Consider the following 288,358-nt stretch of genomic DNA (forward strand, 5'->3'; position numbering starts at 1 on the left):
TTCAAGGCCTGTTAAGGTAACAGGGAGTCTGGATTCTGAACTGCTTTGATAGTGGAGATAAAAGTCAAGGAAAAATGAAAATGAACTTTTATCTAGGACTTGAATCAAACCAATGCTGGCTAATTGTTAGGGCTGCAGCCAGGATTTTAAAGGAAAGTTTTGAAAATTTTTATTTCATCTTGACAAAACAGTCAGAACTAAAAAAGAAAACTATAAATGTCAGTGTGTCAATGCTGGATGAAAAGGCATCTCTGGCCTATCTCCTTCCTTTTTCAGTCTCACAATATTATTACGTTATATATGTTTACAAAGGAAAAGATTAGACTGATCTGTTGTGCTAGAAATAAGGAAGAGTTCATACTTGTGCTGTGTTGAAGTTTTAGGTACGAACTGTTTAAAATGAAACCTATAATGCAAATAAGAACAAAACTACAAACTGTTTCAGTTAAGCCTCTGAAATCCAAATTAGTTAACGCTAAGAACATATTCAGCAGTTCTTAACCTAAAGTGGTGGCCAGACTATTTTTTGTGATCTTCACAGAACAATAATAGTATATTGGTTTCTATGACTTAGAAGTTACTGAAATTTTACAGAGTTGAGTCAGTAAAACAAGAAATTTTAATTAATAAAAAGCTAGCAATAAACCTCATGAACTATACCACTGAGACAAAAAGAAATATTTGGAAATAATATCTGCCTTGAATGGAGGAAGGATTAGACAGAGAAAAAGAGACATTCTTAGGTTTAAAAAGTAGCCTGGATTATGAGCATTTAGGAAGAAAACTTACGTGATACAAACTGTAGATTTAATGGAGGCTTCTGATGTCTCTGTGGATGTCCGAGCCAGTAGGAATAATGGAGCTTCATAAACAGGGGCTGTTTGACACGTCTGTCAGTCAGGATACTACTGAAAAATGAATCACACATTCCTATCTGAAATAATTTGATTAATTTAAAGTGATTGAAAGCTAGCTGTACAGCTAAATGCTACTGTTAACTTTATAAAAATCAGGTGGAGAGAGTAATTGGTTAATCCTTTAGCAATGACTAATTTGGGGTATCTAACGACAACATTAGGGCATGTAAAACACACAACTGTGCTGTCCAATTGTCTTTCTGTTATATAGTATAGCAATTTACTTTCCAGCGGACCAGCTTGCTTTCCCAAATGAAAGACTTGTGTCTGGAATCTTGCTTTCATTGTTTTAGAATGCCCAAAAATACGTTATTTCCCTTTCCTTAATAACATCCCAGGATACAAATGCTGTTTTGTGTTTCGGTACAACTGTTCCTTTCTTTGAGGGGTAGGAGGTAAAGGGGGAGAAGAAACAGAAAAGGAGGGCGTTTCTTTTTCTTTTCTTGTTTTTTATTTGGGCAGTGTCAGCAAAAGTGGTGTACTCATCTAAGTAATTTTACATAACATGTTTCTCTGATTGTAAATAGAACCTGAAAATATAAAGGCTTATCATGCATACTGCATAAAAAACTGTAATCATTAAGCCTATGCGTTCTCCTTATATTGTTATATTACTTTATGAATATTTTCTTTCCTGAATCAAATGTGTCATCAGTTCCCTTGCTCTGTGAGTTATATGTGAAAATACGGAATTTAGAAGAGCTTTTCAGGTATGGAAGGTAAAAAGCATAAGGAAATAAATACTGAGTTTGCAATTTCACCTTACCAATTCAGATACGTATATTTTATGTGGAATTTTGTTTCATGATTTTTTTCTTTTCAGTTAACATTTTCTTTGTTAACCATCTTTCTCTTGAACTGTATTAACTGGATTTCTTACATTTGGCAGAAATTGTACTGTTGGTTTTTTTTTTTTACACACACACGCTTGCAGGTCTGAAAGAAAAAATCAAGCGTGATAGCTTCACATATTAGCTTTCACAGCTTCAGCTGTTTCCACTTGAACTTTCCAATTTGCTTCTCTGCCTTGATTTTTTTTTTTCAATGATTTTTCAGTGTCTTTGTTGTATCTTATTCTAATTTTTCTTTTCTTATTTATGTTTTTATAATGTCTGATTGCTTGTAGGTTTTGGATCCCTTTTTATTTTCTCACTTCCCCCACCCCTGACCCCTTTCTCCTCACAACAGAATTTCTATTGCATTATATGAAGGAACAATCTGTATTTTTCATGGAGGCTTTCTTTTGTGGTTATTTCTATTTACTTTGTAAAAGGGGGTTTATGTAAAATAATTTACTAGGTGAAATAACAGGCATTTCTAGATTAGTATTGATGCTTTTTGGTTTTTTAGGTATTAGAAGTGGTCTTTACCAAGAGACTGTAAGTGTGAAACAGCCCTTGACACTGTACACCCATTAGCTGGGGTTGTTGATTTAAAAAGGTGAGAAGGGAGATTGCCAATGCTCTTTTCTCTCTGTTTCTTTAGGAAACTGATTAAGTTCCAGGATGATAAAGGTTGGCTTTCAGAATAATAATATACTTACACGTAAATTTAGCAATAATTTGTGAGTTCAATATCTTGTGCAGTTATCTTACAAATCAAAGAAAATTTCCTTATGCTTTTGAAGTAAAAAGTAGTCCAGTTTACCATTTCTAGATGATCTGTCAATATAGAACTACAGTGTCAAAAACTTTGCAGTTATTGAAGTTGCTATTAAACTATTTCAAGAACATTTTGTTTAATTAATTTTTCCCTAGTTTTTAGTCTCATACACATAGCTACAACATAACTATAATAATGGGGCAAGATAACAACATGTAATACAGTTTTCACATGCTTTCCAAATCAGTTTTGACACTACTATCAGGTTGACTAGCACGTGCAGAATGCACTTTTTGTTAGAAAGCACTGATCATTATATATTGTGTCTGTATCGTATAGGCTGAGGAAAACCTGGTGTCTCATTTTTTCATGAAAAGTCCCATAGCTCAGCCCTACCAGCCTTGGGAAAACAGAATAGAGATCAACTATAGATGAACCATTTCCCTTCATCTACCTAGAAATTTCACTTTTTTTCTGCCAATTACCAGAGGTCCACAGCAGTACTGTGTATTTTCTTGGCAGTCTATCAACCTCTTCTTCAGAAGGATAAAACAAAAAATAACATCCAATTTTTCTTTCTGATACTAGCCCATTATTCTGTCTTTGGTGCCCAGGTCAATACACCATTATTTCTGCAGTACTGAAGGATATAACATTGGCAATAGACTAAGCAGCAGCAATGCAGGAAGAAAAAAATATTTTTCTGTATGATTATTTATATCCAAATAATGATGTTGATTTGAAGCTGGTCAGATTTTGATAATGGAAGAATTTGTTCTGACAGGGAGGAAGTCTAGAGGGCAGGGTGCAGAGGGAAAAGACAGAAAGTATATGAGAAATGCAATTTATTGCAAGTTCCGTAACTAATTGTCACTCTGTCACCGTGGGACTGAAAAGGGGCCCCGAGGGATGTGACAAAATATGTGTAGAGTGGCGCTGAACGTGCATCAGCAAAACTGAATCATTCAGATGAATTCAAATATGTGGTCAATTTGATTATGGGAGATGGGGAACACTGAGATTCAGGACAAGTCTTCGCTACTAAGGATGCATCTCCTCATGGTGGTGAAGTATACACATTTTGCATCACTGTGCTTATACTGGTTTCCTGGGAATTCATTATAGTGACTTGCTGCCATACTGAGCAAGTAACTACTCTGCTGTAAACATTTGCAACAATGCTGGTGGAACTTTCCCACCTCATCTTATTTAATTATTTATTTTAGTTTTAACTCACTCTGACAGTCTTTTGAGATACACAGCTCATTTTCATGAGGGTTCCCAGGAGGCAGCAATAACGCAAGTCTACTCTGCAGTTGCATACATCATTATAACAAAAAACATAAAGCAGGATACTTAATCTGAAGTTGCAGACAAGAGCACTGAGCAGTCAACATCTCAGTATGTTAGCTTAAGGCAACAATTTAAGGGATTTCAGAAAATTCAATCCTTTTTTTTAGTCACTCACAGTTCAGGTTTGTCTAGTCTTTGCTTTACTGGCTCTTCTGGGTTAACCATTCAAAGTCTTTCCATCTGTATTTGCCCCTTTAGACAAACTTTGCTGTCTTCATGGCATAGTTGAGGTTTCTTTGGGGGGGGTGTGGGGCAGGTTTCTAATGAATGTTTATTCTAGACCTTTATTAGGAGGGTGCTGAGTAAATAAGAATGAGGACCTTTGTACTGAGCATTAATTAGTCTTTGGTTTTAAAAGATGTTTACCAGAGTGAAAACACTTCAAAGAATCTTCACTAAAAATCCTTCCTCTTTTAATTGTTGGGCTTGTCATACTAGAAATGATTCTCCAGGCTTCACACACAATTCAGGAACAGTTGAGGCCTGAATTTCTAAGCATGATTGTAACAGGAAGTAGATGCCATTGTAATCTTTCTTTTTAGTAGTATTATTATTATTTTAGAAAATATTTGTTCAGAATAAGAATTTAAAAACTTTAATTTTGGGGGCAGGTGTTTAACAGCTACTCTCTGAATTAAATAACATAGTGGTTTTGGCAAAATATAAATTTAATGCCTCCTACTTAATGTTAATGGTAAGAAGAATAGGCATTTTTGAGATTAAGAAGTCCTTCATAGTTTTCTGCTTTTTTCTTGTTTGTTCTAAGTCATATATGAGCCAGACTATAAAATAACACAGTTTAGAGGCTCCATCTTGGTATTTTTATTTTTTTTTTTCTATGGATGACTTCTGAGAGGGGGGAGAAACAAAGTTCTGTATAGTAAATCTTGATTTGTTGGTATCTTCTGCACTCTCAGTTGGAACGCAGGTCTTATGAGAAGCTGCTGAGAGAACTAGGGTTGTTTAGCCTGGAGAAAAGGAGGCAGAGGGGAGACCTTATTGCTCTCTACAACTACCTGAAAGGAGGATGTAGTGCAGTGGGCATCAGTCTCTTCTCCCAAGTAACAAGTGGTAGGACAAGAGGAAATAGACCCAGGTTGCACCAGGGTAGGTTTAGATTGGATATTAGGAAAAAATTCTTCACAGAAAGAGTTATCAAACATTGGAACAGGCTGCCCAGGGAAGCGGTAGAATCATCATCCCTGGATGTATTTAAAAGATGGGTAGACGTGGTGCTGAGGGACATGGTTTAGTGGTGGGTTTGGCAATGTTAGGTTGGACTTGATGATCTTAAAGGTCCCTTCCAACATAGACGATTTTATGATTCATTTATATTTACTCTTTTATAAAGCAAGAATTTTCCACCACCACCCTCCTCCCAGTTTTTATAAGGGAAAGTTCAGTACTAATGTTTTCAAATACATTTTAAATGTGCCATTCTGAAAAATCTCAATGCACTTTATATACAATTTTTAACTTATTATGCACTGCTTATAGTCTTATGAACTGCTCCCAGGCATTCCCCAAGATGGAAACAAAGGGAAGAAAAATAGTACCTGAATGGATAAAACTGCAGCCTTATCATTTTGTGAGGTACTGCTTAATAGTAATGTACATCTGAAGTATAACAATGAGTAATCTATTTAAATAGCTCATCTGTAAATAGAGAAATCTTTAGAAGAAAATTGCATGCTTCAAGGCAAAAACTGATTTCTAACAAGAATCAAGAAAGAATGCAGAAAGGCAAGGATACCAAGGAAGAAGAGTATATAGTTAGAAACAAATGTGAGACTCGGAATGTCTGGATTCTGTCCCTGGTATAACTTAGACCTCATACAACACTTAGCTGTGAGAAATTCCTATTAAATCACACTTGTATTTAAAGAAGATAATAATAGATCATGTTGTATGAATCTGTTTTGAGATGGGATGTGCGGCTTTTAAGAGGCCAGTGGCTTGGTCTTTGTGGGGGTTGAGGGGAGATTACATTGATATGGAAATAAGAAGCAGGGTAATGCTAAATGTCTAAAAACTTCATTCCTCAGTGAAAAATACTGTACAGAGTTTCTTTTTGAACTCCTGCCTAGCCACAAGATACTGGATTTCTTTTACTTCAGCAAAGCCCACTGTCCTGAACTAAGTGATAGCAATGGAAAATATGTCCTTTCTGAGTATTTCTAATGTACAGCAGTCTTGAAGTATTCTTCCATTATTCTAATGAGAAACTGTACTTAGGTGCACACAGAAGAAAGTATAGTTGGGCTTCCAATATTATTACGGATTTGGAAGAAGAATAGGGGGAAAAAATCTGCAGCGAAAAGACAGTTGATGAGCTTCCTTCCACTGCACTATTTTTCCATCTGATTTCTAATTTCTTGTTTGGTTCTTCTTTAGAGATTTTGAATTTGTTTTGTTGGGTTCCCGTGAAACTTGGAAACAAAATTAGGTTTATTCTGTTTCTGTTTATTCTGTTTCTGTTTACATACCTTGTAATGGATTTATGATACTCAAACAAAGCCAATATTGGAAGGCAGTTCTAATATTTGTAGATTTAGTTGCATGTTTTGGGACTTCCACCTGACTGATCTTTGATACCTTCCAATAACTGAACAAACAATTACCTTAGGTTAACTCTTTCTCTAAGTTTGAAGAGTTATTTTATTTTTTTCAAGGTATTTTACTTTAAGTGCTACATCAACTTCCATGCACACTTTCACATATTATTATTGTAGTATAAAAGGTTACATTTTCCTTTTTTTAAGTTGAGAAAATATTGTCACTGGGAACTTAGATGCTTTTATAAAAATAATACTGATCATCTAAACAACAGTACTTGAACTTTCTGTCAGTATGGAATAATTTACTGAGGTTGTAGTGTGATATTGGTTGGAATTTATGTAAAGCACAGGCGGTAAAAATTCACATTTTGACTGAAAGTTCCTGTCAGTATGCTCTAATAATGACTCAGAATCCTCAAAGCCCATTTTGGAGGCTTGCTTTCGAAACCCATTGTAGCCTTCATATTTTTCACCATGTTGGATCTCTGTGTGGCGTACGGGAGATCAAGAACTCGCATGAAATGAATTACCAATCACTTCCTGTCTAATGACACTGTAGCAGTGATTTTATTTTACTGCCAGACCAGGTCAGTGATTTGCTGGTAAAGGCCAAAGGAACTGTCCTGAATCATCCAGTTTTTAATGTGTATGTTTTCATAGGTTGAAAGAGTCATGCTAATTCTGAAGGCATTTTAATAAAAACAATCTGAAAACACTTTTACAGGAAGGATTGAAAAGAAATTTTAGTTGCAATGAGAGTCTTTGAAAGGCTGGTTAATTCAGCTGTGAGTGTAATCTAAGGTCAGAAACCTGAAAATTGCTGGTCTTAGTGATGAGTAAGTGGCTTTCTTTTCTTTCCTTATTAGATAGAAAATGGTCGGCTGTGGAACTCTATTGTGAAGACCTCAGAAGAATTATCAATTTTTCCAGTCAGCTTTTCATGATGTAAATATAATTTGAGCTTTCCCAAATGGGCAGCTAAACCATGAACAAGCAGAAAAATCCATTTTGGACTGTATTTCTGAACCAGGCTTCACCTTCTGCCTCGGGAACTTATTAAAGGATTACAGCTGAAAAAGACAAAAGAAAGAAAACCTTGATCAGGAAGCTTATCCTACAATGAGAATTACAAGTACATCTTGTATCTGCCCAGTCCTAGTTTGTCTCTGTTTTGTGCAGAGGTGTTATGGAGCTGCTCACCATGGCTCCATCAAGGTGACTAGAAATCAAACCAAACACATAGAAGGCGAAACAGAAGTGCATCATCGTCCCAAGCGTGGATGGGTGTGGAATCAGTTCTTTGTTTTAGAAGAACACATGGGACCAGATCCTCAGTATGTGGGAAAGGTAAGGTCATTATCTTCTTTTTGGTTTTGGTTTTCCCATCCCCTGAAATGTGGCATTGATAGAGGAAAACCAGGTATCTCTTTAGATGGCACCTCCTTTTTTAAAGGAGGATACCTCTTGGATTGCTAAATACATGCACACTGAACTCAACAGTTGTCTATGTATACTTTATGTGTTTATTATAAAGAAAAAACATAAATTAAATAGGATGAAGATATTAAAATATAAAATAGCTTTTCTTCTGAGCTCAGCTAAACACAGAGTGAGAGAAGCTGATCCTCTTACATCGGATTCTAGAACCCCAAATGCATGAGACTTAAACATATCACTGCTAAAGACTTTTCCAGACTATTTCAGAATAAGATTCAATTCTGCTTGAGGGAATATTATAAATAAAGCCTAGGCTCAATAGGGTATTCATTCCACTCTGAGGGCAGGGTGGAAAAGGACTCGTCCAAAGGGAGATCCTCTGTGACTTTCTTCATAAAAAGTGACAGGAGGTGTGTTACTTGTTACAGTTGATCAGAAGCCTGTGAGAACAAGCCCTGCATTTATGTTTTGGTATATATATTAAACTTCAGTCATAAAGTTCATGCTGATGCGGTTGGATGGCCAACTGAAGTCAGGTTTATCAAGTGTAATGTTGTCTGTATAGCTTGGGTTTTAAATTTGCACTAAAATAACACAAAAGTGTATATCTAGCTTTATTGCAAGATGAATGACAGATCTTTTCTTTTCACATCTTTGCTCCCCCTGAATACTGTCTTTCAGCATTATGATAGATTTTTTTTATTACATAATCTAGGTGAATCTTAATTTCCTTAATGAAACTGGAGAAAGACATTGATTATGAGGGGTGAAGAAAAATGGTTAATGGGGTAAGGGCATGGAAAAGGAATTATTTCATTTTAGTTTGCCTTCAAGTTGTGAATCCTGAAAACTATATCTTAAAGTATGAAAAATCCCAAGAAAACCAGTAGCTTCTGAAGTCACAGATGTGTTATAACAAGGGCTTTCAAATTACAACAGTATCACCTGAATGAAAAAGTAGCGAGTGAAGCATCTCTATTAAGATACTGTTAACATAAAGACCAAAAAAGAAAGTATTTAGTTATGCCAACCTTAGTAAAATACCAAGTATTTCACTATTCTGAAAATTGCTGAGATTTGTGCAGGAAATGTAAAGAGAAGAGCTATTTAATTTGATTCAGCTTTTAATGAATGAAAAAATGAGGTCTCGGTGACCATGAGTTAATTCAGAACGGAAATAAGAAAACAAGTGAGATTCTGAAAGAGTCTACTAATAAGAAGAGCGGAAACAAAAATCTGAAGAGGTTTCAAAGTAAAGCGTGCTTGTCTTTATGAAAGCATTTATAGACATGAATGCATGCAAGAACAGAGGCCTGGATTCAGTGACCTAAAGGACGGTCCCTTTCAGTTTTACATTCCTATGATAGCATTATATATTTTCTTTCATCCTCTGACCACTCTATTAATGCTACATTTATGGAGATCAATGACTAGGATTTCCTTTAATCCTTCATGGTCAGAATGTGACTATGTCCTTTTTTTGAGAACCTTTCTGCCTCTGTACTTACCAATTCTTCTCCCCTTTTCCTTTTCCTCAAATTCCCTGCAGAGTTCATAATTTTCTACTGTGAGTACTTCACAACATTAGTAAGCTCATCTTTGCAGAAGCTTTGTGGGGCTTAGAAGCATCTGTACTCTGTTTTCCATTTGTTGTGATGGTTCTGATGACCTGATTTACTGCAAAGATCAATCATATTAGCTCAAGCATATCTTTTTAATTCAGAAATTAGGAAAGCCTGGCTGAGACTGACATAATACTAGTAATTAGCACAATTTCAGTAGTGGTCATTGTGCATGAGTTCCATTTCGTTTTGAAAAATAGATGTTTTACTGATTTTGCGTTTAATTGTACACATCTCATCAAGGTCTCATTCTACGTGTCTTTAATTTGACAAGAGGTTTTCACGCAGAGCCCCTCAGGTTATGAAAAAAGTCTATGTGAGCGGTGCCCTTTAATTCCAGGCTTCTGTTCGGTGGCAGCACGCTATCAATTCTGTCAGTTATTAATTCTGTAGGCTACTCTGCTTCACTGGTGAGAGTTTTGCCATTTGAGATCTGTCCTTTCACATTTTTCACACCCAATTTGGGAGTAACATCACAGAAAGCAGAGTCATTATGTACAATGCTGTTATAATGATTACAGTCATTGTCATGGAAATGCACACTGAGGACAAGAATAGGGTAGGCTTGCAATGAAAATGGTAAGGTTTCTCGTTCTTATCGTGAAATGACTGTCAAGAGGATGGATTAATTTACCGCCATCAACTGTTATACAGCAAGTGTTAGGACAACAAGTCGTCATTATATTTTAATATCAAGCATATCCCCATTCCTCAGTCATTATTTCTTTTCTCTAAAAAAATGTCATTTGGAGACTGGAAATCTGTACAAAATTAATCCATAGTAGCCAAACTCAGGAGGTTTTTATAGGAACACGGCAAAACACAGGTCCTGGAAAAATGAGGCTGTGGTAGAAATGAGAAATGATCCTTTTGTTGATGTTGAGTATTTTCTGTAGTTCTGGTATTATTGAACTGGTTTCCTGCTGTTGTACTTGGGGTAAGTCTTCAATGTTTGAGGATACGTTTTGCCAAACAAACAACTCCAAAAACAGTTTTCTATTAAAAAAGGTATCTTTAAAGAGTTTAAAACCACAGTGACTTCTTTTTCTAAAACAATTCATTGTTTGGGGAGGGTTTCTTGAAAACTTCCCAATGACCAACAGTATCTAACAACGTTAGGTCTGACAGACCTCTGTGGGTGCAAGTATGTGTGTGTGTGTGTGTGTGTGTGTGCGTGCAATGGAGAAACTGTGGAAATGTGATTAAGTGGGAACAAGTACCCTTGTCTCAAATGAGCAGCTTGAATCCACAGAACTGAGCTTTCAGCTACGTGAGACTTCTTGTCTTTTGCATCTCTGAAATGAAAACACAGCTGTGAGCACTGAAAGGGGCAGGGCTGGTGAATGCCCTGTGGCCTGGTGAGGAGTCAGGTACCGGCTGCACCAGCCCGGAGGAATAGAGATTCTCCTGAGGAAATCCAGAAAAGCCTCTGCTGTAGGGCTGCAAGCTCTAAGATTCCTCAGTTGCCATGACTGATATAGTTTGCATTTCTCTTACATTTTGTGCATGTTTCCAGGTTAGATGATTCATGTGTCAGGATATCAACAAAAATAACAAATAAATAATTTAAGGAAAGAAGAGGAACAGAGTACACGTTTCAGTCCTTAACATTCTACGTTTTGAACCTTCACACCTCTTTGTCTCCAGAAAGTCTCGTCCTTCTGATATTTCTTAAAAGTGAGTTGCACTGGAAACACGTCATAAGTACACATTCACTGTCCTTTTTACTTTGGAGAGAGAAGTAAATGTGCAGTGGTAAAGGGAAGATCAGTGTTGGTTTGAGGCTGAGAGTCATGCTATTAGAGGTAATAGCAGAGGAATATAATGAACAAGACAGACACTTGATTTCTCTGTGCACCCTTTGGATCTCTGAAATACCGACCATATACCTCTTAATCCACTTCAGATGTCCTTTGAAGGATACATAGGAATGGCTTTTGAGGTATTCAGCTCTGGGTTGTTTTTCAGCTGCATTTTTCTCCCCAAATGTGGGGGGTAAGGGACGTGACACTTTACTTAGTTCTTACTTTTTTTCCCTGTAATTCAAGAACACTTTCAGATTTGTGTTGACGGGTTAGGTAAGGAAGTATGGAACAGTGGTAAATGGGTGTGAATACAGGAAAGGGAAGAGGAAAGTAACAGCTTTTAAAATGTCCTGAAACGATTGTACTGAAAGTTAGATGAGGAAACAAATCCCAGATGTTATATTGGACTTTCAAGGTAGTAATTCTATTAATTCATTATTTTACTCTTGAAAACAGAAATACAGCATAACAGACTTGTCATTCAAAATTATTTTTCAAGGTAATACGGTGATGTGTCATTACAATAAGTTAGTTCTAATACAGGAGAGTGAATCTAATCTTTCCTGATCATATAAAGACAATTTCACATCACAGATTTAATGACTGTAAGGAAAAAATGAGTATACCTTAGAATAAGTGCTAAGGAAGAAACAAAGCAGAGTTTTACAATTAAAATGCTTTTATTCAATGTTAGAGTTTTACATAAAATAAGCATATCAGATGTTTCAGCATAAGCATTCACAAACGGTTCCAAGAGTTTTTCTGATAAAAAAAAGTGTTTTTCTTTTATGATGAAGAAAATGAAAAGGAAAGTGTAGATGTTGTAGTCTTAAGATTTTGCACATGGCTTGTTAGCCATTTTCATGCCTTTGTAAAAAGGTGTGCAGGTGGCATAATCAGCATCTAGAATATCATGCATCTCATTTTCTACCTTTTAGTTTGCTAGTTTCACAAATAACGTATTGAGATAAATTAATTTTCCTCTATAGCTAGTGAAAACATGGTGGCAACAAATACCTCAATATGCAAGCACAGATTTTCCTGTTCTTTTATGGACTTTGGCTGCTTCTTTAAAATTTTATACTAGAATAGACCTATGTAGAAAATAAAGTAAAAAGAAGAGAGGGATTTGGGGTCAGCAAGCTTTAAAATCACATATTTCATGTGTCTAGTGTGAAAGAGATTAATTTTTTAATTCTTCCAGGGCTCTTAGAAAGGGGGAAGACTGACATTGAATGAATACACTTAATATGTGAGCAAATATTTTAGCTTCACAATTTTTAATTCAATTTAAGACTGAGATATCTCCAGCTTCAGCAAATCTGTGAAAGACTGAGAATATAGATGCTTGCACTGAATAAGTACAGGTTTGCATTTTTTAATAGTTCCCTTTTAATTAAAAAAATATATTCCCTGTTACAGTTTCTCCATAGGTCACTAACCTCAGATTTTATAGTACTTTCTATTTACTTCCATCTTTATGCTTTTCTGCTCTCTGATTACTCAAAATCATCTTCTTCCCTGTTACAGCATTTTCATTGCATTAGGTCACTAACTTCAGATTTTACAGTACTTTTTTATCTATTCTGTTCTTTATGCTTTTCTGCTCTCTGATTACTCAGGTCCTAATTCTTGTCACCCTTGCTGTTGCTAAATAACATTTTGATTCGGTGCCATTGAAGTTGATGGAAAGCCACCACTGATCATGTAGGACAGTGCCTATTTCTTTATTCTCTTATCTGTCTCCCACTGTTGCTCAGGGCAACCTTACCGAGAAACAGAGGAAATGTGCCCTCTCCATCTTAACTGCAGGTATCAAACCAGAGGTCAGTATTTCACATTATATGGTCTTATATCATGTTGGCCATCTCATTTTCTACTTTATTTTTACAAAAAAGCTAATTCAAGACTGTTGCCAACCCAAGAGCTTTTCAAAATAAAAATGCACATGTGTGTATATGCTTTTTTTTGAGTTCTGTTAGCACAGACATCCCCCTTTGCTACCTCCATGCTGATAGTAACCTTACCTTTATTCAGCAACTATTAGTTGGTTTCTTTTTGAGAGCTTGAGGGCACATTACTCAAATTCTACAAGCCATCAAATGCTGTAGAACTTCAGGTTTCATTTATTATTTTTAAAGTGGAATCTCTAAACATTCAAAGGTTATTTGGGGGAAAATCAAACTCAAGGGAACAGAGTGCTTTCATCAACCTGATCAATCTGACTTTCTTCCAGCGTGTTCAGCCATACCTGAGGTTTCCTGAAGTGTAGTACTTGCACTGCAGTCCTTTGACAGAAAATGGCTATATACAGACTGACAAGGACATTTTGACTTGACAGACCAATGAAACAAACAGAAAAACATAAACACGATGAAGCTTAGTCCTGGTCCAAAGACATGGGATAAAGTGTTTACCTGGTTTAACTTCATTTAAGTCAATGTGGAATTGCACAAGGAAGAAACTTGGCCTTTTACAGCAAAACACCAACATTGAATCTAATATGTCAAAGTAATAACTGTTTTTGTGAGGAAGCTTTATACAGTCTGTCAGTTCTATGTTGCAAAACATCACTTTGTTATGTGGAGACTGTTATTTCAATTAATGGTTCAAAATAATTTCGTCAAGGTGATCTAATCTTCCCCAAGATTCTTGTGGACTGAAAAAGTCTGTACAAAATTTGACCTCTTTTTTTTAATTTATTCTTTACTTCTTTCCCTTTCATGATTTTGACACACCAGCAGATGAAGTTCTATGGCTTTTATATGTTCTTTACACTGAACAGCTGTATTGATGCAACCAATGTCTGTTAGGTAGAACTTCCATTTCTCCCTTAAATGTTTTAGCAGTATTTTTTTGGGGGGGAAAGCCAGCCTTTTTCCTGCCTAAGCTATTTAATTTTTTTGTTTATTAAATGGTATTGCCTTTAAAAACTAGGGCAGAAGCTGGACATCACTGAAGTTGTCTGTTGTTTTTAGGGTGAGTGCTTCTTTGTATATTACTATTTTTTTTTTGTTGCTGGCCAAATGCAAACTACACTTTTGCATAAGAAACAGGATTTTTTTTTTTTTACTAGAAGGTCAGTGAAGACAATAAGAATAGCTATGCCATTAGCAAAATTAAAATCACCTAGCTTAGTGGTGAGGAATATAATGCTTATATTTTAGATATCTACACTTTTCTGTTAATTAAATGACTGGAAATGTTCAAGGGAAGAGAACTGAGGGAATCTTATTGATTTGTCATGTCTGTGTAAAATGACCGTGCTAGTCTTTATCTCTAATAATACTGTTTCTTGATACAGAGTCTTGGTGATGTTAATTACTGTCTTGACATTCTGTAACATTTCAAGAATTTTTACAGATTACCGAGTGCTTTCTTCACATTAGGTTTTTGAAATGTCAAAAATTAGGAAATACTTGTGGTATGGACAGTCTTAACATTGTGGCACACACAGACTTTGTGCATGTCAAAAATCATAGAGGGTTGTGGGTGTGGGCTAGTATGAGTCAAATTCCATTTATGAAGAAATTAACCCGTTATGGCTGCAGCATATCTTAGAGAATTTTGTCAGACTCCTTTTGCTTTTAAAGTGAGATAGCAGTTTTACGTGCAGTCAAAGGAAGATGAGTTCCTTTGGGTTAGAAGATGAAGTAACTGAGTTTGTGTCTGATGTGAATACTAGATAGATATTTTAAGTTTTGCTTCTGTACAATATTTAGGTTTATTTGCAAAGCGTACTGTGTAAAGTATCTAGTACTTGTTCGTATTGAAGTACAAATGAGAAATCACAGAATCACGGAGTTTCAGAGTTGGAAGGGACCTCTAGAGATCATCTAGTCCAACTCCCCTGCTAAAGCACATTACTCAGGACTGCATCCAGGCGGGTCTTGAAAATCTCCAGAGAAGGGGACACAGGCTGCCCACAACCTCCGTGGGCAGCCTGTGCCAGTGCTCTCTCACCCGAACCTTAAAGAAGTTTTTCTGTGTATTTGAACGGAACTTCCTATGTTCCAGCTTGTGCTCATTGCCCCTCGTCCTGTCACTGGGAATCATTGAAAAGAGCCTGGCTCCATCCTCCTTCAACCCACCCTTTAGATACTTGTAGTATCTACTGTCTGAAAGTGAGAAGTAGCATGGTGACCCAAAACCACAGGTATGTGTGGTGTGGTCACTGGTGAACTTCAGTGGATGCTTCCCCGGCTGTTGTTTGGTTTCCCTTGCAAATTTTCTGGTCTTTTAGTAATATGCCGTTTCCTTCAGTGTGTTGATAACACATGTGGAGGCTTGATTGCACAGACATTGCTTCCGACACCCCTCATGTCTCCTTACAGAAGTGCAGTTTGGTGTCAGAATTAATTTATTGATTCCCCCCCAGCTGAGTGACTGCCATGAGGGTTTTGGATGCCAGCCGTTTCATTGGTTTCACAGAATCACAGAATGGTCAGTGTTGGAAGGGACCTCTGGAGATCACCTAGTCCAACCCCCCACCAGAGCAGTGTCACCTACAGCAGGTTGCACAGGAACACATCCAGGCGGGTTTTGAATGTCTCCAGAGTGGGAGACTCCACCATCTCTCTGGACAGCCTGTGCCAGTACTCTGCCACCCTCAAAGTAAAGAAATTACTCCTCATGTTAAGATGGGCCTTCCTATGAAGTTTATTTTATTACTACTTTTCCTGGCTGTCAGTCACCTTTACAAAACATACCAAGTTGCGGCCCTTTCATGGAGGTGTTTTGAAGCCAGTGCAGCTTCTCTTACCGAGGGGCTTCTTCCAGTTCATGGGAAATAAATGACCAAAGACTTTATGTTGCCTCAAATGGAATTTGACGAAGTATTATACATATGCCCTCTTCTCCCTACCATGAATCACATTGCGTGCAGCAGGAAGGTAATTTCACCGGGGGGCAGCGGCATTGGCGGTCGGTGCGGGGCGGCCCCTGTGTGTGGGGGCCGGGGCCTCCCCGTGCCGGACACAGCCGGTTCCCGCCGGCTCCAACGGCCCCACCGCAGGGCACAGCTGAGCCCCTCAGCCGCGGGCGGGCGCCGCGGGGAAAGCCTGTGTCAGAAAGGGCAAAACGCTGCCCGGCAGCCGGGGCTGAGGGAAACCGGGGGAGAAACGGCCCTGCGAGCCCCGAGGGGAGGGCGGGAGGAGGGCAGGAGGTGCTTCAGGCGGCCCCGGCAGGGAGAGACCCCGGGAGAGAGCCCTCTATTGCCCATCCCCTGCGCCGCTCAGGGGGAGGAGGTGGAGGAGTCGGGAGCGAAGGTGTGAAGGTGACCCTGGGGAGAAGGGGGTAAGTGGAAGGTGGAAGGTGGTGTTTTTTTTTTTTGTTTGTTTGTTTTTTTGTTTTGTTTTGTTTTTTTTTTGTCTTTGTATCTCAGCATTCAAATTTATTTTAACTGGAAGTAGGTTGAATTACTTTTCCCTACATCGAGCCTGTTTTGCCCGTGATGGTAATCTGTAAGGGATCTCCCCTTCTTTATGAGCTTTTTTCCTTCTTATTTTCTCCTCCTGTCCTGCTGAGGAGGGGTAGTGAGAGGGCAGCTGGGTGGGCACCTGGCAGCCCGCCAAGGTCAACCCAGCACGCAGTTGATAATTGTACAATTTTCCTTCTCTGTAATGGCATCTTTAACTTACGGCATATTCTGTATGCGTAGCTTCTGTCAATCATTAGATCAAAATTATGTAAAATTCAAAAAATGCTTTGTTTCTGTATTTAAAAAGCTCCAAGAAACCACAAAAGAGGTGGTGGGTCAATTACATCTCTAAAATGTAGTAATGAGGAAATAAAAGAGAATTCTGCATCCTTTTTTATTCACCTTGAACTTGGTAACTTTGTTTTTAAGGACATTTACCACCTAATCTTAAATCAATAGTTGATGAAATTGAAGATATGCTGACAAACTCAAGCATGAATTAGCATGTCAATTACTTCCCAAGTACCTTCTCAAACTTTTTGAGAGGTGCTCATTCGTGTTCAGTTGCCTGTGTAACTTCGTGCCCAGATGCCTTGTTGTCTTTTAAAGATGCTGCTGCATCATTTGTCTATTCAGCGTATTTTATCAACTCGTTCAAAATGTATTTATGAAAGGAAATGTTAGCTGGACTTTTACTTAGCTTTATACAATGACAGGAACACTTTTGTAGAATGATTAGAACTGTAGATTAAGTAATCCTATTTATTGTGTATTAAACTACAAAGTTTAAAAAAAGTGCAGGAAGTCGAATGTGGTTGTCACAGTTAGGTATTTCCTCCTTTTTTCCATCTAGAAGGGTGTGACAATTGAAACCATGCAGAACATGCTTTAGCAGGAAGATATCATCTTTTTCTAAGGTGAAGATGACTGTAAAAGAATAGGGATTTCAGGTCTAGCAATTTATTAATTCATCCCAAAATGGCTGAAAAAAAGGTGAGTATGAGCCTGCAGTATTCCTAGGCTCTTAGTGGAGTTTGCAAAGCATTGTTTTTGTGGTGTATTCTATATGGCACTAAAGGTAATGAGTCATATTGGTTGATTTTGAATGTATTGCCTTCTCAGCAGTTGCTTCTTTGCTGTATTACTTTGCCTACATGTCATCTTTCAGTTGTATCATAATTATATCTGATGTTCAAATTGTATTTGTTTGTGTTCTAGAACTCATACACATTTTTTAATGACAATAAAAAGTTGTCACACAATAAGAAGTAAAGCAGGAGATCTAAGGCTTGCATTTAAAACTTCTCCATTGTTTCTAATCGTATAATGCTTACATAGTCTATGAAACTAAAATGACAGTGGTGAATTTTCAGTATAATCACCTTTGTAAGTATTTCATTTCTAAAATACATATGTTTTTTTCTAACTCTAGTGGAAAACACCAACCCATAAAAACATGAAGGCACTATTTTTTTTTTTTTTTTCTGCTTATCAGGACTAGTTCTGGTTGGTTCTTGACAAGCAGTTTTCATTTAAATGGTTATTCCCACATGTTTATCAGCTGTAATTTAAACATATTTTAAATAACAATGAAAAGAACACAAATATCTTTGTTTGGAAAAAAAACGTGGAGGTGATATCTGCATTTAGGTTATGCTTGTAATAAGTAATTTAGCGAAAGAATTTTGCTTCAGTTAAAATGAATGTGTGCTTTCTATGGCTTAAGATAAGGTGGGTGCTGCTTGCTATGCCTTTGGAAAAGGGATAGTGTTAGACAGGATATCAGGCGAAAGCAACAGTTGGAAGTACCGAAACTTGCAGAACAAAGGGTGGTGTAGTTAGCTAAGACTACACTCCTGTGGTTAAGAATGAAGAAGCCACAGGAAGGACATGGTGATAAAGACTTCAAGCCTCCCTCCAACGAGAGGGAGGGAAGACCCCTGAGGAAGCATAGTGCCTGCGCTGCTTGAAGGGAGGGGGTGTGCTGGGGAGTGGGTTGCATTCCAAGAACTTATTGATTATGTAAATTGGGGGGTGGGTTGCATTCCAAGAACTCATTGATTATGTAACTGAGGGTGGGTTGTGTTCCAAAAACTCATTGATTATGCAAATTATGTTCCAAGAAGAAACATGAATAAGTATAGAGAATACAAAATAAAAACAAGCGTTTGTAAAGGAAAAATGAGCCACAGGAGGAGAAATCCCCTGTGTAACTCCCAGCGCTGTTTGCCCCGGACAAAAATTCAATACAGTAAGCGTGTTTCTCACATGCTCAACAACTTAGAGCCAAAAATCTGAGCAGAGGTAAATCTATGTCTGGGGCTAAACCAGAATATCTTTGAAGTTGTCTTTGTATTCCTATGGTCTTGGGTCCGTTTGCTAAAGAGTCCAGAATTTAGATGAGGTTTTCTAAAAGTCAGTTTGCCTCTATGGAGCTGTTCAAGATAGTAGATAGGACAGTTGCAAAGATGTCTCTCTGCAGAAAGGACTTGGGCAATAAGCTTACCAGAAGAACATGTTCCAAGCCTATTACTCAAGAGTGGTACTGTAGCTGTCCTACATGTTGAACATTTGTATCAAATCTTCGTTTTTCCTCTTACAATAGTTTGAAATTTTCCGTTAGGTTACAAACAAACAAATATCCCAATCATGAGGGGTAGTAGTTTGAATTCATAATTTACACTTGGGATTTACCTTGGGTTTAGTGTATAATCAATTTGTGAATTTGTGTGGCATAGGGTATTGGTATGTCCTTGTCTGTTTTGTTGTCAGGTAGGTATAACCTGTTGACAAAATGTATTTGTTTGTTTTGTTCTCTTCCAAGTGTATTAGCAGACTGGATACTTAAGGTATCAGTATAAATAATAGGGCTTTTCAAAGTCTCCTATAAAAGACATTGCGATAATTACAGTTCTACTGAAGAGATCTTCTCATATTAGTCAAGGGATCTACTTGAGCCGTACTTGTGATAATGTGTTGATAAGGTCTTGTGAGATGATATCCACAAACAGAACCATTCCTTTAAATTAGGAAAGCCTGTTTAGGAAGAGGTTTCTGTATATGTTTACAAAAACAGAGAGAAATGCTTTTAATTAATAAAAATACAGTATCCTTTGGAATGCATGGTCCATTTTTAATTTTTAATAAGTTTTTAACTATGTTTGTATTTCTATATTTAATTTGATACTTAATATTAATTACAAATTTTTATTGTAAAATTCAATAATATCTTGAAGAGGTATCATTTTGGACCTGGTGAAATATTTGCACACTTTTGATATATGAATACTTTCTATCTGAAAGCCTTGAGTCAAATCATGACAACATAACAATTTCAACAAATCAAAGACCATCTGTATGGATGCTTCAGGTGTAATATTAAAACTACAAGAACATTGTCATTTCCCTGCTGACTGGAGTAACAAAGTTGCTGAAGATGTTCAGATACCTTCTGGAACAGGAAAAATGCAGTAGTAATGGAGGACATCACTTAATCCCTGGAAGGCAGACTAAATTTTACATTGAGGTTGAACCCTCATAACAAAAGGCTCTAGCCATAATAAATGACTGCTTCATAAATTATCTAGTCATCAAATTTCCAAAAGAAGTACTAAACCTTAAACTTGGTCTTAAGTAATGCTTAAAGCAAATGCAAAGCACCTGCAGAAAGACATGAAAGGCTAAAGGAAGTTGGAATGACTAAATGGCACAGTCGAGAGCGCAAATAAAGGCAGTCTTTTAACAAGTGCAGTTATTTCCAAATAAGGAAAATAGAAAGGACTGAGAAACCTTGCATGTTAATTGTAAAGCACAATAACCCATCAAAAAAAGTTTGAGGAACAACTTGCAATAAGTAAAAAATAAATTATTCTTTAGGAACATCAGGATGAGAAAGCCTACCAGAGACTGTTGTGCCAGAAGACGCTTGGGGTATAAAAGGTGTAAAGAGAGCAAAACAAGGCTGTTGCAGAAAAGGTAAAAGAATTTGTAAAAATCTCTTTACCATGGGAGACCTTGGGGAGCACAGCAGAGTCATTTTATGAAGAATGTGTCAAAGGAAGAGCCTCAAACTGAGGCACTGTAGAAAAGGCTATGGAAAAAAAAAACAACAACAAACCACAAGTGGACAGTAAGTAATCACATGTAGGTCGTGCAGTAATCCAAGAAGAAATACCTAACCCAATAACTTTAGTATATTAATACCTACCTAAAACTCCTTTGGTATCTGAGGACCAAAGTGTTCATCGATATCAATATAACAAGCAAAGAAACAAACTAAAAAAACCCCACCAACTTCAGAAAAAAACACCAAACTGGCATGTGGGGAAACCAATGCCACTTAGCATTTAAAACTATCTGTGGAAAACAGAGTTAATAGCCAGGTGACAAATTTAATTAATTATATGAAACTATTTAGAAGAAAAAATAGGAAAGACCAACCGTAAATAAATGTAGTAGAAGGATCTTTTGAGACTGGGGGAAAATCAATACAGATAAACATAGAATGGGGCACATGAACAGCAGCTGAGTTGAGCAGTTTTAACTGAGCTGACAGTTACCACTCATTAACAAGACTGTAAGGTTATATTAGCTCTAAGGTAAACCTCTATTAGCTAAGTGCTTAGAAACAATCCTATGAACAAACTGAGTATTAGAAATCATTAGGAAGGGAAAGAAAAAACCCACCACCAAATATCTCGCTGTATAAATCCACAGTGCATCTGTGTCTCAAATGCAAAGCGTACTTTCTCATTTTCTTATCTTTTTCCCCAGTCTTGCAAAAGAAACATTTCTGAGAAGGACTACAAGGCTGACCTAAAGTATAGAGCAGTTTCTCTATGAGGAATGACTAATTAGACCATCAAACAGTCACCTTTATTTGAGCAACTCCACATTTTCAATTAACAACTTCAATTCTGGAATTACAATTTGTATTTACAGCTGTTGTCTTTCTGAGTACAGGAATTTTTTTTATGGGAAGGGATTGCTTTACTTTTTTGGAAGTAGTATGAGGAACACCTGAGCAGGGGAGAGGTCTTCTGACTGAAAAGAGATGAAGTGACATGGGTTGGATAGTGACCTAGACAGTCATGAGTAGTGTGAGGAATGTGAATCAGGAATGATTTTTCACTTCCCTTTCTGTCCCTCCTATAAGCAGTAGGAATAAGCCAAGAAACTAGCATGGCAGACTAGAAATAAAGAAAACAATGCAGTTCTTCATATATGAAATTGGTAAAACTGCTTAGTATAGGATGCTTTGATGTTTAATGTCACATCAGTGTTCCTAATTACTCTTTCAATAATGAATTGAGGTAATTCACCAGGTAAAAACCGTGGCACGTTGAGATTAAGAGCAAGCCACAGGTTGACAGAAAAATCCATGCATTCAAGAAGTTAGAGCTGCATGTCGGTAAATATAGATAGCTCAGCTTTAGTTCCAATAAATGTTAACAAAAATCACTTTTGCCGTCACATACCTATATCACAAGGATTTGTTGTCATATTAAATAGTATTCCAAGATTGATTATGTCAGAGGCTATTACTGATGAAAACATTTCCAGTTAATTCTTCCTACTTAGGTAACTTTTCCTCTACATGTTTGTAATAGCATGAGAAAATCTTGTTATACATTTTATTTGGAGGAAGTAGTTTCTCCATTTTTTCTCTATATTTGTCAAACCAGGGCAATATTGTATGAAATCATTGTGACACGTTTCTTTCAGAGCACGAGGAATACATTCATTGTGGGTAGTTTTCATACCTAAAGCAAACTGGCAATTTACAGTGACTCATTCAAGGTTTGTTTTTATTTAAATCATTAAACATAAGGGTCATGTAAAATCAGGATGTAGGTTCCAGGTAGAAGCTGAAATATATGCATAGTGGTATTGCTTATAACATTAACTACAGCTTATGGGGGGGGACAGAAACCCAACCCCCCCAAAACCTTCCATTTTATAAGTGACTAGTGATACTCAGTGGCTCCAATCAGTGCACTGTTTAGGAACTGAATCATGTTGTTGGCTTGTTTTATTTGTTTCTTTCCAGTTTTGACTTCAGGGAGTAGATATTTGGTACTTCTAGAAAATCAGATACCACTGAGAAGCCTCTGTGTAGGAACTGCAAATCAGCGATACCCAGAATTCTCTTCCTCCCATATCTTTGTTTAAAAAAGTGTTGCCAGATGTGAAAATTCTGTAATTGTTTTTAGTTGTAGCCACTTTCTTACTAATATAGCTATTAACCTTTACCTTGAACTATGCTGTCTTTCGTCTAATACGTATTGTTTTCCCCTTGGTGAATCTCCTGCAGACCGATAGTTTTTATCAAATAGATACTTCTGTGTCCCTCAAATATGATGACTTCTCTGACTTCACTGTGGATGTTGATAGTTATTACAGTGGTCAATAGTAGCAGAAAGAATTCATATCACCTAATTAGGCAGCATATATGAATATACTTGACTGGATATCAAAAGTTAGAGTGATGTTCTGGTTCTTTCACAAAGGAGAGGCACTATGAAGTAGCAATACACAATGCCAGTAGTAATACATGGTAATCTTAATATGGCTACTTTTTCTTTTGATGTACTTAGATGTAGCTTTTGGAGAAGAGACATGATCTTACTGTATATTGTATACATTATCTGAGAAAATGGCACCAATGAGATCCTATGGTAATATAAGTAATCATTATCTCTGAAGCTGCTATTGCAGCATAACTTAAGTAGTTCACAAGGTTTGTACTGACCACTTACACAGTAAACAGACATTCTTCTACATGTCTTGGAAGTGTTCTAAGCTATAGAATATTAACATTTATTTGTGTTGATTTTATTTCCTATGGGAGAACAGTTCTTTTCTCTGGCAGCCTTTTGTAGCAAACCATAATGAAAAAAATCCCTAGGTGGAAAGTGATACAACTATCAAACCACACAGCTACCCTAGGGAGAATGTAAAAGTTTCCTTTCTTTCTCAATTGACAGTTTTGTAACTTACACTTTCTTCAGTATTGCTACAACCATTTCTGAAATCAAAATCTGAAATTCTCTCCCCTCCCCCCAAAAAATCACCCCAAAACAAAACAACAACAACAAAAAACCCCTCCCCAAACAACAAACACACAAAACCTGAAGATTTAAAATTCACTCCTATTCAGGAGCTGTCTTCATCAGTGTAAGCCACTAAGTACATCTATAGGTGCAATATTTGGTTATTGAAATGGAAACATCGAAATGACAATATTCCTTCTCCAAGAAAAATTGTCTGAAATGTTTCAGTCTATTGAAAACCAAGTAAGCGCAGAAAAGGAATCTTCTCAGTGTGTCAGTTTACAAATGGGAGAGCAAGAGTGCTCCAGTTTGTCAGTCATTCTGTTTTACCTTGAATAATCTTCATTTGAAATGCCCCTCGTTTCTCGTGGTATTCCCTCCGGCTGAGTCGTTTCCAGTCAGTAGTTACTGTGTTTCCTAACACCTGCATCTCCCCCTCCCCACCCCACCCCCCGGCCCTGTCAGCAGTGCTGTTAAGGAAGTGGAGACAAACTTTTAAATTCTGTTGAGGTTCAGCAGAGATGCTTTCTTCTCTTCATTATTCAGCTGGATTCCCTTCATGTGTTGAAATTTCACTCTATGTCTGCAGTTCCCGGTTTCCAGCAATTCGTGATTGTATTTGGTACTTCTAATCTCTTTCTTTGTGGTGTTGTACCTATGATTCTAAAAGGCCACCTTGCTTTCTGACCTCATGTGGCTCCTTTGGAAGTTAAAAGATTATTTAATCTTCATGTTACCTCAGCTCCATGTGAAGGCTGATGAAAGATCATATTAATGTGTGAACTGAATAGTATGTGGGCACTAGAAGCTGAACAAAAGCTGACTGATGCACTTTTCTTCAAACCTTTCTCATTTAGAAACATACTAAATAGGAAATAATGTATGTTTCAAGACTACATCTTACATTAATATATTACAGCTACATGAACTGCTAATGGGAAAGAAAATAGAAAAAATGTGAATGGTTTTGGTTTGTATTACTTACAGGGGTCCCAAGTTTCTTGAGAGACCCAGCATTTATTAAAAAAAAAAAAAAAAGAAAAAACCCCATAATTCGTTTATAAGTGTATTCCTCAATTTAGATTCAGTTGAGTTGCATCTTTCCAGACCTCTTGCTCTAACATGTAGAGGCAGTCAGTTTTCCTGGCTCTTGGCAGGCAAATGCTTTTAAAGTCAGACAAATGCAGACTTGTTACCAGTATCTACTCAAATAGGCTGAAGGCATAATCCAAGAACACAAAACAAGGGAATCAACAAGCAGTGTTGTACTCTGAAACGTTCATCACTGCACTGAAGCCTATAATTAACAGGTAGGCATGCAGTGCAAAAGAAGGCTCTGCACCTACCGTTTACTTGTTTTCTTCTATGTGCAGATATTGTGGAGAGACAAATCTGTATCTCTACTGTCTTGATTTAACAGAACATAAGCACTAAAGTGTTGGAGATCTGCAGCCTACTATGCAGTAGGTGTAGCATCTCATATGGTAATTAATAATAACATCTAATATAATTTTAAGATATTAAAGTTTTATGTGGTTATACTGAGTTTCTGAACAACGCTAGAAAACCATGCTAATGCGTCAATGATGTGAATTTCACAGACTAGCTTCTCATCTGATGTAAATGGCAAATCATTGGATTTATTCTCTAAATTGTATTTAAAGATCTTGTAGAGATCGTCAAATAGAGTCTGTAGAGTATCAAGGAGAATTGCTGTATACAACATAATTGTATGCTGAGGTCTGTGCCCTAGTTGTTTATTTCATGCACCCTCTGAAGAATTTCTGATAGAAACCAGTTGTTAGTTGAGTCCGTGAAGATATCCCAGAGGACAGATCATGAATCACCTTTGTACAGTAAGATGTTTTGGGAAGCACATGTGGTTATAAGATGACACATGAAGAACTTAGTTTCTCTTCTGTTAGTCACTGGAAAAAATATCTTGTGTGGATCAAAAGTGCATGGGAGATACCGAACACATCTTATAGTAGTAAGAGAAAGGGCAGGTGTTGAAAGAACTTACCTAAGTGGCCGCTATGCAGTGTCTGTAGAGATTAAACTCAGATCAGCCAGAGTTCAGGCATAAAATTACTTGTTTTGTCACCCGTCAGGATATTTCATCACTTTTGAAAGCCTTCTAATTTGGGTCAGCTTTTTCAGTTCTGTCCTTCTTACGAGAATATAGATATTTTTAGGCTTTTACATTAGTTATATGAGACGTGTCTGAATTTTGAAACAAAATGTTCACCTATGAGAATAAAATGGATGACTTGTCATTGTTGGCTATGCAGAACATTTTTTGTAATTCTGTGAAGTTGTCATATTTGCAGATCACTAAGGTTTGCCTAGATTTTTGTTCTTGTTGCCTTTCAAGTTAAAACAAAACAGTTGCAAATCTGAAATGTTAGATGTAGTTCTGGAAGATGAAATTAAACTGCAGAAGCTTTGGGCTTCATCATAATCAGTATTTCTACTTTCTGGGAATTTTGCAGAACCCTGACTGACCTCAGCAAGGTTTCTGAGCATTGCAGCAATGTTTTGTGGTTTTTACTAAAATTCCGCTGACAAGCAGAAGCTAAATTTGGAATTGACATTTGTTTGATAGATTTTTGTTATGTGGAGGCAGCAAGACCTGGGCGAGGTAATGGGTGAGAGAATCTGTGTGATTCATCCACTGGGAGTTTCAAAGAGACAGTTCTTGACCATTCTCTAGAGCTGGGATGCCTATCACAGGACACACTGAGAAGCTATGTGGCTGGATTAATCATGCATGTGAGATGTACAACAAATATCACTTGATTGATTAATTAATTGATTAATTAATTAACCATCATGTTTGTTGATTAGATGATTGCAAGTGTCTTGATTTATGGCCTTAAATATTGAATTTAGTTTCCTGACATTTAATTTCCTGAGGGAAATTGAGCACCAAAGTCATTTGTTTGTACATATGTGTGAACCTCCAGATAAGGGAGAAGAAATGATTCCCAGTTCAACTCAAAATTTAACTGTATGACTGCAAAAAGAAATGTGCATAGTAGCAGAAAAGTTTTTATTTTCCTGCTTAAACTAATTAGAAATGTTCAGCAAGAAGACCAGTGTTGTATTTTCTATATATATCACTGTTCTTTTTTATTTCCTGTTGTGTCAAAGATATCAAGAATCATAGAATCATAGAATGGTTTAGGTTGGAAAGGACCTTGAAGATCATCGAGTTCCAACCCCCCTGCCATAGGCAGGGATACCTCCCACTAGACCAGGTTGCCCAAGACCACATCCAGCCTGGGCTTGAACACCTCCAGGCATGGGGACTCAACAACCTCTCTGGGCAACCTGTTCGAGTGCCTTACCACCCTTAAAGTGAAAAACTTCCTAATGTTCAGTCTGAACCTGCCCTCTTCTAGTTTAAAGCCATTGCCCCTCATCCTATTGCTACATGCCCTAGTAAAAAGTCCTTCCCTAGCTCTCCTGTAGGCCTCCTTTAGGTACTGGAAGGCTGCAATAAGATCTCCTCAGAGCCTTCTCTTCTCCAGGTTGAACAGCCCCAACTCTTTCAGCCTCTCCTCATAGGAGAGGTGCTCCAGCCCTTGGATCATCCTCGTGGCTCTCCTCTGGACATGCTCCAGCAGGTCCATGTCCTTCTTATGTTGGGGACTCCAGAGCTGGATGCAGTACTCCAGGTGGGGTCTCACAAGAGTAGAGTAGAGGGGCAGAATCACCTCCTTTGACCTGCTGGCCACACTTTTTTTGATGCAGCCCAGGATATGATGGGCCTTCTGGGTTGCGATCGCACATTGCTGGCTCATGTTGAGCTTCTTGCCAATCATCACACCCAGGTCTTTCTCCTCAGGGCTGCTCTCCAGCCATTCCCCGCTGAGTCTGTATTTGTGCTTGGGATTGCCCCGACCCAGATGTAGGACCTTGCACTTGGCCTTGTTGAACTGCATGAGGTTAGCTTGGGCCCACCTCTCCAGCCTGTCCACGTCCCTCTGGATGGCATCCCTCCCTTCCAGCGTGTCTACCTCGCCAAACAGCTTGGTATCATCGGCAAACTTGCTGAGGGTGCACTCGACCCCATTGTCCGTGTCGCCAGCAAAAACATTGAACAGTACAGGCCCCAGTATCAACCCCTGAGGAATGCCACTTATTACTGCTCTCCACTTGGACATCGAGCCGTTGACCGCAACTCTATGAGTGCGATCATCCAGCCAGTTCTTTATCCACCGAATGGTCCATTTGTTGAATCCATGTCTCTTTAATTTAGAGACCAGGATATTGTGTGGGACAGTGTCAAACACTTTGTACAAGTCCAAGTAGATGACATCAGTTGGTCTTCCCTTGTCCACTGCCGCTGTAACCCCTTCGTAGAAGGCCACCACGTTTGTCAGGCATGACTTGCCCTTGGTGAAGCCATGCTGGATGTCACCAATTATCTCCTTGTTTTATGGGTGCCTCAGCAGAGTTTCCAGGAGGATCTGCTCCATGATCTTGCCAGGCACAGAGGTGAGACTGACTGGCCTGTAGTTCCCTGGGTCTTCCTTGTTTCCCTTTTTGAAAATCAGGGTTATGTTTCCCCTTTTCCAGTTGGCAGGAACCTTGCCAGACCGCCACGACTTCTCAAATATGATGGCTAGTGGCTTAGCGACCTCATCTGCTAGCTCCCTCAGGACCTGCGGATGTATCTCATCAGGTCCCATGGACTTGTGCACCTTCAGATTCCTCAGGTGGTCTCGCACTTGATCTTCACCCACAGTGGGCGATTCTCCATTTTCCCAATCCTCGTCTTTGCATTCTGTGTCATGGGCAGTGTGGCTGCAGTCCTTGCCAGTGAAGACTGAGGCAAAAATGTCATTGAGTACCTCAGCTCTGTCTCTGTCCCGGGTAACCAGTTCTTGCATTTACTTCCGGAGGGGGCCCACATTTTCCCTAGTCTTTCTTTTCTTGCTGACATACTTAAAGAAGGATTTCTTGTTTGTCTTGATGTTCCTGGCCAGATTTAGCTCTATATGGGCTTTAGCTTGTCTAACCTGATCCCTGGCTGCTCGAACGATTTCTCTGTATACCTCCCAGGCTACCCGCCCCTGTTTCCACTCCCTATAGGCCTCCTTTTTCCTTTTGGTCATGTCCAGGAGCTCCTTGTTCATCCATGCAGGCCTCCTGGCTTTTCTGCCTGCCTTCCTCTTTGTAAGGATGCATTGCTCCTGAGCTTGGAGGAGGTGGTCCTTGAATATTAACCAACTCGGTCTCCTGTGAGGAACAGTGCAAGCAGTGCATTCTCTCATCGCTCAGGACAGCAAGAAGGACCGTGTCTGGAGCAGTGGTGAGTCATTGTCAAAACAGGGAGAAAGGATGAGGCACAAATATGTGCAAGAGAACTTGATGAGATGGGATTGACAGCCAGAGCTGAAAGCATGACAACTGTGAAAGGAGGGTAAAGCTTTAAATCAGTTTTGGCTTCACCATTTATTTACCATTAAGTTACCAGCTGCAATTATGAATCAAAATGAATGATCCTAATTTCAATTACACTGTAACCTCTCTGAGATCTTCAGATTGCTGGAACAGTGGAAAGGAGAATTACTTAAATAAGAGTGAGTACTGTTACATTTTCAGTAGTATCTATGAGTTGAGTAATCCTACTGACTGACATTAGCTTTCACAGTTTTAACATTGCCCTTTTAAAAATAATTAAAAAAAAATTACTGTTTTTATGGTATCCATCAGTGTACAGATGCCTAAGAGCATTGGCATTGTTCCTTTCAGTCCTGCCTGATAGCTGCAAAAGGCAAAAGAAGAAGCTTTTGTCATGCTTTGCTTAAAAATGAGAAAAGACAGAACCCCTCTAAATGGGAGGATCCCCAAGCATTTGGAGAGTTCTCACCACCCTGTTGGAATGGTGGGCGAGAGATAAAAGGACACATATAACAAATAAGTATGTACCCCTACGAGTTCAAAGTATGTTCTTTTCTTTAAATGTTCCTCCATAATTAAGCCTCACCTCAGTAAAAACTTCTGTTCTTTTCTAAGTGATGAAGTTTTTTTGATAAGCTTGTGTTATGCATAAAGTATGTGTGCAGAATACAGCAGACTATTGCCCTGTTACGTGTGTCTATATATATGTTATTAAGAAAGAAGAGTCATTAACACATGGTAAATGGTCTAAATACTAGTATTAGTGATATGATAACACATCTTTTTACGTAAGGATATTCTTGCGGGGGCAAATACTAAACATAAATATAAATAGCTGTTTTAAGAAACATAAGGAAATGCATATATCTGTTATTTGTCAAACCTTACACCTCTTAAGAAATTTGAGCTAGAACAACTTTTCTTACAAGATGCTTGTGTTTTCTCAGATTTTGTTTGGCTCAAGAATAATGTGTCTTGGTAGCATTTCAGCACTCCTGTCTGTAAGGTAAATTAAGTGTTGCTGATATACAATGAAATAATGATTCCCTGAAAAAAAATGAGACCCTTTTTCAACCCTTTATAAATGATAACTTTAAATGATAGTCTGATTTATTCATAGAATTGAACTAGTTTACCTATCCTTAATCAAGGCAGAATCACAGATTAGAAGGAGGTGATCTGTGTGTGGAGTAGCTAAAATGCTTTTTAAAATGGCCACGGAATTGTAGGTCAGGAAAAAACCTCGAGAGATCATCTGTTCCACAACTGTAGCCTGCTATGGGACCAGCTGTGACTAAACCTTTCCTAGCAAACTTTTGTCTACTCTGTCTCATTTAATCAGTACCCTTTTGCATCATCACATTCATTCATTCATTCTTTCTGTCACCTGCTATCGTTTTTTGTCCCCCCCCTTTTTTTTTTTCCTAATCTAAATTGATTCTCCATATGTCAGTTACTTGTGTATTAACTCCTGAAACTACATGCACATGTTGGGGATGTTGGAGGGAAGTACCTATAATCACAAACTAAAATGAGGTCATGTCCAGAACTAATTCGCTAGAAATGTTCATATAGCTTAGCGTGATTGTTACGTGCATAGTTATTAAGTGCATAGGACATCAGAAGATGTCCCAAGAATCCCTGGTGTGGTAAGTCCATGCTGGACTTTCCAGGGCCTGGTTCATTGTTTTCTGGACTCCCTGAGCCAATGCAGCTTTTGCAGAGAGAAGTACTTCTTCCATGCAGAAGCTCCTTGGAAAACACCTATACAGACTACTAGAAAAAAGATATTTTTAATCTTGGGTCAGTAGGTAGTATTTCTGATAATCAAGTCCAGTTACCTCACTAGTTAAGGTTTTGAAATATCACCTCTCCTTCTTTTGCATGAGGCAGGGGAGCACAGCCATGAAAAATAATTTGTTCCTCTACCGTGAAGAATAAGTTTTTGTCTAAAGAAGTGAACAACTAAAGGAAGCACTTCAGGTTGGGGAGGAGGAGGAAGGTGTTATATAAGATACCTTTACAAATTATTGTAATAACAAGTTTATTTTTAACAAGCTTTTTTAACAGTGGAACAGAAAAGTTTTTCCATTCCCTACTGTTGGCAGTTGGATAATATTAACAAGAATGTTAATATCAATATTATTGGAGAGGATTGTGCAGAATAGGAGTGAGAAGAATGTTTTTTGAGACCAGACTAGTTTGGCAAAAATCTTTCACTGGTTACTGAATATATACTGGAACTGAAATTGAAAGCTAGCTGAACTTTTTTTTTTTTTTTTTTTAATGTATTCAAACACAGTAAGCCATGCTTACTGCTGGCCAGGGGTAGGTATGAAAAATCTATATTACCTAGAAGAAAATTTGCTGGTTTTTTTTGTCAGGTAGTATTTTGTTTCTATTTCACAGGCTTTCGTTTTTTTCCCAAGGACATATTTGAGACCAAATGAAACTCGAGAAATAATTATTTTAAATGAGGAGAAAAAAAATCACAGAACTCACAGAACACAGCATGAGAGTGTGTGTAATGCAAGAAGTAAAATTACACAGACAGATGTAAAGCTATAACATTACTGCTGTAAGACACAAATGGAATTAATCTGTAACTAGGTGTGCTAATCCCAATGTACTGTGGGCTATGAAACTATTTTCTCGATTTTTATCACAAAGGAAATTTTGCTTTCACAAGGCTTCACTTGTCCTTGAGCGTTTTGAGAATTTCACGAGCAAATATTCTCTTCAAATGCTAATTTTCTGAATAACAGCATGATGCTGAAAACACCACTTCCAGGGAGGAAATAAATAGCATACAAACTCATGTTTTACTAAATGTCTGTGTCCTTGGTGTCTTTCTGCAAAGCTGTTATCACAGCCGTATCATGTGCTTTAAGCTGACTGCCAGAAGCTTTTTTCTTTACATTAGAAATACATGTAGAATTGTGAAAATTGCCTTAATTCTCTGTTCCAAAGAAAAGGGAAAAATGGGAGTTCAGTATTCTAAAATATTTGTATTTCTAAGCTGTCTTTTTCAACTTGATAAAGATTGCACATGTGCTGTATATGTATGAGAGCTCCTTAACTTTGAATTATTTACTTTAACAAATATTCTACATAGGCTACCTTAATTCTAAAAGTAAACAGTTTTGGTGTTTTTCCTATTAATAAATGTCCTGTTTAATCCTACAAGAGTGATAAGTGCATAAAGTTTTATAATTATTAATGAATATTTATATACATATTGCTGCAAATGTACACTTTTTTGCCATTTATGTTTCTGTAGCCCTCTATTCGCTGCAGAGTTTTGCAGCCAATCATCCTCCCAAGATTCTCTATCTCATTTGGCAAAAATTTTAATTGCCGGAGGCTGATGTTTAAATTTTCACGTGTCCTTGGCATCACAGTTTATCAGTGCATTCAATGTGAATGCAGTTGGAGGTGGGCTTTTAGGAACCGTAGTACATTGTGAAGCATACAAACAGATGAGTGTTACACACTAGGATGCATAGGGGAACACAGGGTTAAGGAGGGAAAACCAAAAGAAAGTGAAAAGGCATGATGGCAGTTTTTGAAAAATAGAGGGATGTAAGATAGCCTGAGGGACTTAAGGGGAGAGTTTAATCAGATGGCGATGTGATATCCTGAGCTGATGAACGGGACTTCTGCCTTTTTGGAGTAAAGGTTCAATACAACAAACCACCTGCTGTTGGGGGGGCGGGGGGGGGGTAATAAAAGGGAATTCCACGTTGAAAACTGTCTGAACTCTTCACTTCAGATAACTTCTTCCTTTTATCTCCTGTACCACTGAGTACTCTGCAACTCAGAATTCAGCTTGGTTGAGAGGTCACTGCTGCGGCCCTGAACTTGCTTGCTCAGACAGCTGGGCCTGAGCAGGCAATTAATAAGATAATAGCCATCTAATGGTTAGAGAACTGTCTTATCCTGCCATTTGTGACCTGGTGTGAATTAACACTATGGAGACTTGTACTACTTAGTGCCTAAGTAGTATTTTAGCTACATGATGTCTGCAGATGTTCCTGACAGCTGGATTATCATTTGTTAGCTAAATAGGCCTTCATCCTCAGAACAGGACACATTATCTCCTTTTGTTCCTTTTTCATTCAGTTTGAATTTAGTCCTGGGTCTGAAAAGACAACAACTATTTTTTTAATATCTCTATCCAGATAGCTTGTCATTACTTTAATGGTATCTGAGTAGTGCTGTTTTGACGTGTCAAAACATTGCATGCATGACACCATGTCAACGTGATTGCCAAATACTTCAGAGGCAGTGAAACGACCATATTTTTGAAAATATAATCAAAGAATGAAATAATTTGGTGCTCTTTTCAAGGTCATCTAATTGCAGATATATGAGATTATTCCACTCACTCTCTATTTTTTTTTTTCCCCTTCCTCTTCAGTTCTAAAGATCTAAGGTCCAAAATTAGAGTTTTCTCCTTTTATCATGTTACCTAGCTTTATTTTAAGATTTATATCTTGTCAGGCATTTTATATATATATATATAAAATATGTAATGTGCGTTATAAATCAAAGAAAACATCTTTGAAATTACTGTTTGTTATTGAAACAATTAATGGCCTGATACAAAGTCCACTCACATTGGTGGGATTTCCTTCATGTTCTTCATAATTCAAAAGAAAGGAGAAGCGTCAGTGAAAGTGATAAGCAGCAATTCTGAACGCACTCCAAAGAAATAAATACTTCTCCCTTGTGTAAAGCATAAGGACCTGTAGAATTCAGACCACAGGATATGTATAAGGATAAGTACTTAGTGTGGTTTTTTGTTTGTTTCTTTTTTTGTTTTTTTTTTTTTTTTTAGAAAAGGGGCAACTATTTGATGACTAAATAAAAACAAACATATTTAAAATACACTATTCTTCCCCTTTTTCCAATTTTATGCATCTGTAAGAAGTCAGGCATCAAATAATGAAAGTTAGAAACTTTAATTTTGAAGCATATTTCCTGCAAATTACAGCAAGGGATAAAAGACATCTGCAACATTTTTAATATGGCTTCTTTTGGAAGTTGTTGTGAGCCAGATCAAAAGTCACTCTAAAATAAGACAAAACTGGTTCAGTGCTAGTGTTACCAAACTCTAATGGAAATTGTTAGTGCCTGTTCTTCAGAAAGTAGTTCGTTTTTTTTTTTTCCTACGATTAGGTCGATTCAGGAATTTATCGTTCTTATGAAAGACAAAATGTGTCTCACTGACAATTTCAGAGGAATAGCTTTGATGCAATCTTTCTTCTTTAACTTCTCCCATCAGCACTTGTTGTGATGCTGAATACTTATTCTGTAGGTTTGCTCCTCATGCACACAGGAAATTCTCCATGGTGTGGATTTGTGCCTGAAAAAAAGATTTAATTTATAATAACAAAAGGGGTGGGAAGCAGGAGGCATTTCAGTTTCTCTCCGGAGTTTTCTTAAGCACACCTTCAGTGAATATTATATTTACTACATTTCAAACATTTGACTGTTTTCTTTAGTTCTGATGGTACAAAATTGTTAGGGTCGGAAGGTACATATTTCCAGTTGATTGAATATTATTAAAAATTATCCAAAAAATGGTTGAGCTCATATCAAAATAATTTTTTTATTTCTGCTGCCTAACTAGCAGTCTGCTTTGTTGCCATGAATTCTGCTGTTAGGGCTATACTGCACTAGTGAACATAGTAACCTACTAGATTATTCCTTGTATGGAATAAATCCGATTTTAGTAACATGAGTAATATTTACTCACTTTAGGATGACTGAGTGAAAGCTTGTATTCAGTGAGTGTTTGAAGTACCAAGCTATATATTTCTATTTTTCCCTGAAAAAGAATAAATATCTTCCTAGTATTACTGAAGTTAGCTTCAAAAAAAGACACCGGAATATCAGAATCAGACCCCCGGGTCTTCTGCTAGGCCATATGGGCACTTCCTTCTGGGATCCTTAAATGTAACGGAGATAGTCTGTTATGGAAAATGTGTTAATGAATGAACCGTACTTCCAAAGGAGACTATAAGTACTCTGTGTTGACACCTCCTTGTACTGCTGGCAAGAAAATCTATTAATAGATATATTAGTGGTCATTTCATTACTTCCTGAAACGAACTATTTTTATATTAATTTCCCTATCATTTTACACACACTCTTTTAAAACATCATTTGCACCTAACCATTTCTTGGCAGCTAGTAGCTTTAGAGGTTGTAATTCTATTCTGCCTGAACACTTTTTGTGAGGGAATAAGGTGTGAGAGAATATCTGGGAAGAAAAATCACTGAAATGTTCATGATAAATGACATCTGTATTGATGTGTCAGCATACACATAACAAACATGAAGGAAAGGAAAATATTGCCTCAAAGTATGAATAGGATGTTTATGGCATTTAATTTACTTGGAATACTGGTCCTGGAGAAAGGTCAAATTTTAACAGACTTTTTTTTTTATCACTTCTTTTAATAAGCTATAGGAGTGAATGGAACAGCGTGTCTGGGATTCCTTACGTGTACAGAAGGAGAACAATTATTGTTCCCTATTGGAATTAGATGGTGATGAATATAGGACAGTGTTTAATAAGAAACATAAATTTTGTTACATGTAACATGCAGAGTATATTAGTTTGTTTTAGTAAATTGATGAGCCTCTGACTTGCTTTGTTGAAATACTTTCAGTTAAACACCATCAAAGGCTAACTGTGGAAAAAGTAGTTCTCAACTAGCTTTTTCTTGTGCTAAATTCAAGGTAATTCCATGGTCAGGATATGTCTATCCTGCAGACAAATGAAAACAAGTTCAAGTATCAAACATATATGACTTTACAATGGACAGAAAAGAACATAAATATTTTTTTCAGTGAGAAACTTTGAGGAGAAGGTTTTATTTAATTTTTAAATATCCGTATATCTAAAACTACATAAGATAAATTCTTCAGCATGCTTTCCATGTTTTTTAACATATGGGAGAATATAAATGTAAAAATTGTTGCTTAGAAGTGTTAGAATATCAAGTGTTAGACAATTTTACATTAAAATTTCATCTGCAGATACCTGGATCCTGGTCATAGATTCTTCTTGTGTATTCCGTTATACAAAAATATACCGCAGCTGCTTTTAGAAACAGACATTTCATGGATTCAATGCAGGAACAGTTAAGCATATTTGGAATCTAAATGTGGGTTTCTGGAAATTTGGAGGGCTTGGTATTTTTGGTTCCTATTTCAAAAGTCCAGCATCATTACTTTTCCTCATTGTTAGAATGTGTATTGTCAGTCACAATGAATGGTTGCTGTCCGTGAAAGGATGGAAATGCTCTGTGCTGTGCTGAAAAGATATCATACAGGACTTGCAATTACAATGTCAGGTGGAAAACGTAGCAAAAGATTACATGTTGCAGAAGGCCTCTATAGGAATGCTGTTAACTCAAAATGCCAGTTAGTCATAAATTGTGATATAAAATTGGTTTGTAAACATTTTTCAGAACTTGTGTTTTACTTGTCCAGAAGTTGTACTGAACCAAATGTAAATAATGAGGGCTTTACTCGGTCTTACAATCAAAGCCTTGCAGCGGTGGCAGTATAGATGTTTATGGACGTGATGACTCTAGGAAGAATACAGAAGCAGCAGCGTGCTATCCCTTTGAAAAAAATGTGCTTATTGGTAAGAATTATGCGATTAAAAGATCTTGAGCTTAGAAACTGTACTAGTTTTTGATAATCCATGTGTTAAGTACAGAAATACACTAAAAAAAGGTTCCTGAAATCCCCCAGTTTACATCCACAGGAGATCCAAAAAGCTTTTGTAACAGTTCATAAAAAGCATGCTAAAGTTAAGGACAGTTGTTTACATTCCCATTCACTGGGGGTTTATATGTTCCCATTTCTTTATTTCTACTTGTAAAAGCATAACCATCACTGTAACAGTCGTGACCACTTTGTCACTTTTTTATTGCAGTTATTACATGACTTACATTTGTGGAGGGGGGCTAGTGATAAGCTTCTGCTGTGAACATGGATCTTCTGCCTTAACCAACAAAGATGATGAAAGTAAAATAGTTGGCATTGTCTATTATCACCGGATTTTGAGGCACTAGTAACCTTTTAAAGAAATTTGTGGAAACATTTCCTCATCATGATGATGCAGGGCTCTTTTCTAGTATTTTTTGCTTCTTGCGGACAGCAAGAGTACTGCAGTATAGGAAGAAGAAAAGTGTCTGGGGTAGGAAAAAAAATTGTATTATTTTCTAAGGGAGACAGAGAAGAAGAGTGATCACTTGTGAGATGTGTAATGGGAACTCTATACAGAAGCAATTCTTTTGCAAATCTAAATTCCACCCAACAAGACAAGAAGCTGTAGGCCACACAAAAGAGGTGAAATGGCATTCCAGATGCAAAAGCAAAAATGTGCCTTTAAATGTTAAGTACCATTGAAACAGTGAATCAATACCCCAATAAATCAATATTCTGATATTCAATATTGTCATACCACTTTCTAATATCTAAGAAGTATATAACAGAACTCTTAGCAAATAAAAGGACCAAAAAATCCCTCAGTAATGAAAACGTGCATTTGTTTTACCTGGAAAAGTGCATTAACATGAGTTGATAAGGAGCTCACAAATATATGGAGATTAAATCCCTTTGAAACAATGATCTCTGCAGTTCTTGATAATGCATGGTAGTGCGTTCTTTTCAGTTTCTTCAGAATGAAACAACTTTTTCACCTGAAATAGAAGCTATTGGACAGTAGCTAACCTGTTTTCTTTCCACAGTCTTATAAATTTCTCAGCAAATTACCTTCAAAGACATCAAAACCAAAAATGTGTGAAAGATTTTTGGAAGGGTGGGATAAAAGGAAGCTGGTAAATTAATTATCTCTCCTTGAACTTTTCCACATAATATTTTTTTCCTAATCAAACTCTGTAATTGAGTTAGTAATCAAGTCCCTAACATAAAATTTTCTGTTGTTGATTTTACATGGCTCACAAATACTACATTAGAAAATCACACATTTATTTTTATCTTCACAATATTATTTAGGAAGAGCAAAGGATAAAGAAGTAATTTAGAATATCACATGTGTACACTGTAGAGTTGTTTTTCCAGAGCTTAAAAATGAATATGCTGTCTTAAGATTTTTCAGAGAGTAAGCAGCATTTGCTGTAGCACTGTCAGACAAACAAGCAAACAAACAAATAAATCATACTTTTCATAAGAGTTTAAGTAATATTACACTTACTGCTCTGTGCTCCAGTGAGCTATTTCTATTACTCCTGTTGATAGCGGGAAAAGCTACATACATGAAGATCACACATAATGTGGAATTCATTGATCAGGGTTTTAAAGAACTAATAGTTCTTTCTCATTTGGAAAAATCTGCAATAATCCTTAGGTTGGCGTTCCTGTTTGGTAAGGGCAGATATCTATTTCCTTTTTGGAAGACCCTGTTACAATGGATATGTACCCTTTTTTTCCCCTCTGTATTGCATATGGTAAGCAAAAGCAGAGTTTTATTCTCTCTTTGTGCCTATAAAAAAAAAAACAAAAAAACCCCAAACCTGCAATGAGAGTAGCTTGACTGAGCAAGCACCAGAAATGAAGGTCAAAAGCATCTGTAGAAAGTCTGCAAAAACAGCGTAGGGAAATAGAAGCTGTGTCTTTACTCCATCGTTGTCTCAAATGTGCAATGTTTTCCAGAGAATAGCTTTTCACTGCTTCAGTGAATTTCCAAGCCCCAAACTCTTGCATCTCTTGGTGTTTTCAAAGAGTATATGCACTTGCCGTTTTCCTGACCTTGACCTTTTCAATAACCAAAGCAAACATTCTTTCATATGAAAACGGACTTCCTTCTCCAGATAATGCAAGTTATGATATTGGTACCTAGGACTACTTTTTGCATCTTTGAGATTGCATTTGTGACTGTGTAGCTGAGCAGTAAGGCGTGTACAAACGTAGTAGTGCCTCAGCAATCTAAGTAAATTTGAAGTTTGGAAGGTCTGTGCCAGACAATAGTAGTGAACTGAAGGACTTTTATTGTATGCTTGTGACCATTTATAGGAAACACAAGATTTTTAGAAGTGCTTTATACTGGCATTAACACCTCCTTATTGTAATTTCATGACAACAAACTGAAACAAAACATCCTTCTTCCAATGGTGATGTAATATGGCCAGGGCTTCTTTTAGTAACAGTGCATCATCAAGGCATTTGGATTCAAGCTTAGTAATGTTTATGGTCCTTCTACATGGATCTAGAATTCTTAAGTTATTACCACAATTACAGATTTATTGATTGTAAAGTGAGTTTTTGGTGACAGTGAATGTGAGGAGATGCTAAAAACTGAAGACCACTCAATTTAATAAATTTGTCTAGAGAGCATGAAATAGTTTTCTGCATGGCTTAGTTACATATGACATCAAAGGGGAGAGAGGAGTCATATATTGCCAGAGCAGAATGCTATGGAGTAATATAATGTCGACACATGCACTGATTAGTTGTTCATGCCCATTGACGCCAGACTTTTGGCTACCATACAAACAAATATAGCAGAAATCTGTCCTAGATCTTGAGAATTATTTGGCTGAATGGAAGCATTAATTTAAAATCTAATTTTCATCTCTCATAGTTTAATTTACTTTTTCTTTTTCTTCCTATTAATGCTGTTTTTCTGATGGATGTTCTAAAATCCTATAGACCTCCAGGAGTAATTTTGTAATGGCTTCAGAAATTCATCCCCTCCCACTTTCTCTGGGAATTGCAGAGTTTAGCATTGTCTAATGATATCACAGCTGGATAGACTGGAGTCTGGTTTGGAACTTTTAAAATCTGAATTGTTTTCTTATTTCTGGATAAATTTGGTAGTTCAAGTCTGTGACATGACTAGACATAAATTCAGATTGCTTCTCTTTGAAAGAGAGGTAATAATGCTTGCCCTTCAAGTAGATTGCGAGGTATAAAAAAAATAGAAGTTCTGTAACTGAGACCTTTTATGATTTTCCTTACTTAGTCAAAAGTAAAGGCGATATCATAGAATTGTTTTGGCTGGAAAAGACCTTTAAGATCATCAAGTCCAACCTTTAATCTAGCACTGCCAAGTCCACCGCTAAACAATGTCCCTAAGCACCATGTCTACACGCCTTTTAAATACCTCCAGGGATGGTGATTCAACCACTTCCCTGGGCAGCCTCTTCCAGTGCTTGACAACCCTTTCAGTGAAGAAGGTTTTCTTAATATCCAATATAAACCTCCCCTGGTGCAACTTGAGGCCATTTCCTCTTGTCCTATCACTTGTTACTTGGGAGAGGAGACTGATGCCCACCCTACAACAAAGGTCTCCTTTCAGCCTCCTTTTCTCCAGACTAAACAACCCCAGTTCCCTCAGCTGCTCCTCATAAGACTTGGGCTCTAAACCCTTTACCAGCTTTGTTGCCCTTCTTTGGACATACTCCAGCCCCTCAATGTCTTTCTTGTAGTGAGGGGCCCAAAACTGAACAAAGTATTCAAGGTGAGGCCTCACTAGTGCCAAGTACAGGGGGACAATCAATTCCCTAATCCTGCTAGCCACACTATTTCTGACACAAGCCAGGATGCTATTACCTTCTTGGCCACCTGGGCACACTACTGGCTCATATTCAGCCAGCTGTCAGCCAACACTCCCAGGTCCTTTTCCACCAGGCAGCTTTCCAGATGGTCTTCCCCAAGCCTGTAGTGTTTCATGGGGTTGTTGTGACTCAGGTGGAGGACTCAGTACTTAGCTTCGTTGAATCTCATAAAATTTGCCATGGCCCATTGATGCAGCCTGTTCAGATCCCTCTGTAGAGCCTTCCTACCATCAAGCAGATCAATGCTCCTACCCAACTTGGTGTTGTCTGTAAACTTACTGAGGGTGCAGTCGATCCCCTGGTCCAGATCATTGATAAAGACGTTAAACAGAAATGGCCCTAATATTGAACCCTGGGGAACACCACTTGTGACTGGCCACCAACTGGATTTTACTCCATTCACTGCAACTTTTGGGCCTAGCCATCCAGTCATTTTTTTACCCAGGGAAGAGTATGCCTGTGAACAGCCAGTTTCTCCAGGAGAATGCTGTGGGAAACAGGTGTCAAAGGCTTTACTAAAATCCAGGTAGATGACATCCACAGCCTTTCCGTCATCCGCTAAGTGGGTCACCTTGTCCTAGAAGGAGATCAAGTTAGTCAAGGAGGACCTACCTCTCATAAACCCATTCTGACCGGGCCTGATGACCTGGTTGTCCTGTATGTGCTCCATGATGGCACTCAAGATGATCTGCTCCATAACCTTCCCCATCACTGAGGTCAGACTGACAGGCCTGTAGTTCCTCTGATCCTCCTTTGGGACCTTCTTCTAGAAGGCCATCACATTTTCTAACTTCCCGTTAATTCTGACCTCCCCGGTGAGCCAGGACTGCTGATAAATGATGGAAAGTGGATTGGTGTGTACTTCCGCCAGCTCCCTCAGCACCCTTGGGTGAATCCTATCTGGTCCCATAGATTTGCCTTTTAGCACTGCCTCCTGAGGGACTCTGTCAGTCAGGTCCCTAAAGAGCACAAAGGACCTCTGGAGGTCCCTCTGGAGGTCCAAGGTAGCAGTTCTGCTAACTCCCCTCTACTTCTCCAAGAATCATTTCATGATCACTAAGCCCAAGACAGCCTCCAACTGTCATATCACCCACCCACCGTTCCTTCTCTGTTCAGAAGCCACAGATCCAGCAGGGTACCTTCCCTAGTAGGCTCCCTCACCAACTCTTTCAGGAAGTTATCTTCCACACACTCCAGGAACCTCCTAGTCTGTTTCCTCTCTGCTGTATTGTATTTACAGCAGACATCTGGTAAGTTGAAGTCCCCCATGAAAACAAGGGCTAGTGATTGTGAGACTTCTCCCAGTTGCTTATAGAATATTTTGTCTGCCTCTTCATCCTGGTTGGGTGGTCTACGACAGATTTCCACGATCATATCTGCCTTGTTAGCCTTCCCCCTGATTCTTACCCATAAACAATCAACCCTGTCTTCACCATCATTACGCTCTAGACAGTCAAAACACTCCCTAACACGCCAGGCTACCCCACTGCATCACCTTCCTTGCTTATCCCTTCTGAAGATTTTATAACCATCCATTGCAGCATTCTAGTTGTGCAAGTCATCCCACCGTGTTTCCATTATGGCAACTATATCATAGTTTTCCAGCTCCTCCTGTTTGTTTCCCATGCTGTGTGCATTGGTGTAGATGCACTTCAGTTGGCTATTGATCCCACCACCTCTTTTCGGGGAGAAGCCCTAATTCCTATGTGACCATTGTCAGGTGCTTCCGTGGTTTCTAACACATCAATAACCCTTGCATCTTTGCTGCCACATGGATCTCCATGCCCTACCTCCACTGAGATATCAGACCGAAGGACCTCACTAGCACGCCATCCCTCAAATATTGGCATGCCACCCCAGGCTTATCTCTAGTGAGCCTGGTTTTATCCCTTTCCCCTTGTGATATGACAGTCAAGCACTTATCTTACACTAATATCTTCTGGTCATTCCACATAAGTATCACTGTAGATGAGCATTTCATAGAATCATAGAATTGTCTAGGTTGGAAGAGACCCTTGGGATCATCGAGTCCAACCATCTACCCTACTCTACAAAGTTCTCCCCTACACCATGTCCCCCAACACCACATCTAAACGTCTCTTAAACACATCCAGGGATGGTGACTCAACCACCTCCCTGGGCAGTCTATTCCAATGCCCGACCACTCTTTCTGTGAAAAATTCTTTCCTAATGTTCAGTCTAAATCTACCCTGTTGGAGCTTGAAGCCATTCCTTCTTGTTCTGTCATTAATTACCTGTGAGAAGAGACCAGCACCAACCTCTCTACAGTGTCCTTTCAAATAGTTGTAGAGAGTGATGAGGTCTCCTCTCAGCCTCCTCCTCCTCAAACTAAACGGTCCCAGCTCCTTCAACCACTCTTCATATGATTTGTCTTCTAGGCCCTTCACCAGCTTCGTTGCCCTGCTCTGCACTCGCTCCAGCACCTCGATATCTCTCTTGTATTGACGTGCCCAAAACTGGACACAATACTCAAGGTGCGGCCTCACCAGTGCTGAGTACAGGGGCACAATCACCACCCTACTTCTGCTGGCCACGCTATTTCTAATACAAGCCAGGATGCCGTTGGCTGTCTTGGCCACCTGGGCACACTGCCGGCTCATATTCAGCCGCTTGTCAATTAGAACCCCCAGGTCTCTTTCTGCCAGGCAGCTTTCCAGCCACACTTCCCCAAGCCTGTAGCACTGCATGGGGTTATTGTGGCCCAAGTGCAGAACCTGGCACTTGCCCTTGTTGAAACTCATACCATTGATGTTGGCCCAATGATGGGATAAAGGGATAATTCATGGGATAAAGGCGGTGTGCTTCCACTCTGAAACAGCTGTTCTGGCTATAGAGAGTACTGGGGAATGACAAGTCTTGTTTTGTTGACTGTTTAAAAATAATCTTTTTTCAAGTAAGACCCAAACAAAAAAACCAACTTAATTTCAGACATGTTTTAAAGTAATGGTTCAATGACCTATGGTCATTTAGCTCTGGGACCTGCAAACAAGTAAGTTTACGTAATTATACTTTTAGAAAACGTTGGTTAGCATGTTCTGCAACAGGATGCCTGTCCAGCTCTTTAAAACCTGTAAAACAAATATGCTGTGTAAATCCTACTTTCTTTAAAAAAATAGTAGTTTCCATGCTCATCATAGCACTTCCCCAAGTAAAAGATGTCTGAAATGAAAGCCTACTGCTGGGAAGAGAGTTCAGATGAAAACTTCAGCAGAGTGGAAGTATTTTTCTTCTATATTGATTTAGACACATAGTATACTGGAAGTACAATTTTGGATTCTATTTGTCTTGAAAATATATAGTGTTCTTTGAAAACAAAACAACAGTTTTATACATGTTTATTGCGTTGGTTTAGGTTTCCATTTTCTATTTTTCTTGTCATTCACTGGAGTCCTTTTGTAGAGAGAGAAAATAGGAGCTAATGTTGACCACTTGTATCAGCTTTAGTACACCTGATGCTATTTCAGATGTGATTACTTATGCACCTGCGTACATCTGCCATTACCCAATCTCCCCAAAAGCATCAGCAAAGGAGTGGACTTCAGATAAGCACATCTTGCAAGAACAGATATTTGCATGCTGTAGTGTTATACTATGAAGTTAATACTGTTTCAGTTGTGTTTTTCTTGGATGATTGCAATCCAATTATTTTTTTCTATCTCAGAAAACCCATTCAGCAGATGGAGGCAATTGCAATTCTGTATTTTCTTCCTCTGCTTGACAAGGGTGTGAAATAGCTTCTTCTCGATTTGTGGGCACTGCTATGGATAACACAGTTATCTCCTGGGCTAATGATTCCCTCTGAGAATTCCATCAAAAGGTGTGACATTGCCCAGAGCGGTATATTTCATTAAAACATATTTTATAGCTCAGACCAAAGGAAGCCAGTCTGCGGCAAATCTGAGGACACATTAACTGTGTAGGCACAATGAACATTTCAGTAGTATCAGCTAGACTCGGATTTTGCAGTGTGCACCATTCAGAATAATTTTATATGCGGTTCTTACTATTGCTAAGTGATTGTATCGTTTCTTTTAAATTACATGTTGTGTTTACATAAACATCAAAGGAAGTGAACGTGATTGCAGTTCTTATTAGAGAGAAGTTTAAAATATTTCATACTCAGTGTTTTAGTGTTGTACCATCCATTCTTTATACACATCTACCTTTTGATGTTTTTAGTGAAGCATTAAATAGTTCTGCGTAACAAAAGTAAAGTAACGTGTGCATTCTTTTTTAATATATTCTCCTATGCTTTACTAAAGCTCATAGTTCATGTTGTTTGGGAATAATTTTGTCATTACTGTAGGTTGGACATACATTGGTAGACTTTGCTGTGGTAGTGTTGTGCTGGCGCCCTCTTGTTTGGTTAAACTGGTTGGCAATGACAACAGAATTGAGAAGAGGAGGTTCTGCTGCTCTCCTTGAAAGAATGTGCTGGTCCCCAAACAAAAGAGAATACTTTATTCAAACAATATAATGGTGGTGTCACTACCAGAACTCAGGTCTTGCTTTTGGAATTCGGTGCATATTATTTTTATTGCTTATGATTTGTCAACAATGAGTTCTAAGTTAATTCTATGCAGTTATTTCAAAATAATTTAATTTTATATGTACATAACCACTTCTACTCTGATTAAGTTCATTAGGTTAGTGCAACAGTTCTTGATTTTTTTTCAAATCAGCTTCAGATTTGAATTTATCGTGTGTATGGGAATCTCTTAATAAAATTCTGTTTTCAACAGAACAGCACATATCTTATATCCAGATTTAAGAATTTATTGGTAATCCAATTAAAATGCTATAAAAGACATTACTAGTCCCCTTAAAATGCCACCCACACAACACACCAAGAATCCAAATTTTTCAGTTAAAGCAAACAGGGGGAACTACTCGCACAATTAAATCACTAATAGACAACTGTTCTACTTTACAACTACCCTTCTTATCCAGGCTTCTTTCTCGTTCTTCTGGTCATTCATGGTTTCCTGGTCACAGCTTATTTTCCTTAGGCAAGCACAGGGGAGCATGTGATGTAAGCATCCCATGTTCCTAGCAGGAGCGGGGTGTTGGCTCATTTTTTTTATCTGCTTTGTAGTACTTATTGATGTGCTTCTTTCCCATTGGTCCCCGCTTCTATACTGTTCGGTCGTTTCTGCTTATTTGTGGTCATTTGCTTGACTTTAGACAAGGATGTATGCTTAAATGTTTGGATGTATGATCTGGCTAAGCATTAGTTAAAACAATTAAGTGAAAGACGTATGAAGATGAAGTGTAGTGAATAAGGCCGTTAGCTAACCAGTAGCCACCTGACCATTTGGTTTTGCAATTAGGCTTTAGCCACCTGATCACTTTGGAGTTACTAGCAGTTAGAATACAGTATTAGCTGGGCAATAAACCTACAATCTGTGCATTCATTTTACAGCAGTTCATATTTTGGTGCATAAAATTATAAGTATTTAAAGACTCGTAGTATCAAAATTAATGTAAGAATGTAAAGAAAACTCATTAACTGAAAAGTTTAGTATACCTCTTCAAATTACCTTTGGGTAATGTAGCCCTTCTGCAGTATGTGCAGGAACACTAGAAAGTTAAGCGTTTAAATAGACTGATAGAAGAAAAATGTTTAAGTCTTAGCAAAACAAGGACACCTTGGTTGCTATTCGGTTGCTAAATCGGTCATACGCTACTGATATAGGCTAGTTAAAGATTGAGGAACCATCATAAATCATCCTGAATCCAACCTGTTATTAAATATGTCAAGAAGTGGAGCCCACTGGGTTGATAAAGGTGACATTCCAGATATGCTCTTCAGCTGTTATTTTCAGTTTCTTCTTTCCCTAAAAATTCAGAGAAATAAAGACAGGAATAATGCCCAACAGGGGATGAAAATTAAATACTTTTTGGTAGTTTCTGGTTGTGGACAGATTCAGAATATTTAACAGATATGTTCTTGTTAGGAGCATAACTAAATCAGCAGTGATAAATAATGTTTTCAGAAGTCAGCCCATCACTTAGGATAGAAACCGCATTTCCACAAGGAATTCAGAAGCCTCCACTGGCTGGAAGTTGGCAGGGATCAGAGATGGTGCCATCAGGGAGCAGCAGAGTTGGGCAGATCCCTGGGGCTGGGACACTGGGGACTCCTCCAGGTGGGCCATGGCAGGGCCAGCCAGGAGCAGGGCAGGAAGAGGCCACTGGGCATCTCCCTGAGGATGGGGACAGGCTGAGGCTGCGACAGGACGTGATCCCTCAGGTGGGCCTGGCTCAGCAGGTCCAATGGGCATGCAAGGCAGGGCTCTGGGGAGCTGGAATGGCTCCTGCGGGGGCTGCAATGAGGTCCTAAGCCGTGGGCAGGGTTGGGGGACCCCTGGGGAGCTAGGGAGGGCTAAGTGGTAAGTGCAAGCTGTGTTAGTCTTTACTGGTTAACTAAGCAAAGTATTGGTCTGCAAAGTTATTTTTAAAATAGGGTTTGGGGTCTAAGGTGAGATTGCTTAGGGGAGCAACTTGAAACAATTTAAAAAGGAAAAAAAGAAGCTGCTTTACGTAGCAGTTAAAACATTAGTATCACAGATCAATATATAATCATTAGATGAGGTGGGACTGTCAGAAACTAAGACCTACTGAAAGACATTTTCAGTTATGTTTTCATAGTCGTAGATAAAACCTCTAGTACAGAAATCTGAAAGCTGTGTTCTAATGTTTGGCATATTTCCCTTGTATTTCTTTTCAATGCTCATCTCAACATTATGAGTAATCATGTTTCAGTTTGTCATGTGTTTGTATTTCTTTTTAAATTAAGAGACTCCCGCAATGTTCCAACTTTCTGTCCCTGACTAGCACAGTAGGGGAAACAATAACACCACATTTTGTGTTTATCTAAGCTATTTATTCACATTACTACAGCATGTGAGTGACTCATCTTGCACTAGTTGTTGGCAGAGGTGGTGGCATCTCATTGAAATGAAATATCCACAACCTTTCTAGGGATCTGGGTTGAGATGACATCCCCAGGTCACTCAGGTTAGGTCTGAACTGGTTAACAGAACATGGGTTGGCTTGAGTCTGCATTGCTTAGTGGCATCTCCTTCTTTGTCAAATTAATCTGAAAGAGAAATAGTTACAGCAGTCCCAAGTAGAGAGAGTACCCTGTTGTCCAGCTAGATTTTACTCCCTTGCTGTTTGTATAAATCGTTATAGACACAGCTGCAGAAATACAGTCTCCCAAACCATGTATTTGTAACCTAAGTGGTGAATTGCCTTTATTCTACTTAGGAATGCTTTTAAGGAATAAACCACCTGTTGTGGAGATGATTTCATAGTACACAGGGAAAAGAAAGAAATACACCATGCTCAGGAACATGAATCTCATTAATCTGGGAGGCATTGTCTTAAGCAGGGATTCCCAGGGGCTCTCTTGAGGAAAATACATATTGCAAATAAGCATTTGAGAGAAGCCTTGATGTTTTTCTACTTGGGCCAATTTGTACTGAGATGGAAGTATTAAAGAACACAAACCATTATTTAATCTTTACTTTACAGAAAAACCAAAATGTAAACCAACTCACAAAGGAAAAACCCTTTTGTTATGCAGTAAAGTGCTATGCAAAATCCTCCTATGTGAATTTTAAATTCAGCGTTAGAAATTAAAAAGCATAAATCAAAGTGTTATATTTAAAACAATATAATAAATATCAGGAAGTAGGGAAGCAGGAACTTCTCAGCTTTCTCGTTTTCAGTTGTTGCCTTACAACTGCAGTGTAAAAGACCCAGTTGCAAATTGAAGGCTTTCAGTGTTTATTACCAGATAATTTTCTTCTAATGACATTCCTGCTTGCATTTTTTAATTGAAGTTTCTTGGGTAACATGATGCTTAGAGGGAATAACATATAATTGGTTGGCCGTGCAGTCAGCTGAGAATCTTTTTGTGTTTCTTAACTTTTATTACTTGTTAGATGTAAAAGCCCTCTGGCTCAAAATGTACCTGGATTTTCTTCATCGATGACAAGTACAAATAGTTGTTTCTTCACAACAAGAAGTATCTAATGTTATGAATTTTTCTGAATGCTCCATGCATTTTGTGCTATCACAGTGAATTTCTGAATGTCCCTTTCTGCAGCATGGTATTGGAATGCCATGTCTATGTTAATATTTGGGCTTTTTGAAGAAAGCTTACTTCTTAAATTCTACAGCCATTCTTTATTCCATTGGTTTCTTACCTATCTGTGTAACCAATTTCTTAATTGGTTCATAATTTCATAATTCTGGTTGTGAGTACAGTGATTTTTGCTGGGATCTCTATGTGGTATACCTGAATAAGCTTTTACATATATGCATGCAGAGTTAAAAGGAGAGAATGAGGACGGAGATTCTTCTGATCTTTTTCAGTTTGGGATGGTTTTAACTTGAATTCCTCATAGCTTCATAAACTCAGCAAATTTGTCACTTTCCTGGGCATAAGAATTTTCTCCTGGGTTTCTTGTTGGTTTGTTGTGTTTTTGTTTTTTTTTTTTTTTTCATAAATTCGAGACAGTCTTTCTGAGGCAAATGTTAGCATTTGCAAACATTAACACTTAGGAATCATTCTATCAAAAAAGGAATATGCAGCAAGAGAAAAGCAATTCTGATTGTTTCTGAAAAATTAGAATACCAGAATACCCACTATTCTTGTTTTTAGGAATAAATCACTTCAAAGAACATTTTGACTTCATAGGAATTTTGGGTCCTTGGCATTTTACATTAAGTGAATTATTCCTTTGTTAATATAATACTGTATTACTCTGAGGATAAGAAGAGAAGTAACCAGGATTTTGCTCATCACTGCTCTAAACGAAAGGTGTAAGATTGTCCTGGTGTCCTATAAAGGCAAAGCCAAGCAAACAGACCCTTTTTCGGCTTCTTTCTTTCTTCCATTTTCAAAATAAAAATAAGTGGGTCCACAGTGGTGACCCAGGTGTTTTTTTGGTTATTCGGTCAGATCTTCTTGTGGCTCAGATTAGTATATGGTGCATTGACTGCAGTTACATTGAAGTTTGTGTGAGCTGACAGTCTTAATTTTATTAGACTTCCCCCTCCCAACTTCCCCTACAGGACAAGATTATAAATTATATGTGACAGCATAATCTCATAGAGTTAATGCACAAGATGAAAAATGCCATCAACCCCCATATGCTTCCTCCCTTTGCTCAGATTCTATGCAGAAACTTAGTAATGCCACCTTGCAGATATTGAGAGATAGTCAGGGTAGTGGGATAAGAATAAGAATGAGTGAGTTCTTAAAATTAGAAAGTTTCCCTCCTGATTTAACATCACAGTATAACTGCACAATACCTGAGACTGTTCGTTTCTGCATTATCACTTTGTTCTCATTGTGCACCTCAATAAATACATTCTGTTCTCAAAGTCATTTTAAAGAAAAAAAAAAACACAAAGCTTCTCAATCTATGAAAAAATCATCCCTCCTTCTCAGAGAACACGTGTTAATTTTTAATCTAAAGAGGTAATTCTTTAAAGTCAAGTTAGCTGTTTCATGTTATCTCTTAATACACAAGGTTACTTAGCGACTTTTCCTTCCCCCTGCCCCCAATAAATATAAAATTTATTCCGCGCGAGGAGAGGTATAATATAATTAATGTATATTTTATAGCACAGAGTGTATGTTAGGAACAATGAAAATGCTGGAAGTATCAGCCAAAGTTAATTAGTTCATTATAAATAATTTAAATACAAGCAAATTAGGAGACTTCCTAACAAACTTTCTAAAACAAATAAACAAAACCCAGAGAAAGTGGCTGTTTTGTTGAGGGATAGAGTAATCCTGTACAGACGTCTGTCACTGACACACTACACAGTTTCCTTTTGCAGTAGATGATGCTGTCCTTGGGGCCATAGGAGATAACATAGGTGGTGGGACTGAACTACAGTTGTTGAAGCAAACAATCCTCAGTGTGACTGCTTCAGGCTTAGTGTTTAGGCAGAGTTTCTAGCAATGAGTGCTGTAAGATAACTACTAGAAAGACTAAAGCCAAGCCAAAATACAGTAAAACCCACCCCAGTTACTAGAGTATTATTGGCTTAGGAAGTTTTCTAGGATGCATGTAGAACCCAAGACTTCCCAGCTTACAAAATGAACTATGCTAGGTGGAAATGACCCTGAACAAAATGATTGACTTGCCAGAAATAGCACATGAGGAATTATGCAAGAGGTGGGAAGGTTAAAAACTAAGTAGAACAGTGCTAACAGAAATATTATATTTTTATATCTGATGTGCAATAACCTTTAATGAAATTTAATATGTCGTTTTATATGATTTTATGTGTATATATTCTACAGCTGCACTCCAATTCCGACAAAGGTGATGGATCAGTCAAATACATTCTTACTGGAGAAGGGGCGGGGACTATATTTATTATTGATGACACGACTGGAGACATCCATTCAACCAAAAGCCTAGATCGAGAGCAGAAGACACACTATGTGCTTCATGCCCAAGCTATTGATAGACGGACAAACAAGCCACTCGAGCCTGAATCTGAATTTATTATCAAAGTGCAGGATATCAACGACAATGCACCAAAATTTACAGATGGACCGTACATTGTTACTGTGCCAGAGATGTCTGAAATGGGTAAGGAAAACAAATTGTTCTATTCAACAATCTTTTAACAGGTGAAAATGCCACATACTCTTTGACAATGTTATGACACCTTATCGTATCGTTGATTGTATGTAAAAGATATTACAGCTGAAAAGAGATGATAAGGAAGTATCAAATGCAACCTTATATGTTACTTGGGACATTCATATTAAGGAAACAGCACACACACACACTAACAGACATTCCTGGGCAAATGGTACTTTGCAGTCAAGAAACAAGATGTATTCATATATCTTTATTCAACTACACACTTTATGGCATTCTCGTATGTCTACATGAGTAGTCTATGCAATTCACAGAATGAAACAAATACAAAGGAACAGTAGTTTTCTAGATTATTTTAGATCATAGTCTCATATGTTTATTTACCTTTATTAAGTTTCTTCTAAAGTGAACCGAAGTTCAAAAAAGTACTGATCTTTGGTTTTCCCCGTTAGAAATGTAGTTCAGATGTTGTTATTCTTTGAGGTGCTACATTATGCAGTCAGTTTTCTTTATTTATTGCTTGTCTGGTGTTAAAATTAGTTTATAGCTTTCCAATAATATCACAACATCAAAACTGCATGACTAGTTTAGGATAGACAGATGGAAATACAATTTTTGTGCTAGGGGTTTTTTTTTAAGAAAGCTTAAACTGTGATGGCTGGTTGTTGTGAAATATGTCTGCTGTCTTTTATTACTGAATGGACAGTAGAGATAGTTACCTCATGAACACACACTTTTCCCTTTCTCCCCAAATCCTTACACATCCCATCTAGGAAACAACCTTCAAGTCCAAGACGTGTCTAACTTTCCAAAGTGAAAAGCAGATAATTTGTTCTTCTCTCCTCTCTGTTTGTCTAATAGGCACGTGATAGAGTTTAACTTCTGCAGAGTAGAATTTTAAAAATTCAAAGGGAGAAATAGTAAAATACATGTAGTTACTCAACTCATAAAAATATTGATCATACATATAAGAATGAATGACTATTGTCATTGAATCTTAATGGTTTGTCATCATTTGATCGCTTTGAATGTTAATGATAACTCATATGAATAGACCAGAAAATAACAGAAGTGTTATGTGCCATACTGGAAAAGTCAGATACAATGCTTTGTTAATATAATTATTTTGGATGGGAGGGGACCTTGTACAACTTTCCTGGTGTAGATAGGCGAAATTAATTTTAAATTGGGAATCTGCATTTGGTTCATCTTATACGGTACCACCTGACATTATTATGCCGAGTTCAGACATACATGGTTGTGTAATGAGGGAAGTTTAATCTGTTTGTGGAAGTCTGCATACTGTTTGAACTAACTGCATACAGTTTCACCGTATGCCAAGAAATCTTTCATGTGCAGAGACTAAACAGGCCAAAACCACAGCTTCCATTACAGATATGCATAGTAAAAATAGTGCATTCCAAACACATCTACAGTTCTTTTCTTGCATATACAAATGAAGTGTGGCTTACGAAATATTTGCGAACAAGTGCATATAACAGGATATGTTTTTAATGTAGGATTTTCTATTTTAACCATCTAAGCGTACTATCGCAATTATTCCCACGAGAAATTTATGGAAGTACAGAAGGGCAGTATTTCTATGGGTAATGTCATAACACCAGGACTATTTAGGCAATGCATCTTTGTATGACAGTGAGGGGATAGAGCATACAGTAAGAATATCGTGGGCTTGTATGAAACCTCTTCAATAGTCTTTGATAATTCACTGTGGCACAAAGCTTTATGGTTAGAATTGTGGTTCATTTCAGTAACATCTAAGCTCTTATCTCAGTTGTCTCTCATCACATGTCTCTCACTGTCTTAATGTGAAATTCATTTCCTTTATCGACTGTCTCCAAAAATGCATAACTCTGTCTTCCTCTTTCTTCAGTTTCCTTTGTCTTTAATGGAGACCATTTTAATTAATTGATTATTTTTTCCCCTGTGGAAGCCTTTTATTTTCTGCATAGGAGGAAAGACAGTGAAAGGAAATCAATGTCATCCTCAAAGTCAAAACCAGCTAATATAATCACTTTTTATTTGTTCATTCTATTTATAAAAGTTATCTTTTTTTCATGCTCTCAGAATGTAAGGTTCTTACATAGATGTTAGTCGCAATTCTGTAGTAGTCCGAATCTTGGTATTACTGTATAACTACCTTATACAAGTTACTGTTTTTCAAAGAACAATTTGAATAGTTAGTCTGGGATGGCAATTTGGGTTATAAACCAGAGTGGGTTATGGTAAACCAAGGAAGATTTAGTCATAAAATAAAGCATTAATGCATATGTTTTATAAATGAAATACTTTACTGTTTGTACCTGAGGTAAATCATTAAAATTTCTGTTCCCCAAACCTTTCCTGTTGTGTGAATAAAACTGAATTTTCATATCCTGCGATACCGGCAATCTGCTGTAGGTATACATTATATTTTCATTAGAAATTTATGATCATTTTCTTTTTCCCTTATTGATTTGTTTGTGTTTGTTGCATACTGAAAGCATTTTATTGTCTGCAGTCTCAGGAAAACTAATTCTATTATTGCTTCCACAGGATACATTCTTTCTGTCAAATAATCAAGATCCCTACGCCATTTTTATTAGTTCTGTAATTAGCATGTTTTTTGACATTTAGCTGTGGACTCTATACATAACTGAACTTCTTGTTGTTATTTTATGAATTCCTAAGGATGCTTCATTACTTCAAAAATTTGTTTCACTTTTTTACATGCACATTTAAAGAATTTTCAATGTTCTTGTCTTTCTGCAACAGCACTCAGACTGAGTGGCAGGTGGTATTTTTGATCTCATTATGCTGTTTATTTTCAGCTGCAGGTTCCTACCTGTCTCCCCTAGAAGTTAGCTGGTATTTTTCCCACAAGTTGAAACTTTCTTGTTCTACTTCTAAAAGCTGTAGGACCTTTATGGCTTTTTTTTTGTAGGTCGCTGACAAGCAAGTACAGGTAATTTTTGTTAAATTATTTTCCAAATATTAGATCACAGTGTTCACTGTGGCGCAAAGTGAACATATTATTTATGCTCTATGTACTATGCTGAAAGAGCTGAAAGAAAACACGTATTCCTTGCCTTCCCTGAACCTTTTTCCTAAAAGTTGGCTCAAGAACCAAGGTTTACATCTGAAAAGATTTCTTCTGCAGTGTAAAAAACTCAGTCTTATTGAGAGCTATAACGATGCTCTGTTTTAAGGTTTATGAGTCATCATTATCTAAATGTAAAAGGAAATAAAAACCTTTTTTTCAGTCAGTAAAAGCCTTCCACATCTGCTCATTTTCAGAGAGTTTCAAAATGAGTGAAATAATTGCATGTTAAATTTTCTAGTGTTGAGATCATGTATAAGAAGAGTGTTCCCCATAAATTATACTTAGGAAATTAACAGACACTCTGGACTTTTCTGAACTTCTTTCCAGGGTATTATAATGTGAGGTAGTCATAATTTCAGATAATCTGGAAGACAATATTTGTGGTGTTCATAAATATGATTTGTGTGAGAAGTGCCTATTTATCTTCCTGTGTTGATTGATTTTTTTTTTTCTTCTAATGAAGATAGTTGACAAAAAAATATTGAGATTTTCTATGGTGAGGACTTGGATCAGTAATACAGTCACTGGACTCGAAGTGTTGATTTCCTGGTGAAATCACTATTTTCTAATGTAGAAGGAAACTAAAAAATGTTGTGTAGACTTGTTAGTGTTTAAGACAATTTTAAGAATTAGTTTAGTTAGGCAGGAAATCCTTGTGTTCATTAAACTTCACCTTTTTTTTTTTTTTCAGTTCTTTTACTCTTTGTTCAATATTGATCCATTTGAGATTTTAACAGTGCAGCAAACTATGGAAAGTCATGCATACAGATTTGAGTTCTCAACAGACATGTTTTATTGAACTGCCTCATTAAACATTAAGAATTTGTCTTCAGAGAGACAGATTGAAGTATTTCCCTTCAGCTTTTCCTTGATATATAACTTTACAAATTTTTTTTATTGTAAACATATTTAAAAAAAAGAGATAAACAAAAGAGGCTTTGAAATAAAACTACAATTTGATTTCCCAAATGAAATGATCCTTATTTTTGATAACAGAAAAAAGGCAAAGCTTATAGAGTGGTGTTCAGAGCATATAGATATATTTTACAGCTCTGTATAAAGCACTAGCTAAGAAAACAGAATTCCCAATATGTGATCTCTAAACTGTAGCGGGAAATCATGTGGAATGGTAGTTGTATTCTGAGTAAGCAGAGCCTCCACTTTGGGGAAAAAAGCCTTTTTTATTGCCTAACTGGAGTGTCAAAATGCTTTCATAGCACAATTTTGAGCTTTTCTTGACAGGCCCTTTCACAGTAGGTTAGTGAATAAAGTATGGAAGGTATGCCTCTGGGTCTGATGTTCATATCTGTTCTGAGGTCTCCAGGGAAATTAGATCCTTATTTTTGTATTAGATTATTTTCTTCAGAATGCTTAACATTGAAAATAGCAAGTCAGCTTTACTGTATACTTTCCCATCTAAATCCTGCATTACACATAGCTCAACAGCAAAAACTGATGCTGCATCTGAATGGTACAAATGTATGTGGAATTGTGATTTGTCTGTCATGTTGATGGGCTGAATGATGTTAACTTTGAAAGGAGTAATTGGAAGGTAAAGGTACCCTCTTTACCTTTTTTCTTTCAAGATATTCTAACCTGCAGCTTTCACAAGCTGCCTTTTCTCTTGACTCAGAAATCAGGCAAGAGTTAGGCAAAAGGCCAGTATATCTTACAAGATCCTGAGCATGCTTGTGTAATACAGTGAAGAAGTTAAGCATCTGACAAGCTACGTTGCACTGAAAGAGGGTTTAAGAGGTGAGGTGGGGGGTGAGTTAAAACTTGTGATTCTCAGTGTTCTTTTAGATGGAAAAAGAACACTTTGACACTGTTCAATACTATTCAATACCAAATTATTATTATCAGGTGTTTCTTAGGAGAGAGATATAGATGTATTAGAAAATCACTGTGGCAGATTTTAAGGTGTAATAGCATTCCATTCATGCTAATAGGACCAGTCAGCTTCTGATCTGAGATACGGCCTTTCATTAGCCCTGTTTCTTTGTCCAAAATCAATGAGCAATGCAAGCACTCAGATTCTATCCTCTACTTTTTAAAATACAGAGAGGAGAGAAGAAAGTCTCTGAAGAATGAGAGAACCGTGAAATCTCAGTATTTCTGATCTTTTTTGCTTCTGAAATAGCCAAAATCTGTTTATCCGTTGGTTTTCTAGAACTCTGGGAAAAAGTACAAATGGGAACTCAACCTGATGAGTAGGCAACTGTTGGGCCCTGTTTTCCTGGAAGCAGGAAAATCTAAAAAAGGCACAGAAGTTGCCCACCACTCTGGGTAACAAACTCTGTTAGGTGACTGACTATACCTATTGGATAGGTATGTTTTTGTTGTAGACAATTAAAAAAAAATAAATCACTGTGTATCAGTACCTTATTAATCTTTAATGATTCCACAAGATTCTAACATAAAATAATGAAGCCATGAATAAAGGTAAAACAACAAATTAGTGTGGACAGGCCTTCACCCTTGAGTACAAAAAGCTTAACTAGAAGACAGGAAGGTCACAGCTTTTCCATCTCAAATTAGAAACTATTGCCAAACTAGGCTACAGAAATACATCACTACAGTATTTAGATAAGCTATAGAATAGGGGAAAATATGTGTTTTCCGTTCTTTGAAGTGACCTGATACGGTTTGCAGGAACTCTTATTCTAAGTTTAGATAGCAAATAGATACGACTGAATAGTTTCCTAGAATATTTTAAGAAAATTACAGTAACTTTAATTCACATTTGTTTACGTTGCTACATAAACCCAAATACAGTAATATAGTCAGTTTTATCACTAACTCTTGAGTAACTATGAACAAAGTACTAGCTCCAGCTTGATTTTATTACAACATTTAACTTCAAATTCATTAAGGTATCCTTATATCTGCTGTGTGAATATATTTATCTATAAGACTGTATGCATTTGGGCTATTCAGAGACCAAAAGTCACTATATTTAAGTATGCAGACATGTTTGCTGTACCTTTTACCAAATTTCCAGTAGAGATACAAAAAGCAACTTTCGGTGTTCTAGTGTGGCACAAATGAATGAATAGTTTTTCAAAATGAAGAATCCAAATCTGCCAAGATTCACATGCTTGCTTTGCTGCACTTGAAGTGAGACTCCATAATTTTAGGTGTTTCTATTCCCACTGTACACTGAGGGTGTTCACGTTAACAAACAGTTCTGTGCAATGGAAATTGATCTATGAAGTTAAACAGTTGGAACTGAGGATCCGATGTCCACACCATGTGTTTTTGGGAAGTCTTATTTCAGAGTAGCTCTTGCCTGGTCTCTGAGACTAAATGCCCATTAGCAGTCATAATAAATCAGATGTGCTGCTAAAGAGCATCTTCTGGTTTAGTTTCGCCTGAAGAAATCTGGTTAGCATGCTCTGAAACTGTTCCATGAAGCAAATCAAAGTACGACAAGTGAGGGAGATCAAGGGATTCAATTCAAAAACACCCTTCTCAAAATAAGATGTGAACACCCCAGAGTGAAGGTGATGCTGCAGTGGTTAATTTAACTGAGAAGCCACTTTCAGATGCAGAATTACATGACAGCAGCCTGTTCTGTTATTATTATTCCCGTATTTTAATACTGGGCCAAAGAAGTATGTAGAAAGCAGTGTCTATAGAAGGATAAACAAGTGGGATAAAGACTGAACCTTTAACTTGCCAATTTTTCATTTACTGATAACAAAAAACAATAATCATTAGATGTCTCAAAAACTGAAGTAAAATGTAAAATCATTTGTCTCTGTTCTACTTGTGCAGTACTTACGCATTTTATTTGGTACAAAGTGTTACTCATAAGTTATCCCACTTAGTCACATGCTAGAAACTGTGATTTTATTTTTCTAAGGTTGTTTATTAACCGTATACAAATATTTGTCTTTTGAACTCCTTATCTTTCTAATTTGGAACCATTGTTGGAATTCCAACAAGGTTCTAGTAGTTATTTCATTTTCAGATCTTTGATGCCTTCCTATAGCTAGATTTTTTTGATTCCCTTATTATCTTTTATTGATTTGGGGATGTTAATGCAAATTATTTTAAATATTCACTTCAACATTAATTTGTATTGTGGATGAAGATAATCCTGAAGTCCATAAATATGAGGAGTTCAGTAGTCTAAGCATTATCCAAGTTTGGGGTCTATATGTGTGAACATGCATAAATATGCATGCTATGTAGTTACTATTTATACTTATATATATGTAAATAAGTTACATATACAAATAGAAAGAGAAAGAGAAAAAACTTTTTTTCAAATGAATATAAATAGTTTACCTTAAAAATATAATAGGATAATAACATATAAAGAAAATGTTAGTAATCTTTCAATTGTAGAATGTGAGAACTTTAGAGGTTTCAAAAATGCATCTAAACTTTTACTTTCCTGTATATACAGGTACATCTGTTCTACAGGTGACAGCCACAGATGCAGATGACCCCACATATGGAAACAGCGCCAGAGTAGTGTACAGCATTCTTCAGGGACAGCCATATTTCTCTGTTGACCCTAAAACAGGTGGATATTTTATATTTCTGTCAGTGTGATTTGTCCAATATATTGCAATTAACTAAGTCTGGTAAATAAAAACAAATGTACAAAACACAGGTGGGTGGGGTTTTGGTTTTGGTTTTTTTTTTTAATTCTTTTTGTATCCTACTTCTTGCTTTAACACTGTGAAATTTAGGAGTTGCTGTTTTGCTAAATACTAAAATAAGCCTACTGTGTACAGAATTAATTCTGTATTATGACATGATGTGAGCCATTCAGCCAAACTGGAATAACACTTTTTCATATTTTCAATCCTCTGTTTAGGAAGTGACTCGAGTGTGCCTAATAAATTATGATTTTAAATGCTTTGTTTTGCCTGAAGGATAGGCTTGGGAGGATTATTGAATGTGTGCTTCAACACATATACCACAACAAATTAATATTATTCTTGTATTTATAAAACTGCAGTATTGCCATTTCACTGAAAACTTATTCTATGAGTCAAGAAGTAGAATGAGCTGAAATATTTATGCTTAAGCTCTATGCATTGCCCTCTTCTTTTTTCCACAAAGTGTAAGTTATGGGTAATGAATCCAAATTGGTTTCTTTAAAGAGAGCAGAAATATCTTTTGGGCATGGGGGTTTTTATTAGTTTTGGATTTTCTGAAGAGCACAATCTTAAATATTAATATGATGATATATTTTTAGTGCACCTTTATAGTCCTTAATAATGAGGAAATATAATTTAAGGAAGTACTTTTTTCATCTGAATTTTGTAAGTATTTTTCACTATCTGTATCAAAGCTTTAATATTGAGGGTAAAGAATGATATATAGCCATCCCTACACTTAACTGTAGGGAAGAATAATGATTTTTAAAATGTGCTAAAGTGAAGTGCCTCTAGTGTAAATAGTTTTCATTGTAATGTTTTAACTTTTAAGTGTCTTTGCTCTGTGGAACTTGGAGGTATAAGCTTGCTTCATTACAAAGAGAAGTGTATCTGTGCCATCTCAGCTAGCTTTGACATTAGGCCTCCTTTGAGTAAGAGGCTGGAATCGATGACCGCCAGAGGTCTCTCAACCTAAATTATTCCATGAATTTGTAAGCTCATGTTAGAAAGGCCTAAGAATGCAAAGCCTGACGGGATCACGTTGGAGGACAATATAAGGTGCTGGGAGGAAATCCTGATGCAGGCCTGTTCATACATAAGGTGTTTTGACTGCTGGCGTGCACCTTACCCAGCCACGTGTAAGTACAGTCTGGCAGAGTATTAGCTGGCACAGGCAAAAACCACTCCGAGGCATGTGTTAACAACTAAGAGTTACGGATTATCAGTGGTATAGTGCTTAAGCTCTCTATGTCCTTGTTTTGCTTAGAAATACAATGCTGGTCTACATTTCTGCTTCTGTTTTGCCACTCTGAGGTAATGGCCTGTATTTTTTATTTTGATAATGGTGTGGAACTTGTAATTCGGAGCTGCTATTCAGTCAGTTAAGAATCATAATGGATGTTCTCTGTATCACAAAATACAACATTATTGTTATATCACTGTATACTATAAAGAAAGAAGATGGGAGTGTATTTTCACTCCCCAAGCCTTAGGCTTTGACAGGGATTTAATAACACTTTATGAACTTAAACTGTTTTTAATATGTGTATAGAATCTGAAAATATTTCTGATACCTTAGTCTATTAAAATGGCAAAAGAATAAATACCTTATGAGGTAAGTTGATAGTGAAACAGTGAAAAAAACTGGAGAAGACTTTTTGATTTCCTAAGTTGTCTTTTTATAATTCCAGAATAGCAGTTAATTTAATTTGGCATGATATAATGGGAAGAAGTAGGATATTGGAAATGATGGGAAAGTCTTGAAGAATAGAGTGTTTCACTATGAAATTTCACTTTGAATCTCTGGGGTTTAAGGCTCTCATTTTCTAAAAACGTCACTCTTCTGAATTTGCAAGTATTTCTGTGACCTATTTCTCCTAAGGCTTGAATTGTTCAATTCCATCTTAGTCATATTTTATCTGGAAGTTTTCTGAATTTACTGTGACATGAAGAAACTTCCTTTACAAGAAAGAGGTAGAACAGCCAAAACAGGGGTAAAGACAGAGAAAGGTGCCAACGTTCATGACTGAATGTAATGTTTGTTAAGCCTAAGGATCTTTTATGGCTATCAGTAAAGCTTCTTGGACCTATAAGATGCAGGCATCAAGCTGTTCATAGCTCTAGTGTGAAGACTGATCTTAAGAAGTCTTCTGCTTCTAGCTTAGTGGTACTTAAACTTGTTTTTAAACAACTTACTATCTGAAGACTTTAAAATTATGGATTTTTAGGACTTTAGTTTAGAATAGTTTAAATAGGATTTTAGAATTCATACATCTAAAATGAAATAGCAGGCCAGCACCAAATTTCAAACTTAGAAGTACAAAAAAGTTGTGTTCTCAGCAGAAGAACATCTTTGTTAGCTTATCTGATAAAAGGCTCGTCTCTACACACCCCAAGGAATGCAGAGGTGCAGTGCCGGGAGAGTGATCCCCCTGCCCTAATTAGAGACTCAATCCTGGACTCATCCCAGGGATGTGCAGGAGATCCTCAGCCCCATGGGTTGGGCCTGAAACCCATCACGAGGGGTCAACAGGAGATGCTGTCCTGATCACCCTTCAGGCTACTGCTTACAGAGGTATGGGACACATTATGGGATGCAGGGAAGAGCGTCATGGCATTGTACTAGATTTATTCTAGGATTTTTAGAGGAAAAACCACAGGCAGGTAAAGGGAGGGATTGAGATGGATTAGGGAGGAAAAAACAAGGAAAAATAGAGGGATAAGGGGATCAAAGGGGCCAGTCCTGTGTAAACAGGCTCTTACTCAGTACTGTTGTCTAATCATGCCCTGTGCTTGATCAGCCCCCTCTGTCCTGTATCTTCTTATGCTCCACTTCTAACTGTTTTCCTAAGTAAAGGGACTCTGTATACATGGGCGTCTGGAGGTTTAAGTGCCAGCAACTGGAGCTGAACCATGGGTCAGAGAGTCCCATGTGTCTGGTCTGTGGTGCCAGCAAACTGGAGAGTACAGAGTGTGTGCGTATTGCATGCGTGTGAATGTCAGTGTGAGGTCACTACTGAGTATCAAGCTGAAGTAGCCAGCAAGTCGGTTGAGTGGCTTGGCTGCCAAGTATCCATGTGCCCAAAAGTCTGGGCCAGATACTGGAGAGACCAGAGGGTTCATAAGTGAGCTGTTGTAGGGGCCCAGCGGTCCAGACTGACTGCAGGAGCAACTCTATGGTCTGTGGGTTGACTGAGAGCCCTGTTTGCATCTGTATGTCTCTGTGCATGAGACAAGGGAATACCAGGGAGCCAGGAGCCAGCTTCTGTCTAGTCTGGGTGTCAAAGCCAGCTACTGAGCGCTCATAATCATAGAATCATAGAATGATTTAGGTTGGAAAGGACCTTAAAGATCATCTAGTTCCAACCCCCCTGCCATGGACAGGGACAACTCCCGCTAGACCAGGTTGCTCAAAGTCCCATCCAGCCTGGTCTTGAACACTTCCAGGGATAGGGCCTCCACAACTTCCCTGGGCAAACCTGTTTCAGTGCCCCAGCACCCTCATAGTGAAATATTTCTTCCCAATATCTAATCTAAATCTGCCCTCTTCCAGTTTGAAGCCATTACCCCTCATCCTATCACTAGATGCCCTTGTAAAAAGTCCCTCTCCAGCTTTCTCATAGGTGTGCTTCAGATACTGGAGAGCTTCTATAAGGTCTCCCTGGAATCTACTCTTTTCCAGGCTGAACAACCCCAACTCTTTCAGGCTGTCTGATCATCTTTGTGGCCCTCCTCTGGAACTGCTTCAACAGGTCCATGTCCTTCTTATGTTGAGGGCTTCAGAGCTGGACACAATATTCCAGGTGGGGTCTCACAAGAGTGGAGTAGATAATATAGGTAGTATAATGTATATGTGGGGGTGCCAGTGGGCATGCATGGTAACTAGGAGGCTGGATGGTCCGATGCCATTTACTGGATACACGTAGTGTCTGAGGCCCATTACTGGAGGATCCATAGTGTGCTGGGGTGGGTGAGGATGTTTGAGTGTGTCCAAGATTAAAAGGGCATCTGTACCAGCAGCTGGAGGGGAGCTGCAGGCCTCAGACTTGTATGTCCAGGGGCCAGCAAGTAGGCATAGTGGGGATCCAGGTGCCAGCTGCTGGATAGAGGGAGTGTCTAAGGCAAGTTACAGGAGGGATCCATGCTGAGTACACATGTGTATTTCCAACTAATCTGTCCTTCCTTCAGATCAGCCAGGGAAGGATGAGGCTGTTTGTGCCGTTTCTGTTTGAGTGCTGAGTGTTTCTATCAGTGTGCTGCCCGCTGCGTGTATGTGTTGCGCGTGTGCGTACCTCTTGGGAACACACACTCAGCCTCACTGCTGCTTCCAAATCACAGATTAAAAACAGGGAGCTGCAGCAATTTGGCAACCTCTAACAATCTTTAGTTTTTCAGGTGATTGGCTCTAGGGCCTGTGTTTTGCTTTGTTGTTTGTTTTTTTTTTTTCCCCTGGGAAGGAAGAATTGTAAACTCTGTATATAGAAATTTACTGCAATTATGTTGTTTGAATGTGAATGTCAGAACTACTGTCCATGCATAACATCAAGTGTAAGATTTTCAAAATACCTTGAATTTGAATGGCTTTCTAGGAAATTATTTGTATTTATGTTTATTAATTACTTTTAGTAATTATCTATGGGATGTAATAGTAATTAGCTATGTAATTAGTAATTAGCCATGATAACCTGTGTTGGTTCCTGTTTGATTTTCTTCTCAATTGCAGCAAAACATTCAGTTGAATTTTTATAAAGAAGTATGTATTAATAATGCTGATGAAAGAGAGAAGTCAATGTCTAGATCCTAGGTGTGTTTGCAAAGACTATGCGTATAGGATTATATGATTTTTTAAATCAAAATATTCGGGGAACCTCAGAAAACTTGAGCCGCTTATCCGTTTAGGGTACTATTAACCTCACTGTAAAAATAAATAAAGTTTAAAAAGAAGTTATCAGTGAAGAGTAGAGCAAATAGTTTATTAATATAATTAGTATTTTAATATGGTTCTCCCTCTCTGAACATCTTTTGAAATGCCCAAAAACACATGAAAACTTTTCCTGGGAGTGTAAGTTACAAATTGAATACCCCACCTTTCCCAAAACATGAGGTTTTTTGATCCATGAACTTGATACAGGTTCTATCCCTGCTTGTTCTTTGCTTTCTGTCAAGTGTGGCTCATCAAACAACAACAGTCAACATTTGACTGGTAACCCCACCCCAGAAGCTCATTTTTTTTTCCTGGAGAAAACTCAAATTAGACTGTGGGTTTCTTTGTAACAGCTGAAGCATCCCTCTTTCAGTTGCCACATGCTTCAGGAATGAAAGTGAAACCTGTGGTCCAATTCTACCGCTTACATAGTAAACCCATATCTGGAAGATGTTAGCAACACACAGATCTTCCCAGATGCATCAGTCTTTCTGAACAGAACATGTAGAGTGAATTAGTCTTTGAGGCATTTGTCCTTTCAAATCAGCAGTTCTGGTTGTAACTGTGATGAAATAAGAGGTAAAAGCCTCATTTATTGCAGTTTTGAATTGAAACGTAGACACCAGTGGAGTGGGAGAGAAACACATTTATCATTTAATTGAATGACTGTGAAAAAAATTAGATATTTGTATTTATTTGTATTTATAATAATCTGCGGTTACAGCAGTAGTATTACAAAGTTCTTAATTATGTATCAACTAGTTTGGTTTTTTTTACTTGAAGATATTAAATAGTAAAGAACTATTTATGCCTGTTTATGAAAGAACATCACTGCAAATTAGTACAGACTAATTATGAAGTGTGAGAAGAGTGTCAACCTCCCTCTGTTTTCTGTCTGCATAATAATATGAACAATGGTTTCAAGCATCCTTATCAGAAATGACCTATTCACTACTTAATTTAGTTTGGTTCCTGACTGAGAGCACAATACAAATAATAAACATCATCAATGGCTAAATAGACGCTTCCAAATATAGAGATGTGTCTCATGAAAACCAAATGAGCAATCCTTGAAGTTCAAGACTTTTGTCCTGATCTGTAACTATTATTCTTATCCTTTTCTAGAAGTTCTTGGCCATAGTTCATATGGGAATGGCAGATTTTGTGGAACTATAATATGCAGAGTGTAATTTTAAGGTTCCATGCGTATTCCTCTGGAAAACAAGAAAAAAAATATTGATTGTTTATAGAGTTATTCACAGATTTGATACTGCTAAATTAATACTAATGCTTTAAAAAAAATTGTTAATGAAATCTGTTAAAGTTATTTTAATAGTGAGGTAATAACTATAGATTTAATGGATTCAGGTCTACCTCTTTTCCTTATTTTAGAGAAAATATCTTAAATTGACATAAAGGGGAATTGCATAGACTTTCCAGTACAAAAAAAAAGAGCATCCTTTGCATGCTTTAATAAAACTATCCGTCATGGTATCCTGGATAAGAATCTACTGTGCTAATTGGAGTAAAGACAAAGCATTTCATGACCCTATGTCTCTGCTATATATAAGAAATCATACTAGTTAGTAAAATCATTTCAGAAATCAAATTCTACCACTTACTTGAATGAACGTCTTTATTTTTGATATTCAGAATTCTTACTTTTTAGTTGAAATATCTTCCTTAGTGACATCTGTTTAAAATAAGCATGTTTATGGGGATTAATGACACCCTGCTGATACACAGATTGGTTCATGTTAGAGTGCTCACTGAAACTGGACAATCCTGTGTTTAACTATCTCTTTGCTTCATGCTGAGAGGCTCCAATATCATTTTAATGACATTACAGGGGTATAGAAGTATCTTACAGAAACTGAATACTTCTACTCTAAAGGAACACTTTATGATGTCCCTCTAACTCCACCACTAAGACACCACAGCTGATGCAGGTTCCTGTAGTGGTCTTAAAGTAAACTTAACCTCCTGTATCACGGTTTTTAAACATGAACTCTTAAACTGTTGTTGCTCGATAATTACATTTTATAAAAAACAGTAAGGGTGATTGCATTAATCATGGAATTTTGCTAATGACACATTCTGTTTGAGTTAGGTAAGGAAATATCTATGATGAACCTTCAAAATCTCACTTGTGCTTTTGTTGCAGACCACTTACAGCGATTAGTAAAAACTTCAACTTAATTATATGTGAATGGTGTCTACTTAATATCAAGATGATGTCACACTGAAGAATCAATCTGAAAGCTGAGTTATTTTTATCAGTGATACATCTTGCTAACAGTATGTAGGATTAAAACAAATTTGTTTTGTGCATGGGTACTGTAATTTTATCTTGAAGTTGTAAGAACTGTATTTCACATTAGGTTTTCATGTTTATTTTCCCTCAAGGAAATTCTGAAATGTTGTAATAGAAATTACATCTCTAGCATACATCATTGCAAAAGTCTACAGTTTGTTGTCAAGAAAATCAGTAGAAATTCAAACTCAAAATTTGAAAGTCTTACTGCATTTTTCTAATTCTGCCAGGTACTGTACAATGCACTCTTTCATTCCTGAAGGAACAGAAGTACATGTTCCATCTAAAAATATTGTCATGAACACTTTGTTTGAGCTCCATCACATGTAATGGCTGCTTGGGAAGGCAAGTGCTGTTAACTCCAAACACCCCCTCTTCCTCCTTCTTCCCCCAGCTTATATTGCTGAACATGACGTCATATGGTATGTGATATCCATCTATCAGCTCTCAGCTAAGATTAATGTAAATATTGTAATGTCCTTTACTTTGAATTTTAATATTGGATTTTCTATACCTACGGTTTTCACACTTTTAAGATAAACTGTGAACAATGGACTCAATTCTCTCAGTGTTCTTGTGTTCAAAATATTTATATACTATTACAGTGTTCCCTAGAGTTATTCAAAGGATAACTTAGGGCCATCAGATGAATGGGCAGAGAGATATGACCAGCTGAACAACCCACTGTTTCTTTTAGTTTTCTGAGGTCTCTGTTTTAGTACAGTTAAAGATTTTATGAGGGCATTGGTACAACTGAAACCTTGTTGTTTAGACCTTCTTTTCAGCTAGCATGGAAACTGCACAGAAGAGTCCTTGCTAATCAAAAGTGTACAAAGAGGAGGGGCTAAATGGTGTGCTGACGATACGTAATACCAAAGTGGCAGCACTGTTTCAGAGCAAAGTTCTCTACAACCTAGTGAAGTGTTTCTTATGGTGACTGATGCTTGCTGGGCCGTGCTCTTACCTGTATATCCCGATGCAATTTTTGCTATCCACCCCCAGGAGATTTTGTGGTCTGCCTGTGGGAACAGGACTTCAAGGAGCAGAAGGTGGATCAATCACTTGTCAGGACCAGTACTCTGGCACTGTACTTTTCTTTGCTGGTTACCTACCGCCACTATCTCTTCCAGCATCAATCATACAGTTAAAAAGGACAGGCATAGGAGGCAGAAAAGCAATGGCAAAAAGATTGCCTGATGTTCTAACCTTGTTTTGCCTCTCCTATGAGATGGACCACGTGTATTTGAGATTGATTTCAGAAACAGAGAAGAAATTATTCCTTGGTTGTTTCACTCTTTTTGCTCCTGTGTTTGTTATTCTTTCATCATCCGATGTTGTGGACAACTACTTTGTTGTCTAGCCTACACCTGTGTTGTCTAGCCACAAGTTATCCTCAAAAAAAAAAAAAAAAAAGAGGCACATGCTTCTGTTACAGCTAATTGGCAATTGGCAAATTCCCAGATCATATTTTCATCTTGGCTTCCTCACCAGGACTGCTGCAATATGGTAACTGCATTCCTTTTGCTGGTAGACACCTTTTCTTTTTTTTTTTTTTTAAAACCTTTAATCTGTAAATACACGGATACATTTTTACACTTCCAACCTAATGGCTGGTTATTGTGAGCTAACCCCAGTAGGTAGCTAAGCTCCACGCAGCCGCTCACTCACTTCCCCCACAACAGGATAGGAGAGAGAATGGGAAGGAAAAAAGTGAGAAAACTCATGGCTTGAAATAAGGACAGTTTAATAGGGAAAGCAAAAGCTATGTATGCAAGCAAAACAAAATAAGGAATTAATTCGCTACTTCCCATCAGTAGGCAGGTGTTCAGCCATCTCCAGGAAGACAGGGCTCTATCATGTGTAATGGCTCTTTAGGAAGACAAGTGCTGTAACTCCAAACATCCCCCCCCCCCCTTCCTCCTTTTTCCACCAGCTTTTATTGCTGATCATGATGTCATATAGTATGCAATATCCCTTTGGTCAGTTGGTGTCAGCTGTCCCAGCTGCGTCCCCTCCCAGCTTCTTGTGCATCCCCAGCCTACGCGGTGGTGGGGCAACGTGAGAAGCGGAAAAGCCCTTGACACTGCGTATGTACTGCTCAGCAAGGCTAAAACATCCTTGTGTTATCAACACTGTTTTGGTCACAAATCCAAAACATGGCCTCATTGTAGCTACTATGAAGAAAATGAACACTATCCCAGCCAACACCAGTACACTGGTGAAGCACTATGTTTATTTGTTCAACCAGATTGAAAGTCCTGATGTGAAAGCAGTGAGACATACATGATCATATAGTCTGGATTCTGTTGCCACATCCTTTACAGTCTTTCTCCTAGGTGTAAAATTGCTATCCGCTCACCGTTGCGAGGTTTTGCTTTTACCTTCTATGGGAAAAGGTTCCTAATGTTAATGTTTATTAAGCTTGGTTTTCCATACTTCTAGACATTCACATCTTTGCAGATGTACTGAGGATAGTAAAAAGCCTGCTGTTTTCTAAGGTTGTTATGGTGCTTCTATTACAAAAGTTAGAGATTTTGATGTGAGAAAAGTATTCTATTGCAAGTGTCTGTAAGAAGTCTGGTTTTCCAGAATAGGATTACTTCTATGAACAGGTGTTTCTCTGTGTCTTTGAACTTTTCACAAGGGATATATGAGCCATTGATTGTAAGTTCTTTGTTTTTAAACAAGGAAAGCTAATGTTCCATCCAAACAAAGTGTGGAAATTGCATGTGATAAAATGTGTTTAACTTCAGGGAAAGGGGATGAATAAGATTTCACTCTAAAGCCACAAATACTTCATTGCAATTTTGAGCTCATCTGGGATGAGAGCCAGGACACTGACTCAGAAGATTAATGCACTAGACTCTTTAAAGACTCTGTCCCTAAGGACCAGTCCACATGTTAGCAATACTTTTACAGATCAGTCTTTATTGTTGTGGAATTAAGCAGTGACTTTATTGCCTTTAATTGTGCTAACAGGTGTCATATTTCTAGACAATAGGTTACTATTGACATCTCTAGTTCTACAAGGAAAAATTACTGTGACATTGAATCTTCTTTTTTTTTTTTTTTTTTTCACCCTTAGATTTTTTGTTGGGGGACTGAAATGAAGATATAGAGCAAAGCATTAAGTTGAACTTTGTAGAGGTGCTCTAATTCATACACAACTGTTTTGTGAACCATGTTCTCTTTTCCAATTCAGTTTTCCCTTTCACAGGCTGTAGTGGGTATTGGTATTATTGAGGATAATGATTTCAGAAATGCAGTTAAAGGGTGGAATGAAATTTTGCAGTGGCAATGAAAATGAGAGGGAGCAATATCAAAGTATTATTCCAGGAGCTATATTATCTGCCAGTTTGGTACTGCTAAGATGTCTGCTTATGGTTGGAGACACACTGGTTCTATATTTATTAAATGGCTTAACTTCTTGTGACTCTATTTTATGAGATTTTTACAAATATATTGTGTTAATAATGCTATTGCTTTAATAATAAGTTTGAGTAAGTTCACATTTTTGCCTTTCATGTTTTGAGAAATTACATTTAATTCACACTGGAGGTGGGGAAAAGACCAGTAGTGGTAGACTTGTGAAAAGGAAATTAGGCATATAGAATTGATTGAGGATACTGTTTCCTTTAGTAGTTTCATATAAACAGAGATTTTTATAATGCACACAAATCCTATGATTTAAAAGCATAGCTACTCTCAGAATTAATGCATAATCTACACTAGATCAATAAACATGCATGCATCTGGTTTCCCATCAGTCTTCATGTTTTAGAACGATGCGTATGTTTTCAGTTACAATCTGGATAAATGTGTCTGATAACAACTTGACTTGCAATAAACCATACAGAACAACAAAGCTGGTACGATGATGATGATTTTCCAAATATTATGCATAACGACAATGTTTCTCAAGAAATATTATCCAGCAAAAACAATTCAACTGCAGTTGAGATATGTCCTAAGAAAAACTGAACAACAGTTTTATAAGATTAACACAAGCTCCATCTCTATTGACCATCTACTTAAGTAACAAACAGGGTGTTTCATGAACTCAAGCACAAGGTGTTCGTGAACCAGTTTTACACCAGTTTTAAAATATGATAACAACAAAGATGACATTTGGGGAACCTCTATAATTTGGTTCTTATCTGAACAGTAAATGAAAAAGAAACTATCATCTCCAGAAACCACCAACAAAGCCATGATCTGCCCAGGAAATTTGACCTTTACCAGCTGTATGTCAGCATTTGTCCTCCCTTCAATATTTGACTTTGCAGCCTTCGCACCATCACTGCCTGTGTGAACACAGAACACAAAGCTTGACAATAAGGTTTCCCGGTTTCCCTTAGATGGTGTCCATCTTTTCTGAACTTGCCCCAGAGTTCATTTTCATTCCCTTGCCAACTTTGTCAAGCCCAAGAGCAGCAGCAGAAGCAGTACAGTGGTCTTCAGTCTTTAAGACTGTAGATAGGCACTAATCAAATACAACAAACAGCAAATTTACCTCATGTCTTTTTAACTGTCTTTATAATTTGCCAGCATATTTGTAAATTTAAAGGTTAGGAGAGACTATAACCAGACTTCCTGAGACTCTGTAACTTCAATTCCAACAGATGATACTGTTCAGTACTAGTCGTTTTGTGTTTTTTTTTAGTTTATCTTTGCTTATACTTGTATTCTGTGACTTAATTGGTGAATGCAGTAGGAGTTAGATTTTTTTTTCTGAGGGTCAGATTAATCGCCACCATATCTGGAACTGGAATGTTTACATGACAAAAGCATACAGATACATTATCAAATCAAAGGCTCTGTCTTTATTTGCTCTTTCCAAATTTCCATATAGAATTGCCATTCCGCTTTTCAGGGTCCGGAGTCCACTAACAGGACCCCCCACCCTGCCCACAGCTCAGGATCTCATTGCAGCCTCCTGGAGCCGTTAGCCCCTGCCCCAGTGACACCTCAGCAGAGCCGGTCTCCAGCTCCCCACAGCCCTGCCCTTCCCAGACATGGGTCCCACTGGGCCAGGTCACTGTCCCCAGGGAGGTGCTTGATGCCCAGGGCTAGGGCTGCCCCGGTGCCCCCAGCTGCCCTGCTCCTGGCTGTGGGTGGGATGGGTCCTGGGTGCCAGGCCCCACCATCACCCACCAGGGAGCCCCTGGCATCTGACACCAGGGAGCTGCCAGCCCCTGTGGTGCCCTGACTCTGTTGCAAGTGTTGTTGTCAAAAAAGATCTGTAAGATGGATGCTTTTCTTCACATTTTTAAACCCATGAGCAAACTTCATCCCTCAGGCAAAAAAAGGTTTTCAAATTCCCAGTCAGTACATACCTTATGCAATATTTTAAACATTAGATAAAGCCTCTGTCACTGAAAATTGTCACAGTAGAAGAGGGAGAAGTGGAGCTCTGCTACCCGTTGCAAAGGAGTGCAGCCCAGTCTGCAGTCTTCAATTTAGGTCCCCAAGGAAGTCTTTTGTTTTCTTTTCACATAGTTTCGTCTTGTTTTTCTCATGGTACACATTGCAGGGATAAAGCATGAAATTTCTTATAATATTTGTGGTCATGATTGCAATATTAAAATATTATAAAGATACTGTTACTCTTCCTTTTTCCTTAGCTGATCCATAAAATTCTCAGTATTTCTGTTACATAGTATTTTGAGAGCATGCTTTCAGTGTTTGTGAGGAAAAATTCAATTCCATACGTAATATGGGGGAAGGTGTAAGAGTAGAAGCTTTCCTGGAATTTAGTAAAGCACTTGCAGTCCCAGAAGCAGATATAGCCATCATGGGAGCAGTCCTAAGGGAAGATGATAGATTAAATGAGGTTTTGCACTCTCCCAAACTGTTCTTCCAAGAAACACATTTTAGATCAATAGATTGCATCTAAAAGTGCTCAGGCAGAAAGTGCAACAATTCCCTGTATATCTAACCACCATGCAAGTTAGGCTTCACTTTACTTGAACGGAAGATGAAAATAAAATGAGGGACTTATCAGTAAAGGCTGTTTCTTACTGAGAAATTTCTCCTTATAATGTGATTTTCTCTAGGTTTTTGTCTTCAACATGAAATGGCAAGGACTGGTAACACAATGCAGGTCCTTTCACTTGAACGTATTTCGCAAGTCTTGGCTTTAATTCATTCTGATAAAACATAAATGTGATAGTGAAATGGATTAATCATGTGCACCATAATGTTCCGTAAAAGTTACTGAATCACTGCAAGAACATATGAGGATGTTTACTTGTCTAATCCTTTGCCTTTACTTAAATACAGTAAACTTCTGGGCTGTAGAGAGGAAGCCTCCATTTTCAAAGTGGATGTCTGTATGGTAAATAGCTTACTTTGTACTTTGGAAGAAAAGAAAAAATAAAAAAACTGCTTTAAATTAGGAAAAGCAGACAAAACTCATCCTGGTTTGTTTGTTCTTTTTTTTTAACAGAACTTTGTAATCCCATATAATGGCACTTCTGGATATTATTTTTTACAAGCCTCTGATTTATTAAATAGATTACATCTGGTTCAGGTGAGATACTATTGCCAAGGGATTCTCAATGGTGTTGACTATATGTCAACAATTGCGTCTTCTGAGTCTGAAAAAGTTGATATAAAGATCAAATATGAACTTTTTGGAAATTACTCCAAAAATTTTGCTTCTGACCTCAGATTTCTATAGTGTAGCACATTCTGCAAGAGTTTCAGAATGCTCTGATAAAACAACAGTTGCAAGGTACACTGAGGTAATAAAAATAATACAATGCATTACAAAATGCTATAAGATGTATCTGCAAATTATTTTGTGTAATCATGCCATGACAAATTATTAGTTATAGACATATAAATTTCTAATATAAAAATCTCATCTGTAAACTATCACAAAAAATGGAAGAAGGTAAAAAAATTACTGAAAAAATACATTTTTTTCTGAACGTGGTAGACTACTGTTACACTACACTTGTTAATAATTTTAACATAGTTATACATTAAAGTACAGAAAACATTAATTTCATATTCAACACGTAGACTTGTTTACTTTATTTTGAGACACCATCTCCTTTTTCAGCTATTATCCTGTTAAGTCAGGAAACTAAGAGCGAGTGCAATGTAATATGAAGAATACGTTGAATTTGGTTCATTTAATTGCTTTTAAAATATTTTTTTTGACATAACTTTTGGATATTCATCATTCTTGTAAATTTTGTCTTTCCACTTCAAGTAGAACCTTGTTTTTCCCTGATAGTACTTCCATGATAAAGATCTTGCAAGTGGATTTTTTTTTTTTTAATCTGGATTTCTGAAACAAATGAAGCAAATGTATGTAAAATCAACAGCTGATAATTTTAAAAACATCTGAAATATCTGTTTCTGGAGTTGCTTCTTTTCAGAGAAGAGCAGATGCAAAATGAAATCTTAAAAAAATTCACTTTTAAACACAGGTTATTAGGCCGTGACTTTTTAGCATGGCTCGAAGAGAGGGTGGTACACATTTACCATCAATGTGCTTGTCTCAGGGTGTACTGTTCATTAAAGGTAAGAGGCACAATTAATTTCTTGTGTCTCATAGGAGTGGCCTCCAGGGATAATAATTTTTCACTGGCTTATATGTCAGATACCTATTACCACCTATCTTTGTGGAAACAAACACTGAAATAAATGGAATCGACTGTATTCGTCTTGATCGGCTAACCGTAGAAGAGGTGAAAGACCCACAGATATCCTTCATTTGAATGTGGTTTAATCTGACTTTGCAGGAATTTTGTCCACCTTTGAATTGAGACTCACTGGCAAGACTTTTGGAACACTCTAACCTCCATGAACTTTACTTGTGGAGTATCTACTGCATTCACCGAGCACTGCATTTGGTTGCTTGTCAAAATCTAATACGATTTTTTTTGTTCTTGATTCATTTTCGATTAATAATACAACTAACAGCTGTTGCCAGATGACAGCCACAATGGTGCTCTGTTTTCAATATTTTCTTCTTTTGACTCTGAAGATCCCTTCTTTCTGACAGGAGTCCTCAGGGTGAATTTCAAGGCCTTGAAATTAAAAATTATTCATGTAGCTGCTGACACATATTACTAGGCAGAAGCAGAATAACAAATCAAAACCAAATGTCCTTTACATTTTCTCTCAAGTCAGCTATTTTACTTAAAAGATCCTAAATTATTAGTGAAGATTTCATGTTTACTGGGACTGTATCACACAGGAAGAGTGTAAGAAGTTAAAGGTTAAAAATAGGTAAGCTCATGTTAGGTGCTAGGACTTTTTAACCTACCTCAGCTTTTCACTGCATTACTACCTATTTTTATCTAAAGTTAAGAATTTTGCATCATTTTTTGTATGACAAATAACTCCTCCCTGTAGAACATATGAATTGAAGTACTCATTGGCACAAACATACAGAGGAAAATATTTTTTATTACAGGAGTTAGGACTCAGAAGAATAACAAGCCGGATTTTCTTTTTTTTTTTTTTTTGGTACTTGCAGCTTTTTGTGGTACTTTTAAAAGCCAGCCCATGATGTTGGCTGTGTTGCAAGCTGCCTGTGGCTCAAGAGGATATCAGAGAACCTGCCTCTGTAGTGCCATAGTTAGCTCAAGTCACTTTATATCCGGGGCCTTCCCCAGGGCTTGCTCAATGTACTTGTACAGAAGGACACTCCAGCGTATTCTAACCCGCTGGTGTCGTCAGCCCGCATATGTGCTTCCTGTCTTCAGGAGCAAGCAGAGGCTGAGGGCAGCTGTGCCCTCTTAGAACTTGCTGACTCATGAAGGGAGCAGCCAAACTTTGAACTGGTGTCCCCTGCAACTGTGGGCTGCTGTGGACACGCTCTGCTCTCACACCCTGCCTGGGACGTAGTAAAGAGAAGAATAGAAAAAGGCTTTGTTGGCATTTTTGACTAGTCAAAGTGGAAAGAGACAGACCTGTTTGATGATCTTAAATGTCTTTTCCAACCTAAATGATTCTGTGATTCTGTGGTTCTATGTTAGCATTTCCTTGTGCTGGCCAGTTTCTTATAACATGGACACTGAAACACCCATACGTCAAATAGCAAGGAAGTCTGTCTGAGGATCACCAGCCCCCATATTGATGGCAAAAAGGGTCTCCTATCTGGTGGCAATCATCATGGTGCCTGAGTGATGTTGTAATATCATCTGGTTTCATAGGAAGCGCTTCTGATCTTCCATTCCAAATCAGTTTCATATAGATTTAATTTTACAGGCGCAGCAGTATGTACACAACTGTGTTACTGTTCTGAGAGAATGGCTTAATGGACCATAGTAGACCATAGTGCAATATAATATCATGGCATTGCTACTTTTTCATTGTCGAATGATGGGCTACTTCAGTGACTTAGAGATAAAACAAGTCAGTTTTAGAAAATCTGATTAAACTCTTCATTTCAAAGAAATTTTCTTTTACTATTCAGTGAAATTTGTATTAAGCTTCTGAAGTCTAACCTTTCAGCCTTTCAGTACTGAATCAGACATTATTAAGACAAGAGCACAGGATTTAACTGTACTTTATTATCTTTATTTGAGGGTTTGTTTTCTTTGTTTCAGGATGTCTTCATTTTCCCATTAGAAAGACCAAAAGAGAAAAAAAAATGAAGTCTATTTGAAGTGGAAAGGAATTTTTCAAAAAATCAAATTTTTTTTCCAACCTCTTTTAAAATATCCCATGATAACATATTTAAAGGGTCATTACGGAGTGGTTTTTATTATCGTTATAGTTTTAACTGAAAAAAAGTGATTAGTGCTGAGGATACTTTGAATAACTGTCTTATGAGAAATGGTGAAAAATTATATTTTTACTGTTTTTTGGAATCAAGATGAAATTGTCAGTCATGTGTTTAGTAGGTATTAATCCTCAATTAGGCAATAATGAAATGAGGCACCTCCAATTCAACATCAAACTTCTGATTTGCAAGAATCACTGTTCAGATTGGTAGTCACGATGTTTTTTAGATAGTTTAGTTTAAGTTGAGGGATTCCCGTTTAGTGGAAAAGTGAGGGGGAAGAGCTTTTCCTGCTCAGCTGCCTGCCTCATCCCCCAACAAAAAACACACAAGCTCTCTTGTATAAGAGGAAACTGCATTTGTCTTTGAAAAACAATTTCTACCAAAAATTTTCAACCAACATTATCTTTTGTCTTTTGAATATATTGGTTTTGCTACTTGTCAGGTTAGACAGTCCATTTCCATATATATTGATAGTTATGTTCCATGATTCAGTAACTGTTTATGAAGTAGTATGTAATAATCTTATTTTGCTTGTTGGAAATGTGGACATAGTACTGAGAATACAACATAAGAAGTAATGTGTTAAAAGTCAGAAATTGCAATTGGCAGGTGGTAGGTTAGACTGCTGATAACTCACTGAATTAACTATGTAGAGCATAAATACTGCTAACTGGAAGAAAACATTAGCTTTCAGAACTTTGGGGTTTTTGAATATATTCTGTGAAGAGCTGATAGCAATGCCTATAGTTAAGGTTGTGTAACAGTTTCCTGTATAAGACATATAGACTTTACTAGAATGTATTGTTTAAGCTGAAACGATCTATTATGTAACTGATGTTAAGTCTGGTGATTATATAGTTCAGCAAAAGCAGTTTTTTAAGAATGTGACCAGGGAAGGAAATTATTTTATAGTGTTATTTTTCACATTTCTGGTTTGAAGTGAGAGTGTGGCAATTGGGAAGAAGATATTTCTGGAACAAATTTTGTTTTCATAATAGGATTACATGAAGGTTTGACAGAGTTGTGAGTCTCTGAAGAACCACCATTTCCATGTGTCCAAAAGCACTTTTAAAAAAGATTGTCACTAGATTTCCTGAGTGGGTTCCAGCCACGTTAAACAGGGCTAAATATAAGTGCTAAGCCATTGTGCTGAAGCCGTATAAGGGAGTCATAATAGTACAGCAATTGTTGTCGCTTATTTGACCAGAAAGCAGGAAATGGTGAGTTCCAGTTTTAGTTTTTTGCAGACATTTAGTAATTTTGAGGTCCAGAGCCTTTTTACTGAGCAGATCTACAAAAGGCTAATCTTGGAGGCCTTTATGGATGACATGACTGAGAAACCGCAGTAGGTCAGCTCTAGAAATCTTGGAGATAAATGTAAACAATTGACAAACTCTGCCCAGTATAAACTTGCCGAAAGCATAAGATGCTCAACAGATCCTCTCCTGCCACTGTCAAAGAGGAAAAAAAAACAACAGGAAGGACACTAGTTTAGATCACTTATTTTTATTTTTCTTAAATAATATCTAAATCTAAAGTATTATTTAACCAGCTTTTGCTAGTATCTTCTGTAATAATAGAACAGATAGGTCAAAAGCAGGTATCTGTGGAAAAGCTAGTTGTTTCCATGTAATACTTTATGAGTCTATAGACTTATGTCTACAAGTCTATATTATGCGCTCTTCATTTGCACATGATGAACTTTTGAATCGCATTACACGCTGCTTCTCAATATTCCTTAAAAAATAAGGCACGGTTGTCATTACATTCCAGCGAAACAAGCTAAATAATGCTGATGCCGAAATAGAAACTGTTCTTCCTGCAATACCTTGATTTTGAAAGTATTTCTACCATGTTAAAGAACACTTTGTTTGTCTGCAGTTAAATGAAATTAACAGTTACCTGAACCAGTATCAGTGTTATCAGTGTATCTGAACTGGAGCTGCACTTAGGCATTCAAGAAAATTACTCTTTTTTTCAGTGTCAAAAAGAATGCTGCACTTACGAAGGCAGACAGGACAATCTCATATACAGATTAGGATCTTAAATCTTCTAAAGAAATGGGTTAGTTTGTAAAAAGAAATTTGCACTATATACGAAGAATAATTTAATTTAATTACTGGCATATTGTGATATCTTGGATCCCAGCTTCAGTTAACTTTCCTGTTTATATCTCCAGTCATTCTTTGCAATACAATATAATGCGATTGTAATATCCACTATGAAATCTCTATCTGGAGCTGCTGTCTTGAATGAGATTGTGTGTTTACGGTTATACTTAGCGTGATAGAATAAATCAACCATGAGGTAGAGAAGCATGCAAAAGCTATTTCAAAAGGATGGAACATTAGTTATTACCAATAACAGGATGACCATATTAAAGAATAAAATGGAGTTTGGGCCAATAGGAAGGTAGAAAAAACAACTAATGTACTTTTGGGGAAAGTTAGGAAGCTATTACTTTCAAGACTGAACAAAAACTATTTTGAATGTGATGTTGAAGAAGAATAAGAATTATCTCAGGGAGGGATATGAACTGTGTGTATTTCGGATCTCTGCATTAAAAAATGGGATTTTAAGAAACTGTGAAAGAAATTACTGCATTAGTCTAGGCAAGAAAAAATGAAGTAATAAATGAATGTCTTATCTGAAGTGGAATTGAAGTATTTCATTAAAATAGCTATAATTTTTCAGTCTGTGAGGCTAGAGACACATTCCCTTAGGACTGTGTTTAAGTAAGCAATGCCTTTCTTTGAAATTTACATTCTCTCCTTTTTTTTTTTTTTTTTTTTTTTTTTTAAATCTTGTACCCTTTCAAAAATCTTGCCTGTCAGATCTGGTACAAATGAAAAAAGTCACTGCAGCCAAAAATTTTGTTGTCCCTGTTTCCAGGTTTCCTCAGTTAGGGGTATGAAATGGGCTGTGGGTCATACCAAATGTTTTGGTATCTTACTTTCTGACATGCTTTTATTCTCTGATGGCTGGAAGTAGCGAAAATCCAGGCACTTCTTTTTTATTAGTACTGTGTGAGTGGACCCTGTTGTGCTGGTGGTGTAATGTGAGTTGGCCCATGAAATCATCCATCATTTTAATGCATGCATTTTATGCATTATTGTTGACAATTCCAGTACATTTTTTGTTGAGCAAGTTATATCAGTTCTCCCCTTCTGTTATTAATAATTCAAATGTTATAGCTTCAGAACTGATCTTAGTTAGACATGACATTCATTTGTCTATAATGTCTCTTTGGTGATGAACACTTACGTACTTTTTCACATCTCAGAAGTTCATGAAATCTTTCAGTATGGTTGGATGATTACATAAATTATATCTTAACCAGGTAGAGATTTCATCTGACATTTCAAAACTACACTGATTATTGATTTCTCGGAAAATGTGTTTGCACATCATCATTCTCACTTACTATCAATTTTATGTGTGTTTTTTTGTGTCAGGTACAAAATGGTTTTATTATTCTTGCACTAAAAATAGTTGACTAGGATTCCTTTTCATATGTACAAGTAGGAAAAATACCCACACTACTAATAAAGCCAATGGAGTCATGTTAATATTTCATAAACAGTCTGACTAGTCTGATTTAACAATATTTGCTCTTAATTATTCATGGTACATATGTGCAAGTAAATCCCTGTGTCAGCTATCAACTTTATCATTCATGTTTTATGTTAATAGTAGGTCATTTCAGCTTGGGACTCTTCTTAATGAGACTAGTGAATGTCTGGTAGTCTTATAAATCTTATAAATCCAATGAAAAACAATTTACAATTTGGATTTTCAGGTTTTTTTTTTTTGTAGTTTTATATGGAGACACATGTGGCTTTTGGTGTTTAAATTTACTTACCAGGATGAAGAAGCATGGCATTTTGAGGTTTCTCCATTTATAAATCTTTATTTTATTTATTTATTTTTTTATCAAAACTGTGTCCCATTTCTTTGCACCAGGTTTTGGCTGCATTTCTTACAGGCAATTACAGGCATCCGTATTTGTTCAAACACTTCATGAACACTGTTGTTTATTTTTGTGAAAGCTTTGATATATTTCTATGCTAAAAATCGAGAAATTGTGATTATCTTTGATATATTAATCATATGTTCAATTTAGATGGCCATTTTGAATGTGTAGGTTCCAATACTATTAGTGTTCTTTTAAGGTCCTTTTATGTTGCCATGTATAGGACTTGCTTTCATATTTTTATACCTTCCTTATCTCAGGCTGTACCAGTGTGGAGTGTCACGTGCCAAAAAAGGAAGATCAGACCCAGAATAGTTGAGTGGGAAACCTGTCCTCATTCTGAAACTTTTTATTATAGTGGTTATGTGCCATATTTTTTATATTCAGAAAGAGTACCCAATCTTTTAATATTAATTAAATTGGTAATATTTGCATTTAAAATGAAAAGTTTGATGGAAATATTTTAAATTACTGAAAACAACACTGAAATGAATGGCAAGGTATTAATGATTTATTTTACACTTACCACAATAATGATACAGCAAATTGGAAAGCTTATTTTTTTTTAATGGAAATTAAAAAAGAAAAAAAAATACCATGACACGGAACAGCAAATTTACTTATTTCTTTAAAGCCTTCCATCTGAAAATGTTCTCTTTATTTGGGAGCTACATGTACATTGTATCCTTTGTTTTCCAATGGATAACACTTGACACTTTTCAGAGTATTGTTCCTTAAAAATATATCCTCAGATAAAACATTTCTTCTGAAAAGCTACTCTCCTCAGGTAGACCACATAAACAAAACCAGACATTTGGGGAAATGAGGGCATGAAATCCACTGAAGGAAAAGAAGTAAACTGTGGGCAAAGAAGGAGGCAGGGCACAGACTACAAAGAATACTACAGAAGAGAGGGGACTGCAAGGTTATTTCCATTCACATTACTTTCATACCGCTAATAATATATACCACTGCAGAACTGCAGTTTGCTTGTTTAAATTAAATAGAGAACTCAAAATGCAAGGTACGAGAAAACTAATTCACACACAGCTTTGTGAAATCAAGTATTTCTCAGTTTGTGAAAAGATTAAACTCACATGTTTAGGTAAGTGGGTAGTTTAATGGGGAGTTTTGCATTTATAATGATTTCATACCTGCAGTATGTAGTCGGGTTTTTTCATGATTTATTGGTGGTTACAGTGGCTAGTTCCACAGGTACACAAATACTTTGTAATTGTGCATTGTGGCTGTGTTATAAAGTGAAGGAAAACAGAGCCCAGGCTGTAAAACAAATGCACAATAACATAAACTCTTGTGTTACAAAAAAAAAAAAAAAAAAGGGAAGGGGGAAAGGAAGGGAAGGGAAAGGAAGGGAAGGGAAGGGAAGGGAAGGGAAGGGAAGGGAAGGGAAGGGAAGGGAAGGGAAGGGAAGGGAAGGGAAGGGAAGGGAAGGGAAGGGAAGGGAAGGGAAGGGAAGGGAAGGGAAGGGAAGGGAAGGGAAGGGGAAGGGGAAGGGGAAAGGGAAGGGGAAAGGGAAGGGGAAAGGGAAGGGGAAAGGGAAGGGGAAAGGGAAGGGGAAAGGGAAGGGGAAAGGGAAGGGGAAAGGGAAGGGGAAAGGGAAGGGGAAAGGGAAGGGGAAAGGGAAGGGGAAAGGGAAGGGGAAAGGGAAGGGGAAAGGGAAGGGGAAAGGGAAGGGGAAAGGGAAGGGGAAAGGGAAGGGGAAAGGGAAGGGGAAAGGGAAGGGGAAAGGGAAGGGGAAAGGAAGAAAACCAACAAATACATCCAGAGAGAACACATGTCTTCCCTGGGAAAACAAAATTCTTGTTAATGGTAATGTCCAGATATTCAGCTGATGTGAATCACGATAGCTACACTCAGGTCTGAATAAGCAGCTGGCTCCCAATCTGATATGGCTGCCTCTGAGAACTAGTAAAGTAAAGGGAAGAAAGGAGATCTGCAGTTTTGGAGTGAAGCAGCCCTTTTTTAGCATGTTTAAGAAGTACTGGTAATATTTTAAAAACATAATAGAGGCTGCTGTCTTTTACCCCAAAGAACTACAGCACTTGAAATCATCATAAACTAGTGTTCATTCTTCATGATACATTCATAAGCTGACATATTCAATTTGCAATATTTCTTAACTTCTGTCATTAACCCATTTTCTGGAATGCAGAATGAGAGGAATCCTAAGATTTTGCTGTGTGAAAAGATGGAGTGCTGCTTCAAGTTATGCTTTTAGTTGTCTATCGTATCAAAGGGAAATGACTTTAAAAAAACACGATTTTGAAAATCCAGTCCTTAATAATAGGATTTGACTGTACTAATTCATGTAAACAGAAAAGAAGGAGGGAGTACAATTTATTTCTTTTTCTCTGATTTAATATCCTTTCGCACCGTGACTTTCACCTCCAGACAAATTAATTTCTTTCTGACTAAAATGGTTGTTGCTGTCTTTTGAGTTCATTATTGACAGAGCGAACACTTAAATACAAGTGAACAAAATGAACTAATCCATTTAGCAAAATTCATACCTCTTTGCTGTGTTTAAGTCCTGTATAATAACCCTGCCATGTTTATTGTAATTTTGTGCTGCGTTTTCATTTTCGACTACTCCTACACCAGCTGCTGCTGCTTCTGGAAAGCAATGTTCCTGGCTTATCATTTCACAAGTAGTAGCTGCCCAAGGGAAATGGTTAGATCAAATCGAGTCTACGGATTGTCCTCTGTTTCTAGTATTCTTTCCTTTGTTTCCCCATATGTGACTTATAAATCTTCAGTTGTTGTTTCTTTGTGTGTGTGTTCCTTAATCTTGTAGCCTGTTAGTATTATTTACATTGATGTAAAACATCACAGTATTTTGGATTCCTGAGTGAATGTAATTCAAAATCTGTGCAACTCTTGCCTTGGGCACAAGTTGCCATCTTCTCTTAGAACTGAACTTTCCTTTCAGACCTAAGCCTGTATTTTATTAGATATATTTTATTTGATTTTACTTGAATGAAGAAATGAATAATTCAGTCTTGATTGAGAATATGGAAAATAGAAAATCCACATTAATTCTAATAAACACTGTTGAACAAAGAAGTCTTAAGAAATCTGGATACAATAAAAGCCTTCTGGATCAGAGCAGTGGTCCATCTAGACCAGTATCTTGTCTCTGATGATGTCAGTGGGGAGATGCTGTTTAGGGAGAACACGTTAGCCTGGCAGCTTTCTGTAGTCTGTTCCCCTAATACTTTCACAGCATCTGCAGCCATTGCATTATGTTTGTAAGGGGGTAGCACCTTGCCTAGTCCTTATACTATCCATTTATGAATCTGTTGACCATGAGTTTATCCTTTTCTGAACCTGCTGGTACTATCCTGTGGTAACAATTTCCAAAAATTCACTGCCTTCGTTTTAAAGAAGTACTTTCTACCTGTTTCAAACCAGCCTCTCTTTTGAGTTTCATCAGTGGTCCTCAATTCTAGTGGTGTTGGATTTGGTGAATAATGGTTCTGTCTTTATCTTATCTTACATTTTATTACCCAGAAGAACTTACTGTCATCTACTGACTTGGAGATTTCCCTTGACACTCCTTTGTCTTTGACAGAAATACTGACTAATCATACAAATAAAACTACAAAAAAAAACACGACGTAGCAATCCTACTTTTCCTGCAACAAAATGCATTACCTTCCGGATTCTGTAAACCTTGAACTTGTCCTCATGCAGTTCTCAGTCAATATATCGAAGAATGTCAGCCTCTCTAGTCTCTCCCACTAAAGCACCTGCACCAAACAATCAATTTACTTGTTCATTTCTGTACTTTACTTAATTCTGCTTGGATCTTGAGATGTATTCTTATACTCTAAGGCCAGAACTTCTCTTAGTACTCAAGATGTGGGCACATTAAGTTTTAATGAGTGGCATACTATCATCCTCTGTCCTGTTCTTAATACCTTTTCCCATATGCCCAACATTATGTTGGATTTTCAGTTGCCATTATTCCTGTTATCTAGAACTGCCAATAGTAACTAAAACCTTTGTTTTCCTTATTTGTAACTGCCAGTATGCACAGACAGGGTTTAGGGAATTCTTCTGTAGCATATTACCTTACATTTCTGTACACCAAAGCTCATCTTTTACCTTTCTGGCCAGTTTTTTGAGCTTCTTATAGAATTTCTTGCTAGTGTTGGCATTGTAGGTGGTTTGAGTTGTCTTTCTGGTATTTATTGTTATTGTGCTGATTATTTCCCTCTTGGCCTTTTCAGAGGCACAATAAACGATAGCTGTTTCTTCCCTGTGACTTGTTTCAGAGTGAACAAGGTATTTTTCTGTATCTGTCAGCTTTTTTCCCACTCCTAATTTAAATACTTCTCTGTGACCTTTTTAGTTTTCAGTGCCAGCAGCTTGGCTCCGTTATTGTTAAAGTGTAGTCTGACAATTTTGTCCAGTTTCTCCTGTCTTGAAAGGTTCCTGCTTTGCCAAAATTCTTCCTCTCTACAGCATCCTCTCATCCATATAGTGAGACTGTAAATCTCTGCCTGCATCTCATGCTTTATATATGAACCTGGCAGTTTTCCATGGAGATCCTGGACTTCAGTCTCCTGCCCCTGCAGGCATGAGTCAACCACCAGAGCGTAATTTGTGCACTTTTCTACACCACTGATAGCAACATGAAGTACACCTACTGAATCCTCCCCTGCACCTTCCAGCTCTCTAGACATATTAGGAGACCTGTGCAACCTTTACACCTAGCAGACAATTAATCTGTGTCCTCTGAGAAATTACAAACTTAATTACCTATGTGTCTAACAGTTAAATCTTTCCACTGCCACCACCTGCCACCACCTTTCCATCTTTGAACTTCCTTTCTGTGGTGAGAGTGTTCTTGTAGCATCCTGCAAGAAAGCAAAGCAATTTCGTCATCAGGGCTGTTGTCTACCAATGGGTTAGATCCCTTTTTCTCAGCTAGGTGCCCTCCTTTGCTAAGACTCCTGTGCTCTGTGGCAAGAACTTTTGTCCACTGCTGCTGTGGAAGAGTAATTGTTCTACAATATTCCTGTAGACCTCAGCTATTGACAGTCCAGATTTTCTTAGCTGTTCTGGGGAGGTAGAATAGTAAAAGAGGTGTTATCAAGTAATCATGGTTGTGGTGGTGGATCTTTATATGATCTGCTTGCAGTACTTTAATAAAATCTTATCAGTCGACTGAAGAAATTGTGTGATCACTACCGAATATTGTGTGATCACTACTTAATAATGACAAACTGAGTGGGAAATGATGGAGAGGATGGACAGAGTGATCTGGATTTCTTGAGAAATTGGCATTGGCTAAATTGCCACTGAATGTAAAGACTAGAGCATCACATTAATATTTTAGACTTCCTAGTATTTGTAACTAACTTTTATGCCCTATCAGTTACCGGTACCTAGTTAACCTCATTGGTGAGGTTGGGATTCATCTGTTCAAATGCACCTTTCTGTGTCTATGCTAGTCAACCTCAAACCCTTTTATAGTTTGTTGAGGGAAATGCAAATTGCTGTGACTTCTTATTTCATTGAAACGTCTATATATCGTAGAAGTATCTAGCTCTCGTGGTTAGTTAGAAGGAAAATCTAGACAACCAGCTCAAGCTTAGTTATTGCAGGTATTTAAAGTTACATCAGATAAGCACACAAATGCCCAGTTAATATGGAAAGGGCAATTATGATTGGCTTTAGAATGCAGTGGTCCACACCTTGTTTGGGTAGCAGATTATTTTTACTTGAATAACAGATGTATAATATTTATCACTTCAGAATTTCCTGAGGAAATTCAAACCTTGTTTATAAAGAAAATCTTGGGGATAGCCATTAAGCCTCAATACTGTACTTTATCCTTTAGTAGTCTTTAATGAGCTTTTTTGTTTTTTATTGTTGGGGGTTTTTTTAATGTATTATTTCCTTATAGATTACTTTGTACTTGATGTCAAGGAATGAACAACATTGATCTCCAGCCTGCACCTGTTAATAAATTATGCTTTAGCAAATGAAGCTCATAGATTCTTTTTTCTGTGGCTTTTCTAGAACTATACAGCTCAACTTTCTTCAGTTTTACAAATTTAAACATGACCTAGATGTTTACCAAATTAAACGATATAATTTAATAATTTAGCTATGAGAGCTTCTTGCCTCTTCCACTTTTGCTTGTTTTACTTAGGAGAGTGTCGTCTTTTGAAAGGCTTTAGAAAATGCCCATTAGCCAAGCCAAGGGAAAAAAAGTTTAAAAGCCTAAATTCTGTTCTCTTTCACGCCCAAATGGAGGCATCAGTGGAACATCCAAATCTTTAAAAACATAAGTCTTTTAGCATAGCTTACATTTTTTACTCTGAATCGCTTTCTTTTCTAGTCTTCTAGAAAGTTTTTGTCTTCTGGAATAGTGCTACTTATATATGTCCATATATTTAAATAGACCCTTCTGTGTCTATTTTCCTTTTAAGGTTTGTTGAGAAGAATAGGTGCTTCTATCACTTTTGATCTCATCAGAAAGTCTGCAGCGTCCTAGAAGTATGTAGCTCTCTTTCTGGGTTGAAAAGATATTTCATTGGTTAGGGCGGGATGACTTACATATGTGGATGAGAACATAGAAGTTACCTCTTATTACATCTTTATAAAAGTCTTCCAAGATGCTATGTTTTATTAATAAAATTCTAAGTTGAAGGTTATTTTTTTTAAACAAAAAATATCTGTAATCAGTACAATGTATAATATGGTTTGAATAACATTCGTATAGTAGAAATTTAGAATATAATGGTGATTGAAGGATAGCTAGGACACTGTTGGATGTGATACACAGGAACATTTCCCCTACCAAAATCTTTCATTAAGTTCCTATAAGACACATGATACAATCTTTCCACTTCATTTAACCTTAGTGTATCCTCAGCTTGAGTATTGTGTCAGGTTCTTGATTCTCAAAAAATGATGCAGACTGTTTTGAAGGATCCAGAAAACCTAGCAAGAATGATAAGGACTTTGGGAAAAAACTTATGAAAAGAAATGTTTAAACCATTGTCCTTGTTTCATCAGAAGAAAAAAACGTGACTGGAAAAACAAATTATAGGAGTCCTCATATATCCAAATAAGGACTGTAGCAAAAGGAAAAGAATTGTTTTCTGTCACTGTTGCAGATAGAAGTGTTAATTAATTTAGATTGCCAGATTTAATATAATGCCATCCTTTATTTAAATTTGAAATAAACAACAACAAAAAAACCCCAACCAAACAACCAAACAACAACAACAAAAAGAAACACACACCCACACACCCTGCCCATCCCCCCCCCCAATGCCTTAAGTTTTACAAGGGAAAAAAAAATCCTGACAACCAAACAGTTACACACTGGAATAGTTTATCCAAGAGGGTTTGAAACCTCTTACCATTGGAGGTTCTAAAATCAGGTTAAATAACATCTGGTAAGAATGCTTGATGTGAGGTTCTTGAATTTGCACGTGGGATCATGGGATCTTACAGGTGTGTGGTGGTGTGTGGAGAGTTAGCAAGAGAGGGAGTGAGCAAGGGAGAGAGGGAGAAAGAGGGAGAGGGCTGGAGTGTGAGGTGCAACTGTGAAGACCAAGATCCCTGGCAGGCTGCTACCAGCATGGAAGGCAAACCTTCATCTGCTCTGTTAGTCCAAGCTCAAAGTGATGCTGGTGGGGGAACTGCAGAGTGAGCCAGATAGTGCCTGGAGAATAAAGGAATAGCTGAGAAGCACTGTGCTACAGATGTGAGAAATACAAGATCCGCAATGGGAAAATTATGAACAGAGCTTATGTATGTATGTCTTGTACTGAAAGGGTTATGCTCTTTACTGGCAGTATTTTCAACTGACATTTGGATAAACGTGTTTGAATTTATCACTGAATATGACGGTAATGGCAGCATGAATAGAAAAGCAAGACTAACAACAAAGTTCATGAACAAATTACAGGATAACATTTTAAAATTCTAAAAGAAATCACTGAGAATAGAATAGCAACTACATTAGTGAACTAAATTATTTCAACGGGTACATTATTTGTTGTGTGCAGTTTGCATAAGCCTTGTTGACAGAAGTGCTTTTTTCAATAATGAAGCAACACATGAAATGGCAGCATGAGAAATGAGAAACAGGCTACTCGTGTAATGTCACACAGCGTAACGTAGCTCCTCCAGGCTTATCTGAGCTGTCATAAGGAATGCATGGAATGTTTACTGTGAATAACTGTTTCAACCATTCACAGTATGAGCGATGTCACTGTACAGTGAGTTTTTTTGAAGATTTGCAAAAGCCCAAGTTTGTTACTGCATAGACTCTGAAGCCCATCTGCCTCGAGTGTTACACACCTTACTATATTGATACAGCTGTAAAGGCAGGATACGAGGGGAAAGCTAAGATCGTTTATGTTTCTATAGACTGCATTTTTATTTCAGTCCTACAGTATGGCTGCATAAATATTTGGATAGATGGCTTCTAAGAAAAATCAGTTTATTCCATTAACAGGCATTTTTAAAATATTTCATAAATATATATTTGTTTCAGCTTAGTAATGCTTTGTGTTCACTGTAATAAAATAGTTTTCCATCAGCATGGCAGAAAAAGGAAAGATCCATCAAGTACTCTTTCACCATGAGATTGTGAATTTGCTGATTATCTACTAGAGAACAGACCTTCATTACCAGAAAGAATAGGACCAGTAAGCCCTACTGTCCTTTTCAGCTTATATATCCGAGACTTAGGTATTTGACAGTAATAACAACACAAAAGCACAGAAGAACCTGGTATTTTAATATCTGAGTTCTTCCTCCTTTACATTGAAGGAGAGCATTTAGATTCAGATTTATTGCCTGATTTTTCAAGTGGACACCCCTGTGTGTAAAGAAGTCATTCCTGGCCATGAATGTGTCAAGTAGTCAGTTCTTAAAAAGATGGAGCCTCAACTGACTTGAAAGAATGTTTTATTAAGATAAAGTTTCTCACTGTGTCACTTCATGTCTTATCTTAGCTGAGAAAATTAAAGGAAAAAAAATGAAAACAAAACAAAACAAAAACCTGAGGGGCATTAGTTCTCTGTAAACAAGAAGTTCAACACAGTACAGCAATCTACCCAAGAAACAGCCTGACATAAATGTGACGTGCACTCTTATTTGTACTAAGAATAGAGTTACTGGCAACTGTTGATGTGGGTGGCATCCACTTCATAGTTAAGCAATCAATCACATAGACTTTTCATATCCCTTCTTTTGCATACCTGCAGATGTTCATATAGAAAGCACAAAAGAATTAAGAATTTTAATCCTCTTACAGTTTTTCACAGGTACTATTTCACACTTCCATGCTTAGGTAAAGGTTTATGGAGGGTACTTCTTAAAAGCATCAGAAGGAAGAAAAAAAAGGATGTTGAGTCTTGTGTATATATATGCATGTAAAAAATAGATACAGTGGCTCTAAATAGAATGGAATGTAATTAGAGGATTTGCATGCGAAAGTGATTGGTACCAAAGTGAATGAACAGAGTTTATGTATAAATCGAAATGCATTATTTGTTTTACTGCTTCTTTCAGAATAATGAATATCTTTTTTGACAGAATATAAAAATCCAACAAAAGAAGTCGTAGCAGTATTTGCCTCCTCCCTCTTCCACTGCAGCAAAAAACCCTTTATATAAATATTCACTACTGCAGAGAAACCAAATGTACCCTTGGAGCTTGGGAATACTGTGTGTCGCTCAGAAGCATCCTTTTCTGGCAGACACCTGAAGCTGTATCCAAGCTCTTTTAGCTAGGAGGATGGTTACAGTCATATGGGGCCTCTGAGATAGAAGAAAGGACGATGAAGGGGGAATTAAAGACTTCCATAAACCATTGCTTATTTTTGAAGTGAGCCAAAAATGGCACACTTACACTTCCTTTGGATACTGTCCTTTTTTTTTCCCCTGTGACATTTTTTAAGACTATCTAATATTGCCAGAATTTTTAATTTGTGTTTTGGCTCTGAAGATACTCCATTACTGGGATAGTAATGTACCATCTGCACAGAGCAAAACTACACCAAATGCATAAATGACATATTCAAAATGAAGATTTTACAAAGGCTCCTGTAATGCGCTGTCCATTCTGTGTGTTTTTCTATCTGCTAAATTTGTAGCTATTCAGATGCTATGTATTTTTGAGCCATATCAGGATATTTAGATGTGAAATACCTTTGTTGTTCATAGTTCAGATAATGCAGGTGAGGTAGCTGTCCTTTTAAAAATAGCCAGTGAAAGGTGGACTGGTTTACTCCCTTATTCAATAATGAAATTATGCTTTGAATTTAAACATACAAAACATGAGTGGATGGTACATTAAAGCAAGCCCCAAGTGGAATACTTAGGGGCCCGACAGGAGAAATGGATCTTAATTCTGTCCCTTGCCCTGACTACCAAAAGAAGAATGAAGAAGTGGTATTTCTTTCTGTTTATTTAAGATAGTATGAAGGTTGAAGAACATCAGCCATGAAACCTGTCAGTGACAATCTAAGAAATGTGACGATATAGAATGACTTAAGGAAAATGGCTTCTGGCAAGAAGGAGAAACAAGGGCCCTGTTACGAAGAAAGGAAGGCAAAGAAGTCAGTGTTCAGATTTCTTACTTCTTCTGCACAACATAAAGCTGGTCTACGCAGTGTAAATGAGAAATCAGTCATAGATCAGTTATTACACAAGGAAATTTTATGTAAAGCCGTTTTGCAGCATTTTATATGCATCAGCCAAGCTGCATTTGGTTCATGCAGTTTTTAGTCAAGGATCTTCTACTGAAAATTGCAAGCTTTAAACTCCAGATGTTCACTCAAGTCAGTGAATGCTATCTTAGGTCATTGGCTAACTGAAATGGTGAATGAAAGCAAAGTATTCTTTATGATTGTCAGTACCCCCATTGTGAAGAGTTACAGCTAAAGATGAACTGCTTGATTTTCATTCAGAAGCAGGTGAGAAACAAAACCTTCTGACAAAATTCAAAGAAGCACCTTGATGTTCAGAAAGAATTTGTTTCTAAGCATCTGACACAAGCTTACAGTAAGAGACCAGTAATACAGCAGGAAAACAACTTTCCTGCCTTTTAGGCTTCCCCCCCACCCCCACTCCCCCCCGACATAATACCAATCCTCTTCCACTTGCTTTGAAAAATCTGTTTTTCCGAACTGACAGAGGAAAGGGAGGAGTGTTTATTGTTAGAATGTGGTCTGGACTGTGAAACTTGGATACACTGTCAGGTGAATTTTGGCAAAGTGCTGTGAAAAAGGAATCAGACATCTACTTGACGGTGAGATGATTACTCACATTTGGAAACCCAAAGCAGAGATACTAAATATGGTAATGAAATATCTGTGCAGATTTGTTTACTTGAAAAGACACTGTGTGGGTTGACTTTTTCTTTAAAACCATTTAGAGGCAAGGTCAGTTCCACTGTTTAAATTATATGAAGCACTAATTCTTCTAGGGAAAGTTGCTTTACATAGAAATTACACCTCAGTTAAATATTCCTTTGTAAGTTCCTCAACCAGAATTTCAATTACACCTTGGCTTGCCCTAGCAAGCCATTCTGAATGTTTTTGAAAGGCTTGCAGAAGAAAAGTGACGTGTTCCCTTACTCTGTGAACATGTAGAGAAAGGGTAAATTTGCCTACATTCTAATCCTAAATGGAAGAAGAAATTGCTTTTTGGAATATCTGGTGTAATTTCTTGCAGGCTGCCTGTTATGGCAGCACTTTCTAAAGATGGTAGAAGATATTTGATTTTGTAGTTCAATGACACTAGGATAAGTGATTCTATCATGCAGCTTGGCTTTGAGACTCGTTTTCATTTTTCTTCTTTTTGATTTGAAAGGTTTGTATCAAATATGTAGGAGGCACTTGATGGGCGAAACATACCATGCAACACATAATTAGTATGATGAATGTATCAGCCAGTGCCTGCCTTTGGTTAACTTACTGGATTTTAGATTAACTGCATTAGTGCCCTAGGAGGAAAAGCAGACTGTGTATGAGAGAGAGAGAGAGAGAAGAGTAAATACAAATGTTTTTCAGTGTAAAGGGTTAGTTGGAAACTAGCACTTAGGCATTATAAAATGAAAACCAGTTTGTTTTCTGAGCAGTGTTCATGCAAACAGTGTTTATCAACAAGTAGCTGATATCACATATTAACCAAATGATACATGTTATAACTCATAGAAGATCTAATAATTTAAGATATTATATATTCTGTAAAAAAATACCAAATTTTTCTTGCTCAGGTATTCAGTCCAAGCAACTTGTGGTCTAGTGGAGAATGAATAAACTCAGTATATCAGCACCTTTTCCCTTCGCTTCTTTTCTCTCACAGACATGCACAGTTAACTAGACTGTACTGAGGGCAGTGCTGCAACCTGATCCTTGGGGAAGCAGGGGTGGCTGATTTCTGGCTGGTTTTAAAGAATATCTTCTCTTGCTGTGTGTTGTGACATTTAACCAATACGTATAGTCCCTTCATCCCTGCCCCTATATTGAAAGGAAAAAGAATGTGTTCTGTAGGTACAGTTCTCCTAAGAGACATGCGGGAAAAAAAACACTAATTTCCTTGTTAGTGTTCCTCCAGATTCTAATAAATAACATGGGGCGATCACTATTAAGAGAAAAAAGAAAAAAAAAAATCCTGACAGTTTCTACCAACTGCACATGTATTAGCAAGGAAATTTAAAATAAAGCCACATGTTGCTGAAACTAGTCATTATATAATGGAATAATCGAGATAAGATGGCTTTGCAAGTTTGTTTCCTCCCACTTGAAACCTGTACATGGTTTAATTTCCACAGACTGTATTTAAGCCCATCAAAGAATAGTCTTTTTCTGCATTTGTAGTGCACTTCATGGCCAGTTTTGCAGTAAGCTTATGCAGTGCTTGAATTTTTATTTTGTTTCATTCATTCCAGGCTTATATAGTTCTAGGTCTATGCATTTGCATTGGATTTATTCCTGATGTCCTGGTTCCAGCAGGGATGGGGTTAATTTCCCCAAGGAGCCGGCAGGGGCGGCAGGTATTCCATGCCACGTGCCCCATGCCCCGCTATAAGAGGCGCGAGCCGGGGCGGGGGGGGGCAGTCGCCACTCGGGGGCGGGCTGCGGCGGTGCGGGTCCGGTCGGTGCGCTGCGGTATTGTAATTGTGTCTCTATATCCCTTTATCGGTGTTATTGTTTTTTTCCTCTTCCCTTTTATTGTTCTGTTAAACTGCACTATCTCAACCCACGAGTTTTGCCTTTTTCTGCCGATTCTTCCCAGGCTGTAGGGGTTGAGCGAGCGGCCCCGTGGTTCTTTGTTGCCGGCTGAGGTCAAACTACGACACCTGACAAAGTCACTAAGAGTATTGCACAGACTTTGTTTTTAACTGTGTCTTAGACCTCTGGCTTTAAAATGTATTTTTTATCAGGGACAGTAAGAGGATCTAGCAGTAAAACTAAGATCTGGTTATATATTGATATTTCTCCAATATTGTTTGTTCCAATGCAATTGCTATTTTACTTCATCTGTAATAAGAGAAAAAAAATATTAAATGTTTATTTAAAACTTATTAAACTCTTATTAAAAAGTTTAAACGCTAAACAAAGCTGGCAATCAGGACACTTCAGTGTCAGAGAAGGTTTATTAAAAAATACTGTGGTTGGTAAGGAAAATCATTACAATTGTAAGATGGGGAAGGGTGAGTGGAAATGGAAGTCATAGGAGTGATAAACCTAAGCAAATATGGCAGCACAGATAAAATCACCTGTTTTAAAGTAGGAGATTTAGCTATGCTCTGTAAAGAGCAAGTTTATATAAGCATAGTCGCTTCTCAGGACACAACTCAAGAAGGAAGTCTGACAGATAGCTAGGGGCTATGCTGTAAAAGGCTTTTAACAAAAAAATAACTTTAACAATATAAAGTTAATCTACCACCTTCTAGGCAGCCAGCCTGAAAGACAGGAATGATGATTGAACAGTTTTTCAAGCCAGCGTTCTCTACTAGCTATAAAAACTACTGTAAAGCTGCCAACAGTCACCTCTGGCAGGAGATTGCAATGCTCAAGCATTTTAGTTAAACGCATGCATGTTTTTCTCACAAAGTCATCGAGATACAGAAATAAGAATTTTGTGACTGAAAAAGGTCCCCCTCATTCTCTTGAATATATACAGTTTTCCATGACAGCTGACCATGATTCTTTTAGAAAATATATTCTTGTTGAAAAGTCCTGGATAACTGAAATTAAAACACTTCATACAGATGGGTCAGTTTTATTTTTTATAAAAGGTATTTGGAATACATTTTATTTTTATATTTATAAATGGGAATTAAACTCAAATTAAAAGAACTTTGACATCTTCAATATCAGCAATCTTCAGAATCTTTTTTCATAAAGATTCTTGAGGTTATTTTACATTCATCCTGACAGTGAATGGGGAAATATTTTGCTATTTCAAACTTCTACAGACAAAGAAAAACATTTTCAAAATGTATTTGAGATATGTCAGAAATAATGTCAAGAGTCTTAGTCAGACACCTATTTTACATGTCCCTTCCATGTTCGTGAAAGAATGCTATCAGTAACTGAAGTACTGATAAGGAATAACTAACTGTAAATGGTACTATGATACACGACTTTCAACATATCTAACTAGTATCATCATGCAAACAACTTCCATAGTTGAGAACAAATTTGAAGTTTTTAAGAGAAAGGGAGATTGAATCTCTTCCATGTCTGGGGGCAAACTTCAGGTTTTCCACTGAACAGAAGATAATGAAATTGGACAGAAAAGAAGACAGCTCCATTTCCATTTTGTGATTATGGTTTAAGGAACAGGAATTAATATCGTATTTCCTAAGGAAAGGAATTTTATTGCAACACATACTATATAAAGCATAAGACTGGGTATCTCAGATTTTTTTTTTTTTTTCATTTAAGCTTTACAGTATTCCCTAGAAATAGGCCAGTATTTTTTGGAACATTTTATGGATGAAATTTTCAAGATAGACAAGTCCTTGGACCTGTATAATACCAATTCAGTATAAAGCATCTCTGCTTGACTGACTTTGTTTCCTCTTTTTTTCCTCCTTAACTCAGAGATTTTGAATACGTTTGTTCAAATTTATTCTTCAGGCATTTTATCTTTCCTGATTTCGTGTAAGATAATAAATGAAATCAGGAAAGATAACATGTCTTACAAATGATATGTGAATCCACAAATTAAAAACTGCTTACTTAGAAGGAGGAATCTCTCCAATCAAAATGAGCAACTTCACTACTTATTTTAGTTTTCAAAGATTTGTACAGCATTTTACATTTTGTCAACCCAGTCAGTGTAAAATTGTGATTAAAAATCTTTGTAACTGACGAGTTTTCACTTTTAAGATGCGCAGTATCAGCTTGCCAGTTCAGAGCACAAACTGCTGTACAGAAGTGAGATGTTTTGTCCTGTATGTTGAAACAAATTGCAGTTCTTTTGCTTCTTTCCTACAAGTAATATATATTTTCTTTGGAAAATACAGAATACTTGGATACTTGGACTCATCTGTTGGGTATGGAGGATTATGCTGAAATTGTAACCAGTTTCTGTTGTGGCTCAAGATTTTCTGTAGGCTCTAAACACAAGGCTTAGAAAAAATAGTAAAATGATGTGATGGATGCAAGACAAGCTTAGGAATTGCAGCATTGAACTGACACCCAGCTCTTCTTTTGTAGCACTGTTTAGCTGTGCTTCTTCTAAATAGCACAGAGTTTAATGAAACAAATATACAAGGAATCATAGAATCGCTTAGGTTGGAAAAGACCCTTAAGATCATCAAGTCCAACTATTAACCTAACAGGGCTAAGTCCACCACTAAACAATGTCCCTAAGTGCCACATCTACACTTTTAAATACCTTCAGGGCCTGCAACCCAACCACTTCCCTGGGCAGCCTCTTCCAGTGCCTGTTAACCCTTTTGGTGAAGAAATTTTTCTGAATATCCAATCTAAACCTCCCCTGGCACAACTTGAGGCCACTTCCTCTCATCCTATCACTTGCTACTTGGGAGAAGAGACCAACCCCCACCTCTCTACAACCTCCTCTCCCCTCAGCCTCCTTTTCTCCAGGCTAAACAAGTTCCCTCAGCCGCTCCTCACAAGACTTGGGCTCTAGACCCTTCACCAGCTTTGTTGCTCTTCTTTGGACACACTCCAGCACCTCAATATCTTTCTTCTAGTGAGGGGCCCAAAACTGAACACAGTATTCAAAGTGGGGCCTCACCAGTGCAGAGTACAGGGGGACAATCAGTTCTGTAGTCCTGCTGACCACGCTATTTCTGATACAGGCCAGGATGCTATTGGCTTTCTTGGCCACCTGGACAATCACTGCTGGCTCATATTCAGCCAGCTGCCGACCAACACCCCCAGGTCCTTTTTTGCTGGGCAGTGGAAACCATAGTACCAAACAAGGATGTTATGGCTACAGTCACTCAGAACAATTCTTTTTTTTTCTTTTTTTTTTTTAATTTACACATTGGAGGGATTGTTTTGGAAGTCACAAACTAAGGCTTTTTCATAACATTTTCAGCATTTCTCTTGCTGTGGTATCTGTTGCAAAATAATGCTTATGATGTTTTACAGATGAATTACGAAACTCATGAAACAAATGATTGTCATTTCTAGTTGAGTTCCATATTCGTTTACACATGTAAACATAGTCATATGGTTTATATCGGATAAACCATATCATTTAGCTTTGAAAAATATGATGACTCCTCCTTCCTTTCCCTGCAGAATTCCTCTCTGAAGTCTGTTCATTTAACTAGAATTTGGTTTCCTTCTTTTGGCTCTGAAAATACTCTGTTACTGTGGGGCAATAATATCCCAGCTGCACAGGAGAAATATACACGGAACACAAACATTGCATTCAAGTACAGGATTATAAGTGGTGACTGAAAACCCATTATCCTTGCAATATTTTGCCATTTGACAGGTTTGCACCTGCGTGTACTTGTTTGAATTATCACTGTGTTATTATCAGCATCTCAGTCTTTTAGGTGGGGAATGCACCTAATGATCCGGAAAATTATTTCAGTGTTTCTCAACAGCTGTATGTGAGAATAGAGTGTGTGGTACAGTTAACACTTGTCAGTTAACACCACTATGAAAAGGGTGGAATATAGTTATAGCTGGCACACTGCAAAATAAGATATCAAATTAGCCTTTCTTTGCATTAAATCACTATCCTACAATAGCATGTTTGTACATAAATTTCTTATTAAGATACTTGTCTTCAACTTGGGTTCTGATTATAAATGAAGTAGCTGAATGTCTGCTTAAATAAATAAAAATAAATAAATAAATAAAACAAAAAAATATTTATAGTCAGTGATGTGTATTCTGGCCCATCTGTAGCTCACTAAATTTCATTGGTATGTTAGATAGAACAAGAAACAATGAATTTGTACTGTAGCTAGAAAGATTCAGGCTAGTCATTAGGGAAAAATATGATGGGATTGTTAAAGGCCTGGAATAGTTTGCCTGGTTAAGAAATGCCAACTTTCTTAATGTCTTTAAAATGTGTTAGACAAATGTGTCAATAATGTTTCAAATATAGTTTATCCTTCCTTAGGACAGGAAGACTTGTTTCTCTCTGATTCTTTGACTTTATACTCGGGCAGATCTATTTATGGCCATAAGACGTGGTGTTTGAAACTGATATTCTTGTAGATTGTATCCACGTAGAGATTAAAGAATAACTGAGGCTGGTAAATAGGCTGGAGGGCGGCTGATAGAGACTGTATTATTTTCATTGCTGCTGCAATGATTTTCATGGTGGCATACTCACTCCTTAGCTCATAGGAAAAGTGAAACTTTTTTTTTTCTGGAAAACGTATTCTGTTTCTTTAAAAAATGTAAAACTCAAACTTTTCTATTTTTAAAATCTGTTACATAGCAGACAAAAAATAACCCAGAGTTGTTGATGTGACTGAATGAGTGTTCTCTTGAGATGCAGAATTAGCCTAGCCTGGAGTGAACATGCTTGCTCCTGAGCTGCCTTTGGATGAATGGGCTGAATGGATTGCTGGGAAAAGTAGGTAAAGAACAAAACATAGAAACACTAGGAGATAGTAAAAACAGAGTTCACTCAGTGGAAGAAGGGGTCTCATGTTTCCATCTTACATTTCCAGAAATATATGTTCATCTGTGTCAAGACACCTTCATATACAAACTGTAGTTGCTCTGAGTACGGTCAGTAGGTTCATTACTTTCAGGATGCACCAAACTATGGAGCATGTAAAGACTTAATGTGCAGTGGAAGGTCTCTTTACTCCCTGAATGCATGAAACTGGCTGTGTAGGTACTTATTGTCTGTGTAGTACACCTGTAGCAAATCCAAAGTGCGATGTATGGGACATCCCATTGGAAGCATCAGCTGGTTAGATTTGCTGTGTGTCTGGAAGTTACACAGAATTCTTAAAACCCATCTGCATAAAATTTCAGACAGGTATGCAGAACATACCTGGAAAAAAAAACAGGATGGATGGCAGCCTCGATAATAAATCTGTTCCTTTTTTTCTAAGGTTTTGGTTTAGTCTTGCAGCATTTTTTTCAGTGTTTCAATGTAAGATTCTCATCTATGTTAATTTGAAAAATGGAGGCTAGATAAATGATAAATGTGTTCCTTTTATGATCCTTCTTTCCACAATTCAAAATCAGGGAGGAAGGAATTGAACATAGGCACACACACACACGTGCATACACAGCGTGAAAGGAGCATGGAATATGCTTCTCGTATTTTCTTTCCCTTTCCTTTTTTTTGGATGAGTCCTTTTTGGACGAGTTATTGATAACTCTTGCACTGTATGCTATACCCAGTATTCCTGTTGCTCAAACAAGGTCATGGTACTAAGCTCACTGTATTGTTCATAAGCAGGGAAGTGGGAACATCACCATGCTGCAAACTGAGATAGGTAACCACAGAAGAAAACAAACAAGAAAAAGTGGTCCTTTTAACAACGCAGAAATATTCACAGTTGTTGACCTGGTGCAGTGTTTAAATAATCTAAATATGAGTTCTTATGTGAAGAAAAATCTATACTAAAGTGTTGCAGAATATTTCAGTGGATTTCTTGAGATGTGCTGTGTTCCTGAATAAGCTGTTCGCAGGTGACCCTTTATTATTTAGAATTGCTCAGAGAAAAGCTGAAGGACATTGAAAGTTTGTGGAAATTCTTAAGCACTTCTAGAACATCAGACAGCATCATTTCATTGGTACTATCCATTAAAATGTATGCATAGCATAATGAAGTATTGTTTTGTTTTCCATTTTGCACCATTAAAAATAGATTATATTTCCTCCAGAGAACGTGTAGCCTTAATAATGAGGCACAAGTCAAAAAAACTGTTGCATAGCTTTCAAACTTAAGGTTATAATTGCAAGGCTGGCATTTAAAAAGAAAAAAAAAAAGAATTTACTTAAAGAAAAAGAATACAAAGAATGCAAAAGTTGCTGACACAATTCTATGATACAGGTTTTCTGAAGTCCCTTTGCAAAGGACTAGATTGTATCTATATGGAGGACTTGTCAAGCAGTTTGCCTTCAGTCTTCAAGTGTGCAGTGTTTGCATTTTATGCTACTTAGTGCCTGCGCTGCTATACCAAACCCTGTCAGACAGTGTGACTACCACAGTTGTTGATGTTTTTCCGAACTGTTTCAAGCAATTATTTCTGAAGACTGTTTAAGATAAAATTACATAAGAAGCATCTTTACATTGCAATCCTAGTTGAATGATCTAGATTATTTGTTATATTTCATGTTGGAGGTTCTCTTTTGATGTCCGGCTTTTGGGAATTGTGTTCGTTCTCCAAGTATACACTGAGAAATAAGATTGGCATGCTTTTGTGCAAAGAGTTAATGTTTAGTGTCAGAGACCACAATGGTCCTTCCATGGAGAGCAATCTTTAGAGGCAGATAACCTTCACATTATTATGTTCTGCATTGGCAATAGCTAGACGATCAGAACACAGTTTTAAGGAGATGTGAGGCTGGAAGTAGCTTAATGGGAAGATCCACTAGGGCTCTGAAACATTTCTGAAAGCAAAAGTGGAAGTTTTGGCTGGTGGTTACAGAGGAATACTGGTAGAATAGTTTGTGTGTGTAACTTCGACTTTTTGGAAAACTGATAGCCATGCATCTACAGGTAACTAGGAAATGTTCTTTTACTTCAGATTTGAGTCCTTCATAGTGCAACATGCAGAAATGGGACTCCAGTCTGTGGATCATTCTTCATGGGAAGACTAAAATAAAGCTCTGGAATTCAGCCTTTAAGATATTATATGCAGGTTGAGAAAAAAATAAACTCTTTTTTTGGAGTTTGAGAGAAGGTTAAGTTCTTCATAAATTTTCTTACTGTTCACTCGGCATGTCCCTTTGAATATTGCACTCAGTAAACTCAGTAAACAGATCTATAATTACCATGATGCTCTTTGTGCCATTGTAGAATATAGATTTAATTCACAAATCCCAGGTGCTGACAAGTCATTCTTCTTTTATGCCTTTATAACAACAATAGTCTTACAAAAGAAAATCAAAAATTACATTTTGACAGATTTATGAGAATTTATGGTGTCTGTGCAGGATTGTCATACCCAGACATGTCTTCAGTCCTTTGCTAGAAATAGCTTTTAAAAATGTCTCTAGGAACGCTTATGTGGAATTAGGATGACTTTAAAAAACGTTCCTTCTGTGTTAGATATGTAAAGCTCAAACAAATAGTGAGAACTTGTAAAATGCACAGAGCTGCAGCCACAGATTTTGCAAGGGAAGACATTGTGTGTCTCTGGACTCTAAAGTGTAGCACCTCTCCTGAAATCAAGATGTAATGGTATTCTGTGTATGAACTGCAGCAGTCATACTCTGAGCAGCACCTTTCTAGAGCTTGAAAATGCAAAGGGACAATAGCTATGGGTCAAAGGGGTTGCTCTGGAATCAGCTGGCCAGGGCTGCTTTCCAATCTTCGCCAAGTATTTGCTGTGCATTATGAGTGTACTGCACGTAAATACTGGAAGGAGCTCTGGCCCAGAAGCACCTGCAGCAACTCGTCAGTTCATCTAGTGCGCTGTGAAGCACTCGGTGTGCCATGGGCATCCATTCAGTCCTCAGGGCAGGGGAGTCCCAGTTTATGATTCTCACCTGGCACTGATGGGGAGGATGGACTCAGTGCCAAATGATACGCCACCACTGGTCTGTTTGGACTGTAATCCTAAATGTACTGCTAACCATTTTGTCAATATTATTTATGCAGCCATAAATTATCAATAGTTAATGTGTGGTAACATTATCCAAGATATGACATAATAAATGATGGAACCCCTGTTTCTCCCATTTTCAACTGTAGGGTTTAGCAAGGCTAATCACTTTCCCCTGTTTTACATAGCAAGACTGAATCTTTAAACATGTCCTTTGTATTCTTCTGCAGATCAGTTTTTTATATACAACTAATGATGAAGTCTATATTTTGAAATATCATTGTCCAGTGTTAAGTATGACTTCTCAGGGATAAGTGGGCACACTTAATTGCAGGCCATGTTTTTAAATTACTGTTTCCAGGCATGTACGTTTGAAAATTACACCTTTTATCTATATCGTCTTGCTATTGTGTAAAGAAAATTATTTTGCTAGGTTTTTTTTTTTTTTCAGAATGAAACCAAAAATAGAAGATTTAATGCTTTGAGACAGCGTTTAGAAACCTTTAATACCTTTGTTCTTGAAAAAAAAATTAATTTGTTTGAAGCACAATGATAAGCTGTATTCTTTGAAAACTATATATGTGTAAACCATTAAATTATCTTAAGATTCTGAGGATATATGTGTCATTGCCCATTTGATAAATGACATCTTTTAAAAAGGGTAATAAAAGTCTGTTCTCCAATCTTTCTGTAAATGGCTTCTGCAACATAGTTCATAAAAAAACCCTAAGTGATATTCTGTTACTGTTATGGATCACCATGTGAAAGTTTTATGCATGTCAAAATATGTTTTTAAGGTTTACTGTTCAGACTTCTAACAATCAGAATACAACTTTTTACTAAATCTTTGAAAGCATTAAAAAGAATTTATTAGGATAATATATCCTCTGAGGTCAAGTTGGCAATTGTCCTATATACAGAAAAATGTTCCTCTCTAAAAGTGAGTTTTACAAGTGTGCAAGTAGTTCTAATCAAAATTAAGAAGATACTGTTGACATAAATAGGCAACCTCTACTGGTGCTAAAGCAGCTACTATGCACCATTGCCAGTTTCTGGTCAATTGTATATTGGAAGTTAAGTTTTCTAACATAACCAGCAGAGCTACTCAAATATAGTAGAAAATGGCCGTATCATTTATTCAAATATGAAATACCTTAAAACATACATTTCATTTTAATTTTCACTTTCCTGAGAGTTACAACACCGAAGTTTTGCAAATAGCTGTACTAGCTCCAGGAAATCTATTGTTCTTTGTAGGTATTTCCTGACTCAGACCTATTTAATTTTCAATGTTTGGGTTAATTTACAATAGCTGAGCTTTAGGGAATCAAATTTTTCTTTCAGTTACACTCCCACTGTTAGTTTACTTACAGCTTATCTCCGGAGATGCAGTTCTAAATTTCTCCACCAGAGTTTCATTAGCAGAAATACATTGCTTATAAAGTCTTTCTATAATTACTGCTTGTGGTATATTGGAGCACCATCTTGTGCCTGTAGCAGATAACAGGCTTCAGTTTTATGCAGGGCCTTCTGCAGTAAGACAAGATAGTAAAAGACTCTGGACAGTCTGAAATTTAAACATGAAAGGAAATGTGGATTGGAAGTAGAGGTAGAGAGATTTGAATTGAATTGCCTGTTCCTAAGAGGAAGCAAATGGGCAAATGGGCATGCAGTCTGGGTTTCCTATTCCTGATCTTAACACACAGATTCACAAATGTATTCATTTTTCAGGTTTGATTTTAGAAACATTATGGTATAAAAAAAGTGTAATTATTGACCAGATTCTCAGGAGCTGTAACAGCAACCTTGCTCATATAAGACAGTCTTCCCTGCTACAAGCTCCCCTTACATTAACACCTGCAGAATGAAAACTCATCAACCAGATTGACAACTTAGCCCTAATCATGGTAAGAAGCTTTTTGCCTAAAAATAAAAGATAAGATTCTTTACCAATGTAAATCAGCATAGCTTCATTATCTTTCTTCGAAGCATGTGGATTTATACCAGATCCAAATCAACAACGTAAGCTCCTGCTCACCTTCATCACATATATACTTATAGAAGATCTTAAGAAGAGTGGACGCGAAAAACACTCGACAGTTCCAAACGTGGCAAGCTATAATTGCTACATTTTCTGCACAGGAAAAGCTCCTGTCCACTCTGATTACAATTCCCTATGGCTGGCCTGATGCCAGGGATTTTTATAGGTTCTTGCCTGGTACATGAGATGAAACGTTCTTTTTCTGTTTACGTATCAGTTACTATATATGTAGGTACATATAAATTGCTTTAGATATCCTGTTTCTTATTACCTCAGGTCATTCTGGAGATATAGAAAACTGAGAAAACAAAGAAATGCTTACTATTTTAGATTAAATTTAGAGGAAAGACTTCTTCTACAGGCATATACAAAGAAAACAGTGTGAAAATAATAAGTTTCTGTGTTTCATTTAGTTTAAGAAAAATGGTGAAAGAAATTCAGATTGAAAACTGAATCTCTGTTTTATCTTGTCATAATAATTAGAAATTAAGGACTTTTATATAGCCCATGAGGTAGCATTCAAGAACAATTAAGTCAAGAATAATAATTTAGCCTTGGGATAGGTACTTAATAAAGCAAAGGTCTGGGTTTTAAATAGGCAGCCTACTTCCTTATGCACTTTTAAAAGCACTCTTACTCCTCCTAAATGTTAACAGAAGAGTGAATAATTTTTTTATTTGTCATTCATATTCAAAAGGTACAGTAACAGTAAGGTCAACCATGGTAAGGAAGGCAGCCTTGCTTGGTTTTATTGAAAGTTTATTTTTTGGTGACCATTTCAGAGCTTCATTTCAATAAGTTTGAAGGAACCTTCACATTATTAGTTAGAACATAGATTTGGTAAACAATCATTGACTCTTTGTACCAAATTGTAAATCGATGTAGTCTTATTATCTTTTGTCTATGCTTTCCTACTATGATTTTTTAATATGAAATCTAGAACATAGAAATAATTTCAGAAAATTTTATGTGCTTTAGAAAGAAGAGAGGGTCCTGAAGTCCACTTTTTTGATTCATTCTAGGCCCGCATAAGCCAAATATTTGCACTTGATAGAACGCTAGAGAAGGGAAAAAGCTCTATGTTGGTCTCTTTTAACACCCTGTGTAGATCAAAAATTAATCATCGAGACAAGTAAACTGGAAAAATATTTTTAGGAAAACCTTATTTAAAAAGCTAGGTGGAATTTTGCAAGCATTTTTACTTCATTTTTTACATTTTACATTTTTGCAATATTTCTATCTGTAAAAAAATCTGTATTTCAACTCTTCATCTTTGGTCATGCAGTTTTTCAATATTTTCTTTCAATAATATCCTAAAATATTTTGGCATGTCATTCCAGTCAGTAAAAAATTCCATGTGGAAATTTCGTAGATTTAAACAACTAAAAATGATTCAATGCAGGTTTGAAATATCACAGTATGTTATGTTGCCAGTACATAACCAAATTGTATAAAAGTCTGAGGCACTTGAAAGATGCCAGTTACACAGGCTCACTTAGTCTTTAGTCAAATTTGTGTGTTTTAGTTTAAACTGTTCTTGAGTGCATTTGTACATTTGTTATGCAACTATATAAATATTGTGTTCATCAGAAGAGGTCATGTAGATTACTGTAGTTTATTAAGCTGGTTGCTGATTGATCAAGGAAATCAAGTTCTAAGTTGATACGTTTCCTTATTTTGTCAATGAAAATTAGAAACCTGAAGGTACAGAACAAAAGCTATTCTTGCATTTTTCAATGATTGTAGATGAGAATGATAGCTAGGAAGGGGAAAGGAAAGAGAATCTGTTGATTTTATTTTTTTTTTCCTTTTTTAAAGTACCCAGTGTAGAATTTTGTAATGAAAAGGTGTATAAAATTGTGACACCTGTGACTTGGTTCATAAACTTGTGTTCCTTTCCTGACTGTGGGTGGGATCTGTGATGAAGTCCTGGTTTTCCCAAGGCTGATGACAAAACATAGGTGGAGTTATTCATAATTAAGTTTTGCTCCAGTAAGAGCTTTTAAGAGTCAGCCCTTGAATTTTCAAATGTGAGCTTTTCCTAAATTCAGAATTGTTTCAAATGCAGGCAAGTTTCGGTTTCAAACCAAGAAGCATTCAATACTAATAATGTCCAAGCAGAGGCTGACCACCTTGCAGAATAATGTATTCAGTCAAATCAAAAAGAGAAACAACTTTATAAAATTGTGTCCTATCATGGAGTGGTCATATTTTATGTTTGTGTGACCTTACTGTGATGCTTTTTAGTTTATTGTAGTGTGAGCTTTTCAAGAAGCTATACCAATTCACTAATTCAGTAGTCATTTTCTTGATAGCATTGCATCTGTAACAATGGAACAACACAGACTTCTGTTTTCAACCAACTGTAAGATTTATTGTACCTCTAGGTTGAGAGTTATCTTTTCTCTGACTAGATCAATATCTAACTCCCAGGTCAATAAATCCTGATTGAATCTCAACAGAAGTCAATAGCTAACTATTATGTCACCTAATAGACAAAGGTTTTGTGGGTGTTGGGTCTAAGAAGCAAAATAGCGTTTGTGAACGCATATGTCAGAAGTTTTATTATAGGATTTCTTTAAATTTTATTTATGTAACATCATCTTTTTGTGTGTGTCAGTTATGAAAACTGTGGTACACTTAATGCTACCACAGACACATTTTCAATTTGTGATCTACTGTGGTTCCTTAGTATTCTCTTTAGCCAGAGTACACTTAGACATTTTTTCTCCTATGCAGAATTTGAACTAATACTTTTCATTGTGAGAATAGATTGGGATTTTGTTGCAAGTACTAAACATTCAATGAATTTATAGATTTTTGTTTGTTAAATTTTTTTTTTTTTCCAGAAAATATTACAATAATATTTTGTTTCTAGGATTTCTCATTCAAAGACCTGTAAGGAAACCAATTAATAATATTTGTAAGGTAGTTGTTGTAACACATATACATATATATATTTACACTCTGATATACTAAAACTAGCACTAAAGCAACTTCCAAAATGAAGAATTTTTGCTGATAGTATTTTGCTGATTGTTGAATTTCATGATTTTGCTTTGAACACACATTAGCTTGCATGGTCACTATCATAACACATTAAGCAGAAACAGTTTCATCATAATTCAAGTACCTAGGTGTCGTGGTTTCAGCTGGGATAGAGTTAACTTTCTTACTAGCAGCCCATCCCAAATCCAAAACATAGCACTATACCAGCTGCTGTTAAGAAAGTTAACTCTATCCCAAATGAAATCACAATGGTAGGATACATGAAAAAATTGTTTCAAATTTCCATATTGACACCGGTCTCGTTGTATTTCATTTGCACTTTACAAACAAGCATACTTAAATACTGAGTAAGATTGCACTCTAACTTATAACAATTACTTATAAGTTATGCTATACTACTATAAGGACCTTAACGTGTTACACGTGGGTCAATGACACTTTGCAGTGAAGTGGAATGCTCATGGGTATGTAATGAGTAAGTATCGCGGGGAGAAAAGAACACAACCACCATGTAAATACTTGGTCTGTTGGCAGAGCAAGATTTCTTGCTAATAGATAATCTGAATTATATGTCTAGACCCTATCTGTCGGTTGTAATTAAATTAGCACAAGAAATTTTGTCTGAATGTGGAGTTTTTCCAAGATTGTATGTTGCATTCAGTTTTTTAATTAGCCGGACACCATTTTGACCCTATTTGAAAGTTTTTTGTTTTCATTCCTGTAATCATTGTCTCTCTTACCAAGATGATCTGCTTTGAAAAGGAACCACAGTATTATTCACCATAATGGGCAACTGTGTTAATTATCTCCAATGATTTGGATACATTATCATGAACTTATTAAAAAACCAAAAAGTTAAATTTAATTTGCATAAAAGTCTAATCTAATAAGAGCAAATGAGAAATACGAAGTCAAGTATGTGGCTTCATCTTTATTTTTCCTTCCATTATGAAGGAAGGTTTGGATTATGAGTGAAATATTAGCAGCTTTGACTTTCAGCTGTCTATTATTTTGTCATTTTCATTCAAACTATAGATTAAATACCTTTTTATGTAGGCCAGAAGGTGAACGACATTACGAGAAGCGGGGTTTGATATTGGCAGTCAACACTTTTTCTATTTTAAGACAGTGGTATTTCCAAGCTTGTGAACATAAGTAGTTAGTTTTCAGATAGTTTTAAGCTTTCTTGTCAAATGGGATTTCCTTTGAGAAGATTCCTGTACTTAATTCCCATCTGCTATGTTCAGGGGTTTCTAAATGCATCCCCTTTTTACTTGATTGTTTTGTTCATCTCATGTCATAAGGTTGTTACTTCTCACCAGGGATTAAATACACCTATAAGAAGTTTATAACTGACGAAATCACACTTAATGAGTAATTTCTGCCCTTCCAGTATTTTTTTCCCATGCCTTGTCTTCACACTCACATAATTTGCTTGGTTCCTCTGCTTGCCTACCTGACAAATAATCTGTTATGGAGAAGTCCTCAATAGCTAAGCAGTATTAAGTTATCTGTTAGTCATGTATATCTGTATCTAGATATGTTTCATAGCTATATTCAATTTTAATACTTCAATACTTCAAGTATTCATACCTCATCTCCAACAGTTCTATGTAGAAAAAAAATAAAAATCTTCAATAATGGAGAAGCAATTTTAGGAGAGGTCAAAACCACTCAGATAAGGGATTTGCTTGAAAAAGTATTTAACTATTTTGCCATCTAAAAATTCATAGGAACTTATGTGTAATTTATACTTCAAAAGAAACAACTAGCACATTTTCTAGACATAGCATATTGATAAATGATGTCTGAAAATTGAGGAATTAGCCCCTTTGTGAACTCTTTTCAGAATCTTCTCATTAAAAAAAATGGCAAAATTTTCCTATTTTCCACCCTGGAATGTTAACTCTTCTAGAAGGAAGATTAGATTAATGGAGAACTAGAAGGAACTAGGAAGGGTGATAGATTCTCCCTGATTAAAGAAGTAGATAAGGAAATCTGCAGAATGTAAATGTGTGTCAGTTTTCTGAAAGGCCAAGCAAAATGAAATCTGTAACATGAAGCTGGCAACTTTCAGGAAAAAAAAAATAAATAGAGAAGGTGAGCAAGAATTTCTTGAAGGTGAGCATTCTGTCAAAATAACCCAGATTGTTTGATAACCTGTGCCACTCAATGCAATAAATGCCAAATCCTACAATTGCAACTGAGGAGGGTGGGACTGTATCCAGGACAACCATAACTATGTAAACTAAGAGCAAAGCAGCTCCAAATGAGTTCCCAAAGCAGTAATGGGCCAAAGAAAGCCCAGTACAACCCTTAAATAGATTCTTTATCTATTGTAAAAGATTAGGGAAGTTAAATTTACATCAGAGGTTGGTACTGGGAGGAGAGGTAGCATTGTTGAAATATCAATATTAATTTCATTTCTGGTATTTTTAAAAAATTTTGGAAAGTTAAAAGGAGCAAAAACCACTACAAGTTATGAGTGGGAGAAAAGGCTTTACAGTGAAGTTTTTTGCTATTTAGTTTATCAGAAAGGTTTGCTTTATGAGAAAATAGCAGTACCTTTAAAAGGAAAAATACTAGGAACTAATGGTCTGAAAGAGGGTAACAAGAGTCAGTGGTTTGAAATTGAAAGTGCACACTACCAAATAAAGGACAGACCTTTGACTTTATGATTAATGACTGGAATATTCAGTCAAGGAAACAAGTAGTATTTTCTACCTCTTGATCACTTCAGTTCAAGGAGGATGTGCTTTAGCCAAAAATCAAACAGCTAGGTTCAGTATAGCACTAGTTCAGTTAATGGCCTGAGTTCTGCGGAAGGTCTGGTGGTCCCATCTGGCTTTGAACATTAGATAAACAATTCACTATTAAGCTAGAATATCTTAATTTTTTGAAAGAATGTGTTTTGACTGTGGATGTATAAGGTTGGCTAACCATACTAAAAATCTAAGCTACGCTTAGATTTCTTTCCGAGGGGAGGATTGTTGCTTAAAAAAAGTCTAAATTTTGAGGATTTGAATGATTACAAAATCAAATTAGGTGTTATGTCATATAATGTGTTTGGAAAAAAATATTGCTTTGTTAAATAGGAAAAGAAACAGCCAGGTTTCTGACTTCCAGTGACTCTGCTGCCCAACTCAGGCTACCAAATGGAGGCTCCCCCTCACTGACTTCTTTTAGAGAATCTGAAAATATTTTTGGAAGCTGAAGAGCACTTGTTTTCTTATAGTCCAGCTCATGCCTGCTTTGTGTAGAGGGTTATGTAAACTGGTTTTCTTTGACTAGAAAATGTTTGAAGAACTGATGCTGTATGTCTTGCCGGACCCAACTTAATCTAATGACTCTGTATTTTACTTTAACGTTACTATGATAGAAGCACATCATTCTGTTCTGTTTCCACTGACTGTTTCTGTTAAAATATATGTATTTCCATCCTGTCTGTACTACAGTCTGACAACTATTTTAATCACCATGATTAACTCTTCTCTGCTACTTTTAAAAGCAGAAAAAAAGGTATTTATACACAGTACTTCAAGATGCAGCCATACAACCTGCCAGATACCACTGGAGTTGTACGTATAAACTCAGGTTTATGGTCCCACCTGAACAGTGATCCTCAGACAACAGACACACATCTACACAGCTCGAAAGAACAAATGAGAAGACATCTGTACCTTTACAGCCGTATAAAGCCACACTGAACATAGGTTAGATAAAAGAGTTTAGGTTGTGATTAGATAATGAGATCTGCACCAAAAAAAGTCAGTTTTGTTTAAATGTTTCATTTTCTGAAAAGTTTGATGCAGGTGTTTGGGCCAAAGTGAGAAGTTGATGTTTACAGGAATGACAGCAATCACAGTGGAATAAAACAACAATTCACTGCCAATAAATCCAGAAAATATCTCTTCCATAGCATAGTGATTTGGAAGTAGCAGCAATCTGAAAACAATGGGACAAGTACAACACCAGTGGAAAAACTTCCCTGATAATAGTGTCCTGCTGATTAAACAAGCCTCCAAGAGACTGAGGAAAAATGTACTTTAAAAAACTGTGAACCATACTAACTGAAACAGAGGTGGCAAACCTGACATCCATATATGTATGCTTTAACTATTGGCAAGAGAAAAAATGACTGCTTCCTGCTCAAATAGGGTGGCCACTTGCTATGGTATTTCTATAACAGATATTCCTTTGATTTGCAGTAAATGCATATGGCAGATTAGAGTTTCTTGTCTGCTTTCTGGGAGGCAGCATGGCAACAAATTCTTAATTTAATTCATTTGAATATGCTTTACATTATGAAAACAGTAGAAGGTGCTATGATTACATTTGGCATCCATGCAATTGTCACAAAAATTGGTGTATTTTCCACTCATTCAGTGAAGCTTTCTTCAAATTCCTTAATTTGGGAGGCTTCAGCACAAGACTTCTTCATTTTATAAATTCATACTGCTACTCATCAAGATTTTTGAGAAGGCTTTATTTACCAATAGTAAATTGAGTAGATGGGTTGTATTTTTTTGTTTTCCTGGGGGTATCCATTGTAATATAATCAATCTGCTTAACCCTCCACTTCTTTTAATACCAAATGAACACTATTCTAACTGAGCTTTTTAAAAAAACCTTTACTACTTTCTTTTAAAAATATACTTATTTTTCAGCAGTGTCTATTTTATTACAGCAGTTGTGTTTCAATGTTGGATTCTTTATTTCAATGATAATTTTCCTTAAGAAAGGGCAGAGTGTCTTTTAAGTACTATAATCATGACCACAGAAGAAAATTGACCATTAATTGTAATTTCTAGTGCTTTGACTTTTAGCCATGAAGTGTCAAGTGATGTCCCTGTAAAGGAACGAAATGTATAATGATGTTAGTTATGTAAAGCAGATCTGCTTCAAAGGCCTAGATTAAAAACATCTATGTTATAGAAGCATTCAGAACACGGAGTATGACCAAAATTTCTCTATTGCACATATTTTTAAAATTAGATTTTGAACTAAATCACAAAGCCAAGTGAAATCTATTAAGAGTTGTAAATTTGAAGTTTATTTTGAAGTTTTAAGAAAAAGAACTGCATCTGCTGACTTGCACTTGCTCAGTATTTGATTTAAAATGCAAAACCCACAAAAACTGTACTTCTTTCTCTTAAAAGGGATGTGTCTAATTCTTTCAAGGTAGAATAATATTAGATTTTGAACTGTATTGTAATATATACAATATAATCAGAATATTAAGTTACAATAAAATAAGCTAACTACATATCCTAAAGCAAAGCAGTGATAAAAATAGAGCTTTTATTCACAAAGTAAAAATAATATCAAAATTACCATCTGCAACAGTTTATTTCCCTCAGTAATTAGTAAAATCACACATTTAATTGGTTATTAAATAGATACTTAAAATTATATTTGAACCATTTACTAGTTGTGATCATGACAAGACAGATATATAAGAAACTAGAATATGGGGGATTTAGTATGACCTACTAGCCCTTCAGAAAATCTCTAGTGACAAGGCTCATGATCCAACAAAAGAATAGAAATTTTCCCTTTTGCCCATGACAAACTAATTTGTCATTAAGGTGTTTTCTTTTCTTTTTTTTTTTTTTTTTCCCACTAGCTAGAAAATCTTTGAGCTCAAAATGTTAAAATGAACCATGGTTTATTCTGGGAAGATTTCATTCACACATCATGCAGGAGTAGGCTGTAAGAAAGCTGGCTAAAATTCTGTAGTCATTAGTGAATCTAAAATAAGTTTTTATTTTGTATAAATAATAAGATAAATGACTTCCAGTATACCAGACTGTCAGGTAAGTAGGTAGTTAAAAACTTTGGTAAATGTATAGTTAGGCATTTGGCTGTGGCAGACATTTTCTTAATATTTCTCTGCACTTTATTTAAAAAGTCTTGATTTTTACAGTCTCATTTACAGTTGAGCCTTCTGTTGCAGCTCTTCTTACATGCAAGTAAAATGGTTCTTCACAGAATGCTAAAAAAGACAACATAACACATTGTCAGATGCTGCAGAGCATAGAAGTATCTTAAAGAAAACTTGGGAAAAAAAATAGGAATTGACTGCATTTCAGTATCAGGAATGAATTTGGAGAGCCTGACTAGAGAAGGAAGTAAAACTTGCCAAAAATAAAATTATTTTCAGGGCTTTCTCGAGTCCAAAGGCGTTGGGTAAAAGGAAATGAAAGAAAAGAAGCTATCCACAGTATCCTCAGTCTTTTCCCAGAGCTTAACATCTCAATGTTCTCGATCAATTTTATCTGATGTTTTGAGGATAAATGCAGGACCATCGTGAATAAATTCTGTGATTGCAAGAAGTTGTAAGGAATTATCAGTACAGAGCAGAAAGCTTACGTCTTTGAGGGCAAGAGCAAGAAGAACATCATGAAAGTTTATAGTATTATATAGAACCATAGAATTATAGAATGGTTTAGGTTGGAAAGGACCTTGAAGATCATCGAGTTCCAACCCCGCTGTCATAGGCAGGGCCACCTCCCACTAGACCAGCTTGCTCAAAGCCCCGTCCAGCCTGGCCTTAAACGCCTCCAGGGATGGATCTTCCACGACTTCTCTGGGCAACCTGTTCCAGTGCCTTTCCACCCTCAAAGTGAAAAATTTCTTCCTAATATCCTTCCTCAGCTCTCCTGTAGGCCCCCTTCAGGTACTGGAAGGCCGCAATAAGGCCTCCCTGGAGCCTTCTCTTCTCCAGGCTGAACAGCCCCAACTCTTTCAGCTTCTCCTCATAGGAGAGGTGCTCCAGCCCTCTGATAGTCGTTGTGGTGTAACCCCAGGTGGCAACTAAGCACCACAGAGCTTCTTGCTTACTCCCCCCTGGTAGGATGGGAGAGAGAATCAAAAGAGTAAAAGTGAGAAAACTCATGGGTTGATATAGAGATAGTTTAATAAGTAAAGTAAAAGCTATGCATGCAAACAAAGCAAAATCAAGGAATTAATTCACTACTTCCCATTGGCAGGCAGGTGTCCAGCCATCTCCAGGAAAGCAGGACTCCATCACACAACAGTTACTTGGGAATATAAATGCCATGACTCCAAATGTTCCCCCCCCTTCCTTCTTCTTCCCCCTGCTTTTATTGCTGAACATGATGTCATATCGTGTGGGATGTCCCTTTGGTCAGTTGGGGTCAGCAGTCCCACTGTGTCCCCTCCCAGCTTCTTGTGCACTCCCAGCCTACTCGCGGGTGGGGTGGTGTGAGAAGCAGAAAAGCCCTTGACTCTGTGTAAGCACTGCTCAGCAGTAACTAAGACATCCCTGTATTATCAACACTGTTTTCAGCACAAATCCAAAACATAGCCCTGTAGTAGCTGCTATGAAGAAAATTAACTCTGTCCCAGTCAAGACCAGTACAACGGTAAAGGCCATGTTGCAGAACTAATTGTAAGACTACCTTCACAACGCTCTTATTCATATTGTTTAGTTTTAGTTAGTCCTGTGAAGAGCAGGGGGTTGGGGTCAATGATCCTTATGGGTCCTTTGCAACTTGTGATATTCTATGATTCTACAGTAATGCTGGTCTCATTAATTTGGAAGAGTCATTGGAGGAGAATGTCCTGAGTATATTAGTCAGTCATAGATGATTCACCAGTGTGATGTAATCTGGAAAAAAACAAAACAAAACAAAACAAACTCCTAATTACAAAAGGTGGTCATAAAATCTCATCTGGAATGTAAGTAGGTTTTTGGTCATCCATGGTCAAGGAAGATAAATTCAAATTGGAAAATGTGCCTGTAGAAATTGTCAAAGAAAAAAAAAAAAACCACAAAAAAATCATGTGATTTAGACGTGAATAAAGTTAGGCAAGAGGTTAGAAGAAAAAGTGGTCTTCTAAGAGAGTCTTTCATTTGGAAAAATGCATAACACAGTTTTAAGATGAAAATAGGTATGACTAAACTTGGCAGGCCAGAGGTCCAGGGCTGTATCCTTCTCAGCTCCATTCCAATAGATCTAAACCTCCATATGTTGTACATGATTTTTGACAAAGCAGTCAAACTTCCACAAAAATTCTTCAGTTAATACCATAAAAAGGGTGGGGTGTCCCCATAATGATATCTATGTCTTGCAATTTTTTTTTTTCTTGCATTACTTTCTTAGTAAAGATGAATAAATATTGGAAACAGAACTGAAAAGTACTCAGTTAACAGGGTCACAGTGTTGCCTAAAAAAATGAGGCAAAATTAAGGCTATGTTTAAGTTTAAAAAGCCTGTGACAGTTTTCTTTTTTAGTTTCTTTGCTCACCATTTTAGACAGGGAGATGTCTTCCTTGATATGAACTTCCTGTCTTCTTGAGAGAGATATAGGAGACCCTGTGACATGTACTGAAGATAGTCAGGGACAATTCCTACTTTAAAAGGAACTGATGGAGCATTTCATATTATCTTATTGGAAAAGGCAACCAAGAAAGTTCTCCTTACACCTTTTGGGCTCATTGGAGGAATTTGAAATTATGTATGATTTTAGTACTATACTGCCAGAACAGTTGGTGGAGCTGCTAGTGACAAGGATAGAGCATTAGGGTCAGCACAGTAGTTACATACCTCATACTGATGATGTAATTTTAGGATGGATGTATGTATATGCAGCCAAGAAAAGAGAGAGAACTAAATCGTCCCTTATCTCCTGTCTTTTAGCACCAGTTTTTTTTATTCTAAACTTTGGAACAAGCTTTTGTAATTAAAAACTTGCCCATTTTCATTTACTCAGTTTTCAGAAAAGAGGAATCTGAGCAAGTGGGAGAGATCAAATGATTAGTAATCCACAAATCCTTATTAACTGTCTACAAGTGTTGATTCAGTACTATAACCCTTGAAGCAAAAAGGAAGAGAAAAGTAATTGTAATTCAGAGGAATTTCTGTTTGTTTAAATTAGTTTAAAAGTGTAAGTGACTAGTGTAATTATGAGGATTGCACAGAAGACAGATGTTCCACTATGACAAATTTGGTCTGTTTCAAATTGAAATGGATTTGAAAAAAAAATAATGAATCCCATACTCCCTCCATGCATATACGTGAACATTAAATGATCCAATAAATTTTGTTTCAATGTGAGAAACTGAAGCAATTTATTTGAAAAATGTCAAAGCAGAACATTTTTAATTTTAATACTTTCTATCTTCCTATTTTTCAGCAAAATGAAATTTCAGAACAGTAGTACCAGATTTTGTGAACAATATTGATTTTGTTGAAATGGCTTATTTAAGTTGTATCAGATCCTTTTATCCAAATTTCCAATACCCATAACTTTCTGTTATAGTATGTATAAATTATGGTTAATTTCAGTATATCATGGTGAAATTTGTGAAAAAAGATCTGTTTCTAACTGTGTCATTTAAAGGAAAAAAACACTGATAAACTAAAACAGACTGGTATACTATTTTTAGCCAGCCTGTCCAGAATCTACATTTCTGATGAAAAGGAACTTACAGTGTAAAAGTGTGTTAAAATGATTCTGAATCCAAATGAATACTTTAGACTAATACTCTTTGTGGATAGTTCTACGATTTATGTGTCATTTGTTTTCAGAATAACATGGAAACAATGGTATAAGCTACATGAAAATTTCCAGTTTGTATGTAATAATGGCTAAATGGTTTTACTGAAGGAATGCCAAGAAAGTGATTTTCAAGTACAACAAAAGTTATGTTCTGGAAGTTACTTTTTGCATCATCTGAGACTGTGGGAATCTAAACCCTTGAGAATCATGCTGTACAGCAGGTTGTCTAGAAGAACAAGGCTCTTTTTAAGTTGATTTGTGTTAATGGATTTTATATGTTTAAAATTTACCCAGAAGCAACATCTGATCATGCTATGGTATATTTCCTTACTAGTTGTAACAGCCACTCAGTTTAAGAGTCCAAAACCAAGTTAGGCTAAAAATTTAGGGTTTTGAAAATTTAATGATAATAAATTTAGCATTTCAGGTATTTATTTATTTCTGTGTAACTTGCTCCAGTCTATCAATGTCTTTTATGTACTGGTAAGCCCAGAACTGGACCCAGCACTCCAGATGTGGCCTCACCAGTGGTAAGCAGAGGAGAAGGATCCCCTCCCTTGACCTGCTGGCACTGCTTTTCAAAATGCAGACGGGGAGTCTTGTTGGCCTTGTTTGCTGCAACGGGACATTGCTGGCTCATGTCCAACTTGAGGACCCCCTAGATCCTTTTCTGTAAACCTGCTTCCCAGCTAGTCTGTCCACACCATGTACTGGTTCCCTGTCACAAGACTTGACATTTCTCTTTATTGACCTCCATGAGGTTTCTGTCAGCCTGTGATGAAAGAAATTAGCAGGGGCTAATTTACAGGCATCGTCATAAGTGAAAAATATCCCATAAATGAAACTGAGCCCCCAGGGTCGACTGTTCCTACTTTGTTATAATCTTTGCTTCTGCATGTGTAATTGACTAAATGTTAAAAAAAAGTCTGATGGTGATGGATAAAAATAAATAGAATTTTAGGATCACTCAATTTTAATCTTTCTGTACTATAGTAAAAACAATAACAGCTTATCTTTACCTTTACAGACAAGTATTAGGTAAATCAAATTTATGAACATAAACGTATATCATTGGCATGTATCAAATAAGAAAGTATAGACTTTTGAGATTTGTCAAATAAGAAAGTTTGGGTTTTGGGTAGTTTTAAGAGGTACGTCACATTTTAATTCAGAAATTAACTTTTCTTTAAAAAGGAATTTGTGTCTTATTCAGTGGGGTAAGAGTTCCCACTCATTAATATTTCTATTAAGTAGCTGTTTAAACAGTTATATATATGAGAAAACACAGGAGTTTTTGCAATGTATGTTTTGGCTAGGAATGTTACATAAGTTGAATTAATTATTTATAAGTATAATGGTTTAATTGATATGATTTTAATTTCTTCATATCCTCAAGCAAGTTGGTTGTTTAGCAGCAACTGACATTGTTATATATATATAATTACACACACATATATATAAAAAACACAAACAACTAATTGATTATAGAAAAGCTTTGCATTTCCAGAAAATCTGCCATGCCCCACCTTTCCCAAAAATAAAGGTTATGCCCAGCCTTTTCTCTTGTTAGAACAAGCTAATCTTGATCTTTCTTTTGTTTGTTTGTTTTCTTTCCATCACAGGAGTCATCAGGACTGCCTTGCACAACATGGACAGGGAAGCCAGAGAGCATTATTCCGTTGTCATTCAAGCCAAAGATATGGCTGGGCAGGTCGGAGGGCTGTCAGGGTCAACAACTGTAAATATCACACTCACTGATGTCAACGACAATCCACCCAGGTTTCCTCAGAGTATGTACCATTTCAGCATATAATTGATTTGAAAATCGTGTTGATTTTCGGTGAAGAAGCTATTAGTGAAATCCAGTTAGTATTCAAATTCATGGGGAGAAGGCAGCTCGGGAAGTGTTTGGATTCACCAATATTTTTCAGTTTTACAATGTTTTCAGATGAAGCACAGAGGTGGCACAGCTAGAATATTGAAAAGTGAAGATTTCTTTCCATTGAACACTGAGTAAGAATGAGATGGGTGACAAAAGAGTACTCTTGTCATATATGGGTTATTCTCCAGTCCTTTTTGAATGTATGTTTCAATAACTGTGTGATTTTGATCCCACAAGTGAATTTCATTGTTCCCATGGCAGGCAACAACAAAAGGTAACACATAAAAAGATTGAATCTAGCATGCCTTTGGCTGCTTCCATACACATCTATCATTTTTTTTTTTCTTCTGTTTCTTTAGCTATACCTGTGCAAACTTTTAAGATCAGTTTTTACATTACAGATGGTCAAAATCTAAGCTGTTTCTTGCTGTTGTTGAGCTACGGTGGAGTCTGCCTTCATCCCAGTTAAATGAATTGTCGGTGTTGATGCCAAGCTGAATGTTCTGACATACGTATATGGAAAGCATATGCTGGAATACTCTTAGAATATCTTAATATGACTACTAATAGGAAGCTCATTTCTGTCCAACTCATTGTGTGCACATTGATCTGACACAGCAACTGGAATCTTGTAGGAATTCTGAATTCAGTTGACAATTTATTTAAAAGTCTTCTGGAATGTAATTGCATAGCTAAACCTACTTTCCTTTGCAGATTGGCTCAAGGCCAATAAGAATATTGTAATCTGGACTCAGACATTGCATGAGCCCTTGTAGAACATAATGGACTAGTAGCTATAGGTACATCCACTGGGAAATGCATTGAGCTGTTTGAATGAGAAGATTTATAAACAATAATGAGATTGCAAAGCTCTGGGGAAGAACAAAGCTCCCTGGCAATACACATTATGTAAAATCTGGTCAAGCAGTAAGAAGGCTCATTAAAAGTGTTGTAGAAATGAGTATTTTTTCTCTGCCTCACAAACACATAAAACCATAAAGCCTTTGAAACATAGACTTAAAGTATATTTGGTTTTATGTTCCACAGAATTGTCGTTGCATCCATTACTCTATTTAATACTTCCTAACTATTGGAAAGGCAAAAGGTAAGGCATATCTTTGAACAAATATGACATCTAAAATGTCCTAAGTTTCCTGCAAACTCAGAGACAAATGGATCCCTCCTTTTTAGGTTTCAAGAATTGGCCTCTTTTATTTTGAATGGAAGGTTTGGGATATTAAACTGACTGGCAGGCAGAACTGTACATTGGCACATATATTTCTTTATCTGTATTAATATTTTGTCAGAAATGGAAGAAATATAAAATGTTCAGGTTATATTCTATATATTTTAAGGGATTCTAGTAATTGCAAAAAATACTATTGAAAACTACAAAACAACATTTCACATTTAATGGAAACAAAGTATTTAACAAAGCAAAGTAAAAAAAAAGTATTTTAACATTTATCATTTTTAAGAGAAAATATTAATCCTAGAACAAATCTTGTAGAGTACAAACATTTGCTTTATCTTTCCTTACACAGGATTCCTATACCACAGTTATGATTGTAACATTGCTTTTTAACTCCTTTTCAACAAGTATAATTTAACCCCTTTGCAAAAGATTGGTAGCTATATGTTAGTAATACAGAATGAAAGTACAGATGATCTAAAATCAGGCTATCTTAGCATCATGAACTATTACAATAATACACAAGTATTGCACTAATAGATATAACTTCACTGATTATTTTTCTTCTCCTTTCTTTGGATGCCATGATTTTCAGTTAAATTTCTCTTCAATTTCCTTATTAGACGGAATGCTAAATGAGACTTACTGAGGCTTGTCACATTCAGAATTGAATTCAAGGGAAGTGCTAACCAAAACTGCATATATCAAGTGTGTAACCCTTGGGACAGGCCGAGCCTCAGCTAAACTGCAGACTCTCTTTTGGTTAGTTTCTTTTTCTCCGTTACCATACTTGTGAGTTTTAAATCTGACTCTAACTGTGTGAGTACTTTACTTGAGCACATGCTGGGAAGTACATCTGATTGATGCTTTTATTATTTGTTTTATGTAGAAATGTGCTTTAATGTACATATTTAAAAGATTGTATCTTTCTGGCTTTGGTAGATCAGTGTTCATTAGAGATGCATATGAAGTAAGGTACGCAGGATTTCTCCCCCTTAAAGAAACACTTTTAAAATCTATTTAAAACTTAGAAATAGAGGTTGTAAATATACCTACTTAAATGAATTTACTGTGGCTTTTTCTGTACTCACTCTAAATATAGCTTACTTTCTTTCAAAGAAATTACTAACAGAATAGCTACAGTTTTGAAAAAATATAAAAAAGTCTAGGAGGAAGAATATGAAACTTTACTGCATAACTTTATCAGTGTGATGATTGCAGTTCTGAAATACATGGTAATAGTAATCTCTGGAATAGGAAACATAGCTGAGAAATTCGGCTTGCAAAACACAGAAGTATGTCTCAGGAGTAGGCATGCAGTTGTGAATTCAGCAGGAGAATAACCTGAAACCTCAAATACATTTTGCTTATCAGTTACTTCAGTGCATCTTGTACAACACTGATTTCTTTATCTTCTTTAGAGAGTCCAGTTATAAATGAACTATCTATTTAATGTAAGCTGACAGACAATGCTCTGCCTGGGAAGATTTTTTGCTTTTCAGTAATCAGCATCCCTCAGTCCTTGTTAGTTTTGCCACTGATGGATCCACTCGGTTGATAGCTGAGGGCCCTAATTTCATAGTCATAAATTTATTTCTGTAATCTGATAGAAAACGCTCCATCTACTGATGACACTGTTATCAGCCTTGAGTTACATCAGATTTTTCTGTATACTTTTCTTTCATTAATTCTCTTTGATCTTGTTTAGGATTAATAGATTCTGCAATAGATTCTGCTTGTTTTGCTTTGTTTAGGATGAATAGATTTTGATTGCATCAAGATCATCACACCGGGCAGATACTTCCACTCACATGTTTTGTACATCAAGTGCTAACGATTACACTCTGGACGGTGTGTAGGAGATCTCTAGTTATTGTGTTTAGAGTCTAGTTTTATGAGGAAATTATTTCCCGGATACTCCATTTCTAGATTTTGTTGTTTCATACATCTTACTCAGTTCTTTAGGATAAAGCACAATTTAAATACAATTCATGGCTTAAAACATTTTTATAAAGCTTGATTGTTGAGTCTTGTTTTTTTTCATGGCAGTATATAGACATAATGTGAAATTACATATATGCGTAATTAGTTTGGCTTCACTTATTACAATATCATTGTGTGAAAAGTACACAGCCACGTTTAAATAGGAATGCTATATGAAGATATGTCCTGGTTCCGGCAGGGATGGGGTTAATTTCCCCAAGAAGCCGGCAGGGGAGGCAGGTATTCCATCCAAGGTGAGCCATGCCCGGGCTATAAGAGGAACTAGCCAGGGAGGGGAGAGCATTCGCCACTCAGGGGCGGCGGGCTGCGGCAGTGTGGGTCCGGTAGGTGCATGGCAGTACTGTAATTGCGTGTTTATATCCCTTTATCAGTGTTATTGTTTTTCTCAAGCCATGAGTTTTCCCTTTTTCTTCTGATTTTTCCCATGGCTGTGGGAGTTGAGCAAGTGGCTGCGTGGTTCTTTGTTGCCAGCTGAGGCCAAACCACAACAGTCCTTTTTTGGCACCCAACGTGGGGCACAGAGGGTTGAGATAATGACAGATCTGACCAGAGCTTGTTAAAAAGAATTTCTTATATGCATTTCTCATATTAGTTAGATAGTCACCAGTTACAATGTTGCTTTGTTTGTTTGCGTGGCTGTGTTATGTAAATTCTTACATGCTCTATGTACTCCCCATGATTCTGTTTGTTATCTCAGGGAGAGAGATCAGGGTTATCATTTTGCTCTCCTGTGCAATATCAGCTTATGATATGATAACATCACTGTTGAGGTGGCTATGTTGGGATGTCTATGTAGTATCGCTGTCCTGTCCATACCTTGGTTCCCATCTCTCAGAAGTTATTAATAATCACACCCAATCTATGGGAGAAACAGGGGGAGGTACCTTCTCCAGCTTTTTTGCCTCCCTTTTCTCCTTTGGGCCAGGTATGACAGCTTTTGAGATTTTCTAATATCCTTGGGATGCTCAAACCAGTGTGTTCCTATTGCTATGCCTCCTGAATGTTTTTCAGGTCTTGTTTAGAGTTAAACAACTGTTTAAGACTACCACTCAGAGATCTGCCCCAAGGCCTGGTAGTCAGGGGTGGCATGGGATGTGGGAGAACATGGGCAGGTATCTAGAGAACTTCTCACCTCCAATGGTTTGGGACTTCACCCTCGAACAACTACAGGACCCCTCTGTAGTAAGGTTGTTGAGGATCAAAGAACAGCAGGTGCCAATTGCTGCCACAACAGTGAATCGGCAGCAATATTGCACTAACCGAGACTGTGATTCCCATCTATAAGCTGATTCGTCAATTAGAGTCTCAAGGAGTGATCAGCAAGACTCGCTCACCCTTTAGTAGTCCCATATGGCCAGTTCGAAAATCTGATGGAGAGTGGAGGCTAACAGTGGATTATCGTGGCCTGAATGAAGACACACCACCGCTGAGCACTGCCGTGCCAGACATGCTAGAGCTTCAATATGAACTGGAGTCGAAGGCAGCCAAGTGGTACACAGCAATTGATATCGCCAATGCATTCTTCTCAATGCCTTTGGTGACAGAGTGCAGGCCACAGTTTGCTTTCACTTGGAAGGGCATCCAGTACACCTGGAATCAACTGCCCCAGGGGTGGAAACACAGCCCCACCATTTGTCATGGACTGATCCAGACCACACTGGAACAGGGTGAAGCTCCGGAACATCTGCAGTATATTGATGACATCATTGTATGGGGCGACACAGCAGAAGAAGTTTTTGAGAAAGGGAATAAAATAGTTCAAATCCTTCTTAAAGCTGGTTTTGCCATAAAACGAAGTAAGGTCAAGGGACCTGCACAGGAGATCCGATTTTTAGGAATAAAGTGGCAAGATGGACGCCGTCAGATCCCAATGGATGTGATCAACAAAATAGCAGCTGTGTCCCCACCAACTAGTAAAAAGGAAACACAAGCTTTCTTGGGTGTTGTGGGCTTTTGGAGGATGCGTATCCCAAATTAGTCTGATTGTGAGCCCTCTATATCAAGTGACGCGGAAAAAGAATGATTTTAAGTGGGGTCCTGAGCAACGACAAGCTTTTGAACAAATTAAGCAGGAAATAGTTCATGCAGTAGCCTTGGGGCCAGTCAGGGCGGGACACGACGTTATAAATGTGCTCTACACTGCAGCCGGGGAGAATGGCCCTACCTGGAGCCTCTGGCAAAAAGCACCAGGGGAGACTCAAGGTCGACCCCTGGGGTTCTGGAGTCGGGGATACAGAGGATCCGAAGCCCGCTATACCCCAACAGAAAAGGAGATATTGGCAGCATACGAGGGGGTTCGAGCTGCTTCAGAAGTGGTTGGCACTGAAACAGAGCTCCTCTTAGCACCTCAACTGCCGGTGCTGGGCTGGATGTTCAAAGAAAGGGTCCCTGCCACACATCATGCAACTGATGCTACGTGGAGTAAGTGGATTGCACTGATCACACAGCAAACTCAAATGGGAAACCCCAGTTGCCCAGGAATACTGGAAGTGATCATGGACAGGCCAGAAGGCAAAGATTTCAGAATATCACCAGAGGAAGAGGTGACATTTGTGGAAGAGGCCCCACCATATAATAAACTGCCAGAAAATGAGAAGAAACATGCCCTGTTCACTGATGGGTCCTGCCGTATTGTAGGAAAGCATCGAAAGTGGAAGGCTGCTGTGTGGAGTCCAACATGACGAGTTGCAGAAGCCACTGAAGGACAAGGTGAGTCGAGCCAGTTTGCAGAGGTGAAAGCCATCCCATTGGCTTTGGACATTGCTGAGCGAGAGAAATGGCCGGTGCTTTACCTCTATACTGATTCATGGATGGTGGCAAATGCTCTGTGGGGGTGGTTACAGCAGTGGAAGCAGAACAACTGGCAGCGCAGAGGTAAGCCCATCTGGGCTGCTGAACTGTGGCAAGATATAGCTGCCCGGATTGAGAATCTGGTTGTAAAAGTACGTCATGTAGATGCCCATGTCCCCAAGAATCGGGCCACTGAGGAACATGAAAACAACCAGCAGGTAGATCAAGCTGCTAAAATTGAAGTGGCTGAGGTGGATCTGGACTCGCAACATAAGGGTGAACTATTCATAGCTTGGTGGGCCCACGATGCCTCAGGCCATCAAGGAAGAGATGTGACATATAGATGGGCTTGTGACCAAGGGGTGGACTTGACCATGAACACTATTGTACAGGTTATCCAGGAATGTGAAATGCAATTAAGCAAGCCAAGTGGTTAAAGCCTCTTTGGTATGGAGGACGATGGCTAAAATATAAATATGGGGAGACCTGGCAGATAGATTGATTATATCACACTCCCACACACCTGCCAAGGCAAGCGCCATCTGCTCACAATGGTGGAAGCACCCACTGGGTGGCTGGAGACATACCCTGTGCCCCATGCCACCACCCGGAACACTGTCTTGGGCCTTGAAAAGCAAGTCTTATGGCAACATGGCACCCCAGAAAGAATTGAGTCAGACAACGGGACTCACTTCCGAAACAGCCTCATAGACACCTGGGCCAAAGAGCATGGCATTGAGTGGGTGTATCACATCCCCTATCACGCACCAGCCTCGGGTAAGATAGAACGATATAATGGACTGCTAAAGACTACCCTGAGAGCCATGGGGGGTGGGACCTTCAAACATTGGGATACCCATTTAGCAAAAGCCACCTGATTAGTTAACACCAGGAGATCTGCCAATCAAGCTGGCCCTGCCCAATCAAAACTTCCACGTACAGTAGAAGGGGATAAAGTCCCTGTAGTGCATATGAAGAATATGTTAGGAAAGACAGTCTGGGTTAGCCCTGCCTCAGGCAAAGGCAAACCCATCCGTGGGATTGCTTTTGCACAAGGACCCGGGTGCACTTGGTGGGTGATTCAAGAGGATGGGGAGGTCCAATGCGTACTTCAGTACACTACAGTTAGTTCTGAAATAGTAAGCTCACATCCCAGAAGTAGATTAATTCTAGTATTAATTCTGTTCTGTGCTATTAAGGTGTCTATTATCTGGTCTTGTTAATATAATTCATTAGCTAATTAAGTGCAAAGGTATCTGCTGTTCATTTTCTTTTAGAATTTGCACTCCAATATGGTCCTTTCCATATCCACAGTTACACATAGTACATCCACTTCCTATGATCTCCACATGTAACCATCAGAATCCTCTCACTCCCCGCTGCCATGCATTGTAGTGCTGTCCCATCCTCCTGTGGTGACTAGTCCAGAGCCATCTGCCTGCTGATTGACCACTTGGCTGCTGCCAAATGGGATGAGTAAAGCAGAATTTTCTTTGATTTTCTTTTAGCAGGTGTTTCTCCTTGTTTCAACCAGTAATTGTTAAAAGGCTTACAGATTACAAAAGTCATGTGTCCTCAGGAAACACAGATTTAAAACAAAACAAAGACTTGATACCTGGTTTGGCTTAAGATTGCTGACATCTGATCAACTGCACCTTTATAAATAAGATTTTTTTCATACCTAGTAATAAGTTTCCTGTTTATTGTGTTGTTTATGTGATGATGATGAGTCCAGCAATGATCCAGTGACCAGGGAGTATTAGGAAGCATTTAATTCCAGAAACTGTTCTACTTAAATGTTGTTTATTTAATAAGATATTTTTTTTTTAATTGTAATTATAGGAATGCCTTTTTCATATTTCATGCTAAAGCACTTATCACCTTTTTGACTGTTGCCAATAGCTGCTAACTACAATGTACTAAAGGTAAGATGTATTGTCCCAAGCATCAGTTATTGCTGAAAAGATGCTTAGGTCTCTGTAAGACCTTAAATCAGGCCAGAGGGACATGTAGAAAGTTGATTTAAAGCCAGATTTGCAGACAACCCTAATATTTTGTTCTTCACAAGATATATTCCTGCATATAACTTTATTTCCTTTCTTCAAAGGTGAAGTTACTATCCAGGAAATTTCATTTTAGTCTCATTTTTCTCATTTCTGTGTTCCACAGACAATTTTTTTGTACTACCATGTTTGCTGTTCATTTCTGCAGGTGGTTCACAATTTAGGATATGCTTTTCTAGAATTATAGTTTACATATTACCAACAATTTTTTATCATATATGTGTTCCAGGATGTCTAAAGAAATATAGATTATCATCATACTATTTGATTATTCTTTCCATGTGTAAGATTTAGGGAGGGTCATTCTTCATTCCTAGCAGTTAGACAAAGTCAACATCAGAAACAGCTCTTTGAGTAAATAATAGAGAAGATGAGCCCGGTGTGCTTGATCAATCTACTGAAAGGCAATTATTAATATGTCACTAAAAGATAAAATGAGTAACATATATGCACATGCCAGGCAAAATACAAGGAAATTAGATATTTCTAGGTGATAAGGAAATACGGCAGCCTATATTACTTTATTTTATTTCCAAAACAGTTATCACTTAAAAATTAAAGGTAGCTTCTTTTTAATACTGTTATGAAATTGAATCAACATAATGAGATTTAAAGGGTGGACTCTCATGAGAAAATTTAATGGCTGCTCAAAGAGAATTCCTTTGGCTGCACTCTTAAAACACCTCTGGTTAATACTGAGAGTTTTTGGCAAAACTGAACTCTTGCCCAACATGCTAATCTCAGCTAACTTGAGACATAAAGATTAATCCAGAACATTTTAGTATATAATTAGGAAATATCAAATAACAGGGGAACTTTGATATAAAAAAGACATAGAAATAATTACTTGTAACCTAGAAACTCTAGCTGTTAGACCTGATCAGATGTAAACAGTATTTCAGTATAGACTTTAAAATTTTACTGATATCTACAGAAATCAGGTTTTAGTTATTTGTGCAAGAAAAGAAAGGTAACAAGATTTTCTTTTGTTAAGAATGTTGTTAGGACTGTGCTTAAAATTGCTGTAAAAATCTGGCAATGCATTTCATGGGGTGTATACATTTTAGAAGCTGTATTCTTTGTTAAAGAAAACAGCTATTAAAATTGGCTATAGTACTCATTCACATAATAGTTGCACAACAGAATTTTGGTGCTAACAACTATTTTGCCTCTCTCATATTGTTAAAGGTGGAGAATTTCTTCAGTTAGTTGTGTTTATAAGGTGTGTGTTCAGGTTCCAAAGTGATTGACCAGTGGGTGACATTTGTGAGTGCGGCTGGTGTTCAGTATACTGATTTTCTGCCTTTAGAGGGAATCATCACAATTAAATCTCCAAGCCCCCTGACCTTAATTGTTCTTTGTTTAGAAATGGCTGAAGCGTCACATCAGAAACTGAATGTGGGGCAGGTAAATATGATCTAGCAAGCTTTCATTTCTGTCAATTTTCAGAATGTGAGTTTCCTTCTGACTCTGACAGCCAGGAGCCCATGTAAAGGGGAAAAATACTTGCATTACCTGGTGAAGGTGTGTGACTTGAATGTGTCAGGCCAAGAGACAACAGCTGTTAGTCTTAAACATAAGAGGAATATGGTGCTTTTTTGATTCTGCAGAAGCTGCTGCTGCACAAGGACAATTGGCTCTTTAAAAAACAGCTAGAATCAATAATGTCCTGAGAAAATGGACTGTTAAAAGGGAGAAGGCTCAGTGATCTGAGTGATCTTCTAAAATTTCTCTTTTGTTGTATCTTTCTAACATGCTAGAATCAATCATTAATCTATGATGTGCTTAAAGAGGTTGAGTTGTGAGATGAAGAATACATTACTTAAGAGATGGTGATGTTCATTAAGTACCTAAGAGAGTTAAGATATAAGAAATAAAGTATATATATCTTTGAGTAGTACAAGCTTCCATAGACTGGACAAATATTGTGTGAAGTGGTTTGTTTAATTGTCTTCTTTTTCTATTTGTTTGTAAGAAGATTTATATGTTCTCATATTTGTACAATATTTGAAGTTAAAGCTACAAAATTGTTTCATTTATCATTGAAATCTGACATGAGTTGTTTAACAGCGTTTATCACATAGGAAGTCTCATAATATTCTGTTTCCTGAGGAGGATAAAGTGATTCTCATAATCAGATTTTTACTGTAAAAATTAAAGGAAGCAAATGTAACACTTTTCAAGAGTGTTTAAGTATCTGATTTAAAAACCCCTTTTAACAAGAATTCATGACAATAAAACTTGATCACAGAGCTGGTTATGGAATCAAATATAAAGGGAAGCTGGGAAGGGGAAAAATATATTTATGTCAAAGTCTGACTGAATATTTGTGGAAAATATGTGTTCTGTATACTGAGCTTTAAGGCTGTACGCATCAACTTTAATCCTAACAGTAGGACGGAGTCTAGCAGGTTTTTTTAATTTCATTTAATTGAATATTTTCTATGATGATTTCTTTGTACAAGGTAGATTATTCATTACATATAACATACATATCAAAATTATTTTGAAATGTTCTGGACAGAAAAAAAAAGATTTTATTTTAGTCTCTAAAGGTTCTGAATGAGGCAGTAGCGCTTTGGAGAATGAGGGGGATTGTTTTTTTGGTTTTGTTTGTTTACTGAGTAGAGAATTGGAAGTGGGACCGTTCCGTTTTAAGGGTTGTTCTTCAGATCTGCCTTCATTTTCCTGTCCTTTAAGATGCTGAACCCCAATGGGAGCACAATCCTAGCTGTGCTAATGCCAGGGAAAAACAAACAAACAAACAGCAAAAACAAACACAGTCCAAATGGAGCGTATCCCCTTTTACAGGTGTAGCTCTTGCTCTCTGCTGACCCAAACTGCCTGATGTAGCTGTGGTCCCCCTGTAAATTGCATAGAATATGCTCAACACAGCACAGCTCTAGAGACTGCTACAGGGCACGCCCAACCATTAAGTTGCTCATTAGTGATGATTATTGAGTGTGTATGTTGTTTTTCCCGTACGATTTACATAGAAAATGTGTATTTGGGTATTCAACACCTACAGGAAAGTACTGAATCTGAAAATCCAGAAAATCCAGTTTCTTTCAGTTTCTTTCTGTTTCTGCTTTTACCCATGAGTGGCATAAACTTCACACTTTTTATAAGAAATCAGAATACTTTTGATCGCTGAGAATTAGTCAGAAAGTTGTCAGGTACTTTTAGTTACTGTCTGTAAAGGCAAAGTTGCATGGAGCATAAATTAAACTCTTCGCTGATTACAATCTTAATCACAAACATAATTCCCTGTTTGCACTGAGACGTAAAAATCAGGGGCAGGGGGAGGCACAAGTCTTCTTCTAGCCAAAGGAGTCTATTGCATCTAAGAGGAATGTTTTTTACTAAATTGGCCCAAGAGTGTTACATTCTCCAGAGTTTAAAGGCAAGCAAAAATGTCTGCGTTCTGAAGATTGTTTTAGTGTCATATTCACAAATAAGAGATAACTCCACTTACACTTGAAATATTTTTAGAAAGTGCAAAAGGGTTTGTTGTTTTTTATTTATTTATTTATTTTTGGCAGGGAAGAAGAGTAAGCCAAACAGCATTTTAAAAATTTCTTCTTTAGTCTAGCTTCTATACTTAGTCTAGTATGAAAGGGATGTTGTCATCAAAAAGAATATTCAGAACAAAGGCTGTAGATACAAAATTGACTGACCTTCTGGAACCATAGAAGTTACTGTATTCATAATGATGATGGATTAAAATTGGTTTTATTATATTAAAAATAAATATAGTGAAGAAAGATGTTACAAATGTTCAAGAAATACTGGGAGAAATGGACTTCTAAAAACCTGCAGTCTCAAAAGAGAAATTCAGAATAATCATTACATGTAATGAAAACAAGCATCTCTGTGAATGAATAATAACTTTGTAGTAGGCCACCAAGCAAGTTTGAGCATAGTCCACAGTTGGAGATGCACTTTAGTTTTATCAAAGTGGCAATAAAATATAAGACATAACTTCATGAATGCCAGGAATGTAGATTCACGTGGGACCTCCAAAAGGTCATCTGAACCAAATCCCTGCTGACGTCAGGTTCAGTTAGATCAAGTTGCGAAGGGTATTGTCTAGTCAAGATCTGAAGGATCCTTTTCAAATCCTTTTCTGCAAAGCTTTTACATGTGGTTGGCCTTGAGCACGTACTGGTGAATGGTGTTATTCCTTCCTCAGTGCTGTTACTGAATGCTGTGAGGTTCCTGTCAGCCCATTTCTCCAGCCTGTCTATGTCCCTTTGAACAGCAGCCCTACCTTCCAGCTTACTGACCGCTTTTTCCCAGGATGCTATTGTCCACTTGCTTGCAGCGAGTACACGCAACCCATCATTCAGGTCATAAGTTAAGACTTTAAATAGTTTTGTCCACAGTTTTGATTCCTGCACAACTACTGTCAACTGGCTACCAGTTGAATATTGTGCTCATAATCATCAGACTTTGAGCCTGGCTCACTGTCCATTTGTTCTCCATATCTTATTAATTTGGCTCATGACTAAGTATTTAGCTAGTTGTAGGTTCAAGTGAACTTTCTTCCCATAGCACTTTGATATACATTTAGGATAAGGTGTTGGTTTATGTTATGGCAATCAGTTACTGTGTTTATCACTTTGCTAGTAGCTAGACAAAGGCACCAGTGTACGAGCCGTGCTGTATGAATGAATGCATCTGTCGGTTCATCACCAAGCAATATTTATCCTCATGTTACTAAAACTATGCCTTGGATAAACAAATAAGAAGGTGGCCAAATATTTACTTACTCCTCTATTAGTTCAACGTTATGCCTCTCCTCCCTTCCTTTGTTGAGTAAGGTAATTTGTACTGTTCAAGAGGACATTATAATCTAGCAAAGTCAAAATTATCAACAAAATAGATTAATGAATAAAATAAAGTAACGTGCTTGTTGAGTTGCATTAAATACTGTCATATTTCTTTTTTTGAGAGATTCAGACAGACAAATTCCTTTTCTGAGAGTAAAACACAGCCTGTAGGCTAATTGAAATGAGATGTAAATAGTTCTACAGATCAATAAATTGTTTCTGTATGATAATGATAGATAAGCCGTATAGTTTATTGAAAGAAAGATGAAGACCGTCCATATGTATTTGAACAAAGTTTCAATTAGCATAGATTAAAGTCCTGCAAAGTGGTATACAGTATATTAACTGGAAAAGAGTATGATTTATATAAAGAATATAAAAATTGAGAAATCAGCCTCCACAGAATCTTGGTCCATAAGCCTCCTCTAGATCAGTTTAGAGCATCTCCAATTTCCAACCGTTGGAAATTTCTGCTTTGCAACAGCTCCTGGAAGGCTGTGATGCTGGGCACATAGGAACAATCTGTTCAACTCAGGCAGATTTGGTGAAACAGTTTTGATACAGACCGGTACCCGATCCTCAGGGCTCCTATCTGCCCAACCAATTTTTGGAGGGTTGAGACAGACTCGTAGCTTACAATAAAGAATCATCAAGTCACAGTATACCCATCCTATATTATTTTTAATGTCATATCAAAATCTATTCAATGCACAAGGAAATGTTCAGTTGGGCCTTTAGTCAATTACTCCACTTTCCAGTAATAAAGTTTACAACAGTTTAATGTTTAGTAACAACAATTCCAATTTCCACCACTAGTGTCTAAGTAAATGTTTATAATATATTTAACCTTCATGTTGCTGAATTTCATCCTTTTGTTGTTTTTAGATAGCATTGTTTGTAATTATCTGTTTGGCTCATGTCTGTATGAGATATCTTCAGGCTGTCTCTGTGAAGCAGTGATTAAATACTCATCTGGAGACATTTTTGACCTTATGATCTAGGAGTTTTTATTTTTTAACAGTTATTCCATCTATTTTTTCAAAACATTTCTGTTTTACAAATACTGACAGATAATTAATGAGTGATTTCAAATATTTGTTTTGCTTGAACTTTTAGTATTTCAGAATGTTTGAAGCTGGTGTCAGTGAAATGATTTTCTGAAACAGATGGCTAACACTTGGGGTGTGATTATAAAGCAGAGTGTAGTGTCATGTGGGTATATTTGAACTAGCTTGACTATTTGGAAGTCTCTAATTAGTTCACCCTATCATATGGGTTATAACACTTCCAGTTCCTGAAGTGGTTTGATTATATAATATATTCTTTATAGCTACTACAGAACATATTCTTTATGGCCTCAACCTTTTCCTTTTTGGAATACATTAGTCAGAGCAAAAGTGTCAAAAGAGCACATTTCACATTTATTTTAACAATAAGTAGATTCCAAAAGTAATCTCATCCCATCACTATAATTTTATGTATGAAATAAAGCAATCAACAATGTGAAAGTGTTTGTTGATGTCATCTGTAAGCACGGACCGCCGCAAAAGAATGCATGGCAGAGCATTTATTTGGAAATTTGTGAAGGTGACTTTTATACACATCAAAGAATTGCATCAAAGAATTAACTATGTGTTTTAATTGAATCAACTACTAAGCAATTTTCCTGGTAGATCAGTGTTGGTATTTTCTTTTTTACATGGTAAATTTTACTTTTTCCCTGATGCATGATAACTTGTTTTTTGTTTTCCCAGGAAACCTCTCTTTCCTTTTGGACTAACAAAGTTTAGTGTGCTTGTCCATGCTTCTCACACTACTATTTGTTTATTAATATTATGAGCTAGCATTACAAAAACAATTCAAGACTATAAATAGGGTTCGGAACCATTATGCAAGGAATTAGACAAATTTATAATAAAATATTCTACTTTCTAACAGGTGTCTAAATTTAGTGAATTGTATTTCAGTGATAACATCCATTCCCTCTGCAATTGCAAGTTCTGTAGATTCATAATTTCGTCAGTCCATCCAACAAATAGTGGTTTTCTGCCATGATGCAGGTTTAATCTCTGAATTCAATTTACATTTTGCCTTTCTCTTTCTACGTACTCACCAAGGGCATCTCTGCAGCCATGCTAGCTGCTTTAAACTCCGCAAACTGTAACAACATTTTAGCCTTGATATGTAGCATCTTCTGATCCACTGTCCTGCACCTCCGTGTTGCACTATAGCATCCGCTATTGCAGAATGCGTAAGAGGAATATAGAAGAAAGTCTGTAGAGTTTCAGAAGATACGTAACAACAGAAGTTGTTATTTTGCTCTCTTTACTGTGTTGGTGGTTGGTGTGTGTTATAAACTGTGCAGGCTGTTGGGGAGGGATTTGGATGGGGGGTTGTTTGAGGGGGGGAGGCAGGTTGGTATGTGCACACCTTCTACTGAATGTGTGTTCTCCTTTTCAGTACCGGTAGGTTGCAGCATCCCTGCTGTGTTACAACACTAGCATTATTGGAGAAAATGACTTTGAGCTGTCTTTCTGGCCTAGTTTCAGATGGAAATTGAGGTTTATGTAATCACACTGAGTCTGTTTGCCGCTTTTTTTCTCCTTGTGGCACCTTCCTGTCCCCCAGGCAATTTTGTACCTGTTAAGAGATCTAATCCAAAAGGATAGGGACAGTTAAGAAAATATTTTTTAAAAAAAATACTTCATTTTCTAATGATTAACCTAACAGGCTATAAAAACACTGAAAGGAGGTCATGGATGTTATGGATGCTTTTTATGGGCACAATTGCATAATGCTTTTATGTACCCATTATGTTCATTTTCCTTTACCGTGAATACCAAACAAAATTGTGTGCAAAGGGTTTTGTGCTGCAACAAAGACACTACAAAGTGGTAATGGTAAAATATTAAGTTTTACTACATTTTTCTGTAAAAGAAAAAAAAAGTGTTGATTCAATGTTGCAAAACATGGTAATTCAGTGCTGCAAAATGTTGATGCAATGTTGCAAAACTGATTGGATCTCCGGAAAACAAATTATAAATATAAGATACAAAGATTTTACAGTTTAAAGGTACGCATTTGACTACTCATTTGATGATAAGTTGGTGAAGAGAAATGTATTTTGGTCATAGAAAAGATAAACTTTTAAAAATACTGGTGTGAAGTAAGCTTCAGAATTAATTTCTGTGTTATGTGATGGACAGCAAAAATAACTGTGGGAACCAAAATCCTGCATTAGGTAATTTAGATTGTGAATGAAGGCATCCCAAGTAAAATACTATTCCCTTTTGAATTCTTTCATGAATATAAATAAGTTCATAGGTTTATTTGTCAGTTCTGTATATGAAATGCTCTTCCATTTGCTCAGAAGGGTATCAAGCACATAACCGTTCTCTAATTTAGTTTGGCAAGAAAATCTCCGAGCTATTGTGTTTTTTCCCCCCCTCAGAACATTATCAACTGTATGTTCCTGAATCAGCTCAAGTTGGATCAGCAGTTGGCAAAATCAAAGCAAATGATGCAGACACTGGTTCAAATGCAGACATGAAGTACACCATTATAAATGGTGATGGCTCTGGGGTGTTCTCCATATCTACTGACAAAGAAACAAGGGAAGGAATTCTTTCCCTGAAGAAGGTAAGCAATAGACTTTGAAAGTTCCCTGTGTATATAATTAAAATATAATGATGAATGATGAATAAGAAGATATGATGACGAAAATATTTTACTGTGTAAGCCTATTGAACCTTGAACTTCAGCAGTGTAAGCTTCTCCATGTTGCTTCCTGAGACATTTTAAATCTTTGCAGAAAAGGCAGGGAAAAAAGATTCGAGGAAAGAAACAGTAATTTAAATCTTCTGTGCTTTTTGAATGGTCATATCTAATATTATAATAAACTAAATCTTACTGAATTTTTTATTAAGATAATTTAATGTTTCTGAGTTATTAAATTAAATTTTTTGAAAGAAGTAAAATTTGGCAGAAACTTGTACTGTTTTCCCCAAACTGTATGAATCTTGACATAGAAAGTTTTGTCTGTGGGAATAAATGTATAATTCAGTTTTCACGGATTGTTATTTTCTGACTTACTTGCCAGCTGTCACCCAAAGGGCCCAATATTGTGCACTGTGTAATATAAATACCAACTTGCTATAAAGACTGAAAATGTAACTGATCAAGCTATCACACAGTTATCATTTATTTGAATTTCCTATATTTATCCCATTCTATTCAAATTATTATTTATAAAGTGTTCTTGCCATTTAATTTCATTCTTAAGTGAATTCCATGCACAAATCTAATTCCATAGATAATTTCATCTTCGTATTAAGTCCTCTGAACTAAGTTTGTCATGCATGTTTCCTGAAGTGTCTGCCAACTTATGCTAATATTCTACGGCTAGATTTAAATTTACTTTCATGATAACCCAGAGAGATGGGTTATTATATTTCAGTAATATTTTTTTAAACATTTCCAACAAAGGGAAATATTTTCTCCATTTGAGTTTTCACTTGGACTAACAGACAACAATTAGCAATTCTTATGTGATTTGTTGTTATTGAGTATTGTTGGCATCAATTATACCCATACAGCCTAAAAAATAAAAATGAATTTGTATTCATAGTTGGTAATATATATTCTGGGTCTGATTAACAGTAGGAGGAATGAAAACCAGAGAAGATGAGGGAAAAGAGAATAAATAAAAACTATCATAAAGAATGTTATTTTTTGCATCTGAATAGATATGTATATATGTAAATTTTTAGTTAACATCTTAAAAAATATTTTGTAACTGAAGGAAATGTAATTTTCATAATTCATAATGATTTAAAAGGGGATCCTATCAAACCCAGTATCTTAAAAAGCTTTAATTCAGTGTCTTTTATAAAGGTTGTGTAATACCCACCTCTTTCAGCCACACAGAAGTAAACTCTGTCTTTTTTATACCACTGAACCTGCGGCCTTGATGTAGCTAATGGCATAGTCTGTTATTTCTTCTTCAAAACGTCCATTGTTCTCTGTTTAAAAGTTCACCATAACTGTTGTTCATGAAATACAACATTTTTGCATATTGAGAACATGAAGCAGAAAGGAAGAATTTGCAACAAAAGGAAAGAGTCCATAAATAAAAAGTGTAAAATCACATTTCCTACTAGTTTTGGCAGACAAAATAGCTTCAGAGGAATTTTCACCATATTTTAGAGTATGAAAAAAGCATATGTTGCCTGTTTTTATACACACACACGACACGGATTTGAGTCATTTTCCCATGAAGACAAGAGGGGTACAGCTTGCTTAGGTAATGTTATATTTCAGTTGAGCAGAAATTCAGAACTTAAAGCTACATAAATCGGTGTGGAATACTTCCAGTCTCTCCTCAGAGAAATTATAATGCCCTATTCTACAGTAGAAAAAGGTGATCTCATTTTTTTTAGTTTGTTTTTTTTTTTTACTCAGATCTTGTGTGCAGTTTAGTAAGTATATTATATACTGTTTGCTGTAATTACCTTTAATTTAGATTGGATTTGAAGTTGAATTAGTTTGATAGCCTGCCCAAAACAGATGATCTTCACTAAGAACAGAATCGTTTTTGTTTTGTGTATTAGATGCCAGTACCTGCTATAACAGTAGAATAGAATGATTTGTCCTCTGATACTTGTCTGGAAGAATATATAGTCGGCTGTCCTGGTTTCAGCTGGGATAGAGCTAATTTTCTTTCTAGTGGCTGCTGTGTTTTGGATTTGATATGAGAGGAATGGTGATAATACATTTCGTTTTAGTTGTTGGTAAGTGATGTTTACCTTAGTCGAGGACTTTCAGCTTCCTATAGCAACTGACAGGTAGCATAGACAGGACAAGCTGGCCAAAGTAATATTCCATACCATAAATGTCATGCTTGGTATAGAAATGGGGGTTGTCCGGTGGGCAGCCATCTATGATCGCTGCTCGGGAAAGGCTGTGCAACTGATCATCAGGTGTTGAGAATGACTTGTGTTGTATTACTTTATTTTGTATCGTCCTTTACTATCATCATCATCATCATCACCACCATCATCATCTTCTGTTACTTTTCTATTAAACTGTCTTTATCTCATCCCACAAGTTTTTTTCCTTTCCACTCCTTTTCTCCCTCTTCTCCTTACCGTATGGGGTAGGGGGTGGGGAGCGAGTGAGTGGCTGCACGGTCCTAGTTGCTGGCCGGGTTAAACCATGACGTAGGCACATCAAAAAAGCCAGAAGTAACTACATTATTGTGTCTGAATATCTGAAGTCCTTCTCAAACCTTTTGAAACTTCACTTATTTGGGGTTCTGATGCAAAAATCAAATTTCTCAGCATGTCCATGCTAGGCTGCTCAACAGGTCTGCAAAGTCTGTGAGTGTTGGAAGGAATCTTTTCTAGTTTCATTTTGGGCTGACCTGGTACTTTCATTATCTCCCCTATTGACAAGCCCTGTGGAGCCACTCTTCAGCCTCAAAGATCCTGCCACAAAGGGTTGATTGCAAACTGTCAGGAAGGATTCCCCCTTTGCCTCATGCGATTTCTTGTTTGAGTGGGAGACTAGAGGAAACCAAAACAAAATAGCACAGTGAAAGCCATTACTGTCTGGTTCCTTCAGAGAATGACTGGTCAGCACGTTCGTCCCTTCTTGTGACTTTTGGAGAAGTATACTAGAACTTTCCTGACCTCAAGTCAGCAAGTAGCATTCGGCTTTCCAGAAAAAAATGGTCTGAACAGCCCATGTCTCTTCCATTTTGTATAATGAGACTGGAAATGTTCAGGAAACAGCTATTTATTTCTCAAAGAATTCTGTTCTTCCTTTTGGGAGAGTCTGATTTTAGAAACACAAACTGCAGTATAACAAACAGCGGTATTTTCCAGTTAGCTACATTTAGTATTTTCAATTTTGCATGAAAATCATAACAAGCAATGAATACATACTGAAGATACGTGGGTAATTGTCACGGAAAGACATTGTGTTTTGGGAAAATACAGAACATGAACAAAAATTCTGTTTAGGTCCATCTAAAATTTAAATGTTTTGTTTCCTTTCCAGGAAAGAGTTAAAGATCTTCAGTGATGGGAGAATTTTAAGTAAATCTAGAAATGATCATCCACATTTCTAGCGAGACAGGAAAGCGCTGCCTCTCATCTTATAACTACAGCTAATGACTGAGATAGGCAACTGATATTCAAGGCCTCTCTGTGAGTCCTATTGTGACTCTGATGGGATAGTTGAAATATTTCCTTTATAAATATGAATTATTTTGCATTATCATTTATATGCCCAAACTCTTGCTGAATTATAACAGCTTAGGTATTTTAAGCTGAATTTTATGATGAATAAATTATTTTTAAAAAGACTGGAATAAAAACCTCCTACTGGTAAACAGCTCAGATTACCTGAAATAATGGGTGAGCCTATGAACAAACTTCTTAGTCCAGCATTAGACAGGCTATAAACGGGGGCCCAATTTGTTCTTCAAATGTAAGATAAATGTCAATTTTAACACATGCACAGTGCTTAAGCAGAAGCCCAGCAAAATACAGTTCTGTAAATTCCAATTGCAACCAGATTTCATTTTTTTATTATTTTATCAAAAGTAAAAGTGATGTAATGATGTAACTGAAAGGGTTATTAAACATTGGAATAGGCTGCCCAGAGAGGTGGTGGATTCACCATCCCTGGAGGTGTTTAAGAAAAGGGTAGATGAGCTGTTTAGGGACATGGTTGAGAAGTGGTGGTGTTTTTATCAGGGTAGGTTAACGGTTGGACTTGATGATCTTAAAGGTCCCTTCCAACCTCACTAATTCTGTGATTCTATGATTCTATGATTCTAATAACTGGACTTGTGAATTGCTTAAAGATGTGGAATATGACAGGGCTTGCTTTGCTTGTAAATTTCCTTTCTTCTCCTCAGGAGAGAACAAGGAAAATTAAAAAAAAAAAAAAATAGATACTTGTTGTGACCCCTGGTAATAGTAATCCTTAGGACAGTATGTAACCTCTGTCTAAAATAGTTCAATGTTGAAAATAGTATGCTTCTTTAACCTCTGTGAATCACAGTGCAGAAGAGTAAGCTCTTTTTCACATATGTTCTAGTATCTGATTCTTTAATTCAGAGACATTTTGGGAAAAAGGAAAAAACTGCTTTGGTTGTGGTTGAAATGTAATCTTTTTCTGATTATCTGTATGGATTATTCTTGTATTTCTAGCCAAAAATAAGTGTTGTTATTGTCTGATTGAGTAGCTACAGAAAAGAAAGAAAGCAAGATTTAAACTTCGCGTTATTCATCGTGCATTTTCAGGGAGAAATTAATCTTCCTATACAACCTGATCCAGTCTTTGTCAATATAAACTTAAGCTGATTTTCCAAAAGGGCATTGTAGTTACAATTTGCAATTCTATTGTAAATTTGTTTAATCTTAGAATATATATGCTGCAGAGCAATGCAAATTACTATTTAATATTTCCCTGCTCAAAACAGAAATACAACAGAAATTAATGAATAACATCTCAGTTAGAATTTACTAAACTTATATTTCTTTTTGAGTTGATTTAATTGAGCAGTATACTTAGCTTTTTTATTTATAGTAATAGATTTATCAGGCTATGGTAAATTTCTGTGCCTTTAAAATTTTTATTTTTGCATTCAGGAAAGGGAGACAGAGAAAGCAAAATACAGAAAAGTCTTATACTATTAGAGTTAAGAAAATGAATTAATTGTCCTTCAGTACACACAGGAGAAATCAAAGAAATATATAGCATATATAAATCCTGAACAACTATTTTTCTTATACTTCATCCGTCAAATTTACTGTAGATTTTATCTACAAAATACACACTGACATTAACGAATCATACATTGAGTTCCTCATATTTCTTGCCTAACTACTACTTTTCCACTTTCTGAGGTGACAGGAAATACCAGTCAGGTCCACACAGAATGACACTGGTCATAGTGGAATTCTGCCATGCCACAATAGCATAATAATTTTGATTGTAAAAAAAAAAAATTGCATGCATATGCAACTTCTTTTAGTGTTATGCCTGTGTCTTGAGACTGTTGGAAAATTAGTGGTAGTAATCTGTACAGACTATCCACTTTGCTTAGCGTGATAATAAATATTAACCTACCTGTCCTTCTTTGGCTGAAGCCAGAATTTTATAGGAAGCATTGACGTGTCTATTATTAAGAATGAGTGCTTTTTGGTCAAGATAGAAACACATTTAAAAAGCAGAAATCTGAAACTTAAAATCTGTCCTATGACTGCCTGGAATTGAATTCAGTAATTAGAACTAACAGACAATATATAGAAAGAATAAATTCTCACATGAAATGCTCAGTGGGCTGTCTATGGAAAGTAATCAGTTATGTTAGTGATACTAAAGAAAACAACTCAAAATAGTTGTGGTCCTGTAAACATGGCTTCCAGTAAAAACATTGCTTAATTCTATGTCTGCTAATGGAACTTCATTACTTGCATACTTTTAAGTTAAATATCCATTTAGTCCCCTCTACTACATAACTCTGACACTGGAAGAGTTGAGAGCTGGATGTCTCATGTTTGTCTTAACGTCTCACATGAGATAGTGGGATAGGATGCAAATGTAGGGTTAAAATAAATGTATCAAGTCAGTAAAATCAGTCCACAATAATCTGAAAATCAGCTGAATGAAGGAGATGAAAGTTTCACATGTGTAAATAGCAAGCTAGAAATGGGTCTCCTAAGAAAGAAAGTATTCATGCTCTGTGATATATGAGTCAGACCCCCAGCTTCTTCCTTCCTAGTAAAGAGGTAGGATTCCTGGTAGGAGTCTTCTGATTTAAATAACAGGGCAACGTTTATGTGGCTGTGGCATTTCTGGTGGATAGTACAGCTGGAGAGGTGCCTTCTATTGGGTTTTATTGGAACTTTAGGCCCCGTAGAAGACGTATCCCCAGTGCAGACTTTCTTCCCATTTATGACTGCATAATCCACGTGCAGTGCAGCAGTACATGGTGAGATGGGATGAAGTGTCTCTCGTTGTTGCTGGTGAGGAATTGAAAAGAAAATGGTCTCAAATATAGGGATGCACCCTTTCTGATTAGAAAAGCACACAAGCATGTGTTTAGGCTATTCTCACTCATTTAAGTTCCCATCTGTTATCATAACTGAGTGTTTTCCTGCAAGGAGTTGCTTTTTTCAGGTGAGAATTTAGGAGAAAAGATGCTCAAAAAATTTTAGTATCCCTATCACTGTCTATTAAATGTATTAGTTAAAGATATGAAGTTGATTTAATTTGGAATACATCAAAATCTTCCTTTTTCAATATTTAGCATTGACCAATAAAAATCGGAAGGTGATACAACTCAGAGGTTTTACATTATCGTGGAAGAAAAATCTGACACTCATTCTAAACCCTGAGTTTTATCAAAATTGGTACCTTGCCCACAAGGCAGACAAAACCTGAATCCATCCTGCTTCATGTATATCCTTCTACTTACAAGTTATGGCAGTGGCTGCGAGAATATCATAGAATCTTGTCCCTTACCAGTAACATGAAGAAATGTGGTTTAAGTGCAACAGAAAAGATGTCGTTAGCTTACTAGCAGGCTAAACTGAAACACTGAATGGCACTGAAAATTCTTTTTTTGTCTGCCAACAGCCGCTCAACTATGAAAAAAAGAAGTCATATACACTTAATATAGAAGGAGCGAATACTCACCTTGATTTCCGCTTTTCGCACTTGGGACCATTCAAAGATGTAACAATGTTGAAGATCATTGTTGGTGATGTGGATGAACCTCCGCTCTTCACAATGCCTTCCTATGTCATGGAAGTTTATGAAAATGCGAAGATCGGGACTTCTGTTGGCACAGTAACAGCTCAAGATCCTGACACTGCCAATAGTTTAGTGAGGTACAGTAAATCCAAATTATATGGGATTGAATTCCACCAGCTGAATGATTAATGAGATCTGGGATGTATGAATCTATGTCTTTTATTTTAGTACATAAAGGAAAACATAGGTGAGAACAGTGTCATGGTCGGTCTGTATGGATTAGATTTAATAATGTAATCTTCAACCTTTTGTTGGTTTGCACTAAAATCGCCACCTAGCCATCGGTCTGAGCAGAGGTCTGTGTACACTAGTTCCCGTAACAGCACCTCTCCAAACAGCCCACTGAACAAGGCCAGTACCTGTTACCACAGCATGCAAAATGGTGCCCTTTGCTGGCCTGCTGCCAACAGTATCCTACCACTAGCTGTAAATCTCTTCAGGATCATAGCGGGGTTTTTCCCCTGTCATGCCGATATTGTGCTGCTGTCTCGCTGCACACTTCCCACACTGGAATTGTCCCAGGTGCCTGTGCAAGGCAGGAACTGGTTTAGGTATGCCTTTCCTCGCAGACATGCTGTAAAATCATGTTTGAGGAGAAAGCCATTATTTTGTTATATGCTTCAGCTTTTGTGGGGTATCAAAAGAATAGAGTGGGTGTAATAATGCACCCTACTGATGTTGCTAGGGATATGTCATGTCACTTCCAATTGCCAGGTCTAAGGCAAAGAGAAGTGCTGAGAAGCAAGCACTTGCAGCATCAGTTACATCATTTGAAAACTAAATGAATATATAACATACCAGGAAGGAAAGATTTTGATAGTCTTAATTAAACTCATTCTTAAAGAAAATGTTCTTATTAAAAAGAAAAAGGAAAAAAAAAAAAAAAAAAGAAAGGAAGATTTCTGTGTTGCTTCTCTGGCCGGAATACTTCATGCAATAACAGAACTGGCTTGGAAATAGGTCATGATCTGAACTAAGGAACTGAAATCAAGTTGGAAATATCCCCACAGCAAGCTTGAAAAAGCATTGATGCCAAAAAATATATATATGGATATTAATTTGACTTCTTCTAAATTTAAGAGCATTTGGATTTAACCTTGAATGCTCTGGTACTGGGGCTTGAATTCATTACTGGTTTAGAGTAAACTTTTCCGTTACATGTTTTCAGCTTTAATAGGATCCAGTGACATTTTTTACTGGCTTCATTTGTGGGTTGAGTTACTTTCTAAAGTGACATACAGTGTGAGAATTTTGTGGAACAATACATGAATGTTTGTCTCGAAGCTGGTAGTGGATTTAAAGTGTTTCCGAAAAAAAAAAGCTCTTCATTAATACATATTTGATGCTTTTCCTTTTTGTGACATAATGGTGTAACCTTTGTGGAAATCTTATGATTATATACTTGGAAAACAGTTTTTCTTAAGCTAATTGGGCATTTGCAGTCTCTTGACTGAGTTGAAATCTGCTGGGTATGTGTAATAGTATTGGTAAGATGAAACAATTTTTGCAGAACAATGAAAGCATCATGTTTTTATGGTTCTTTTGTGCTAATAGTCTAAGATTCAAAATGTTTAGTGTCAGACAATCAATATATACAATTTCTTAGTGGCAAGTTATTGCCTTTGAAAAATTGCCACTATAGTATTTGTGTCTAAATCATAACATAAATTAGAAAATGTCACTAAAAATAACTGCCAAGTCCCTGTAGCTTTAATACCGTAACTCTGAAACAACAGCTAACATAGTCAGACAGATTAGCCATCATGGTGGTTCGGGACTAGGAAGGGCAAGTTCAGTTTTGACTAGTTCCTCCATAATCCAACCATCTGTGGCCCCTAAGAGTTTTGTCTAGAAAGGGGTAAGACAACCGTGGTAAAAGGGAAGCAGCAGTTTTTTACAAAGGCTGGGGAGGCCAGAAATAGATGTTCTGGTTGAAACAGGCAATAATTTGGAGATAGCGGGATTGGAAGGAAAAATATTTCCAAATGTACCGAATCATGAAGCTGTGAGAGGAGCCAGCCCTCAGTTACATTAGAGGGCTTTGGCAAGGGCAGTAGCAGCTCAGATATCCTTGAAAGAGCATTATAGTGTGACCGGGTCCGCTCTCTAGCTAGGCTTTATCCGTCTTGGTGGAACTGACAATGAATATTGTTTGTGAGCGTGCAGGCTTTTTATGAAGATGCTGATCCTCTAAGGCCTGGATTAACACATTGGTGCATGGGACTCTGAAGGGGCATCAGGCTGGCTTGGTGTGCCCTCAGGTTCTCCTTGAGCCTCCTCCCGCAGGAGGAGAAAGACCGTTCTGGGAACAGGCAGCTTTAACCCCCCCTTCCCTCACCTCACTTCGCACGCAAACATTGAGACTGTGCAGAAGGGCTTTGTGTTGTTTTAAGATTTGGCCGTGGCTTGGGAAACTACGAGTTGGAAGTGGTGTATGAGCTGAGAAGGGGGCCAGGCTGACCAGGCTGATCTGCTGCTCCACCAGAGGCAGGGTCTTGCCCCACACTCTGCTTGCAGCAATGAGTGAAGTGTCTCACGGAGGCTGTTTTTCTCAGAAGCATACACACAGTGTACTTACATCCTTCTGTGCTGTTTTGTAAGAAACGCCTCCACTGTTTGGCTGCAACCCCGATGAATCGAAAAGATAGTCTGAGGGTAATGAGATGGAGTCTCTCTTTTGTTTCCACACAATTCCAACTTCATTTGAAATAAAAATAGTGATTATAAAAATAAAACCAGGAAGATTCAATATGTCTTTGCTAGAAAGCACAGATCACACAGTCTCCAGGGAAGAAAGATACAGGTAGGATGTGGATAGCTGATCTGTGTGGAGCAATGGAGTAATGGCATAATGGTTCCTCAGCCAAATGGCTCAGATACATCTCCAAATGCTGTAAGTCAGCAGGACAAGCTATGGAGCAGCAATTTGCTTAGCAGTTTTTCCTAATCCACTTTTGCGTCCTTTCCACTTTATGAGGACGCTCGTTGCTGTGTGTGAGATTGATAAAGCATTAGGCACACACAGTTGCAGCCATATCGCTTCTTTGCTGTCCAGCTGCTAAAAGAGAGATAGTGCTGTGATTTGTTCACTGCCCAATTAAGTGGCGGTTTATTTTGGTGACAGGAACGATTCTTATAACCAGAATAATGGTTAGAGGAGTAGTTAGAGTAATTAACAATGCTGAAGGGCAATCTTTTAAAAAACAGTTATTTGATCTAAACCCAAAAATAAATAACAACCTTGGTTGTTACCAGTAGAGAGGGAGACGAAGGCTTTTTTGTCCTTATTTCCTCACTGTGATTTCATCACAGTGATTTCAGTTTGTTCCTGAGCTGAACAGTCTTCAGAGGGCACTGACTCTGTGCCAGTGGTTGCACTTGTGTTTTACTTTTTCAACCCCAGCAGAAGGACTTCTGTAAGAACAAACATAGCTATTAGAGGTTTCTTTTATTCAGATATTATCTGGTTGGCAATTTTGCCTGTTTTAGAGGATTTTTCTTTTTTTTTTCTTCAAATAGATAGAAATGCATTTTCAGAGAAACTTTTAAAAATGTTATGTTTTCAAAGAAAATACTATTATTCTATTGAAATATGCAAAGCAAACATAATCATAGACAGCATAAAAAAGAAAGGTATTAAAAATCCATCATGTATTAATTTTAAAGATAAAGATTTTTTGAGTGGTTTGAAAAACAGCTATTTACTTAAAAAATTGTATTCTAAATCAGTGGAAAACATCCTAAACTGTAATTCATTCACAAGGCTTACTGCCTTGTTAGAACATTTATGAGAAACTAATTCCCTTTCATTGCATTATGTCAAGTAGTCTGCTTCCATACCAAAATCTTTTGTTGCTTGAAAAGATCAGGGTTAAGTCATACCTTATAATAACATCTGGTGCACAAGCGGGTTTTGCAAGTTTCCCATACAATATGAAAAAAAGCATGACTGCTCTAATTATAATTTTATTTTAGTATATTATACAGTTTAAATCTCTCCATACTTATGTAGAAATGATCTTATTTTTTTCTCAACCCATACACAGAAGACTTCCTTGGAGATTAGGGGTGAAAACAGCTTTTAATTGGCAAGTTGGCCCAACCCAACCTCATGAAGTTCAACAAGGCCAAGTGCAAGGTCCTAGACCCGGGTCAGGGCAATCCCAAGCACAAATACAGGCTCGGTGGGGAATGGCTGGAGAGCAGCCCTGAGGAGAAGGACCTGGGGGTGCTGATTGATGAGAAGCTCAACATGACCCAGCAATGTGCGATCGCAGCCCAGAAGGCCAACTGTATCCTGGGCTGCACCTGAAGAAGCGTGGCCAGCAGGTCAAAGGAGGTGATTCTGCCCCTTTACTCCACTCTTGTGAGACCCCACCTGGAGTATTGCATCCAGCTCTGGAGTCCTCAACATGAGAAGGACATGGACCTGTTGGAGCATGTCCAGAGGAGGGCCATGAGGATGATCCGAGGGCTGGAGCACCTCTCCTATGATGACAGGCTGTGAGAGTTGGGGCTGTTCAGCCTGGAGAAGAGAAGGCTCTGGGGAGATCATATTGCGGCCTTCCAGTATCTAAAGGGGGCCTACAGGAGAGCTGGGGAAGGATTTTTTACTAGGGCATGTAGTGATAGGACGAGCGGGAATGGCTTTAAACTGGAAGAAGGCAGGTTTAGAGCAAACATAAGGAAGAAATTTTTCACTTTGAGGGTGGTAAGGCACTGGAACAGGTTGCCCAGAGAGGTTGTTGAGTCCCCATGCCTGGAGGTGTTCAAGGCCAGGCTGGACGTGGTGTTGGGCAACCTGGTCTAGTGGGAGGTGTCCCTGCCTATGGCAGGGGGGTTGGAACTTGATGATCTTTAAGGTCCTTGCCAACTTAAACTATTCTATGATTCTATGGTAAGTTACATAGGTGCATTGGGAGCAGCCCTAGGCTGCTAGTATTGCCTCAGAGCTGCTTCGTTGAAACCCTGCTGTCTTCCTGTAGGTGATTTTTGGGTGGTGAGTCCATCAAGCCACAATGCATACTCCCAATGATCCTTGGAGCTTTCTGACTGCGCCTGATCTGTTTGCAGTGGAGTGGTTTTCAGAAAAATAATGTTGCTGCTGTTCCCAAAGCCTCCTCCAAGTTAGTGATTCAGAAAAGAGCAAAGGCATATTTTTAAGACCACGATACTTTCTGAAACTCTGATATAATAGTGAAAATAGTTGCATGACATAGGCAGGTTTCCTTGTATTAACATGATCCCAGTTTGATATTGTCACATGAGGAACTGAAAGTGTTTATTAACACCGGATCCTGGTAAGAGTAGTTTTGGAGAAATAAGTAATGCTATTATAGAAATACTGTAACGTCACCTCACTCCTTTTGCTGCTGCTGTGCAATCTTCGTCATGCAGCGGTACAGGAGGCAAATCCCTGTTTTAAGCACTACTGACAGGGCCTCTGTCTCCTCTGGTCATTCATTCCTCCCACTTATTATGTTGATTTTGGTTGTTTGTATTTCTGGGCAGGAATGGTCTCTTCCCAACTATTTAACAGAAGACTCCTGGCAAACAGGGTATGGGTACTGATCAGCACTCTGCATGGGACGGTGGTGTCAAACAATAAGAAATATAAGCACCTTCCCTTTTCAGAATGCTATCTATCATCGTTTGGTCAAAAATAAGCTTATGCTTTGTTGGATCGTTGGAAGGTTGCTTAGGTTTTGTTATATTAATGCATTGGAATTCAAATCACAACACATTTTTGTGTTGGACCCTAACCAGTCTGTAATCTACCTCACTATAATGAATTTTAGTCAGTAGGACTGAAATTGATTAGCTATCGGAAACTGAAATAGTTTTAGTGCCTTCCTGATGTCACTAGAAAATTAACTTCTTTCTTCACTGTGCTTTTGACACTACTTCTAAAAAAGCAGTAAAACACAGGGGAAATAAATATGAAACATAAAGATGCACATGGTTGTCTTTTAGAGAAAGCAAATGTTTTACTTTGAGGGAAGACAGGACCAGCCAACCAACAACAAAACAATAAAAACAAAGTAGCAAACAAAAATAACCAAGGAAAGTCAGGAAAAGCTTTTGTTTTGTTTTCTTTTTCTTTTTCTTTTTCTTTTTTTTTTTTTGTTGTCACTATCAGACTGTTAATTTCATGCTAAGTTAGTGAAGAATACAAGTACAGTCTTAGCCCTGACTCTAGCTTCTCACTTTCCAGTGGTCTTATGTTATTGCCTTATAATGGATGATGTATCATAATGGTTATGATACATGCATATACTAATGAGTATAAAAATGTGCTTTCCAATGTCATACCTGGTATCTAGAAGCTATAATGAATTTAAATTTGCCTTACCCCTGTTTGATTTAAATTGGCAGCCTTCTCTTCCTTTCTTTCAGATACAACACTGAAAAAATAACGAATGACAAGTTCATAGGATTATAACAACTAATCTTGTGTAGGAAATTGTTCTTCAGTTCCTGCATCAGGGAGAGAAACTTATTTTTACTTATTAATTGGTAGTAAAAGGTAGACATAAGTTCAATACTTTCTGGCATAAGCCTTTAGAAAATCATGTTAATTTTCACTGAATGGGATTTTAAGAGACAAGCTCATATGTAGATTAAATAACATACCCATGAAGTTTCATGTATTCCTGTTCTTATGTCTGAGAACCTTAAAGATGTAAAATGTTGTGGAGGATTCTGGTTATGGACTACTTTTCGGCTGTAAAGTTTATATTTACTAAGATAGAATAAAACCTGAACTTTTGATTCAAACCCAGTCACTCAAATTTTGGTCATGCAGTATCTGCATATTAAGTGAAGAGAGGTGTGGGAGAAAGCTGTGTGAGGGGATCGGGGGGGGTGGGTGAAGTTTAAAATACAATTTATATTTTAATTTTTTTTTTCTTCTTGTCCTATGAGATCAGTATCAGTTTCTATGCTGCTCCCCCCTACTGCCAGTAAGGAGAGGGGATAAGATTGATCCCCTGCTGGAAAATATAAAAGCCTCTTCACCTAGTTGTATTCGTTTGTCTTACTTGCACTTTGAATGTCATATAAGTGGAATAAGGTCAGTTTGCTTTCTGCTATCCTGTGCACAGGATGCTTTACTAGCTGTACTCACGGCAGCCTGCTGAGATCAGTGCCGTTGTGTAGAGTGTCCATCCCTCCCTCACATGCCTGATGGGGGAACATTCCCCCCGGATCCTGCCAGCTCTGCACTTGTGGAGGCAAAGGCAGACATCTGTCCTCCACTCTGCTCAGACCCTCAAAGCATGATGCTGTCATAACTCAGTGATCAACAGGGTATGCGAATGGCTCGTAGTCAGTTAGCAGAGATGAGCTGTGTCCTCCTCCTCCGCCTCACCTCCTTCATTTATTTGATCTCTGTATTCCTCCAGTATTATTCTTCTCTAAGATTGTCAGTAAATCAAAACAGAAGAAGAACACCCTATTTTGAATAGCTGGAGACAGAGGGGAATTTTTGTCCAATTTCTTCTCTGATTCTCTGTCTGTCTTCACAGGGAGGAACCATTTTAAAACATTTCTTTATAGTGTTGAGGTGGGAGATCTGTTGCTGAGTTTTTCCCTGAGGCCTCAAATTATTTTTGATTCTTGTCAAGCTGTGTGTCCCAGACCTCCCACTGACAAAAATGTCCATCTCTCTGTGCAGGAACTGGTGAGCTGTTCTGACAGCTGTTCTGACTAAGAAGCACCCAGCTCGAGATGGTGGTCAAAATCTCACAGCAACCAGAACCACCTCCATCTCTCACTTAGAGCTGTGAGAGAAAAAACTGACAGATCATCTTTATATGGGAACTCTGAGAGCCTGATTCTTTGTGCCAGGACATCATCTTTATGTTTCTATAATTTCCAATGACTTCAGAATGCCTACAGTATTTGAAATTCTTTTATGGTTTTAGGAGTCAGCCTTCATATCGGAACATCTCTGTAGTGTAGTCTTTTGATAGGACCTTTCAACACCAATAAATAGGCATAAATCTATCAATCTTGGTTTTATTTGGTTTAGTCTATAGTATGAGGAGAGAAAGAAAGATAATATGTAAGTAGAATACCATTATTTAGCTGGTAAACCTTCTAGGAACAAAAAAAGTGATCGTCATGTAATATTAACTGCACTTTATGTCTTAGCAGCATTGGAATCTGACTGTTAATCTCTGAATAAAAAACAACTTCGATATAACAGTTCTGCCATCAACACATCTACTTGAAATGCATTTGGACAGTTGTAATCCTCTGAAGAGATTCATCAAGTCAGGAAAAAGAGACAAACCTTTATTTTGCTTTGACTTCTGAATTATGCCTCTAAGGGCGTGGGCAGAATTAGCTAGAAAAAATGATCAGTGGTTAACACATATGGACAGAAATTGTCTGCTAGAAAAGATGGGTGAACAGAAATGGCTCATTTCCTTCAAATGAACAGCATTCCCATTTTCCAGTGTCCAAGGTGAGCAGTGTGCTAGCAATGCAGAGGGGATGGGAATGAGAACAGGAGCAGGAAGCCAATTTCTGCATGAAATGCAGTAGTGGCTGCCTCTCGGAGGCTTTGCTGGGAGGCAGCAGTTCACTGCTTGCAACCCCCCTGTTCCTTCCAGGATCCGCCACCTCACACCTCCAGGACAAGGAGAGGGAACGCTGCCAGTAATGCTGAGCTGAGATTTCAGTATGAGAGGTGAGCCAGGAGTCCCGTATGGGAGACAACAAGTTACTGCTGATCAGCTGATGGATGGTAGCTGGGAGCCAGCGCCAGAGCTAACGCAGTGAGAACAGCGTATCAAACTGAGTTCTTGCAAATGCTCTGAGAAGAACAGTATTTTTCTCAAAGTTATGATATGCCTGTCTGAAAAAAAAAACACAAAGGAATGGTAAACAGAGACATTACCTTCGAGCTCTCTTCAAATGTCTTTCATTTTCACAACTGGAAAGCACAGTTGAAGGCTGTAGTTCTCAGTAGTAGTCTTCTGCTGAGGAGCTCTGGAACGTGTAATGTCTACTTAATCTACCAGACACGCTGCAGGGAGAAAATTGGTTACCTGCTGTTTTGGCAGCCGACTTCTGACTCACACTTCACAATTGCTTTTCCCTCCTGGAGAAGTTTGTTTGAACTACGGGGAAATAGATTGGCCCTGGAAGGGAGGTAGTGTAGTGCAAGACAGCCATTGTAACAGAATGTCTCCCCACTGCCTCATTTGGCTTCAAGGGGATGCTGCTGGTTCCCAGGCTTGTGAGGAGCGCTGCTGTCGGGAGGCAGAGAGAAGATGAAAGGCATGCACCAGAGTTATGTCCCACCACGGGCCATTTCTTGTCGCTCTCCAACTGGCCAAACAGAGAGTTGCAGCTGATCAGTTCTCTCACTGTTCATTCTGGTATATCTCCCTCCCTCACCTTGTGCACTTGTTGCTTACGCTTCTTTTTCTAACTTATTTTTAAAAGAAAAAAATAAATCTCTATACTTGGAGTCTGAACATCTCTTTCTGAGAAAGTTTATTTGCTTAAATTTTTAACTAAACAGGTTTCCTGATAGTGGCGTTTCATTTCTAATTGATAATCTTCAGATGGTGCGAGTAGTTGGTTTGGCACAGGATCTGTCCTCTTCCCATGACCTTTTTTAAGTGCTTCTTTGTAACCAGTTTTGCTTGTTACTAGAGAACTGGCTATTTACCTTTTTCTTGATAAAAAAGCCCAAAGAAGTAGTGAGGCCTGTGAATCCACATCTGGCTGAAATGTGGCCTTGGAAGTTCATAAGCAATACCAGGTTTGTAGCCAGGGTGGAGATTTGTAACAGAGTTCTTGTTTACAGTTGGTAAATAGAGTAATAAATGAAAACAGCATAATGAAAAGATAGGCTAAAGACTTGATTAAAAAACAAAAAAAATAGACAAGTTAAAAACTCAAAACTATTTAAAAACTCAAACTCAGGGCTCTTCCTTAAAACACTATAACTGGAGAGAGACATACTGGAATAGTTACAGACTATGTCACTTGTCTGTCAAGTGACAAACTGATGTTAATAGTGTCTTAAGACTGTATAATTTAGGGAGAGAGTTTCTGAAAATGCGTATGGGTTTTAGCTTCAGAAACCTTCCCAAAAGGTTTGGAAATCATTAACGTTCCTAAACTCCTTTATCACCTGTTAAAACTTTCTCAATTTTTAAGCATTCTCTGTATTATCAGAGCCTGTCTACTTTAATACCGCACTCTGATTTATATGTCTAGAGTGCCCTTCTGCCTAAGGCCCATCTTGCATATACATTTCTCTTTATTTCCTCATTAACACAAGTGCTTTTATCTTCCAATAAAAATGGGGGAAATATCTGTCACCACTGAACCACTGCTTCACTAAAAGACAGGAAGGGAGGAATGAAGTCACAGGAGCCAGGCGCTTGCTCTGGTCAGAAGCAGGAATAAGGACATGGTTGGAAGCTGGGGATGCCTTTCTGTTGAGTGACTGCCTAATAAAAAGGTGGCACGTGTTGCATTTCCCAGTGTTAGCAGGATTGAGTAGTGGTGTTTAATTTCCTTCAGATTCTCTTCAGATAGTGTGACTAATAGGTTTTCTATATTCATGATCCTTCTTAATGAAGTTTCTTGAAGATTGGTTTCTGTTGCTGGTTTGAACATAAACAGTTTATGGAGAGCTGTTTACCTAGACATGTCTTGTTATTGAGTCTCTTTATTAACACGTGCCATGCAACTCAGATGTGCTGATTTAATGGTTAAAAGTACGCATATTCACACAGTCAGGAGTAAATGCCTGTAAACACATATCTGTGATGAATATTATAAATTAATTTTTAAATGAATGCATTCTAAGTAAGAAGAAAGTCGAATGAATTAAGGTGAAAATTCACTTTTGAAGTAATTCTTTGAAATTAAAAACTTGCACTTTAGCTTTTGGTGGTTTAGAAAAAACATTGAAAATCAGCTCAGTGGAGGTGGTGGAAAGGGTAGGAGGGGAAGGGTATGACTATCTTTGTCGCCGCTATTATCTAGCTGAAAGCAAATTTTTTACTAGAAATAAATTCAGAAGCCCAAGTAAAGCATCGTTGGCTCTGGACTATGCTATATTTATTGTATATACCAGGTCCCTACTCTCAACTTGTAGATAAGTCAGTGGCTAATATTTATAAAGGCCTAAAATGTTAAGCACTTTATAAATACAATGAAACTTGTTCTAAATGTCCTCTTGCATGTGATGAAAATGAATGGCTCTACCAAGGGAGTTTTTTTGTACAAAACATTTTTAGAGCACTTGGGAGCAGTGCTTTAGACTAGCATTCCTACTTTGTCTACTGTCTGGGAATATCTTCTGTAACTTGTTTTACCGAGACATTCCTGAAGGTTGGGAACCACAGCAGTGCAAATGGCTGCTTTAGATATGATACACAAAGCAATTTTAAGGAAGAATCTGGAGTTATGGAGGATGACTGAACATTATAATAATGGGAAAGCATAAAAAAGGGCCACTCATTTATTCACGATCAAGAAAAATTCTGTCATGCTCTGAATGTTTCAGTATATCTGTAATTGTATGCAAAAGTCAGCACACAAAGGGGAAATGTTACTGTGAACAAATTAGAAACATTTTTCATTATTCTAGGATCACTGGAAGTAAAAGTGTTAGTACGGTAAGTTACCTCAGGATCACTTTCTTTCCCTTAATGACACAGAAAATTAAACTGAGAGCTTTGAGCTTCTATAGAATACATTTAAATAACGGATTTAGAAAAAGGTGTTCATATTTAAAAAACTAAGATCATCTTTTACTATATGTCTATGAAAATTAAATGTTAGGTAGTCACAATTCATAGCAAACAAACTTCAGTTTTTCTACACAAGCTTCATATTTGGGACAGATTTGTCGGTTTGGGTTCTGCACTTTACTCAGAGGGAGAGGTAAGGATTTATAAGTCACACACACGCAAAAGCAGCTGGTTGTTCTTACTGCTTTAAGTTTTGTTCTCATTTAAGCCCAATTTGAAATACTGTCTATTTTTAAGCTACTGTCTAGAAATAGTAAATAGCCCTAATTTTATGGTTCTGTGGTCAGCACAAAACTGACTCACAGTGTAGTCACTGTGCCTGATGTTGATAATAAGTAAACAATGTCCACAGTAATAAATGTTTGCAAAGACAAGATTCTTGTATTATAAATTGTTTTGCATTCGCAGTAGAAATTCCATAAGAACAGGTCAGTGAAGCATATTTTATTTTACTTTTTTTTTTTTAGCAAATAATTCTTATCATTATCAAGAGACCCCTAGAGTCAAGAAAAACAAGGCTGTAATAGGAGAGAAGGAATTAAATTTTATCATCACATACCTAATTGTAACCTCTAGCAGTAAAGGGTCCTGCTAAAGTCTCCAAGAAAACTGAGGAACAATTATACTTCCTTTACTTCCTCGGTCTGCATTCCAATCCATCATGTGAAAGATATTTGTGTTTATGTGCACTGTCCGTCTTGCCAAATGTTCGTTATTTCTGCCTTAATAGATAGTCAAGGTGTTCCAACTATTTGTCATAGCTCATGTATCCTGTAGTGCCAAGCATAAGATATAAGGCATGGGGGAATTTCTCCACCTGAAGCATGTATCTTCTGTACAAAGTTCAAATCTCGACACAATTCCATGGCAAACGTGGCAGCTTTATAGAGGTTGACACCACTCTTTCTCCAAAGTTTTTGTAATTAGTAAGACTAGCTGTGCACATAAGAGATACAACTTCTCCACTGATATTGGCACAATCTTTCAAAACATTTCCATGACAAATAAACACTTGGAGAACCTGAAAATCTGTGCTTCGTGGAGACCTGCAGAGCCACTGGAAAAATCGCTTGTTTTGAAACTGAAAAGCAAATCCTGATTCCCAAATAAAGAGATGTGGGTAGCCTGGGCCAATACTGCCGCATAAAATGAAGTCAACAGGATAGTTGTGTTGTTCTTTTTTGTTTGTTTGTTTTGTAGTGGGTCCTCAGAGGATTCCAGTGTTCCTTGAAAGAAACATAAATTTTCTTGGGTAGCTGTAACATTCAGCCCGTCATGATCAGTGACGGATGAATGTTGGTTATGAGTTTGCTTTTAATTTATCTCCTGAGTTTACTGGGTAGTAAGAAGCGTACCAACTTTTGGAAGTGTTTGCAATACCCACTGTGATTCAGCAATTGGAAATTCAGCACATTTTTTTTGTTCTTTTTCTGGCAACATCACTTGTTTTGATTTTTTTCATCCAGTTTGGGACACAGTGATTAAATAATGTCCTCTGAAAATATTTCCTGACTTAAATTCTTAAAAATGGTTGCCCTATCCCCTACATAATCAAGACCTTGCCAATCTGCTTTCAGTATGGAGACAGTTTGAGTCTGTTACCTGTTTGAAGCAACTTCACCTGCCATCTTGCACACCTAAAGTGTCTTTATTGAGCACTTCTGGAGTATTTTATAATGAGGTATTCTCAGATATTGGTAGTTAGTGAACTGCACATAGGTTCTTACCATAGCACAGATGGGAGACAGCAAGTTAATTCCTTATTCCAGAGAAGCAGAAAATGGGTGGGAACTGAGGTCTGCTGTCTCTCTAAAAGCTCCCACAGTCCTATAGGAGCTGTTTCACTCTTCACAATGTCAAAAGGAAAGATGGAAAGCGGGCAAGAAGGAAAGATTTTCTAGCCTAGTTTTGATTGCTTTGATTTCCAGTGCCTGATCTACAGTTCATAAATTGCAGAAAACGCTTGAGGCATGGAAAGAAAATCTTGAGTACCACAAGCCGAAATAGCACATTGTAAGGCAGATGTAAAATACTTCTTGCAAGTGGGAGAGGTGGGTTCAGGTTCTCCCCAACAAGGAAGAGACTTAAGCTAAGTCGTCGAGTTCTGGCTGACTTTTCCACTGCCTCTCCTATCCACTGGTCAGTTAAGGTGACTCAATTAAATTGCTGCCTCCTCCCCTAATGCTTTATTTCCTTTGCTTTTTCATGTGTCATATCTTACTTTAATATATCGTTCAATGAAATGTTTGTGTGCTGGTTTGTTTTTCCTTTCCACAGATAGTCTAAATAAGTACATTGTGAGAGAAATAAAATAGAAGTTATTTTTAATTTTTTTGAGCTTGGCAGCCTTTATGTGCACCCCTTTTTTTCTTAGCTGGCAATAACACTCTTGGTGATGTAGAAATAAGAGCAATTGGATGGGACAAATAAATCATTTTGACCTATATATAGCTTTCATTCTGTGAAGAATGAAAGCATGGCTGACAAATTATCAGGAAAAACAATTATGATATATAAAAGACTTAGAAGCTTTCTCATTTTTTTCATCAGGTCTGAAGTTAGTGAAGAAGGCTTGATAGGGGTCTGTAATTGCTTCATTTGTTAAAAGCTGTTGCAAATTATTCCAGTTTTGAGAAAAAACACCTTGTCAATCTCTTCTTTTGCGTTCTCTCCTTCTGTTTCCATCACCAACTTCAAGGTTTCTACTTTATCTGCTAGGCAAAGTGCCCAGAAGCCAAGGGAGTTAAGCAGGGCTGCTTAGTTCTGCTTGTAGGGTAGTGTGAATTGCAGCTCTGGGAATCAGCCATTTCTGCAACCAGTGTCTGTAATGGTTATGTTCAAAACGGCTTATGTCATTGTGTCATCAACTTCATGTGAGAGAGACATGCTTCAAAACAGGTACCGGGACAGAGCATACTGGTTTGCAGTGACAAGTGAATAAGCAGAAGAAGAATATCTTAATATCTATCTGTTTTCTTTTCTGTCTTTCCATTTTATGATTTTTTTAGTCAAAATATATGTGTGTCTTACTTTTGACAGGATTGTATACTGCTGTGTAAAATATCACCTGTTAGCAATTTATATCTTTGTGGCTCACAGTGGAAACCTTGTTATGTATCAAAAGAAACGTAACATTATGAAAGAAGTAAAATACGGTATTACTTTGTGTGTCTCCATAACACAGAATTTTTCTTAGGGTGTTTTAAAAATTTCTTTCATTTTTAAAAGCTTGAAAGTAATATTCTTATGTGGCTTTCTGTTACTTTGGATGATACATACTACAGTGAGTATATATTTATTGTTTTATTTCTTCATAGATATTTCATTGATCATAACACAGAAGAAGATAGGTATTTCACCATTGATGCTGGTACCGGGACCATTAAGACTGCCAAGATCTTTGACAGAGAGGAGACACCTTGGTACAACATCACAGTGGCTGCTTCTGAGATAGGTAAATAATATATTCAGCACATAGTATTAAAAAAAAGTAGAAAATAAAATAATAATTTTCAGATTTTAAGAAATTCTATCTTGAGATGTTATGTTCCTTTTAATATCATGAGGTTTTTAGCCAGTTTGGTTAAGGGAGAATTTTCTGTGTGTGTTCCACAGAACAAATAAACAAAACCCCACGCCTATGTGATTCCACCTATGTAAATTTACCATGTTTTTCTGTATGTGATAGAAGGCTGCCAGTTTACCCAGGAACAGTTCCAAGCATTCAGTGTCCTAAAATCAACAGCTTGTTCATTTCTATTTAATATTTTGTATATCTCAGAAGATAACACGATATAGTACTGTCTGAGAATTCAACCTTCCTTCTTATATCTGCTATTAATGTATTTGAGTGACTTGCATGTTAAATATGCCAATATAAATTTACATCTGATAGGTGCCTAGTAGTTGTTGATTATCGGGGTATACCTCTAGCCTTTTATTAGGCAAATTGCCAAGGTAAGATACCATGAATATTTGCCTGCATATTTGAAAGGCCTCATGATGAATTTCCATTGCCTCAGATAATCACAAAATCATAGAATAGTTTGGATTGGAAGGGACCTTTAAAGGTCATCTAGTCCAATTCTTCTGAAATGAGCAGGGACATCTTCAACTAGATCAGGTTGCTCAGAGCACCGTCCAACCTGACCTTGAAATGTTTCCAGGGTTGGGGCATCTACCACCTCTCTGGGCAACCTGTGCCAGTGTTTCACCACCCACAGTGTAAAAAATTTCTTCTTTATATCCAGTCTAAATCTACCCTCTTTTAATTTAAAACCATTACCACTTGTCCTGTTGCAACAGGCCCTGCTAAAATGCTTGTCCCCATCTTTCTTATAAGCCCCCTTTAAGTACTAGAAGGTTGCAATAAGGTCTCCTTGGAGCCTTCTCTTCTTTAGGCTGAATAACCCCAACTCTCTCAGCCTGTCCTCATAGCAGCCCTCATAGTGCTCCAGCCCTCTGATCATTTCTATGGCCCTCTTCTGGACCTGTTCCAACAGGTCCATGTCTTTCCTGTGCTGAGGAAAGCACTCCAGAGCTGCATGCAGTACTCCAGGTGGGGTCTGACCAGAGTGGAGTAGAGGGGCAGAATCACCTGCCTTGACCTGCTGGCCACGCTTCTTTTGATGCAGCCCAGGATATGGTTGGCTTTCTGCACTGTGAGTGCACATTGTTGACTCACGTTGAACTTTTCATCCACCAGTACCCCCCCTTCTCCTCAGGGCTGCTCTCAATCCCTTCATCCCCCAGTCTGTATTCATACCTGTGGTTGCCCTGGCCCGTATGCAGGATCCTGCACTTGGCCTTGTTGAACCTTGTGAGGTTCACACGGGCCAACTTCTTGAGCTTCCTCAGGTCCCTTTGAATGGCGTCCCATCCCTCAGGTGTGTCAACCACACCACTCGGATTGGTATCATATGCAAACTTGCTGAGGGTGCACTTGCAACAATAAGCCTTACAACAGTCAAGAAATGTCTGACTGAGTAGTCCCAGATAAATATTCTTATAGGAGGCAAGGACAGTTGAAAAAACATTTCAGTTAATCTTTTTATTACAGGTTCTTTATTTTGGCATAGTCAAAGTTTTAATGTTAAAAAACTCAACAAACCAAATGAAAAAAAAATCCCAACCTGGATCAATAGATCCAGTCCTGCTAAGTACTCTTCGTGATACTGTCTTTCAGTGCAGTGATTTTGATCAAAACTATAAACTACTTTTATGTATATTCCTTTCATTTTTTGGGGTGTATTCTGTCATTGCCAGATGACACAATACAGGTTTTACCTGTAACAGATGCCACTAACATTGTTGAGCTCCCTCTGCTTTCATCTGTTTTGTCTCCAGGTTAAAACGGAATCTGTTCCACTGCTACTTCACGAGCACATACTACTGAATTAATAGCACATACATATTTTATAAGGACAACAAATTGTTTCTTATTACTGTACCTGCTTTCGTAACTAAATTGATTTTTTGAACTAAGTAAATTTCTATTGTAAATGTAAAAATCTAGACATTTATGGTTAGCCCTTTAAAAAAGGTAACCACTGATACTTCAGTGTGCTTGGCAGTGTCTTCATATATAATGTGTTATTTCAGTGCAGCATGAAATAAAATATAATTTAAGCCTAATAACCTAATCATAAGCAGGTGCATAGTAAGTCTTAATTTCTATTAAGATTTAAAAGCCACATTGGGGCATACTGAAAAAAGGAGTAGTCACTAGTCTTTTTGGGAAGCCTTCCAAATGTAATTATTTTGCAGAAATAAATCTCAAAAGCATTAAACTTAAATGTAGCTTTCTACACATTATTTATTTCACATAGTCAAATGAGTGGTAATACACGTACCATGCTGAGAGAATGGATGATTATGTTTATAACTAAAAGAGAATAGAAAGAATAATGAAGTTGAAATGCCATTTTTTTAAGACAGCCTGCTTAGAATTCTCCATTGTGGGTGCAACTTGTTACAGGAAAACAGATTTTTTTTTTCTCCCTTGCATTGCCTTTCCTTACTGTTAAAGTTGGGGTTGGAAAGACAAGTACATCTATAATGTCAGTTTGAAAAACAATTCGGTCATGAAAAGAGGAAGAGACAGCAGTGAAGAAGAGATGGATGTCAGGTAGACTGACAGGCAACTTAAATGACAGGAAGCCTTTCCTTGCATCCATTTCTTTGGCCATTTTTTTACCCATAGTGATTTGAATATTACAACACCGCTGTACTCTTCCCAAGCCATTGTGAAATCAGTAATTGGATCTAGTATGGAAGAAGGAGCATATGTTGTGTATACAGCATCAAGACCAAAATTCTTAAGTGCTACCTATTCTGTATCTACAGCCTTTTATGGCATTCACTTTCAAGTCCATCCACAAGGAATTGAAGAACTAAGACTGAAGCGGAAAAATAGGTGGCAGGCTATGACCAAAATGTTACTTAGCTGTGACAGTGGCAGTCTTCAAGTTCATCTGACATGGTAGAAGGCATTTGGAGCTTCTGACACCGTTTGCTTAGCCAGGAACATAGCAGAATCTGCAAGGCCCAGAAAGATCGTATTGCTTCAACAATAAGAGATATTCTGCTGAAATAAGGTTATAGTTAGTGTCTTGAAGTGTTTTCCTCTCTTGACTTTATGCTACTGTTCACTGACAGAATTCAGTTTGTACTGATCATCCCTTGGGCAGCTATTTGCAGCTGTGCTTATTTTATGCAAAAGAAATTTATAGTCAACATCGTATTTCCACCCTCAAATGTCGGATATCCTCATGCTTCAACCTTACTGGTTCTGAATCTTTCACAAGACATTTACTTTCACTTTGAGTCTCAGTATGTGACATACATTGTGCATTGATCAAATGTCCTCTTTGGAATCAGTGGAAGTTCTACCACTTCCCTCTGTGGGAGCAATATTGATGTAACGATCAGTGTTTTTTTCTGTTTGCACAGATACTTCCTAAAGCACACCAGAGCTCATTGCCACAAGAATGGATGGGGCAGTCCTTTTTTTCTTTAGCATGTGCTGTTCTTTAACAGCAGCATACAGTGAGGAAGAGTGGGATTTTGGTGTCCAGGGCACACCACTGAAGTTGTTGCTTTGATTGTTTCAGTACTAGCGCCACCTGAAAACTCCTTGTGGTATTAGGAATGAGAAAGATGATAAAATAATACTATATTTTATACTGAAGCATCTACAGACTATGTCCGTGGCAGGGGGAAGGATTACAAATTGATAGTAATGGGATTTTAAAATACGGTTTCACATAGAATTATTCACATTTCATTAGCTTGTTTGAATTCTTTGAAAAAGTTTATAAAAGAGTATTTAAAAGAGTATTGCTGCACATACAAACCTTTGATACCACGGTGTATTAGAAATCAAAACACATCATTATGCACTTGATTTTTCAGACAAAACAAAGATCTCCAAGGCTATCAGACACAATCAGATATTGAAAAAACAAAACCAAACCAACACAAAGATATTTGTCTTTGTTTATTTGTCATCTGTATTTTCTTCTCCATGCATATTCCTCACAGTAGCTTCAGGGAATAAAATACCAAAGTGTTGAGTTAAAGCAATACCTCATTGAAAAAATATTCAATACCCTGTGATCTGGTATTGAAAGGATCCCATGAAAATACAGTCATTACAAAACCTGCACAGAGAAGTAACTTTCAGAGATATTTTCACAGAGGGCAAATAAACCCTGTTCAGAATTAAAATATGTGAAAAGACAGGACAGCTCACAATAATAAGTTTGGAACAGCTAGCTTGCAAGAATTGGGGTAAAAACATTAAAGTGCATGTTCTAATTATAACATAGGAAGTTTTTTCATCAATAAGTTTTGGTAGAAACAGAATCAATAACAGAAAGATATAGTTATCCAGTTCAGAGGAAAACAGGATGCACAGAGAAAAGCAATAATTTGCAGCACTGACATATAAACCCCCTTGAGGTTTTGAATAAATATTGAAAGCCTTGTAATTACATTAAATAAACATATAAAGTATATGATTAGAGTGAGGTGCAGTTATATCTTTTATTTAGTTGCACAGGGATATTGCCCCCTCATATTGCCATCAGTGAACAGCCAGTTATAAGAAGAATTTGTCGGTTCTTATTCATGTTTTATGGTTGCATTGCAGCATAAAAGACATTCCTAAGATTTTGGTAAGAAATTAAAATATATATTACTTCTGATAGCACTACATGAGACTGTCATACAGAGAATGAGAACTGAAGATACAATGGAGATGTAAAGTAAACAGAATAAACCTGTTAATGCTATTAAGAGGCACACTGGTTTATTATACCAAAAGTAAAATCAAAAGACAAAAACCAAAAGACAAAACCAGAAATTCATTTCTGTTTATTTTGAAACATGAAAACAATGTATGCATTGCCTGAAGGAAGTAAGTCTGTGGAGTAATATCTTCCTGAGATACAGCATTGAAAGAATTAGAAAAGAACAAGACCGTATAACGTTTTATTTTCTCATTTTAAACTTTTTCCCATAATCAAGAATAACTTTAATGCCTTGTGTCAAATAATAATTTTTTAGAAAAAAGAACCCCTTTCAAGATCTCAAAGAAAGTAATCTAAATCAGAACAAAGTGCTGTTACAGTGTTATAATCTCCTAACCCTCTGTATCTGGTGGACAGCAGGATGATTTTTTCTTCAATTTTTTTTTTTTTTTTTTAACAAAACAGAGTACACTTAAATAATAAAATTCACTAATTTTTTAAACATCTGTAGAGGTAGATTTTGTCTTATGTATTTTTTTGCTACATTTGTGATTATCTCTATAGATACATTACAGAACCAGAAATAAAAGTGTTACCTTAAGTCCTGCCCCCACCAAGGAAAAAAATCACGTTCATTCTTCATCTTTGACCTCGCTTGCATTCTGCCTGCTAGCTCAGTTTCAGAAAGAGTTTTGCTATTGGTAACAATTACTTTGTTTTTCCAAGAAACAGAATCTACCACAAAAGTATTTCCCTAAATGTGGACCAGATTAAAGTAGATTTTAAAAACTACAAGGTCTGAGTTTTAAGACTGTTTTGCTTATGGATTAGTGACAAACTGGATACATGAGATCTTTTTAATGGTGAGAGCTAGTCACGATACTGGTACTCTGTCCAAACTTTCCAGTGATACACAGTTTATTTTCAACCTTCGCCAGTTGCCTACTAATCAACCATAAAATCACAATAAACTGATTTGTAGCAGAATCTGCCATTCTTTTAAATGTATTTGTCAATGCGATATGGAAAGCCTACACAAAACTATTAAAAAAACCCAGTTGTCGAAAGGCAGCTAGTTCTTCATCCTACTCGAGAAGTAATGCTTCCAATTCAAGTTCGATGCTTATATCCCTGTTTATCTTGGTTTAGTCATTGGCTCCTAGACATGATGGATTTTCTCCTCTGTTTCTTTGGGGAAAGGTATGATGAAGATATTCCTACCTTGTCATCTGAAGATGGTGTAGGGTATGGCTATTCCAGGCTACCAAGGTGGGCTCCCAAAGAATAGACAGTTTTTGGGATCACATAACATTTCCCTGTTCAGGGAGTTGTGAATCAGTACCAGAATCTCAAAACGGACATTTCTGGCCACAGAACCAGTATATTTTGTGGTGCCTTGATCTACTCAGGGGGTGAGCACCAGCATTGTCTATGGGCTGCAGAATTTTGCTTGCATTAAGGCAAAGGGTGTGGCCAGCTTTAGAGAGCTAAATGTTTTGTCTGCTGCAGTGCTATTATTACTGCTCTTGCTCCTTTTGCTACTACTGCTACCACTACTAGCATGATCCAAGAGAAGTGATCAGTGCCTTCAGGTTTATGTTCGTCAGTGAAAAGTCAAATTTTGCTATAAGAAAAAAACCCACATTTTCTAGCCAACTTTGCGTAACGATATTTAAAAGTACCCACTACCTTAAAAAAGCAGAATAGGCCATTACACTTATTACTAGATTCTGCAGAATTTTCTCCTTGCCAGAAAATTTAGTTTATCACATATACACCATCCTGAATTGAACCCACTATTTTCTGAATATTACCACTCTCATTTACATACTATACATTCTTTCATCATTTTAGTTCTGTTTCTGTAGTATATTTTATCCTTCCTAGATCTGTTTAGTCTTCTAATGTGTCAAAACTAAGTATTAGAGAAGTGTGATGAGTACTTTCTACTTCTTTTAAAAAATGTACCGTAATGGATAGTTAGTTTAACTTCGTAAGTATTAGCTTGCCTCGTAAGGTCTTGAAAAGGTGTCAAAATGAGAAAAGAAAGTTGTTATTTCACTGATTAAGATCAGTATTTAATATTGATGATGCAAAAGCATAGACATTAATTCTAATCCTAAACTAGGTGAAGATTTTTGTTCTAGATCATGAAAACATGTAAAATAATTCTTTTTTTTTGTAAAATCCTTCACCCTTTAAAGCAGTTCAGGCCATCTCTGGGTTAAATTATTCACTCAGCTTTCATAATAATAACAGTTTGACTATACTGCTCTAACTTAAAAAAAAAAATAATTAACAAACAAACAAACAAAACCACAAAAGACTGTTGATGTCAGGACTGTTATTCTGAATGTCATTCAGGTAGCATCTATTTTCATAAAGCCCATGGGAATTTTGTTAATATGAAAAGGAAGTTTCAGACAGCAGTATATGTGTTAAAAAGAAGCTTTCTTCTTAAATAGGGATTTTAAAGTTTGCCCACAGAAATGAATGGAAAAAAAGATTCAAGACTCCAGACTGGCTGTTGATAGGGACTGCTGTCAGTTCGCAGAGGAGTTGCTGGTGGAGGGGCTGATACTGAATGAGATTGATTCACTTTACAGATATTTAGCATTCTGGCAGAAGAACTGGTTATTCTGGGAAAAGTCTCAGTCATAAGAAAGCAAGTCCCTAAAGTAGGTGAATCGGAGCAATGTTTCTGCTTCAGTTATCCCTTAAAACAATGAGCATCCACTTTGAAAAATCTACTCTTGAGGCATAATGCTAACAGGACACAGAATGGATCTGGCTGTTTTATAATGTGCAGGCCTGAAATATATGTCAGCACTGATTATCTTAAAACTGGAAATCTGCCAAACTGCTGCATGAAATTTGTGTAATTAACAAAAATGTACTACTAAAAGGACCAGTTATTAGAATGATTTGGAGACTGCAGGTAAGTTGTACACCTAAAACAGATTTGAGTTTGTGTTTATTTTATAATAAAAAAAAACAAAACCAAACCTAAAAGAAAAGGTTGTAAGGTCCCTTTTAATTCATTCTCATTCTCTTTCCTCATTATAAACTGTGCTATCATCTCGCATGCACATCTATGTAGTAAACACAATCTGACAAACTTCAAGACTGTTTCGGTAAGTTGTGTTAATACTTTCCCTATTAGCAATTTGTAGTGAGTAGGCTGTCAGTATGGAAATTTGCCCACAAATGTCAACGATCCCATGAGGTAACTGCTTCCAGAAAGATACTAATAATACCTTATGCATTAAGAACTCTTTTGAATGGGTAAGCTATTTATGAATTCTTTGTACTGCAAAGTAGCTGCAGAACAAATAAAGGTAAGCTCTCTGAATCTCCATGAAAACTCTGTGAAAATAATGCAAATTTAACAGACTAGAGTGAGACCACACTGGGTAGTAGTGACAAGCATACAAAAGGACAAATTTGAGATGGGGCAAAGAGGTCTGATACACTGTACTGAAACAAAAGTATTTACAATTTTTTGCCACGCACTGGACTAAAAAGTCTTATTTTCCTTCCCCAGTGACTATCCCAAACATGCCAGAACTACAGAACAGTTCTCTATCTCTGGTGCCCACTACCCTGTGTTCTTCCTGCTTTTTTCTCCCTTCCACTTTAGATGTATTATGCCCCCTTATATCTTTGAAGATGGCCCTGCTTTGAGCTAGGGACTGGACCAGTGACCTCCAGAAGTCTCTTTCAACTCATATTTTTAAGTGATCCTGTGATTATGTGATATCCACTTTTTTGCCTTTTGGCCAAAGCTTCTTCAGGATTTCTCTAGTACTCAAGTCTTCAGTTCCTTCATTATATTTTATGAATCCACTCCCAAATGGATTTATTCATCCTTAACCCTTTACTATGATCTCTATCTTCCATCTCCTTTCTATGCCTTTCTGTGCTCTCTCTTTGTCTGCTTTGTGTTCTTCCTTTAATTTACACCACTTTCTAGTTCACATACTTCACAAACTGTGTCCGAGAGCCTCCTGAGCAAAGCCTGAAGAACAAAGCTCCTTTGAATTGCAGTTCATATCTAGATCATCTATTGCTAGATATCATGTTCTGTAATTGTAATTACAGGGGTTTTGTAACTGGATTGTCTGATGACATTGACAGAGGAAGTTACCTAAATGAGTTTGTAAGCTATATTTCAGTGAACAATTACAAATATTCAGTCTCTACTGCTTGTGCTGTTCTGCACAGTCTCATGACCAACCTACTTGCCTTTAGGGAAGGACCAAACATCTTTTTGCATTAATACTCATACTTCAAAGGGTCTCCTGGAGAGAAGATTGCTTCCTTCAATAATAAGAGTAAAGGCAGATGAACGGTTCCCTTCTCCCAACTGCTTAGTGAACAGCCAAGTGTCATTCTTCCTCACCTTCACTTCATATATTCCTAGCATTTTAACATTCCTCAAAGTTTTCCACTAAAAGTGTTTTCTAGATAGCAATGGAAAGCCTCAGTCTTTTATGAACACAATTGAGACAGCCTACTTCAGTCCCTTAGTTCACCTGTTATGACAATATACATAGTTTTGGGGTAAAACTGAAAATACCAAAAGTCAAGGAAAATTCCAGCAAGAAAATGGAATTTGCAAGTCTATAAATGTGTTCTTATAACTTCTAATGCTAATGTTAATTGGGAATAGAGGTTCCTATATTATCTAAGTTAAGTCTTCCTTTTCCGTGGAATTTTTTTATCTCCTTTCTATTCCCATTTTATGGGGATAATAGACAAAGTTCGAAAAGTGAATTAAAATCGTCAGGTGAACATAAACATATTAGTTTAAAAGAGAATGTGAAAAATCTGAAGAGAACTTCTAAACCCCAGGCTCTTTGACTTGTATCCTAAATGAAAAGAAAGAAGGATCAATCTCTCACTATGTCAAAAGAAACTTCAACACTCTCAAATATTCTTTCATTGAGAGGCTACATTACTAGTAGCTTTGAATACAAATATGTGTCTAATCAATGTTTTTCAGAATTCTGAGCAGAGGCCATTAAAAGTGTGACAAATCTGAGGCATTTCACAAATGACCCTTTTTGACAGAAACATGATGTGGATTAATTAAGATCAAAACAACCAAGATGAATGAGGTTTAGACTACTAATGTTTCTCTTTTTTTTTCGTCTCATGGCACACACAGGGACATGCACTTTAAAAATGTCAGTCTGTAAGACGCCATTCTTCCATCTTGTTGCACTTGAAAGATTGACTTTACTGTCTTCTGCTGACAGTTTAATTTAATTGGTGAAAGTACAATGAAGTTTGTCATCTAACCAATTGATATTTATACAGACTAGCTAATTCTAAAAAGTTTTAATACACAATTCTTTCAACAAAATAAAACTTTCTTAGTACTTAGTAGTAAGAACAAGGGAATTATGGATTATAAAAATAGGGTGTTTTCTCATTTTATCATGGAAAGCATAGTCTCATTGAAAACATTCTATTTTTTATGCTTTCTGAGGATGAACTCTTTTTGAGGGTGAGCTCTCACGCAAGTACAGATCATAGCCTAAGAGACCGTTACTTAAACACAGTTTTCTTACTGGTATGTCACTGCTAAAGCAAGACTCATTAACTACTTTGTGTAATAGCATAATAACTTGTGAGGAACCTGAACTCAAGCTTGGGAAAGGTTTATACGTGTCTATGCATTTGTATTTTCTTAATACTTTGGTATTTTGTTTCCTAAACTCTTTAAGGGACTGAGAAAAACAAAAAGGTTTTAATATTTTTCGTATTAGATTGCATACAGTACTGTAATGACACTTTCACATTCATTACAAAGCAATTGATCATTTCTTAGCATACGGTGTGAAAGTATGTGATAACTCCAACAGCTTTTTCCCAGTTCAGTTTCAGAGTAACTTGCTTTTGGTTGATAAGATACAACAGTGACTTAAAACTCATTCAATACTTCCCCCTATGTTTTTTAAATTATTTTTCAAAACAGTTAATGAAGTACAGCAAACAACATCTTTTAGTATCTTACTACCTAAATTTCTGCCATTCTATGTAGTTCTCATCCAGTTATTGTGTTAAGGAACCATGTTGAAATTGAAGATGTCATGGAATATTGAGTATTTCAAAAGGCTTAATATGCCCTTGTGTATTTTGCAGACAATCCTGGGCTAGTGAGCCACGTTCCAGTTGGTGTTAGAATCCTGGATGTCAATGACAACCCCCCAGAGCTTGCCAGAGATTATGATGTCATCGTCTGTGAGAATGCAAAGCCTGGTCAGGTAATTCTCACAGTTATCTTTCTCCCAGCGAGAAGCAAGAATTACTTTATTTGTTAATACCACGTATGTAAGAAGTTTGATTCAAGGAACACATGTCATAATTCTTTCTGATTTCATTTTCATATTTCCAATTTGATTCAACTTTTTAACTGTATTAGCCCAAAGGGAAAATATTTGGTAATTTGTTCAATATATCTTTCTTGTTGCTGCAAAAAAATACCCGAACTGTTTTCAGTAAAGACAGGCAAAACTTTAACCTTGTCAGATAAGTGATGGAATTTGACAAGTGACTATCCTGAACAAAAAGGATGATGCAGATTTAACATCTCTCACCTAAGAGCCACATGGTAGCAAGGTTTCAAATACAGCTCAGTGAAATGGCTGGTTAACATGGCTGCCGCCCTCACCATTTGCATGTTGATTGCCCTTGCCTGTGCAGGGTCATTACAGAAAAGATGTTGAATGGGTTTTTCACAACTATGAGCACTGGAAGCATCAGAACTGAGACTGAATAGTAGAATCCCATTCCAGCCATTGCTCCTGTGATTGACACGCTTCACTGCAGTCCATGGTTTGACAGTTTTACCAAGTGCCTTTGCTTTTTTTGCATAGATTGAGCTTTTACACAGCACTTGATGCTGGTTTTGCATTATTGCACAACTTATAAGCTGCAATTGTGAGCTCCTGTCTTTCTTGAGGAATATATTACTCGTAATAACAGTTTTCTCCTGAAATCTTTAAAAGCAGTCTACATAAATGCATAGTGGTGCATTTCTATTTTTAACATTGAGACTATAAAAATGCTGTACTTCATCAGACTATAAGCTGACCAAAGTTATCTTGACTGTAACAGAGGCCAAAAGCTGACACATAAAAAGCAGTACAAGAACATGGCAAGTGAATATGATACTTACCCTTAGTACTTCCCTGGTCTCAGATCATTTGCAGATCATTTCCTGATCCAAGTGTGGTTTCTGTGATTTTAATAATCCTCTAATAACCATCTCATGTGGATCTGTCTAGTTTTTCCTACAGCAAACAGAAACTTTTGATATCTGCTATCTCATGGAGCAAGGAATTTTACAGTTTAATAGCATGTTTCAGGAAGACCTACTACCACCTTTCTTTTTTCTTTTTTTTTTTTTTTTTTAATCTTACCATGCTGTCAATATTTACCAGTTCTTGTGCTGGGGGAGTAGAGACAGAGAGAGAGAGAGAGAGTAGTTGATCCCTATTTATTATCTCTGTGCCATTCATAAATCTCTAGCACATTGCCCCTCAGCTGTCTCTTGTCCAGACCGAAGAGTCCTACTTAACTTGGACAGGCCATGATAAAGCCCTTCTAGGCTTTTGATCATTCATCTTGTCCTCCCCAAAACTTTCTCCAATTCCCCTCCATTCACCTTGAGATGGAGAATCAAGATTCAAGATGCAGGTATGCAGTGGTTTATAATTCTTATCATAGTTTATGCTTCATAGTATGCGATGATCTCCGCTCTCTTAGCTATTTCTAACAGTGGCTTTGCTTTTTAACCTCTAGTAAGCACTGAATGCAAAAAAAATCCCTGCCAAAACACCAAAATAACACCAAAACACCAGAAGTAACGGTCAGCTCAGAAATCATCATAATTTGTTCAAAGTTAAGACTTTATGTCTCTGTATAATGAATTTCACCTGTCTTTGTATTGCCTGGCTACTGAGTATTGGAAGGTCTTTAGTGTCAGCCCTTCCTCTTTTCTTCCTTGAGCAACTCAGTAATCATAAATAGATTTGGTGGGCTGATTATTCATATTCTTTACAAGACATTTATTACTACACTGACCAACAAGTGGCCCAGCATAAACCTTTGTGAAACAGGAGATCTCTGTGACTTCCTTTCCTTGGGGAATAGACAAGAGACCCTGAGAAGCGGGAGAAGAGATCCTGTTTCTTTTTGAGCAATTATTTGTGCAAGGACCTCCCCTCTTATCTCCTGACTGCACAGTTTTCTTCACTGCTCTTATTGAGACATCTCACTCAAAGTCTTTGAAAATCTAAGTAGGTCTGTCTATCATCAACTGAATATCTCTTATTAACTTGCTTATTAAAGTAAAAATAATATTCTGAAAACCTCAAAAAGCCAAATACAGAAGAATTAGACCTTGTAAAAGACTGTTTTTAAAAAAGATAAAATCTCTTAAGCATTAATTACAATTGTTTTCAACATATTCTGATATTTGCTCAATTATATAATTTAACAATAATTGTTAAAAAAATGTAATAATTAATAATAAGCTAAAGCATGCAGTGAAGCTACGTCAGAAATGCTCTGTTTGCCGGGACCGTTGTTGGGGTTGAGTAGCTAATGTCTCTTATTAGCAAAGTTTTAACTCTCCAATAGCAGCTTTGCAAACGGAAATTTATGTGAGAGAAGTTTAAAGGACTAAGTAAGTTTTACTGTAACACCATTTGCTCCTGATTTAGGTCAGCTCTGTATTTCTTTCTGAGCTACTGTTTCAAGCATCAATGGCTCCTGACCTCTGTAGCGTTGCAGTTTAACACCCGAGATTAACGCTACCATGAAGGTCTCTACGAGCACTAGTTTAATATGAAAGGCTGGATCAGCATGCTGTTGTATTCTTAAGCTAACAGGACTCCATTATGTACATGACATGCGCTAATTTTTATTTGCATTGCACGACAAGGCTCCAGAAAAGATTGTGATACCATTGCACTGTACAAAAAAAAACCCAAACCCAAAACAAAACACAGTAGTACAAGGCTCTTGCTGTCTAGTGTAAGAAAGAAAATGACAGCGTTCAACAAATATTAAAGAGGGACAAATAAACAAGGTGTACAGAACAAGACAGGTGTTCCATATGCTAAAAAAACATGCCTGGCTGGATGGTTTTGAATTACTGAAAAGGCAGTATTTACTCTGAGTTATCCGTCACCTTGTGAGAATGATTCACAAGATTTATCACTAAAGAACAAGTTCTGTCAGGTGCTGCCAGGCACTTCTGCTTGACTAGTGCTTTGAGGTTGAGCTCCAGCCCTGCACTGTCCTGTACACATCTATTTCGAATTTATTATGTGCAGGATAATCTAACCAATAGTTTGTCATTGGAAGACATTTTGTGCTTGCTTTATTTTCAGAAGAGGCTTCTATGTAGCGATATCACTATCATTTGATTGCACGGCCACTGTCTCCTGCTTCTTTTTTCCCTCCAGAGCTCAATTTATTTACTTAAAAAAAAAAAAAAAGCCAATAAAACTTAAGGATTTAAGTGCTTAAATGGACCCACCTAAGCTATCTCAAACAGAAAATGCTTGTGAGAAGATGATCATTTCCACACTGAAGTGACACCTCTGCTCCCTTAGCATTTGCATTGTTGAGAAAAACTAAGTATCCCCAACAGCTTCCAGGTGAAGCCTGGGAGATACTATATATTAAAGTAGACAAAGCAGCTGTGATTTGATCTTAGATGGTATCCAGACTTCGAGAACTCTCACTTCTCGAAATATACTGATTTTGTGAATGATTGTTAAATTTAGCTTATGTAGGAAAGTGAAATTCTGCAATCTTCCACAAAGTGAACTTACAAATGACATTTGCCTTTGCTTCCAATCCAACTTGTTTTATTATTTTTTAAGATAATGGGAACAAATACTGATGTAAAAAAAAAAATGTTTAAATGTTTTGTTCTGGAAAGTGAAGGAGTGAAGCATTGACAGTTTTCTGAATGTTTCAAAGTTCAGTGTTTGTCCTGGCAAAGTATGAACCTGTTAAAATACCTGGCTAGATCTGCTAATCGTGTTCGCTGTAGCTCTCCAAAAGTAAAAATTTTTCTGGGTGCTTTTCACAGGAATAACAGAAAAAGTTGTGATAGTAGTGAAATGTCATTTCCCTGACACTGTCCATCACACAGGTGTGTGTACACGCGCAAGCACAAACACACACACACAGAGAACTTTTTCAGAATGAGGGTATATAACTATTGTGCTGCCATCATGAGCCACCTCACCCTGGATGCTGTTACTTCTAATAGTCGGAGGACATCAATGTTAGCTGGAAAGGATACTTATAGCCTCTGCTGTTTGTCGTGTGTATATTTACTTGTTTATTGATTTAGTTCTGAAAAGTACCTGCTTTCTCTCCTCTTCAATTAGTTCTCTGTTCTTGAAATTCTTTCTTTTTTTTGCCAACACTTCCATTAAAAAAATTATATAACCCTTCAGTTTCATCACTTCAGTGGTGTCAAATGAGCTTTACAGCATCTGAAGTCCTGTGTCTACATTTTTATTTTAATCGCCTTTGTAAGGTGTGTGTTAATGTCTGCTAATTAGTTGGCCTGTTAATTAGAAAAGGGTTAACAGTACATTTGGGTGTCAAGAGGACACATGCTTTTGTTCCTCACCTCTGAATGAATGTCTTAGAAAACTTTTCCTTAGAAAGCAAGACCCTTTAAAAACAGTTCTGTCAAAAATATTTTTACCTGTCCTATTACACATACAATGACTCTTTTCCACTTAGAAAAGCATGATTTCTATGCCTTCCAGTGCTATACTTTTTACATACATTTTGAATTCAGGGCATACTTGAATTTCCATGTGTGAAATCGGGGAATACAGACAGCATATTTTGTTGAGTTTCAAAATTAGTCTTAAAACCAAATACATTTTATACTAGTCTTGTGGCACTGAGGTCTTGATCAAAAGTATTTTTGTTGCAAAATGGCATGTTCTTGAAGCAAGATTCTGTAAAATGTCACTGAATGTTTTATGTAAGAGAGGGCAACAGGATGAAAGTTTATCTACTAGGCTGTCAAATAAAAGCTGAAGGTGCATGGCAAAATTACTTATATTTCACCGGTAAACACCACTGAGGATTTATAAACAATACTTAACAAATTCATATCTTTTTTTAAGGTCTTATCTGAATTTTTTTACAGCTATGTATGGTATTTAACAGCATTTTTAGTATTTGAGTAATAACAGAAACTGATTTTCTTGAAAATATTCTTCCATCATCTTTTTTTTGGTCTTGCTTTGCCTTATAGCTTTTCAACATTATTAACTAAGTATATCTAAGATAATGTTATATTTCTGGTTTTTACGTGGCAGTTGTTTCAGTAATAGATATGCCACCTTTGCAAAATTCAGTAGAGAACAATTAGCTTTTGTGAAACATTTTCACCAATGTTGCCATGACTTTGGTAAACCGCATGATTATAGATGTTTCAGATTTGACTTATTCTGCTACAGTTCAGCAAAGAAGTATTGCGATAAACTTTTAAAATAGTCTCATCAATTGTTATCAATATTGTTAATTCTCAGGTGTGTATAGACAATATAATATACTATATTGTACATAGTCAATGGAGGAAGCATTGTACTCTATTGGCTTTAAAATATATTCGTTCTTCTTTTCTTATGTGAATGGAGGTAGAGAATTGTGTGCTGTCTTTTAGTTGTAAAACTGACCCAATCACTTGAGCCCACACTGTTTATGCTTTAGGTTCAGGCCAGACAGACTACAACTGAACAGTGAACAGAAAAATTCTTATGAAAAGAGCTTTTTCCCTCCCCCTTTTACGTTTCCCTCAGGATGTCTATCAGCTCTGTGCAGCAGTCTGTGTGGGCTTCACTGCCTATATCACAAGAACAACTTTTATTAAATTCTACTTTAGCACTTGATCTTCCAGGACCAGCATGAAAATGAAAGCAGAGGTAGAAATATTGCTTGGTCACACATTCCAAAAGCTTAGCTCAGTTTTAGTTGAAAGTAAATTGTAAAAACCACCAGAGCTTTCGAAGGCAAAGGTCCTACCTATCAAATATACCTCTCCCATACACGGTTGCTACATCTAATTCTGTTCCTTTTGGGCAAACCAAACTAAAATCAGGAGTGGCTGCTGTTCTTCCTGTTCTGTTCTCCAGCAATTTAAACTGATTCTTGATAGGAATTTTAAACAGAGAGCTGGTATTATATACCTCCCATTTTGGTTAAACAATTATTTTTTCTACCCAGTATTGAAGTGCATCAAAATTATTGGGAGGGCAAGTAGATGATGCTCTGCGTAGACCATCCTGGTTCAGCCTGAATTTTGGATCCATAAAAACAGATATTTAGGTGAATCTGTAATTCGGAAAGTCACCAGGATGCAATGAAGATGGTGAAAATCCCTGTACCATGTCCTGACCATATCAGAATATCAGAAAATATAGATGCTTTAGATGCTTTTACCTAGCTCTGAAGTACGGTTCCTAAAATATTTCATGCTAGAGAAATCAAGCTAATGGCCCAGTCATTTCATCAGTTGAATTTAGCAGCAGTCAAGTAGAAAATTAAAATAAGCTACATTTGAGCATCCTGCTGAGGTCAGGTACTATTTGGGTCAAGTTCAAATTTCAACATATTCACTTTTAATTTTTATTTCAGGTAATTCAGACTATCACTGCAACTGACAAAGATAACTCTGCAAATGGGGCAAGATTCCATTTTTCCCTTGATGAAGGGCTTTCTTTGAATCCCAACTTTACTCTAAGGGACAATGAAGGTAAATCAAACACAAATCTCAAAGAAATGGGTCTCTGCTTTGTCTGGGATGTCTCATTGAACAGAACAATTTCCATATATTTCTTGACAGACGGGAAAACTGTAATCCGTCATCACTAAACTGGCTGATATCAAGGACATGGTGTATAAAACATATTGCAAACTATGAATAATCAGATATTGCATTTTATTTTTATATTCCATTTTATTTTTATATTCCATTTTATGTTAGCATTTATACTTCATACATTCAGGACTGTTTTTAAAAAGTGGATTAATGAAAAATATGTTGGCAACTTGGTCTATTTCTAGGTGAATAGCACGGAGTGGATACTGTCAAAGTTATTGCCAGTTTTTGCTTAAAGGAGAAAATAAGAATTTAAGGAGCATAAAAAGTTGAATTCATGCTTACTTTTACAGCTAGGATACCAAGAGCAGGTACTTCAGAGCTTCCTGGATGATAGTCTATCGCTTCATGTCTCTCCTAATAAAGTGTGTCTAAAAAGTACAATCAGAAATTCATAGCAGGTACGCCCAGAAGGAAAAGGACCTTCAGAGTCACCCAGCCAAGTGTTTCTGAACATTTCTTGAATCAAAAGAACCATCCAGCCTTTCCAAAAAAACCCCAGATCAGCCTTGCTATTTGTTGAATATTGCTTCATGGTTTCCATTTTGCAACCTGATGAAAACGGGAGTAAACTTTAAATACTTGCCTGTAGCTTTCCTCCTGAGCTTTTGTGTATGTGTGTTGTGTGGTTTTCTTTGTATGCATGAGTGGAAGTGGGGGGGGGTTGGCTTTGTTTTAGTTATATTTTTACAGTAGTGCCGTGGAATACCTTCTGAAATCTTACAGATCACTACTCATCGGCATGAGAAGCATTAAGTCTGTCATTGGTACATATGGCATATACAGTGATGTTTAAACTATTCTTTACAGATATTTTTTATCTGTTTTCAAAACCTTTCAGGGAAGGAGACTACATAATCTTCCTGAAGAATCTGTTCCAATGTTTAACTATACTTAGAGCAGAAAGAAAAAATCAAGCCATCCTGTTTGTTCAGACTAGATTCATGGCCCTCGTGTTCTGGTTCCAAAAGAAATCAATCCAATATCTATCAATATTGAAAAACTAATCATATTTGAAGGACTAATTCTTATTTTAAAAATATTCCTTAAGTAATGACTCCAGCCCTTTCCAAGATTAGTATATCAATTCCACTCAGATCATGATGGAGCATTACAGCAAAACCCAGAGGATTGTTCCTGAAATAAAGTGTACTGTTGTGTATTTTTGTATTCGAGTCTAAGATTCAAATAAACTCATTGAGTGCTGGACTGTGATCTCATGTGGGAAACCATGGCCATGTTCATTTCAGTACAAGATACTTACATCAAGATGTGTTTTTGAAAAACTCTATTAAAATTGTGGTTCGTGATGAAGTAAATATTTTATGTGTCTGAACCGATTTTAATCTTTATTGCAGTGGAAAAATTAAACTGTTTATTACAGTGGAAAATGCTGCGTTATACTTTAAGGACCGCATGTCACCATATCTTATTTACCTACACAGTTTTATATGAGGGTGAGAACTTCTTATAAATCTCTAATGCAGCAGTGTCATGCTTTGGATATAAGTGTGCAGCAGTAAGTATTTGCTGCTTTCTTGTTACCTCTCCAAGAGCAGTAAGCAATGACTTTAACACCAACAGCAGAAGGCAGTGTTTGGACTATCCTAAGTTGGATTTGGCGGAGGAAGTAGGGGAAGGAACTGGAAAAGTTGACCTTTAAGGTAAAAGCCAGTTGTGTATTATGTTTTTATGTCATCTAAGCAGATACAAAAAGTAAGTATGAACTTCCTGTAGCATCTCACATAAAACTTCAACACGTACAGAGACTCCAGAAATGCAGTTTCCAATTTGCCCATATAATTAACACAATGACAGTTTAACTCAAATCATAACAAGAAATTGGTCTTAAACCGCAACCCTTTGATTGCACTGTTTTAAACACTGCCCTTTATTGGGACCTTTTCTTTGTGATGCAATCTACATGTAAAATATCAGTGAAACACAAAGTGCATTCACAATATCCAGTTACATAGCATTTACATCTTTCATATTTATCATCTATTCCTATTCAGAAATGAATTTTTTGTTGCTTTCTATTCTAGGAAATAGCTGAGAGATGGTGGAAGGAAGAGGCTTTTCTTATGTCTGTGACAAGTTTGCACTTTTGAAAACTCATGTTTTTGAGCATCAGCTGTTAAAAAGAATCAGGATGCTCTTAACACAAGGCAGCTGCTATTTTTACCTCTGGATTTAATAATTCTATAAAGGCTGGATTTCTTGGAGGGTTTTATTTGTTATGTTATGTTTTTTGAAGAAAAAAGAAGTACAGCAATTGCCTTAAGAGAATTTTCAATAACGTTTTGCAGAATGATAAAAAGCAAAATCTCGATGTCACATTGAAAGTGGTAGTCAGTGGCAGCTGTATCTGTCACTCCAAAGCTATGTTTCTCTTGCAGTCATCTTTGGATCCAGTCATCATCTCCTTTTATTTCTTCAGGACAAAGGTTTCATTTCACAAAAATCTCAGTAGACATTTTGTTCCCTTGTTTTCAGAACCCAGAACAACAGAATTTTGCTCTTTGAGCCCAAATACACTATTGCACAAATGTTCACCTACTCCATTATCATCAGTAGAGCTACAAGACAAAGACCGTACAGCAGTGAATTGGATCTTTAAATATTAATGCACTATATACACAATATCTATGCACTTTGACTGAAATCTAGAGGACTTGCACAAGCATAAGATTTCGTAGTTTGTTCCTACCTCCCTGTATAGACTGCAGCAATATACACTCTCAGCATGTGTATGATTCAGGTCAATAATATTTTATGGCTTCAGCAGAGGAAATAGATATTAAAGCATCAGTCCAGATAATTGATCATACGAACAGTTTAGCTTTTATCTCTTGGGCCTGAACTTGTGTCTTTACTTAGAAACAATCCGCAATGTTAAAGCTACAGCCTTTGAATACGCACCCTCACAATGCAGAGCTTAAAACCCTGAGGGAAATGTAGGTCAGGAGACAGCCACAGGGCTATATGAAATATGCAGTCCAACAGAACTTAAGAGTTGCTTGGATCACCTTCTGGATTTTGTTGGTGTTTACAATTTTCATTTTAAAGAAAAAAATGGAAAAGACAGAATATGATACCTTTTCCCCTACTGACTGGATTCTTAAGCTACAGTAGATTCTTTGCTGCTGTTTGAGTACTGACAAAGTACTATTCTGAGAGAGTAAAGGCTTAAGAGTATGAGCAAGAGGACAGCCAACAAAATATTTCATTATCTGTACACATGTAAGCAAGACAGAACAAGAGCTGCAATAGAATTTCTTTGCTATACAAAGAAAACGCATTAAGTTGTAATCATTTCCTGCAATTTTAGAGAACAGACCCAGGGAAGATGCCTTTTTGTTTGTTTGGGAATTGTACTTATGAAGGCTTTTTTAATGAAAACAGGGCAGTTTACAATGTATTCTGTCCGGAAAAAAAGTTACAATTTCTATTAAAACCTGAGCAGCCAAATGTTTTTTTAGTCTGGAGGTGCTTTTGTGTTGCAGTTCAGATGCTACATAACTCAGTTCATTGTTGTCTGTGTTCTTCTTACTTGTTTTTTAGGATGTTATTGTCGTAGGTAATTTTTTAATGCTTTTTTCATTTGTGTGTAGTACCTCAAATTTACACTTTTTGCCTAATCAGAAATATCTGCTTTTGGACATCCCATTAAAAATTTGCCAGGGCAATATGAGAATAAAACCATCTTCTGTTGGGGAGTCAGTGGAAAGACGAAAGAACTACTTCACAACAGAGCTGTTTCTAAGTACTGGATATTAAAATTGTGGTTCTTTTATCCTGAAAGAATCATAATATTTTTCCTGATGCTTAAACAATGGTTGATATGTTTGTCAAAATTTGTTAGTTTGATGGAAAATGAATGTGTGCGTATGTCATGGTTATGATATACCCAACCTTTAATATATAGACACACCCATTTCCATAGTCTCTCTCTCTCCCTCTCTCTCTGAGTCTAAAAAATTCATTCCCTCTTTCTGCGTATTTTGCTACCTATTAGAGACCTCTTTCAGAAGTCACACAACGCTTTTCTGGGAGCTGACAAAAAATTGAACCCCCAGAGAACAGTTCACTGAGGTGCAAGAGAACATTTATGAATTTTATGCACTGTAAAGCACTGTTTTGCCAGTGTTTTTGTTTCTGGTTTGTTGTTTTTGTTTTTGTTTTGTTTTGTTTTGTTTTGTTTTCAACAAGATATAGTCTACCATGGGTGCTCCAATGGGTATTGTAAATTTCCTGGACGATAAGGGTTTGTGCAGAGGCTGTGCACGTTCACCCAACACTACCAATAAGATTTGTACATTCTCTTACTTTAATAAATTGAGACTGCTGACTTCTGAGAGTATACAAAGTTTACCTTACTTTCAAGGAAGAACAACTCCCTAGAGAATGCTTAGCATTTGTTCTCCTCTCCTTTTATTTCTTCAGGACAAAGGTTTCATTTCACAAAAATATTTGCAGTTTTATTTTTCCCCTCTGCCCACTTTTCTCAAAAATCTGGCCTTTTGAAAATTGCCCAGTGATGGAGAATATTCTGGAGATGGAACAAAGGTAGGCCATTTTTCTGATACTATCCCTTTGAAGATTTCTTTTTCTTAATGTTATACCACAAGATACTTTAATACCCACAAAAGTAGACACATGCTTTTCTATAAAATCTGGAGCACAGTGAATTCAATGGCATGTGTATAAAATGAAATTTGTAATGTGTTCATCCACCCATGTCTCTGATGCAGCTTGACATTTTTCCTGTGTCACAGATCAAAAATGAGCGGAAAAAAAAGATCAGTTTTACTTGGCATTGCTGTTATTCAGGAAGAGAGTAACCTCCAGAGAGTAATTCATCCTGACCCAGGGTGAATTCCCTTGCAAAAGTTTCTGTTTATCTCTCTTCCTTGATATGTGCAAAATTATTATCGCCAACCATATTGCACAAGATGTCTGTAGCAGGCAGGTGAACTGACTTTAGGGCTTTAAAGTTGCAAAAATTAGCATGCCAGATACCAGACCATGTATTAGTTGCTCTAGAGCGTCTGAAATGGCATTAAAAAAGGTCAGGTTGAAACTCCTGCTTTGCAACCCAACATGAGTGGGAAGCAGCTACCTAGTTCCTGCCTTCATTTGCATCAAAGTTGCATGCTCACTCTGGTTACGTAGTATTGCAAGTTGCTACTGCCGTTCCACGAAATATCATCCTGTAAAGAAGACAAGATGTAACGTGAGAGAAATGATACCTGAGAAGGTGCAAAGTTAGCATTATACACAGTGACTGTAAGTACTGTACATAGAAGTGCTGTCCCTTCTTCAACAAGTTGAACATTTGAGTGGGTAGTATCACACAATTGACATATGAAAGCAATAAAAGGAATTCTACCATGAGCACAAAGGACAGAAAACCAGGACTACCTACCACAGAGGAAGACCTTTTTCTTTCTCGGACCTGTGAACTTTGATCTTTTTTTTTATTTAGAACAATTGGATCAAAGGATGACCAGGCAGGTAAGTTAGTGCATAGTGTATAGGTTCTTCATGCATTTATTTTCAGTGCTGCTACCTGTTGGTGTTTCACAAACCAACCCATAAGCGAGTAACTATGTTTCAGGCCCCAAAAGTCCGCTATGTTGCTTTTCATTTTTGCTACCCATTGAACAAGAAAAGAAGCCCATTGGCAATAGCTTTGAAACCAGCACAAAAGAAAAAAAAATATTTAAAAGAGCTATCAGTAAAGAAATGAAACAGAAATGCTTATCAACAGAATCCCACATAAACAAATTAACTGCTCTAACTTTAGAAACATAAGAAATGCAAATCATTCCAAAATATTATCTTTGGTTTTAATTAGTTAGGACTTCTCAGAAAATTTATAGACGTTGGACTGCTGATATAAGCAAGCTGAAAATAAAAACATGCCTTAAGCTATAAACAGGTTTTTACTCTGGGGTTTTTTTTTACTTCCATTTCTCTTGTGTCTGCCTGTAATGTATAATGTGTCAAAGGAATTCTCAAATTGTGAATAATAAATGAGTATCCTCCAAAGTGCTCCAGTAGTCACCTTCCATGGTGTTATCATTGTATCTCAGCTTCCTTGATTTTCCTGTGCTCCCCTTTCCTTTCTTATTTCAGAAGCTCAATATATAAAGGCAGAGATGATCAAAAGAGGAATGTGATAACAGCCTTTTATACAGTGTGCAGTGTGGCTTAATAAACTACCACATCTTCAGAGTGTGAAGACCTGCTGCGTTAGACTCATGCGGAATTTCCCGTGTGTAACCTCGAAGCCAGTTGAGATGAATCTTAAGTTCTAATCGCCATGTTGGCAAAGCCCAGCCAAAAGATGAGAAAGTTTAGATCATGGAATGGGGTAATGTGCAGATAAATCTTTCTTTCCCTAAGTTGGAGTTGTTAATTTCCCTTAGCAGTCAGCCCTTTTGTCTTCAGCAAGTCCTGGTTCTTATCATATTTCTTAGATGTGAAGTTCACAGTTTAAATCTATTGAGATAAGAAGGTCTTTCCTTCCAGGTCTATAAGGATCAGACCTGTAGTTCTCATTCATCATCCTAGTGCTATTGCTGCTGACCTATATACTTGTCTTCCCTATCTATCTGCTGTGTCTGGTTTTGGGTATCAAAGGAATTTCTTAATCCATGACCCCACTCCTGCCTTTCAAACTAGTTTTGTTGATACAACTTTTTGTATTTTTTTTGTCCCTTCACTAAACACCTTCCTAGGTCATCTGCATCTGTCTTCATACTTGCCTGCCTGTAGATTTTACAGTTTGTGGGATTTTTTTGTTTCATGCTAAGATCCTTCTGTTAAAAGTTGCCATCTTTCTAGGTCCTCCCAGTGGGTCCTCCAATAGTTTTTGATAAGGAATGTAAACAATTAAAACGCATAAACTTAGAACACCAGAATAGTTGTTAGGATGCAGTTGGTACTGCAGTTTGGCTAAACTTTTATTACCTTTTCATTTTGTTGGCGTATCTTCACATACCATTGTCCTGAAGAACAGGGCTTTGACTAGAACGTGAGAGACATGATTCCTGTGTTATGCCAACATCGTTAGCTTTGGTCATTTTCCACCATCCTTGATTCTCAGCAACCTTTAGAAAATCAGTTCTTACATGCAGTTTCCTTCTCTGTAAAAATGTTAGAGATCTCATTTGTAAAATATTTTAGAAGATTTAATGAAAAAGATGTGAGAGCTGAGTTACTTTTCAGTATTTTATTTATATGTACACATAGGTGTGCACTAACAGTTACTACCTGTAACTCTGTAATAATGAGAGTAATAGTGGGAATTATCACCTCTGATGATATTGAAAACAGAAAATTCCCGTGCCAGTGCCCCCAAAATTACGATCATACTCTTTTATTTGTGTTCAAATTTGTGACATTGCATTGAAGGAAAAGCTTTACATTGTTTGAGAATGCTTATAATTGTGTATGTTGTTACAGAATCTCCTGGATATATGTCGTATAACATCTGTTTCTACAGAAATCTCATCATTACTCAAGAGACTACAAACAATGTAAATCCACCATGGCAAATTTTTGAAATTAAAAATTTGATTCTAGCTCCTTCTTTGCCTAAAATTGTGCCTTATGCTGATATTTAATTCTATGATGTTAACGATACAAGAAAAACAATTCAATGTTGAAAGAAAAAAATACAACATTAAAAGAAAAAAAGGCCTTTTTTTTAGATTTGTATTTATTTGTGGGGTATAAAAATGCCAGTTCCTTGTTTGGCAAGACCTTCCATCCCAGAGCAGCATGGTTTAATTATAGCTCTTTTCAGGTTTTTTCACTGTAACATTTGAGTTGTCCAGTTTGTCTATTTCATCATTTTGGTCTTTTCTTCTTATTTTTCTCACACAGTTTATTCATTGTCCTCACAATTTTTCTCCTGTCTGTCTATAGTTGTCCTTATAGCATACATGCTCACATCTCAATGCTCTTTCCTTTACATCTTTGCCAGTAGTCTTCTGTGAGTAAATCCTTTCATTACTGCTAGATTCCCGCTCAGGAATCCTCAGTTTTTCTTCATTATAGTCGGTCTCTGATGCTTTTCTTTTCAGCCTCGATTTTCATCGCTGCTTCTGTAGCTGTATAGCGATACTGGATCATTCACTCTTTTTTAGATTTATGCCAGAGGGTGGAAGGAGGAGGTTATGCTTCCTGCCCAGATTTGAATACTGGGCCTTCTTTGGGTATAGGCCCAGGAAGTTTCACATGGACAAAATTTTGTGGGATTTTCTTACTTATATGGACAGCATAGCTGACCTGAAGTGTTTGGGGATTGTAGACGCTGTAACAGAAATAAAATAGATTATTGAGCAGAAATGCAAGACTGTTGTTATGATTAGTAATAACACTCACTGTCACCTTTTGGATTTAGTAGTATAAGATCTGAGAATTTTTTCTTTTGGGATGAGAGACATGACAGATGTTAATATTAATGCTTAGTTCATGGATATATTGTCACTCCCAAAGGGGAATTACATTTCAAATCAAGTCCTTGAATAGATCCTTAGGTTTTTAAGGTATTATCTCTGAATAACTTTGTTGTGTGATTGTCATCTTCTCATTTGTTGTAACTTGAAATACAATTCTCCTTAGAACTGTCACTTCTTTGAAATTGCTTTCTCTTTCTGTTGATAAGTAGATGTGCTAAAAAGTGCACATGGGAGCGTTGCACTTCTCTAATGACTTCAGTGGGATTTCTAGGTGACCACTCAGACATTAGTTTATTGTGGCAGTATTGGTGCTGAGGGAAAAAAGAAAAAAGAACAACAACCCACAAAGCAAAACAGTACTGTGACTGTTCTCTTGCAATGAAGCTTAAAGACACAGGCTGCTTATATTACATAGCATTTGGTCTTGTACCTCCTCTGGACCCTATGTAGTACCCAATGGAGCTCAGATTTCATTATCACGGGTTTTTTTCTCTTCTGATTTGATGAAATAATACGAAAGTTGCTTTGAAGCCCAACAGAGCAGTGTTATTGTGGCACAAAAGGAAGTTACGTGCTGCAGAGTGTTTAGCATGAGGCTGTTTGGGGATGCTTAACAATCTGCAGGCTGTTGGAATAAAGTTGAAGCACTGTGTAAAGTGGGAGAAGACAAACCTGGTGTGCTTTTGTCCATACTGCCAGCTGGGAAGGGTCCCTGCGGTATGTTATTAACTCCAGCTGTGGTTGGGTGTTATGTGAGAGACTCCTAGTTGGCCCAGACCAACAACATACCAGGGTGAGTGCTAAAAATTAGCAGTGTGAACAGTCGGCATTCCAGGGATCATACTCACTCCCCAGCCTTCTTTTGTTTAACAAACTGCAACTGCAGGAGATAAGAAGAGAAATTGTTCTGCTAATAATCTGTAACAAGTTGCATTTCAAGGAACGAAAACAATAATAAATTGGATTCTGAACAACTAGTTTTTCATGCATAAGGGGGAAATGATGATGCTTTTTTCTGAGTGTAGAAAGGCAGAAGCAGCAGTCATCACCTTACATATATACTGAGAACTTTAACTTCTTTTGATGCAAAATACGTATTCGTTTGAAATTCCCTACTAATCACAGATACGTGAGTTTATTTCTGCTCTTGGACTGTATCTAGTGCTCAATCTGCCACCGCTTTGGCAGCTGACAGGCAAACCAGCTGAAGGTCATTTTGCATTCTATGGATTCTATGCATTCTTTAAACCACTGAAGGTTTTATCTGTCTCCTCCAGCAGTATTAGGGAAGTTCAGACTGACAGTCTAGCATTAACAAGTTGAGAGAACGGCAAATGGACAAGATATTACTTAAAAAAGGCAAGTGAAAGTTTTTTACGCAACATTATATAGCAGAAAGATAGAAGAGCTGCTTAATTACCCCCTGATTATACCAGTGTATGTGCTGAAAAATTAAAAGCCATGCAGGCAATCTACCTCTTTGTAATCTGTGTTCTTTAAGATCATTTGCTTGTTTTAGGAGTATGTTAAAATAGATTACTGAGATTGTTCATGTACTGCATTTTATTAAAAGTAGAAGCCGCAACAAAGAAGAAGCTGGTCCAAATTTGTAATGTTAGACTTGGGACTTTTCCATATATCTTAGAATTAGACTAGCAGAGCATAGTAAGACCTCCATGGGTGGGCACAGTCTGTAATTATGGTCTTAAGGCTACTGCTCACTCTGCTTCAGGGGAAAGTTTTCTTAATGTAATGAATGCAATCTGAATTTCAGCGATACCAAGCTTGATTTTTTTCAGTTGACTCAGTTATAACACAGAATACTTACTCCCTAGTCTAGTTGCAGAATAGTGTGGAAATCATTTATTTCTTAACAAGATAGTAAAAGAAAAATCAGCATTACTGAGAATACCACAGTACATTTTTATAAGGTTTCACAAGACCAGTTTAAGCAATATAGAGAAGAGCTAAAGTTTAACAGAGATTTTACAAAAATGAAAGAAATATTTCTGCATGTCATATGCTATAGGTATATAGGAATCATTTCCAGAACCCTATATAAAAAGAAAATACTGATTTACTATCTGTTTTTTAATCATCTCTGTGTTTGGGGTTCTTCTGCAGGTTGTTGAAAACACTTTTTTATTTTGGGTGGGTGTGTGTGTGTGTGTAGTATCTGGCAACTTTGTAAGGAAAATAGTATGTTTTGTCATAGGTATTTTATAACCGCTTTGCAAATATCATTTCCACAACATGATGATCTTACTCTGTGTCACATTTTTTCAGATGAAAGAGTTAGCGGTTCATCTCATTCTGGTTTCAGTAGGGTTCTGTAAATGGAATGAATATAAAGGGCATTATAAGTGGCTGGTGTCATGCCTCTAAAGAGGAAGTTGGCATGAATCTTGGGATTCAGTCATCAAAGGTGTACCTTGACAAGAACAAATAGAAGATGACTTCAAGGCCTACTGCAAATAAATAAATAAATTTTAAAACCACATATTTTGCACCCCCTGCAAACAAGAACAAAATTTAGTGAGTTTATAGCAAACTCACCATGCTGGAGTTTTCCAAGAAGATAAGTAGGGGAGGTGGACAAGAAAAGCTGATGAACTTCAGTGCAGTGGAACCTGCTTGACTCAGCAGCAAAGAGTATCGATTGCCACCTCATTTATATTTCTTGTGTGAAACCTGTCACCAAATATATTATGTTAGTTATTATGCTGATCTGGGGCTATACAACTGTCTTTCTCAGTACCACTGCCGGGCGATAAGCAAAAGGAAAATATTGAGAGAAGTGAGTTAAAATGAATGCTTTAAAATTTGGCATAGAGCTGGATAGAAGGTGTGGCATGAAGAGTAGTCACCTGGTAAACAGTTTGTATCAAGTTTAAAGAAAAACTTAACTCCTCCATTCAAATATACATATGGAAAGTAGTCAGTCCTATAGGTTAAAATATGCCACACTGGCTCTATTGTTGCACTAGATTTTCACAAAGTGCCACAGACTTCACTTTTCCATAGATTATGATAAACTCATTTAATGCTGTAGCCACAGTGGCAAAGAAAAAGAAGAAATGTTCTGATTTGTTTATAATAGGAAGAGAAAACCAGCAGATGTATTTTTTCACTTATCACTCCTGTGTTGTTTATTAAAAAACTCCAAACCCACACCGCTGCAATTTGGAAAATGTGTGACTGTTAATCGTGGGCAAGCAGTAGGAGAGGAGAGCTCTTTTATTCCAATCTCTCTCTCTTCACAACTGCTCACATCTCTGATGCCTCGCTGTCTCCAATTTTGTTTGATTTATCTGTCTGCTCTTACTCAGGGGCCAGTACTTTTAAAGTGGCGGCAACAAATTGAAATTAAATTTTACACATATGAACGAAAACATATAACTATATATTATTATAGCATTTCTTCCCCTGCATTTTCTTTATGCCCCTTGATGTCTTGGACTTAAAGGGATATGGGTGGCAGCTTACTACCCTAATCAGCACCTGTAAATGCTCTTGCAATGTGCGTGTAATAAGCATTAGTATTCTCATTGACTGTAATATATGCCAGATGGATCTGTAGGTTACATAATGGTGACAAAATCTTACATCACTGTCTCTCCTTTGCTTACTTACCTTACGTCTGCCCATCTGCTCTTTTCCCCTTCCTTTCCCTTTCCTTCCTCCATCCCTCTTCCCCTCCCTTCTTCCTCCTGACCTCTGCACAGCATGAGTCTTTGGCCACTGTCCGTTTGGGTGTTTTCTGAAAGTTCACTTAATCTATACCTATCACAAACAGTAAAACGTGGAAGTTTTATTTAAACTTTTACAAAAGACCTTTTAACATTCTTCTGAGAATCAAGAGGATTTTATGTTATGGATGATTTCCACAACAAATATTCTCAGTATTCCAGGAATTCACATTTACAAGTGTCCCTATACTACCAACAGCATAACATGATATTAAAACACTTGCAGACTGGGCCCAAATTGCTTGTCAAAGTTCATTTAGACTCTAAGATTAGTACATGAGCTTAAATAATGTTATTTGTGTAATGCTAATTACTTTCCCCTGCCTCCTCTTTTTCTTTCATTGGCTGCAAATGCTTCCTGCCAAGTTTTAATTGTAGACTGCATTTTCACAGATTAGGACTGTCTAGTTTTAAGATGCCCCTGCTTCTTCTCAACAGGAAACAGTTAATAACATTTTTAATTTTTTGCTTCATTAAAATTGTATTCTGGTTTTGATATTGTAGATAATACAGCCAGTATCCTGACAAGACGAAGGAGATACAGTCGAACCACTCAAGATATATATTACCTCCCAGTTTTGATTTCTGATGGTGGAGTGCCCCCTCTCAGCAGCAGCAGTACTCTCACAATTAGGGTTTGTGCGTGTGAGAGAGATGGACGAGTGAGAACTTGCCATGCTGAAGCTTTCCTCTCCTCGGCTGGCTTGAGCACAGGGGCTTTAATCGCAATCCTACTCTGTGTTGTCATTCTTCTTGGTAAGTCATTTTCAGTATTAAGTAATACTGTCCTTACACTGGCTTTCTGAATGTGACAGGGCAGAAATTTTTAATATGACGTGTTTTTGAACCAGAGGCTGCCTGATAGTAGGAGTTAATTATAAGCATGGAGCTGTGATTAGGGGGGAAAGGTTTGGCTAAATTAATAGGGAAAAATGCCTTTAAAGTACATTCATGAATATCTGGAATCCACTAGAAATTATTTTTCAGAGGTTATCAAGTAATTAGCACTGCAGATATTTTTTTTCTGTAATTTGGAAAGATTTCAAAAAGCCACTGACTCTAATTCCATGTCTAGAACAGTGTGAAAAATGATAGAAAAGAGATGAGGAAAGCTTTTTGAAATGCATTACACTGTAAGAAGCCCCATTAGCACTGTACAAAAGCCATTTCTTAATTACCTTTGTGGCATAAGCAGATAGCAATGCACAACATAACCCACAGGGGCAAGGGACATATGAGACTATAAGATGACTCCATTAGATAAATGCCCTTGCAAGTGCATTTTCTCTTGACTTCCCCCCCCCCTACCCCCGGCCAATATGAATGTTACCCATTAGTTAATTTTTATTTTATTATTATTTTTTTCTGGCAGAGGCACAACTTGCTGTGTACATACCTCTGTACTACTCATGTGCCTTTCTGCATTCTTATAGAGATAGGAAGAAATAATAGGAATTGCAGTGTGACACACATCAGAGATTTGGGGGATTTTTTCCAAAGGCTCTACATTTTCTCAAGATTATTCTCCTCACAGTTTACTTCAGAACTTCCTTGTCAGAAAGCTGCTTTAAAATGTATACTAATACATTTAGTTTATAATCTCATCTTTTATCATACAAGATTGAATATTCATAAGAGAAAAAATAAACCTTATACATTTTGATTCAATATATATGCTAAATATTGGTTTTAATGAAGCACTGAAAGCCCTTAACAATGCTTCTGAAAAATGTCAGCCCTAATTACTCATTTCTCATTTAACTGAAAGAATGTTATTCCCTTTTATGTCCTTCATGAGATCCCTAATAATCTAATGAGAGGATTGGGTCAAGAAATCCCATCAATCCCCACAAAGAAATTATACAGTAGAAGAGTGCTCTTTACTGACCCTTTGGAAGACCAGGCTGTATTGGAAGTTTGTCGTTTCAGTACAGCATTATTAATTTTCCCCTTAATTGTGTGGCCTCAGCCTGTTGCACTTTGACATTTTGCTATATCAAAACACAGCTCTCCGGATTTCATGGGTGCTTTACAGGCATACAGGAATCTATCTTCAGGTAACACGTGACACAATTCCAGATTGGGCAGGTTTGGTGACCCTTTGTTACAGATACATGCCTGACGTAGTGATCCCAAATACCAATATTAGCCTGAAAATGTTACACTTCTGTATTCGTGATTAGTAACTGCTAGGTTTTTAGCATGTATCTACCTACTTCAGATATAAACTTTAAACCTAATCTAATATCTGCAGTTTTCTCTTTAGCAATTGTGGTCCTTTTCGTCACCCTAAGACGCAGCAAGAAGGAGCCCTTGATCATTTCAGAAGAAGATGTCCGGGAAAATGTTGTGACATATGATGATGAGGGTGGTGGAGAAGAAGACACAGAAGCATTTGACATCACAGCGCTGCGGAATCCATCAGCTGCTGAGGAGCTAAAATACCGGAGGGATGTTCGTCCTGAAGTGAAGCCTGCGACAAGGCATCATCCCTCCTCAAGCCTTGACAGTATAGATGTCCAGGAGTTCATTAAACAAAGACTGGCAGAGGCTGATCTGGACCCCAGCGTGCCCCCGTATGACTCCCTACAGACATATGCCTATGAGGGTCATAGATCAGAAGCCGGATCTATCAGCTCTCTGGATTCAGCCACAACACACTCTGACCAGGATTATAATTACCTTGGAGACTGGGGACCTGAGTTCAAGAAGCTAGCTGAACTCTATGGGGAAATAGAATCAGAAAGAACAACTTAGTTGTAATTCCCAGAACAGAGAAGTTCCTGAACGACTGGAGATATGATGACAGCAACGGTAACAAAAAATGAATGCAGTACTTGGAACTGAGCAAGTTGTATGCAGTTACTGTACAAGTGCCCTTTTCATATTTGAAACTGGGTTCTCCAATTGGAAGAAAGTCAAATTTTGAAAAATACAGAAAAAAGAAGCTATTGTCCCTTGTGTATATTTTTTAATTGCTCAATAAAGTCCGTGGTACCGTATCTGTAACAATACCTAAAGTAAATCCAAGCAATGACATTTTTATTGCAATATGCTTAACATCTCCAAGCTGCAGTAAGTTTACGGTCATGCCTGTTTAGGAAGATAGCTAACAGAGGAGCAAATATTTGCAGGTGGTTGTGGTGTTGCATTTCTAACTGTGCTCTAGACCTTGTGATCCCCATGTGAGGTAGCCAATGGGGTTTACTATCTGTGTGAGATGTCCTAACAGTCTGTTTCCTTTACAGAAGGGATAAACCACACCTGTCCTCTTAAGTAAATGGTCCTTTGATGATTTAATCTTATTGGATTAGAAGGTTGCATTGAGATAGTGTCATTTCATTATGTCCTTCATAATCGTGTCATCCATAACCAGCTGACAGAGGGAGGGCATCATTAGCTGTTAGCCAAACATGGCTCTAGCCCATAACCCCAGACCTGCTCTGTTGCCTGAGTGCTAGAGGAAATGTTGTTTCCAGTGTTGTGTTTTTCCTTTTTGTCTTTTCAGGGGAACATCATTCATTTAAATGGAATGGGTCCAGAGTACTCGTTATGCAGTGAAGCAGATGAAGCATAGGCTATTTTGATAAAAACAACGGCAGCACCATTAAACTATAAGGTGGTTTGGTTCACTGTGCTTCGCTTATGTCAATAGACGAAGCTTTTCAAGTCTTTTGCTTGTCTGAGTCCAGGAGCTACAACAGTCAGTTTAAAACACAGAGTTCTTAATCATAATGTCTCTCTATTTCCGTGTATGACTAAAAGCAAAATAGAGCTGCTGGTAAGATGTTGGAATAGAGAAAATTGAAACAAAGAGAATAAGATGATGATGCTTTTTTCTTTTCAGTTCAATCTACTGGTATATAATTTCTCTTAGAGTAATTTCCATCTAAGCAGAGCAAGCTTTTTTCTCCCTGTTTCAAGCATCGTGGGAACAGGAACATTTTAAGGCAGTGGAGGAAGAAAAAATTAAAACATACCATTATTGTGGTTCCTGTAGATTAAATAAATTGATTTCTTATGTAACTTTTTAGCATTGCAGAACTGCTTAACAATTCTGCTTAGCATTGCAGGCTACTTAACACCTAATCCAGCAGATTCTTACGTTTTCCTTTGTTTTGTTTGAAGTGTTAACCTTTTGTTTGTCTTTCTTGTGATAATACTAGGAGAGGACCAGGAGCTCCTAATATCGCAGGAAAGATTATGACGTATAGGGCTCACCATCCATTGCAGTCTTCTGCTTCTGAGAAAATTATAGCTCCAGTTAGGGAAGTTGACGTCTTGCAATATGCGTTTGATAGGGCAACTGTCCACAAGCAGAAGCCGTGTACTGGTTTTTTACTCTCTGGGCTGGTGTGGAGAGTGATAGAGATCTGCCCGTTCCACTAGATTCCTCCCTATGCTTTCTAGGTGGTGTTTACCTTCAGGTTGGTAGAGGAGAGAGTACCTTTTGCTCCTCCACGCAGGGTCTGTATTTGTTGTTGACCGAGTGTGGGCCACACAGGTGAACCAGATTATTAATCTTTCCCTTTACTGTGTAATTGGGTAGGTCCTAGACATGACTGAAACTTCTCATCAGTTCTACTTTGAGGATTTTATTTTATTTTATTTTTTATTAACTCCTTCCTGAGATGTTGTTGACTGCTTTGGGTTTAAATAGCCTTCAGGAAAAATTAGCAAGTAGCTTTACAAGAAACTTTTCATGCTCTGAAAAATATTACTTGCACTGTAGTTCCAGAATTGGTTTTTACTACACTGTTTTGTTTGCAACTTGAAAATTTTAATGTTCCCCTCTGCAATTTAGAGGGAAAAAAAACCTGAACTCTAAAACGTTCTGCTGATGATCTGAAAGTAGTTTCATAATCTGTGGTCAGATTATTATTTTTTTTTTTAATCAAATACAGAATCTTCTAGAAATGTATTTAAGGAGACGTTCTCATGGTAGAGTAAAGTTAAACAGATGCTTTAATGCAGTAAAAGCTGCTCAAGCAGAGAATGGTTTATGTGTTATCTTTTTTTGGAGTAGAGTTAGGATATGTTTCAGTTTTGTCCCAAAAGAAGCAAATAGTAGTACAGGATTTTGAGGAGAAATTTTCTTTTTATTTAGATTGCGCTTGCTTTATGCCAACATCTAAATTTTTATATTGTATGAATAGAGTGCTAAGAAGAAATTCTTTCAGTATTAGTAATACCACGGGCCATAATACTTTGTACCACATCTGCATGAAAACTGCAGTCACAGTGGTATTATAGCTTTGAGAGCCAGGTATTAGTTATTTTTATGTCTGTTGCCTCTGGCCCTACACCGAAGCAGAGAAAATCAATTGTATTTTGTGCATTAAGCAATGTTCCCACCATTGTTTTCTTTTCATTTGCATCATAGAACATTCAGGCTAAAAGCCAACAGAGGTGCAGTGACATAAGCCAATAGTCACTCCTTACGCTCATGTTCAGATTAAGTTGATGAGAGGAGGAGGTCATATCTCAGAGAAATAAGAATCCCTTTTCCAGCATTCCTAGTGCTCTCTTTGCTGCTGTACATGCGTCGTACCACAGCCCCAGGAATCCTGAATCCTTTAAAACTCTGCAGGGTTATTGAGACGCTGCTTCAGTGATGCTGCGGTGTGTCCTGTTTGGTATGCCCTATCCACAGTGATCGCCAAATGTGCGTTTCTATCATGATACATCTGCATGTTTGCTATGCTTACTGTTTTTTACTCAAATATACATCACAGTGCTGTGTTGTTTGCATGACAAATAGCAGAATATTAAATTTTCAGGGCCATAGAAAAAGGCCTCATGGTACAGAAAGAACAGGTTTACAGGTTTCTTTTCCTGATCCCACAGATATTTCCTTTGGTCCTTTCCATCCTAGAAAAAAAATTAAACTATTTTTGAGAATTTCTATGTTAACATTGATTAAACTGGAAGAAAATTAACGCTGTATGCCGTGGAGGGCACGATCTTTTTGTAGTGTTGCTGATTTAAACAAAGTATACGTTCAGTGAAAGTATCGGAAACTCTTTCCTAGTTTATGGTTAAGTCTGATTGTATAGACTTTGCTTAAAGCTTTCATGGATCTTCTGTGTACTCATATTCTCAAATATTTTCCTGTTAGCCTAAATAGTAATCCTGCTGCTGCTTAACAACTAAACTCTGGAAACTGCCAGTTTTACTTAAACTGAAAGATACTGAGAATGGCACATAAAAAGTGGTGCTTAAGGGCTTTCCAATTTACAATTTTATTTCTGCAACAGCTATTCAACTAATAGTACATTTAGACCAAATTAATTGGTCGCACTCCTTCAAACAAACCCTCTTTCTTGTAATGGTGAGGGCACTCAGTATGCTGTAATCTTGACACGTCATCTGAGGAAATGGTCTGTTTAAGCATTTGAAAGTGTAAAAACATATTGTCAACCTAAAACCAGTCAAAAATGTAATTTAATACACTTTAAAGACAGGGAAGAGCTTGAATTCAACTGGCATTAGATTAAGGTTCATACATTGAAAACAAATTAATTTGTGTATCAGTGTTGCCATTTATTGCATACACATTGAAGACTGTAAATGTTGAAAGTCGTTTCACTTTGTTATGCACTTTATTTTTTGCATTCTTCTTAGAAAACCAAAATAATTGTAAAGGTTTTTGGTTTTGAATTCTAATTGATGCAGTTGTTTAAGTTGTGAATACTGCGAGAAATGTCTATGTGAAAATATTCTCACTGGTATTTAAAAGGAATTATGGAATTTCTGTGCTCTAAGGCTTTGTAAAATCATCCTTTAGAAAATCTAAATATTGGACCAGTCTGGAGTTAAAGAAACTCATAGACTCACACAAAGGGTAACAAAGAAAATGTTCTAAATGCAGAGAAGAATATGAAATTATGCTGCCTAGGGTTACTTTGTGGATTATAAAGTGCTAAGACCTTGTACTTGCAGTACTTATAAATGGCACAATGCATTCTAAGGAACATTAGGAGCGTGTTGCAAGTATTGGGCCATCCTTATTTTTCCAAAGTCTCCAAAAATATATATATTTTTTTTAACAAAAGAGTAATGTAAAGCATACCTCCTTATGCAAGTGTTACGGATAGAAGTTGTTACGTTTTCTTTTAATAAACAAAAGGGACAAAATCTTTTATTCGTATTTTTCAAATAAAATATGCTCTTTGCTATGGTGATGGGTTATTGTATTCCTCATCACAACTAGAACTGGTTATTTTCTCTTTACTTCTGCATTTTATACTCACCAAAGAAATATAATTATCTAAAGGCACTCTGTCTTTAAGAATGAGGTGTTACGCAGCAGTATTAATGAGGTCAATGTCAGAAATGGTATGGTAACTTTAGATTTTAATGGCTGGTAGAGTCACTCAGTTGTGTCACTTTCAAAGGCTGCCTTGCACAATTATTGCTACAGATGGGGAGGGAGAGAGGGAGAGACACCAAGAGATACTTTGCAACAGACTGCAGTATAACTGCTAAATGGTTCATTACTTTTACTTGTGGCAACTATTCCACTCCAACCATCACTGTCCCGAAACTGAAATACAGCATTATCAGATAAATACATTATCCGCATGAGTGAGTTAGGGAATTGCACATCTATGAATCCAGATTGGTGGTGACAGCCAGGGTTATTATCCTAAATTGACACAGAATAGAAGACAAAAAATAGGCAAGGACATTCACAATGATCAAGCTCAGGCACACGCAATGCAAGTGTACAAGAGTCACTCAGTCTCTCTCAAAGAAATTAACAGGCTTTACCAACAAATTAAATCTTAGAAAATATTGGTACGATGGCTCACAAGAAACTTGTTGCACGCAAGAACTTCTTTCCCAGACTGACATAAAATTAAAAAATAAAGCTAAAGTTGACAAGAAATGAAAATAGAATTTTGTTATAGTACCCTACTTGCTCTCCTTTATTGCCCACAGGCCAATTTAGATTTTGTACCACCACCCTATGCAATTCCCACATGTACCTCAGCACAGCACCAAGGAAAAAAAAAAAAAAAAAGTTACGGTAAGATAATATTTGCAAGGCAAATATTGTCAGCCTGAATATGAATTCAAGTTCAGGGGAGGAACTAGTGGTTTTGCGGTTTTTGTTTTGGTGCTCATTTGAGGTGTTTGAACTTTCTAAAGAATGTTTATAAAGATTTTACATCATCTTTCATATGTGAGATTCACTGAATATTTTTTTTTCCTAGCAAAGCTTATTATACTCTTATATTATTGTTAAATTAAATTTTAGGTTGCTTGAAGTCCATATTACTCCTTCCATACGTGGCAAATGTATTGTTTATATTTAGGTACAGAGAGTCTTCAAAAGCTAGAAAGCTTTGCTTGTGAGTTTAGTAGACTTCTGTGGGCTTCATGATTCTGTGAAGCATTTTTTATGTTGTGTAACTCCTCATAAATTCATCAACACACCTCAGCCTTTAATTAATCAAGAAAGTCCTGAAGGTCCAACAAACTCTTTCCACACTAGCTGCCTCTAAATTTGGGTTGTTCTGGAAGTACGTGCAATACAGTATATTATAGCTGGTGGGCAGTCAGTACCTGCAGAGCCATCCTCATCCAGCAAAGCAACCTTCAGAGGGAAAGAGGACATTGGGATTGGGATTCTTAGAGGATCATAGGGCACACAGAGTTTGAAGGGCGTTAGATTCCTAGCCAAGCTTGAACAAAATCAGAGTCCCTGGGACCTTAGTAATGGACCTTGTCATCGTGCATGTTCATTGGTAGAGTCCAAATAGCTGGTGAGCTCAATGGGAAGCCCAGTAAAGGTACATGTAAATATCTGAACTGCTACGTTTTCTGCTAGAGTCCTGGATAGGAATGGATCAAGCTTAACGCATTTGCAAGGCTTCCAGTGTGAACACACTTCTGAGGCATGCTGCACTTCTAACACACACCTTTACCTGCCTCATTAACTATTTTGAAACAAATTAGGTTGCTCTTGACTTTGTTATGAAGATTGTACATTGTTTACTTAAAATCTGAATTATTATCCCTGTTCCATGTTTGAAAGTAATTCTTTCCTGTATTTTCACGAATTGGTTTGAGGACAAAGCACCTACAATTTTGAATTTGAATTTGTATTTTGAAGTCACAAGCACAACATATCTAATAACCAATTTTTCATGATAGGATTTGGCTTTGGCAAAAATCAAATACTGGTTGTGTACTAAAAATAGAATTCACTCTTTTTAAACAAACCATTTTTTTGTGTAGGCCTATTGATTTAAAACTATGCTTGAAGTGTAAATGTATATGAAAATTTACACATCCTGATTATATCATGAAGACCACATTTGGATCTCTCAGTAGTACAAATCAGCTCACGATCTGTACTATGTGCAACCTCTTTGAACTTACTCTTTTTGATCAAACTTGTATTTTCCAGTTAGTTTCAATGCTTTGCGGTACATAAGTTTTCAACTGGGAAATGGTAACATGGAGGAGAATGAATCAGAGATTAAAATCTTTTTAATCTCTCGCTGCTATAACTATTAAAGAAAGACTAAAATTGAAAATTTCTTTATGAAAGAAACGGGATTATCAGCTCTGAAAAGCAAGTCACTTGCATATGATGTTGGTAATAAAAATAATTATGTTCTTGTTCTTTCTTGTTTTTATCATAAAGCATCAAAGCAGAAATTGTGATGCCATTTCTTCCATTAAATGTCTCTAAAATGTTTTGAACCTGACACATAAAGGGAACATCTTTTGTTAGTTCTGGTTTGTCTATCCCAAGACTGAGATTTTTTAAAGAGTTTCATACAGAGAATATTTTTAATGTAGAATGCCAAAGTATGCTCTAAGTGTTAACTAATTGAGTTATATAACTGCAAATATAGCATCTCATTTTCTGAGAGAGAGAAGGAAATGAAAGGCAAAGTAAACCTTTCAAATCTTGTCTGTGGAACAGAAGCTCAGACTCTTTATGCAGATCTGAAATGACCACCTCATAAGCATATTCTGTTGTATGTAGTGTTATTTAAAAATGAAGACAAAAAACCCCTCTACACAACATGAAGTGCTCATTTCATGAAGTGCTCACTTCATGTTGTGTCACTTCATGAAGTGCTCACTTCATGTTGTGTCCTTATTTTCCAAATGAGCATTTAATGTATCTTTATCGTGCTTTTTTCAATAATATTTTGTCGTTTCAGTAAGACTCACTAAAATGTTTTTGACAAATTTTCTTCTTTTAATTTCCTCAGAACATTAAGTCACTGCTGTTGAATTTGATGGAAAGTCTCTCAGAAGGACTGTTCTTTGACCAAGTCCAGGTTAGAACTTCTCATCAAAATCTGCAAGGACTAATCAATAACTGACTGGTCAAAGCACTTTATCGTGGATGTGGAACACTGGCTTCAGAGCAGGACATTAGATGGGGATCTCCCAGTTCAACTATTCCTTTCATAATCCAACGTCACAAATTTCAATGAATTTTTACTGATTGCTTAATGAGTATTTTTGAGTAAAACAGCATTCTTATTTTCTGTCAAGCTCTGTGGAACTGAGTGATCCTGAAAACATGAGTTATGTATTGTTCATGTTATATCCTCCTTTATTGTTTGATGTTTTCTTTCTTTTCTACCCCCAGCAGTCCCCTTTTTTGCTGGATGCTTGAAGCACGGTAGTATAGTGGTTTATCTTAAGAATGTCAGGGGAATCTAGGAATAAAACTTCATCTCTCTGAAAAGTGAAAATACTTATCATCTGTGGTATCTGATGCCAAATGTACTAATCTTCATTTTTTACTCTGGGGCAAATATTTTAATGGGACTTTGTCACAGCTGAATTCCTTACCTTTTTCCTATGCATAATAATACGAAATTCAAATCAGCTTCTATGATAACTTAAACAATCTTGGTGTTACTAAGCATTTACATTGTCCAAGACCTTAGTGTCCCAGGTCACATAGAAAATGACATTATTTGGCTGAAGAATTTCTGGCTTAACAGGCAAGATTTCTGAATCCAATGTTACAGAGCAAAGGCTTGTAACGGAGGGGAGGTGATTGTAGGAAGTGTGAAAAGCAATGGAAGGGTAGTAGAGTAGAGAGCAAATATCACAAGGCATATACAAATACTGTTGAAATGACCAGTAAGTCATACAATCAATAAAATAGTGATACAGGACAGATTTTTCAGTGAAATAGTATTATTATTGTAAAACTTTATGATTTAATACTGCAACATTTAATGACTTCCTATTACAGGTAATAAAAACATATGTGATATATAATGGGCATAGACTATGAAATTAAAAAAATTACAGTGGAAAAGGAACATATTTAAAAGTTACTTATTTATTTGTATTGGTGTTTCCTTACACTATTCAGCTAATGCTAATTTCTGTTGCTGATACCGTAAGTACCCCACATTCCTTGGTCAGTCATGCACACGCAGATTCCCACTGGTCTACTTTGGTTTTTGGCTTGCTGATTTTACATATGGATTTTGAAAATAGTTTGTTCTGCAGGAAGTTTTGGACTGTACTTTTGTAATGAAAAGCTGCTACAATATCCTCACTTCTGTAGCAGAATTTTAATTTTTCTGATAAAGATTACACATTGCAAGAACAGTCAAAATAGCTACACAGAGGGCTGCAGGTGCAAATAATCATGTGTCTGCTTACAGGTATCTATTGCTTTTTGCCTGATTTGCATCCACACAAAATATTGGCAGAGCTCACAAGACATTGGAGAAAGCTTCTGTTGTGATGTACATACCAAAACCTCTGCTGACTCTTTTCCAGCTCTTTCATGTCTAACCAAATTTCAAATTAGGTGAGTTTAATGTGATTTCATTGCTCACACTTTGTTTAGCTTGCGTGGGGAAAAAAAAAAAAATCAAAAGAATATACACTTCATACAAAACATAGAACATAAATGCACAAATTGTGTACTTTATGCTATATTCAGCTTACTGTCTAAGCTTTATCCCTACAAGAGGAAAATGAAAAGGGCAAACTCTTTGGCTAGTTTGGACCTTTGACTTCTACACTGGATTCTCAGCTGTAATGTCAATGAAATAATAGTTTTAATGTGTACATACAAAGATGCAGTTTGTCAATTGAAAAGTAGGTGACTTTGGACAGCAGTTTAGACTTGAACACAGGCTGCCTTTTTCCAAGTTATATTTTAGAAGGAAAGAACACCTCATGAGAAAATGGGTCAGATGATAGAAACATCCCAATTTAGGTGTGTGGAAGGGATACTTGGTGTCTTGTAGAGTTTTACATGATTCTGACAGCCAAGAAGATACTGCTCTGATTTGTTCTCATGGAAAAGAAAACTTTTGCCCTCTGAAAGCGAAAAGCTTTTCCTTGTTTGCAAGGTGTTTTATGTCAGACGTTATCACAACTTGAAAAGATTAATCCTGAATATGAGAGGTTGTGATGCTCAAACTGTCTTTTTTGCATCTTGTGCTGTGTGCTGGTGATGGTGCAGCCTGTATGGTCCTTGGTATTGCTAAGGAGCATCCCATTCTTGACAGACTTTTTAATAAAAATATGATAGTAAAATTATTTTATTAAAAAATTAATATGAAATACTGAGCATTTCAGTTCAAGGTCACTTGTTCATATTTGAAATGGAAATGAGAAAAGTGAACATGATTAGCACCAAATGACTGCTTCTTTACATAAAATTTGTTTTTAATCTTACTTCAGTGTTAGTATAGAAAACATGCATGATGGCAGTGCCAAAGAGATAGTCACACAGTCTGATCACTGTATTCCTATCTGTTCCTAATTATATTTGAGATTCTTGTTTGACCTTGAGGATCTGACAAGTATTCCTGTAAACAGACCTGTTCGATTTTCAAATAATAACACTGTGGCTGTATTCAGCAGTGTGTTCCATCTCCATCTTCCATCCTTGCTACATCACTGGTGGTGTTTCCAGATTGGAGTGGGACACCATCATGCCTTGGCAACTGTCAGAATCTGAATAAATCTTTCTACAGAACTCCTCAAAGTAAACTTGTTCTGTCTGGGTATAGAATATAACTCTATTTTTGTCTGTTTTGATTTATGTAAAATACAGCTTAAATTCTCACCTCCTTTTATCATGCAATTAAATTTTAGCAATGTTGCTTCCACTTTTCGAAAGAAAAATTTCAAAGAAATTTTGCAATTAAAAATCAAATAAAATGTCCAAATAATATAAAGCTATGATGACAATAATATCAGCCATGTAAAGAATAACAAGCAAAAGGTAGAAATTAAGCAGCAGACAATTCAGTGGCCTCTGAACAGCCACAGGTAATACAGAGTTATTATAGACCCGTGTAGAAAAGACTGTGAACATACCATACTACCTGACCCTCAGCATACAGGACTTTTATGTACTCTAAAGGCCAGAAATGAGAATGGCTTTGTTAAATGGGAAATTCCCAGAAAAATATTTATTTATACTGTAGTATCACCTAAAGAATTTCTGGATCAGGACCTGAACTTCTTGCTGATGAATAAACACCAGCTGAGATTTGCTACCTCAGGGACCTTAGCGTCTACACCAGCCTGAGAAAAACTGTAATCCAGTTAATGACAGAAACAATAGAAATAGAAATAAAGGATAACTGAGCATGTTTTATAATTGAAGTCCAAGAGACAGCCTAACTAAGGGGAAGATAATACTGAATAATTTCTGAGAGAAATAGGGTAAAATAACTTGATGTTTCTGGGTGATTTAATATTTCTAGATATTTACAACAGAAAATTTAAGGGTGAGCAAAAGTCTTGATATAGGTTTTTTGGAACATGAGAAAGGATAAGTTCACAATACATACAGGAAAAAGGAATAAACATATGGGATCCAGTAATAATGGACACGAAACTGTAGTTCACTTAGTGATACGGAAGTACTTTGTATATATAAAGATGTAGAACCAAAGCCAAATATTTTGCTAGTAAGAAGAGTAACAGTAGAAGAAAACTTGTTCCTTGAGCTTAGTATAATAAAAGTGAAATTCTGCTCCGTGGAAAAGAAATTTTGATGCATCCATAAACAAATAATCTCTTCCTGTTTCCACTATTGATGCCCTAACTGTCCTTAAGCAAATACCCTAATATATGCCTATTAGCAAGTAACTTACTCATATTTCTTCCAGTGTGTAACTAATTAGTCCCAACTATTCAAACATGCTTGCCTGAAATCAATTCTCTCCATATATCAATATATATTAAACAGAAGATGGTGAAATGAAAAGTGCTGAAGCTTCCTGGTGATGGTTTCTACTAATAATCTGTAAACTTAAAACCAGGTGATTTAGGAGATCAACTTTATGAAAAAATCCCTTTTTGTCAAGTGCTTTAAGAACCTGGGGTGAAAGTGTTAGAAAAATTCAAAACCTGCCTGTTCTATTCTAAAGTATTCTTCAAAAGTGTCTACAAACTGTTGGAAGCAGCAAAATCAAGTGGACACAGCAGCTCATAGGATATGTGAGGGAAAAGTAAAACAAGTTTATGTAGAAGGCTAATCTACTTGAATTTCTTGAAGGTGTTGACAAGCCTTTGAATAAGGATAATCTGATCGATTTAGTACACTTGGATTTCCAATAAGCTTTTGACAAGGTCCTTCATCAAACCTATTATTGAATGACATGATCTTAAAAACGGATTTAAGAACAGGAAACAAAGCACAGGAATACTTTGTAAGGTTTCTCAATGTAAAGAGTACTATTAAGCATTATGCTAGGACCAGAGCTGTTTGATAGAGTCGAAGAGAATCTAGAAAAGCAAAGCATGAAGACTTGCAAAGCAATCAATGGATACTTAGTGCATGTACTGAAACTGTGGATGAAATGGAAATAAATGCAAGGTAATAAACAAAGGCAAACCAACCCAAAATGCACCTACACCATGAAGTCAGAATAAATTGCTGTTACTCAGGAAGGATATTTTGGGTTACTGTTTCTATCTAAATATGAATGCTAAGCAGTCACCAAAAACAACATAAACAAATCGGGTGTTAAGAATTATTAGGCGATAATAGAAAACCACTTAGATAGGGTCACTATGCTACTTTGAAAACCCAGAGTTATTCCGCATTTCAACTACGCAGTAGAACAGTCTGGTCCCACAGGAAAACTAGAGAAAGCACACAGAAATCAAAAGCAATGTTCAAAGATATGGAATAGCATCCCTCTCAGGAGATTTTAAAAGCCAGGACTCTTCAATAAGGAAAATAAATGATTGATGAGAATAATATTTAATAAATTATAAAAATAAATTATAAAATTAGAACTGTGATGCCAGAAATAAACAGAAAAATACTATTACTATTTTTCACAGTAGAAAAACTTGGAGGTTTTAGTTAACAGATTTAAAATAAACAAAAGTAGATACCTTTTCACGCATTATGCAACTGGGTGGTAAAAGTCATGTTGTGGATACAGAGCTGATATAGAGCCTTTTTTCCATGCCAGATGTGGCTTTGGAAGTCACACAGCTGAAATTTGTTGTTAGGTACAGACATCAGCGTTGCTGGGCTGCACTGTCGTCCTTCGGTTGTTTTTAAAAACTGCTTAAACCCAAAGAAATTTTGCATAGTGGCAATGGAAAAAAAAACTGGCTTCTGGCAAAGGGAAAAGATACTAAAAATGAGACCAAATGACTATAGGGTTAAAACTGGTTCCAGTGTTTCATGCCTCATGGGTTGGAATATGAAGAATCCATCAAATCATTTCCAGCCCCGTAATGCTTACTACGTCCATCCCCTCCTGTGTCTTTCAAATTTGCCTGTCACCCAGTTACAGATGTACTTCATGAACCTTCTTCAGCTGACTTGGTTCATCTGGAGGTAATGCAAATCAGGAAAATGAACCCACAAGTCCATTTAAAGTCCAATGAATTATGAAACTGAAGTCAAAGAACTGCTGGCCCCTACTCATCCTATATTGTCCACAGGCATCTATTATCCCATTTAAAATGCTATGAAGTGAGTCATTACTTAATTAAATTACTGAGAGCTGAGATTACAGAGCAACCACATAAAAGATTCAGAGAATCAGTTTTAAAGAGAAATAAAAATGTGAAGCATTATATTTCTCAACTATTAATCACATCACCTCTGACATTCATGGGTTTCTTTCATACTATGCTTGAGATTGTACCTGACAAAATACTTGGTAAAAAACTAACTTAGCTATGTGCTTTATTCAGTATCAGGGTAGCTCAAAGAAAACTTTGACATTAAAGATTCCAACTATATATGTTAACATTTAAGCAATTGAAAGCAAACCCAACCAACTGTTTAAATCCATCTATTGTTGGAAATGGTAATTGAGAAGAATGCATTGAACTATCACATCTTTTGTTACAAATGTGACAATTTGAAAGAAAGGATATTAATATTTTAAGTGTATGAGCTTATAAATTTTACATTACCCATGTAATAAGCAAATAAATTATTCATATTATGCATAAGGAAAGGCACGTCTCACCAAAACACATTTACTTCTTACCTGTAAATTAGTGAGCGGTTTTATTAGAACTACTCCTCTTTTTTTCAGTACCTCAACTTTTTAAAGCAACTACTTGTATGTATATTACCTGATAATTTTTTATACTATCTGTGTAAAAATAGACTGCTTTTCATAAAAAAAGTCCAAATACTGCTTACTGAGAAAAAAAGTCATGCATGTAATTAAACAGAACAGGGTATAATCATATTGATTATAATAAACTATATGTATGGGCCTTGGATTATAAATGGCTCTGAAGGTCTTTCTGTGTTTATTCGTATGTGCAACTATATATGCATATAAAGTAAGTACATTGTAATTTATTATTCTTAGTTTCCTTTTGCAGAAAGATCGCATTCTACGCATACTTAGAGTTTATTGATAATTCGCTAAGATTTTGTGGGGGGCTGATTGTGTCGCAGTAAGCTATGTATTCCTTCCTACTTGATAAGCAGAACATTTGTTTCTTGTATTTAAAATTCATCAGGACACACACAGCATTTTATTAGTTCTGTCAATGTCATTTGCAAATGTGACAGCTATCACCAACGGTAACATCTTACTTGTTTATGTTGAACTTGCTCCAATATACTGGCCACAGAAGTCATATCATCCAGTTAGGTATGGTCATTTAATGTGCTTCTGCACAAAATGCAAGAGAAAAACTTGCTTATATGAATAACTCATTCCACCTGTTTTATTTAGAATATTCTAGGAACACCAGAAACATAAAAGCCTTATATTACAAAGTTCTGCTTATATATCAAATTTTACTCAGTAAAGCAGATCCACACTTTCCACAGATTCACACCACACTTACACATGCTTGATATACTGTTTCATTTTTAAAGTTCTAAATATATGGTAAAATTAATAACTTGTTTTGAATAAAGCGTTTAAACTACTGAGAAACAGTATTTTTAAGAGAGAAGCAGAAAGTCACAGCAGAGCAACAAATTCCATACACTTGCATCAAAACTAGAAACCTTTTATCCTTGTACTGTAAAGCTTCAATACATCATCTTTACTGTTATGTTTATTTGATAGAACCAAGGGGGGTTGTTGCATGAAATGAAAACAAACGAAAAAAAGCTTTCTGTTTGGTGATACATAGTCTGGTATAGAGGAATCATTTTTCTGTATGATGTATTTATATTTACATGTCTGTGCCTTTTTTAGCGTTGTTGCCTGAACTGCAAGACTGAAGGGACCGCTTCATTCTGGGCTGGCTCGCCTGCTCTGCTGCTTCTATTTGAAATAGGCTCAGGTTGTCTCTCAGTTCAAAGATGCTACCCTGACAGTCTTCCTGGGGGAAAATTGCTTTGCATTCCAAGATATCCGGGGCGTATTAGGAGAGAAATGATAGTGGGTGGTATGTCCTAGAGGCATTTATTTTTCTGTTTCAAAAAGCCTGGGGCAGGCACAATTCTGATCTATATTTTAGCCATGACTGATGCCTCTACATTATCCAAGAGCCTTACAGAGCATTATGGAATATTATGTATAGGAAAAATATGATTGTATGAGTTTCAAATGTCTTTTATTCAAAAAATTCCTATTTTAACCACTCCATATAAGCCAAAATGCAGGTAACTGCCTATAAATCAAGCCTGTGGTATTCGAAGAGATAATGATGGATTTTATCCCTCTGTCCTGCAGAAACACAGTGCCAGGCTGACCTACATCAAGATATTGCTGCTCCTGAAGCCTAAATTTTCTGCGACTGGGCATGATGAGCTATCTTTTTTATATTGCTGGATGGAGTGAAACTGTTTCCCAGCAGGGCTTTCTAAATGATTTTTTGCCATGTCACACATCCAACTGCAGTGCCTTCACACTGTTGCCAGACACACAACAATAAGAAAGGTTTCTTTGTATGGTGGCTACAAAGAAGTCACCCAGTGCAGAACTTGGGAGTCATGGCTGTTAGCTTCTTATTGTGTTTCATGGCAGGAACATAGGGGTGAGGGAATCGGGAGCTCTGCTCTCAGCAGCCTTCTCCTTATCATTACTCCTGGGAGCTGAAGTATTCATTTAGGTTGTCTGGCACTTAAACCTCTGTCTAATAGGAGACCTGATTTCATTTCTTGGCCTAAAGACTGAAGGGACAAAGTCCAGGCTCCCCTTATGCATTTCCACTGGCTAATTTTATTATTTGATTTTTATTTGAAGTAAACTTGATTTAAACTTATTGAATTTTCTATGAGTTGACTCTCAGGCATCGCAGAAATACAAGTAAATGGGAAATCCAGAGCAAAAAAACATTTCCTGAACTCCTCTGTTTTTCTTATGTTCTTCGGTTAGTGGGAAATAAATCATTAGCAACTGAAATACTTTCAAAAATCTCATTATTAATTTCTTGCTATCACATTTGGGCAGACGATTAGATAATGATTTATGTTAATGTGCTCTTGTGCATTTAACTTGACAACCATGCACTGGGGTCAGCCCCTGCCCCAGCAATGCCGCAGCAGGGCCGGCCTCCAGCTACCCACACCCTGCCCTGCCCGGCCATGGCCTTCACCGAGCCAGGCCCACCCATGGGCCCACATCCCATCCTGTCCTTTGCCAGTCCCCATCCCCAGGGAGGTGCCCGATGCCTGGGGCTGGGGCTGCCCCGGTGCCCCCCAGCTGCCCTGCTCCTGCCTGGGGCTGGGTGGGACATGCCCTGGCTACCAAGCCCTGCTGTCACCCACCCGGGCGGCCCTCAACACCCTAAGAGAATAGCGTTCTTAGATCAATGAGTGAATTACAGTTTATATCAATTTACATCGCGCGATCCTTTTCACAGACTTACCAAGTTCCTGCTTTAAATTTGTTTGTTTTCCTGCCGGATCCGTCCTTGGTCCTTGCTAGGCTGCTGTGGTGGGTTGAGCTTGGCCAACTGCTGGACGCCCATCCAGCTGCTCTCCCACTCCCCCTTCCCTGACCCCCAACGGGACAGGGGGAAAAAATAAGGCGGAAAAGCTTGTGGGGTGAGATAAATACAACGACCCCACTGACCAGTTGCTGTCACGGGCAAAACTGACTCAAATTGGGCATAATTAATTTAATGTATTGTCAATAGAAAACAGAGAAGGATGATGGGAAATAAAGACAGAAATGGGACTCCAGTCAGTCCATAGCAGCTCCTCTCTGCTGCTCCTTCCTCCTCACCCTTTTCCCTGCCACACCGTGGGACCTTCCAACTGGGTCTCTCCCTGCCGGGGCCGCCGGGGCACCTCCTGCCCTCCTCCCGCTCTCCCCTCGGGGCTCGCAGGGCTGTTTCTCCCCCGGTTTCCCTCAGCCCCGGCTGCCGGGCAGCGTTTTGCCCTCTCTGACACAGGCTTTCCCCGCGGCGCCCGCCCGCGGCTGAGGGGCTCAGCTGTGCCCTGCGGTGGGGCCGTTGGAGCCGGCTGTGTCTGGCATGGGGCAGCCCCGGCCCCCACACACAGGGGCCCACCCCATGGCCAACACCTGGGCACCCACAGCCCATACAGCTGTTCTAGAATCTTCTCGCAATATATAGCCGTGATTCTTCCATGATTTTAATACACTGATTTTCCTTTTACACTGGATCCTGCATGATTTCCAAAAGGCTTTTTTTTTCCTTTCTCCCTTAATCTCTGTCCTAGCTTGTCCAACCTAACCTCTAAAACGCCAGTAGGAATGTTACTGCCCTTTTCAAATAGGCTTTGAATAAACTGTTCTCTCCTACAACCTGTGTTCTGTAAACACAAGAGTATCACATCAAGTTTAGTGGTCAGACACTAGGCTTTCTCTGATGATGCAATATTTACCTAATTCTTCTTATTTTATTGCTTTGGATAGAGCTTGAGGGCAGCTGATGTGATTTAACACATCCAGCTCAGAGAACATACTCACTGGTTTTCTGCTTGGTAGCAAAGCCTAGTTACCAAACAGGGCTGCAGAGCTGAAAAATCTTTTGCATTCCCTCCATGCCACTAGATTTTGCCACTCCTATAAACTTCAAACTGAATCTGAAGAAGCACAAACAGAAGCGTGATTGATTTCTCAGTGTGAATGAAGATAGAAGAACCTCTAAAACATAACTTAATGTGATAAAAGATACTACACACAAAAAAAAATGCATACCTCTATATTGAAACAATGCTCCCTAAGGCTTGGTCAGTACTACAATTTCCAGCAGTACTGCAGAGGAGAAAATACTGACTACTACATAATATGTATTCAGTGTATAGTGCATGGTCTATTTCCTGAGTAAGTTGGTACTGGACATCACTATGCATAATGCTGTTTGCCATAAGACAATATACTTTTTATTTCAGGCATGACAAAAGATACTATTTTCTTATGCCTTTCAATCTAATTGCTTAAAACATTGCATAGAACTCCAGGTGGTTTTCTGCAGAGAACAAGACAACTAGAAACAGTTTTTAAAAGTAACTAGAAATTCTTTATTTACTTTTTTTTTTGTAAACATTGCCTCCTTTGCCTCTCATTTTCCATGGCAGTGATCAAGCCTTTCATAAAAGCTCTTGTAACACTTTTCACATAGTTTCAGTCATTTGTGCTTCACTTGATGGAGATTACTATTCCCATGTGTTGTGTTAGCTAAGTAGTCATGCAGCACATTTGAAGCTTGAATTAAAAGTCCATTTTTTCCCCCTGAACAAGATTCATAAATAAAAAATATCATCTTTGAATAAAATTCAGGTATTGCACTGAAGGGAAAAGGGTTTATATGTTAACACTGTCAAGACTCAACGATGCATAGCAAAATGGCTCCACAAGCGATGAAATTCAGATTTCAAGCTAAGTTATCTGACTTTCGTTTAAAAAAAATGCACCAGTTTACTTGGTTTTGTAAGGATTTCAGTAAGGATCAGTTCAATTTTAGTATGCAGGTGTGCTGAATAAAAAAAAAAAAAAAACCAAACAAAAAACAAACACGTCAGCTGTTTTTCTGTACCTTCAATTATCACTCGTAGGGTTGTCATGTTGCCCTAGAGAAGACCACTTTCAAAACATCGTATCTGAGAGAGACGCAGCAATATGGCATCTAGATGCATCCATTTATCGTACACACACTTTTCCTCTCCCTAACTCTAATGTTAATTCAGCAGGATCTTATCTTACTTCATCCTCGTACACTCAGCTTACTGTCAATGATAAAGAAATGAAGACATACCTATCATTGGGTTCTCATGAAAACGAACTATTGAATGCCATCAAATCATGTCTATTCTTGCAACTGTCAAAGGAATGCGATTGTTCATACTATGGATGGTCTTTCCAAGTTGGCACTGGTAGTGGTGTTAGCTCCCTTGAAAAAAAACACACCGACAGTTTTACACCATCTGTTAATATCAGTTTGGCATTTTAAGGAAGGTGCCATACCCACTTCTTTCTCATTCTTTGTGCACGAACCGTCTCTGGGCAAATAGGTATCTAACCCTGTCTGATAGCAAGACATTAGGATACCTATGTGTATCCAGCTGGGAAAACTGAAATTCGTTACTGCTCAAGTGTTCGAGTACCATACTGACATAATACTCAAAATTTAAATGTGTTGAGAGTACACCTACTTTTTGAATGAGAGCAAGTTTATTTTAAACTGGTGTTTTGAAAGTGTAATTACTTAGTGTGAATCTGCTGTTTTTTTGCTACTTTGTCCATTTCTGTTCAAAAGAAATTATACATAAAACAAGTTTAAAGACAGAAGTAGATTAGAAAGAATTGCTATGATTATACAGCTAGTCCTGTTTAAAAGAAAAATGAACCGACTCACTACAGCAGTTTAAAACTTGATTGTTTCCTTAGGTAGTTTTCCCAAAAAAGTTATATCTCAGATTCTGGCAAACATAGCCACTTTCATAAATCCACTGATTTAAAGAGTAAAAAGAGGTCAAAATTTGCTGATAAAATAATTGTACAGATCCACACAGCTCAATTTGAGAAAAATTAGCTGTCCTGCTATATTTATCTTTGGTTCTGTGAACTGATTATATATCAGATAGACAGAACACATGGAAAGTTACAGCTGCTTAAATCATGTTTCCGTGCTGAAACAACACTTTTGCACTAATGTGTTTACTAAAGACAGATGCAGTGTTTTTACTCATTATGCCAATAGAGTTGAAACTCTCTGTTTCTGCATGCTTGCTGGCCTCTTGTGCCTTTGACAGTGGCTGAAAGCTTTAAAATCCTGTAGTTGGCTTTATTAGACAGTGGCCCTTTGCCTGGCATTGATTTCAGGATTTAGAGTTTATTAGCAGGTCACCAGGGTTTTGGGTTTTTTTTTTTTGCTCTGTGTTGTTGGCAATTACCCAACTTCTTGAATAGCTAAATACTAAAAGCAATCAGAATTAAAGCTGATCTCTTTTCAAAGGTTTCAGTGTTTCTTTTTCCTTTGAATGATTACAGAACTCTCATTTATATACTAGCACTTCAATATATTTTACATGCTTATGTGTTAGTTCTAGAATTTTTATTCATTTTTCAATACAGGGATGCAAATGAAAAAGAAATGGTGACTGAGTGTAGATTTCAGTTCAAGGCTAATCCATATTAAAGGCTTTTAATGAAAAAAAAAAAAAGAGAGAAAAAAAGCCAAACAAGATATGTACCAAAATAAAAGCTCGTACAGTGATTTGCAGTGTGCCATGTCACTCCCTTCTGAGGACAGAACCAGAGTGGCAGTGTATCTATATGATACTTATGGTGAAAGAATGTTCAATGAATAAAGCACACGGGAAGAAGAGGGGTTAGGGTCTGCAGATTGCTGGCTGTAGCATGGCTGTGTATAAAGCATTGATTGATGGTATTAGAAGCACAGTGCTATGCAGAAAATCTAACAACAGTGTAAACAACCAGATAAAATGGCTAATGTCAAAACCAGTTTGCAATACCTCCTTGTTTGCTGCAGTTTGTATACTCGGTATATGTACCCGCTATTCCATCATTACTGAGCTTGAAAATACTAACTGGTGAAAGACTGTAGTCCAATTCCCACAGAAAAGAACCCGACACACTTTTTTTCAGTTTTGATCTTCATCTGTTCATTGAACACAGTTTTCCGACCAGTTCTGCATCCATTTGATTGAAGCTTCATCCAGGTTACGTTCCTATAACTTGCCTTGGAATGTCACACGAAATAGTATCCCAGCCTTTCCTAGTGTCTACATGTGCGACACCTATTCTTTGTTCATTACAGGCAATGGATTGCAGAAGGTGGAAAGTTGATTAGAAAGAGAAATATCTTCTCCAACTCAGTGTTGGCTAATACTCAACTTTTTTTCTTTTTAAAGGGATTATTTTCTTCAAATGTCTTCTGCGAATTGGACCTCAGCTGAATGATACATAGTATTTTGAGGTTTTGGAGTTTTTTTCTTTCAGGCAGGCAAAACTTTTCTAGGTTTCTGAGATGTTTTATGTCCTCTATTAATATTCAAAATAGAAATTAAGGGGAAGAACTGTTAGACATGGAAGAGCTTTGACCCTTTCTCATAAAAGTAGTCAGTGAATTTCCTAGTGAATTTTCTGATGAATGAGTATGCTTCAGAATTTATTCCTAGTAGGTACCATTATCCACTTTGTCTGTTGTTTGTACTCATCTGAGATTTCTAAAAAACTTATGATACAGCCACATTGGTCCCTCATTAAGGCTCCCATCTTTCTTCCCAAATGGATATTTTGAATCTGTGCTTTTATTAAGGATTAATTAATTTTATTATATTAGTAATTTTTGTTTCTTTAAGAAATTCTTGGTTGTTTCTGACAATTTTTCACTCTAGACTAGATGCATTCCTTCTGAGGAAGGAATATTATCTACCAGGACGCGGAACCTTTCAAAAAGTCTATTTCCCTTTGTATTCTGGACCTGCATGCAAAAAATTATCCCCGAAACACACTTTCCTTCGTTTCTTACTTCTCTTCCTATGTTCAGAACCTGAGAAATTGAGGTTCTTTAAATCAATAATCCAATCATGTGATTTATGCCACCAGTCTGAGTCTGAACCAGTTAGGTCATTATCTTGGCTATGCATTAAGGTGTACAGATCCTTCTTTTTTTTTCTTCCCAATATGTTGCACATTAGTGTATGTTTGCTCCTGTCTAAGGTGTTGAGTGCACCAGTTTACTACCTTTCTTCTTTCTACTCTTCGTTGCAGATAGTCCTTGTCCAGGCCACCATTGCTTCCTCCTTGTGCACACATTCCTCTGTGCTTTGCAATCTTGTACCAGTAGGCCAAGTTTTCAGTTCTTCCCTCTCAGTCTCCAAGGCTATGTGAAATGGTCTGCAAGACACAGTTCATCATGGTCCAAGTGCTACAAATGTTTAGATTCCTTTCACATTTCCAGACACTTTCTCTACCTGTTAGTTTTTAAACTTTGCTGATATCCATTATTCTGTCATAATTTATCTCCCCCTTTTCCTTTTCTGCCTCTCCATACTTGCCTTAATATTTTGGTTTTGTCCATATTTACTCCTTTTCTTGTTGTTTTGCCCAAATAAAGTTCCTTTTAGAGCTTTTCCCTACAAAACTGAAAGTTTAAACTTGCTCGGGCAAGCAATATGTGGTAAGACCCCCCAAAATAATACCAGTTAAGCTACGCTAGAAGCAGAAACAGAATAACAGTGATAGGACATAGACAATTAGCTTTTCTGAGAAGTGGAATCCTAGCAATATACAAACACAATTCTGATTGAACTTGTGTCTCCACACACTGTTGTATCATGCAGATGTAACTGTCTACTTAGACCTCGACGAGAAATGTATTTGCTACACTTCATCTGGACAGGGAAAATATGTCTTTGCAGAATGACAGACATTTCTGTCTCCAGATGCCTGGTTTCATGTACGCCATCCATATGACTAGAAAGCAATCACTTTTATATGTGAAGGAGCCAAATAGTACTCCTAATTCAGAATACGCATGTCATCAAATCTGACGCATACTTGTACACCTAATAGAGATTTCTACATTGTGTCCTTGGCAATAGTATACTTCTTGAGTCTTGATCTCAGCAAGTACCTTGTTGTGTTTAGAGCTACCTTTAAATTCCTTGAAATGGAGGATCTTCTCTCTTTTCTGACTAACTTTGTTATTATGTGGTTTTCCACAGGCAGTTACTCTCTTTAACATGTTTACAATGTTGTATCTATACAAGTAGGGATTTACTGGCCTTAGGAATGGCTGCATTTGAAAAGTTGAATGAAAAAAACCAAACAAACAAAAAAAAAACCCAAACCCACGAACCTCAAAACATTTATTTAGCCAATTCACTTCCACCTGTCTTTTTAGCCTGGACACCTGCAGGAGACAGCCTTCAAACTTTTCAGCTGCACTTTAATTAAGCATACACAATATTCACTAAATAGGTTCTGTACTAAGTATAAGCCCTAGTCCATGATAATCTACTTGAAAAAGCAGAAGATGTTTGACAGAAATCTCTAAATATTAAAGTAAACCAGCTGGCATAGGATGAACTTATAGTCTGTATCCACTATGTCTGACTGTGGTGGGTTGACCTTGGCCGGCTGCCAGGTGCCCACCAAGCTTGTGGGTCGAGATAAGGGCAGGGAGATTGCTTACCAACTGCCATCACAGGCAAAATAGACTCGACTCGGGGAAAACCAATTTTATTTTTTGCTAACTAAAAAATAGAGTAGGATAGCAAGAAACAAAACCAAAACTAAAAATATCTTCTCCCCACCCTCCTTTCTTCCCAGGGTCAACTTCACTCCTTCATTCCCAACTCTTCTACCTCATCTACCCCTAAGTGTCACAGAGGGATGGGGAATGGGGGTTGCAGTCAGTTATCTCCTCTCGGCCACTCCTTCCTCCTCATGTTGTTCCCCTGCTCCAGCACAGGGTCCCTTCCATAGGATACAGTCCTTATGGACTGCTCCAATGCGGGTCCTTCCCATGGGCTGCAATTCTTCAAGAACTGCTCCAGCATGGGTCCTTTCCATAGGGTATTATCCTTTAGAAACAGACTACTCCAATGTGGGTCCACTGTAGGGTCACAGGTCCTGCCAGAAAACATGCTTTTGCATGGACTCCTCTCCAAGGGCTGCAGCTCCTGCCAGGAGCCTTCTCCAGCATGGACTCTCCACAGGTTGCAGCTTCCTTCAGGGCACATCCACCTACTGCAGTGTGGGGTCCTCCACAGGCTTCAGGGAGACAACCTGCTTCACCATGGCCTTCTTCACAGGCTGCAGGAGAATCTCTGCTGTGGCACATGGAACACCTCCTCTCTTTCTTCACTGACCTTGGTGTCTGCAGGGTTGTTTCACACCTTTTGCACTCATCTCTCTCACAGCTGCTGTGCAGCATTTTTTTTTACCCTTTCTTCAATATGCTACTACAGAGGCACCACCAGTGGGCTCGGCTTTGGCCAGTGGTGAGTCCATCTCAGAGGCAGCCGGAGCTCCTGACGTCTTCTCACAGAAACCACCACTCCTTTAAAAACCTTGCAATGTAAACTCAATACGCTGACTGTTCTCTGTTAGTTTTGATGAATAAGCTAACAATAATGGCCTTTGCAGTTTGGGGTCTTTTTGCTAGTTTATCAGTTTCTGTCTCTAAATGGGAGAAAGAAAGCATCTCATTCAATTGTTATGAGAATCATGTAATATTCACATGATGTTTTGAATATTTGTTTTTCCATTGGGCATCAATAATTAAGAAAAAATAGCAGTTACTTCTTTTTTTGTATTTTGATTGTTTTCCTTTCCTATCATAGAGAAATATAGATTATATTTTTCTCCACTCATTTCTGTAACTAATTTTAAAACAAAAATTCTTTTTCATGTATTGCGGAAATGTAATAAACTCAGTAATTGTTTTGACACATACTTTAAATTGTGAGGTAAAAATTGTAACTTTGAAATATACTTCTTCTTTTCACCATGCAAGTATGTGTTAAATGACGTGAGACACAGAGAAGAATTAAACACTTTATCAAGAAAGATTACATTTGTTTATAATTCCTCTGGTGAAAGAACATTCATCATTCCTCCCCACCCTCCCCCGATCTTTTCATCCTGAACTATAATCCCATCATTTGCTTGACTGACTCTCTTGAACTTTGACATTTGGTTTGTTCATGCAGTGTAAAAGGAATTAATCTGGAGCAACCACCCAGGTGGGATCTGTTTGCCTACACAGTCCTGGCTTCTCTGCCTCTCATTTGTCTTAATAATACAGCCAGCAGCATTAATAAGCCTAATCGGGTCACATCAGTTAATGGACTGTCCTTTGTCACAGACTGAATTTTCTCGTTAGAGGCAGAAGGGAATCATTTCAGTGTTAGATCTCTTCCAGACATTCTCTATCCGTATACTTCCCTCCTTCCCCCACAGATTTGCTCTCTCTAAACCATCACTGCTTTTAATTAATATCTTCTCTGCCTCTCTTTGAGTCAGTGAGCCAGTAATAACCTATGATGTGTCATTTTCTGTTACGTTATGCCATTTGTATGCCAGATCTTGAGCCTGGCATTAGGTCTCATTGTATAGCTGCAGTTCTACTGTTTATTGCTATAGACCATTGCAATGAAAAGCAGAGTACTGCTTTTTAAAGCTTTTTTCTTCAATTTTGCATATTTTGATGCAGAAAACAGTAATTAAATGACTAGGTATGAAGGCCTATAGCATTTATATTAATGCTCAATTCACAATATAAAATTATAATACTGTTAGACCACACTAACAGGATATGATCCCTTATTTTGATATGAAAAGGTATCAGCTGAGGTTTTGCCATTGACTTTGTAGAACAGAGCTTCATTCTTTAATTTTATTAAGATACAGATTAAAATTTAAGGTGTCTTGGAAAGAAATGTGATTGAAAGAAGTTGAGATATCTATTCTAGCACTGCTCACTCTGCTTTTATAATTTCAGTGGTAACTCTGCTATCTATTGGGTTTTTTCTTCTGTATTTTTCGAAACCCTAAGCCAGTTTCATCCCTTAGTTCCAGAAGAAACAACTTTATATCTGCAGCATCAGCTTCTTTTACACAGATAGAGAGGATGTTCAGAATGACAAAGTCAATGCTTCACCAGAGACTGAATATAGGACACTAAACCTAGGCAATAATTACTGAAAATCTTAACCATGGTTGATTCCAAGACAAATTATAAAAGCTTCTTTAAACTTCAAAAATTGATTAAAATTAAAATCTGATGTTTACTTGATAAGCTCATGATAGTTAGCAGACCAGCTGGCATGTCATAAGTCAAATATTTAAATTTTGAATTATTAATTCTGTAATTCTGTAAGTTATAAAATCAAGAATTATTTCTGAATTCTTTGCTTATTGCCAGGTTTATTCCCAGTATATGACTGGGTTTTTTTAGCTATTTCTATTCTTTGCCGTTAAAAAAGTATGAAAGTGCCTATGCTACTACAGGGTGCCTTCCCATATCAGATTAAACATCTGTGTAAATGCATTTTACAGTCGTAAATCTATCCAAAATACTAGCACTATTCTCTGTCTCAGTATGAGGAAAGCTCATAAAGCTATGAACTTCTTGATTGAACATCGGCAAACTTTTGAGTGATCTGGTCCCACCATCCCCACGTTGTTGGCACTTCCGTTTGCATCAAAAAGAACAAAAAAGCAGCTATATAGAAACATATTACCAAATTAGATGGGATAGATCTCTTTCATAAAAGCAGTCACACTTCTGAAAAACAGATTATTATCTGAAGACTGAATTTTGCATGCAGGTAGGCAGAGAATTCTCATTTCACATTTAATGTTGAAAACCTAAAAGGTCACATTTTTTGTAGATGCAAAAATTATTTTAAGCATGGATGAATTAATAGTATGTTTTTTAAAAGTGATTTAGAAGTTTTGCAGAAACTTAATTTTTATATTTAGTAAGATATAATGCATGGGTAACCAAATGTCTTGTAGAACCAAGGAATTTTTAGGAATTTGGCTCTTGAAATACTTTACAGTAAAGCAGGGCCTATTTAATTTGAAATGTATAAAATTTTAGTGCAACAGAAAGAATGCTGGTGACTGACATCATTATAATATCTCATTCATCCTTTCATCTTTTTAATTTTATGGAATTAATTGCCAGTGTTGTCTTTTGCTGCTGGTGATGATAGCTGGCTGTTTATTTTGCGTTACAGAAAAAATCAAAACTCATGCGTTCTTTTCAGCTTTAGTGATTTCATGTCTCTACTGGTTAGTGGTATTTTTATTAAAGCAAAACCAGCTGAAACAGCTAGACTCCATATTAGTGCTCTAGAAATCCTATTGATTTCTGTTTTAACCATCAGCTAAGGAGCATCAAAGTGATGTGCAAATGATATTTTGCACAATGTTATACAAAACAAGCACAGGTAAATCAAATGAAAGCCCCAGCGGGTGAGCAAACACCCAACAAAACCCCCACTAGCCCTTCCTTAAAGCAGTCCCTCCAGTGGAGAGGCAGAGCATAGGGGAACAGGCATAGGTAGCTCTCTTTCATTTTCCCCACAGCTGGACAATTAATTCACTCCGCTTCCTGGGGTGGCTGGCTGATCTGGAAGGGTTTGTTGCATAATGAATATTTGCTTGACACTGTGGAAAATAATAATAAAAAATATCATCCTTTACTTATTTTCCATCAACAGCCAGCAGCTTCTGTAATTCTTGAATATGATTATTCTTCCCCCTACACTTCCCTGGGATTTGTTATGAGAAAGTAGAGCTGCAGGTCACAAGAGAGCAACTGGCTACATCATGATGAAAATCATTCCAGAGTCATGTAATAATACTATCAAAAAACAGTTGGTTTTGAGATTGGTTGAAATATTTGCTATCCCCCGATGAAAATCCTTCTTCAATGGGCTAAAGCATGGATAACATAAACCCAGTGAAATTTCCAGAACAGAAAATAAACTTGACCATGGAGGCACACAATAATTGTTTAGAAACTTGGTGGAAAATATGATTTCAATGAAAGGAAGGAGAATATTTAGTTATAAAATTTTCTATAGCAATCCGTTTGACCACTGCATGATAATAAGAAGCATTTCCATACAAATTCATAAAAAGCTCTGAGGAACATTCATGGAGTGCTGAACAAAGTTGAGGGCAATATATTGAGAGATACTCTTGCTTATTCCAGCTGTGTCCCACTGTATCCATAGCTGCTCTCAAAATGATGAGGTTTTCACTCCATTCTTTTACACTCTGAAACTTTACTGGCTGATGATCACAGACTTTTCTTATTCTGTACCCACATAGGCTATAAAGGAGTCATAATACTTTTATGAAGGTAAAACAAAATGCGTCTGGCACATCGTCCATATAATAGTCTGAATAAAGAGAACATAAGGTTTGGCATCTGTGTTAATTTAAAGAAGTCAATAGAAATATTGATCATGATCATATCTTTTCAGAAGTGAAGAGCTCTATAACTAGTACATAAAAAGCACACATTTTGCAGATAAATAAATGTAGTGTCAAAATCTGTGATCCTGTAATCAAACATTTAAAATGCAAAAGTAATGCATAAAGCAACCAATGTTTGTGTTTAATTTTATTTCATTTTAAAAGGAGTAGGGTTGGAAAAGAGGGACAGAGACGTTAATTAGTACTTTAGTTATGCATTTGGCCTTATCTGTAACAAAACATTGTGTACAATGTCATCTAGAACTGTGACTGTATAAATTGAAAAAAACCCTAACTTTCTTACGTCCTAACTTCCAGTCTCCTGAGGTCCAAAACACATATATGGGGTTTTGTGGTTGGTGTCCAAAGTCACCTGGACAAAACAGGACAGAATATCAGCAGAGGATGGTCTGAAGTACAGTTCCTCGTGAATATGCTACCTGCACACTGCAGAGCAGGTGCTCCCACAAACTGAATGATGAGAATGTGATTATTTACTAACAGAATTTACATAACCCTTCTTGACACACTGTGTTGTTTTGTTACCAGCATGACAGAGACTTCCAAATTATTTTAAGTGGTGCAAAACAGGCTGCTTTTCTCAATATCAGCTGATTTTGCCCTGAAAGTTCTTCATAAGCTTCTAAGAAATTATCTGGCACATTTTCTCATTTTATCTACTTTGACTTTTTAAAACATGGAAGAGCAGTATTAAGACTACCCAAAATAATTAAAACTGATGTCCAAAATCAACCAGTTTCCCAAGCTGTAATGTAAAGCATATTGCTGATGAGCAAAGTCTACAAGAACACATTATATTTTTCACATTACAAAATCATACGCTAGCCAAACGATGATGGAATTAAAGTCAACTTCTATGTCTTTTTCCACTGAATTACCTTCACTCATCTGATTAGACCAAGGTAATGCACTTTAGTAATTTCAACTGAAATTATACAACTGAGTTACAGAACCTCTTTGACAACCATGACTCAGTTACTGCAATCTCTTCATATGTTAAGTTGATCTTCTCATATTTCACAACTTCACCAGAAAACAGTAGTAATTGCAAAAGCACACATGTAATATTTGCAATAGTTATAATTCTTTTAAAGGCAAATAACGACTGTAATTATGAGTCAGACTGCAGAGACAGTTTAAGAGTCAGCCAAAGCCTTTCATCAACAGAGCTCTTTCTTTAGTCCATTTCAATACTTTTTTTCATCTTTCACATAGTATATTTTAGAGTCATGAAAGAAATAGAGAGACCATTCCCAGACAGAGATAATGTCATACACAATACCATATTTATTCAAAACTTTATTCATTTTCTTCAGTGTGGCCCTGCCAGGGGTCATTGGCCTTTAACTCCCGAGAGAGTACAACAAAATCTGCAGCATATTTCTTTGCAGAAGCTCCACATATTTTAAACCTAAATCAAATCCAAGTTCAGAAAGAGATCAACACATTATCTACATAAATAGGATATATACTTCTGTTCTTGTGACAAGCCTATGTTTTGGTAAATTTCAGTTTCTATATTGTCATTGATTATGCTTTGCCACAATTGTGTAAAAACTTCCTCTAGGACTATTTACCAATACGGCAGAAACCATTTCTGCTACAGTGATTTGCCATTCAGGACCAGAACAGAACATAAGCTACTTTAAAAAAAAGGATCAATTGAACCGTTTCTTTTGTGGTGCTTCCAGCAGAGCCACTTAAACCAAAAGAAGTGAAAATAAATTTGAAAGGCCTCTTTTAAGATGTGAACAGTTATTAAATCTCAGACACAGTCAATGGAGGCATTCATTGAAATGGAGGGGGGAGGTAGAAATAGAGAGGATAAAACAGTAACAAGAGATAGGTGTGGTTGAAACAATACCTCTGTTACACAAGGATCATGAAGACATCTTAAAAGATTTTAGTAAGAAGAAAGAGGTGCTGATGAGCTCCACAGGAAAGATAAAGCAATTCTCTCCTCTCTTGGACAAGACATCTTCCCCTCCTACTTTTCACATAGCATCATGGTCTACCAGCTATCTTCCCTCTTCTCTTCCTGGATTGCCGCAGGCAGATTGATAGCATTTTGATGAATGACCCTTTTGCAGTCTTCAACTTTCCTCATGTGATTTCTTTCTGTTTGGTGGACACTTCTGCTGCTTCAGCTGTTACTGGCCATGGATTGGTTTGCTGTCCTCTATTTCCTCAAAATTAGTGTTTAATAGTAATTGGAGTTATATAGTGAGACCAGTTGTACCTGCAAGACCTACCATTTTTACTGTTTCTTATTTAACATTGCAAACTGAATGTGCTCCCCAAGGAGCCAGATAGGGGCACCATGGCGTACTTCTGCAGGATTTGCATCTGGTCAAGCTTGAAGTCTGTGTCGGAGCTAAGAGCAGAGCAGTTGTACTCAGTTGTAGTTCAATATTATAACCTGCCTTTCTTTCTAAAGTCAAGAGTCTTGCACTAATTTCTAATGAATAAGTTACTCTGCAACATGCAGACCATGTAATAAGTTTCCTGTACTGTGCTAAGTGCATTTATTTAAATGTCATTGACCCAAGTGAAGCTGTGCGTGCGGCTGATATACTGCGTTGACCAGAAATGTTTTCCTAGAACATGGTCAAACTAATGATAGAAGTTTAAAGCATGCCTCACAGGGTTTATAGATGATGTAGATGTTGTATCTAAGTTATAAATAATGTATTACGTAGAAGAGTTTTTAGAAAATAAATGGACACTACTTGTAATAGTTTCCAAAGCAATATAGAAAGAAGTAGTAATTTTTCCTGGAAATTCTCAAAGTGTTCACTTGCCTATCCAAATCAAGTCTGAATTTTTTTTTTTTGCTTCTTTCAAGAGTGATGAGATGAAGTAGATTGTGGAAGCAATGAATATAGAAAAATGCCTCTGAACATACGAACTGCCTGAATAGATGGTTTCAATTTGTAATAAGTAATTTGGAAAAAAAATTTTGCTTCAGCTAAAATGAACACGTGCTTGCTATGGCTTCAGCTAAGAAGGGTGTGTGCTTGCTATGTGTTTGGAAAAGGGATAGTGTTACACAGGATATCAGACAAAAGCAACAGTTGGAAATACGGAAACTTGCAGAACAAAGGGTGATGTAGCTAGCTAAGATAACCACAGGAGTGTAAAGAATGAAGAAGCCACAGGAAGAACACGGTGATAAAGACTTTGAGTCTTCCTCCAATGACTACCAGGAAGACCCCCGAGGAAGCATAGGCCTGCGCAGCTTGAAGGGAGGGGGCGTGCTCAGGGGTGGGTTGCATTCCAAGAATTTACTGATTATGTAAATTGGGGGATGGGCTGCATTCCAAGAACTCATTGATTATGTAATTGAGGGTATGTCATGTTCCAAAACCTCATTGATTATGCAAATTAAGTTCCAAGAAGAAACATGAATAAGTATAAGGAATACAAAATAAAAACAAGCATTTGTGAAGGAAAAAAAATGAGCCACAGGAGGAGAAATCCCCTGTGTAACTCCCAGCACCGTAATAAATATTCTTTGCTCCACCGAATTTGCCCCGGACTAAAATTCAATACAGAAATTCAAAGGTGTTACCCCAGGAGTTCACTTAAGAGTTCATATTTGTGAATGTTTTGCTGTCTGTTTGTCGTGGTTTGGCCTCAGCCAGCAACAAAGACCCACACAGCCGCTCGCTCGACTTCCAAAGCCGTGGGAAAAATCGGCAGAAAAAGGCAAAACTCATGGGTTGAAATAGCGTAACAGCCAAAAGGAAGAAGAGAGAAAAACAATAACACTGATATAGGAGTATAAGGACGCGATTACAGGACGGCCGCAAAGCGCACCGACCAGGCGCGCACCGACCAGGCGCGCACCGACCAGGCGCGCACCGACCAGGCGCGCACCGACCAGGCGCGCACCGACCAGGCGCGCACCGACCAGGCGCGCACCGACCAGGCGCGCACCGACCAGGCGCGCACCGACCAGGCGCGCACCGACCAGGCGCGCACCGACCAGGCGCGCACCGACCAGGCGCGCACCACCGCGGCCCGCCCCCGAGTGGCGACTGCCCTCCCTCCCCGGCTAGCGCCTCTTATAGCGGGGCATGGGTCACGTGGCATGGAATACCTGCCGCCCCTGCCGGCTCCTTGGGGAAATTAACCCCATCCTTGCTGGAATCAAGACACTGTTCTGCTTGATAATAGCAAATATCTTTGCAGACTGTTATCTAAACCTACAAATATCACATGTAAAATACATACCCCTATATGCATACAGGCTATACTGGCATGTCAGTCTTTTCACTTTCAAGAACTGCTTGTGAATACAAACATTGTAATTTTATAGCCAGTGCAGCGTACTTCTGAAATGTTAAAGTTCTGAATTTACCAGTTATCTCTTCTTCCCTAGGACTACACTGGTGAGCGAAATACATTGGCTTAAATACTTTGCTGTAGCTCAATAATCATAATAAAATATAAAGAAATCCACCATTTTACGTATATTCACTAGAGATTAATGTTTTAGTCTATGAGACCATGCACGTGTTGGTATTATTAACTGAAGTATGACCTGAACCTGTGGGCAACGAGAATCTGGAGATAGAACTGCAGACGTTGCTGACACTATTCCTTCCTTTCAATGCTCATTTCAATGTAAAAATAGGTGAAAAGGCTTCTTGAGGATAGTCATAGAATTATTTAGGTTGCAAAAGACCTTTAAGATCATGGAGTTGAACTGTAAACCCAACACTGCCAAGTCCTGCTAAACCATGCCCCTAAGTGCCACATCTACACATCTTTTAAATATGTCCAGGGACAGTGACTCAACCACTTGCCTGAGCAGCCTGTTCCAATGCTTGACAACCCTTTCAGTGAAGAAATTTCTCCTAATATCCAATCTAAATGCCCCCTGGCACAACTTGAGGCCGTATCTTCTTGTCTTATCACTTTTTACTTGGGAGAAGAGACCAACGCCCACCTCACTACAACCTCCTTTCAGGCAGTTGTAGAGAGAAATAAGGTCTCCCCTCAGCCGCCTTTTCTCCAGGCTAAACCCCAGTTCCCTCAGCTGCTCCTCATAAGACTTGTTTTCTAGACCGTAATCACCCAAGCTCAGCTGGTAGCTCATCAATAGAAAAGTGTTTTTACCCTTTTATACTTCCCCCTCTCACTTCTGCTTCTTCGTTACTTACCCCTTTAAAAATTCTCTGCCTTCAGTGTATTTGCCTGCTGATCTGCCCCAGATGCTTGGTGCTTCATGGCTTATCAGCATTCTGTCATTTTGGATTTCACAAAACTCTTTTCCAAAAACCCAGATATATTTTGCCACATGAACTGTTGTCACCAAGCTTGTTTGGGTTATAATCTCCATAACAATGCTCAAAGCAGTTAGGCAGCAGCTTAAGATTTTTGGGAATGTTTCTTGTCCTTATTTTGTCTTCTATCTTTTGACTGCTTTTTGAACTAAAGATATAGCCTTCAATATTAAAAAAAATATTGTGGAAATACCATAGATTCTCCGATTTTCTGGAAATAAATTTTAAAATTCATATCTTCACAATGGCTGCTTTGTATTTAAGATCCAGAAAGACAGAGAAAGAACATATTTAGAAAGTTGAAAGTTCAAATTTAAATTATTCCAGAGCTGCACTATGTATTGATAAATCCAAGGCATAGGCAAATTTTCTGTTAAGTCCTTTCAATATTGTCTCATCTTGGAAATGTTGTTTTTATGGAGTATGGAGTATTTCATATATGGAAATACTCATTTTATAAGATTATCAGGTACTATGCTATGTCTGCGTTAGACTGTAAGATTTCTGGATCCATATGGGCAAAAGAAATGAGCAAATGGTCTTGGCGCTTTGACTGTCAGTATTAATTTTCCTGACACTGTTTGCTTACTTTTAATTATGCATGCACTAGCTAGGACGTTAGGAATGTCAGGCCAGGTTTGCTGAAATGGTAAGTAAAGTTGCAACAAACTCAAGGGAATGAAAACACTGAATAAGTAAAAGGTTGTTATTTATAATAGATGGGACTTCTAAAGTGATATTGATTTAGAAAAGTCTCACTCCACAAGAGATATCACTGTGTTGTTAACCAATATTAATCACCAGATGGTGGTGGCCTTTTTCAAAAATTGTTCATTTGACAGTATTATTACTAAAGTCCATCACAATACATCACACCCAACTGAAATATTTGCAGAATCTTTCCAGAACACTAACGGTTCCTTCGTAACGTTAATTCCCACCACCAACAATCTTGATTTCTTTACGCAGTTTCAGCCAGTTGTTTTCAATTTTGAGGACAGAATATCAAGTATTACTAGGGGAACACAAGCCCAAGTGAATTGAACATGAACCCTTACTTTGTAACTCTGCGTTCTCACAGGAAAGTGCCAAACATATTCCAGTAAAATTGAAGGCTGGATTTTAAGTTCATTCAAGCTGCTACTGTTGCACCACTGAGTGAATTTATAGCAATATTGGTGAGGAAAGAAGACCCCAGCCATTGTACTTTCCCTTTACTGTGAACACATTGGGAAACCATTTTTCTTTCATTTGGTTCTTGCATCCTGTTGTCGCCCTTGTGGCCCAGCAGGTTCTCGATATAGCCCAAATTCTTGTCTTGATTTGTCTTAAATTGTTTATTGCACCAGCTATGAAACAGTCAGGTGGCTAAAGTCTACTAACAAAATCAAATGGTGGTTGTTGCTAAACTACAAGCCTTGTTCACTACTATTAATCTTTGCACTTGTTCAAACTTGTTTTACTAAATTATTTGATCTAATGTTTAACTGTTTGAGCTAATGTCCAACAGTACCACAGTACCATATACGATAGTACTTTCTTGTATCATTTATATCAAAGGTCCAGCAAAACAATGAAAACCATTTTTAAAGTACAGAATAGCAGACCAAATGGAAAAGCAGCATACTGACAAACAGCAACATAGAAAGAGCCCCATGCAAATGCAAAACTTTACAAATATTTACAGAGGACCTGAAGAATAAGGTACCACCAAAACCACTGAGTTAACAGATCACCATAGCTACCATTCCCCTGCACTTGCCGAAGGAAGACAGGCAGGGACGAGGAAACCATGCATAACCAGAACAGAGAGAAAGGAGTTCAGATAACAGTGGCAGTTGCAAGGTAGAATATTAATGATTTAATTGCATGATTGCTTTCCCCACCTCTTTTATTTTGGTTGAGCAATTTTGATTTTTGGTGTGTTGCGCGGGTATAATTTTACCTGGAATAGTAGTGACTTCTGCTGTCTATCAAATCAGCCATAATAATTCCACCAGTATCACCGGTTAATTCATGGTTCTGTATATAAGATATGTTTCCTTTTTGCTCATAAAAAACTTCTGAACATAACACCAGGCAGTATGCAAGTTACACCTAGTGTTTTGAAGATCCAGAATACCTCAAAGGGCTAGGATGAGGTGAGATGCTTCCTCCAAGTTGCCCAGCAGAACTGATCTTAGCCTCCTTAGCTGTCTGAAATTTCAGAAATCAGACATTAATATCTCACTCCATATTTTTACCTATGTAGGCTAATATGCAGCAATGTCATTGTGGTCTTTACTGTTCCTATCTTGCTGAGAGAAAGATCCAAAGTTTGACACTCCCCACAACCCAAGATATTTGCAGAAGTGATGTTTTCCACATAAAATTAGGGTTATAGCCTACTTGAGGCTATGTTTTCATTTTTGCTTAGCTTTTATCTTAAAAACCATCTGTTCCATGGTTTCTGCACTGGTTCTAATTGTACATAGAAAGTGCTGGAGAATTCTTGCTCATTGCTTTCTTTCCCCTTTCTCTTTCTCTGGTTTATTTTTTCGTCTCTTTTGCTATATTACTCTGCTTAAAAAATGTCTATCCTTTATCTTATTATGGCTCCTCTTTAGCCTGGAGAAAGGGAGGCTGAGGGGAGACCTTATTGCTCTCTACAACTGCCTGAAAGGAGGTTGTAGAGAGGTGGGTGTTGATCTTTTCTCCCATGTAACAGATGATAGGACATGAGGAAATGGCCTCAAGTTGCACCAGGGGAGGTTTAGGTTAGACACTAGGAAAAACTTCTACACTGAAACGGTTGTCAAAGACTGGAACAGGCTGCCCAGGGAAGTGGTTGAATCACCATCCTTGGATGTATTTAAAAGCTGTCTAGATATGGTACTCAGGGACATGGTTTAGAAGTGGGCCTGGTAGAGTTTGATAATGGTTGGACTTGATGTTCTTAAAGGTCTTTTCCAGTCATAATGATTCTATGAAATTAAGCACTTGCCTCCCAAGCTTTCTCTGCTTATTAAAAATGGTTCCATGTATCACTTCCTACATTGTGCTTCTAAGCTTTTACTGAGAACGTTTTCTTTTTTCAGATTATTTTGCTACATACGTACACAAATTATAGATACATACACACACACATATACACATATACGCAAAGAATCACATATACTTGTACACAGAGGACATCCAGAAATATACGAACTCATAAGCTGTGACTTGTAATGAAAAAATGACTGAGCAGATTTGCTAATGATGAGCACTGATGCAGCTCAGAATTTAACCTCACTCAGTTGTCACAGCTTTATCAAACTAACCTGAACAGAGGAACGTCAGCTGAGAGGTGACTGTGTCATCTAGAACAATAACAATGTTCTAGTCAAATGTTTCTGCATTTACTGTGCTATCATTTAACAGGTTTGACTCACAGTGAGCACATGAACAACACCTTTGTGGCAGTGGGGGTTTTATTTCGCCTTTCCTTCTGGTCTGGCTTTTTGCTAGACCATAGTCTCTGTTGAGAAGTGTGGTCCTTGCCTTGCAGGAATATTGGAGGTGACAGCGATGACATTCCCATTGCTATTCACATACACCTAGTGGGTACCTCTCATGGCCAGTGGTAAAAGGAACTAACTTGCTTTGATTTCAGTCATAGTTAGATGCACAGGTCCAAAGACAGAAATAAACATGAAGCTCTTATTATGTGATACATAACAGATACATCTGCATTATATAATCACCTGTAAATTAATATACTAATAGGAGCAGGATCAAAGAAAAAAATATGTTTAAGGGAAAGCTTGACACTAAAATTCTTTAGTGTTTCAATTTTGTCATGAGTACTGCCTACAGAAATCGAAACTTTCTTTACTTTATAGAGATATGGTTTCCTAGGAAAGTACTAGATTTGGTTCTCTAGAGATGTAGCTACAAATACTTGTCTTTCTGTGTCCCAGAATTCAGTTGTATCTTTCACCATGCAACTCTCTTATATCTCAGAAACTTGATGAATTAGATAGATTCTTGAGATTTCCAAACAGAAATACTCCACTATAATTTGCTTCTTTTCTTTCTGTCAGTGTCATCTGTTGAAGACTACGTCCTTTATTGTGATAGGCATTTGCAACAAGTATAATAATTATTTTCTGTGTGTTTTTTTTCCTAGATTTGACTAGATTATTTCCCAGGAGTAAAATATTAGTATAGTTTTTCTTACTTTACAAATTAAAACTCAGAAATATTGTGTTCTTTTTTCTTTAATATACTCCTTCATTTCACGTTTCATCCTTCTTTGAAAAAAAATAATTCTTCAGAGGGTCGTTAAGTATTAACCCATGTAGCATTAATAATTGATTTTTACCAATCTCTTCTTGTGAAGGGAAAGAATTTAGTGGGACAGAGAGAGAATACAGTCTGTTATTCCATCATGGATGAAAAATTATGGTTCTACATTAAGACATTGAAAAGTTCATTAGTTACAGACTTCAATGGGCCTTTTTCTTTTGGTGAAGATGCATATTTCACTTTCAAAATCAGCAATAAAGTATCACATATGAACATTTCTGATAATTCATAGAGACCATTTTTCCCCTTGGATAAATTAATGTAATTTCTGTCTACATGTTTCTGTCAGTAACCTTATAGGATCCTGCAATTAATATAGAAGCCAACCTGTGTCAAACCTGTGTATTCCATTGCTTTTCCTGAAGCAGGAAAATCTGATCTGTTGAACAGAAAAAAAATGTGTTCATTTTGTAACACCATTACAACTCTTTCCCTTAGAGAATACCTAAAACCTCAGTGTATAAGCTGAAATAATGGTCCGGCACAATAGATGACTGCATTACTTTTTCTTCATTTTGATGAGTAAATGGCACTCATGCTCATCCTAATTAACAGACATGACAAAAAATAATGATATAAACACTATTTTAGCACAGTGCCAGATATGAATTATGGAAAATGTCAACAATTACCAACAAAACTACATATTCCTTCTATGTAAAGTAATGAATACAGAGAATTCTTATAAACTATTTACATTTTAAAGAAATTCAGTACTCTTTTAGTATGTCTTTATAAATATATTCAAACATTAATGGCAGAAGGTAGAAAAAAAAATATATTTTATAACAGGTTTGCACTTCCACAACAGTTTCTAGGCAAAGGATTTTAAAATATTTAGAGCAAATTGCACAAAAGCTTGTAATTGACACAGGAGCTTGAGTCTCATTTTCAAATGCCTAAGTAGCTAAGGGCACCTAAATATGCAGATGCGGCCTAGCTGGAATTGCAAATATTGGCCTGTGACATGTTTACTGATTAATCACTTGGTCTATTCTCCATTAGTTATGCAGAGCATAAGAGAGTCACTTGAGCTGCATGACATGTTCCTAAAGAGATATCATCCCACTTTCCAAATAGGAAAATAAATAATATACAATCCATTTTCCACGAGCTTTCTGGTTTAGGGTAGCATTAGCTAAGTTCTGAACTCCTATGGGCAAAACACAGATGCACACATGACAATGTATTCTTCAGAAATCAGTGAAAAGACATGACAAGTCTCATTTCCTTCCTTACAGATGAACAATACAATCTAAATATTCTCTGAATGGGCTTTCCTTGGAAATTACTTCTATATGCAAGTTATATCTACATTTTCTTTAGCCTGGCCTGATGTTATCTGAAAAACTAGATAAGAAATGTGTCCAACGGTTTGCTTGACTAACTCAATAGACTTCTAAAGGGATAAAGACAACATGATCCAGTCAGCCTAAAAGATTGTAAATCTTATTTAAGACATTTTAATTTTTCTTAAATATGCAAACAAAGAAACAAATACCCCCCCCCCCCCACCAAATCTCTCCTATACAAAAAATCAAACCTATACTTTCCCCCATTATGCAGCATTCTAATTGACAGGCTCCTGAAGCTGAGGGAGCAAACATGTGACAGACCTTTTTGCATTGCTTAATGCACTGCCAGAGTCACTCAGGCATTAAAATCATTATCACATGATAAGACTACCTGTAGAAATAATTGATCTGACCCACAAATGCACTTAGCTTTCTTTACATATTTTTGGAGACAGCAAAACACATCTAAAACTAAGTTCACAATCAGTGACCAGAGGTGGAATAGCATTTTCTTCCATTCTCTTTGCAAAACGTGTTCAAGAAGCAATTAAGCTGAGAAGGACCTTAGTTTATAAAAACGTTGTTTACATACTGGTTTGGAAAGACCAGGCACTAGGGAGTGATTGACAGAGTCTTCCGTGTGTGTGGAGAGACTTGTAGGGATCTTGGGAATAAAACACGTTTGCCTATGGAGCACAAAATATGAGCACTTTACAGGAGCCAGAGAATTAAAATGCATTTTTCTCCTCTTTCTCCCCACCTTTCTTTTTCTCTTCTTCTTATCCCCAGCATCCCTGAGCAGTAGACGTGATACTCTTTAGTTAGTACCAAAGGCAGTAGAAAAAAAACAAGCACGCAAAAGACTTTTAGCATTTTAGAAAGAAAATTAAAAAAATAAGACTGCATATAAACAGAGAAACAGGAAATGAGGGTGCACTTGGAATGATATTATACCATAAAATCAATTATTCAGAAGAATCAGGAGATCAGGCTAACAGTGTAGATAGGAAACAACGACAGCAACAACAACAAGAAAAGGAGATGGGTAAAGAAAAACAATATCAGCACTGTGCCTGCATAATGATATTCCCTGGCTTGTGTAAATACTTCTATGGACCTTCTCGGTTTCTGTATGAGGCCACAGTATGACCATAGTACATCAAGGAAGAAGGCAGCATTTCTCTGTCACTGCTCAAAACAGTTCTTCAATAATTAAATAGCCATGACTTGAAGCTCATCTGGCATTTAGAGCATTAGAAGTAGCTCTAGTAATGATAAGTTAAATGTCTGTGGGTGAGTGGAGCTCTCAGAGGAACAGATTAAGTGCAGTTCTACTTCGGAATTGATTCTTTAGATATTGCTAAAAGAAATGTAGAGTTGGCTACTAGAGGTTTTGTGCAAAATTTAACATGCAGGTAATACTACTGAAAGCATTTGGTTACTGTTGGGCCTAGCAACATTAATTAACCACCAGGCCATACTACTGCAGCAGCTGTAGAAAATTGCCCCAAACAACGCTCCTGCCCCATTTTTAAACCTAGGAAGTCACTAACCAAAAATCAGAAAATATAGTTTTGTAATTGAAATGCAGAGTTAAGATTACAGAAGATTTCTTCTTCACGTGTTGCTTTAAAACATGGGGGAGTTTCATGTCTCCTAGCTTTAAGCAGTTTGAAACTGGAGGCTGGTGTGCACATACAGCTGTAAAGCAGAGAGGCTCCTCCAGGGAGTAATTTCAGATAGAAGCCCAAGTTATGTGTCCCAAATCATTCACTAGATGATTCTCTCTCTCGTGTTTATACATAAGTCCTAGACAGACTAGCCACTGGGCGTATTGGTTGTTATGCTTCCCTGATGCCTTAATTTATGCAGTAGGATGAACTATTGTTACAAAGCCGGCAGAAAATTTGTTAATATAAAGAAAAAGGGGAAAGGTTCATTACACCAGTGAATAAACACAGAAAAATTTCAATGAAAAAATCAGTAGATCTTTTAATATTGCTAGTGTATTTAATGGAAATATAAAAGATTTTTATAGTGTTGTTCAAGTATTATCTTTGGTCAATTGATATTGATGGGTCATAGACAAAAGAGTCTAGGTATTCTTAAACAAGACATCCTGAAGATAGCTGACCCTCAAGCCAACCCTTATGACCCAGCTGTACGTAACTTTGGTTTCCTGAACTTGATCTTTCATATACCTGATTCCACGTACTGAATTCTTGACTCAAAGGCAACTATACTCTGTGCTGTGTAGTAGGGTTGGTTTTCTTGTTTTCCCCTACAAAGCTCCAGGTGGCTGAGTAATTACAGCCCAAGTTCTGGTTGCTACTCTTCAGGAATCACGGTCAGGCAAAAAGGAGCAAGATAAACCTGTGAATAACAGCCTAGTAGAATTGCAATCTGTAGATTTTTAGAACTTTATGTATGACTGCCTTGGGACATATGATATCTCAAATGAGAAAGCAGCAAAAACATACTACTTAATTTTTACTATAACTGGATGGAGAGGAAGATACAGGGCTTTGCCACACCACTTGGAGGCATATAAATGAAGAAAACTTTCCTCTGTGATCTAAAAGGCTCTAGAATTATTTTATTCAGTATTGCTAACTCTGTGGGAAACCTCCAGCAGCAGCTGCATTATAGTTGGGAAGATAGGTTAAAGCAAATAATATTCATTTAAGTAACCTTACTGCTACCATTAACCTTTTCCTACTGTCAGAATTCACATTTGTTCTTTTTTACTCTATCATTCTCTATGCTGACCTGTATAGTCAGAAGGAAATGCTGGCAAGGGCATAAGAGAGGAACTAGTTTTCTTCAAAGTAAGCAAACTTAAAAAAACAGCTTGATGAAATATTCTCTTTTTTTTTGGTGTGAAATATTATCCTTCATAAATTTTTTCATCGTGGTACATTATTTTATCCAGCCCCTGGAACTCGAAATTCTGTCCTTCATGCAGCAGATTGCTTAGTCTGCACAGAAAATGTCATGTAGCTCTATTATAAAAGGAGCTTTATTTCCCCAAGAAAGGTGAATTGTTATATATTTAGAAGATATTCAAAGATGGTAAAGGTTCAGTCTACAGAGAAAAATCTTCAGTTTAATGTGAATGTGGCTCTTTGCTCTACTGGGATTTCACTTTATTGACCTTTCAGAATGTTCCTGTCAAATGCTATTTTGCACAGTCTGTAAGGAGTAGAGGTAGCCCATCATCAGATGTGTTGCAGGTCTTTTCTGTGTGGCTCACAGAGGATGCCAGTTGGTTACACCCTGCAGCTGACAAAGTCTCCAAGTTGAAGTCTCTTACATGATCAGGGCTCTACTGCTTGGGAGTGGAAGGGAAAGAGGCGCTAAGCCATGAGTTTAATTCATGGAAAGTAAAAGTATTAAGAGGGTATGATTTTTCATTTTACATTTGCAATTGATGCTAAAGTATGCAGTAAAGTTTTCTTGGGTGGCTGCATCTCGTTCTTGTCAGGTGCAGCAAATACAGTCTTCCAGAGGGAAAAAACCTGAATACTTTCTGCAGTCAATGAGTATATAGACAACCCGCTTATTCAGATTTCTGTGTTGGGTCTAAATCTTAATTTCCCAACTTGTCTAGAACAGACAGCTTGCTATTTTACAACTTCCCACTGGGGATTGGAAGCCCCAGGTAGGTTCTCTCCAGTAACTCTGCTGTAAAAAAGTAGCAATGAGTAGGTGATGCATTTTCTCTTGTTGTCTCTCATTAGATAAATAATTGCATAGTTCAGGGGACTATTAAAAAAAAAGGCTGCTTGATTAGAAATTGCTTTCTCATGCTAGATTCTTGTTACTTATGCAGATCTAAATTAACCTCCAGGGACCATGACTTTATCTGACAAATCAGTTCTTCATCTGCAATTCCTGTTTTGGCTTTGTTTTACTACATGATCTTGCTTGTAAAACATTTTCTTAGAAAAGCCACTAGGGGAAACGTCAGATAACTCAATTCATCTTTTAAAATGAAACTATGCAATCAAGAACTGCCCTTCTGCTACAAACAACTCTGACAAGCATTGGTCTGTATTCTCAATTTTGTGTCTCTCTTTTATGTCAGTATTATCCTACTGAATTCAAGATAGATAGAATAATGGTAAAATTCTTAAATATGGTGCAAGAGGGCAGAGAACCCAATTGTAATAATTTTTGTAATTTCCAAAAGGAGATATCTTCACTAAATACATGTATCGTGAAAAACAACACATACAGTTTTGGCAGCTGATTTGTGGAGTGAGAAGAAAAAGAGTAAGGATGTCTGCTTTGACTGTAGATGGATCAGACAGTAGTCAGCAGTCAGTGCTCTAGTGGGAACACATTAAGGCTGCCTTTTGTCTGAACTAGCCATTGTTTGAGGGGTGGTTATTGAAACCTGAAATCAGTGACATAACAATCACTGAAAATCTTAATTTTCCTCTTCCATTTAATGCTTTCAAACCTTAATGTAGCTACCTTAGGGCAGCTAAGGATCGCATCTCTGGAGCTGAGGGAAATAATACATGTATCTCAAACCTTTTGCTGTTTTTAAGTGTAATAACCTAAAAGAACACTAGAATTCTGCACAGTTGTTGAAACTGAGTCCTATGTCTTTGTACTGCTGGTAAATATATCTGAATTGTGAAATCACTTACAAAGGCAATTGTTATTAAAGAATGTGCTTATAATACTAACACTATACACGTAATGTAAAAAAGGTGCTATTCTCTTGTTTGGTTGTTTTTGGTTTTTTTTTTTACCTTTGTAACTCATATGACCGTTGCAAGATAGAAAGAAGATGCAGCTTTATCAAAAATGGGAAATCTGTATCTTGCTACTGCTAAGGCCAGAAGTCTGAGGGTATTGTGAGAGAAAGGTTGCAGAGGAAAGTAGGAAGAGTGGGGACTTTTTTTTTTTTCAGGAGAAACTACAGATGTATGTAACTATATATTCTATATTAATTTACCAGGAAGGTAAATCGGTTATTCAGACATACAATGGGGTTAGCACAAAATCATAGAATCATAGAATAGTTTAGGTTGGAAGGGACCTTAAAGAACATCTAGTTCCAACCCCACTGCCACGGGCAGGGTCACCTTCCACTAGACCAGGTACTGAAAATATTGAAATACTATCATGCAATGAAATCCTAAATAGTTGCAGAAAATCTTAATATTGTGTCTTACTAATTGAAAATATCTTGGTGAATAGGAATAATATGTTTTTTGGTAATTTTTATTGGTAAAATGTTAAGCAGTATATGAAATATATAAAGATCAAGAATTTTGTAGTTTTCCAATATATATATAAATGTATACAAGTCCAGATTTTTTTCCAGACTTTTAAAATTTTATACTTATTCATTTACTCTTCATGTTAATTTTGAACAAACACAGTCAGTAGCCCAAAAAATGCCTTCTCTGAATAATCTGATGCTATGTTCCCTGTAACACTCATGTTTCTCTTGGGATTTCAAAGAGTGATGCTCAGCTGTGATTAATGGAAGCAGAAAGGATGCTTCTTTCCTGTGATGATTCTGTTTCATTATAAGGATGAATATCAGGGAACAAAGTTCACAAAGGGGATGCCATCAGCTAGAAATAGGCAAATTCAATCTGTTTGGTCGTAATGTTAAGATCAGGGGGAAAAAAGAAGAAAAATGTCTAATATTATTAATGTCATTACTTACTTAATTCCCTTGTTTTGCAGTGTTTAGAGGCCTAGGGATAACACTAGTAGGAGCATAAAAGATAGATGCATTAAAGAATGAAGATTTTTACACCAAACATTTCAAATTAGGTGGTAAAACTGCAATGTACTTTTGAAACACTCTCTTCTAAAGTCTTTGGTAAATATTGATGTTACACTCAAAGCTGTACAACATATGAAACAGTAAATGGATGTCCTGGTTTCAGCTGGGATGGAGTTAATTTTCTTCCTAGTAGCTGCTGTGTTTTGGATTTAGTATGAAAATAATGTTGATAACACATATTGGTTTAGTTGTTGCTAAGTAATGTTTATATCAAGTTAAGGACTTTTTCAGCTTCCCATAGAAGCTGAGAGGGAAAGTAGACAGGACAAGCTGCCCAAAGGAATGTTCCCTATCATAGACGTCATGCTCAGTGTATATAAATGGGGGTGGGCCAGGGGGCAGGATCCTGCGATCAGTGCTTGGGATGGGCTGGGCAATCAGTCATTGGGTGGTAAGAGCAATTGCATTGCATCCCTTTATTTTGTATATTATTTTACCATTATTATTCTTATTTTCTCTTCCATTACTGTGCTATTAAACTGTCTTTATCACAACCCACAAGGGTTTTTTTTCCCTCCTTTTTCTCCGTCTTCTCCCTACCCTATTGGGGGAGATGGGAACAAGTTGGTGAGTGAGTGAATGGCTGCATGGTCCTAGTTTCCAGCTGTGGTTAAACCACAACAATGCAGGCTCACTCATGATGTAATTCGAACAAAAAGAAGTCTCATTCAAACCCCTCAAAAAGATTCAGCAACAACAGAGTAAATATGGCTTCAGCTATCCTCTATATTTAGCTGGTAGAGAAGAAAACCTCCAGAGCATGGATTAGCTATTCTTGATTTAACGTACGGGCAGGCGACACAGTAAATAATGCACCAGTATTGACACTACAAATGTAAACTTTCCCGTTCTTTTCTCAGTAGCTCTTGGTTCATTTGCCTGAAAGTAAAGCCTTCCAAATAACTCTATGTTCCTTCATAAGTTGGAAACTGAGGCCAAACTCATTTTCCTTACTCCAGCTGAGGAATCAAGAGTTCAGAGATGTTCTGAGTGATCTTGTTGCTCTCTCTCTTTCTTGTTCTATTAATTTTTTTCCTCATAATATTTCTAAATCTTTTCTCATAGTGCAACTTCCAACTGCCTGATATTATATTTTGGCTAGTGTGGTGAAGTTATTTCTAACTTTGTAGGAAGAGCTAAGATGCAATTAGGTCCCTTCTGTGCTGCTTTCATGCATAATTCTATAAATTTTCATATAATTTGAATTTTGGTTGGTATTTCATGTTCCTCATCCTCCTTAGAAGAAAAGGGGGTGGTCTTATCTGCTTCTGACATATTTTCAAGATGAGCACTTGCTCTGATTTTGCCAAGCATAGCTCTTACTTATGCTGAAGGTTTAGTCTGGTTCCATCAGCCTTCTTTTCTGCCTGCTTTGCAGGCTTATTTTGGTGTAGAGATAATTATCAAGCCTGTTTTACATCCTTAGGTCTTATCTTGCAGATTTTACTCTTTTCTCATATTTGCCCTTACCTTGTTTGTGCAACTATCCCAGAAGCTTTCGTTTGCTCCTTTGCAGCAATGGCTATTATTTCTATATTTAAGCTTAGCATTGTTACAAAATGCTGGTAGTGGTTCTACAGTGTTGCAAAATGCTAATGTGATACTGCCAGTTATACTATTTTAGTGTACTTGTCTGGCTTTGAGGAGAGCAAATACTGATTACCACTTGCTTTGGGTGCAACACGACTCTGCTTTGGCAAAATGTGGCAAGAGGGGCTTGGTTCAAGGCGGGCGAGAGGGGTATGGGGTCATGCTTGGGAGGGAAGGAGCTATGTAGCACTAGATCCCTGTACAAGATGCTCAATAAGCATTGCAAGAGTAACACCATTTCTCCTACTAGGCGTCTTCCACGCTTTCTACAGCAAAGAAACTAAAGACGTGTCCACATTGCTACCAGTGATATTGCAGATTAGAGTGCCACCTGCCAATACTACGTGAGTATTTAACTCATTACAGTGACTATATCCTCTGAACAAGAATCACCTTGATGGACAATGATATATGTACGATCCCTGAAGATCATCTGTGCATAAGGTAAAGAACATTGGGCCACCTTCAAAAATGGTACTGTGAACTTCAGCGCAACAAACTGTGACGTTCTGGTGCACTTCTGATACCTATAAACTGCAACAAGGACAAGTGGAATTTAATGGGCTTTCATACTATTACTAGTATTAAGCAGTCATTCCAATAACACCACATTCTCCAATTTTTTTTGCCATCCTTTTTTGTGTATTTTTCTCCACATGGCTGCAGCATTCATCCTTCACCTCAAGCAACAGAATCTCTTCTCTCCCAAAGTACCACTACTAGCCATCTTTCCAGGTCATGGTTGGCCTTCTCTGCGTACAACAGAAACACCGCACAACTGTCACATTGAGGGGAAAAGGCTTATGCAGGAGCAAGCACACAGAAGTGTTGCATCCTGCTCATCTCTTGACACAGGGCTCTGCTGGGATCCAGGGACAGGAGCAAGGTTTAACATCCCAGGGGATGCTTCTCCCTGTCTGATTGTGTGACAGGAATTTATTCCGGGGGTGTATACCTTCACCAGGTTTAATAAAATTTTTAACAAATTTCCAAAAAGAACCACACAGGTCTTGTAAGTTGAGACTTTACCGTTAGCAATTGAGGGAAGCTGTCTTTGAGGGCAAGTTGTCCTCTAGCTGCCTACCTATGGTATGTACCTGTCCACTTTCCTCTACGCCATTTGCTGCTGTCCCCTACTGGAAATCGAATCCCAGTGTAATCCCATTAGAGTCTTTCCTGTGTTATGTCTGGCATTTTGTCATCACTTATCAAGAAAGTTACATTCCATAGCTTTTTCTTCTGTTTTGATTTTTTACCAGAGCCCTCCACTTGCTCACGCGGCTCCTCTTTTTGCTTTGCAGCTTACTTCAGAGAAGGATATTAAGAATATGTCCGTGACAAAAATGTCTGAACAAAATCTGTGTGAGTTTCAAAAACCATATAGAGAGGCATTAAATATAAAACAATCTTACTGAGAGGCAAGGTATGTTAGCATGAGTGCCTTATAATATTTAGAATCTAAATGGGTTTGTGTCCCATCGTTCTGAATGTAAGCAGAGAGAGTTCAAGCTGAATGCAGTGTATTTCACTGATATATTTTCACCGTGGCACTCTGAAAGATCTTTGTTGATAATACACATTTATCAACACTTCCATTCCCAGTCTGCATTGGCAGTTTCTCTCTTTTTTCTTCTCTCTTTTTTTTTTTTTTTTTTTTAATCATTATTTTCTCTGCTCAGAAGTGTCTAGGAACTTTTGTACTTTGAGATAGTTGTTATTCTCACCATGCCATACTATCTCTCTGCATACATTATTTTACAGTCTGTTTCCTGTGTTTTTACACATAATGTCAATCTGCTGATACCCTGTATGTCCCTTAAAGGTTGGTTTTGTCACAGGTAGAAACAGCAGCTAGAATGTGCTGAACGACTTCAAGGGTGGCTGGACTTTTAGCCTTTTTTGGACAGCTGAGTATAAAATTATCCAAAAACACAACTGTAAACTGCAATGAAAGAAAGCCATATTTTAATCTGTTTATACAAAGACCAGATCTGAAAGATCTTATTTCCTATATTTATTTGATTTGCGTAGATACATTTCTAGTCCTCTTGTGCAGGGATTCTGTACCCTGTATCTGCTAGTTTTTTCACTGTAAAAGCAGCCTAGTTTTAAGAGAAAACCATTTTGGTGGAGAGAGAACATATGATAGTCCTCTTATGTCTCACATACAGCTATGCAGATGTAATGTCCCAATTTTATGCACTCCTACTCATTCAGAGCAGAATTCTGGCAAGCATTTAACTAAACGAGCAACTTCCTGACTTATTTGGGAAACGCTGGCAAAATTTTCTGGCAAATGCACGTTTGGCAGAGCAGTTGCAGGCTCACGAAATAATTTAGCTTGGAAGTGACATCTCTGTTCTAAACTCCCATTCAAAGCAGGGTCAGCTTTAAAGTCAAGCAACCATTTAACAACTTTCTAGCGAGCAGTGATACATCCCTTAATGTGTGTTCTTATGAAGTGTTTCTATTCATTGAATCAATACCATAAGATATCATTCTGTAATTTGAGAAACAGATGTTATACAAACAGCTAAACAAGACAAACGACTGTCACTTCTTCTGACCCCTGAAACCAGACACAATAATCATCAGCTACTTTGGGTTAACAGTATCTTTGAGACAATCCTTAACATTTTTAAAGATATTTTTTTTTCTACAGCACTGTTGTACTTTCCTACATGCCACCCAGTAGACAAGAGGAAAGCCTCCTGATAGATACAATGCCTGTGAGACAGCTTTTTGTCTGTGTCCTTTTGCTCACTAGTATGCCTTTTTATTGACATGATACTCACATTTAAGAAACAATTGTGACTTCTAACATTTCTTTGCGCTGATCACAACCATCATTTTCTCCTAGCTAATTTATTCTGCTGTTGCCTTTTCATTTGCTTGTAAAAACTTTGGGGAAAGGCAACATTCCTCTTCCAGGGACAGCTCTTGTCACATTTCTGGTACTACAACTGTGTCAATATGAAATGAAGACAACAGTGAAACCAGTAGGCCCCTACATTGCCCTCTGGAGCTGCAGTACAGCAGCATGTTGTGGTGTGGCAGAGGAAGAAACAATCCATTTGTAATGACGCTGGCTTCAGAGCAGATTCAGCTGGAGAATCAAGGTGCTACAGATGACATGCATGTAAATTCCCTGTTGATATGTATTCATTGTAAATCTGCATGGAAAAAGGAAGTAGTAACAAAATTTCATTAAAAAAAAATGAAACATCATAAAGAAGATCAGTAAGGAATGACTTATTTGCACACCAGAAAAAAAAAAATCTATAAAAATTATTTCCATGTTAAGGGGCTTAGTTGAAATAGGTTTAAAAAGGTACGAACTACATACATGGAGGAGAGATCGAGCAGTAGCTATTACAAATAAAAATCCAGATGTAATTTAAAGCTCTTGAAGACCCTAAACTAGAAGTCAGGAGGGTGAAGAAGGAGAAGGCTCTTTATTTAAATAGCTGTAGTTCACGGACAGAAAATTGGGCTCGATGCATGATCAGGCTGAAAGTTGCAGAGCTTTTCAGCTGCCACATACTCACTACACATGTGAGACCAAATACCTTCTTTTGCATAATATATACTCAGTAAGCACAAAGTTAAAAAAAAAAAAAAGCTGGGAAAAGATAATTGTTTTCTTCTATTTTTATTTTAGCACTTTCATCTACATTTACAGTGTCACTGACAGGAAAAGTTTTCAGTTAAAAAAGAGAAATTTTTTCAGATACAACTAACAAGCTATTTTCACAAATCAAAAAGCTTTGATTAAGTACTCCCAAATTATCTGTTGGAAAGAAACTGGAGTATTTTAACATTTCATAAGAGTACATTTTGTTAGGTAAGTGACTGCATAACAGAAAGCAATATTTACTCAACAGTTTGCAGTTATTACTTGAAATAAAATAACTTAAGCTTTTGTTAAATTTGGCTTTGTAAGCTTTCTTGGGGAAATACAGATTAGAACAGACATAATATATCAAAAATCAAATAATTCCTAAGCCCTATTTCAGATATTTCTAGGAAGCGATGTACAACTTTCAGAATACCTTAGAAGCAAATAATTAAAAGTAAATTCTACCATTCTGAAAAATTCTGTATTGGTATTCATAAGAATAATAATGATACCAATTAGACCAATAAGTCTGAAACACTAAGACAGCTTTATTAGGGGATCATTTGGAAGGGGAAATAGAAGTTGTAGGAAAATCCACCCAACATTTGTTTCTCCCCTCACTTTTTCTGTCTCACTCTCTCCCCACATAAAAATCCCCCCCCCCCCCCTTCCCCCCAAAAAGATAGCAATTAATCCATTTTCCTCATGAGTGTGGCTAGTCTATTTCAGGATACATTTATATTCCTGAACTTTACAACATCCTTCTTTATGAGGCAAAAGTGGTTAAGCAGCAGTAAGAAATAGTGTCTGCATTTTAAATTTAAATGAGCTATATAGCCTTGCTCTTGACTACTTATTGAACGAATGGGAAGCAGAGCTTTTATGCACATGCGGAAGAGTATTGCCAAAAATGTTAATTGGCCAAATAGCTTAGCATTTCAAAAAACAATTTTCTTATTCTGCCTCTGGAAGAGGTACTGTGGTGTGAATCTCTTATTCCCCAATCTAATGTTTTTGTTATACTCTGCCACAATAAAACTTAAGCTTGTGTTTACAACACTTCTTTTGGGATGTAGTATTTTTCAGAAAAGGTTAAGTTCCATTTCTTCAGAAAATCTGTCTGCACGCTCTCCGCTAAGGAAAGACTGAGAAGCTTTTGAAAAGAAAGTAAGCTGAGGGTGTGAAATAATCTTATGTCTTCTGTTGTAAAAGAAATAATTTCAAGAACTGAGGATAATTGCTGATGTTCATCCAGAGAACTGCTTATAAGGAAAAAAAATGCAGAACCCAAGAACAGTGTATAAAGAAAAAAAACAAAGAAACAGAGATTTAAATGGATTTTCCCTTCTGTAGAAAACTCTTGAGTAATAACAAAATTCAAAGCAAGTTAGTCACAGGAGTATTGGAAATACTACTGTATTGGAATTTGAATCGGAATTTCCAGTTCTAAATTAGAACCTTTTGTTTTAAAATCAGTTGGGTTTGGTTTTGTTTTCTTTTGTTTTCCATACAGCCTAGTCAGACATATATTTCTTATAATGTTTGATGCAGCACATTTGACTGCAATTTTTATTTCTTAGAGAAAATGAGAAATTGGGTATACAGGACTTGAGTTTGATTCATTTATATCTTATACCATCTCACTTATAAACTCTCCTGGTGAAATGAATGGGACTTACAGCATAAACTTGGACAAAAAATAAAAAATGCAGTTGAGATCTGGCATACGAACAACGAAGAACAGCCTAAACAGCTAACAAGAGCTAGCTCTGAACGTCTGCATGAGAAATTAAAAGAGTGTTTTCTTCTTCATTTTTCTGTCTCTGGAAGTGTCTTGCATATGAAATGCTTTAAGTGTGCATACACCACAAAATTTCTAGTTAAATTTGTAATTAAGTTAGAGAGACTTGACAAAATGTCTATGTGTTCTATTTTATTATTCAGCTGAAACCCAGTATTTTACAATATAATAACAGGTATAGAAATGAGCTTCAGGAGAATCATTACAATCGCTTTTCCTTCTGAATGCCACAGTAAGGAAGTTAGAGTGTTAGATCTGACATTTAGTATTAATTTGGCTTAATGAGTTACTGGAACCTTACTAGATCGGTTTAACAGTGCAAAAATCTTTCACTCAGAGATTTGGAGGATTCATTATACCTTTTTCAGCTCCAGGAAAGCTGTGGATAAGACCTCAGAAGAAAATATGCAGGATAAAGCAATCTATATTTTAAACAAATTGAATTTACTTGTAGGGAAAGGTTTGAAGATTATTCTAGAAAGGTAATATTTGTGCATCCCATTAGGTGCTTTGTCACTGCTAGGTAGTGAAAGCCAGAGTCTCATTTCAGTGAAGCAGGATGTAAAAACCTCAAAACTTTAGGCTGAATGAGAATATTAAAAACAGAAGCGGGAAAAAAAAAAAAAAAAGAGAGAATATAGGAAAAAGAAACATAGTGTAAGAAGCAATGAAGGTTAGGGGTTTTTTTGCTGCTTTCCTTTTTTTTTTTTTTTTAATTGAAGAACAAGATAATGAATGTTAATCAAAACAGAGAGGGATGTTTTGATCAGCCTTTTCCTTATTCTGCGAGACATCACTACAGATTCAGTGATGTAACAGTGAACAATTATATTAAACAGAGAAGAAGCTGTTTGTTATTCAGAGTGAATAACAAACCAAAGATGCTTTGGAAGATTCTTCAGAATCAGGATGATTTATTCTCCACTGAGAAAGCAATTTGCAGTTAGATGTTCACGCAAAGTGACCTGTGTGTCCTGTTCTCGGGTAACCTGCTCACATATCACACAGGTGGTTTCAGTAGTTTCAAGCATAGCTGTGGCCTGCCTGGGGACATTGCTACTCCCCACAAAAACTGCCAGGCACAGAAGAGCAAGGAGGGAACGAGAGCTTCAGAGAATTAACAACTTTTGCACCAAGAGCAGGCAAAAGAAGAAGTACCCAGAGCCCTCTTGTCCTGGCTTCCTAAGAAAGCGAGACTAGTGAGACTGTACTCCTTGCATGCGATATGTGTTTATGCATCTTCCCGTGCCTCGCAATGGCTTTCATGCCAGCTCTCAGAGAACCGAGATGATAAATTTTATCTAAATTTCGCAAATGAATAAACAGGGTTAGAAATTCCTTTATCAAACCGGTTGCCTGGATACAAGAGGGGATCCTATCAGAGCTAAGGTTTCCCCAGTCTGGAAATAATACCTCCCCCCTCACCCAAGAGTAATGCTGCAGCATAAGGCCATTTCATGATAGACAGTAGAGACTCTGTAGAGGAGAGGTGTTGTCAGTGTAGGAGAATCCTTTGAACCAAAAATCTAAATTAAGTCAGGGTTCATTAGTCCTCCTACTCAGAACTGCTTTTTTCTATAACCACTGGTGAACACACCAGCAAAAGCAGCCCAGCGGGCTGACCGAGGGAAACAGTCAAGCCTGATACTGGTCTGGCACATATTGCTTCTTCCCTGGAGCAAAAGAACAAAGCCAAGGAGTTGTACTTTAACATGTCACTTCCTTCAAACTTACAATAATTTTGCAACTCTGTTTGAAGCAAATATATTTTTGATAAGGAGGCTGTTAATAGGGTCTCCTTTATTAATGGGTATGAATTTTTAATCCTAATTAAAAAAAAAAAAGAGGGGGGGATAAGGGATTTAAGGGATTATTTCCTTGTCTTCCAGTTTGTGGTTTATGAGGATTGTTAACACTTTCTCTTTCAGTAACTAAGCATCGACATAAAGCCAGACCCTACTTAAGAGTAATTTGGCCAAATACTATCATTAGTAAAACCACTTGTTACCCATGCTTGCAGGACTGAATCCAAAGCCCAATAAAGATGCAACACACTTCCTATAGCAAACTACCTGGATTACTTGCTCCATTTTATTGTACTTTCTGACAGAAGAAGCTTTTAAAAGCAAATTTATTGATTAATGCTGAGGGAGTATACAGTTAAAAAGAAGACAGTAGTGTCTAGTCAGGCCTGTAAATTAGGATGATCTGTCTTTTGCAGCGTACATTATTTTAATTGATTATATCTTGTATTATTTAAACAATTCTGTCTCTCCTTGTCTTCTGACTGAAAAAAAAAAAGCTGGTTTATTCTACAAAAACAAAGTGCTAGTGCTTCATAGCACTACTGGAATTTTCTAAAGACAGTTGAAAGGAGACCTGTAGCAGGGAAGTTTTTCTTACAGTTGATCTTGTGAATCTAGGCAACAGGAGTCCTCCTTTTACACTCTTATATTTGTACTGTTGTTTCTTCCCCAGTTTTGGAAACCAGGAACTCCCAAACAGTGGTACATCTCCAGCTTCAAATATGTACCTACAAAGTCTTTAAATGATGTAAAACTAAATCTAATGTGAAGCAACCAGTATCAGGTGGGATTTAGATTCACTAATTTCAAGACTAAAAAACCCATGGTTCCTGTAAGACACCCAAATCTGTTAACTGACATCAGCATTCAGCAAATCCATTAAGTATGTCTTGGATAGGCAACACTGCAGATCCAGAGTTCCAACTACTCCAATAGTTCCCATCGATTCTCATGCAGATATGGCAGAGTGCTCTGCTTCATGACACCCCAAGAATATCAAGTTATTTACTTTGCATCTGTGCAAAGGAGGATATCCACAGCCGAAACCCAGCCTGTGGGAGCTCCATAGACTATGTTAGCTGAAACAGAAATCAAATGAGAACTTTTAAAATTATTTTAACCACCCCCCCCCCAACTTCTAAGTGAACTGTTTCTTTTTTTTAACAGCATTTTCATGTCAATATACTGATATCACAATATCATTATAGCACAATATACTGATATAAGTGATAATAATATGCTGCAGCTTGTAAAGTATTTGATTCACTAAGAATTTATTTACAGGTAAATTGGTGAAATGAATATATTCCCTGGCTCCCAGATACTTTTCATGACATTGGGATTTTTTTGTCTTTAAGCTAAATATAATAGCATATTTTGCAGAAGATTCACAAAAGTTAGATTACTGAGTATCTTCTACTTCACTGGAATTCAGGCAGATCCAATACTTGCATTTGCACCAGGACACAACCAGAACTACATACACCATGTAATTGCTATAAATTGTTACAAGAGAAACAGCTTTTTTCTATTATTGATTCCTTCCACATTTGTCATTGTACATTAAACTTTAATTAAGGAGAGAGCTTTATTAGTAACAGTTTGTCAAATTTAGATCAGATACTGTACTATCCCTTTCAGTGAGGTTTACTATATTCACTGCACACGCTATCTCAGAAGGAATAAACTTGCTGTTCTAATATTTTCTTGGAGGGTACTTCGGAAGTGGCAACAGCATGACTGCAGTCTCCTGTCGGTGTCAACATAAGCAGGACACAGGCTTCGGGGTCCTAGACATCTTTCGCATTTTGAAGAACTTTGTAAACAATGGTTGGCGATGTTTATCCCTGTTCTGGTATTTCATCAAAAGTTTTGACTTAAACTGCTGAATCGGGTAAATCCTCAGTTTTCCTGTGATTATCTTAAGCCATCATGGATTGTCATTAGCAAAACTTTATTAGTAACTTTATTTGTGGATAAGCTTTTTCAGGAAAGCAAGGATAATGTTGAGAAGAGCTCGTGGAGTCTAGACTGCATTTTAGAGAAATGTTTTATATCATTCTAGCACCTCCTTTCATTTGTCATTGTAGATATCCATGCTTTTTTTTTTTTAACAGATACCAAAATGTTTTATAGCACTTACATTTTACTAAATACCATATAACATTGACTTCCTTATTAGCTATAATGTTTTTGCATCTTTGTAATACAATGTATTAGAAGCGTTCATTCAAATCTGCTTCATAAAGACAAATAAAACACCAAGAATAGCTTCCAATTTCCAGTATTGCAGGGATAGAAACATAAGTCTAAACATCTACCAGCCCTTCAAGAAAAGCAACGGGTGTCAGAAATATCAACTTATATATACATTAAGGTGCCTTCCAACCTAAACCGTACTATGATTCTATAATTCTATGTTTGTGTTGTCATGTATTAGTTTAAATCTAACTTGATACACTTTAGATAAATAGATAAATCAGGCTTTTAAACTTTTTTATTTATTTCAGGACACAAAATAATAAAACATTAAGAACTCTCCTAATTGTGTATCTGACAATAAAATCAGTGAATTTACTGAAAATTATATCAGCTAGGGTTCCAGAGAGATTCACAGGCTGACCTTCTAGTCAATGCTATTCTAACAGCTTTGTTTAAGCTGTGGGAGTCTGCAGTGCTTGAATTGTTCTGATTCTTCTAATGTTTTGAAGTCTACTCATTACTTCTATAAAGATAGAGAAGTAAAAGCATCTTTTGCCTCACAGCATTGTGCAGAGGAGCAGTGAGATATGGGGATTATAATTCTGATTTTAGATACTTAATTGGTGTACCTAAATTAAAACTCTTGTCACGGTAAACTCTTAGCATAGATAATGGAGGAAAAGAGAGATGTGCTTCTGTCTATTCTCTGAAGAAGTTCATTGTGTCTAACTAAAGTATTTGAATTACATAAACTCAAGCAGTTGAATCTGGGCTTTGGTGTTATTCACTTACAGCTCTTACTGTCATCTACTCTGGTAAGGCGTAATAAAATTTACCTTGTTGCTGGTGGCTGATGTTATGAGATATTGGTACTGAAGCACTTGATAGGGTTTTGAATATGGGGCAAAGTGCATCTTACTGTGAAAAGCTGTCAAAGTCCTCTGAAGCACAGGAACACGGATAGAGATCTGACCCGAAAAGAAAAAAACACAATTTATATAAGAACAGATTTGTTCCAATGTGCAGAATGAAATTAATGGAGGTGAGAGAGAGACACAGAATATCTGTTAGGCATAAAGATATGCTAGTCAACGTGATTGTTGAATACCAAAGTTTTGTTGCAGAATTTCTCAAATGACAGAGGTTACTTTCATTATTTTGTTTTTCTAGCAGGAGAGATTTGACAGTGGGATTGAGTGGTGCCTCAGCATGTTTGCCAATGACACCAAGCTGGGTACAGCGGTAGGCACACTAGAGGGGACGGATGCCATCCAGAGGGACATGGACAGGCTGGAGAGGTGGGCCTGTGTAAAACTCATGAAGTTCAACATGACCAAGTGCAAGGTCCTGCATGTGGGTCAATCCCAAGCACAAATACAGGCTGGGCAGATAATGGATTGAGAGCAGCCCTGAGGAGAAGGACTTGGGGGTGTTGGTTGATGAGAAGCTCAATATGAGGCAGCAATGTGCACTCACAGCCCAGAAGGGCAACCATATCCTGGGCTGCACCCAAAGAAGTGCGGCCAGCAGGTCATGGGAGGTGAATCTGCCCCTCTACTCTGTTCTGGTGTGACCCCACCTGGTGTACTGCATCCAGCTCTGGAGCCCCCAACATAAGAAAGACATAGACCTGTTGGAGTGAGTATAGAGAAGTGACATGAAGATGATCAGAGGACTGGAGCGCCACTTCTATGAAGACAGGCTGAGAGAGTTGGAGTTATTCAGCCTGGATAAGTGAAGGCTCTGGGGAGACCTTAAAGCAGCCTTCCAGTACCTAAAGGGGGCCTACAGGAAAGATGGGGAGGGACTCTTGATCAGGGATTGTAGTGGTAGGATGAGGGGTAATGGTTTTAAACTGAACAAGAGTAGATTTAGACTAGATATTAGCAAGACTTTCTTTTCTGTGAGGGTGATGAGACACTGGAACAGGCTGTCCAGAGAAATTGTGGATTCCCCATCCCTGGAAGTGTTCAAGGACAGTTTGGATGGGGCTTCAAGCAACCTAGTCTAGTGGAAGGTGTCCCTGCCCATGGCAGGGGGGTTGGAACTAGATGATCTTCAAGGTCCCTTCCAACCTAAACCATTCTATGATATTATTATGCTGATTGAGAATTACCTACATCTGATTGACCAATAGATAAGACAATCAGCTGAAATGTGGGAGAACTGCAGAATATGATCTTCCCCCGGGGTCTTCCACACCCCACCTAGGAGTCCTTGTTGTAGGGATATTGTCTTTCTACCTCTAGGAAATAAAAAAAAAAAAATAATTAGAAAAGCTTTGTGTTGTCTGTCAGAGGGCTTATAGCTGCTGTTTAAGCCTGAAGATGAGATACTTTGAGGGTACTGTGAGCACAGTTTGGAGTCTGGGGTGTCCTTCCCCAGCAATGCTTCTGTCAGTCAGTACAGACCTTGTGACTTTATGTAGCACTGAGCTTTGCTTTAGAAAAGGCACAGGAATAGCTCACCTGTCAGTCAGGACCTCACTGAAGTCCTGTGAAATAAGTGAGAAGACCCCACTGACTGTACCATGAACTAAAAGTTAACCACATGATACCAGAGGAAATTCAGGCTCTGAGCGAGAGCTGAATAAGTGCCTGAGTTGTCTAATGAAGTAATCTGGCATTTTATGGAGTCTTAAACAGTAATTAAAATATTTACGCAAACAAAAATATTCTCACACAGGTATTAAAAAAGCAAGTATTGAAATGTCTAAAATAGACTGCTAAAGCATTTAATACTCTAGGTATATCAAGATGTAAATTTTTGCAATACAGCTGCTTCTTTTTAATCTCTGTATACTGACATTTCAAGAGCCTGAGCTATGGGAAACTATATTGAAGAGCCTATTGTTTTTACCAGTGTATGGAGGGAAAAGAACAAAGCCAAGGACATAGTTTATATTCTGTATTTAAACAACAGTTGATTAGGTGATAACAGTATTAATTACTCCCTGGCAGGAGAACAGGTTAGGTAATCAAAAATGTATTTACCGCAGCGAGACTTGTATTGTCATGAGAAAATAAATGGCCGACACAGCACTTTGCAGAGGGAATCTGGACAAACTAGGACTCCTATCTACCTAGGTGCAGCAGCAGTACTGCCAGCTGGTAGATTGATTTCATTACCACATCATAACTGAGCTCCCGGCTTAGGCTGCACCAAAGTAATGCCTACATACCCTCCTACTGGAGGAAAAGGCAAAGCTAGCATTATTCTGTGAGTATTGACAGAACATTTGCAGAGAAAATGATGAAATAACAGAGATTACTTCCTAGAAAATTAGAAACAAAACATTATATTGAAGGTACAGTTGAACTACATATTCATAAAATTTATTTTGGGGGGAGATTATGGTTTGTTGTTTTCTTTTAAGCATATAAGATATAGTTTGTGGCGTTGATACTGTTTGAAAATAAAACAAAATCTTACAATGAAGCAAATCAAGCACTGAAGTAAAATTACAGCTGAATATCACAGATGTTTTTTATTAATTCCATGACAAATGATACTTAACATATTTAGGAATTAACTGCAGTTAAGATGTTATCTGTGGGAGAAAGCTCCAGCTCATTCACTGTATTTGGATTTTGTTGAATTCCTCTTTTTTTGTGTGTGTTAAAAAAATATAGTCCCAGTTATGATGAAGTCATAAAAATTTATTCATTTAGAAGCACAGTCTGAAAATCAGATCATATATGTTTATTAACAGTGTGTACAGTTAATTTTACTTATAATTCAGTTACTACTTTCAGAATGCTTATTGAAAATAACCTAAAGTCTCATGATAGCAATGCTGTCAAGAAAATAGTGTCAATAAGAGGGTTCTGAAAGCCAGCTACAAAGTATGTTTTGTAGCAAGGAGCTATTGATTGCCTCTCCGTTTTGATGGGTGAGGTTAGGTGAACCCACGTAACTTGCACTCGACAGCCTCTTCTGAGAACAGTCCCAGAAGCCAGAGTTCTACTTAAGGTTTTCTGGTTTTGCCAGAAATGTAACACTGAGGAATATATCTTCTCATTCAAAAGGGTTGGAGGGAGCTCTGAATCTCAGAAGACTAGAGGAAGTCTAATCTTTTTGGATGCTGCCAGCACAAAGTTGCTTTTTTGTGGTGCCATGCATGTGGTGCTTTTCTTTTGTTCGGTGTGTTATTTAATTGTAGTTTTTGTTTTATTTTGTCCTGCCAGAGGCAACTCCTCATTTATGTTTCATTTGTGTGTCCAGTTATTAGAATCATTACATTAATGCCAGGGTCTTGTCACAATTTCAATTACAACAGCTGTTGCATACAAGCAATTAGACATCTACGCAGTAGCTTCCTCATTGCTGATTGCCGTTTACCATTCTGTCGCTGCAATTAGACTAATAATTTACACGTGTACTGTGCCTTGCATGCATGGGATCCTGAACAATTAACTACTCATAACCTCTTCCAAGGCAGATAAAATGCCAATTTTTTCACCGTCCCATGTGGAACAGCTGGCAGAGTCTGCCTGGAGCCTGATTTGCCTGCAGGAGGACAAAGGACAGAAGGCAAGTAGCCAAGAACAGTCGCACCAAACCTTGTTTTAAATTGACAAGAATAGAGGGACGAAGAAAGCCACTCTGAAGTAGATCTTTGCTAGTCAAGACGGCAGAAAAAGTAGTTGAGAGGAAGAGAAAAAACGTTTACTTGTGCAACAAGTTGGTGTGGGATCCTGAGGCCTTTGTGTTTGTTGTCAGAAAGCTGAGCAGAATTGCAATACAAATAAGTGATATAGTCTTCCCTTCCCCTGCATGCATATGGTGATAAGAGAAAACCTGTGTACTGGTATTTTTATTCGGTACAGAAGCAAAGAAAGCAATCTCTCTGTAAGCCATGGTTACAAGGTGTTACTGTATACATATGGGTTTTTATTAATGCAGATGTTTGGCTGAAAAGAAACCATAGATCAGACTGAAGTAGTTCTTCTTAAAACTTTCAAGCTACTTAGCTGGGGGTTGTTTAAGATGAAGTGAGGAAAGGTATGCATTCTCTCCTCCCACAACATTCAAATTAGTCTAAATGTTTTGGCGTATATTACCCCGTTCTCTGATTTGTGCCACCAGTCACCGCAGGACAGGATGAACCAGTGTGTTACATGACTGTACTGTGAACTATACTGAATATCAGCAGTGTTGCCCTGGTTTAGGGCTTCACAAAGTGCAGCGCAATCTTGTCTTCAGGTGCAGTTTGATGAAACAGGGGCCTCAGCAGTAACACCAACTAAAGACATTCTCGCCACTTTTCATTCCCGTCTCTGCATTGCACTTTGCCTCCCCTCTACCCTTTCTTGGCAGAGGCCAAACAGATAGCTAGGGAACAGCAAGATTACGGTGAGCATACCACAGCAATATTAACCCTCCCTGACCCTTTGTTCTTCAGAGTTAGTTTTTTAACCAAGATCAGTTCAGTGGTCTGGATTACAGATGAGCCTTCAAACAGTTTTGACAAAATAAAGAGCACTTTAAGGGTAGACGTAAGCAAGCAGAGGAAGAAAGGGAAAGGTGCTGCCAAACTCAGAGTCTCATTGAACTACATCTTCAAGTACAGTGATACAGAAAGAATTGAGATGATAATCGGAGTTATCCTTCTGATGTCTTGGGGTCTTGTGCTACCTGCTTTGTACTATACATAGATGGTTGCACAAGGTACAAAATAACAGAGTAAAACGTTTCATTTTGAATATTTATATCACTTTTTAGACCAATCCAGATTTTATTTATAAACCCATTTACCTTCATGTAATATTTACTTTTCATTATTCCATTATATTTCATTATATGTTGTACTGGAACCCATATTTTACATAGTGTTTAATTTATCAGCATGATGACCAAGACCTAGGAAGATAGTCTTTACTCCTTAATAATTAAAAACATTAAACCCCTTGCAATGTCATTCAATTGAAAATCATCTCTATTTAATGATCCATTGACATTGTCTGACTGTAAGTCACTTTCACAGAAAATTTCAAGTGTTTGAGAAGCTTGTCTTTAGTTTTGCAGAGATGAAGTATCTGGATGTCTTAGCATACTTCCTGCTGGTCATTTTTAAAAGGTATAGTGTATATGTAATTTTCAAATGTTTTTCAAATGTTTTTTCTCCAAGTTTTGAGTGGTGCATACAGAGATAACATCTGAAATTCAAGATACACAGACTATGAATCACATTTATGATCCCCAGTTGGTCTTTGTATATTTCTTTCTTTTTATTTTTTTTTTTTTTTCCAGATGCTAGTAGTAGCTGAAGACTCCTGATTCTCTGGAAAGCCGTACTAGATGAAACTGTACTTTTTTTTTCAACTCCTCAGAAACTAACAATTCTTCTTGGCTACTTTCTGTTAAAGGTTACTGACAGGCTACTTAGAGGTATGGTACAGTGGATAAGTCATGGAAAAGAAAAGTAGATATTTATGTTTCAGAGCTGCTTGTGCCACCGATTTAATCTCTGACATCTGTCACCCACCTCTCACCTGCCTCCTTCAAGGGTTTTCTCAATTTGTATTTATACAAAGCTGATCCCACAGCTATTATCTTAGCTGAAGCACAGGGGGTGGAAAGACAAGCCTTCAGAGCTGCAACAGTATGAAATAAAACTTCTGTACTTTCAATTCACTTAGCCAGCACGTATTTGCTGTAAATCACTCCATGAACTGAAAAGTAGATTCAAAATAATGAACGTAATTGGAACTAAAATAACACGGATATTTGTTTGGTTTTTTCAATCCTAAGTGAGACTTCTGCATTTTACATCCTGAATGGTAAATAATATGGCAAAAAATATACAGACATACCTTTCTGTATGTTGTGTCACTGTCTGGCCTTCTGTTCTTGCTAGTAGTGAAAGTCTGCCAAACAATACTGTAAACAAGATTTCTACCACTCATTTTCCTCGGGCTGAAATGGACATTTGTGGTGGTAATGCATGAGATGCTATCACAAGGAATTCTTCTGGCTAGGACTGTGCAAAAATTCAGTAACAGTCAACATAAAAAACTTTTTCTTAGGTTTTGATGCATGTTAAATAGTTATGACCTTTGAGCTGAATAAAAAGACACAGTATTGAAGTCACCTGCTGCAAATTACTTTCAGATATCTTACTTGTTTGGATAATGAATTGTGAGCAATGAGTTGGACACTTGTCTTCTCTAGCAGAGAGGCAGAATATTCCAGCACAAGAAAATTAATTATTCCCGGTGCCCTTATGCAATAGCAACAAGAATATCATTTACACCCACTCTTTTCTTTGAGGAAGAAGTCATTTTAATAATTTTATTATTTAATCTTCTAAACATGCCAGGGATAGATCTCTATTGAAGTTTATGGTTGCGATAGTGGTCCAGAATTTTGAAGAAAATTTTCATACGCATTTCCAGAAACTGAATGCACCACAAAGACTGCATCTCCAGAGCTACAGATTTATTAAAATGAACTGGAAGGATTTCACTTTTCTAAACAGAGAGACTTAGATTAATTAGTAGGAAGACTAACCGTAAAATGAGCTGAGAATAAACATTCAACCTGCTCACCGCATTCTTGATTGGAAGGTCCTTTTTGCTAGCCCTACATTCAGTACAGCAATTTTTCTGTTTCGTCAAGTGCTGCACACTTTTTCTGGATCTTCAGCAGTTTTTTTTCATTCTGTCACTTCTGACAGTTGTCTATGTGTTTCTTCCATTGTTCTCCAGAATCTCTCTTGTGCTTTTACACTGTCTCATGCCCTTTTTCAGTCTCTGTCTGTTCCCTCTTTGTCTGGAAAGTCACCCACATGAGCAGTCTCAGGAGTGCTCTGCAGAGACATTTCGCCCTCCTGCTCCCTAGAGGGTTCCTGCTGGCTGCAGAGGTCAGCAGGTAGAACAAGGAAAACAGGAGTGCTCCTCTGCCCAGCCATGCTCTTTTAATAGAAAAGATTAACTGTTAGCAAACCAGGTATCATCCATCACAGAAAGCAACATTTGCAATTAGCTTTTGAAGGGAAATTAAGTGTGTTATTTCCAAAATCTTACTTGTCCTGTGCAGTTAGCTTTGTGGTGATTCACTGAGATAGCTTTTTTTTTCTGTGGTGAATTCTGGTTTTGAGGAGTAGGAGGAAAATCCCTTTATATTCTGTTGGATTTAAAACCACGGTACAATATGATTGCAGTAATTTTGAATCCAAACATATGATTTCTATGGCAGCAGTCTGTGGAACATTCATTATATGAATAGTATAATCATGTTTAAGATGCTTGTGCTGCTTAGTAGGCAATGTTTCAAAGTAAAGAAAGTTTAGAAAAGAAAAAAGCATCGGGGAACAAAACCTTTTATAGGGCTTTTTCACTTTGTGCAGAGTTGATGGGAAGAAGGAGCTTCATCGTCTCACGTGATGGTTCATTACGTGCTAAATGAGTCATAACTGTGCTCACTTGGACAGCCAGCTCACACTGCTCTCAAAATCACAGCAAGGTTTTCTCTTGATGAGCCTCACGGGCAGTTATTTTATCCTCCTTGCCTTAAGATTGGTTCTGTGCACTGTGGGATTTTTCTCACAGCATACTTTGTCATAAAAAATGGGAGCCAGCTGGAAGCAATAGCAGTTCTGGCACCAGAGGTCAGGCACCAAGATTCTTTTTTTCCAAATATCCTGTTGTTCCTCTTGTTTTGGCCAAGTGGCTCCATTTATAACTATTACCAGCCAGAATGGACAAAACTTTGTTTTGTGCTACGGAGTAGACAATTTCAAATATGCATCACTTTGCAGAAGTACATGCAAAAAAATTCGTGATGTCGGGCTTGCTATTCTTTGCATGATCGACCTTCACCCTCCTGAGCAGCATTTGCAATGGTTTTGCTATGCGTATTGGCAGATACGCTCTCCATAGTTGTAATGACAGGAGGATAATGCACACCAGCTGCTTTGGAAAGAAATCTTCCGGTATGTAACAGCATTTCTAGATATGATGGTATCTAGAATGTGATATCTATATGCCAATATTTGGTGCTTTTTTTTTCTTTTTACAGTAACTGAAAACCAGAAAAATAACCTAATCAGTGCTTATGAGACAGTCTCTCAGAGGTTGTCAGAATGCTCTGAGCACAACAAAGATATTTTACTTAAAATGGCAATGCCCATAGTGATAGACATTGAATGCCTGTTGTTCTTGCATCAAAATGACAGCCCTTACTACTTTTCCTAACTCATATGACGTGGAATATATAGTTATGTTTTATACAATTGTATAAGAACTTCAAGACATATATCAAGACTATTGATGTACAATTTTAAACTATGGTAAGTTTTAGATTGCTTCTCTTGGTATGGTGTAAATATATATAATTTCATTCTAAGCTTACCTACTTAAAAATGGTCTGTACTTTCTTTGGAAATATGTTTTAATATATTACTTTTTTATTTTTATGTTGTTTTGTGGTAGATGAATATGCCTATTTCTTAGCTTTCCTCCCCAAAAAATTCAAGTGCAAGTGGATATAAATATTTTTTAATGGAAAACGTATAAATATTAAACTACAATTCAAAACTAGGGTAGACAAATATAGAACAAACATAAAATTTCAGATCATATTTTGTAGGAAGACCTTATGTTGAGGGTACCTCACATGTACCAGAAAGCAAAAAAAGACCCAAACTGTAGTTTTTAGGAGGAACTGCATAGTTTGTTAGAAGCAAAAGCAAAACTTTCTGTTGTGGAATGAGTTGCATGACAAGTTCCTGCCTGTAACTTTAAAAAAGTTATGTTCACATTAAGTACCTAAAGTTCCATTTATACTTGCTTCAACGTACTCATCGAAATGAAATTATGAGCTATTTTCAATTATTTACAGCTACCGGGGCTTAACTGGGCCCTCATGATAATTAATACCAGGGACAATAAAAGAAATACTTCTACTGTTTCATTTTCTCACATTTTTCTCCCTTTAGCAAATGTTTCATATATCTGTGCTATGAAGAGTGGGAATTTTGGTTGTTTTTTTTTTTTCTTTTTTTTCTTTTTTTTTTTTCCCCAGACTGACCAGGAGATTCAAAATCCTTTGATGGCTTCAAAAGAATGTATTTGGTCTGGTATAACGTCACAGTGCATTATAGAGATAGGGACTATGGATAAGTACAACAACTGACCAAACTTGACTGAGACCAGCATCTGAATAAGATGACATCTAGGCACCATGATTTCACATCACTAAAGAGCACTTACACAAAAGGCCTGGTTAAATTCTCCTTTAAATACGTGCAGTGTGCAACTGTCCAAGAAACGTCCTTCCATCTGTTGCCAAACCAGCACCAGGGTACTACTCACTGAAGATGGAGTCCAGAATCTTCATTATCTTGTCCAGGAATATCAGTGCAAGTCATTTTAATGTGTAAAAACTAAGATTGGGGTAAATGGACTCTTGCAAGACAAGCACAAGACCATCCAGAGCAAAAGCAAGCATGGGATAATTAGAAAAGGCTTTTAAAAATGGTTTAAGAAACGCTACTCTTTTTCTTGAGTAGAAAAAACAGCCTAACAGTACCAGTTCTACTTCCAGTTTTTAAATCTGCAGAGGGATTTCCTGGGGGATAATTGCATACTATTAAATTCTAAACCTTGTTATTAAAAGTTAGAGGCCTGTTTCCATTGACTACTCTAGGTCCTTGAAAGCGATATGATGTCTTCAGTGCTACTAATTTATTTTCCTTCCAGTTCTGTCATTGCAATGCTGAACAGAGGAAGCATTGTTCCCTGGGACTCAGTCTCTTATGTTTAGAAATATTTCAAAATCATACAAATGTGCTAATATATCATAACTGCATTCAAACACCAATATAATTTGCAACTTAATGGAAGGGCAAAGTCATGCATATAATTTACAGCAATTTTCTTTTAATTTATCAGTATTGCTGTAGATGCTAATTAATCTTTTTTTTCATTCACTCTTGGCATACCTGGTGAAGATGTTACAATTTTGCTCTACTAATTCAGTTATCTTTACGATGAAGTTGGAAGGGAATATTTAGAACTCAGGATTGTGACTAAAAATGCCCAGAGGTTATACATCTCATCTGCCAGTGAGGGTTTGTTTGTCTGACATTCCCTAATGGGCCTCTTATTCATAAGATTTCAAGCGGGTATTGAATTGTACTGCTCCACCCCAGCTTCCCTTTCTGATACTTTTTTCTAGAGATTTTCTATTCTTTTGTCCTTCTGAATATAATCTTTAATTTAGAAAAATAATTAAAAAATATTTTATATTCACTGGAAATATAAGTACGATTTATTTAGGTTGCTATAATTACCCTTATGTGAAACACTATTTGAAACATATCTGGGTTTATTTCCCTTGTGTTTCCTTCAGTGTTTTCATCTCATCCCGTGTTTTCTTCATCTAGCGGCATCAAGTTAAAAAAATCCATGCTCCATGCCTTCAAGAATATTTCATGAAGAGTGATATTGAGTTAGCTGTAGCAGCCCAAAAAGACATCTACAAATGCAGCAAAGACATAAATTAGGTCTGCACTGGAAAAGACGTCCACCTAAGTGAGTGCTTCCCTTGCCTGCAAGCCAAATCAAGTGCAGAAGTTTGTGTCCACGCAGTTCAGAGCTGTCTCTTCTATAACCAGTTGTGTTCATGGTACTTGGTACAGTACCTTTCTTATGTGTGTGATTAAGACGCTTCATTATAGAACATATCGTGTGAGCTGTCCTCATTCATATCCTCTACAGGATACTGGGGTTGCCATGGTCCACTGGAAATGGACCAATGAATCAAAAAAGCAGAATTATAGGCACATTTTAGTATCTCATTCAGTAAACGATTGCTTTTGTTTGCAATTTTTTTGTGGTTTATTTTTCCTGATTTTTATTTTATTCTGCTTAGGATGGCCTATATTGTCATTATCTTTAAGGAAATCTGCTCTGATACTATTCTGAGAGAGTCAAACAAGACTGAAAGCCTCAGGTAAGCGTGCTTAAACTGTATCAGTGTAGGTTCACTGGGTAGCAGTAACAAGTAAACTGCACCAGTGTGAATTCCCTAATGCAGACAGGGCTTGAATTCAGCACAGAAGAATTCAGATAGGCTTGCTAAGGAATGTTTGAGAATAAGACAAGTATGCTTCTAAGGTTGCCTCATATTAGGAAAATTCTCCTGAGATTTTACACATTGATAACCCTGCACCAGTCATGAGAAGAGGAGCTTTAAATGAAATGCTGTGGTCCGTTATGTCATCTGAATACATCTCCTACCCTTTCACATAGGCTGCCTCGAACATTAGCTTTGAGAAAGAATTTGAACCAGTAAAAGTTAAGTTTTGAGATGGAGGAAGCTGGGAACATTTTAATGAAAGGCAATCAAGTATTCTGTTGTCTCAGATCATATTCTTATCTATTGCTTCATTGCAAATATTTTATCACAAGGAGCAGTGGCCTCATCAGCTAAGATGAAATTAAATATCTTGGGACATGGGTAGAGGGGCAAGCCCTGCAGTATTTAATTAAGAACTGGCCTTGGCCTTTTTGGTTTTCTTTGGTTTTTTTTGAAACAAAACTTTAAGGAATAGAGGATCTCTCTTCTGCTTTCCTCCTTCAAAGTCCCTAATTCCATCTTGCTTATTTTACTGGTCCCCAGGCCCTTCTGAAAACATCTGTTACTCCTATCTTGATAGCTGCAGTGTTTCTAACATGGAATAATAAGCATGCTTCATTACGGGTGCATGGCAAGGGTAGGCATTTGCCAGAACGAAGCTGCAGATGCAGCTTTAACCCTGCAATTGCCTACTGAACCAAGAATGCCAACTGAAAAAAAATGGATGAATCTCCTCATGAACAATAATTAAATTAGCAGGAACTAAGGATACTGGAACTGGCAGAGCTTAAAGACTTCTGTGGTTTTCTTGAATCATGCTGCCTTTTCATTTCATCAGAAAAAACATCTGATATTTGCAATTAGTTTTCACAGCTGCTAGGTCATATCTAGTAGACCATTACCAGGAAAGTATGCTCTCTTCAGAGCAAAGAACTTGAACATGTAAAGCAAAAAGATGCATGTTAAGGATGAGAAGAATTATGTTGCTATCTGCTTGAAAAATAATAAGTGGTTTCAGAACTCTGAATTAATATTTTTTTTTTTTTTTTGGCAAGGCTTTTATTTCCAAGACTAATACCTCTTAAAAGATGTAATCCCAGGCATCAGCTTTGCATTGTGGTCCCTCTTCTTTCATAAATCATTGTTTTACTCTCTTAAAAGGAGTTATAATATGGTTAAATCAAATATCCTTCACTCCAAAGAATTCCATTAGAAGAAGTTGACAGAGGTGATACTGGCTCATTGAAAGGTCAGTAATAATTTCCCAAAGCTACTGTCATTTTAATTTCATAACTATTGCCACTTTTATTTTACACATTTTTGTCATACTAAGACCCCATAGTTATGTCAATGATGTCTTCCAAGAAGTTTTCCAGTGTTGGGATCCTTCAGTCATCACATATTTCAAGTTTGTTCTGTTTTATGCCACTAGGCAAATGTCAGGATGCATACCCAGACACATGACAGTGTTTTTGTATTTTTTCTTTGTGGACAGGAGAAAATACTTTGTTTCTTTTTTACCAGTTACATATCCTGTAAGTTTAGGCTGTGTTGGTTTTTATCTTCACTTTCCGCTCCAAATTTTCTAACTTCAAACTCCAAGGTATTTTATAAGGAGCAGAACTAGATAAGGCCAGTTTCACTGGATTTTTCCAAATCTTTTCTAGCCGTGTCCCAGACTGTTACTATTTCATCGCCAACCTTGCCTGCTAGCACCTTAGCTTTCATCCTTATCGCTTTTTCTCCTCCAGGTAAGCTTTTATCTTCCATGACCCTGGCAACAGTGCTGAGCTGAAACTGAACTATTTTCATGTAGTAGGAGCAGTCACAGGTCTACTCCTGTGTCTGTTTTCATGAAATTTGTTGGAACTTAATAGCTGTGAGACCTCTACTTCTATGCTAAATGTGGTAGAAATTGGACAGTTGCTTCAAGGTTACCAAGAAAAGCATTAGCAGACCACATAATCTATATCTTACAGAAATAAAATGGGTTCTTTATAAGAAGAACTATCACTAGGACATCAAGAACAATAACTCTCAGAATTTTGTTTTTGTCAGGTGCTGAAGAAAAATCAAATTAGTAATTATTGAAACTGTTGGTTCATTATTCATCATCAGTTATCTTTGACAGTCTCCAGAAATATCCTGGATTGCTTGTGTCATGTCACATTACCCCTCCAGTAGATACTGAGGTGGTAAATCATGGGACTAATTGTGTAAAAAAAATTAGGTATTTTTACTGAATTCCAACACTGATCTTTTCCCTTTAAGACCACTCCATTGAAAACATATGCAGCAGAAGATTAAGTACATTGAGTGAAAATCTCTCCGGGCAACAACATATGTAAACCTACTTGGGCATGTACAATTACCTGAAAGATGATTATACTGAAAGTTAATTATGTTCATCAATAGTACAGTAAAAGTAAAGGACAAGAAGCAGGTTTTGCATTACGATTGTTTGGTCCACTAGTAGTGTCTGACAGAGGAATTTTTCTGTATTCGTGAACATGAGTTAAACATTTATAACTGATTGGCTGGCTACATGTGCCATTACTTTGCAAATCCTTAATAGTCACGTGCTGAATTTGTGAGCCGAATGCCAAACTGAAGATACCAAGTTTTTTTATCTTTTCTTGGCAGCATAATATGTTTGCTTATACCACAAATTAAAGGTTCATACAGATAAAACTAGAGCTCCCCAAACAGAATACTGAAACTGGACTAAAAACATGTTATAAAAATTAACTGGTTGTGTCATGCTACTCCAGTAAAAGTAACTTTAAAACTACTAGCCATGCCATTCTCATACAAGTGGCCTGTAACGAATGAATCTGTTTTATGTTAGATTGTTCTGTGAATGTAATGAGTAAACAAAAGGAGCCTAAACACTGTGATTGACATACAGTTCTGGTGACTAAGTTTATCTAGCCTGGATACAAGTAGCCATATGGAAATCCATGGTTTTGCTGAGCTGTGAGATATATCAACTGCTCGGTTTGTGTGGATATATTCTTTGGTACTTTGCCCTGTAGTAAGCTGAGCCACTCTATAAGGTGTCTTTTCCCATCCAAGTGTAAGAAGTTTTTTCTGTCATCATGGAAAACTGTGCAAAATTGCTGCAGGGCTATGAGACTCGTGGTGCTTGGCTTGTGTTCCCATTTTGTGGGTTTGTGTTCTCAGCATAAATGAGTGGTTTTGTCCTACTGGGAAAGACCACATGGGAGCCATCAGATCTGTAGAAGAATATGTCTCTTGCTGAAGACATGAAGTGGTAAGCACAATTCTCCGTGTCAAAGGTAGCAGACTGTGTCTTTGAGCTAGAATAACTTCCTGTATGCTTTCTGTGACTGGAGTCGGAATTTCATTAATGACACGACGCCACCAGTGTGGAGCTACAAAATATAAAATTTAAGAAGATAACAATACAGTTCTACTCCTGACAAGAAAATAGCTCATCTTTCAGGAATTATAGGTGCTACTGTTGTTTACCTTGAACATTGTGAAAAGATTCTCCTGGAAAAATGGACAAAATTATTTTTTTAGGTATCCTATCTCAAGAGCAAGTGTAAGTAAGATCTTACAGTTCCAATTGAAATACCTGTTCATAGTAATAAAAGTTGTATTAAAATGAAAGTATAGAAATTGAGGCAAGATTTTTTGTTTCCGACCAGTTATTCTGCATCTTTGCTGGCTAACTGCAGTTGCATTGCAACAGATGCATTTTCCCAGATCCAGCCCCTGCAGGGGAGGGCTGAACATTTGGAACATCTGTCGTTTGATGAAAGTAGGATAATTGCTACATTCTCCTGGTATTCTTAGTTGAGTTAGTACATAAAAGTTTAGAAAAAAGATGAAAGAAATGTAAGAGACAGGTGGATGTTCAGCAAAGAAAACTCCCCCTAGACCTTTAATAAATGCCAGAAGTGTGTACATATATATTTCTGTAAATGCACAGGAAATTCAGTTTCCTTTGGGTATGAATAGTTTGGACTCCTCTAACAAAATAAGCTCATTAACTCTAGGGGTGATTATGAGAGAGTCAAAGGAAAAATGTCTTGGAAAAAATATGTTCTAATGAAGAAAATATGAGAATGATACATACGTTAGCCAAATAAAAAAGTTACCACTGGATAATAGAATGACTCATGATGTTTTGTTGTATTAAGAAGGAGAATATAAATGGACAGCAAAACAAAACCAATTGAACAAAAAACATTTTCATGAAAATGAAAATAATTAAGGTTGTCTCTCTCTCTCCCTTTCTCTCTCCATGGAAATAAATCACATTTATCTATCATTTGAGTATCTTGGGAAATTTTTTTCTACAGAAGGAATAAAAAATTATCAGAAAAAACAGTTTCTATTGAACTGCTTAGGATTTTGAAATAGAGAAGCCCTAACTGTGTAGGAACTGCATGTACAAATGACATGACATACAAGGGAGGAATGTGAAGGTGCTTCTTATTCTGTCTCACTCTACATTTTCACCTGCTCTCCATCTCATTCCTTCCAGATACTGACTGTGAACAGTTTATAGATTGTAGGGACCTATTGAAACCAATGTTATCATCAGACTAAATAATTCGCTTCTAGCTTCCTCTCAGCTGTACTGGAGCTCCCCTTCTCCTGCTGTGAATCTTAAGATGAAGGGACAGAGGAGAAGAGTAGGAAATTACTAGCCCCACTGTGAGTTCTGGTGATGTTCTCCCTCTGAACTGCAGCTGAATGGTAGAACTGATGTTTTAGGTAGTTCCATAGGCCCTTCCTACTTTACTTCCTCATTGGGGTCTATTTGTAGCTTCCAGAGATCAAATAAATTTTATTTCAATCCCTACCAAAATATGATTTTAGCTGGATGAGCTGAATAACACCCCGAAGCCTGTCCTATAGAAAGAAATGTAACTTCATGCTTAAGAAATGATTGGGAAATCCATTCCATTCCTTTCTGAGCACCTTCAGAAAAGTCACTGGACCTACCAGACAGTGTCTGAATGAAGGACACCTCTCATATGATATCGTACAGTTTATTATAGGTACCTAAAAAAGAAATTTAGGATCTTGCAGAGAAGGAATGGGATCCACCCCAATATCTTCCAACATCTTTACCTTGCATCCAGTTATGATAATCACAGGGATCACCTGTGTAGCTGACAGAATTGGTGGAGCATCTGCTTCTTTTTCTGCCAGTTTTGGACACAGAAATATTGGGACACATCCTGACAGAACAAAGTGGAGAGAAGAGGTGATGGCACTGCAATGCAACCAAATAATCAGGTCTCAGCCTCAGTAAGAGTCACAGCCTCCCTTCCTGCAGACATCTCATCTCAGTAAGGATCATGCTGCGTTTTCAACCCATTTTTTGAACAGCATGCTTAGGTAGTGAGGTGCTTTATCTAGGTTCACAGTTTTTGTTATACACCCTGCTGCTCCTCTGTTCTTCCATGAGAATCAAGTTATTTCCCACTGCCTGCTTCGCTATTCAAAAAGACATTAGAAAAAGGCCAGAACTAAAGCATTTGTGAAAAGTGTTGAACGCAGTTTTCTTGTAAAGCTGAGTGCCACTTCCACAGGCAGCACTCTCCTATGCTTCTGCTAGTAAAGATTTACACTGGAAGTGGTATACATGCGGTTGTGCCTTTATACTCAGCAAAAGATGCTGAAAGTCTTATTACTAGGGTGCACCTGCCAGTAAACCTGCTAAATGTTTAGCTATGGATTTTAACTATACATTGTGTTAGTGTAATGGTGCAGGTCTAGAGTAGTTCCTTCTGCATTTCTTAGTGTATCATGTATGGGATGAATGAGTAACAGAACCAAAGAATGGTGACAATTCTCCATCTGTAACTTCTTTCTATACAAACTTAATGTGGATACCTCAGTGGTGTGAGTGTCATTGTCATGAACATATAGTGTGTAACAACTGAGGATGTCACTGGAAAATTTTTGCCCGCCCCAACATGTTTGTATCAGCAGCTAAGACCTTGGAAGAAATTAAAGCAAGGGATAAGTGAATGGTACATCCCATGAGAGTTATTCCTTGTTTTCAGTCCTCTCAGGAATGAAGGATCTGGAAGATAGTACAAGTTTGTCTCACAACTTAGGCACCAGACCACCTTAAAAAAAAATGTTCTTAGTGACTTAGGACATAATGATATAAATAAGGAAAAGTTTGTGTTAAATATTGCTGAGTTATTTACTCTTTTATTATCATTATTATCTTAATATATGCATACTAATTTTGTGGTAGGTCATTAAGATCTAAAATTGGAGGACTAGATTGCAACTCTGGTATGAATAAGTGTTTGCTCTCCAAACTCACTATCTTTGTATTTTTTTTTTTTTTCCTGAAAAGCAATTTTTGTTTGCCTATCTAAAAATCAAATATTCTTTATAATTCCTTCCATAACTTATACTATATATACCTCACTGTACCAATGTTTATATTAACATTTATCTGTTATCTATAATCAAAGTAAAAATCTCAACTTGAATTCTATATATTTTGAGTGTGTAGCTTCTAATAGTCTTTGTCAGATCAAGTTGGACAGTGAAAAGAGTATAATTTCCTTTGTTTTCTTCATACTTGGAAGACTGGAAGGTTTGACATACATAAAATGCTTTTGATACTAAATGATACGACCTCATTAGCACAGTCCTTGTCATGCAGGTATCTCGATACCAATCCCTAGAAACACCACCTTTCTAAAAGGTAATGTCTGTTTTTCCTGTCAATTTTCATTTTGGAACAATTACCTTTTTTGTGTCTCTGACAGAGTCTTGATTAGAGGCCTTGAGACGACAAGGCTACACATGTGCTCTGAATCATAAGAAAAAAGGACTTTTCCTTTTTATCTCTTCAGTGACATTCATTAGCGCATACAGCTTCTCATGTCCTTTGTAAAAAGTTAATGGATTGCTGTAAAAGAAATCCTTTACTTTGTTAAAATCCACTTCTCAGCATTATTTCCGAAGGAAAGAAGACCTAAGACAGTACAGACTCTAAATGAAGGTCAGCATTAGATGATATATATAAATTGGAGAACAAAACGTCAAAGAAGAAAAGATAAACTATACAGAAGGGTGAGATTTTTTAGGAAGTTAAGCTACCAAACAGCAGCAAAAAATAAAGAAGGATTTTTAACTTTTAAGAAAAGAAAATGAAGAATGTGGTCTCTGAGTTCTAAGGCAAGTGTTTATTTCATTAGTGTTGCATTAAAAACTATGTGCTCTTCCTCTAGTCTTCATAAATTAGCTAATATGGTGTACCCACTGTAATAAGAAAAGTACTGCACAGAAGTAAAGGAATGGATTTCCACACCAGCATGAAAGACATATCAGAGATACAGGGAAATTTTTCCTTCTTATGCCTAAAAACGATGTAAAAGAATTATCTGAAATAAGAACATAAGAGAAAAAGAAGCCTGTATTTACCATTCTTTTAACTTCACTGGATTGAAGCCTTCTATAACAGTGCCTGTTACTCTGCTGTTATTCCTGGCCTGTTGTGGTTGACCTGGATTTTCCTGGACTTCATTGTCCACCTCAATAAATTTTTTAATTTTCTTCATTTAGAAGATACCAGACCTGAAAAATTACTTATAGTGTTACTTCTTGACTGTCTGAGTACTGTATGTATGTGCATGGAAGAAGAGAACATCTGCTTCTTAGATGGAATATAGCCTCATCCTAGAAGCACAGCCTCTATATTGATATTACTGCATTACAAATAAGTAGAGTTGTCCGGAAAGTCAAAGCATGATATTTCAGTTGTAACTAGTAATGTTGTAGGCATACAGCCAATTTCCTCCTTCTCACAACTTCAGTTAAAGTGCTTGGCTATATTTGTTCATATTTGTTCACATTGCTCATATACATTTGTACATACCAGGCATTAGAGGCCGTTCCATCAATGGTCCTCCCTAACACATGGATGAATGGTTTTACATGATGTTTATTCCTTTAAGAAAAATGGATAAAGGTCTTGATTTGCTACCTCACGGTAGCCAACAAGACAGGTGGGAGAAATATATTTGTTCTATAATATCACTGGGTCCTTGCGATAAATGAGCAGGTTAACAGTAAGATCCACATTTTAGTCCTTGGTCAGCAAGGAATCTGAGCAGGAGGCTTACCGCAGGTCAACACTGCTACCCTCTTCTTACTTCACTGCAGGTGCTCCGAATGTAGACGTCATTCTTGGATTTATAGCCTATGATCTTCTCTATTCCTATGAAAATTCCGTTTCTTTAGGTAAGTGAGTGAAATGTTTCTCGGGCTATGTGCTGTGGCTTTAAGTATAATCGTAATGTGTAATTTCTAGTGAAATTTCTAGTGAAATTTCATGTTGTCATACATGTGTAAGAGAAAGAGATTGGGAGTCGACACCTTAAATCTGTTATCACTCCAAGTGGTTGATTGCTGTCAGGACTCTTCCCAGTCAAAAATTGTAGTAACGTATATACAATTAGAAAGTGGTGGTGTTTGTATTAGCTCTCGCTTTAATATACAGATTAACATAAACCGATCAGCAAGTTCCTTTTCTGACTAAAACATTCTAAACAGGCACCAAAGAGAGAACAAGGGTTTTAAACTTCATTGAAGCAAATAATTGTTTGCTAGCTATTGAAGTGCGGGAGGTGACTTGATGACTTGATGTAACAAAAAGACTTCATGTAGGTATTGAAGGGAAATGATTTCAAACTAGTTAGGTGCGTGATCTGACTGCCCCTTAGATACAGAAAGAATAAAATAAACTAGAGTTTGGAAGAATAAGCTAATGATGTGGAAGGAGAAATTAACTCTTAATTCTGTCATATTCCACAGACAAGAGAAGACTTTAAATATATGACTCTATTGTAAGGCGATTAAGTATAACTTTTCAGTTACTTGTAGCTATGTCTTTCCAAAAATTTAGAACTGTATTGCCTATTTTGGATACTATTAATAAAATTTTGCATTTGTATATTTATCTTAACTAGTGTTAAATAAAGGGAACTGGAAAACACCAATGTCCTTCTCACCCACAAGTACTGACTCTGTACTGGAACACCCCATGAAATGCCCCATGTGCTTTTCTGAACATTTCTAAACCTCCAAAAGACAGCAAAAGAGCTCTCCATTTTAGCTGCATCAGTTGGAGGCAGAGGCAGCACCAAGAGGATTGGACAAAGTAGAAATGTCTTTCAGTGACTGCTGATGACACGTAGCACTCTCTGATGTGCATCGGAGTACCGGTTTGAGCCAAGTGTGTCACTTATTCAATATCACAAGTTGTACAGAAGGAACAAAAGCAACCACAAAGAGCCAGTGTCTGCATTTTTAAAATTAGATTATATTCAATATATGATAAAAACACAGGATGACACAGTGGTTGGTATTAAATCAATGAAAAAAGGGAACAGAAGAAAAAGCTACAGAGAGAAAAAAAGTCATAACAAAATAATGTCCATAGAGATGACTGTATAATTATAAGGATTTTAAAATAAGCAATGCCCAAACCAACTAATCAGCCGGACATAACATCAGAGCTATGGCTACTACCCTGTTATCTAGTATTTGCACATTTTGAGATGAAAATGAGAAAATATATGCTGTGTCACTTGCATAAGTCTGACAGTATGAAATATCAAAACTGGAGACTCAATAGAAAACTTCAAGAGAGAACAATGGGCTGTACAATACTCTGCTTAGCAATCAGAATGAGCCACTTGGCTAAAATGGAAAAATGATTAAACAATTCCTATTTTCTAGCAAAGATGATGGATTTTCTTGTTTCCCTTAGGGATTGGAAGTCAATTTTCCCTATTGGAGATTGAAATGCAAACCTTTGGACCCCTAAAACTTAAAGGGATGAGTAATTTTCCTTCATTTTAGTATTTTTTTTCCTCACCTCTTTTGTACAGTTCATGTTACTTAAATCTACAGAGAATATAGAATTGTAGCTATGTTTTATTACAAAAATAAATCATGGCAGAAAAATACTGGTTGCACAGAATAATCATGTGATTTTATGGAAGTTTTATATAGTTAACTTGCACAAGTGAAGGCAGATTTGTTGAAGTTTGTCTCCATTTTCACCTCTTTAGCACACAAACCGATGCTGAATGCTAATATTTAAGAAACTGTAGGCTAACACTGCAGGGTGCAAAATAAAGATCATTTATCCACTCAGGTTTTATTCTACCACTTGGACTTTCACATAATTAAATTTTAGAAAACTCTGCATGATTTCAATCTCAAGGTGCATTTATCTTGTAATCATACACCTTTGGAAAAAAATAGTTTCATTTTCTTTACTTTTTGTACTGTTGTATTTTAAATTATCATTTTTCCTTGTCAATAGTAGTAATGAAACTTGTATACTAATCACAGACTATAAAGTGCTGAGTCCTAAGTCCTTTGAACTAGAATGCAATAATATTCTATGATTTGCTGGAGTGTGTTTGTAATCAGGGGTTAAATCATAAAGCAGACCCTGGTGAACTTCTAAGGATTTGGTATTCCACAGATAAGCAGCTAGTGTGTTATTCAATTATTCCAATCACAGAGGTCTGCGAAACTAGGCTGACCAGTTCACAATGAGTTCATGGCTAAAGGTGGAACACCCAAGGGCAGTGCATGTTTTATCTAAACAGCTTCTGCACACTTAAAATGAATTGCTTTCAAATTGTAAATTTGTGCATCTGGTAGTTGAACTTGCTTGTACTGAAGTGGCCCTGGACTAAGGAATATATTTGAAAGGACAGATCTGAACTTGGCCTTCCCACTGAATGCTTTTGAGTCTTTGGCAAGCTCCAGAAACTTTCAGTTTGAGGTGCCCTGGAGCATCATGACACCTTTTCCAAAGCAGACATTCACCATATTTTCCCTCTTGCAGCACTGCCTGCCTGCCACTCAGCAGGCAGACAACCCTGTGGATGTCACATGTAGTACTATATACAGGACACTGGATGAATCATGCTGTTATCTCCCAGAATGTTGCGGCAAAACACAGGGAAAAGGAGTCAATTTTGACTGGGAAGGAACTTCAAAAAAGTTTCCAATAGTGAGCTGTGAGACCCCTTTGCTCTCAGGTTTATCAGTCCCCATAGGTTGGAGCTGGTTTCACTGGGATCCAAAGACTTGACCTGCCTACTTGGAAAGCAGAACACACTACCTCCCCCTCACATCGTAAAACTTAAGGTTCAGCTATATGTCATAGGCTCCATCCATCATCTCTTTGGTATTTGATGCCATTTGTTTGGATGCTAGTAATAAAAATCAGTTCATGTAGTCTGGGGAATGCTTTTTGGGCTGAGAACATTGTTTCTGTCTGGATTTTCTGCTTGTTTGTATACATGCTGATTGTGCTTGTACATTTTCTTGCCCCAAACCGGCATAGTTGGTTGAAATGGCGTCTCTGCTTGGAAGGTTGGGGGGAAGTTGGCATGAGGAAGTCATGCAGAGCAAGAGCTGTGAGCAGTGAGTACTGAAGCATAAAATCACATCACGCATATGCATATGTGCAAACTGGCCATCTAGGTGTAACTGGATGCTATTGTTCCAGGCTGTGAAGTGGCTGGCTCCTGGGAAGACTTGGGTCTACCAGCAAACCTGGTACTGGCTGGCAATGCTATTAAAAATTTACAAGCCACATCAGAAATGGAAAATGTAAATGACGTCTGTCAGATCATTCATGTGTTTATGGTGGCAAAGCAGTAGACAGCTCATGTTGCAGGTTTGCCTAATGATAGAAGCCGAATACAGGATTCCCTCTGACACAGAAAGAGCTCTTTCCTGGCGAGTACCAGCTGACAGCAGAAGTTGCAGAGTCTTGACTACACACTCACTCCACAGCCAAAATGTGATTCAGCCATCCTGTGGTCTTAAGAGCAGGATGACACAGTGACTATGGCATAAATGGACACTGTGAAGATGATAAACTGAAGAGTATCTCAACAGATGGGTATCCACAGGACTTTTTCTCTACCTTTCAACTTCAGTGTTCTTAGATTGCTCTCAAGGGTTTGAAAATAAAGAGATTGCACCTGGGCAGAAACTTGGCAAGTACACCCCAGAGGAGTCTATCAAAACATAATATAGGTGCTGACCCAAAATTCATTCTTCTGTTTCGTTTCCCCTGGCATCTTCTGTTTGCAGCTGAGAGCCATGATCCTGACATTCAGAACAGGCAAAGACAGAGCTGCAGCAGTAATATTTCACCACTGCTCACGTGCAAAGTTATGCTCCTCTAGATCTCCACACCCTGACCCTGACTAGCTGACTCAGGTTCCTGGTTTGACCTTGAAGCTGCCTCATTGTGATGGAAATGCCTGGTTCTCTAGACTCTTGGGTGAACCTGACTACTTCAAGCAGATGGATTCTGCTCACCCTGCTCAGGTACTGTGAGAACGCTCCTGTCTCACCAGCCTTGTGTTGAAGCCCACCTCCCTTTCCCTCACTGAGCAGGCTGCCCTTGCTGCTCCCTACAGGGGGAAAAAAGCCTCCAAGAAGAGAGGACTCCAGAGCTATTTGACAGAAGCAGGAGTTAAAAAACCCATCCTTTTTCTTCATCAAGTGATTCCTGTGAAACACTTGGTCACATGGTCACATTCATCCAAAAAACAAAGAACTAAAAAAACCTGTCACACTAATTTATTTTTTATCTTAAGAAGGAGGTGATTTGGGGTAGAGTCAAACTGTTTAGCAAGTTTGATCAAGTTTATCTCTCCCAAATCACCTTTTTCTTAAGATAATACACATGATGTATACACACGCATGCACATACACAAACACACATATGCTTGGTTTTGAATTATTAGGTCAATATAATACCTCATGAAAAACCTTTATCTTTATTCTTCTGACTGCTTTTTTCCACTCTTGATGTGTTCTACTGGCTGAAATTAGATTAGTGTGAATCTGTGCAATCATCGTTCGGCTGTAGATCACTCTGTGAGGAACTGGTCCTATACCAACCATATTCCTCTTTAGATTGTGCCTATGTTCCCTACAATAATGGCTCTACAGTGGACAGTGCTTGTGTGAAAAGAGGGCAGAAGTGAAGACCTTTAAGGCAGGTAAATATTACTGCAAAAACATTCATTCTGTCTTGAGACCTGAGGAAGTCTCTGCTTACTGCTGTAACTAGTTCCTTTCATGATCCACTTGCCTATGCTTGGATCAATACCTCTCCCTGAGGACAATGTAGTGAATTGTCTAACTCAGTTAATGCTAGTCTTGCTTTGCCAGCAGATTTCTCATTGGCTTGGGGAATGCATGTAGCAATGGTCCATGTTGGTGCTATTTCAATTATATTGGATATACTGCAGTGATATTTCCAAAATAAAAGGTTTAAGAAAGGTTATTTTGTCAAAAGTGTCACTGAAGGTGGACACATGCTGTCAGACAAATATCATGCAACTTTTTTTCATAGTCATCAGTGTAGCATCCATACACTGGAAACATCAGCAATACTGTTACCAGTAAACTATGCCGTATATCTCTAAAAGTGTCAACAAATAATATTCTGTTGAATGCTAAAAATGGGGAAACCATAGAAACTATTTCAGGTTCTCTCAGAAATAAATTAATTTTTAACGTAAATAAAAGAGAACTTCAATCAACATCAAAGTCACAGCACCATTATGTGAATAATAACCATTAAAATTATTATTTTAGTTACACAGATCTGAAGTATCTGTGTAAACGAATAATTAATAACAAAGTATATTTGCTCAAAAATTAAACACTCGGAGTCTATTTAAACAGAATACCAACTTAGCTTCTTCATCAGTAATGTCATGGTCTGAATAGAAAACAAGAAAATAAACAGAAACTTAATTTTATGTCAAGTAGCAGTTTTAGCATTCTTCATTTTCAGCCTGGAGAAGAGAAGGCTCCGGGGAGATCTTATTGCGGCCTTCCAGTACCTAAAGGGGGCCTACAGGAGAGCTGGAGATGGACTTTTTACTAGCGCATGTAGCGATAGGATGAGGGGGAATGGCTTTAAACCAAAGAGGGCAGGTTTAGATTAAATATTAGGAAGAAATTTTTCATTTTGAGGGTGGTGAGGCACTGGAACAAGTTGCCCAGAGAGGTTGTTGAGGCCTCATCCCTGGAGACGTTCAAGGCCAGGCTGGACATGGCCTTGGGCAACCTGGTCTAGTGGGAGGTGTCCCTGCCCATGGCAGGGGGGTTGGAACTCGATGATCTTCAAGGTCCTTTCCAACCTAAACCATTCTATGATTCTATGATTTTCTTTAATTTAGAAGTTTATTGTGCAAATAGATTGAGAAGGAATATCTTTTTGGACTAAAGTGACACATCCTAAGTTTCTTTGATTCAGCAGTAGGAATTTCTGCTGCTAAACAATTGTTCTCTGTAGAGCAATCTTCCTACCTTTTGGATATGTCATCATCTCTGTAAGTCCACAGCATTTTTTTTACAGGTAGCCTAGATGGCTTGCTCCATGCAACCCAGGTAGTATGCAGAAAAGTCTTGTAACCTGTGGCACTTTAACCATTATATAGTTGTGTTTTGACTGTGTTAGGGATTGTGTTTTAATATTTTTTTTTAATTAACATATCAGTTCAGGCTCACTTGAATCAGTAAAACCTTGTGTTGCACCTGGGTTTCCTAATCCTTGTGAAATCGAACCAATGAATAGTCCTTCTAATTAATGGCTGATTAAAGTACAACTTGTAACGATTCTTCCTCCAGCAATGCATGTGTTCAGCTGCAGATACTCTTTGACCTCATCTGTTTTAAGTCTTATGGTGTCAACAAAAAGCATGATAACATTATGGAATGTTAAAGCAGGTTCTTCTCTTCTCTCTGCCTCTATGATACAGTCCCTGGTACTTTTTACGAACAGTTAAAACAATATTAAACATTTTAATGTAAATATTTGAGTAGGGTATATAGAACAGCTATAAATTGGACCGTGTTTCCTGTTGTTTTTTTTTTCCTATCTGTTTTGCTTTAAATTTTATAGTAAGTTGCCTGCCCAGCACCAAGTTATACATGCAAATAAACATATTGAAATAATTAAACCTTTGAGTGAAACAAGCCAGTTCTGTCATCAACAGAGAGAGAAATAAGAATTTCAGGTGTGATGCCCTATCTCAATACTGAGCTGCAGCTAAACTATTAGCATGACAGGATCATAAAAGAGACAGAAATTAAGACAGAGACTCCACTAAATCAGGACGTGTATTAGTGCGAAAGCCATTTCACTGTGAGATCTTTCAGGGAACAGATTTAAACCTAATAATACTGAAAATCAATAATGGCAGTTTAATGTGGGACATGTTACTGCTTGGTAGGTTGTCTAGGGGCATAACAGTGAACATTACGTCTTTTGGCAGTTTCATGTTTGTTCTCACCTGCTTGCTGATTTATTGAGTCTAAAACCTTCCTTTGAAACCCCATACTATGTGTAGGGTTTATATTCCAGCTGCTTAGTCTGCAACTGGAAAACCAGCTGTTATCAATACGTGTGGGCAGACCTCAGCTATATCAAAAAGTTAAAAAAGGTGAATCAAATCATAGATTAAAGTAACAGTTGCTTGACATTTCCTAAACATGATTTATATGCAAGCTTTAAAATAGCTTAAAATATTATTTCTGAAAGTGTTGAGTACACTTTCCGTTTGTGAACACTGGTAGCAGGATTTGCCAGGGCATTGGTAAATGTGCACAACACTGACATGCATTATTAATAACAGAAATATTTTTGGCGCTGCTCAGGCTTTAGTTCCACGCCAGCTGCTCAACACGTTTCATCGCACTTTCATCTCTACAGCTGCCTTTCTTGCTGTGAAGAGGAGAAGAACAGGCTCTGCCTCTGTTCAAGTGTGTACTCTTGCCTAAGTTGCTAGTATGTTTATGTCCTGAGGCTGTCCAGATGATCAGACTCACAGCTATCAAAGCTTTGAGACAGTGAGCACAACCCCGGGTACAGCCTATATATACCTTCCAGGTCATGCAGGACATTATGTGCAGAAGCACATTCAATGGGTTCACTTACTCTACAAATGCCCTCATATGTTGTGACCAGCAGTACACGTACTATTCATATGCAGCTCTGCAGACGGATCACAGATACCAGGTAGGAGACTCCAGACACCATTTTATCAGTGGATCAACTCCTCACTGTTGAAGTCTCCACAGCTTCTCAGCAAGTCACGTTACCCCTTAAGTATTTTCTTACTACTGGTAAAAGGGAATTTGAGTAGAAGAGTGCAGAAGGGAGTTACATGGCTCTCTAATTCAGAAATTCCTAGAGAATGGAAAAATTTCAGAGTGGATGCTCTTTTGTGCTATGCTTTATGCAATAACTGACATGAGTGTGGAATGTTTATAAGGTGCTCGTTAAAACTGGTTAATTCTGATTCACTCTCAACTTGCTTAACAGCACAGGCTATTAAAAAGGGAAAAACAGTAGTGAATAAAGTTCTTTGTTGTAGTTTTGCTGGTTGACAGAATCCTTGGATGTTAGGTTATTCAAATCTGATACCATCACATTTCAAAGTGTGATTATTTTTCTTTAATGAATATTAAATATGTGTTTAATAGTTTATTGTTATAATCCCTGCCTTTTATCGGTTGAGAAGCATTAAGCCACAATAGTGTCTGTTATTCTCAAACTGGCTGTAGGTAGCTACAAAAAAGGAAAAGAAAATAATTGAATGACCAAACATTGAATATACGTATGTGGTATAAAATGCTCTATCCTATTTCAGTAAATGCTTCTCTTCATTCACCTCTTTGTTGGGCTGAGTTTTTATGATCCTACTATATTTAGAGTTTCTCAATAAAAAGAAGACATAAGAGAAAGACAAGGTAAGAAAAATAATGAACTTAAAAAATGCCAGAGGCTGAAAGATAACCCATTTTTCATACAGCTAGGTAATTAACATGTCAAATACAGTCTTTGTGATGTGGAATTTGAAGTATTCTTAAAAGGTTAGAAGTATATATTTGCCTTCAGTACTTACTATAACGATCTGACGCTGCCATTAATATAGGAGCTCTTACAGGAAACTACACTGGAAACAGACATTTTTGGAAGCTGGGTATCTACTTTTGTGGCAATTTGCATAGTGAATATGTTTTCACAAAAATTTCAGAAGTTGAACAATTTATCTAAGATATATTAAAAGGCTGGGACATAGGTCTTAAACAGAGGAGGCAAGTCATAGTGTCTCAGTTTATCCATCTGTAAATTATGGATAAAGATGTTTATCTCTTTAGGAAAATGCTTACAGATCTACTAAAGAAAAGGTACATACATATCTAAGTATACGTGTATATCTATTTCTTATAAAGGGGTACAAGAGCGTTATTTTCTGGGATGCCATAAAACTACCTGTTCTCACAATGAAAAAATATTTCAAGAGTATTCAATAAAAATTACCATTTTTGAATTTGTTATTATTTTTACTTCCATTTTAAACTAGATTATTTCTAGCTGACAGTTCTTTTTTATGTTCTCTCAGATGCAGACAGTATCGTGTTTTCTGAAATTCTTAACATCTTTCATGTGATTGAGTTCAAAGTGATTAATTTTATGTTATGTTAACTAGACATAGTAAAATATTCAGAAAATATTAAGGAATTTTTGAAAGTTAATGTATTTTCCAAAACGTGGTAACGACAGTTCTCGGAAAATGCAATGCTTGCCATGCATCAAGGAATGTTAGGCTGCTTCAGTTTGCTAGTGTCAGGAGTGCACTGAGACTCAGCTGTTGCAGCCCGTGCTTAATATTTGGTATGCATACAATTCCACTGAAATAAACATCTTCTCCTGACATGTGAAAAACACAGAGCTGTGTGACTATGTGGTATATGTAGAGAAAGGATATGGCACCATACTGTTACATCAAACACACTAGGACTGTTTCACCGTGGAATACATGTTCTGTAGTCATATACACTTGTGAAAAGGGAATAAAACACCACAGTTTTCTTTTGGTGGGCTTTTGCAGCCAACGCATGTAAGTGACACACATGGAAGTAAACCTCTGGAGACTAGAACATCAGAACTTAAACCTTTTTCTGGTCTGTAAAGAACTGCCAGAAAAAAATCAACTACCTGGAGTGCAACAGAACCAGTTTTATACATCCTATAAAACTCATGAACAGCACCACATTATTTCTAAATGTGCTGGAATTTATCCCTGCTATTGTTTTCTCTTATGAAAGTGACAAATGTATATCCAACTTTGTGACTTTTTTTAGGGTGGTTGCCTTACTTGGTCAATTAAATATTTTTATATTTAATTTACATTGTACTTTGGTGGGGATGGAAATATATGGCATAAATAGAAATTGAACAGAGTGGTCTTGAAAGTATCAGAAAGAAAATCTAAGGTAACAAAAGATAGTGGGCTAAATATACATTTACTCAGGTGATATGTTGTTTAGGGAAAGAAAAACATCTACTATATATCTAATTAAAAGTTTGAATGCATAAAATGAATTACACTTCCTCATGAGTAATACCAGATGATTTTAGAGACCCCTAATTCAAGGATGCTACTGCATAAATGAAGAAGGGTAACAAAAATGACACAAAGGTGGGAGAGTAATATATATGACTAAATGGGATCTGCATATATTAACAAAACAAAACAAATCAAGAGGACTGTCATATATATCCTGAATGCGAAGACAGGATTACAGCTTGATCAGGTGAAAGAAACAATATTATCAATCCTTGTAAGGGTTGCAGCCCTGGTGTTGCATCAAGCTGTAATACATGAAAGTTACTGTCACCTAATTTGTTGGGTAACACAAGGGCTATGATAGAAGCAAGGCTGATAGCTCCATTTATTCTCCAATACTTTTCTTCTTGTGGATAAATTCATCCCTCAGTGCAGTCTTCTTGAAACTGCAGGAGTAGATCTATGTTAACTTTATTTTTCATGAAGTGGACTGCATAATTATACAAAGTAACCAACTATAACTCAGTTTATATTCTGAGGTTAGGCATTTTCCCTATATTTATATGTATATTAGCTATGAGCTCCTAATAAAGTAATTCTGATAGATTAACTTAATGATACAGTCATCTACTACCACACATGTGTAGCAACTTCCTATCTATCTATTTGGTTGAGAAGGAATAAAACACAGTACTGACTTTTTAGTACATTTTGATTGTTATGCCCTCATTCAATCTTTCCTACAATTTATTGCTGGTTAAACTTGTAAACCTGTTTTTTTTTTTTTTTTTTTTTTTTTTTTTTTTTCACTGGCCTGCTAATTATCAGTTTGTTTTCTTTTCCAAATGTAAGCCTGTCTCGTGAATTCTTATCATGTATTTGTTAATTTAGCTGACATTTTCTGTTCCCTGATATTTCTTTTGTTTGCTCAGCTATCCTTTAAGTCTCAACTGGATGAAATTGAGGAGCAAGACACTTTCTTTGAAAGGTCTGTAAACATAATCCTCTCTGTCTTGACTAACTAAATGAGGAGAAAATCTGGAACAGAATTCAAAGGCTTTCAGACTGTGCTTGGTGTGTAGTACTTAGCTTTAGATGTAAGGAGGTGAAAGCCTCCATGCTGTGTAAACTGTTGATACCAAGTAGTTCAATCAGCCATTGGATCAGGCAACAAACAATATGCTTTTATGATTTTTAATAATCATCAGTGGAGAAAATGAAGCATCCTTTTTAATCTTCCAACAAGATTGCATACATTGTTGATCATACTTTATCACAAATTATTCATGTAGTAAGAAATTATTGAAAGCAACAAGATTTTTTTATAGGCAAGAAGAGTGGCACTTAGGGTAAACATGCTCTGGTAGACATGAATGACATCTTCACCATTCTAATCTATTGTAACATCTTCCATATTTAATCATGGTGATTCATTCGTTAGCATACTTACGTGTAATTCTTATAAATTGTCTCCTTTCCTGCCTCCTAGTGGAGCAAGGATGTGAGATGAGTCACAAAACCATGAACTTCCAAGCTATCACCAACAAAATAGAGATGGTTTTCTCTGAGATGTGTGAATGACCTCTTTCTTTATGTCTCAGTTTCTGGAGAAGAGCATTCATTACTGACAGCAACTGGAGACACAAAGTCCTTACTTTATCAGTATACAGAGAGAATTGCAAAAGCAGCAGGAGGAAATTTCTAAACAGGCTGCATAAAATTGGGCTATCACCTGGAGAAGAACTTGAAATCCTCACACTACCACTTTTCTGTTCTCTGTTTCTCTTTTGTGTGTTCTTAAATCGCCTTAGGAAACTATTACAAGTACTTTTAAAGAACTGAAAGATTCTCTTCTTGCTGTTTCTTTGCTTTACTCTTTTCCACCATTTTCTTCTCCCTCCAAAACTCGTGCCTGTTTTTTTGTTATCCCTTGGCACCTTTGTGACCTTGGGAACCTGGGAGCTAGGGATGGCAAGCAACTGAGGGTAAATCCTGTAGAAGTTAACCTACTGAAGGAATCAGCAGGGTGTTGGATGGGTGGACAGATCTGGCAGGTCTTTTCCAAATACAACAGAGCCAGAGTACGTCTACAAGGATGCTATTCATCACTAAAGCATTTGGGACCAGTGATGGTCCCTTTACTTCTTTCACAGGTGGTTGCAAACCTGTCTCCAATCTTCCATTTTCATACAGGCAGGTGTGCTCACTGGAAAAATCCATAATTTGAAACTCTTGTAGTGAATTCATGTAGCAATATCCCCTGTGAGTCATTTCTAAGGAGTGGAATTTGCCTTTTAACCTTCACATCTTTCATAGATTGGATGACATGAACTCATCCATAATAGAACAAGTCAGTTTCTCCAGCTTGAAACTGTTCCTTTTGGTTTCTACCTAAAATATCTATCGCCCCCTTTCTAGATATAGAGATATGTAAAATATGAGTAGATATCACATACACAAACTAGAATAAAATAATAAAAATGCAAGAATTTAAGCACCCGAATGAGCACCCAACTCCTGAAATTCAAGAATTGAAATTGTTCCTACAGCTACAATTTAACCTTATCCATTCCACTCCCCTCTCACTCCCCCATGAGATGATGAAGGAAAGTGTTTAACTCACTGTACAGAATCAAAATCTCTGGAGACAAATGTGGATCTACGTAATGAAAAGACATTTTCACAAGGTGAGCTTGTGTAATAAGTGACAAGCAGCTTGCTGCAAGATAAGCATGTTAAAGTATCTTGCCCTAAGAAACTAGATTGCTTTCCTAACATTGTTACAGGATTCTTTGCATTGCTGAGCAATCTACTTAAAATAGTTTCTTATCACAGGAAAAGAGTCCTCATTTCTAAATGCCTGACTTGAATCACAGAATCATAGAATGCTTTAGGTCGGAAGGGACCTTAAAGATCATCTAGTTCCAACGCCCCTGACATGGACAGGGACACCTCCCACTAGACCAGGTTGCTCAAAGACCCATCCAGCATGGTCCTGAACACTTCCAGGGATGGGGCATCCACAACTGACCTGGGCAACCACTTACAGTGTCTCAGAACCCTCACAGAAAAGAATGTCTTCCTGCTATCTAACCTAGATCTACCTTCATTCAGTTTAAAGCCATTACCCCTCATTCTATCACTACATGCCTTTGAAAAAGTCTTCCTCCACCTTTCTTGTAGGCCTCCTTCAGATACTGAAAGGTTGCTATGAGGTCTCCCCAGAGCCTTCTCTTCTCTGGGCTGAACAACCCCAACTCTATCAGCCTGTTTTCATAGGGGTTGGCTCTCCAGCCTCCTCTGAACCTGCTCCAACAGGTCTATGTCCTTCTTGCTCTGAGGACGCCAAAGCTGGAAGCAGTACTCCGAGTCGGGTCTCACCAGAGCAGAGTAGAGGGCCAGAATCACCTCCCTCGACCTGCTGGCCATGCTACTTCTCATGCAGCCCAGCATATAGTTGGCTTTCTGGGCTGCAAGCATGTATTGTAGGGTCATGTTGAGTTCAGCCAATACCCTCAAGTCCTTCTCCTCAGGGCTGCTCTCAAGCCATTCTCCGCCCAGCCTGTATTTGTGCTTGGGATTGCCCTGATCCACGTGCAGGACCTTGCACTTGGCCTGGTTGAACTTCATGAAGTTTGCACAGGCCCACTTCTCGAGCCTGTCCAGGCCCCTCTGCATGGCATCCCTTCCCTCCAGTGTGTCAACAGCGCACACGGCTAGGTGTCATCAGCAAAATTGCTGAGGGTGCACTCAATCCCACCATCCATGTTGCCAACAAAGATGTTAAATAGTACTGGTGCCAGTACCAGCCCCCGAGGAATGCCACTCGTCACTGCTTGCCACTTTGACACTGAGTCGTTGACTGCAACCCTTTGCGTGTGACCATCCAGCTAGTTCCTTATCCACCCTGTGGTCTATCTGTCTTATCCATTTGTCTCCAATTTACAGACCAAGATATCATGTGGGACACTGTAGAAAGCTTTGCACAAGTTCACTTCACTGGTGTCTGCTGCTCTTTCCTTACCCACCAATGCTGTAACCCTGTCACAAAAGGTTAGAATTTCATAAAAATGCCTATGACTCTAAACTGATGTCAGTGACGGTATGCTTTGAATGTGTGAAGAGCTATAAAAAGGAAGAGTACTTTGGGAGATCATAGGCAAAGTGTCTCAGAGAAGTCTCCAGGAACCAGTAGAATTTTAATCTTAATTTATCTGTCCCCATCTGTAACAATGAGATAATAAATACTATCCCTTCATCTCACAGGAATGTTATGAAAACTCTTAACAAATGTGAAGCACTTAAGTTCTGTGTAATGATGAATGCTATACAAAACCCTGGAAGTAAATAAATAACTCTGAGTTCATAGAGGGATTGAAGTGTGCAGTAAATACATTACAGAACAACACACTGCACAAGGCCGAAACAAAATATTGAACAGCTGTTCGCTAACTAAACATCATCCTGCCAGAGCACAGAATTAAACGCAGGGGAACAGACTATTGCAAACATATAATTAAGACTGAATCAAGATGCATATGTACTAAGCATCTGAATTAAGATTACATAGGAGATTAAATCTTGCATTTCTTAACTTCTGAGTGCCTTATGTTACAGTATTAACAATTTGTGTGCAATTTCCTAGGCTTTTTCTAAAAAACTGAGAAACACACACAGAGAAAACAGTTTTTATTTTGCTATATTGCATTGATACTTAGCAGGTTATTAGTATTGCTATAGTCTTTTGCTTCTTGCAGAATGTTGACACTTGGCCTACCAAAGTACCTGATAACAGGCATAAGTGGTTAGCTTTTTTTATGGAGAACAAGACAAGAGCAGGACCAAAGCCAGTTCTTTGCTGGTAGGTTTCACAGAATTTGATCAGAAGAAGCACAGGATTTGGAGCAGGACACGTTTTGGCCAGAATTATGCTCTGCTGGACATGAATGCTTCTTACCTATGTCTTCGAGTATGATCCCATTTTGTTATAAGGGCTGGGCAAGGGTGGCAGATGGCTACAGGTGGCGGGAATATGCCCTTCCCTTCCCCGGTGAGGTGCAGTCTCACCATACTCCAACAAGCCAAGCAAGGCTGGGGCCAAAGCAAGGGCACAGGGACAGCCATTGGCCAGATCAGGAAAACCCTAACAAAGTCCTACCCTACCAGTCTTTATCTTGCTCATGTAGTTGTTGAAGAATAAACAGTACTGGATATTTAGAAGAAGTACCTCAAAAGGGCTTATTAAAGTGATTCTTCTTATTTTCTGTATTTATGGCAGTGAGCTCTTCAGGGATTTCATGAGCTAGAGAAAGCATGTTTTAGAGATACTGCTAGATGAAGTCTGGATGAAACATTCCTACCCTTCCTTGTGCTTCAAACACATACCCACATCCAAACCTACCTTTTATTTCTCGGCTTCTTTCTTCTCTAATACTGTGTTCTGCTTTAGCCCCCAAAGTTGTCCATAATAAAACAAGAAAGATGGATGTCTGCCCTCAGATCAGCTTCCTGGAATGCCTGTAAACTATAGCATCAGTTCGCAATGACATTAAAAAAAATAAATAAATCCCAGGCTCTGAGTTGAAAAAGGCTCAAGACTGAGAGCAAAATTTAAGTTTCTTTCTCCAAGAGTTCTTTTTTATGTTTACTGAGGTTGTGATTTTTAACTTGAAGATATTTCAATAATTTTCTGAAAAAAGGTTTCAAAAAAGTTACTAACGCAGGCAAAGCAATTTCATTTCTTCTGATTTCCCTTAGTATTGTTCTCTGAAATGACTGAACCATTTTCACTAAAATTTTGAAAAAAAATCAACCTGTTAGACATGTAGGTCCAAACAATTAAAATTTGCTAGGCTTTTTAGATACTCTTTCTCAGCTTTTCTGACATGGTTCCCAGAAGCAACAAATCTTCAGGTGAAAGGTCCACTCCAATGAAGCAGAGTCATTAGGAGAAGTCTTTGCTGAATGTTCCATCATGATTTGGACATTTTCATCACATGAACCCTAATGCATATGCATGTCTTCTGTATGGCAAGGTGTCTCTTCCATGGTCCAAAATACAAGTCAAATGCATGAAGTTCTTCTAACTTTCTAGGTCCACTTACAATACAAGATAAATTAAGTGTAATATGGGATATTCTGGGATGTTCAGCACAACTTAAAAAAATACACATCACTGTCTTAATTAAAAAACATAAAGCTTGAATTAATGACAAGCAGCCGATGAGGATTTATCCTGTATTATAGTGAATGCATATTCTTCCACAGAAGGCACTTGAATGTCTAAGAAAGCAATGAGAAGAAGACAGAATGATCCTGCAAGATTTATTTCTGTTCAGCTGAAATGCTGTCTGACATGTCAGACATCACCCTTTTGCCTTTTAGGAATGCCACAGTTAACAGATGTACGAACGTTCAGAGAAAGGCCATCTTACAAAAGTGAAAGGAAGAGCTACAACCTGCATAATGTCTTCTCTGGAGATTTCTGAAGTAATTTAGTAGCCTAAATAATCAAGGGTGATATAGAGCAGGAATGACTAAATCAAAGTTCTCCTGACTTTGAGAAGAATTTATGGTTTAAAGTTTGAGTTGCATAATTGGGTAAGGTCTGAACCTCACAAGTCAAATTATTATCTTCTTATTGAAAACTCTAAGGAAAATGCAGTATTGAAATAAACTAATGATTTTTGTGACCTAATTAAAAATAATAAATATTAAACAATTGGAACTGACAGGAGAAGTAGCAAAAATAATTTAACAATACAAAGTATTGCTGTTGAACTAATCTCACATTAAAAACCTGTCAGGAACATGATAACTGGCCTAGATTTCCATAAACTATTTTAACACACAGTTACATTATTTTAACTAGGAGTCTCGGCATTTTGCTATGTTTTAAGACTTCTGTATTTTTAGCAGCATTTTATTTCCCCCCCCCCCGGCCCCGTTCTTTAAACTTATGCTTTCTCTTTTTCCCCAGGAGTCTTCTTTGGTGCTTCACTCCAAAAGAAAAGAAGACAAAACCTGTTATTTCCATGTGCCCAGCTGCTTGAATGAATATTTCCATGATACAGTGTGTTATGTTATATGATAAAACTTATCTCTCTGGATGTGAGAGCACATGTGTGTCTCTAGGGCTGAGAGCAGAGTGGGGGTTGGCTGTGGGACCAGGGGAGTCCCTGACAGGTCTAGGTGGGAGTGTATGTGTGTGTGTGTGTGCACAAGAGTCTGTACCAGCAACTGGAGTACGGTTTTGTATGTCCAGGTGCCAGCACAGCTGGGGACACTGGGATCAAGCAGCCAGTAACTGGACAGACTGAGTAAGCCCAGCTGCTGGAGGGTTCCACTTTGTCCACCTCCCCACACAGGAGAGCAGGATGAGACCATTGGTGTTGTCCATGTTGGTGCAACTGCTCTAAGTGTCTGTCTGCAATCTATGTGGCTGGCCATGGATATATGTATACATGTGGTGTAATATGTGCGCTCTATGTGTGCGTGCCTACTGGGAACACATGTTCAACCTTGATACATGTTGGACCTGGGGACGTGGAGCTGCAGCAGCCTCACCTCTCTCAGACTGTCAGATCTGGCATAATAATTTTTCCTCTAAGAATATGGGCTATGTACCTGTTTTACTTTTGTCACAAACAAGATATAGCGTATATGTAGTACATACATCTGCTTTGTGTATGCATGCCTGCTGGGAATACATCTTCAGCGTCACTACTGGTTGGATCTGGGGACATGGAGTGGCAGAAGCCTCGCGTCTCTCATGCTGTTAGATGACACGATACATCTTCCTCTAACAGAATGATTCTTCTCTCTCCCTCTTTGGTCAAATACAGTTTAAAAGCAAGCCACATGTGGTGATGTCTGACATTTTCACTAGCAGTTATCTTCCGTTTTTCCTTCTCTGCCCACAGTCATATCATATCAGAAATGTAAATCAAATATAGGAACTAGGTGTTAAAAATGCACAAAACAGTTTTGTCTTGCTTCACATACATCTCTCCTGTCCAACTGTATTTTTTTCTAGATCCCTGACTGAGGCAATGGTCTCACCTTTGTTTGTTTAAACAAAGTATGGCACACTGGTCCTTAATTTGTATTTTTGCTCCAGGCGTTTCACCACAGTAAAAATGATGAAAGCCTTCACTATTTTATCTGCTCAAGGTACAGTTAGCTATTTGTCTCAAGAGAAATTTTCATTCTTCTTCTGTTATAATGTTCTTCACAGGAACAGTGGTGACTTTTGTTCACGAGTTTTGAATAGAGACTGCTTAACTACTCTTCCATAACTTATATGATGCCTCCTCAGTAATAATACTTAACCTGCTCCTAGTTTTGAGAGGAAAAGGTACTGTTCACACTTTGAAAAGTAAATGCTTCAGAATCCATGCTGTCATTAATCACTATCCACAACTTCCACAAGATCATGACACACTGTTCAATATTCAGGTTTTCAAAACAATCATGTATATGCTAAAAAGCATTCAAAAGTATTGTGGGAGAATTTTAACTCTGGTATTGGCACACCTGAGGATGTGACTATCTCTCGGTCGTGCAGGGGTCCTTGTCAGTAGGGTTTGGCTACTCCTCCTCTTGGTGCTTTTCATGTTACAGAGAGGGAAAGGGCAGAAAGGGACATAGGCTTGAGGATAGACACGGACAGGCTAGGGGTGGGTTTTGGTGGATGACTGTGAAAGACAAAATACTTCATGTGGGAGGAAGGACATGGAACAGAAGGGGAGACAAAGTGATCACAGAAAGTACAGTAGAAATAAGTTTTTTAAATGCCTTCTTTCAGATACTGAGGAACACTTACATGCAGCTAAAGATATATATGGTCTGCATTTTGACTTTCACAAGTTCACCTACCAGCCAGAAAAGATGCATAGTTTATTCCATCTTGTATTTCTCTTACTGGCCTTATCCTTCATGGTACTGAACAGCTAATATAACTAATAATAACTGTAGCAGTTAGAAAACAGTGTCTTGCAGAGCAAACCCTTCTGGGGAGGGCTTTCTGTTAGAGTGAAACAAATTCTCTGTAGCATGTGTGGAAACACATTCACATTCTTTATATTACCATGCATCTGTAGAAGTATTGATTAAAATGCTACATTCATCAATGTAAAATGCATATTTTTTTGGTTGGGATAAGTTATGATCTATTTGGTGTTTGGTTAATCTGGTAGTGAATAAAGATCTAAAGTATTGCAATATTTGCACAAGTAATCCATCAGTTTTGTTGCATGAACAACTTTATTGTATTTTCCAATACTTTCTTAATCACACCAGCTAGTGCTGAGGAACAAGAAACAGATTGTTCCACATGCCTAAGAGAGAAATGATTAAGACTGAAAATCCAGAGAAGTAAATTTTCTCCTATATGACCGAATCAATTGTTGTCTTTTTGTTTGTTTTGGGACAATAAAAATTTTGAAACAGGTGTCTTGGTTAGATGGAAATCTACATTCTCAAAAGACTTCCAAGATCTGCATTTTCCAAATAAACTAGAAGATGTTTATGTGTATTCTGAATGGTTTATAAGAACTATGGACTTTTAGAGAATTGTGATCTTTTGCTGATGGTGGGATACAAGAGGGTTCATTGGTCTCTCAAATTAAACATGCAAGTCAGAGTCTAAAAAAATCCTATTTTCCTTTGATAACTTGAAAAGCTGAGCTTTGTAATGTGGTTAGTTATTTCTGGTGGTAAGCAGTAATATCAGAAAACATGAAAATGCTCTAGATATAACTATCTCAAAAAAACCCCACATATATAAGCTGTTCTGTGTTATCATTGTCATCTACAATTAGTAGTTTGGTGAACTACTCAGCTATAAAATAGTCAAATAGTCTTTATATAACATTAAAGAGATGGTGGTAGTAGGTCTTAGCAATAACAGTGGGGCCCACTGAAAAAAGAAAGCAGACAACTGTAGTATCCTACTGTCTGTAAAAGGACATAAGTCTTTGGATCAGTCAGTGGAAGGAAGAGGACAGGCCAGTACAGATGAGTTGATAACTGTCTTTTTCCTTCTTATGAAGAGATTGTAAGTGACACAGACTTACCAGTTATTTTTATTCAGATCAGGAAAAGGAAACAGTAAGATTATCCTAGCAAAGGCCGTAATTAACAAAATTATCTGTGTGCAGAAATGGCTGGCAGGACCCTGTCCAGATCAACAGATATCTAGCTGAAGCAGAGGAAAGAGTTGGGAGGACAAGTATGGCTTCCTTCAGTTGGCTGAATTAAGGGGGAGAGGGAGAAAAATCAATTTCCTTTGTTTTAGAGAACAAAGAAATCAACCATTTAGTTAACAGACCTATAGGTTGCCTTCATGGAGAATGAATTGGTATTGAAAGAAATAGTATGTGATAATGGAGTGAATGGTACAGTTACTTGAGAAATTATATTGCCCAGAAAAGTGGGTTTGTTCATAATACATTTCAAGTGTTTGGTTTTTTCTCAGACTTTCTCCCGGTTGAAAGACTACAACAATGCACAGTATGATAACGTCCTTTAGAATTCAATCATATTTTTAGTTAGATGACTTTATTTTGCAAGAAGGTGTCTGAGAAATAAACTTTTACTGTTACTTAACTTCTAGTAAATTTAAAAAAAAAAGTACAAAACTATTTTTGAGAAGACCTACGTTGTCCCATTCAATCATTTCCTTTCTGATTGCACTAGAGGTTCTAAACCACTTTCTAAAGAGTTTCAGGCATGTTCTGACCTCAGCAGAGTTGGCTCAGCATTCAGGAATAGTGTTTGATATTTTGTCTGAACTAAGGGATACGTCAAAGCTCCTGGAAAGTAAGAATATAACCTTGCCAGAGGCTCAATCATTAATGTCCAGACAGATTTGTGTGTTTTGTATGAAAGGTTGACAAACCTTTGATGTTACAGTGGAACAAGTAAGCAGAGAACGTATCCCTTAGAAATATTTTGCTCTGTCAGGACAGATACATCATAATTAATGTTGGATAGCTTTCCAGGGACCTGGCAAGCAACATGGAAAGCTAGTACATGAATACCAGAGTACATTTCATTACAGAAATTAATATATTATATTCTGTGTTTCTGTATGATTCTCCACACATGTTTATGAATAAGTACATGAGATAAAATTGTTCCCCAAATATTGAAAATTCCTGCTTCGGATCAGATCAACAGTCTAATTTTGATTTCTGAAATGAGCTTTGTTTATCAGTGTATTATTAGTCATAATCTCATATTCTGCTATTCCATACGAGATACTAAACGAAATCTCAGATTTACATTAGTAGTAAACAGGGATAGTTACAGTGTAGTCATTGGATTGCTTTGAATTACTCACTGTCTAGAGAACAGAAAATGAGGCAATCATTTTTCAGTGGTAGTGATTTTCAAAAAAGACATTAAGCCATAAAAAAAAAAAAATCATAAAACCTCTCTTCATGAAATCAAGAAAACTTAGAATAGAAAAAAGAAACATATTACATGAAGAAAATAAATCCATAGTGCTGTCAAGACACTTGAAGCTGAGCTATATTGTAAACATTGAAGTATGGACTAGATCTGCTGATTCTATCCTATAGGATAAATCTAAATTAAATTCCAACACATCCTGTGAACGGACAACTTGTACAACATTTATTGGTATATGGTAGCACAAACACCATATACCAAGCTTTTAAGGAGTATAATAAGTTAATATGCAAGGAATGGTATAGCAGAACATCAAAATGCCTGAACATATAGTTCTAAATTCACAAATCATATATTATGACTTCGAGGAATTATGTTTTTAAGGTATGAATCAATAATAGTGATGTCATGTGGTTTAAAAGGGAAACAAGTTCATTGCATTACTGAAGGTGGAAAGTTTTTACTTTTGGTTATATGGGGCTGTCCTATATGGGTTTGATTTAACTGTTCATGAAAGGATGGCTACAAAATCCTAGAATGGCTTTTTAGACCTAGCTCCAAAAGCAGTTGTGGGCACAGGCGAGAAAAGCTTGAGGAAACAGAATAGGCACAAAATGTCCCATTATTTTCAGAAACAAGCAGGTGCAGACAGGTAGAACCAGACTCGGCATGTAGTGTGTCTGGTAGAACGACATACTACAGGAAAAAAGTATTGTGTTCTTTTAGTCTGTATGAAACGAGAGGAAAAGAGAGGGATCATTCCTGCTATGCTTTCAAGGACAAGCAGCCATGTTCTGTTTCTTGCTGAGTATAAGCCAGGATTTATGAAATGTGAACACTACTGCACTAAATCAGATCATCTCCCCATTATCCTACTCCCTACAGAGACCATTAGGGAGAGAAGCGCCAACCTTATTCACTCCCAGAAAATCTCTGGACAAAATATGCTGAAAAAAGTGATGCACTGAAAGATGTAGTGAAGAATAATTGCTGATTCACACACCAGCTGAATACCCACTTCTGTAAAATGAATTGTGGACTATGGTATTTGTTCAACTCAGC

The 288,358-nt window shown here is 37.3% G+C and overlaps 1 protein-coding gene across 2 annotated transcripts; it reads left to right on the plus strand.

The window, feature by feature from the left end:
* Positions 1-7,549: 7,549 nt before the first annotated feature.
* On the plus strand, positions 7,550-189,548 carry CDH18 (cadherin 18; the record flags this gene model as incomplete). 2 transcript variants are annotated; one of them, XM_082499635.1, is made up of 11 exons in its annotated part: positions 7,550-7,777; positions 51,132-51,426; positions 58,959-59,078; positions 117,573-117,740; positions 134,165-134,352; positions 141,367-141,620; positions 156,647-156,783; positions 167,732-167,853; positions 174,275-174,392; positions 187,246-187,497; positions 188,996-189,548. In XM_082499635.1, the coding sequence occupies 11 exons, from the start codon at positions 7,550-7,552 to the stop codon at positions 189,496-189,498; spliced, it is 2,385 nt and encodes a 794-aa protein (XP_082355761.1). In that variant the 3' UTR covers positions 189,499-189,548. The 2 variants fall into 2 exon arrangements, with proteins under 2 accessions (XP_082355761.1, XP_082355762.1); XM_082499636.1 differs by having other exon boundaries at positions 189,008-189,548.
* Positions 189,549-288,358: the final 98,810 nt, after the last annotated feature.

Source organism: Vanellus vanellus (assembly GCF_965231255.1).
Source record: "Vanellus vanellus genome assembly, chromosome: 2".
NCBI classification, from domain to species: domain Eukaryota; kingdom Metazoa; phylum Chordata; class Aves; order Charadriiformes; family Charadriidae; genus Vanellus; species Vanellus vanellus.